The 287391-nt window shown below is 40.1% G+C and overlaps 9 protein-coding genes and 1 long non-coding RNA gene across 24 annotated transcripts in view; 6 read left to right on the top strand and 4 right to left on the bottom strand.

The window, feature by feature from the left end:
• DEK (DEK proto-oncogene) overlaps positions 1–6352 on the top strand; it is an 18636-nt gene extending 12284 nt beyond the window's left edge. Inside the window, exons 8-11 of the mRNA XM_061449565.1 lie at positions 805–937; positions 3232–3380; positions 4671–4739; positions 5636–6352. Of these exons, the coding sequence (XP_061305549.1) occupies positions 805–937; positions 3232–3380; positions 4671–4739; positions 5636–5647 (363 nt within the window). The 3' untranslated portion in view covers positions 5648–6352. The remainder of the gene's footprint in view (positions 1–804; positions 938–3231; positions 3381–4670; positions 4740–5635) is intronic.
• A 5809-nt stretch (positions 6353–12161) lies between these two features.
• On the bottom strand, positions 12162–42070 carry KDM1B (lysine demethylase 1B). 2 transcript variants are annotated; one of them, XM_061449564.1, is made up of 22 exons: positions 41984–42070; positions 41716–41782; positions 39013–39115; positions 38105–38229; positions 36041–36130; positions 35139–35250; positions 34335–34451; positions 33548–33586; positions 32235–32439; positions 30957–31141; positions 30028–30204; positions 29036–29110; positions 27036–27173; positions 25465–25636; positions 24362–24489; positions 22842–22973; positions 22373–22447; positions 21371–21487; positions 20416–20541; positions 19001–19123; positions 13876–14028; positions 12162–12967 (listed from the first exon to the last, which is right to left on the bottom strand). In XM_061449564.1, the coding sequence occupies exons 3-22, from the start codon at positions 39100–39102 to the stop codon at positions 12884–12886; spliced, it is 2463 nt and encodes an 820-aa protein (XP_061305548.1). In that variant the 5' UTR covers positions 39103–39115; positions 41716–41782; positions 41984–42070; the 3' UTR covers positions 12162–12883. The 2 variants fall into 2 exon arrangements, with proteins under 2 accessions (XP_061305548.1, XP_061305547.1); XM_061449563.1 differs by lacking the exons at positions 41716–41782; positions 41984–42070 and adding an exon at positions 40083–40163.
• On the top strand, positions 42001–52935 carry TPMT (thiopurine S-methyltransferase). 3 transcript variants are annotated; one of them, XM_061449569.1, is made up of 9 exons: positions 42002–42159; positions 42668–42829; positions 43616–43708; positions 45047–45179; positions 45655–45707; positions 50135–50209; positions 50948–51033; positions 52000–52044; positions 52797–52935. In XM_061449569.1, the coding sequence occupies exons 2-9, from the start codon at positions 42690–42692 to the stop codon at positions 52910–52912; spliced, it is 741 nt and encodes a 246-aa protein (XP_061305553.1). In that variant the 5' UTR covers positions 42002–42159; positions 42668–42689; the 3' UTR covers positions 52913–52935. The 3 variants fall into 3 exon arrangements, with proteins under 3 accessions (XP_061305555.1, XP_061305553.1, XP_061305554.1); XM_061449570.1 differs by lacking the exon at positions 42002–42159 and adding an exon at positions 42255–42293; XM_061449571.1 differs by lacking the exon at positions 50135–50209 and having other exon boundaries at positions 42001–42159.
• A 2060-nt stretch (positions 52936–54995) lies between these two features.
• On the top strand, positions 54996–59540 carry NHLRC1 (NHL repeat containing E3 ubiquitin protein ligase 1). The gene has a single exon (XM_061449557.1). The coding sequence runs from the start codon at positions 55007–55009 to the stop codon at positions 56168–56170; it is 1164 nt and encodes a 387-aa protein (XP_061305541.1). The 5' UTR covers positions 54996–55006; the 3' UTR covers positions 56171–59540.
• Positions 59541–72631: 13091 nt separating this feature from the next.
• Positions 72632–181193, top strand: KIF13A (kinesin family member 13A). 5 transcript variants are annotated; one of them, XM_061449552.1, is made up of 41 exons: positions 72632–73010; positions 73255–73345; positions 112148–112160; positions 119092–119152; positions 128050–128142; positions 128652–128832; positions 129862–129949; positions 131276–131410; positions 131953–132065; positions 137181–137292; positions 137682–137894; positions 139589–139699; positions 140931–141065; positions 142192–142322; positions 144109–144195; positions 144311–144477; positions 145583–145705; positions 150136–150346; positions 154520–154682; positions 155346–155486; positions 156760–156909; positions 157351–157515; positions 157744–157917; positions 158457–158608; positions 158729–158861; positions 158976–159122; positions 160063–160101; positions 161397–161496; positions 161590–161716; positions 162744–162799; positions 164050–164174; positions 165224–165400; positions 166666–166758; positions 167596–167748; positions 168149–168226; positions 168753–168800; positions 169239–169350; positions 170289–170440; positions 170963–171067; positions 176439–177537; positions 179677–181193. In XM_061449552.1, exons 1-41 carry the CDS (start codon positions 72956–72958, stop codon positions 179961–179963), a joined length of 6096 nt encoding a protein of 2031 aa, XP_061305536.1. In that variant the 5' UTR covers positions 72632–72955; the 3' UTR covers positions 179964–181193. The 5 variants fall into 5 exon arrangements, with proteins under 5 accessions (XP_061305536.1, XP_061305537.1, XP_061305538.1 ...); XM_061449553.1 differs by lacking the exon at positions 145583–145705; XM_061449554.1 differs by lacking the exons at positions 145583–145705; positions 160063–160101.
• A 2335-nt stretch (positions 181194–183528) lies between these two features.
• On the top strand, positions 183529–192620 carry SIRT5 (sirtuin 5). 3 transcript variants are annotated; one of them, XM_061449550.1, is made up of 9 exons: positions 183529–183655; positions 184260–184398; positions 186640–186773; positions 188222–188447; positions 188976–189063; positions 189995–190048; positions 190921–191044; positions 191831–191946; positions 192487–192620. In XM_061449550.1, exons 2-9 carry the CDS (start codon positions 184278–184280, stop codon positions 192560–192562), a joined length of 939 nt encoding a protein of 312 aa, XP_061305534.1. In that variant the 5' UTR covers positions 183529–183655; positions 184260–184277; the 3' UTR covers positions 192563–192620. The 3 variants fall into 3 exon arrangements, with proteins under 3 accessions (XP_061305534.1, XP_061305535.1, XP_061305533.1); XM_061449551.1 differs by lacking the exons at positions 183529–183655; positions 192487–192620 and adding an exon at positions 190133–190170 and having other exon boundaries at positions 184083–184398; positions 191831–191952; XM_061449549.1 differs by lacking the exon at positions 183529–183655 and having other exon boundaries at positions 184099–184398.
• A 175-nt stretch (positions 192621–192795) lies between these two features.
• On the top strand, positions 192796–196736 carry NOL7 (nucleolar protein 7). Its single transcript, XM_061449547.1, has 8 exons — positions 192796–193024; positions 193135–193195; positions 193278–193336; positions 193495–193526; positions 194578–194683; positions 195311–195432; positions 195513–195590; positions 196318–196736. Exons 1-8 carry the CDS (start codon positions 192855–192857, stop codon positions 196383–196385), a joined length of 696 nt encoding a protein of 231 aa, XP_061305531.1. The 5' UTR covers positions 192796–192854; the 3' UTR covers positions 196386–196736.
• Positions 196737–197169: 433 nt separating this feature from the next.
• On the bottom strand, positions 197170–237238 carry RANBP9 (RAN binding protein 9). 4 transcript variants are annotated; one of them, XM_061449544.1, is made up of 14 exons: positions 236298–237234; positions 228156–228267; positions 216958–217010; positions 214981–215148; positions 212146–212168; positions 209899–210083; positions 208993–209105; positions 207575–207683; positions 205880–206070; positions 204056–204203; positions 202237–202310; positions 199756–199907; positions 198958–199069; positions 197170–198151 (listed from the first exon to the last, which is right to left on the bottom strand). In XM_061449544.1, the coding sequence occupies exons 1-14, from the start codon at positions 236767–236769 to the stop codon at positions 198021–198023; spliced, it is 2043 nt and encodes a 680-aa protein (XP_061305528.1). In that variant the 5' UTR covers positions 236770–237234; the 3' UTR covers positions 197170–198020. The 4 variants fall into 4 exon arrangements, with proteins under 4 accessions (XP_061305528.1, XP_061305527.1, XP_061305530.1 ...); XM_061449543.1 differs by having other exon boundaries at positions 202189–202310; positions 236298–237233; XM_061449546.1 differs by lacking the exon at positions 236298–237234 and adding an exon at positions 235853–236153 and having other exon boundaries at positions 202189–202310.
• Positions 237239–247604: 10366 nt separating this feature from the next.
• Positions 247605–271795, bottom strand: LOC133267311 (uncharacterized). Of its 3 annotated transcripts, none has more exons than XR_009742733.1 (6): positions 271381–271795; positions 264464–264584; positions 257193–257359; positions 252875–253053; positions 250981–251195; positions 247605–249065 (listed from the first exon to the last, which is right to left on the bottom strand). It is a non-coding gene; the product is annotated as an uncharacterized LOC133267311 (long non-coding RNA). The 3 variants fall into 3 exon arrangements; XR_009742735.1 differs by having other exon boundaries at positions 250981–251189; XR_009742734.1 differs by lacking the exon at positions 257193–257359 and having other exon boundaries at positions 264472–264584.
• A 142-nt stretch (positions 271796–271937) lies between these two features.
• On the bottom strand, positions 271938–284998 carry MCUR1 (mitochondrial calcium uniporter regulator 1). The gene is made up of 9 exons (XM_061449542.1): positions 284776–284998; positions 283823–283936; positions 282241–282344; positions 280694–280795; positions 279553–279594; positions 277184–277255; positions 275223–275276; positions 274715–274829; positions 271938–273454 (listed from the first exon to the last, which is right to left on the bottom strand). The coding sequence occupies exons 1-9, from the start codon at positions 284996–284998 to the stop codon at positions 273399–273401; spliced, it is 882 nt and encodes a 293-aa protein (XP_061305526.1). The 3' UTR covers positions 271938–273398.
• Positions 284999–287391: the final 2393 nt, after the last annotated feature.

Raw genomic sequence — 287391 nt, 5'->3', positions numbered from 1 at the left:
GTGACTCCCCCCGGTTTGTAGACTGGGTATGAAATACCCCTTTGGCTAGTTTGGGTCAGGTGTCCTGTTTCTGCTTCCTTCTGGCTTCTTTTGCATCTCCTTGCTGTCAGAGCATGAGAGACTGGAAAGTCCTTGGTCAGAGTTAGCATTACTTAACACACCAATGTTTTTTAGGTTTTGCTGTCAGAGCTGTTCTCAGACTAAAGTCAAAAACACAGCAGGGCACCAGCTTCTAGGAAGGAGAAAAAATAACTGCTACAGCTGAACTTGGCCAACAATACAAAAAGTCTTAGTTGTCTGGAAGCAAAAGATACCTGAAATATTTTTGTGTACTTGGAGAGCGTAATTTTATAAGAAACTGAAATCTGAGTCCCAGGTTTGTCTTCTGACTTTGTACCTGGTGATTGAGCTTTTAGCAAAAATTTGAAAGCTGAAAAGTTGAAAAATCTTTCGTTTTCACTCTTGAAATTTAAATAAATCTTTACAATTATTTGAGCTAATTATAAGTAATTACAAATAGAAAGCTGTAGCACAACCAAACTGCTAGTACCATCAGAAAGTTCTCACTGCGTAAGCTTAAGAGTCCACATAGAAGGACAATGTGAAATCTAAAAGAATGCAGGAATACTGTTTATGGACATATTCCCCCTGTAGTATACAGGTAGAAATTGCCAGCAAAACTCAGTAATCAAGTTTGCTGATTTAGTTTGTATTGACAGAAATGGTAATTTCTATTGTGGAAAAGATGTATGTATTGTTTGGGTAGAAGCCATCATTTTGATCTTCTGGTTTTCTTCTTTATAGCCTCCTAGAAAAACATCTAAAAGAGAAAGATCTAAAAAGAATACTTCCAAAACCAAGAAAGCTGTGAAGAGTGCGAACGTCAAGAAGGCAGATAGCAGCACTACTAAAAAAAGTCAGAACAGTTCTAGAAAAGGTAAATGCTTTAAATCTTTCATTATACGTTGACTTGTGGCTTAACTGGCATGCTTATTAGAAAGCAAGATTTTGCACCTAATTGTGAGAGAAAATAGAACTTGGTGGATCCTTGGCTTGCTACTTGATGTTTTTTTCCTTGTAACAGCAATTAAAAAGGGTCTTTGTTTGGAATACTTTGTAACTTCTGTTAAGTACATATATATATATATAATATATATATATATATGTACTTTGTGTTTGCATATAAACTGAAAATATCAGCTTGGTTTTCCTTTCAGCTGGAAGAATGCTAGCAAAATTCTGTTGGTGCATGTTTAATGACTTCACACAAATCTTACCAATCCAGAAGTATATATTCCCACTGTGCATGTCCTTTGTTCAGCAGCTTGTTTTGGGTTTTGTTAACATAAATATGGGTTTTACATGTGTCCTATTGATATGCATAAAAGCTATCCATATGTTGAGTTTATTAATACCTGTGTAAAGATTGCAGCAGTGCAGGTGGGTACAGTGGTTTCTTTCTAAGCAGCTTTGTAGAAAAAGATCAGGGTAGGGGGGCAGGTGGTTCTCGCAGATGGCAAGTTGAACCCAACTCAGCAACATGCCCTTGTGATAAGGAACACTGGCAGCAGCTGTTTCAGCACATGTGTAGCCAGCAGCTTGAGGGAAGTGATTCTTACCCCCTATTTGGTCCTTGTGAGTCTGCCTCCAAGAGCAGAGTCCAGCTTTGCGCTCCTGGGTGCATGACGGACACGGACATAATGGAGCGAGTCCTGTGGAGAGTCAGCAAGACAGCCAGGGGACTGGAGTACATGATGCAGGGAGAGAAACTGTGGGAGCTGGCCTTGGTCAGCCTTAAGAAGAGATGGATAAAGGGGGATCACAGTGCAGTCTGCAACTATTCAATGGGAGAGCATGGGAAAGGAAGGACCAGGCTCTGCTTGGAGATGCACAGAGGATGGGAGGCACTAGGTGCAAGTTGCCACCAGGGAAATTGCAATTACAGGTATGGGGCAGAAAAGCTTCACCATGAGGTTAGTCACATGGAAACAGGGCCTGGAGCAGTTGTAGAATCCCTGTTGTTGGAGATGTTCAGAATTCAGCCTGGCAGGGCCCTGAGCAACCAATTACACTTGGCCCTGTTTTGAGTAGTGGCTTAAACCAGATGATCTTCATAGGTCCTTTCTCACTTTAAGTTCTCTTGCTTTCTGAGGTAACAGCCATGCCTCTGTCACAATTGTAGTATGAGTTATTAATGTAGCATATATTCATGCTGCAAACACACTTCATTTAATGCCAGCAATAGACATATGCATTCTATAGCAGACATCAGTTCAGATTAATTACCCTGCTTTTCAGCATGTTAAGAAAAGGAATGGTTACACTCTCATGCATAGAATTATGCTGAACTTCCTTCATAGCTTTATTACTCAGGAGAGTTAAGTGGCCTGTACTGAACTCTGTATTTTCAGATTGACTGCCAGCAGTACTAATGTGACTGACTCTGTGTGTACATTTTAGTTTGTCATCAACACACACACATATAAATGTCAGTATGTGTTTTGCGTATAAGTTGTGTAATATATTCATCATTTCTTTTGTACTCTTCCTGTATTTCTGTTTTGAGTATATGTTCTTGATACAAAATTCAAAATGTTAAGTAGGTCTTTCTGTGAGCTCATTATCTACATTTTTTGGCATCTGCTCTAATGTTTTTGTTGTTGTTGGCAGTGCAGGAACTGAGTGGAGTTGTTCAGTCTAATTATTTTTGCTGCTGGAAGAGATTGTAGTAGAGTCCTGTGCCTCTTGACTGAACTTCCTTTATGATTCTCTTAATTTGTTGTCGTGATTTTTCTGATAGCATGTTTAGTAATGCAGCATTCCAAAATTACAAGATCTTTGTACACAGTGCTGTTGGGGAAAAAAAAAATTCAAACTCCTTTTTAAAGCAAATAAGTACTGTTTTTTTTTTTTAATAAGGGCCATGAGATCTCAATTTAAAATTATGATAAACCACTTTTTAGCTTGATAGATTAATCTGTCCCATACCTTTCAGAGTTCATATTGATTTGTAAACTGATAGTTCATCGAGAGCAGTGCGGATTCATAAATAAATGTAGTGCTGACAGCGTTACCTTTATCTTCAAATGGATGGTCTGGCAAGGTGTCTGTTTTAAGGGAGAGCATCTGCATCACATGTCTGGGGAAAGTTCTGATAGTTTCTGTTTTGGAGGAAGAAAGCAGGCAAATGGAAAACCTTTTGTTACAACTCAAATTATTCTTCCTATTTAGAAAGCGAGTCTGATGATAGTTCAGATGATGAACCGTTAATTAAAAAGCTGAAGAAGCCACCCACAGATGAAGAAATTAAAGAAACCGTCAAGAACTTGTTGGCCAATGCAAACTTGGAGGAGGTCACAATGAAACAAATTTGCAAGGAGGTAAGCAAGTATGATATTGCAGTTTCATTTTAGGCAACAGGTTGTCTATGAACTGACTTTTGTCATTGTATCAGAAGTGGAGGCTTGCACTTTGCACAATGGTTCAGAAACAAACTAGTTTTGCATTGATTTATTTACTTTCTAACAGCTTTAACAAGGAGAGCTTTAATTTTAAGGAATGCAACACTGATACCCAACATTAGAATTGAAATCCCCAAAGAAAAAATAGCTACATGGAAAGTAGCAGTATTACCTCCAAAACAAATGCCATGTACTAAAGTATTTGAGATGTTGAGAGGGTGCAGGAGCTTGCTACTGACAAAAAGGGAGGGCTGTGTCCTGCTCTCTAGATTTCTCCTACTCACTTTGTCCTCATTCTTCATATGTGCTCTTTCTGAGTCCATTCAACTCTCATCTGTCAGCAAAAAAGTTAATAGTTCTTATCTGCGTTAGTTGAGTTGAATGAATTCAGCAAGGAGTTCATTGATTGTCAGGACAGGTGCCAGCAAGGGTCCATGTGGCTGGGAAAGGAAAGGAGAAGTTACTACACGCAGACAACACTGTTACCTTGATGTTTTCTATAGTCAAACTGTGTGTTTGTTTCTCTGGTACTTCCAGGAGACTGTCTTGAGAAAATGAAACCAGAAGTTATGAGAAAACAATTTATTTATGTTCTGTGTAAACTTTTTGTCACGGTCATTTTCTAGCCTTTCTAGAAGTCTGAAATTTGGTATACTGAATTAAAATATTTTGCATTGGTTGTCAGTGTTGGCATCTCTTTCTTGTTTCTTTGGTCCTCTCCCACCCAGTTAACTAAAAAATAGTTGTAGAGTAGCACTCAGATTCATTGGCTTTTCTGTTAGTCACCTGAAAGGATTGCCATTTTACTTACTACCAAAAAAAATAAGTAAACATTAGGATTTGATATTTGTTTGGCTTCCTATGCTAGTGCGGGGGTATCTGACAGCATGTCAGACAAAGGCTGGAGAGTTCTTACTTGCCTGATAAGGCAAGCTATGCATTCCAGTTTACTAATGTGAAAAATTATAGCATGAGTTTTGTCAGTGACTAAGCATAAAAAAGAGTATTTAAATATTTATGTGGTCAAAATAAAGACAGAAAATAAGCTTTTCACTTCCCATAATTAGCAGAGGGCATTTTGGTATATTAGAAATACCAGGTTTTGCCCTAATTTTATTTAAGCAACTTCTGTTAATACAGTACATTGAATGAAAGTAATCTGAGGTTTGTTTTGTTGTGTGTGTTTTGTTTTGTTACTTTTTTTTTTAGGTGTATGAAAACTATCCTAGTTATGATTTATCTGACAGGAAAGACTTCATTAAAAAAACAGTCAAAGAGGTAAAAACGTTATCATTTAGAAAATGTGCTCGGTTGGGGTGTTTTTTCTTCAGCCTTGTAGAAAGGAGCATGGCATCCTGTGACAGTTTTAATAGCCTCCTGTATAGTATTGGAAGTTTAGTGGTCCAGTAAACCTGAGCTCTGTTCCTAATTTGATTTTTTTTTTTTTTTTTTTTTCCTTTTGTATTTCTACTACTGTCATGAGTTTCTTTGGTAAGCAGAACTTAAAGCTATCATGCTGTCATCATTTTTGATGACTTTTACTCTCTGAAAGGTATGCATTTACTTTAAATGACAGCCTTGACTGCAAGGTGCACTGTAATTCATGCACTGACCACACAAACATATTTTATGTAACAATGCATGAGGTTGTGTAAGTTCTGCAGACCTGCAAGCTTTGGCAAGGAGAGAAGGCAAAAAGAGGGTAGGTAGCTTTTCTCTACATTTGCTTCTGGTAGCTTAGTTATTATGTTGCCTTCAGGTTTGCTGCTCTGAAGATTAGTGATCTAATGTATTCATGACAAACGATTTGTAGTCTGGTCTGTGGTTGGTGATTAATAAAAAAAATTTCAAGTTCAATTACTTTTGCTTGCCCCCGAACTAAAAATGGAACCTGAGAAGTGAGGTTTTCGTAGCAGAGTTAATAAAGTAACTTTCTCTTCTGGCTTCATTTGCATATGTTGATACATGGCTATCTAGAAAGTTTCTGTGTGCTGTGCGTACATGTGTCGCTATCAGTGAAGGTGTAAGAAAGCAGTTTGTTTGCTGTAGGGGTATTCTTGGGGGTTTGTGATAGCTAAAGTAGAGTGCATTTTCTTGATAGTCTGATGGAAAAGGAGTAGCTGTATGTAACTGGATTGAGACAAAGGAGAAAACTAATACACTTCTCTTTTCAGTTGATCTCATGATCTGATTTGACTGTGGGGAATGAAGATTCCTGGTTTTATGTTCCCATGGATTTGAAGATCTGATAGGCACCAGCAAAAGGAATGTGTGTTACCCTTGGTGGTATTTAGTCAGAGCTGATTCTGCTGATCTAATGTTGAGTGTTGATGTAAATTGCTTTGTGTGTCTTTTTGTTTTAGTTTGGGTTTTTTTGCTTGTTTTGTTTTGGGTTTTTTTGGGGGGAGGGGGGAAAATAAAGCTGCATTTGATGCAGTTTTTAGTTGAACATACTTAAGCTTCATGCATGGCAATAAATGTTCCCTTTTTATAGTTTTTGTACATTTTGAATTGCTTTGTATAACTAGATTCATTAGAAACATCATAGCTTTTCAGTGTGGATTACTAGCTTGCAGGATATTTTAAAATTAAGTGAAATGAAAGCTGCTTATCTACACATGTACATGCAGAGACTGGAATATTGCAGTATTGGTTATAAAGATATTTTGAATACATATCCATTCTGAAAATAACAAGAGTTAGTCACATGTTAATCTCTTTTATATTCTGATACATTCTACAGATGCAGAATTATTCTGAATCTAGATTATTGTCTTGCATGTGTAGGCACTGAGAGAACTGTCAAAGCATGGTAACTAATTGGCATAAAGATGTTATTTTTGTACTTTAGAAAGGCTTTCTGTTGTGTATATAAAGTTATTTCAGATTTCTTTTGTGCAAATCAGTTTTTTAATCTTGTTATCTTAGAATTTATGACATGAAATGTCAGTGTTCAGCAGTGGGGCTATGATGAAAAGTATGCAGAAGTTTCATGAAGCTACAAAAAAGCTGAGGTTTTATGATGTTTGCCCTCTCTTGCCTTGTGCAAAAACGAAGCTGTAGTTTTATACTTAAGCTTTTCAGCTTATAACTTTGTATAAAAGACTACTACAGATACATTTGTTTCAATGGCTTGAGAAAGTAAATGAATCCCTCCACAGGCTGTAGGAAAATTTGTAAAGGTCACTTCGCAAAAAAATCTTTCGTGTCTTGACTTGATGGCCTAGCATCTTGGAAGTGGGTTTCCAAGATATACAGCTGGGAGGATCAATAGTTTTGGAAATCCACAGTGGGGCTTTTGTATTGGATAGCGCTGATGTGTGTGGTTAAGTTCTCTTCTGTATGCGAAAGCTCTTCTGAACCTGAGCCTTGGTGCTTCGACATAGACAATGGTACTTTTAAGCCTGCAGTCTTGAACTTTGGCCCACAGCTTTTCAGATCAAAGTGAACTCTTTGCATAAGGTTTTGTTATTTAGGTTTCTGTTCTCCATATACCTTGGGAAATCCTACACTTACAATTATGAAACTAATAATTGCCAAAGTGTGGGCTGCCATTAATGCCATGAGCACAGAATCTCTCTGACTGTAGTATTGCTGAAAGACAAAGCATATTTTTTGAATTTTATTGTACAGTTGGGAAATATGGGTTCATAAAGGATTTAAATTCTGAAAATGTTCAGCCAGTTAGACTATTATTCTTAACATACTTTTTGGATTTCTTTGCGTGTAATGGTTTATAATAAGGCTGAATGTAATGGGGGGGTTTTGTATTCAATAAATGGCTTTCACAAAAATGTAAATCAATTTCAATGATCTAATGTTTGCTTAAATGTATAGTAAAAGAAAAAAATCTGTACAGAAACAAGGTTGTCTTTATCTCATCTTGTAGAAACTAGTCAAGCCTTTTTCATCAAGCTTTTCTGTTTTGAAGAGACTATTGCTGAAATGTATGTCCTTGCATCAGTGTACAATTTTATATGTTCTGTAAGGTTGGTTTGTTTTTATTTGTTTGGCTTTTTCTTTTCCTTTCCTAGAACTGCCTTAACGTAAAAACCACTTTTTCATTTACAAATAAAAGCAACAAAAGTTTCCAAGTCCTACTTAAAAGCAAAAAGTTATTTCAAATTTTCTTGGGTTTTGGGATGGACTTTCTACAAACACTTAAACTGCTTTGTGTTTTTTAGGTAAACATACCAGTTCGTTTCAGTTGTGTGAGTCAGGAGGTGTTTTTAAGATGAGTGACTCGCAAGTATAAAAATTCTAACAAAAAATTGCAAGAAGTTAGTGTACTTCTATTCATTGTATGTACGCATTTCTTGCCACTTTGGAATTGTGCAGATGGAATGGAAATGAACTTGGCATCCTTCAAATACTTTGTTTCAATCTCTTAACTATAACTCAGTGTAGCCCTCAACAGAGAAGAAATGTCTGAGCTGTTTCGCCGCTTACCCGTACCAGTCTGGCTGCAGCTGAGACAATATTCCAGTTCTTTCTGCAACTGGGAGAAAGACTGCAGCACAATACTAAAAGGTAAACAAAATGTCTTGCTTATCCTCCTGCTGTTGGATTAAAAACAGCTGATAAGAGCTCTAAATCCTGTACAGAGGTGCTCATAAAAAAATAGGAACTGGGTAACTAAAGAAAAGGTAACTAATTCAAGTGTTCAGGCATATACCTTCCCGGTGCTTAAGATTATGTCCTGACTGTTGTTAGGACTTTTTCTAGAATACATTTCGATTTGTTTGCTTGCAGTGTAATTCCTGCAGTCCAGTATATTTGTTCCTCTGTTTAGTTCAGGTTTTGCTATTCAGTATTTTGGTTAGTGACCTGGAACACCACCCAAGTTAACCTGAGTGACTTATTTGTATCAACAACTGTTCTTAAGACTGAGCCTGGCACCTGAGATAGCAGTGTATGGGCCCTGTAGAAGAAGGGTGGAGAGGGCTAGGAAGGTAAAGGGAAGAATAGAAATTTTGAGTGAAGAGGTCACATGTCCGTAGGAAAAGAGTTGAGTTGGAGTTACGTGGTAACCCACAGTACACTGCTCAGTCATATCGAGCAGGGATGAAATTAGGAAGATGCAGCTTTACGAACCATCCTACTTTTTTTTCTGGAAGCTCTATACTAATAGCCTCCTTGGGCCTAGCAGGCTGCTTACAGCATCTGTGTTCCTACTGCATTATCGTGTTACAAGGCGTGTGACAGCAAGATACATGAATGTCTGGGTTTAGATTACCCACTACTAAGATAGACTTTAAAATAACCTTTTTGGAGGCCAGTGCTTTATCTGGCTAAATGATGCCCCTGGCAGTCAGCATGGTGATTTCCGATAAGGTGTATTAGCTCTGCTGTTGTTTCAGAGAGACAGTGACTCATAACCACTTGGGTAGATCTAATTATTCCTGTTTCTGAATAACAAAGTTGACTGTAGTCTGCAACTACCAAATAGGAGAGCATGGGGAAGGCAGGGCCAGGCTCTGCTTGGAGATGCACAGTGAGAGGATGGGAGGCACCAGATGGGGCAGAAAAGCTTCACTGTGAGGTTCCTCACACGAAGATGGGACCTGGAGCAGTTGTAGAATCCCTGTTGTTGGAGATGTTCAGGACTCAACCTGGCAGGGCTCTGAGCAACCAGTTCCACTGGGACTTGTTCCAAGTAGTGGCGTAAACTAAATGATCTTCATAAGTCCTGGGGTAAGAGGGTAGCAATATTATGTAACTTGCCCTGCCTTTTCACCTGACCTTGTTCACCGGATTGCACCTCTTTGTAGACTCACCACTTTTATTTCCAATTTAAGTTTTAGACCAGTGGGCTAAAAGGAAATAAATTCCTTCACATGAACTGTTTTCTGGGAGGACTGTCACTCCTAGGAGGAGCGTGATGAAATCTACCGATTTGTACTTAATTTTAAAAGCAGCATTAGTATCTTGTTTCCATTTCAAAAATTGTTATTGAATTGCTATTGAATGAAGTTAACGTTTTCAAGACCAGTGTCAAGTGTAATGATAATAATTTTCCTGCCAGGAGATACTAGGAGAACAAAGTGCATTTTGGGGCTACAAACTTTGAACTGCTAATAAGTATGACAGGGTTAGGGGAAAGCAGTGAATCTTCCACACCATAATGCATTCAGTGCTTCAGACCTACGTGTGTAACTGGTTGAAACAAACTTTCAAAGGAAGTACCAGTTTGGGGTGGGTTATTTTTGTTGTCTGCTGTCGGACTTAAACTAAACAAATACATAACCTCCCCTTCAAGAAAAACAATGTAGGTAAGTGTTATCAGAATTTGTTGCTGTAGTGAAGCTTGCAAATGCTTACAGTGATCTGTGACTATTAGGAATCTTTCAGTACCACAGTCCTACAAAGTGTTCATTCTACAGTGAAAAGCATTAAGTGGTTCGCAGGTGATTTTCCTGGCTATTTGAAAATTATGGGCAGTGCTTCTAAACAACTGTTTTAGCTAAAATTCCCTCTGGCTAAGGAAAATAATCTGATAGAAGCTTATAAATTTGGTAAAACTTTGAGGCAAAATACACTGACTTACAATATTGTCCAAATAATATCAAACCTAAAGCTCAGTGAAGGCTGTAGAGCAGCACTTTTGAGGAATTGGCTAGCTGTAGGAATATCTGAAATGAAATTGTAATATCAAATGTAATAAAGTAGATTTACCTACTAGTTAAATTTAAAGAAAAGGAAAAAAGTAAACAAAAACACCCACGAAAACATGCGCATCCTTTGGATACTTTCCAGTTTTATTCTGCTGCCATAACACAGTCACACAGAAGAGTTGAAGTGTAACAGATCATGCTCTGCATTCAAACATGTAACATCTTCTCAAAGAAAACATTCGCCAGTCCTTTATTTGCAGGGAATAAATTAAACACAAAACATACACATGCTTGAAATAAATTTTAACATAGGTATCAAAAAAAATTTGGGGGGAACATTAATTAAGGAATGAAGTCTCAGAACCAGCCTGATGTTCTTATACATTTCAAACGAATGTAAATTATAATGGAACATACTTATTTACTCCTCAAACTGAAGTGCAGCACAATATAGTTTAAGTGCCTTGGCACCGAAATAATATACAAATAATTAATATACTAGGCCATTTGTAAATTCATCATTAGTTATCCTTTTTTTAATGCTAAAAGAAGTGTGCAGCAGCTGAAGCCAAATGTGACCATATTTTGTTCACGTCCATCTTTATTCTCCAGAATATAGCATTTATCTACCTGAAAAGTTATAGATTTGAAACTCCAAGTACAAATTAACAGTATGGAAGCATATGCCTAAAATCAAGCATGTTCACACAAACTGGACTGCAGAAAGGGATGCTGAGCTCAACTTTCCAGGCATTTCCTGTCTAAAATGCAATGTGTTTATATACTGTTACTAAGGTGACTGAAATTTTGATCAGCTGAAGCAGCTATTTGGGCTTGTAGAAATTGGGGGGGGGGGGGTCCTACTTCAGAAGCTCCTCTCCCAGTAATTTTGTCATATATGATAAACTAGAAATGAAACGTGGAAGTCAAACTAGGCAGCTCTCAATCTTTCCTACTTAGGGTGTGAATTGGCTTGTAATTTATTAAATTAACAAAGTGCAAATGATTACCCAAAGCAAAATCTGATGCCTGATTACCTTTTCTCATCATTTTGTCTTGCTTCTTATAACCTTTAAATTACAATTCAACACTTGGAAATACTTTTAAACTGTACATGCTAGCATTTATATAGAGAAAAATTATGAACAGTTACGCTTTTCCTATTAATTCATATAATTCAGCTTTAAGAAGCAGAACAAAATATATATCTGAAAAACATCTAGTTATATAAACATCTTCATCTTGTAAATTAGAGATTAATTAAAGGTGTTTAACAATATCATAGCTATTCTAACAACAAGATATTAGGTAAATAAAAAGAAGAATTGCATTTATTCAGTAGGATTTTTCTTAAGGTTGATTGTTGGGTTTGGTTTGGTTTTTTTTCCCCAAGGACACAGCTTTATAAAAATAAGCACTGTAACTCAAAAGCTTGCTGTTACTCTTAAACGAAGAGATTAAAGAAAAAGAACCTGTGCATGGAAGAAACAGATGAGGGGGAAGAGAACAAATGCTCACTTTCCTTTCAGAAGTCAGGAGATTTGTGCAGTAGTTAGAGGGAAGGTGTGGGGGAAGAGATCTAAAAGTTGGGTTACATTTTTCTTTTCATTAATACTGTTTTAGTGGAACAGTATTACAACAGAGATCCTCATTATGTCTGTCTTCTTTGTATTGAAAAATACTTCGTTTCCTTCCCTGTCCCATTGAAAAGCTATTAGATGCTTAGGCCTTCCTGAATTACACCCTCAAGACACTTTTAATAATACTTTAATTATAAAAGTAAAAAGAAGAAGAAGAAAAAAAACAACTTCAAGTTAAAGTGCAAGCCACCTTGTTTCAGCCCTTCATAAAAGTCTTAATGTTTTTCCTCATTCATCTTCACTTATTTTTTAAATATAAAAGCTGAATGAGCCTTTAGGAACTTAGAGTCCTTCATACCCAACTGTGCACTCATATCAGTAGTTTCTCTACTCAGCCCAAATTTCATTTGGAAGTTTGTTTTCAAAATACTCTTAAGAGCTAAGAGTGTTTTTAAGCTGTCCTATTCCTACATGATCAGAAGCACTTAGCCTATTACTGTAATAAGAATTTATCTGAATAAGTAGCAGAAAGAATACTTTAAATTTCTGTAAAGTAAATGTTAATTTTTCGAGTTCTATTAGCTACAATAACCTTTGTATGATTGCACTGTAAACTGTTCCAGCCATCTGATTTAAAGGAACAAACTTGATACTCCAAAGCCCACTTTTTGGAGGCTAAGAATATGAAAAATATTATAGAAAAGGTTATTGATTCCAAGTGGAAAAAGTTGAGTTCCTTCCTACAATAATTCTAGAATTTGTCTAGGTTCTTCAGGCTTTGGGGAGGAAACTGGAACCCCTATGAGCATAATCAACCTGAGAAGCACAGTTAGCAGAAAAGTCTTATGACTACTAACTGCTAGCATTTTTAATGTTGTATATTAACTTGGTTTTAATCTGACCTTCTGAAATGAAGGTTCATAATAGCATGACTCAAGCTGTACAGAAGAGGACGCTTAATAAAAGTTCCATTAGTTAAGTTGTGGCTAGGGATTCCAGTGTCACTCTTGCCAGTAATACCTTAGAATCCCTATTAATATCAGGGCTTAGAAGGAGGGGAAGTGAGAGGGCTAGGGAGAAAGAGGAAAAGGAAGATGAAGATTTTATCTTCAGGTACCATACACTATTTAAGTACCACTTAGGGAAAAGGCAGCAATAGGAAACTTGAAGATAGTTCTACCCACAGAAAACAAGTAAAAATATATCTATAAACACAAAATTTCAGTACTTAAAATGCTGCTATTTTGCTCGCTTCTCGAACTCCACTCAGGTAAGCTCCTGTGACGGTCTGAGGAAAGTGCCTATTTGTGGCCTGTATTTAAACAAACAAAGTTAGTTTTCTCTAAAACTATTAGAAGATAGAATTTCAGTTTATAATATCAATTTTGTTTTCCTTAATCATACACAAACATTTTTAAAAGCCATGGAAAACTTCTTAGGATTTTGGAGTAAATATTTAAGATTTTAGCTACTTCAAAATTTGCAAGCAAGTCAACTAGCAAAAGCAGTAGTCTTGTTTTGGCATTTGCACATTAGTGGGGCAGGTAAGTTCTGATCCAGTGTAGAACTCACCTACACCATCAGCAGTATGCATTTGTTATGTTACCCACAAATGGAGTAATAGACAATTTGACTGAAGAAACAGGTGGATCGTATAGTCTTGTCATGTTCTGCGCTTACAGTTTACATGGTTCACTCCTGGCCTGAAATAGTTGACAGACTTTCCATGCCAAATAATGTTAATAAAAAGGATTGAGTCCAAAATCAAAAAACGTTAGAATTGTAGAACCACAGAATGGCTTGGTTTGGAAAGGACCTTAAGATCATTTAGTTCCAAGCCCCCTGCCACAGGCAGGAATGCCTCACACTAGACCATGGCACCCAACGTTCTGTCCAAGCTAGCCGTGAATACTGCCAGGGATGGAACATTTACCACTTCTTTGGGCAACTTGTTCCAATGCCTCACCACCCTCACAGTAAAGAACTTCTTCCTTTTATCTCTTCTGATCATCCCCTGTTTAAGTTTAAATCCATCACCCCTTGTCCTATCACTACTCTGATGAGTAGTAGTATCACTACTTTCTGATGAAGAGTTAGCATATTTGTGTAACAGGATATTTATGTGCTACCTCTAGATTAATGGTGTTGGTTAGCAAAAGATGATCTTTCACAAGAAATAGTTCGCCGATGACTTTAATCAACACTAACAGAGATACTTACCTCGCCAGCAAAAAATATTTTTCCTTGTATGTCTTCAGCTATAATGTCGTAAGCTTCACCGCTGCCCCCTGTTTTCACAAAGCTATATGCCATCTGGAGCCAAGGGTCTTTGCTCCACTGAGTAACAAAAAACTTCACTGGGTCAGGAACCTCCTGCAAAACCAAAATGGAATTTATTCACTGCAAAGAAAAGCCCAGAATTACTTTGCTTCTTCTTATAAACAGTTCCTTATCATCTTTAGAGTATGTAGCATGATTACTATACAGATTAGATTATATTTCAGAATTAAATTCCAATTTTCTTTATTACAGTACTAACCACAAAGATAATTCTATTTGCTAGATGTGCCTGATGCCCAAAACATTACAGCTGCACTGTTTTGAATGCAACAAATCTGGATACTACGGGGGGGGAACTCAAAATAGATAAATACTCTTGCAAACAGGTAAAATACCAATATCATCATCAGCCTTCCAATATCTGAAGGTGGCCTACAATGATGCTGGAGAGGGACTCTTCATCAGGGACTGTAGCGATAGGACAAGGGGTAATAGGTTTAAACTAAAACAGGGGAAGTTCAGGATAGATAAGAGAAAGAAGCTCTTTACTGTGAGGGTAATGAGGCACTGGAACACTTTGCCCAAAGAAGTGGTAACTGCCCAAAGAATGTTCCTGGCAACATTCAAGACCAGGTTCAAAAGAGTCTTGGGTAACATGGTCTAGTATGAGGTGTCCCTAGCTGTGGCAGGGGAGTTGGAACTAGATTACCTTAAGGTCCTTTCCAACCCTACCTATTCTAGGATTCAACACGTTTGTGTATGTAATGTAAGCACTTTCTATCTTGGTAAGGCGTGGTGCTTTGCTACTTCTAGCTGTTAAATGTCAAATGGTAATCTTCATTTTGGAGATGAGATAACTTTATTCCAGTGGAGAAATAACATTACTTATCTAAGACCAGAAAATGAGTTAGCTTGAAAACCAGGTTCAGGAAGAAATTAGAAAAAAAAGGAAAAAGCCAACCCAGAAAGTCAAGAATGCCTATAGTGAAACTATGACAGTAATACTGGGTATTCTTTGTCACATTGCAGCATAAAAATTGCATGTAATACTACCAAAAAGAGCCCGGATAACAGTTGTCTGAAGGCTTAGTCAGCTACAACTGTATCTTACACTTGAGGAGCTTGTGACAAGTAAACAGAAGCACCTCTGGTTGCCTCCTACACAACATCTGGTATCAACAAATAGACTGCTCCATTTAGGTAGCAAATGAGAGACTAAAGCTCAAGCAATTAAGGCAACAGCTAACCAAGCGTGGCAAGTTTCATGGACAACCCAGAAGAAGTTCTTGTACAGCCCTGGAAGCTATCTTGTCTTTGAAAATCACACTGTGTTGTGGACAGATGACTGAAATTCACAACTGCTATAAAGCATGGAGATGGACATGAAAATCATTCTTCCAGTCCAGAGCATCACTAAAACCAAAGACCTATTTGCTGCCTCTACGTTCTCACGAGATCACAATAGCAGGTATGTGGACTTAGCTTGCATGGGATTCTGGTAACTGTAAAGCTATCACCAAACGTATGTTTTCTAGGAAAACTCAAGCTTTCAGATACCAAAGTTTTTCCAAGATCATTAATCCTAACATCTCAAATAAAACTTGAGAGATCACCCATGAACATTAGCACAAGCATTCCTTGGGATCCAACTGCTCTAAGTAATTTAAACTAAGGCATTACTGTCTATAGAGTGGAATTCAAGTAACATTGCTAAGTGATCATCTTCTGCTTGCCCCAGATTTCCGCAAGTTTCCCGTTAGTTTTTATCCTAATGATGAGTGGGAGGGGGGGAAGTAGAAATTTCTCTCTGATGGTTTTTTTACACTCAGGATGCAAGGCCCTTAATAAATCATTCTGCCTGTACCTCCATCCCAAGACAGCTCAGCAAGGGTTGTTTCTTATTACAAAAGTAAGGGATTTGTTTTGGGGAGCGTTGTATTTTTAGTTGCTTTTTACATAGGGGGTGGGGAAATAATAATCAAATTAATCTAGCTTAAAGCTTTTATGATGTATTGGAAGCAGTGATGAAAAAAATACCCCCACATAACTATCTCTTAGAAAAAAGTGACAGCTAAGAAAGAAGCATATTTATGTTACCTGCCTAAAGTACTGATTTTAATTCATTTGCCTTTCTAAAAATGCTTTGAAGGGTGATAGTTCATTTCTGGTTTTCAATTCATTACCGTTAGACAGATCTAAGATATTTCAATTCACATTTTTCACAGAAGACCAAATACTGTGGTTTTAAGTGTGTCTCAAAGGAAGCATATTCCCTCAAACTGTTAAGAAAGGAAAAATAGAATAGAATAGTAGAATATTTAGGGTTGGAAAGGACCTTAAGACCATCTAGTTCCAACCCCCCTGCCATGGGCAAGGACACCTCACACTAAACCATGCCACCCACGGCTTAGTCCAACCTGGCCTTGAACACTGCCAGGGATGGAGCATTCACAACCTTCCTGGACAACCCATTCCAGTGCCTCACCACCCTAACAGGAAAGAACTTCTTCCCTTATATCCAATTTAAAGTTCCTCTGTTTAAGTTTGAGCCCATTACCCCTTGTCCTGTCACTACAGTCCCTAATGAAGAGTCCCTCCCCAGCATCCCTATAGCCCCCCTTCAGATACTGGAAGGCTGCTATGAGGTCTCCACGCAGCCTTCTCTTCTCCAGGCTGAACAGCCCCAGCTTTCTCAGCCTGTCTTCATACAGGAGGTGCTCTAGCCCCCTGATCCTCCTCGTGGCCCTTCTCTGGACTTGTTCCAACAGTTCCATGTCCTTTTTATGTTGAGGACACCAGAACTGCACACAATACTCCAAGTGAGGTCTCACGAGAGCAGAGTAGAGGGGCAGGATCATCTCCTTCAACCTGCTGGTCACGCTCCTTTTGATGTAGCCCAGGATATGGTTGGCTTTCTGGGTTGCCAGTGCACACTGTTGGCTCATGTTCATTTTCTCACTGACCAACACCCCCAAGTCCTTCTCTGCAGGGCTGCTCTGAATCTCTTCTTTGCCCAACCTGTAGCTGTGCCTGGGATTGCTACGACCCAGGTGTAGGACCTTGCACTTGGCATGGTTAAACCTCATGAAGTTGGCATCAGCCCACCTCACAAGCATGTCGAGGTCCCTCTGGATGGCATTCCTTCCCTCCAGCGTATCAATCGAACCACACAGCTTGGTGTCATCGGCAAACTTGCTGAGGGCGCACTCAATCCCACTGTCCATGTCAGCGACGAAGATGTTGAACGACACCAGTCCCAACACTGATCCCTGAGGGACACCACTCGTTACTGGTCTCCAGCTGGACATTGAGCCATTGACCACAACTCTTTGTGTGCAGCCATCCAGCCAGTTCTTTATCCACCAAGTGGTCCATCCATCAAATTGATGTCTGTCCAATTTAGAGACAAGGATGTCGTGTGGGACAGTGTCAAATGCTTTGCACAAGTCCAGGTAGATGACATCAACTGCTCTACCCCTGTCCATCAGTTCCATAGCCCCATCATAGAAGGCCACCAAATTGGTCAGGCAGGATTTCCCCTTAGTGAAGCCATGCTGGCTGTCACCAAGCACCTTGTTGATTTTCATGTGCCTTAGCATGCCTTCCAGGAGAATCTGCTCCAAGATTTTGCTAGGCACAGAGGTGAGACTGACTGGTCTGTAATTCCCTGGGTCATCCATTTTCCCCTTCTTGAAAATGGGGGTTATATTTCCCTTTTTCCAGTCATCAGGAACCTCACCTGACTGCCATGATTTCTCAAATATGATGGCCAGCGGCTTAGCAACTTCATTTGCCAGCTCCTTCAGGACCCACAGATGGATTTCATCAGGTCCCATGGACTTGTGCATGTTCAGGTTTTTAAGATGGTCTCGAACCAGATCCTCTCCTACAGTGGGCCCAAGGTCTTCATTCTCACAGTCCCTGCATCTGCCTTCCAAGACTTGGGTGGTGCGGTCAGAGCCTTTGCAAGTGAAGACTGAGGCAAAGAAGTCATTCAGAACCTCAGCCTTCTCCAAATCCTGTGTAGCCAGTTCTCCTGATACCTTCTGGAGGGGGCCTATGTTGTCCCTAGTCTGTTTTTTATTCGCTACATACCTATAGAATCCCTTCCTGTTAACATCCCTAGCCAAGTTTAATTCTAACTAGGCATTAGCTTTCCTAACCTGGTCCCTAGCTTCCCAGACAACATCCCTGTATTCTTCCCAGGCTGCCTTTCCTTGCTTCCACCTTTTATAAGCCTCTTTTTTCATTTGAATTTTCCTCAGCAGCTCCTTATCCATCCAAGGAGGTCTCCTGGCCCTCCTGCTGCACTTCCTTCTAGTTGGGATGCAACACTCCTGAGCTTGTAGCAGGTGATCCTTGAGTATCAACCAACAGTCTTCAGCCCCTCTGCCCTCTAGGGCTATATCCCATGGAACCTTACTAAGCAGGTTCCTGAAGAGGCCAAAGTCTGCTCTCTTGAAGTCCAGGGCAGTGAGCTTGCTGCACGCTTTTCTCAGTGTCCTGAGGATCTCGAATTCGAGCATCTCGTGATCGCTGCATCCAAGGCTGCCCTGGAGCATCACATTTCCAACGAGCCCTTCCCTGCTGGTGAGCACGAGGTCAAGCATGGCACCTCTCCTTGTCGGCTCCTCTATTACTTGCAGAAGGAAGTTGTCTTCCACACAACTGAAGAACCTCCTGGACTGCTTGTGCTGGGCCATACCGTCTCTCCAACAGATGTCAGGGTGGTTGAAGTGCCCCATGAGAACAAGGGCCTGTGAGCGTGAGGCTTTTCCTGTCTGTAGAGTGCTTCATCTGCAGGTTCTCCTTGATCAGGCGGTCTGTAACAGATCCCCACAGTAATGTCCCCCATAACTGTTCTCCCTTTAACCCTGACCCACAAACTCTCTGTTGACTGCTCACCTGCCCCCAGACAGAGTTCCATACTCTCCGGCCTATCCCTAACATAAATAGCAATAGTTTTAAATGTCAAAGGTTCTTTTATACATCATGAAGTAATAAGATCAAAATCTTTATGTCTGTTGGCAAATTAATTCATCTCTTAATAAAAATCTTCTTTTACCTGCTCCTTAAACAGCTCTCGAAGTACAGTCATACACTGTTGTAGTACTTGTTTATCATCTAAATTCTTAATGTTTGCCACAGCATCTCCAGTGACCACTGACATTAAAATGCTTTCTTTCCCCTAAAAACAAGAGATTAACATATGAGATCATTTTGAAATTAATAGGCTAGTATTTCTCAAAGAGTCCCTTTTAATTGGTATTGACAGAGAGATTCTCAGCTACCAAGCAACTTTTGTTCTAGAGGAAAGTGGGTTTAATTCCTTAGAATAAAGGCTGCATATTCTACAGTATTTATGCTCAATTTACTAACATCCTTTGATGTCTTGTTCACAGATCTGTGTTACAGTCAGCCCCATTTACAACCTGCTGAATTAACTGAAGACTTCCTATTTACCTATTTAAAAGCTACACCAAAACATTTGACCTTTATGGTGTTATTCTTTACGAGAAACCTCTTGAGCTCCAGTTCTGTGCCAAAATTCTACCTCAACTGGATTCCAGTTTCAAAAGGTGGTAATAAAAAGAATCTATTTAAATACTAGTTAGATACGTTTTGGATTAGGCAAATACTAAGTTCTTACCAGGTGATTTTGGCCCAATTCTTCTAGCAGAGAATAGCTATCAGGCAAATTAAAAATTGTATCTAGTGTCCCTGGACAGCACCAGCACATTAAACCTCATGTAATACTTCAATACTTAAGTATTGAAGAGAAAACTTCTGTTTAAGGGAAGTCATGTACAGGTACAGAGAGTATAGTAATGTCTTCAGGATGGCTTCCTTTTGGCGTAAGCCATAAGTTTACCAAATGGCCTTTTAACTGCAGCCAAGTAGTAAACAGCAGTTGTAAAAACATAAAAGGGTAAGATAAAAATGGAACTGGCAGGGAAAAGAAATACTATGTCAATGCACTGGTTTGAATTTGCTTTGAAATTCATGAGTTTGGGACTAATCTTACAGACCTCAGTTTCATACAAAGCCTAGTGTTGGTCTTTTCTTCTGCGATTCCACATAGCTATTCAGGCTAGTGCAAGTCATTAAGCGTTAATAAACCAGCATGATCTTTTTAACATATTTTTAACTAATTTAAATAAGGGAACAGAAGTCCTAAACTGGAAGTGACTGGTAGACTTTGTCCCATATTAGTACATCTATAGTCAGGTATTAACAGAATTTTTTGAGAATAAAAGTATTAACTTGCTATATTATTTTGTATCCAAAAGTAAGAAAACATTCCCATTTATTACAAAGAAGTATCAATCAGATTTTGCTTGATAAATAACACCGCTTCCACTTCTTTTGACAGTTGCAGGAATGGGGGGAGAAAAACCTTTGTTGTTCAGTAATTATCGCACCTAGATTCCAGACTGAATTTCTGAAAGGCCAACAGAAAATACATTTAGCGCGTGATACCTCTGGATCCATGTCATAGAAAACGCTGAAGAGCCCACGCTGGCTGGAATTGGGTGGAACATGACCAAAAAAATCAGCTCCTTGAATTTTACTGTCCCAGAATCTGTAGGGAAACTGCAAGGCAATCTAGAGAGAGATGAAATTAAAGCGTTTCATATCACAAAATTCAAAACTGGATATGGTCTATGTTCTTCTTCTAATTCTTTGGCCCTTTTTCACTCAATTAGAGACACCCAGTTCTATGAGAGGGTCTCAACAGAGAATATTTGGGTCTGTTCTCCAAGAAGGACAGGGAAGAGAAAAAGATGCTAGTCTCACAAATTGCAAATGCACAGACTGGCAGTTCACTAGGGAAAATGCTCAAGAAATTCAGCAGAATTTTTACAAACCTAATGTAGAACTTGGAGATCCCAAGTTCTGTGGTTTCTGAACCTTGACTTGAAATTTCAACATTGTTACAGTGCTGTTCCCAGCATTACTTCTGTTACTGTTTTGTTCTAAGCACACATTTGTGATCTTTCTAGGGATCATTTCAGGAGAAGCTGTATTTGCACTAGGAAAGGGTAGAAGATTTTACACTGGTCAAATACACAACTTTCAGTATTCTTCTGAAATAGTTTATGTATTTATTAGGTCAGAAGGACCTAGAATAAGCATATTATTTGAATTTTGGAAGATTTAAGACCATCATGAAGGCTTGCTGAAAATTAAACCTAAAATGTTTAAGTTGTGAAATGATTCTGCAAACAACCTCTTTAAAAAAAACCATTAAGTTTGGGAATCTAAGAAAGAGAAATACGTGGGATCCCCAATAGCATTTTGCTCTTCTAGGCTAGTGTATGCAAGTAGAACCAAATACATAATAATTCCTGAGGAATAAGCAGCAAAGGCAACAGGGACAAAGCAGCTAGTGTTTCTATGAAAAGAAAATTAAATATAATCTGAAATTACTTACCTTCTCAATGACTCCTGCTCCTAAACTATTAATGGCTTTAATTTTTTTTTCTGACAGTGGAGGATTAAACTGAATGGCGTTTTTCTGAAGAAGGGCCAGTGGTACAGTCACCAATACCTGAAAGAAATAATTACAACAGTAGCAAAAACTACTGCACTTAAGCCTTGCAGCATCGTCTTGACTATCTTGGATTATCCTTGTAGGATGCAGCATAATACTCACTAGACATCTTTTGACCAGTGTCTAGTTTTACTCCCCATTAATGAGAAACTCATGACTTACATTCAGAAGAGAACAGGTCCTACAGTTCACTCTATTTAAGTTGTAGTCTGCTGAATTGTTTGTAGCAGAGTGGGTAACCATGCTACTAATTTTAATACCTCCCACAAATTATAATCAGTGGCTCTCATATTAACAAAACTGCCTTTTTTGAAAAGAGAGAGAAGATGGTCTTTGCTTTCTTTTTTCTTCCTTCACAGATCCCTTCTGTTTAAAATATGCTCAGTAACACTGATGTGAATCCAGTCTTGATCAAATTTATGTATAATTTTAAAAATCACTAAAGGCTAAATTACACAGCGTGAAGCCAGTGGGGATACAAAGAAATACAAGTTGTCAAGTCCTGCAAGCCAAAGGGAAAAATTTTAATAGGGCAGGTTCACTGGCTAAATGGGGTAAAGCTGTGAGCAGGGAATAGAACCAGAAAACATAATCGTCACTTCAAAGACCAGATAAAAATCTATTTGCTTCACATTTTTATTACTAACTTTATAGTGTTTAGTTCTTAAAATTAACTAGTACTCAAAACTCATGCATGCTCAATGAAAAATAAGCTCTAGGACATCCAAATACGGGTCACTAAAGTTTATAGTGTTTTCATCTTTGGGGGAAGAAACTGGACTAAATAAGTCTTCGGGGGGGGGGAAGAAAGAAAAAAGGACTGTACTATGGTCAATATTGAATATTCATTATTTAATATCAATCCTGAAGCATATTAGGTACCTTTTGTGTTGTCCACACTGTTCCATCTGCAGTAGTCACCTGTACTTCCTCACCAGAATAGTCAATAGTCTGTACCTGTCGAGAGACAAATTGAAGAAGGTTATGCTACAAAAATATACATATGCGATGCAAATTCAGACAATAGCAACTACAGCACCAGTCTGAAAACTAGGAATTGAAGAACAAAGGTTTTCCAAGAAATATTGAAAGAAAAAAATAGCCTCCATGGAAGCTGAAAATAAAACTCATAGTGATTCTAACATATAAGGTCACCATATCATAACATTTGAGTACTGATAGTCCTCAAAGAGGATTTCCAGAAATGGTGAAATTGTCCTCTCTTTATTATTAAAGACAAGTCAAAATAATCACAGGCACATATTTGTCGGGTTCAAAAGAATACAAAGATATGACTGTGTGCTTCAAAGCAATCCCAGACAGGCACCACATCAACATTTTCCAGACTCACTGGGAGATTCAGCCGGATGTCCAGCCCTTCTGCCAATTTATCAATCACAGTAGAATATCCCACAGTTAGAAGAGTGTGATCTCCAGCAAACTGTGCAAAAAATTCATTGTGGTCCCATGAGCGTGCAGATACCTGTGGACAGAACATAACTAGCTGTGTTTACTAGTGAAGTGACATGGCTGCTATCAAAAGTCCCACAGTTTAGAAGAAGCCACCCTAATTCCCTTCACAACTGGAAAAAAACAAAAAGTGTATCACCAGAACGTATGGCAACACTGACAAAACCAAACAGCTTGTTTAGCTAATGGCACTGTACAACATATGAATTGCTAGATTAAGAAATGTTGTAATGTGAGTTGGTCAATAGCAGGTACTGTATAGATCTGCTTAGTAGAGAAAACAAGGAAAGCAGTACAAAATTTCAGTTGTATTTCAGTGTATTTATTTTGGTTTTCTGTCTCTAGCAAAGAAATCAGATTTTACAGTCTTAAAACTTCAAATAAAACTGGAAATATTTTATTTCCCAACATGAAGGGAAAAAATGAGAACCGAAAGATCTCAGTGGAAATTTTCTGTCACTTCAGAGGTTCCTCCATGATATCTTTCATTGATCTCTCCCCCCCCCCCGCAAACTCATAGTACAAAAGTGGTGATTGCTTAGTGCAAATATCACTAAGCAATAAAAAAGATTGGAAACGATTCTCAAACTGCTATTCAGATGCCAGTTCCTATCACTGCAGTTGCATTTAGTTCATATTTTGAGTTTAAAATTGAAGATAGATTTTAACATTTTTCTTATTTCCTTGGGTGTTTATGTGTGAAAGCTTGACACATCAAACTGTTTTCCACTGACTGCCCACAGTCTTGCAGATTTGTATTATGTTATGTGCTTCTCAGATCAGTCAGCTGTCCCACTACAATTGACTCAAAACATCTTTAACCCAAGCAACAGGACTGAGTAAATAATGCAGTGCAAACAACATCATACTTTGATATCAATTTCCTGAACCTGCTTGGTTAAAACTGAAGTTGCAAGGAAAGCTAAGTATCATGTAGTCAACAGAATACCTAGGAGTGCTGAACCATCAGGGTGTTGGAGCACTTCAGAAGTTAAATGCATTTATTCTCAAGATACCTAGCAAGGTAGAGAAATACTTCAGTTTTTAAACACAGAACTGAGAAGCAGAAGTCACAGACAGCGTCTGAGGAGGAGTAACTCTCCTGTGAATCCTACCACCCAGTATCTCAGCAAGATGTCCTACTCCACTGCACCATCTACTTCCAACTTCCACGTTAAGGAGGATCTCGCTGGAAGTATGTCATGAACTCCTGCCAGATTACCTAAGGCAGCACTGTAGTCTGTCTCTCAATGCTTTTAAAGAACATGTTTGGGACACAGGAAGTTTAGGGGTAGCTGATCCTTTGGGACCATGGGATAGATCAGATGATTTCTCAATGTTGCCTCCAACCCTATTTCCTATGAAGCTCAACAACATCAGAACACAGCTATCAAAACTCACCTGAGAGAGGTTGCTGCCACAGGCATACTCCAAATTACTGAGATGGAACTGCAATACTTTTTCTTCAAGCTCACTGAACTGGATACCAGACTCCTGAATAAAGGCTTTATAGATCTCTTGTATCTTTTCTGCGAAAGAACATGTTTAAAACAAGGATATATCATGATTCGTCAGAAGTCCTGCTACATTTCAATATGCTGCTCTCTGGATCACAAGATTTTCATGCTTATTGCTATTTGCACCAAGATGTTTTTCTTCTCATAGGGAAAAAAAAAAAAAAAAAAGACAAGAACTTTCTGGTGACAAACAACTTTGTTATTTGATCGCAGGTTTCCCTAGTAAATGGGAAGCTTTAGGGTAAAATAGAGGTTAAAATTATTTCAAAGAAAATAAGAAACATTGCGACAGCACAGCTGGGCTAGCCAATTGAGACAGGATTTAAATTAATCGTTTAGCTATCATCAATATACAGTAGAAGATCTTTCAAGGAAAATACACCATAAAATAATGGAGAATCCTTGCAAATAAATCCTTGCCGAATTTTTACAAAACCAAAAAAGCTGAGGAATTTAATCCAGAGTTCACTGAAGAACATAGGAGCTGCTAATTCTGTCTTACGGACTCCAGCTGGAAAGATCTGGAAGGCAGACATTTCTGAGCAAGTTTTCGTTGTTGTTGTTGAATGTGCTTGCATGCTGTAAGTGTGGTGGGAGACGTTACCAATGGGGATGGGAAAATTCTTGCCAGCAGAAGGCTTTAATCAGGCTATTTTTTAGAAAGATTAATCAAAAAGTGTAAGAGTTGTCGATAACTACGGCCTACTTCAGCAAGGAACACATCCTTTTAACTGCTAGTGCCACTAGTTACACTGAAAAAGCTACCTCATGAAAACGAGATACCACATCAGAAGTCACACAGTACTATAAAAGCCTACCAATTAGACTTCCTTAAAAGTTACAAGTGACATTTTGGTCTGTGTGTATACAATAGTCCTCCTGTTGGATTTAAGGTCAGATGTGTATCCACACACTTCTAAAAATGTTTAACATAAAAGTCTATGAACACAGCCAACATCTTCAGTTTGCAATACCTCTCACACTTACCACCAAGAGGAACATCTTGATGTTGAGTTTTATCTTTTCTCCACTCAGAGACGACATCTAGGATGGCATTGAAATGAAAGTCCATACGTTTATCAATGGTGGGATCTGTTATTCTTCCACCTTCTTGGATCAAGTCACATTTCTCCCCTAGTTTGTGCATTTTAATGCCAAGCTTAAGAAAAAGACATTTTATTGCGCTTTAAGTATTGAAAAACTACAGTGCATAGCCTGCTCAAAATTATTTAAAATAAGGTAAATCCCTCAAATTTAAGTGATACCACTTAAAAAATGCCCATAACTTTAGATAATTAGTCAGATTAACTCAAACTTTCATTGTCTTAAAACTGGAATACCAACAATTTTTCATTCCATTGATTTTTCAGTTTCCACCCCCCTCATCAATCCTTTCTTTATCAGGGATTTCCAGAAACCTTATCTCCAACTTTCCTCTCAGGCCAGGGGCTGGTATAGAAATGTTGGATCTAGTCATCAAACGTGATGAACCAGTCTCCTTTATTTCTACCTTATCTTATTCTCTAACTAGCCATTAAAATAATTTGCCAGAATTTTCTTCTGCCTGATGCCCAAATAGTTCCCTGTATTCAGGAACTGACAGGATGTTGCTTGCTGATTACCTCCAATTTTATTAACAAGCAAGCAAGCAAAGAAAGAAATTTGGAATTAAACCTTCTAGAGTACCTTGCTCTACTTGTCCAACTTGTACCAAACACACAACAGAACTGAATCAGAATAAAGATGTTTTTATGTTCTACAGTCTGAAGGAAATAGCAAATACATAAGGGTGCACTCCACTTTTTCATGTATCCTCACAGTTCTCTAGGGTGCTGGTCACCACTGCAGATCCATTCTCAAGATAAGAGTTGTGCTTTGAATGAAAGGCAGTATGAAATGACCACAAAGGGATGGGCAGCCAGGATATTCAGAAGCCATTGCTCTTCACCTCATAACTAAAACATGATAAAAAAAACCCAAACATCCTCATGAAAAAAAATCCCCTTATGACACTATAGAGCACTATACAGTTAAAACAGCATGGGCTCGATTTGCAAGCCTCTCTGAACAAAATCCATACTCTGGTTCCACTTGGAGATACTCAGCTTCCTGCCCCAAAACACCCACATGGAACAAAACAACCAAAAATCTAACTGTAGTGTGTTTACATTAGTAGCCGTTGGACATAATCATCTTAACTTGTGTGGAATTGAACTAGAAATACAGAGGCTGAGCAAAGGCAAGCCCGTCACAGAAGTATATATTATGACAACATAGCAATAGCCTCTGATAGCAAATACTTTCCAGAAAAAGGGAAAAAGCGGTTTCTTCTGGTTCAGAAGCTGAAGCTTTCCTTTACATAATGTACCATTCTACAGCCCTTCTTTGTTCCCAGCTGTTATCAAAGATACAATAGCAACACAGAGTTTACTTACAACACAGAACAGTGTTTTAATCATACCATGAAAATGGACTCCCACCCTTATCCAGCCACTCAAACCTGGCTTTAATGACAGTTTTTCACTAGTGATAATGCATGACCACTGCAGGGAACCCACTTGCTCACACATTAGTGCCATTGGGTTGTTGACACATCCATTGACGATTTGTGCACCTCTTCCAACAGTGACTCCTTTGAATGTCTTGTCATCCCACACTCGGCCACCAATTCGGTCTTTAGCTTCCAGGATAATGACCTATGACACAATGCAGCTTAGTAAATTGTAAGATTTGATTACATTAAACGTCTGCTCAACTCCAGAGCAAAGGAGAAAATGAAACATAAAAAAACCCAAGCAATCCAGCAGTGCTAATAATCTTTATTTTCATTTGTGGATATTGTCCATTTATGCATTTAAATTGTCTTTAAAAGGTTACCCTTCAGGATATACACATAGAAAATAATTGTTAATTTAAGAAATTACCCTAACAAAAATAGGCTTAAGATGTATTCAGGACATCTCAAAATTGGATTTAAGGCTATTTATATATATATGTTTTAGTGCTGGAGGCTGTTAAGCACAATGATCTGGGTGCAGTGTCCATCTGAGAAAATTCATTCACCTTTTGGAGAAATTTAATCCTGGAATATTCCAAGAAAACCCAATTCTCATGTATTTCCACCATTCATACTCATTCAGCATCCGCTATCTATCACAGACACAGGATACTGGACTAGATAGATATTTGGCCAATTATGTTTACACCTACTTATGTTCTCTTTTTATTTTTAGAGAAAGATCATCTCTTCAGAGCAGTAGAAAGCAACAGTGTGTGTGTATATATATATATATAATGTATCATATGTTTTAAATATCAACTGGCAAGACCTTTTTTATGTATTTTACTGCAGGATAGCTTTCCAAAAGACTTGGCGTACAGAAAGACTGTACTTAATTTGCTATTTAGCAACCAAAGAATGAGATAATGGGCCTGTAGGATTCAGGGAGTCATAAATATATACATATATGGACATATAAATATGTCAATCTGAAAAGTCAGATGCTTATTCATTTCCTTAAACATCAGCTTTGCAAACACTTCATATGTAAAGAGTTCCATAGAATGTACAATTACGTCAACATGTAAATATTGTGAGATCACACTGTCAAATATGAGAAAGGCAAAATACATAAAATTTGCTTGTTTTTAGTAAGCAACAAGGAAGTACAGCAAAGTGCACAAATGAAAGAATATTTCACCTCATTTAAACAACATTATCATCTACAGTCCCATTTTTTGGACATGATTATCTCCCCTATTCTCCCAAACCAAGCCTTTGTAAAATATTCACTGTGTGCTTTGCTGAATTTTAGATACCAATAAATGCTGTTTTAAACCAGCAGATTTACTCAATAAGCTTCTAGATTTTACAAATTGTCCTGGGTTCAGCAATAGCAGTCATTTTTCTCCTTCTTAGTAGCTGGTGCACCGCTGTGTTTTTGACTCTCAGCCCGAGAACAGTGCTGATAGCACTGATGTTTTCAGTTGTTCTTAAGTAATGTTTACTCTGACCAAGGACTTTCTGAGTCTCATGTTCTGCCAGGGAGGAGGGAAAGCTGGGAGGAAGCAGAGACAGGACACCTGACCCAAACTAACCAAAGAGGTATTCCATACCACAGCACATCATGCCCAGTATATAAACTGGGGGCAGTTACCCAGAGGGCTAGATCACTGCTCGGGTCTGGCTGGGTGTCTGTCACCGGGTGGTGAGCGGTTGTATTCTCTCCCCTTGTTATTTCCTTTATCATTATTGGTGGCAGCAGTAGTGTTTGTGTTATACCTTAGTTACTAAACTGTTCTTATCTCAACCCGTGGGAGTTACATTCTTTCGATTCTCCTCCCCATCCCTCCGGGAGCAGGGGGTGGGAGAGCGAGCGAGCAGCTGCATGGTTCTCAGTTACTGGCTGAGCTTAAACCATGACACAAATTAAGATTCCCTATACATAAATGTCTGTAACAAGAATGTAATTGTTATTTTCTCTTTCATTTTAATGAAGAACACCTCCAAAGCAGAGGAAGTCTAATTTTTTAAGTAGTGCGCTCCAAAGTTTCATACCTTAATTCCAAAGTTGTGCAGCTGCCGGGCTGCTGCTAATCCTGCTGCACCAGCCCCAACAATAATGACAGATTTCTAAAAAAATTTAAAAAAAATTATATAACTAAAAATAGAGCTAGAATAGAAATTATCACTGCACGCTTATTTTTCTTCTTGCTAAAGTTAAAAATACATGTAGGTTTCAGAAGTCTAGGCTCTCTTGTCCTCTAAAGTAATCAGTGATAACTTTTAAAGATGACAGTGCATTTAATATAGAGGAAAGATAAATTGTAGCTTTGAAAATAGTTACAGCTTTTAAGGACTTTAAAAGCAGATGTCTCAATTTCTTTTAACGGAAACAGCTGAAGTTATCAGCCAAGTAACAAAATCTAACTGAAGTTATCAGCCAAGAAACATGCTTACCTTGTCATGATGTCAATCACAGATTGGGTTGAACAGTAAAGACTATTTCATAAATTAAAAACATACAAATGCACTTTCCAAACATGAAGCAACTTACAATTTCTAGGAGATATTCCCAAATGCATTAATTAATTTGATAATTAATATGTGCTGTCGAGCAAATTGTAGTCATAAACATGTACCCTTTAATCATAGTTCTTGCAAAACAACATGAAATAGGAATTTCCTCACATAGGGAAGCAGAGGTGTATTGTAAGGTTAAGCCATGAGAAGAACATAAGCGTATTGTGTCTTCTTCACACAGTTCCCATCCACCCGAAAAGCTCATAGGAAGTACAAATCCGTGAATTCCATAGATTTTAGTGGAAACAAAAACCTTGCTGTGAACAGTCCGATGCCTATAGTTTCCAGAACTATTGAAGACAGATGAGAACCATATGAAAAACATGCAATGTGTTTGCTTTTAGATGTAATTTTACCTATTCCAGTTGTTTATGCAAATGAGAAAAAAAATCCAGAACCAAAAACTTGTGACATGTCCCATGTAGTTTTATAGCACTAATAATGTAGGGATTACTACAGCAACTTACGTTGTGGTATTCTTTAGGAAGAAGATACTGGTCGGGACTGACTGACAAAATCCCTGTATTAATTAGCCCTTTCCTTGTCATAAAATAAAGTATCCTCTCCATTTCATGTACACAGCGAATACGCACAAGCCCCCGAACAATGATGTGATGGATACATTTTTGAGGGGTAAGAGCCTCCTGCAAAGGAGAAACAAGGAAAGTTGATTTTCTAATACTCTTTTTTTTCCATGCATTCACATCATATTTAACCTGTAAACCAGGTGGTAAAAATTAATCATGAACCAGGCTTCTGAGAGCATTTTAAAAGCAAGTTCTGTGGAAGTTTCTTTCTAGCCAGCTGTACTCAGTAAAGTAACAATTTCTTAAGTTAGATTAACTTGGAATAAAAGCAAATGAGTCTAACAGACATTCTCACAAGCTCCATGGTGTGCTACATTACTATAGGAATTGAAATGCATCCCTGATTGCAAAATTAATCTACCTAGTGGCAATGCTCACAATGACTTTCCAGTAAAATCTATTCCAAAATGGCCTTCCAGCTAAAAATAGATCTATATCCAAAACCTTCATATAAATACAGACACCAGTATCTGAAAGCTTCCATATGTGAAGTTCTAGTAATTCCATTGAAGGCAGTGTCACAGAGTTAGCATAAGTAAAAAGACTATCCCTGACCAACAGTCATATGAAAAAAAGAAAATCATAAAGTACCCACAAATACTGCTTAAAAGTTAATAGCTGGGTCCACTCTGTAGAGTTTCAATACTTTCAAAACTTTTGTATTTTACTGCAAAAGAAGCTCTGAGGCATTAAAATTAAAAATCAGTAAAAAAAAAACAACAAAGCCACCAAGCATCCAAGAAGAGAGTCCACACCCCCCAAAAAAGTAGCTATTTTTTGTAAACAAATTAACTATTAGCATCTCTTACCTTACAGTTTGTATACCACAGAGCCAAAATCAGGTTTCTCAAAGCCAAGTACATGGTGGGGTCTCGTGAATATTCTGGGAACTCATAGAGCTCATCCAATTCCATAACATCTGGCCTCACACAAAGTGCTTTCCCACATTCATTGGGCTGGTAAAAAGGCTGGAAATACTTGTTCATGCCTGCAACTGAATAAAGACACAGCATGAACCAGTCATATTCTGATACATCTTCACCACATCCTTTTCCCTCTTAAGATGATCCATTGACCTCAGACAGAAAAATAAGTAACAAAGATTTCAGCCTCTAGCCACCTTTAGAATGATTTCATTTAAATTGCTGTTCCCTCTCCTACCCTCTAGGCTGTGCAGTATTAATTATTGTCCTGCTACCTGATGGGTATGTCTTGGACCTATCAGAGCTTAAGTTTTGTCAGAGAAACAGTATGTGCCCTCAGATATCACGATGAGTCCAACAAGGAACAGAATCTAAACTCGAGTCTAAGGTTCATCACTGTACAGGCTCATGCAGTACTCTGAAACCCTTCAGCTTCAACTCCCAGTACTGCCCAGAGTGGACAGTAACTAAAAGTAATCATTTTCCACACGCAGTATTGGTAGCAATGAAGTTTTCCATTTGTTAAGCAGATAAATATCTGTTGAATAGATGAACAGATTTTTCTTCAGCACATAAGGAGACCAGATCCTGCTAAGACAACACAGAAGCTGAACTTCCCTCAAAGCACTCTCTCTGAGATGAGTATTGGAATCCTGAATTACCTTTCCTCTGTACCTGACCTATTCTGCAGATCTGAACTCCCAGGCTGTCAGCCTCAGACCTGTCGCTAGCAAAAAAATAAACAGAATCTAAGTGCCTTAAGAAATCAAATCCTTTCCTCCAAAGCCCCAAAGATCCACAATACCAAAACTAGCAGAATTGTGTTTTGTTTTGATAAATCTTCATTTCCTTAAGAACACAATCTTTAAGTACCCACATGTTAATTTCCTATTCCCATAAACAAATGAGAAGTGGTAAACAAAAAGCCTAAGCAGTCTCAGCTTACTCCCTAAAGAAAAGCCATACAAAATGTATTACCTTTACCTTACAAAAGGACTAAATTGCATCAAAGAACTACAGAGGCAGTTACACAGAGAGTGTGTATCAGTGCTGAGAACAGAACCAGTACTTCCAATCAGGAGCATTATGCGTCTTATAAGCTCAGTTATAAGACAAAATTTATCACACCTACTTAAGCAACAGAGCCCTGCAGATGGCCCTTACCAGTCAAATTAGGCACGCTCTTTAAGTGCTCTAACTTCACAATGTTGGATTCACCAGGTAACCGATTGGTGCTGGTACAGGATGGACTCATGCCCACGCAGTCGGGATAATATGCAGCTAGAAAGGGAGCTGCCACACTGTCTTTCAGCAAGGGAGGGAGTATGAGCATGGAGTACCACCAATGGTCTGAAACTTCAGCCACTCTCTGGCCAAGCGGAGAAGTGAAGGAAAGAGGGGAGAAGAGAACATGTCAGTACTTTGAAAACGCTGGGAAAATTAACCAATTTCCCCCCCACACTCCAAAACTGAGTCCAATAAGCACTAAAGTACCAGTCTCCGAATTGCAAGTCAGAAAGACATTTTCTCTCCCTCTTTCCCCTTCCTCAGCCTGACACAGAAAACCTGCAGCATTAATCACTTACTCAGAAATGGAGGTGAAACTTCACAAACTCCACATCCACGTGGAAAGCAAACAGATGAGACATGCCATGACAACACATCTATGCCTTATCAAGCCCTTTATAAAATATCCACAGGCTTTTATTCATCCAAAAATCTGAATTTAGGAAAGTCTACGCCAACTGATCAATTTAATTTAGGTTCTGCTATCCCCTTCAAAGACCTTCTAAAACCCTAAAAACCGCTAATGGTTCAGTCTTAGTTTACAAGTCAAACATACATTAAGGAAGCAATCCACGAAGCTTCTACAAGAGACCACAAAAAGCTTAAACATGTTTCCTGGGATAGAGGTACCTCAGGTACACTTGTCAACATTGTCTTATTGAACATCAGATGATACTGTATCTGAAATGCAGGGTTACGTGATCATAAACCCATTGAAATACCAACATACATCAAGTCTAGTCTTGTGTTACGAGGGAGAAGAGAAAGAAAACATGTTTTGATGTTCTCTTGGAGTCTTTAGAAAGGGGAGACTAGCTTGACTAAAGATAGAAACCACCTGGAAGACAGGGAAATTTTAGGATGGGGAATTCTATTTGAAAGCTGGCAACTGAAGACTGTTTTGCCTTGATCAAAAATGAGAATTAGGAGTAAACCTTGAATCACAGGCCACAGCTCAAAGACACCACAAATCACCTAAAAGCTAACAGTTATGGTAGGGCTGAAGAGAAAAAAGATGAGAAAGTAGAAGGCCCTAGGCTCTGTTGCAAATAGTGTCTGACAATTTCCTGAGCAAAATGCATAAATACTGCTACGATTGGCCAAAGGACCAAGAAAAAGAAAGAAATATGCCATGCTTTAAGAATGCTTTCATATTCTAGAACAAATGAGAAAGAACAGTCACTACTCACCAAGTCCTCAGGCATGGAACACTGGTCTGAGCCCTCACCCTGAAATTAAAACAAACAGTATCACAGCTATTCTTAAGCTGTACAACAAAAATTAAATGTAAAACAAAGTAATTTGTCTATGGCATAGTTTTTTTAAACTTAAAGTGTTGCTATTAGTCTTCTGTAACAAAGATGATTATGTTAGTCAAAAATAGTGTAACATACACATAATTAAAAAACTCAACAGACCGTAAATTAAAAACAGGCCAGAAAATGTTTCTCATTTGTTAAGTTAGTTTCTATTGATCCGACATTAAAATATACATTCTATTCCATGAAGTGAAGGGGAACACTGAAACAAAAAAATGAAGGGGAAAAAAAAAAGGAACTTCATAGAAAAATTATTTCACATTTTCCAAAGACTCTTCCAGTCTTGACTATAAAGGACAGTTTCTCATTTATTTTAAGAGTATCAAGATTGAATGCTGACCCTTCAAAATTTCATATGGTCAGTCTTTTCATGTTACATTTTTAACTATATAGATTCTATGGCACTATAAGGGCTCCTCCAAATTTCAGGACTTAAATCTCATGCCACAGCTGAGAGTTTTCACGTAAAGCCTCACGACAGACTTGCTAGAAATGAATTAGAGCTTATTGAGCATTTAGGCCTGTTACCATGCAGCTCTCCAGGCCATCAATCATTTTGACATTAGAAACATTAAGCAGCAAAAGAGAAATTAATGTCTGCAAACAAGAAATACCAGCTTGTTGTTAGTTTCAGTATGGGCAAATTCTTCTGTGTTACCTTGGTGGAATTGTTCAGTTTCATACCACATCTGTAGGTTTTTGCTATTTGTGGTGTCAGCTGGATTTCCTTTGTCAGCTGACGCCATTTACCACAGTCTGACTTTGTGCACTGCACCTACAAGTCAGAAAACAAACATGTTTTTACTTGTTGCTGCCTGATTACAGATAAGATTAATGAAGCATAACTAACCAATTAGAAAGAAGAGAGATGCGAGACAGTCGTCAAATACAATTGTTAAATTTGTTCTCATGTAATTCTCAGGTCGTATATAGAAACCTTGTGCCCATCTCCAGTAAGACGGAATTTCTCCACAGAACCTAACTTCGAAATTAATTCAACACCCAGTTACTACATCCTTCAGTGGGTTTTGCAAGCATTATTGCAAAAACATATTGTTCACCACTTCAAAAACAAAATCCCCAACAACAACATTATTTGCATTCCAATCTCTCTTCTTCTGCTCTCTCTACCAGGGAATTAAAAAAATCTGGTTTGGAAGTCTTTAACACTTGTACTTTCTTATAGCTCCCTTTTCTCTGTCAAGTCTTACTCTACCTGAACATCACACATCTAAGCTGCCACTCACTGAAAAGTGACCAAAGGTTGTCCTTTGTGGGGTATGGAGATCAATGATGTAAGAGCTGATCAGAATTATATTGAGCTTTTCCGCAGCACTATAATACTAGAAAACCCCTACAAAAAAACTCAGCTGACCTGCTGCTTGAATAGACAATATCAGAAACTCACATCAGAACATTGCATTAAAATATATTCTATTAAATAAATCACCCTCCATCTTACCCAGTATGGAAGCTGTTGATCAGCCATGAAGGCTTTTGGACTGGGCTCACTTTTACCATTACTTGTCCAAATCCTTTTCCAGGCAGTGTATTTCTCATAACCATCTTTATGGCTAAAAACAAAGAGAAAAGAGCAAGCAGTCAGAAAACCAATTATCTAGTTAACTTTAAGCAACAGCAGTTACTCCAAAATTAAACTTTTTCTGTAAGGACAGAGAAATAAGGCTGTATAGAGTCCTGTATTTTTCCTATTAAAAAAGGAGAGTCATGCTTCTTAGGACAGCAGTAAATTACATCCTGACCAGTATGTCTTTTTGATCATGAGCACACTTCCTGGTATCTAAGGCCTGGACTGAGTCACAGGTACTGCTGAGCACATTAACATGTGAAAGTCTTGGCAGAGCTGGACTGGACTTGACTCCCTCTCAAATGGGAAGGAGCTTGGAGCTGCATGCACTCTGTGAGCCTGGCCAGTCTTCATGGCTACTGAACTGCAAGAGTCAAATCTGCTCACTGATTTGATGTTACAGAGAGGCAAGGTCTCCTGAACTCACACTGTAAAGTGCATTTGCTTTATAAAGGAAAATAGATTTACTTAAAACTGCTCTCCTATTTCAAATTTTCTGACATTGTTCTAAAAAATGACAAAAGCTTCAGGAGAACTGTATACACAAACCAGCCTGCCTACAGTAACCACTTTATTCATGCTGCTGTGTTTAAGTTGATGATTAGTCCATAAAACATCTGCAGTTTTAGCACCAATATTTAAGTTTTACCTTGAATAAAGCAAGCGCAGAGGAGAAGTCTTTGTGTTATGTTTATGTATGTGATGTTTCAGCAGTTGAAACAACTGCCAAATTTTAGTAAGTACTGAAAAAGTACAACCTTAATTGGCAAATCTACCTTCGGTAATAGTGGTCAAAACATTCATTGCAGAAGTGTTCCCCACAGGAAAGATGATACCATCTAGATGTATATCCATTTTTAGCACATCTGTAACACAGGAGACATAGAAATAGATTTATGATACATTTAGGGGAAAAAAAATAAATCAAATCTTCTTTTGACAGTAGCACATTCTAGAATGTGAACAAAACATTCAGGACAAGACAGGGCTTTATGTTACATTCATGAAAGCTGACTCGCACAAGGCACTGAAGTCATACAAACAACAATAAGATCATTTCAATTGTCTCAAACATTTCCATTTTCCAAACTAAGCAACACCAGATGCAACGGAGGCAAAATGTACACAATGTGCAGTTTTATAGCTGGACTGCCTTCCAGCAACCTCCCGCTAACAATGGTCAGCTGAGCCTGCCTTAATACCCTTTAAGCAGACGTTTCCTGAACATGAAATACATTTGCTCTTATGGTATGTGCTGTGACACACTAAGCATTTTACAAATTTATAAGACAACAAAGTCCCTCTCCACAGGAACTTACAGTCCCTTTGTTCCATTTTGTTCTGGTATTAGGGCAGGGGTGGGAGGTATCATTTAAATTAGTATTTTCCTTGTACGTGTGATCAATTCATTCATAAATCATTACAACATCCCATCCCCAGAACAACTGACAAAACTATAACGGCAAATCTGAACACAAAACAGATGTTGCTTATTTTTTTCACATGACTGACTTGGCTGCGATTTTAACCCAATGAGAAAACCCTCAGGAAGCAGTTACATATTCTGGGCATTTATTCGTTATTAATCTCAGATAGAAATATCCATTAACAAAATTATCCATTAAATTATCCATTTATTTTATTATCATTAAAATATCCATTAAATTATCCATTTTAGTGTGAGGTGTCCCTGCCTATGGCAGGGGGGTTGGAACTAGATGATCTTAAGTTCCTTTCCAACCCTAACTACCTTATGGTTCTATAACAAATACTATATTTGTCAGACAAAGCCATCAGTCTTCACTTAGAAAATTCTCATTAAACTCTATGAAATGTTTCAAGATAAATGCACGAGGTAAAAAGCACGAGGTAAAAAGCAGTGACCTAAGCTACGAACTGAAATAGCTAGCCACAAAATGATCTCATCTCAAATAAATAATGTTGAAAGTATGTACTTGGGGGAGCAGGATGGGTGGAAATCAAAATATAAAGATAACAATTCAAAAAGATGACTAAGCACTATCGTTTCCTTAATAAAAACAAAATCGCCAATGCCGATATCTCAGGTGCTCTTTTTCTTCCTCTTACGTAACTGCCAAAACACTTGGTTTTCCTATGCCAGCATCCAGAATACATCGACCTCCTGCCACCAAAGAACAATCCACACAGAAATGAATTATATAATTGGGAAATAAACAAAACAGGGAAAGTTTGTCTCAGTTAAGGAGGAAGGGAGGAAGGCTATATAATTACCGTCCAACTACTGCATAATGAGGTCTAACATGTTGCTTATTACAGATACATGTTGCCAGCATCTCAGTCCTGCCAGGGTCAGCATGCAAACGGACTTGTACACAGAAGCCATGAACAACTCAAAACCAAATTGTTCAAGTAAGTGTGACTGTCTCCAAAGACCTAAAATTTCAAGGTCAGAATCTCACCTCAGACTGCAAAGCATGCCAACAAGAGCAATAAAGACTTTTCTGCAGTAAATGATGGTTTCATTTTCCATCTTGAAAGCAAGTTCAGCTTTCTCAGATTACACTAATACGCTCTCAGTTTCACAGAAACAAGGCATGTTCCAGAAGACACCACTAATAACATAAATAAGTATATTCTAAAGATATTCTATATCTGAATTGGCAACTTCCATAGCAGAAAGTTATCCATAACACGAATAACTTGTGACACTCCTGTGAGACTTAAGACTCCTATGAGAACCTTTTGATTCTCCCTCTACATTTAGAAATAAAGGGATTTTTCAGAATATAGTTGGGATCCTATACTTCAGCTGCAAGTTCAGAAAAGTCTATGGAATATGCAGATAAAAAGAAACAAACCTTTCAGCTGCACTTGCAAAGCAAACAGGACATGTTGCAGTGCATCCAGCTTTTTCACACTTTCTGTATTTCTTCTCCGATGCTTCATCATCATCATCTGCTGCTTCAGCCGCTTTCTTCTTCACCTAATAAAGAACAGTTGAAATCTGACCAGAATTGACACAAATGCATCTTCTAGAAGACGGCATTCGGAGAGTTTTGCAGCTTGTGGGTAGCATCAAATGGTTAAAGTGGTATTAATGAAAATGTTTGTATCCATTGTGAAATAGCTGCCGCATGAAACAGCTGTCAAACTAGGTCAGTTTTTCTACCCCCCCAAAAAAAATAACCAGTAAGGCTGGAAATATCATTTAAAGCTAAAAATGTCCTCCCTTAGTCTAGCTGATCCAGTGGAGAAACTACAAGCAAAGCTTCCAGTTTAAATCATATTTTAAGATCCATCACATGCTAATGAGTCAAGCCTCATCATCCATTCTGTTTCTCCTTCAGAAAATCTCTCCTTCACATACTTACTGATATTAATTAGTAGCAATCTTATCTGTGCCTCAAATAAAATACTAGCGTAGGCTTGTGGCTTTTTTTTGACTCCAGATATAAAGCTATATACCAAATGTCTCTTCTGGGCCTCAAAGGTACTGTGTATTGTGTTGATTTAGGCCTCATCTGGATGAGCAGACAGTTTTGTCTGGTTGTATTTTTAACACATTAACCAGTATTTACAGGTTACACTGAGCATTTTTCTTTTCTGAATATTATTCACAAATGGTGCACTTCGCCTGCTTATTCACAGAATTAGCAATGCTCCCTTTCTCTGGTTAACTACTCTAAGTCCCAGCCTACCCACGGTGAAGCCCACTTGCTTTATAAATGCCAAAAGAAAATAAAAAATACCAGAGCATGAACAATACCTGTCTTCCAGAACTCCTCAGAGGAAGGTTGTCTGGAGACTGGTCGGCAGAACATGCCTTTTTTTTTGTTCGTACCCTTCCAGTTGACATTGTATTATTAGATCTGCAAAAAATGGTAGGCAGTCATTTAAAATAAATAAATAAATATATGCATAAATACATAAATAAATATAATTACTTGATTTTGCAGAGCTGTCTAATCACCTGGGCACCACGGCCACTCGTAATACTACTTTTAGTCATAATACTACTTTCTTACCTAGGTAAGAACCTGTTTAGATTGCCTGTTAATTCAGGAAGAAAATGAGAATGAAGCTTTATGGAAAGGAACAATACTAGTATTTTAAACTAAATTTGGAGTTAAGATTAGATCCTTGAGTACATCCTGACAGGCTGTTCCAGATCAGCATATCCTGGATTTCAATAATCCGATTGGCATTACGTGCAGACCTGGACTGGAATTTGGGTTGGCACAGTGAACAGACGTCAGCTCATAATGCACACATTGAAATACCACTCTGAGTAATGCTAACTAGTGATTTATTGGTAGTAAGAGACTTGCACTGCAAAGCACTTTTCCAATCAGAGTACCAAAGAGATCTTTAATACCAAGTGAACAAAGTTCCAAGACTTGCACACCCTCCTAGGAAAGTACATGAGAATTTAAAGGCTAAACTTCAGTTGCATTGCAATTATAGGAGATTAGAATATTAAAAATAAATGAAAATCAATAAAATAAAAGGTTTAAGCCACAAAAGAGCTCTATAGTGGTCTGCTGTCTTCCACTACATCATCGGGAACATGAAAAAGATCACAGTTTATCATGTAAGCTGCAAAGCATGAAGTATGAGAAAGTACGGCCCAGAAATACGAAAGCATATTTAAAATGGTATTATCAAAGGCATTCTTTTCACAGCGAGTAAAACACAGAGAGCCTAGAAGAATTAAATGTAAATATGCTCCAGCACATACAGAAAGGAAGTGGAAATAAAACCCTTATACTACAGTGCTGCATCATGAATGTTAACTTGTGGTAATAGAGATTTTTATTTTAAAAAAAAATTAATTACATTTGAGACTTCTCAATTCTCTGTTTCAGGCTGCAGCTTCCTTGTTCAAGCTGACAGCGACGGACATGGTAGCAATAGCTTCATTCAGGAATTCTGCTAAAAGTAAAGGTAACAGAAGGGGAGAACGGGCATTTTTACAAAGTTTCAAATCAAGCTGATGCAAATCAAGTAAATTGGTGCTTCATTCTCCTCTCAAGCAGTGAGAAATTGATTTGGGAGGGAAAGGGAAATCACATGATGATCTGCATGTAAGTGAAAAATTAGTTCGGACAGCCCAATGCAGAAAATAACTTTCTTTTTTGTAGCCCTCCTCCCCCTGCTCCCCTCCTCAGTTATAACCAATTAGAGGGAGGAGCAAAAAAAACATTAAGGCAATCTTTAGTGCCTAAAAAACCCTCCAAAAATGTCACTGCACCATTACTGACCACTGTGTGGGTGGGGATGAGGTTGGAGAGTAGAGAAAGGAAAACCAACCAGTTTCATTTACATAAGATTTGCCTACACTACTGCGTAACACCCAAGGAAATGGTGGCTGTTTCCCACCCCCACCCTGGGAGCTTTCCTTCTGGATCAGTGGCACAACAGTCAGTATCTCTCTGTATTACCTTGGCTTCTGACACTAGGTCATTGTTCCTACATGCTGTTGCCTTTACAGTCAGAGGCTACAAACTACCTTAATGATGAGCAAGGCACCAGGCGACTCATTTTGGCAACTACCAGGTGACCACAGTATGCTGCCACTGTGAGGCCCTTTATCTGAGAAGGTAAAAGGACCTCTCATCAGTTTCACTGTGTATACAGGGGTAGAAAAAGGTGGCAGTTATCATTCACTAAGAAGTCTGGTAAACATATTTAATATTGAGAGAGGCCTCCCATTTTGAAAGGCAGAACAGAATCACAAACATATTTTTGCTGCAAGTACTATGGGAGTTGGGGTGAAAGAGAGAAAAAGAGATCAGCTTATGCATGTAAATGTAAGAAAGGCCACTACTTCCAGCTGTATCCCCATTTCCTCTCCACTTCCCCTCCCAAAACAACACCCCTTAAAAAAACACAAATTTTCAAAGAACAAGCAAACATTACTTACATGAGTCTGCATCCTATAAACATGAAATTACCGGCTGAGAAAATAGGCCCTTTAGAGGGGGACAGAGAAATGCATAATACGCTGTCGTGTTCTGTAACATTTCATCTGCCTGTAATGCGTAGCCTGTACGGCAAAGCTCTGTGGGGCTTACCTGCGCAGCGACAGCAAGTTTGTCTTGGGGGGGAAAGGGGCAGGGCAGAGGGGGCGTAAAAAGAAATCACACACTGACACAGGGAGGAAACGAGAGCAACCTGACACAGAAGGGGAGGCGGGACCGCGAACGCGCACCTCTGAGACTCGCCCCCGAGGGGCCGGCACTGCCTGGGGCTGACAGCCGGCAGCCCCCTTCCCCTCCCCTCGCCTCCCGGCCGCCCCCGGTCCAGCGCTGTGAGAGCCGCGAATGGGATCCCCATGGGGAGTCCCCGGTGGAGGGCTGTCCCCGGCGGGGATGTCACCAGAGGCGGCCGGGGGCTCCCCGCGGAAGGCGCACACCCGGCGGCAGAGGAAAGCGCTCGCGGTGGCGCGGCGACGCCGCCTGGCACTCACCTCGGGGCCGGGTCATTCAGGGACCGGAGACCACATTCAAGCGTGTCCGCGCCGCCTCCTGCTAGCGCTGCAGCGGGGGAGAAACGGGAGAAGAAGGGGGAAAGGAAAGGAGGGAGAGAGGAAGGGAGACAGAGAAAGGGAAGGAAGGTAAAAGCGGGGAGGTGAGGACGGAGGCGGCGCTCACACCTGCCCCGACGCCCGAGGTTAGCAGGAGCGGGGCAGGCGGGCCCCCGTCAGGCGCCACAGCTGAGGAAAGGGAGCCACTCACCGCCGCTACCATCCCCGCCGCCATCCTCCTCCTCCTCCCGGTGCCGAGCACCCTCAGCCCGCCTCCTCCTGCCGCCGCTTCCGCTCTCCGCGGTGCGTAGCGAGGGGGAGGGCGAGCGGGGAAGCACCGCCCCAGCCCTGCAGCCCCCAACGGGCCCTGGACCCGCGGCCGCGCAGGTAGTGACCGCCGCCCGGGTGGGGAGCGGAGGGGAAAGAGGGTGTGCTGAGCGCCGCAGGGGCCTTCCAGGGCCCCATCGTCCCGCGCCGGTTTTCGGCCCCGCGGTCTGCTCACGGGTTTCACACGAGGCAGAGTGAGAAGTGTCGGTGTCTGCGCACTTACTTAGGGATCCCTTGCTTGGGCCGGTTCCACGCACCCACCTTAACCCCATAACCCTGTCCCCCGGGGCAATAGGGCCCTGCAGCCTCTGGGCGGCCTCCAGATGTGTGCAGAACGGGAGGTCACCGGCTCTTCCGTAACGCTTAACTGCGGGTTTCACTCCGGGGAAAAAGTCTTGCAGAAGCCACGGGCTGCAGGAGTACGCGGCATCATTTTCAGTACAGCTGCATTTAAACAGTCGCCAAATTGTAATCTCTGAAAGTGTCCTAATTCTGTGTTTGATTCAAGGAAGTAAGAGCCGGTTCCAGACCATCCATTGGATGGGGGTGATTTTTCTCTTTTTCACAGCTCCTAGCACTCCGTGGGGACCATGGACCGCTCAGCAAATGCAGCCGGGGTCCTGGAGCACTCTGATACGGGGGCACAGAAGAACAGAGTGGTGACTGAGGAGGAATGGCGGCAGAAATGGGAAATGCGTAACATTGGGTTTCACAAGGAACAAGGGCATCCGTATGTGACTTCATTTTCTTGCCTAAACTGTTCAGAGAAAGTCTGTGGGATGAGTGGCTTGAGTCATCCAAGATACTCTTAATAGAAAATGGAGCACTTACAAAAGGAAAATTATTTTTACACTGGCACAGCTTGAAACTAAAATAAATGTACATATTTTCATTACCTACATTTGTCAGAAAAGGGCAGAGAAAAGAAAGGATTGAAATTGAGATTTTTTTTTTTACTCTTAGATCAGGCTTGGCTAAAAATCATGGCCTGGCTAAAAATCTTCAATTTTCTGATGCAGCAGCTTTGCACTCCTGTTCATAAGTTATGACACTGGGGCCTAAAACAGTATGCAGGGGGCATTGGAGGATTATTGTGCACTGGAAGACAGGGACCTAAGAGAGGAAACCTGATTGTATAGTCTCAAGTTTCAACCGAGAATAAGTTTCAATATAAGTTTCAGCCAATGAAACTTACGAAAACCAACGAAAACTATGAAGCTATCTATTGTAGCCCACTTAGAGGTAGGTGGGTTGGTTTACTTGAGAAGACCAACAGAAAACAACAAACAGAAATGTGTTTGTTTCTAACAGAAATCAAATTTACTTTCTTTCTAAGTAAATGGAAGTTAAATATTTTTATTTTATGTTTTTATTTCTGATGTTATGAAGCAAGTTGAACTAAGAATCTGTGTTCCCTCATGGAGTTTGTGTACTCCCTTGCATGGCGTGTAGCCCTTGGCTTTTAATGTGCCAGCACAAATACAGTGTTAAGTAAAATGTGTCTGTTCTTCTGCAGGCTCCTCCAGAAGTATCTGGATGTTCTTTTAAGTGGCAGGAGCAAACTGAGGATATTTTTCCCACTTTGTGGTAAAGCAGTAGACATGAAATGGTAAATCTCTTGCAAACAGATTGTAAGAGCAAAAATCTGATTTGATGTGGGGCTGGAGGGAGAGGGGGAATTCCCAACCTTATACTGGTCAATGGAAATGTGCTGCATCTCTGCTGGTAGGAAAGCAGTGTCACTGAAGGCTGAAGGGAGGAGGAAGGTTGGTTTAATTTGCTAGTGTTTTGTATAGTAGCATGAATGCAGTTGATAAGGACTAACATGAAAGTCCTCCTGATTGTCCCAACTTCAGCTTGGGGAGCACTGAATGTGTGATGGACAGCTATGCCCTTGCCACTGTTGCTTTTGGTGACAGTGCCAGCTTAAACTACTTACAATGAGGTCGATTGTGCTAGACCACGTTTTCAGTGGACCATGTGGTCTGCCACACTGGGAACTTAAAATGATTTGGGCTAAATGTAACTTCCTCTTTTTTACATTTATTACTTTCCTTTTACTTTTCTGGAAGGGTTATATTTATAATTAGGGGCTGTCAGTGGGGTTTTTGGAAGGGGGGGACACAAACCCCAAAATAGGAGACTGAACTGCATCCTCAAGGAATCAAATCAAGTTAGTCCCAATTAGGTTTTATCGTGATAACTGCCTGTGAGGCTGACTGCAGGATCTGACACGTTGCTGCCATGCTGAGCTGCGGCAGCAAAGAGGTTGCCGCACCCTGCTGCCTCTTACTGCCAAGCCGCAGAGGCAGCTGGGTGGACAGCGTGCCTCAGCCACTGCAGGTCACAGCAGAACATGTTTCTGTGAACTGAAATGGACTGTATTGAATTTTGAATCGAATCCAAATAAAGCCTGTAAGTCCTTGTCAACTGTATGCCAAGAGGTGCTAATTTGAGCTCAAATCATGGAGGGCAGGTATTCAGTAAAATATGAAAAATAGGAAAGTCAGGATAAGACATACCAGTGCTTCCTAAAACGAGGGTTTGTCTACAAGAAATCTGGAGAGGGACTTTTTACAAGGGCATGTAGTGATAGGACAAGGTGGAATGGTTTAAAACTAAAAGAGGGTAGGTTTTGATTAGATATTAGGAAGAAGTTCTTTACTGTGAGGGTGGTGAGACACTGGCACAGGTTGCCCAGAGAAGCTGTGGCTGCCCGTCCCCAGAAATGTTCAAAGCCAGGTTGGGTGGGCCTTTGAACAACCTGGTCTAGTGGAAGGTGTCGTGTCTACAGCAGGGAATTGGAACTAGATGATCTTTAATGTCCCTTCAAACCCAAACCATTATGTGATTCTAACAAATAAGTGCTGCATAGGAGATACACATTTGGTGATGGTCCAACACGTGGGCCTTACATAGCCTCAGGACCTCTCTCTGCTATGTGCAGGCTGGCAGACATGGGGCACTGCGTTGTTGGTGTGGAAGTCAGCGAGCAAGCACTGAAGGAGTTTTTTGCAGAACACAGTCTGCCTTATAGCGAGGAGCCAGTCGTAGAGATTCCAGGAGCAAAGAAGTTGCAGGTATGTTTCATGCATTGTCAAATGATGTGGTGTGGTTAATCATGCAATGCAATAACTGAGCAAACAAGTCATTCTACTTTTATGCCTCTGCCTCTCTGATAATCATTCACTTGCCCTGAAGAGATCTGAAAGGAAGCCCTGAGTTGTAATTCTGGACTGAGAAGTCCTTCTTTTAAGTGTATTACTTCAGCCTTCTTTTCTTATAACATTGAAGCACCTGAATGTAAAGGAAATGTATTTTAAAATTGGACAGTTGCATGCCTTGATAGATCAGAATCTCTCTGGAGGGCATCTTCAGGAGTGGTGCTTCAGTAAATTAAAACTAAAAGTGTTTCTCACAGTTTTTCCCTATTACACGTAAGAGTATAGTCTAAAATAGTATATGTGCATATTTTAAGGTATAAACATACACTTTCAAGTGCATATTTAAAGACAGTTTGCTAATAAGTATTGTTTCCTTTGCTTTATATTGTAGAGTATCTCTGGGAACATTTCTCTGTACTGCTGCAGTATTTATGATTTGTCCAGGTAGGAACACACAGTTTTATTTTACAATTCTCTGCAATCAAACATGTATTAATACTGTCATAATACTGTCAGATTTTTTTATTTGAATCAGCCATAAAGATTTGGAACAGGTCCTCTCATTAACTTGTATGAAAAACATGAATAGCCAGTCTGCAATAAAAATCAACCGTTGTTGATCATTAGATAAAGATGCCAACTAAGTCTCTTTAAATGGGCTGCTTGTTCTATGTTGTCCTGTGAAAGTTATGGAAAAATGTGTTTGCTTTTACAGTAAATACAAATAATCTTTAACATTATTGGAGGATTCTATGAAGGAAAACCCTATCATGATCCCTTACTCAGAATAGCTTAGCAGAAGTAGAGAATATATGCAGAAGTATCTTCTTACTCAGCTTTTCCTTTAACTAAACACATTTTTTCCCCAAAACTGTTGATTAATATATGCATAGGTAAGCTGTACCCATTGTTTACATGCATCCCATGCTCTACTTAACATACTTTTCTTATTGGACCTAAAGTACATTACATCACTCCAGTGTATGTAACTACATAATATATTGTCAAACAGTAACTCTGCGAGTGTCTTGGTGAACATGGCTTGACTTAGTAATGTCTTCTGAAGGACTTTTACTGCTAAAATGTCCTTATTTCTTACTGAAAAGACACAGCAGGAAATGCAGAATACTTCTGCACAGTCTGCACTACTGACTTCTGAAAAATGTTTCAATCCATTTTGCTCTGTGGCCTCAAGCATCGCTTCTCAGATTTTGTGGTGGCTTTGCACCTGACCTTCTTCTGCTCAGATGTCAGCTGATGGGGGAATTTTGAACATAAGCAACTTGTTCAGAGACTACAGGAGGTCTTAAGACTGTCTCCAGCCTCTAGCATAGAATACTGTGCCACAAACAATAATGCATCTGGCATGTTTATTTGTCCTCAGTAGTTTCCTAGTGGGCTTGGCAGTGGGTGCATTTAAATTTGTCCTAAAATTCCTACATGGGTGCTGGCGTAGCTTGGAGACCAGGCAGGAAAGCAGTGCTGTTTCTATTTTCATAACATATCTTGTAGGAAGCTGAAGGTGCCCGAAGTCCTGCATTATAGTTCCCTCTTCATGCAGATTATAAGGTTTTGGTGAAGTTTTGTGTGTTTGTTTGCTTTTCTTACAAAAAACTGTCGGGAACAAAGATTTGTTCCATAGCTGTTCAGTAGGAAAAGGAGGTCAAGTCTTAATTCTTGTCTGGATGGGCTTTTCAAAACTAGCACAAATACAGGCATAATAGTAATGGTTTAGGGCACCAGAACATCCTGTTTACTAGTACTCCATTTGGTTTTATTTTTTTCCTTCATCTTCATAAACTGGAAGAAACCCAATATTTGTTACTAGAGTCCAGAGTCTGTTAGACAATAGACCATTGCTAAGACTTCTGGTACAGCTGACTCCAGCTGGTTTGAATAGTATTATATATAACTAGTCCTGCAAGTGAGTGCTTTGGAACAGATGGGCTGTATATGAATGTGACTTTGTAGATACCGCCTGGTTTCTTCCCTGCCTTGCCCCTGCAGTGCAGCTACTTGCTGTGCAGATCCCTATAAATCCCTCTTGCTGTGAGCTGACAAGTTGCCCAGGGATTGCTCACGCTTCTTGACTGCAAGTATTGAAAAATTCAGTTCTAAGTTTTGTAGCAAGTAGCATTGTGAAACCTGTAACTTCCGTCAGAATGTGATGGAATACTACTATGAAATAAACCAAAAGTAGGTAATTAATGACGCTTTCAGTGCATTTTACTGGGCCCAGTGCATAGTCTGTCATCCGCAAAATAAATTGTCAGATATTCTGGATCCGTGGTTCTGTACTGGTTGAAGTAATGGTGAAAGTATGAACTGCATTCCCTGCAGCAGTCAGCAGATACCTCTAACTAGCAAAATGCACTTTTTGAGTTTCTACATACAGACAATTTGATTAATTACCCAGTTATTATGGAAATGAAACTTATTTCTCTCTTGCTGAGGCTAGCCTGCTAACAAATCCTTTTGATCTCCATTAGCCTAGCATTCATTAGAGGAGAACTCAGATGTGCTTGTGACCTTTGTCAGAATGAGACATTTCAAAGACTCGTTAGTCTACTAGTTAAAGAGTAACAGGATTTACTGCTTTTTGTGAGAACTCTGGACACATGTAAAACAGTTCTATTTATTACACAACCACTGTACCTCCTAATACAACTATGGCTGCAAGACTTTGCAATTTAAAAAAAAATTAAAATTGCATTAACTGAATCTACTAAACATATGCAGGGAGAGGAATTCACAACTTCACTGCTTAAATACAGTGGGGTTTCAGCATATATGTGAATTTCTGCTTTACATGTTAATTTTTATTAGTTGTTGTAGTACCTAGACTGTGATCTCTCATGTGGGGTACCGTATAAACACATAGCAGGAGCTAATGTGGGGCTAAAGGATTGGGTAGTGGTACACTGAAAGGTACACCCAAGAGGAGCACTTTCACCGTTCCAGTTAGACCAGATTAAAGTTAGAAAGGAAAACAGAGTGCAGAAAACTCCAGGCACTTGCCTAAAGTCGTGCAGCAGTCTCAGCTTTGCAGAGCGGGGAGCCTCCAAGCCTCAGAAGATCAAGTTTGTTACTTGCCCCACTAGACTTTGCTTTGTCCCTCTTGTGCGCATTGCATGTTTAACTGTGTCTTTAAATACCTCCTTCCACTTAAGAGGCTGGTAATTTTAATTAGATGCTTAGTCTTGGCAAACTTTAAAAGAAGTCAGGACTTAAAAGTGTTATCATCTCTCATCAGAGTAGAGTGGGAAATATAGGATCAGCTTCTAGGTTAGATGCCAGAGACTTAGCAATGAAATGAACAGGGGCAGGGAGAAGCTGTGGTTTAACCCCAGCTGGCCACTGAGCACCACACAGCTGCTTACCCACTCCCCCTCAGTGGCATGACAGGGACAATCAGAAGAGTAAAAGTAAGAAAGAAACAGGTGGGTTGAAATTAAAAACAGTTTAATGACTAAAAAGAAGCTTTAAAAAAATAAGGGGAAAAAAAAAAGACACCCCCCCCCAAAAAAAAAAAAAACAACAAAACCCTTAGCAAAGAGTAAAATAAAACCCAAGAAAGACAAGTGATGCAGATTAAGACAATTGCCCACGACCAACTGACTGATGCCCAGCCAGTCCCTAAGCAGAGGTCTCCCTGCCAACCTCTCACCCAGTTTTATTGCTGAGCATGATGCCATATGATATGGAATACTCCTTGGGATACAGTTGGGTTCAGCTGTCCCAGCTGTGTCATCTCTTAGCTTCTCACTGTGCACCCCCAGCTTGCTCATTGGTTGGGGTGGTATGAGGAGCAGAAAAGGCGTTGATGCTGTGTAAGCACTGCTCAGCAATAACTAAAATGTCTATGTATTATAAACATTAACATCAGCACAAATCCAAAATGTAGCCCCATACAAGCTGCTATTAAGAAATGTAATTCTACCGCAGCCAAAACCAGTACAGAAGTGAAGAAACAGGTGATGCAATTGGACTCTGACACCCTGCCAGGAGGCAGAAAGTTATTACACAATTCCATACCATATTTTTCTCACCAAGTAAATTTGTTTCAGACTTTCTTTGAAATCACACAGCTTACATTATTACTACCTCACTTCTAAACTCATATGTCAATAATTAGCAGAAACAATGCTTTTCCTTCCCCACACCCCCAAATACTCTTATTTCTAGTGTCACCCTGACTGCTTTTGCCACCCATCTATAAGGGCACTTCTCAATAGTCTTGACCATTTGCAGGTTTGGGGTGGTCACCGAAGTTATCTGCCAGCATATCGAGGAGCAAAAATTGTATCTGCAGCAGTGTTAGACTGAGGCAAGTAGCAGTATAACTTAGCTTTTATAACATTAAACAAATTCCAACCTGAAGCTGACTGTCCTGGGCATGTAGCTGGGAATTGATGTGTCTAAAATTACTGGGTGTGCTGAGTTCAGTGATAGTAAAGCAAAGAGGCACCTTCCTTAACCTGCATTTGAAGTCATGCATGGGTTTTAGAAGGTGGCCAAGAACTATTGATGTGCTGAGTGCATGTTAGTGCAGTATGATTGCCAAAACCCCGGACTTGTAACCCAAGTGTGCTTAATCTGCTTTCCTGCCTCGTCTCAGCACCCCCTAATGATGGGGAAATGCTGAGCAGTTCCAGCACCTCTGCTATCACAGCTGGGCCATATACCAGTAGGGTTTTTTGGGTTCCAGATGATACTGTTTTGGATCATGAAAATGCTGGACCGTAACAAAAAGGTAGTGGGGGAATCTGCAGTACAGCTAGCTGGAAAATCCCTTTGACTTCACAGAGTAGCTGAATAAAGATAAATGTGTCTTTTTAGTATTTTTAAACCTTTTCCTCATCTCCCTATAGCTCAGTAATTGGCAAGTTTGATGGGGTTTGGGATAGAGGAGCTCTAGTAGCTGTGAATCCATGCGACAGACAACGGTTAGTAAACTTGCTTTGTTATTGTCTTTTCTCTAATGTATGCAGTGACAATTTTCCTCCTGCCACTTGTCGATGAGTCCTCTTTCATTCAAAGGACTAACCTAAATGAGTTCTCTACCGCACACTTCAGCTGCAGTCACACAGTGCTGTACTCTAGATTTGTGAGGCTCCTGCAGGAAGCGGCCCTGCCTCTTGGTTGTAAAATATGTGGTTTGTTCCAACCCAGCAGAAGCAGAGCTGCCAGTCTCATCTGAATTTTATTATTTCCTTTTCACCTCATCTGCTTCTCGTCCCTTTGTTGTTTCTGCCCTCACTTCCCTTTATTCCAATTTTCCATTCTTGCCTATAGCCAACCCAAAAGTAGTTTGACCAAGGTTTTTTTAATTAGATACAGTCTTGAATTCACAATAATTTTAAAAGATCAGTGCTGTATTGTGTGCTGTATTCTAGACTGTGGCAGATGAATACTATGTTTTGTCTTGTTAGTTTTGAGATGAACATACAAAAAAGGTTAATGCTTGTTTATGAGAAGTAAACAGTAACCTTTATATGGTGCTTCACGCGTAGCATGAGTTTCGTGCTCATGAAATTCAAACTAAGCTTTGCTTAGTTTCTGTGCAGTTGAGTTCAAGTTGTGTCTGCATAGAAATACGTTACCTCCTTTGTTGAGTATTTTAAGAGCTATGCTTGAATGTTTGCACAGTTAAAAAATAGTAAAGTTTAACTTTCTCCTTTTAGCTATGCCAGTTTGATGGTCACCCTAATGGAGCCAAATTCTTCTTATCTCCTTGTTACAGTTTCATATGATCCAAACAAACACAAAGGTGAGAACTTCACACTGTTCATGTTTTGATTTTGCATGCTTTAATACAGATTGTATATAGATGTGGTAGATACATTAGTATCTTCCCTGGGTCTTTTGACAGCATAGCTTTGTCAGCTGATCACACCATTACATCTGTGCTTTCTTTCTAGTCTTCAGGCATGCTAAGGGTAAGTGGAGGACAGATACAGTATGTTAACAATGAAAGGAACCTGGAAGTGTGGCTGTGACAATGAAGCTGGAAGAGTGAATGGTTAGAGTAACATCCTGTCCAGCCTGGGGAGCTTGAAGCAGTCCCACTCAATGGCTTCCCTCTGTTTATCCAATATTGCAACCCAACATGTTGTCTCTCTCCCAGCCACTGCCCTTGTCTGAATATGCTTGGAAGAGGTGAAATTCTGTAAAATCACAAGGTTTTGGTGGTTTATTTTTCTTTTTATAGCTTTTATTACATACCAAAGTCTGAGACATCTTAAAATATTTGTGTTGTTGTTAATTATTACCTCTCAAAAGAAAGAGATTTCTTGCTGCTTTTGGGTTCTTGAGCATAATTATGCCTGAAAAAAAAAAATAAGGTTTGTTATCATAAGCCACAATAGTTTACTTCATTGCTCTCCCTCTCACATTATTTAGCTTTTAGCTTTAATTAAGCCATTGTAGTATAAAGAGATTGTAGGCCAGATTCACACATCACATTGACAGTGGTATCCGCTGCATGTTTGTGACTTCTGACAATGTGGCTACTGTAGATACAGCAGCAACACCTAAAGCTGTCTGGTAGCCCACCAAGGTGCCACGAGTTCTTGGACATGATTGTTTTCTGGTTCCTGCAGATGGTGGTACACACTGGGGCCCAATTACAGGCCAGGTGCTGCGAGTGATGGGGCTGTGGCTCTCCTGTTGCGGTGTAAATGTCTGTCTCTTTCCTGTGTATTCTCTGATTGGCTTTACTCATTTTTTTTTCCAGGCCCTCCTTTTTATGTTCCTGAATCTGAAATTAAAAGCCTGTTTGGTAAGTGGTATTTCAGCTGATCCTTGGGATTTTTTTCCAAAACATATCAGCATGTTTATATGCTTCTATGTTACCCTGTGACAAGTAATAGAGAGTCATTCACTTCTTATCTAAAGGGTGGAGTCATGGAAAATCAAATACCATATAGCCACAGGGATTTTGCTGTCAAGGAAAATTCTCAGCTTTTCAAAAGATAGGAAGAAAACCCAAGAGACAGATACTGTCTCTTTCCTCCCTCTTGTATCTTTCCATTCTCCCAGGATTCATACTGCACTCAGTGATCTTGTAGCTGTAGTCTTAGTCCCATTTGACCATTTTGTCTTTCTCTGCACCTCATCACCACCTACCTGATTTTAGTGCAAGGCCTTTGCATATGCGTTCTACAGTTTCTGCTGTACTTTCGTAGCCATAGAAGAGAAACAACATGCCATGTGAAGAAAACGGTAACTGTACAACTGAAATCCATCAAAATAATGAAATTCAGAATTATGTTGAGAATCTAATTTTAAAAGCTCTTCCTGATATGCTTTGTTATTGCACTTTTTTCAAGTCTACAGCTTTCTGAGACCCTTGCGGTGTCTGTGTCAGTCATTGGCATGGGCAGTTGCATCCCTGTACAAAAGCATTCCCCAGTGCATATATGTCACTGCATTAGGGCTATGAGGAAATCTGTGATAAGACTATTTTTTCCCCTGACAGCTTGCATTTTTCGGTGATCAGTCAGTAATTTGTTACTCCTTCCTCCTTTTCAGGCAGCCACTGTGAAATTAAGTATCTTGAAAACGTCAACGACTTCTCAGAGAGACACAGGCAATGGGGACTAGATTATTTTCTGGAGGTGCTGTATTTGCTGAAGCTTGTATCTTGATTAAAATTACTTAAAATAATTCACCTCCCATCTTGCTTTTATTTTTCTCTCACCTTTTAGAACAAGAAATGTTTTGGATCACTCTTAAAGCAGGCTTCAGCTTACAGGAAAATGCCGGTCCATTTTGCTTATCAGGTCAGCTCTCCTACATAATTGCTTTCACTGTCTTGAGATGTTCCTCCCTTTGCTTAAACTCCATGCACAAACAAGATGTTCTAAATTACATCTTTTCTTCCATAGCAATTCATGTCGTCGGGACTGGGAAAAAATAAATGTCCCTGTTCCTTTCTGGCTGTTGCCAGTCAGTGGCACTTCCTGGCACTCTGCGGGTCAGCCTCATTGGTTGGCAGCCCTGGGAGCAATGGCAGCTGCTGTTCAGATACTCTTTACTGCAACACTGGCCTCACGCCAGGCCAGGCAACTGAGCAAGAGAGGTGGGAAGCTGGCGCAAGTTGCTCCTCTCCGTCCATGTTAGTCCTGAGTACAAGTCAAGTGACAAGCTGGCAATGAGCGGGCAAGAACGCTTGGCAGCAGCTGCCAAAGGAGAGCTACCATTGAGCAGGAAGGAGAAGGAAGGAGGGAAGCAAACCAGATGACGATAAAGGAGAGAGTAGGGGGAGAAAATGCCCTGGCCTTCTCCCGTTAGCAGCTTATTTTAAAAAATGCTGGAAAGGTACAATTGCAATGTAGTATATTATAATTCACCAAGGCCAGAAGGTGAGTAAAAGCCATGGGGCATTTTAGATTGTTGCAGTCCTGGAGCCAGAGTGTGTGTGATGATTTTAGCTCAGCAGTCCCCAGGCTACAGCCTACTGCAACTCTCAGTATTGCTTGTGGCTACTGGTGCTTCAAAGTTGGGTTAACAGGGAGAGGAAAGGGTGTAGCCAGTGGGCCAGTGCGAGCTGAAGGCTGCTATTTTCATGTATTTTCACTGCTGGCCAGTACTGCAGCTACCAGGTTAAGGCATCTCCTTCCTCTTGATCCAGAAATTTCTTCCAGATGCTTTGGGAGAGTCACTGATGTTTATCTTACGCTTGTGGGTACGTGGTGGCTGCGAAAGACCAGGTGCTTGGGGCAAATGCTTCATGATGTCCTGCACATGGTATGCGACAACCTGGTGAGAGCAATGCCACCTGCCAGATGAGCCGTTTCAGGATGTGCAAGATGGCTCTGCTGTGCATGTACCCCGGCAGTTATTCTGAGAATACATTGCAAATACAGGATGCAGAACAAGCACATGCTGCCCATGCAGCTTACAGGATGTGTGTACGCACCTGATTGAGGAAAGTGGCTACTGGCCATTGGTGTAAATATTTTTGTTGCATTTTCTGAAAGAGGACACCTCTCCTGTGAAGACACACTGAGAGAATTGGGCTTGTTCAGCCTGGAGAGGAGACATGAGAGCAGCCTTCCAGTACCTAAGGGGGCCTACAAGAAATCTGGAGAGGGACTATTTACAAGGGCATGTAGTGACAGGACAAGGGGGAATGGCTTTAAACTGAATGAGGGAAGATTCAGATTACATATTGGGCAGTTCTTCCCTGTGAGGGTGGTGAGGCCCTGGCGCACAGGTTGCCCAGAGAAGCTGTGGCTGCCCCATCACTGGATATGTTCAATGCCAGGTTGGATGGGGCTTGGAGCAACCTGGTCTAGTGGAAGGTGTCCCTGCCCATGGCAGGGGGTTGAAACTGGATGATCTTTAAGGTCCCTTCCAACCCAAACCATTCTGTGATTCTGATTTTCAAAAGCTTCCCAGAATAGCGAGAGAAATCCTCTGAAATTGCAACCTGTGCATTTGGTCTTTTCCAGCGTTCTCTACTGCCAGGTCACGCAGTAAGCGCTTCTGGTGGTACAGAAATGCCCCTAGGCTATGCTGCAGTGGGATAAATAGCCCGGCAGCGGTACGATGATCCGCTGCCGGGGTGTCTCTGCGGGTCCGGCGGGTGTTCCAGCGGCGAGGGCGGCAGCGGACCGAGCTATCCCCGCCGGCAGTGCCGCAGCCCGCCAGCAGGGGACGCCCGCCCGCAGGGGATGCCCGCCTGACGCAGCAGCGCAGCGCCCCGCCCGCACCCTCCCGGCCTCACTGCGGCGGGCATGGCGGCGGAGGACGAGGAGGAGCTAGGGCTGCTGGAGTGCCGGGTCTGCTTCGAGCGGTACGGCCACGGGGGGCAGCGGCGGCCGCGCAACCTGCCCTGCGGGCACGTTCTCTGCCGGGGCTGTGTGGAGGCCCTGGGCGGCCCCGAGCGCCGGCGGCTGGAGTGCCCCTTCTGCCGGCGGGCCTGCAGCTCCGCTGAGACCACCGACTGCCTGCCGCTGCTGCAGCTGCTGGAGGTCCTGGGCCCCGCCGGCACCAGCATCCCCTCGGCCCTGGGCAGGAGCGGCGGCCGAGGGGCGGCCAGGCCGGGCGCCGCGGGCCTCGGACTCCGGCTGTCGCTGGGAGGCTGGGGGTCGCTGGTGAACCCCACCGGGGTGGCAGCCTGCCGGAGGTCGGGGCGCCTGGCGGTGGCACATGACGGCAAGAAGAGGATCCACGTCTTTGGGCCGGGTGGCTCCTGCCTGCAGCAGTTCGGGGAGCGGGGGGACGCGGGCAATGACATCAAGTACCCGCTTGATGTGACGGTCACATCAGACGGGCACGTGGTGGTCACAGATGGTGGGGACTGCTCCGTGAAGGCCTTTGATTTTGAGGGAAGGGGGGTCCTGGCTGTCCGGGAAGGTTTCTGTTTGCCCTGGGGCTTGGATGCCACCCCGGACAGTGAAGTCATCCTGACTGACGCGGAGGCAGGTGCACTGTACCGCTTGACGGCCAACTTCAAGACGGGGAAATTAAGGAAGTGTCAGATGATCCAGTCTCAGCTCATCAGCCCGAGAGGGGTTGCGGTCTCCCAGACCTCGGGCGCTATTGTGGTAATAGAGCACCTGAAAGCGCAAGGATCGAACAGCAGCAGCACCCGAGTGAAGATATTCAGTGCAGAGATGGATCTTGTCGGCCAGATGGATAGCTTTGGTCTGAACCTTGTTTTCCCCTCCAAAATATATGCTACGGCTGTGGCCTTTGACAAAGAGGGTCATGTGGTAGTAACTGATATCTGTAGCCAGGCTGTAATATGCTTAGGGAAACCTGAGGAGTTTCCCATCTTTAACCCTCTAATTAGCCATGGGCTTTATTACCCTGTAGGACTGACTTACGCAGCAAACAACTCCCTCGTTGTTTTAGACAGCGGTGATCATTCAGTAAAAATATTTAGCTCCACCTGAATGGGTTTAGGTTCTTACTGCTATAGGTTCAAGCTGCTTTTGGCCATAAAGCACACAAAGTTCTGGTGCTACTAGCGTGCAGGAAGGAAGCATTTTCTGGGCTGTAAGTGATGTTGTCCTCTTTGACCAACATGCTGTGCTTCCTGCAGAACTTATATTGAATCTCTTGCCTGTCTATGGGAGACCTGTTGGTTGCAGGCTGTAGTCAACAATGAATCAAGCAGAAGAATAATTTGGCATTTTAAAGCAGTTCTGTACCTTGACAACCAAATGTTTTGGACAAGAACAACAACATTTGGAAAGTGATGCAGTTTACTAGCATGTAGTTTTCATTATTCTTTGCTGAGCACAGATGCACTCATAAAAGTGACAGTTTCTGTTTCCACAGTTTCTGCCTGAGAAAGGAGACTGGCTTGATAAAATGGTAGGAGAAATGGAAGCTTCAGTTCAAGGTTGCCTGAATTCAGCTAGGATCATTGTGATGGAGGAGCTGCCACTGATGAGTGAGTTATGTGAGGTAAATTAGTGCTTGAAGCCTGTTATTTTCCATACTGGGGAAACGCTCTTCTGGAAGTACTCTTCCTGTACTTGTTTATTCCTGCCTTTATTAGGGTTCTACTGGAGCACTTGATCTTCATGTATAATGTGTCTATAGCCTGTGTCTATACCTGGAGATAACTTGGTGTGTGGCTACCAGCATGAGCAGCTTTCCCTAAAACCTCCTTGAAGTATTTGTGTTTAGTCCACAAATACTTCTGCATATATAAAATTGAGTTGGCTATGCTATTAAGACTCCTGTGCTTGGGAACTTTCCAATACTGCCCTCCTCTGTCTAGTCAATAGTATGGTACTTTTGCACCCAAAACGTCAAGATTCCACTGACGATTGAAAGGTTGGTGAGAAGTAATAGAGAAAGGGGGATGTAAGCCTCATTTTTTTCTGAGTATCCAGTGAGGTTTTGTTGATTGTGAATACACAGCAGGTTTAGGTCAGTTCATATTTTCACAAAAACAGTTTCACTGTGGACACAACTTAACTTGCCTTATTTCACAGTGGAAATTAAGGTTTTGTTAATGTTTTTACCACTGACTGATTCTGAGAAGGATGTAACACCCTCCTAGAAGTCACTGCTGTGTTTTTAGGCATATACATGCTGCTGAAATGACTGTTTAGGTGGTTCAGCATTAAAAGGAGGTTAGATACAAATGTAAATGCTCTCTGAGTTAGAGACAGGTTAAAATGGTATAAAACTTCTGGCGTTATTTATTTAGTCGTTGAAACCATTAATATTAACTAACAGAATTTGAAATTCACAGGCCATCTTTCTATCAGTACATTTTTAATCTGACTTTTGGTCTGACTTCTGGGCATTTAATAACTGCATGTATTGCTGCACCAGCGATTTACCAAATACTTCAAATTGGAGTGGTTTAGCCCTCTTAATTTAGACAATGTATTAATCTGTTTTATGTTAACATTTATATAAACAAGACAAATCTATTAAATGCAGCTGTGTGTAAACGTTAATTGAACAGTGACATGCCAATAAAGTGTGATTTGCTTACTCCTATATTGAATAATTTAGTGAAAACTCATACCTTTTTATCATGGGTTTCTCTGTTACAAGCCAATCCCTGTATTGCAGTTGCCCTGTAGACGGCTTCTGTTTTTTGTTTGGGGATGTCCTGCTAAAGTTGTGGTAGGCTCATTTGTTGCTATTGGAAAATATAAGATCCTGCACATTTGGTCTTTTCCAGCCTGGCCAGAGCCTCTGGTGCGACTAGAAATGCTCCTTGGCTGTTCAGCAGCAGGAGGTGTACGGCCCTTAGCAGGATCCCTCTTGAGGGGTCAGGAAGAAATTTTACTCAGAGAAGCAGCCCCCTGGATTATATATTCCTTTTTAGGTGCCAAGGAGATGTCTGAGGGCTATAAAAACAATTTAATAACATTTCCTTTGGGGAACTGCTTTGTTTCAAAATGCATGCACTACCATCAATGCTGTATTCATACATAATTAATAGTTTATCACAGTAGCATTTCCTCTGAACTGAGGGCTGGGAGCTTTCATCTCCTCAGACCTTTCTGTGCACCAGGAGCTTGGTTTTGCTGCTGAGCTCATGGATGAGCAAATTTCCTAGGACCTATTGCAACTTTCCGGCAGCTAAAATGCCAATTTTCAAGTATTTGACTCATGCTGGTTTAAAATCTGCAAAACCTCCCATTGTTGCCCATTCTGCTTCTATCTCTTTTGGTATATGCCTAGAAATCACTGGGTGTTTGGGTTTGTAAGCAAAATAAACTTTGTGCCTTTACCTAGTTTCCTGTGTGCTGTCTCCTGCAGTCTCTGTTTTAGATGCCTACTGAAAGCAACTGTAAACTTTCCCCGCAAATGGTGCAACTGTTTTCATTTTACTGTAATGCTTGGTGCTTACTGTTGTACAATTCTGCATCAAAGAAACTATTACATTCTGTCTTAATTCACTTTATGTAGGTGCCTAAACTGAAAACCATAAAGAACTGTATAAACCCGTGTATTAAAAATTTTGAGTAAGGGAAAATGCAGCAGTAAGCCTGAAATGTTTTGTCACACAAGAGAATTAAAGCAATAATGGGAGACAGAGATACACCAGTTTGCTGAATACAAATTAAAAAGCCTTTGACATTTTTACTTTCTCTTGCCTCTTTCTTTATGCATATATGCACATTTCTCCTGTAGCTATTGTAATTATCAGTTGCCTTCAGGGCGATATCCTAATGCCCTCAGCTTTCCAAAGGCCCAGGGGATGCCTAGTGCTGCTATCCATTGGCACATCTGTGGGAATTTAGCCACAGATTTCGACAAAACACAAACTTGTGTTGTGAGAGAAGGATGGTAAAGGGTGGGGGGCCCATACATTAACAGATACCATTAGGTAGGTGATGCTTTTGGGGTCTGACAGGGTGTGCTCAAAATCGGGATAGTTAGATGTCTGTTTACCTCTAGAAAAGAGTGGTGGCCATTTCATTTAGAAACTAAGGTGGGACTGCATCTGGTCACTTCAGTGATAATTACTATTGTGTTTATTTTAAAACAAGAACCTAAGGTAAGCTTTGCATAACCCTCTGCACCTTGTGCTTTAACAATATGGGTTAAACCCAAACAAATATAATGGATAGTACCCCCCAGTGTCATCTCTTCAGCCCCTACTATAGAGTGGTATGTCTGTTGTGCACACACACACTCTGCAATTCCTATTTGGTTTACTTTCAAGTACTGGTGTCAGGTTGCTATCAGTGCATATAAATATACCAGGATATGTTTACAGTGTTTAGGAATAAAGGAGGCAGAGGAGTTTCAGAAGTGGGTATTAAAATTGTGTTCTGTAACATACATGGGTTTTGGTTTGCTTGTGAAGAAGGTTATTTTAGATAAAGAATAGTTTGTTCTCAGGTTGATGAATATAGAGAGTAAAGAAATGGGGGGGGGGGAAGGCTAAATTTACTTAATTTTGGTCGCTGTCTGTTTGACCATCTGTCCATCCCCTCCAGCCACATTTCTGTGCACATCAGTTTGATGTTTGTATTTTCAGAAAGCGTGGATTTAACACCACTGTAGCATTTCTTTCTGACGTGGACTGATTCCAGTGAAGAGGGGGTCTCTTGTAATATCCAGCTCCCAAACCACGAAGAATTTTATAGAGCAGGGTCCATCAAAATGATGGCCTTGAATCCAGGAGACCTTTCCTCTCTGAAAGGGTTGACAATGGTGAAAAAACAGCTTTCTCCCTTGGGACCTAGGCTTTTTCTAGGGTGCTCCTCAGAAGAAACCTGTCTGATTCTTCTGGACAGTTTCAAAGCTATCTGGTGCTGGAGAGGTTCTCAGTGAGCAGATGATGCACTGCACTTAGACCTTCTTCTCACCACTGCTTTCTAAGAGATCTACAGATATTTTTTAACTTGGTGCTCCAATCTCTGTTTGAGGCAAACATGATATAAATGTCCTGGCCCTGCAGCTGCAGACAGGAGAGCTGAGAATCAAGGGAAGCCTTTGGCAGCCTTGAGACTAGATCTCAGACTTCCCATTACAAGACTGGTGCCATAATAAAGCAGGAAGAGTCTGTGTTTAATTATCCTCTTGCTGGGAGTTGCCTTCCTGATTTTAGGAGAAGTTTTGACATTTTACTGATGATTTTCTTGTTGCTAATTCCTTTGGTGAGTCCTACAAATCATGAAAATTAATACTTTTCTAAACCATGGTGTATTCCTAGACAATTGCTTCCAGCGTGCTCCACAAAGGTGCATGGTTTCCGAGGCGTACTGCCATGAAGCCCCACTGCAGTGATCAAGTTACTTACTCCATGTTGAGGGTAGAAAGGAGGAGAAGAGATCCACTCTGGAATGGAAAAAAAGTAATGAAAGGTGTCTGTGCCTAAAGCAGAGGGCGAGCTCCCAGGTCAGAGCACAGAGCACACCCATCGTTCCAGTAAAGGGAATGCATTCTTAAGATGTGAAGCATTTCAGCCTGGAAAACAGACAAGATGATAAGGGCTGGTGCCTCTTGGTTAGCATTGACCTCTGGCAGGGGAATAACCTACGTTTGACAGATCTCCCAGCCACAATTAGGCACTTTTCAGATTATAATCCATAGGAGAGCTATCTGTTACTTTCCGCTCTGTATATGTGGCAACAATCTGTGGGAAAGATCTGGACTCAGCTAAGCCTTTTAGGGAAGTATGTTCCCGATAACTGAATAAATACATACATAGCATTTTTCTAAAATCTCTCTTAATGTAGGCAATTTTTGTTCTTTTTTCGTGGGAGAGATTATATGGGCAGTGAGTTGAGGTGAGAATAAACCCTGCTTTCATGGAGTATATTGGGTTTTTAATCAGGAAAATGTTGCTAGTTAGAAGATTCTATAAATCATTTAAACTAAATATAGTTATATGCTTTGTAATGAATAAAGGGTAGGCAATTTTAAGCAGGATATAGGATTAAAGAGGAAAAAAAGTAGATGGGAAAATGAAAGAATTTATTCTGAGAAAACTGAACATGTAAAAAAAAAAACAAACAAAAAACCAAACAAAAATGTCCCATATCAAAGCTTGATTTTAAAACTTCTGATACAAAGAGCTTGATTTTGAAAGAACCATCACACCTACATAATCACAGGAGGTAACTAGTTTATTTGGGGGTTTTGTTCCAAATATAAAGAGGTAAAAAATAAAACCTGTATGAATGCTTGCCTAGCATGATTTCCTGGATAACATGGACTATGGAATTTAACGAGTATTAACCAGTATTTAGTAACTACTGACATGTATTGAAAGTAAGAAACAGAGAACAATCATCCTTTACTCTCACAGGCTAAAGAGCTAATGTGAAAAGAAAGATGTCATTAAAGATACGACTTTAAAGATACGGCTTTGTAAGAAATCCATCAAAGAGTCAGACAGATTAAGCATTAAAAATGTATAATCATAAGAAAAGGATGTGCCTGGGTCCCATATTTGTCACTGTCCTTAAATAAGTAGAAAATAGGGCTCTTCACTGAGTTCTGCACCAACTTCCACTCAACTTACAGCATGATTTTATGGAGCCAGAAGTATTTCAAATATGTGTATTAGTATTTTTCTATCCTTATTATTCCTTGAAGGGACTTGTTTGAGTTGAGGCGTGCTCTGTCATGAATATTTTATCTGTGCAGTCATGACTACTGGAAATGGAATTGTCCACATAAATAAATGCCACAGGACTGGACTTGAAGTCAGGGAGATTCAGGCTAGTGCAAAGGTTTGCCCTGGAGAAGTCTTTGCAGCACACTTTATTATGACAATTTCTGGGAATGCTGCTTTGTTTTTTTTACATGCTGAAAGCCTGTGCATGTTTAGACTATTATAACTAGTTACGACTTTCAACATCAGAAATCTGCTGTGAAACAAATTCAACATAATGGTTTAGCTTTTCTTATTTATTCCTTCAAAACATACTGAACCCTTGCCTGGTTCCTAACAGTCCATCAGGATTAAGTGGATCGGTACCACACCTCCCTTTTCGGATGTGTGGCTGCTCAGTAACCAGCAGTCTGGGGCAAGACTCACTCTGAACTGGCATCAGTGAAGACCTTACACCTGAACTGCTCTTGCATGTCCTGAAGAGGATGTTATTGGTCTTAGCCAATAGGTTAGGAAACCTTCCAATGGGTTAGGAAACTTAGAATGTTTTCACTATGCTAGAGACAACACTATAGATTCTAGGTCCCAAGAAGACTGTGTGAAGGGATTTTTACGGTTGCAGGGTAGTTAGTCACTTTTTGTTTCATTTCAGATGGAGGAATGCTGGCTTTTAAAGACCAGGTGAAAAGTTTCTTCCCTAGGATAGCAAAGTGAAATTGAACTTGCCCCAGGCCCAGGATTAGAGCTACAGGTCTCTTTATCATTTATTTTGTGATGTTCATAAAGCTGTTCAGTATTTGGAGGGTGTTATCGTTAAAGTGCAGCTGATGTTATTGTTCTTACATTTCCAGTGTGTCAGTGTTCCTGAGATAAACAAAACCTGCCACTTTTTATCAGTGTATCTTAAAGGCAGAAGTAAATCTGTCTTCCTTGTATCTTTCAGTGCAGTAATGAAAAACATGCAACTGAGTTATTTTCAAATATCTGTATCAGGTGATGGACTTCACCCTTTTGCTTGTGTTGAACTTAAATCTCAAGTCAGTTTTCCCAATGATAAGCCTAAATTTTTGATTACTGAAATTCAACCACATTGCTCCTATTTGTGCCTATTTGCACAACCCTCACCCATTCTCCCCAATTGATTGTTTAGTCCATTCCAGAACTGCATTTCCCATGAGCTGTTGTTCAGTCAAATGGTGTGGTGTATATGCGTGTGTTCACACCACTTTGATTTCAGAAGGAAGATTAATTCCCCCAGACGTTCTGTCCAAGTTTTAGTTTTGCCGCTTCTTTCTGAAACAGCCTTTTATCTTTACTGTCAGGTTAAAGGGAGGAAACCTCAGATCATAATATGAATGATGAGAAAGGACTTCAGTCATTCAGGGAATGCATTTGGGAGACAGGCCTGCAAGCTTTATTACAGGAGAGAAAAGGGTGAAGGACAGTACCATTTAAACTGTGTGTGGACTAACAGTTTTAGGAACCCTTCTATCCCAGCTCCCCCTGTGCAGCTCTGTTTGTAATAGTGACTGTGGAAAAAACTAAAGCAGAAGTTACTAACTTGCAAGACACTGGCTTCTTTTTGTGGTTCTCTGCAATAGCAGCAGACTGATCCTAGTGATCCAGAGGTCCTCCTGTATCACATTTAGTGGATACCTCCTGTAACTGGTCAGTTCCCCTGTCAAATGCTGGTGTAGATAAACTACAAGACGCTTGGAAGCCTGCATAGGCTACTTGTTCCTCATGTTTTCACCTGTGAAGAGAAAGCTTTTTTACCATGAATCAGAGGATGACATTTGAAGTAACATGACAACAAAGGATACCCAGTGGTTGAGCTATTTGACATCTTCTTCAGTCTAAAAATGAGGGCATGATGTGTTGCTGATAATCTTTTTGTTGATGATTATGAGATGATTATATTTGGTATGTGTTCTGCAGGCTGGGGAGAAGTGGGAGGAGGAGTGATTAGGTGTTTTGTTTTCTAAATAAAAGAGTCTTGTGATGCACCTTAATTATCACCTTCAGCACTTGTTTCCACCTTCTACAGGGACTAATGAAACCTGTTGAACTTAAAGTGAATCTTCCTGTTGACTTCAATAGCTGTCAGGATCTGTGCTGAGCTGACTTCCCTATGTTTTAACAAAGGCAGTTCTACCTTGTCTCTCAAGATTTTGCCTCACTCAGCTTCCTTACATGCTGACCTCCTGGTGCATACTGTTCTCCTTTCTAACTATTTCAAACAAGAACTTCTTTTCTTCTCCACACTTTCGAAAGATAACTCGCATTGGCTAGAGCACACATCTGCATGCATCACTAAAAAGTAATTGCGTAAGGAGAAATTTTGGCTTGGCCAGCGTGGTTACTATCTCAGCTTACTTAGTAAGCAAGCTTGGTGGATGCACTTCTCCCTCCCCACCCTCCTTCTCCTCCCAGGGGCAGTCTCAGGCAGGGTAGCCAGCAAAGTTCAGCTTCTCTCTGAAAGCAGAAAGTAAACCAGCAAGGGGACTGTGACTGAGTGCAGAAGGGTGAATAGGAATGCTGCACTTCTGTTCCAAGAGGCTGCTGCCACTTATCAGCCTGTTTGTATTTACAGCTTTCCCATTCATCCCCACCGAGCAAAAAGCCTGCCTCTGAAAGCAGAGCCTGAGCATTGCTGTCTGTTAGACGGACTGTGTGTAGTATCTGATTGCTAACTGAAGAGACTTGGAGAGTGCAGACTCATTTTTTACCTGTGGTAAGGCACACACTGCACTTAGCAAATGCACAGTAATTAGTGATGCTTTGGACAGCGTTTGTGAGCCAGCACCCTGCTCACAAGTGCCTTTCGTCTCCATTTGGGACTCTCAGTCACAAGAGAACTGCAGGGATGTGCTGGAGTGACGCTTGCATACCAGACATTCCTTATCATAAAGATGAAGAGGGGTGAGACCTCGCCGGGTAGAGGGAATAATGGGAGGGTTATTTTCTTCAGTTCGATAGGGCCTGCCTACTGATTTAAATTGTAAATAATGTTAGAAACCAGCTGTGGCAGTTTGTTGTTTCTTAGGAGAAGCTTCAGATTTCTGCTAATACATAGAAGAAAAGGAAAAAAAAAAAGAAACAATATAAATCTACTAATTTAACATCAATCCTTTATCATAACTCAATAGTTATATTAACTACAGATAGGTGATATCAATTCTTTTGGGACACTGTGATCTTTTTTAACAGTACAAAACTGTCTTATTTTCCTTCCCTTTCCACTACCGTAAACTATTATCATCACCATGATGTTGAAAGACTGTATAGTGGCATGTGTCTGGTAGCGTCAGCAGGTCAGGTTCCCTGCTACCATGGCATCTAATACAATCAAGCTCACTCTTAAAATTAGCTATGTTTTGTCCTCTGGCCTTCTGTGTGAGAGGCAACTCATTCCTCTGAGCATAGAAGTCAACTCATTTCCAGCCTGAGTGTGTTATGAGACAGAATCACAGAAGGGCTGAGGTTGGCAGGGACCTCTGGAGATAATTGGGTCAAACCTCCCTGCTCAAGCAGAATCACCTATAACCAGTTGTACAGGATCATGTCCAGATGTTTTCTGAGTATGTCCAAGGGTGGAGACTCCACCACCTCCCTGCACAACCTGTGACAGTGCTCGGTCGCCCTCACAGTGAAAAAGTGTTTCCTGATGTTCTAAGAGAACCTCCTGTGTTTCAGTTTGTGCCTGTTGCCTCTGATCCTGTCTCTGGGCACCACTGAAAAGAACCTGGCTTCATCCTTTTTGCATCCTCCCTTCAGATATTTATGTACATCAATAAGATCCCCCACTTGAGCCTTCTCCAGGCTGAACAGCTCCAGTTCTCTTAGCCTTTCTTCATAGGAGAGACGTTCCAGACCCTTAATCATCTTTGTAGCCCTGCACTGGTCTCGCTCCAGTAAGCCCATGTCTTTATTCTGCTGGGGAGCCCAGAACTAGGCACAGCATTCCAGATGGGGCCTCACCAGTGCGGAGTAGAGGGCAGGGATAACCTCCCGTGACCTACTGGCAGCTCTCCTCCTAACAGCCCAGAATAAAAGGGCTGCATAAAGACAGTTCACACCCAGTTGTTCTTGTGCTAGTGTTTTCCTTGAACTTGAGTAGCACCCTGCATTTAACTGGCCTGAAAGGAAGCACAAACAGCCATATCCCCTCTCAGTCTCCATTTTGGTAGACTAAACAAACTAAACTTTTATAGTCTGCTCGTTTGATAATATTCAGCACTCCCCAGTTCTTGCAGTAACCCTTCTGTGGGTCTTTTGCAGTTTGAACTCCTCTCCCCTAAATACTGTACTGAGTTTTCCAGGTAGAGTCTCAGCAGTGCTTTTTACAATGTCATCCATATCTCCTCTTTCCCTGTAGGAAACAATGTAAGTGATAACAGCCCCAACTACATATGTTTTCGTTATGGTATCACGTGGTTGTGAATCCAGGATGAATATCCACAGTCCTGCTCCCCCCAGTATAAACAAGTTTAGGAAAGTATTTGAGTCAGGGGTGGAGTGTTTTCCTGAGGTGAAAAAGGGGTGGCATACAGATAATTAACATCAATAGCAACAAAAATGTAAATAAACCCATCAGCACAGCATTTTTTCCCTGACAACTAAGGAATGTGAGCTACACAGCGCAGTGACTAGCTGTCAGAAGAGGGCGGACTATTGTTCATATCTAAGGTGAGGATTGCGGGGATGTTAAAATCCCTGCCAAAACCTGAATCCCTCCTGAGATGACAGAAAGGTTCCCTTTGGGTTCAGTAAAAACTTCAATCAGATTTTCAGGGTGTAGGAAAATGTATCTGAGAAAGATAAGAATTATTCTTGCTACATTTTTCCCCCTTTTTTTCTTCCCTTCAGTTTCTTGGCTATTGCTGCATTAGTCTGCTTCTAAGCTCATTTATTTCTATTAATATAACTTCTCCTGTAGGTAGGAATGACCATTAAACTTCCCACAGAAATCTGACACTATTTCTTCCTGCTAAGTGACAGGAGATGGGGAACAGAGCTCCCTGCCCCCTGTTCTTCAGTGAGTGGAGTGAAGGGATTACCCTCTACAGAATGGTCATGGAGTTAAATGCAACTGAAATTGAGTGGCTCCTCTCACAGAGGTCAGACTCATTCACTGCGCTGAATATTGTGATGATGTTTCTAAAACACTACTGCAGTACTGTACCAGAGGCAGGGAGAAAACATCCTATTTGATCAGTGAAATTGCATTTGGTGTTTTCTTCCCCCACAGCAGGGAATGTTTCAGCTTGATTGAGATGTGGATGCGGCTGCCTCAGGGACACTCGCTATGATTGTTCACCTCTGATTCCAGGGTGGCATCCACACTCAGGCACTCCAGAGTGGGTGTGGAGGCAGAGATAGGGTCCTGCCAGAGCTTAGGACCCCATCTAGGTAAAGCCAGAGGGGTCATCCAAAACATATGTAAATTAGCCTGTAAGAACAGATTTAGTCTGTTCACCACAGGCTCTTCTTGCCTGTAAGCCGACTCTGTTCAGAGTAGGTTTAAGCTGCAGTGCCTGTTAAAAGCAATATCCTACACAGGAATCGAAAGACATGTGGCTGTCAGCCACCTCATCTGGCTTTCAGCAGCATCTCTCAAGCAGGGGTATGTTTGGGTGCCTATATTCTTTATTTATTCCTAACACTGGCTGTTAAAACTACTTCTTTCTGAGTGTCAGAAGAGCACTTGTCACCACAGTCCCTTTCTGAGCCCAGTGTTGCCATAAATATGTTGGACTTAAGAGAAGATTTTCATGCCTCCAGCACAGCTTTAGAGACAGTCAAAACAGATCTCCGGTAAGACAAGGGTGGCAAACATCCAGCCTGACTAACATCCAGCTTGAACTGGGACCAAAATGGAAGTGGAAAAGCAGTGAAAAGTGCCCTCAGCGAGGTCACTGGGTAAAATCCTGCTGTCGAGTACTCTGTCGTAAATTCAACATATGTGTCCAGTGGGGTTACTTGAAAAGTAACCTGAAGATGTGTGAGAGACACTAATTTGGTTCCCTGTGTACAATTATGGGCAGGCACTTGCATCCCTAGGTGCTCTCTAAATGTATTCTATTTAATTAAATATACAAGTTTGTGTGCATAACAGGACACTTATTTGTGTTCTGTCACAAATGCAGAGTCATATTTTATCCCATCCCTCCAATATGAAGTATTTCTCCATTCAAGAATGGCCAGGACTCTTTTCTGAATGCTAAGTGCTATTTAAAAAAAAACTAATTATCCATTCTTCTTTTCAAACATCAGTGGAAGATTTAGCAAGTATTTTATTAGAGCTATGATGTCTTCCTAGGCTTCTTCCAAATGAAAGTGTAATATATGAGATTATTAACCTTAAAATATGTGTTGGTTCCATTATACAGTATTTGTTCATTTACCTCTTTCTCTCAAACTGGATGATGCTGTAATTCATTTGGGCTGAAAGTAAAGTTTTGTTTTCTCTGTTAATTACAATTGAAAAAAAATGCTCAGTAAAAATTTGGAAACTGACAGAAAACTTAGATTTTGGTCAATCTGATAAAATTAGTGCCTTGGGTTAAATTTAGTAGTAAAAACCCCTCATCATAAGCACCTTTTGGATTTCAGGTACTGTAAAATGAAATCCTTTGTCTTTCTTTTGACACCAAAAGAAAATCACTGCTTTGCTTCCTGTGCTCTCATTGCTGCCAGCTCCTCCTCTGCTCCGGCCCCTGACGCGAGATGAAGTTAGACATGCCACTGACAGCACGCACAAGTCAGGCACAGCAGGGTATGTGCCGGGGATGCTGCCGACAAGATGGATATTCCTGGCAGGCACTGTGACATTTCTCCCTGCCCTTTGCTGAAGAAAGGAGGTCAGTGGAACATTCTGCCCTACCGGTGGGGCTTCAGGCATCAACTCCAGGTGTACAGCATTGCTCCCGTTTCCATGTCAGGGAGTAGAGCAGTCAATCCTTCTGCTTAGAATATATGGGAAGACATGGGTATGCCTTCATGTCAAATCACATTATCTGTGTTATGCCTTGGGAAGATGAGGAGCAGTTGGAACTTCTCACCAAACTACAGTAAGGAGTGGTTTTCTTTACGCTCTTTGCTGAACTATGGTTTGATGGAAAAATATATGGAAATGCTGAAAGGGAAGAAACAAAAATGAAACAGATGGAAAGCAAGAGACAGGCAAAGACTCAATCCTGGCTCTAGTAAAGCTGCAAAAATCCTATTGACTGCAGTGTTGCAGAACCAGAACAAAATAGGGGGTGGAGGAAAGCAGGGAAAGGAAAAGGAAATCAGGGAAGGATGGCTTCAGATTATATGGTCCCCACAGTCCCATCCCTTTTCCTCTCAGCCACCATTAGTCTCCACTTTCTACAGCTATCCTCTTTTCTCACTGCTGAAGCAGTGAGCTGTCATTTCTTATCTGGTTTCTCCCATCCATCCATCAGCATGTCTGGGATAGCTGGCAGCTAATTCTGATGGGTGAATGATCCATCAGTATCTCTTGCTGGTTCCCACGGAGCATGTGAACTGATCAAGCTAACAAATGCTGACAGGTGAGAGACATTCATCCACAGTTGCTACCTGTAGCAAAGACAGAGATGTACAGGGTTCCATATGGTAGCTGTGTTCAATGGGGAGATACAATTCCAGAAGAGAAACATCAGCCTGAATTGCACTTAGCTCCTGCAGTCCTTCACAGATTGCTCTTTGGGCTACCCAACAATCTCATGGGGCCTCTATAATGTAACCCTCCTCCTATTCTGCTGTAATGCCAAAAGTTAGGGGAGGCCAGAAATACGTTCTGCTGCATGCATGCTGCCTAATAGATGCTGTTAGGTCATCGTACAGAGGTTGCTAAAAGCCATTCCTCAAGAGGACAGAAAAACTTGGTGGAACCAGGAGCTCATTCTTGGCAGGTGTTTTTCAGGGCATGTTGGTGTGAGTGAAAGGGCAAAAATCCTTTTCCCCGCTACCTAACACTAAAAAAAGAAAATCAGGATTTCACAAGAAGAGAAAAGTTGAAGCCTGTATTAGAAAAAACTAGGTTGCATCTCCCTTTTCAAACATTTTTGCATGGCTGCCTTTCTGCACCTCCAAATGGTGAAATATAATTCCAGACATTAGCGAAAATCTTCCCAGGGCTCTTTCCATTGCCAAAATCATAGTCAGTCTCATAAAGACTCCCTTAAGTTTCTCCTCAGCTAATATTGTTTTTATTTAATCTTGCAGTGATGTAGTTTTTCCACTAAGAGGTGGAAAATTGAGACGGAAGGGAGTATTTTCCCTTACATCTGCTGGCGGTCTTCTCTTACCCAATTGTGTCCAAGTTTCACTGAACAACACCCTTTCTGCACAGCCATTTCAGACTTCATGCCTTATCTTGAGCCAGCACTTACTTTGATCTGGGTTCTTAGAGTCTGCAGACATAAGTAGGATGTCTCATTTCAACACTGTTCCTTTTCTTGTTGAGCCGCATGCTTACGATGCATTTCATAATGAACTTCATTCCTTATGCCTACTTCCATAGGCAAGAAATCCACGTGCCCCGGCTCCTACTGCTGACGCTCTCCAGATGCCCGGCTCTATTTGGTAACGCTTCTCTTTCACCGCACTAAGTGCATCTCTCATTTCCTTCCAGCATTCTTGCAAGCCATGGCCTTCTGGGGCAGATGGGCCTTCCCCAGAGACATTCCTCTCAGTCACTTTGCGGTTCTGGTTGGTGTGCTGGCAGCCAGGGTGTGTGTGTTGTTTATCTTCTAAGCTCTATCTGCTGTTTTCACCTCTGTTTAAAAGGTCTGCTCTTTCTCAGTGCAGCAATCTATTCATCATGTTAACCCATGCTACCTGCAATGGTTTAGCCCCAGAGCAGATAGAATAATCTATCTCATCTGGGTTTCAGCCTGTCTTTTCTGTAAAGAAAATGTTACAAACATTGCTATTTTGCACTGGGACTCCTGCCAGTTAGCTGCATTGATGGTAAGGATTGATTCATTGGAAGATATTTTATTGAAGCTAAGACAACACTTTTAGGGAGAAAATGGAGTTTTGACAGGACACTTCAAACAGAAGCCTATCCTGGGATCATAAACCTAATGCAGTTTTAACTAAAAATCTTTCTCATCTTATTGACTGGAAACTCAGCCATCCTTGGAGCTTGTGCTTGCTGGGGTAACGCATTACTGTTTGTAATGCTTCACCCCCTGACGTTCAACCCCCACTGATAGTAGATGGACACAACCTTGTCTTGTGGTGTTTGGACAGGCACTTATCCATGATGGCCCACCACTGCCTGGAAAAGCATTATAGCATGAGCAGCCTCAGACCTGTCATAAGGAGGCAAAGTCCAGGCTGGGGCCAGGGCAGGGCTTGTGGCTCCCTCACCTCAAGGTGCAGCACTGCTCCCAGGCCTGTGTAATGCACAACACACATGTTTCATCCAGGTCATCCATGCTAGCTCCAGGCCTGAGCTGTGATGTGCTGGTTCTGCACCTGGGTCAGGGCAATCCCAGGTACAGCTACAGATTGGACAGAGAAGAGATTCAGAGCAGCACTGCAGAGAAGGACTTGGGGGTGTTGGTGGATGAGAAAATGAACATGAGCTGGCTTCAGTGTGCATTTGCAGCCAAGAGAGCCAACTGTATCCTGGGCTGCATCAAAAGGAGCGTGACCAGCAGGTTAAGGGAGGTGATTCCCTCCTCTACCCTGCTCTTGTGAGATGCCACCCGCAGTAAGTACTACATCCAGCTCTGGGGCCTCCAGCACATGAAGGACGTGGACCTTTTGCAGTGAGTTCAGAGGAGGCCAGGAAGATGCTCTGTGGTTGGGAGCACCTCTCCTGTGGAGGCAGGCTGAGAGCTGGGCTTGTTCAGCCTGGAGAAGAGAAGGTTCCAGGGAGATCTCAGAGCAGCCTTGCAGCACCTGCAAGAAATCTGGAGAGGGACTTTTTATAAGGGCATGTAGTGACAGGATAAGGGGAGAAATGGCTTTAGCTGACAGAGGGGAGATTTAAATTAGATATAAGAAAGAAGTTCTTTCTTGTGAGGGTGGTGAGGCCATGGATCAGGCTGTCCAGAGAAGCTGTGGCTGCCCCATCCCTGGCAGTGTTCAAGGCCAGGTTGGATAGGGCTTTGAGCAACCTGGTCTAGTGGAAGGTGTCCCAGCAGGGGGGTGGAACTGGATGAGCTTTAAGTTCCCTTCCAACACAAACCATTCTGTGATCCTATGATTATTTTCTCATCGTGCATCACACATCTTTTGTCACTAAAAGTCCCCTAGTGCCATGGCATCCCATTCGGGGTGGTCTGTGGGCTTTTCTCTGTGGCCTTTCCTTGCTGCAAGGAAACCTCCTGCCCCGAGAGGCGAGCTGCAGGATGTGCTCTGACAGCGCGCCCCTGCGCAGACCGCGACGATGGCTCTCGGGAAGAGCCCGGGGTCACAGCCCCTCGCCAGCCCCGATCCCCACGCCTCCCCCAGTCCTCGCTCCCGCCGTCTTTACGCATGCGGGGCCGAGCGCGCCAGCGCCACCTTCCCTCCGTTTTCGCCACTGCACAAGCTGCCCTTGCGCATGCTCACTGGGAGGAAGCGGCCGCCCGAGGCGGGGGGGGGGGGGTGGTGTGTGTGTAACTCCCTCTCCTTGTGTACCGAAGGCGCTCGGGTGTTTCCGTTTCTTTCCTGCTCCGAGGTTCTTCCCCGCCCCTCGCCGCTCGGGTGGGCGCCGCAACCCAGGCGGCACGGCAGGAGGAGGCGGAAGATGGCGGTCGGGATTGGCAGGGAGGTGGCGGCGGCGGCGGCAGCAGCGGCAGCAGCAGCAGCAGCAGCAGCACCAGTTGTGCAAACGAAGCCGTGGGCAACCAGCGCCAGAGCCCGTGTGGACCGCGGCTGAGCAAGGAGGCGGCTGGGGCTGCGCCACCACAACCCTCCCCGGCGCCGGACTCTCCTCCTCCTCCTCCTCCTCCTCTCCCTCCCTACCTCCCTCCCTCCCACACCGCCTCTCGCCTTCCCCGCCTGTCCCGGCTCCCCGCCCTCGCTCCGGCATGGACGTTGGTGCTCCGCCGTGTCGCTGTGCGCGGCGCTGTGAGGCCGCGAGCTGCCGCTGAGCGGGGCCGCTCCCGGGGGTAGGGGGAAGATGTCGGACACCAAGGTGAAAGTTGCTGTCAGGGTCCGGCCGATGAACAGGAGAGGTAACCGGCCGGCGGCGCTGGGGAAGGGGCGGCGGGGTGTGGGGAGGGGGCGGCACCGGGGCGCGCCTCAGGCGGCTTCTTCCCCTGGCCGGAGGGGGATAAACCCCCTCACAGCCCCCTCACCACCACCCCCCTCCGCCGCCGGCCCGCGGTCCCTCGCACAGGCACGGCTGTTCCGGCGGCGGGGAGAGCAGGGGTGCTCTCCCTGGCCCCGGGTACAGTCCCCCGCCGTGTCGCCTTGCAGAGCTGGACCTGAATACCAAGTGCATCGTGGAGATGGAAGGGAACCAGACTGTGCTTCACCCTCCGCCTTCCAACACCAAGCAGGGAGAAAGGTAAAAGCCCAACTCGCCGTGCCCCGTATGAAAAACCCAGCCGCGGCTCCTCAGCCTCGCAAGCGCTTGGCTTTGTTAGGGGAGCGGCGGGGTCCTGATGGTCTTACCCGGTGCCTTTCGGGGCAGAGGACGAGGACCGGCGCTGGCCGGAGGTCACTGTGTTGTGGTCCCGGAAAGCAAGGACCAGACCCCAGAGTGGGGTGTGCAGACAGAAGATCACTACTGGCCTGCCAGGTTTAAAAGTTGATTTTTGATTAACTGCTAAAAAAAAAAAAAAAACAAAAAAACTGTTGATTGGGCAAAGACTTTGACTGTGTGTGCTGTTTTCACAAATTTCTCTGCGGTGCAGGCTAATAACTTGATGTAACCTGTGAGGGAACAAGAAGCAGAATCTGAATTTTATGCTAGTGATGTGTTGTTTTTTTTTTTTCCTTAAGTTTGTTTGCTAGGTTTTAATGTATTTGAATTTGAAAAGGCTGTAATTGCTAGATCCTCTATTAATTCAGTGTTCTGTGAAGCAGCCTATGAGAATATGCTAAAATAATTTTGAAATGTGGGATTTAGTTGTGATGCCTCAGTAAAGAATACCCTTGGAAATAATCTAAAATACCAATGCACTAGACTGTAAAAATAGATCAGAACAGGAAAAGATTTCTTTCCTTTGAGGGAGTGTAGGGAAAGACGGGGAGGTGCAAGGGGAATAGTTACCTTGTATGCTTTATCTGTTCGGTTACCTGTTGATTGCTCAACTTAAGTTGATCTGTTTAATGCCAAAAAGTGTGAAATCATTTGCATAGTTATCTGGACTTTAATCTGAACACATTTCTACTACTCAAGGTTTAATTGTGAATGTTTCTGATTTAGTTTATAATAGTTATGAGGAAGCTAATGTGAGCTTTTTTTTTTTTTCCAAAGGCAATATCATGCTTTTGTAGTTTTACAGCGGAAAAGGTTGAGACATTTTCTGTTTTTACATGTCCAAGATGTGAAGCTGCTTCTTGCATAAATCCCCATATGGGAGTATAGCTGTAATCACAACAGTTTAACTTAAATCCAATTTGCATTGTCTGCAGAACCATTGTTGTGGTTAATATGCTTGAAAGATCTGTGCTTGTTTCCTGCCTCTTTCATAGATCTTTGTGTGATCTTCTACAAGTCATACTGCCTCTGTGGCTCTTAGCATCCCATTTGTATAATGAAAATCTTGTTTTTCTTGAGACTATTCTATTTTAGAAAGTATGGTTTGAGTTTTTTTCCTCCTGTATATATTGGCATCCATCATAACACTGCTATAATAAGAATGACATTAACTCTTTAAAGAGAGTGGATTTGACATATAAAACATGAAATACAAATTGAATTTACAAAGCAAGAACAGAATTAAGACTTAAAAATCATTGCTTCAGTAAACTAAAGAGCCTAAGGGCCAGATGGCTTAATAAAGGGCTTGTCATGTGTGAATTTTGCTTGTTGTGCATATTGGCCTGCAGGTATTCAGTGGGACACTGCCATGACTCTCATCTTTTGAGAGCTTTTGTGGCTTGTGTTTATCTGGCTTTAATACCTGTAATATATATAAGTTCTCTTACTTGCTTGGAATTTGCTTCTGATTCTGTGGCAGGGGCCTTCCGGGTGAGCTGCGACACTTGTGTGCGACCTCACTGTTGACAGCTGTGTTGGCAAGTGATAGCTGTCCTGCTTGCAGCCCAAAGTGAGGCTGGGATTTGGCTAGCTGTTACATGTGTAGCTTGTGTGTTTGAAACAACTGCCTCCTGTTCTTGGAAGTAACAGTCAGAAATACTGATTCGAAGTAACTCACACACATGCAAACATGTAGTTGGGGTATTTTCTTAGTGGCAAATGTTGTATGTGACCAGTTGAGGTGTCTAATGGACTTGTCACTTGCCTAGTGCCTTGTAAAGATCCTTACATTTTCTTCAATGCTAAACTGCTGATTTCTGTTTTTTGTATTCAAGATAAATAGTTTGATTTCTCATGATGAAAAATGAATTCTGTTCTTCTATGTGTACCCACCATTAAATGTCTGTGTAAACTGGTTCTGAAGTGCTGAGTAGTTGCTGCTTGTACTTGGATTGATGCCTTGGCAGGGCTAGAGATGTCAAATTGATTTTTGGTTTTCTTTGTGTAGGTTTTGGTGTTTTTTTTTTTTTTATAGCTTAACTGGATTTTTCTTTCACAGCAACTGTGTCACTGCAAAAATTATTTCACGTGTTAGGGTGATTAATTGGTCTGTCTCTACTATATGCATCACTTTAATATTCTGTGTAGTCTTACCTCTTCCATTTTGCATTTTATCTTTTTATATGGCAATTTCCCTTTTCTAGCTGAATGGAAGGACAAGTTTGTACTGCCCTTTGGAATAAGAATAAGTAGCCTTATAAAGCAAATTTGGTTTCCAGGGCTGCTTTTCTTAATTCATCTGAAGCCAAGAGGCTATAGGGTGTGGGTAGTAGAATTCAGGACCATGCTCTTTATTTGTTTTATTTTCTCAGTTATAATCTTAAAAGATACTGATAGGATTTTCAAAAGTAAAGTTAGGAAGCTCTTTAATAATTATATCATCTGCTCTTGGAAGAATGTCCAAGGTTGGGGAAATCAGATTGTACTAGTTTTGACTATTCTGTAAGGAGTTACTGAATTAAGTCTAAGTTCAGATGCATGCTGATGCAGTTGCTGAGTTTTGTTTAAGGATAGTTCTGAAGAATTTTTGATCGGTAATGCTTGTTTTACAAGTGGTGAAAAAGACCTAAACTGAGAGACAGTGCTGTCATTTGTCCAACTTTCACTATCAGAGCTAAGCAATAAGTTATAACCATAAATTAGAACTGGGTTCTGACTGCATTTTCTAACTGCTAGACCACACAGCATCTGTACCTTAACACTGCTACAAAATAGCAATTGTTATTAAATACAAGTGTTGTGTTCTTTTATACTCAGCAGGCCTGCTGTTCCCCACAGACACACGACTTGGAGTGTTCTAAACTAATGAAGGGGGAAAACCGAAACATAGTAAAGCTGAACAGTGAGTCTGAAAGTTCAGCACAGGAAAATTATTATCAGCTGAAATAATAGGAGGCAGAGTTCAGAAAAGAAGGGTTTTCATTAGCTTGTATCAGGTATAATCTCTGATGCTGGCAAGGCTTTTGTAAGTTGGTGGCTGGACTTCATACCTTGTTTTATTAGTAGGAGTAGTTTCTTTTGCATTTGCTTAAATGTGCTTGTGTGTTATTTAGTTTCTTCTGTCTCTTACCCATTTCCTCCCTCAACCCAATACAGATTTCCCTTTCTTCCCCAGAAGAACATTTTGTCTTTCTGGGAACCCTCTGTTTTTCTTTTTTTCCTGTCTTCACCTGGAAATCTGTATTTCCTTTCTCAAAGTACACTCTCCCTGAAAAAGATGTTCTAACTTGAAGTCTTTTAGAAGTGGGTATTATGTTTCAAACCCAATTGTGTACCTCCTGCTGTCTTCCTTTAAATGTTGGTTGTTGGCAATAAGGTACAGTATTGAAATGTAATTTGGAGGTAATTACAGCATGGAGTTACAATGCTTCAAAATATTTTGGTTTTTACAGTGGAAATTTCACACCTTTCTATGTCTATGAAAAATCTGGCTTTACCTTGGGGATTTTATTTCTTAATAGAACAAATCAGGTTTTGCTGGGTTCTTCCTCTGCGTTTGATTGTTAAAATATGCTTTCCTCCCTTTCCTCTAAGCAACAATTTTAACGCATAGGATCTGAAAAGTTTTAGTTCCCTGACAACAGTTCTTCATGACATGATTTTTTCTTTAGTAAGCAAAACGTTTGTCTTGACAGAAGTAAACAAGGAACTATGGAGACAGTAGAACTGAAATAATATTTCAGTTGCAGTTTTGACTGAAACACATACTCATCTGTTGGGCAACTTATTCCATTAAAGCACAGCACCCTTGTGCGAACTTTTGCCTTATTAAAAATCTCAGGGCAGAAAATGAGAAAGAAATCAGTGTGGAGCTGAACTTAAAATTACCACTTTATTTTTTTTTTAATTGTTATTATTAATTTCGTTTCTGAAAGTATCTTTCTTGCCTTTATTTAAAAAACATTTTATGGCTTGCTTGCTTTGTTGTCTTCCATCTTCATTTTGATCACAAACAAATAGCAACAAGGCCCAATTCTACTTAGGTAAAACTCTCACAGCTTTAAACTACTAAAGATTCCAGAATATGTGATATGTGGGGGCTTTTTTATTTTTTTTTTTTTTGTAGGTGTAAGCTATTTAATAAAATAAATATCTAAGAAGAGATGTGAGTGTATCTAGTTTTTGTAGCTCATGATACTTTCAAAGGTGAATATCTGAAGCACAGATTTCATCCCAAGACAGTTTGTCCTAAAGCTCTTGTTTCCAGAAAACAGCTGTTGCTCCCCCTGCCTTGGAGAAAACATGGTTCTGGATGGTCTTTAGTGCGTAGTCCTTCATGTGATGGTTGTGGCACTTAATCTTTTTGGATGTGTTACTTTGAATAGCATCAGAGATGAGAGAAGAATGCTGTTGTAGGGAGAGAAGATACATTTCTGGTAATGGTCACTTTCTCAGACTGAAACCTGTGGAAGCTGAAGTAGGGTAGCTGCTAATGATATTGTTATCGGAAGGAATGATCAATGAGATCGTGTCTTTGATGAAATATACTTTGAATTATCACCTGTCTGAGGTAGATCATAAAATAATAGCAGACAGCAACTTTTATGTTTGTGTGCAGGAAATTGTAAAAGTAATCTGACTTGGACCTTTTCTGTTATCTTTCCTGTTAGACCGCCATGTTCAGGATGTGAACTGTTAGCTCTGAACCTTTGCAGAAGAGATGTATTCGAGTTACGAAATATGTGTGGTTGGAAAATGGCATTTTGGGAGCTGTTTTTGCATTGCTTTAATTCATTCATGCCTCAGATGGGACACTAGATTCAGTTCCTTGAAATAAGTTTTCTTAAATTCTATGTAATTTGAAACAAAATGAGAAAACAACAAACTTGTAATCCATAATACTGTCTGGCATGGTTCTTGGTTCTTCCTGAGGTGGCCTGAACTGTGAACAAATGCAACATCCATTATATTACCATGTTTATAAGATCCAGACAGCTGTTAGGACCTTGTGCTCTGGCCTTAAAATGGCATTGCTAGAACTACCGTTGGAGACTGTTGGGGTTGTGGGTAAGTAACACTTAGCTGGCAGTATTTCAGAACAAAAATAGATAAAGTGTTTGAAGAGAAAGAAAACTGTGCTTGATATGACCATGTTTGGCAATCATTGCTTTGTAGCCATTTTCTGCTTTTGGACTACTGAGTGTTATGTTCAAACAGTCCGAGTAAAGTGAGGTTCAGCTTTGAATCTGTCCAATTTTTCTGGTTTGTGATGTTAGAAATGCTCACATTGTAGAACATTAGAAGATTGTTTAAAAAGATTAGCTGGCCTTTGGGGCACACTTAGTTTCTGTGTTTAGAAGGGGCAGGTACACATGTACCTGTACCTGTAAAAGCTTATTACTGCAGCCAGAGGTGTTTTACTAGTGGATTACTAGTCAATGCTCCTTGAATATGTTGTTTATTTAAATGAATTATGAATTTAAAAACTGTGCAGCTCTTTTTTTGCCCTTTTGTTTGGGGATATCAGGACTAAAATGTTTTAATTTCACCTCTTTTGCTCACTTGGTATAAATATTAGACAGCTTTCTTGTTTTGGAAACAAGATTATCTTTGTTCTGCTCTGCATCTAGTAGGTTTGTTAACTGTGCTTCTAGTAAGATTTCAGACTTATGACTAGATTCATTGTAATGAAATAATTTTTTCAAAATTAAATTATACTTGTGAACGTATTGTAGTGACCCAGGTGTGGACTAGATTCAGAATACCTTAGGAAGTGCTTAAGAAGTCCCTCTTCTGCAGACTCTGAGCTCAGAGGGAAGCAGTTCACACCAGCTGCCTTTCCACAGTGCTGGGGTTGCAAATCTTGTTATGAATTTTTGGGGACAAAGCAAATCCCTTCTTGGTCTCAGGTCTACAGTGTAGCATGCACAGGCTGTTGTTGTTCATGGAGTCAGTCTGGTGGTATGTCTGGTAATAATATTAGAGCTAAATTTTCAAATTTGTTAATGTACTTGTTGCAGTTGTGTTTGAGAAGTTAACAGATTCGAACGCCTTCATTCCTCTGCAGTTGAATGCAGATACAGTTGGCAGCAGAAGCTGCCTCTGGCTATGTTGCTAGTGTCTCTTGCATGGACAGACTGCCCTTAACAGTGGGAAAGCGTGCAGTGTCTTTGCCTACTTGGCCTCCCCTGGGTATGGTTTGAATCTATTAATGGAAACAATTACTGCCTACTATAGCAAAATGCCAGCTGCTGCAGCAGTGCTTTACAGATGCTGTTGCTTAACTGAATAATTTCTCCAATTGCTTGGTTCCTTGTATTTTGTGAGGCTCTTCAAGGAGGTGTGGAAGTGTTGGCTCAAGACAGTGAATCTTAGTGTAGCCTACAGAGAAAAGACCTCCACTGTGAAATGATGTGCACCACAGGACTCAACTATCAAGTTAACTTGTGATCCAAAGCACCAAGTTAACTAAAATAATCATGTTGTTGGCTAAAAGTAGTGTTGCTGTGTCTCTTTTTACAGGAGACAGTAAAAGGGGTACAAGCTTGTCTAGTCAGTACCTGACTTTGATATAAAAATGGTCATCAGAGTTTGAGGTGGAGCTTGAGTTGACTGTGTGTCTTCACGAGATCGTTGAGTGGCATGTGATGGGTGTTCACTGGCGGCTGAGGGAGGAGCTTGGTGATTAAACAGCAAACACATTGAAAAGTTGCTGTATGAAGGTCAATCAGAAAACTGCATTGCTGATAGGACTTGAAAATCAATGGCATGAGCTCAAGATATCCATGTTGATGAAGAGCAGGAGTTACACAAGCTGTTTTCAATGCCAAGGGAGGGTGTCCCTTTATGTCATTTCTTGTTTTGGGAGGAAAAGGAAATCAATGGCTTTCTGATGCTGTGTTAATTAACCTCTGCAGTTCTGGCCTTTATTTTTGATAGTTGCCTTTTAATCTAAAAAAAGTAATTAAAAAAGCCCCAACAACCTTCAGTCATCGAAACATCTGTTGAAATTTGTAAACATATCCTGAACTAATACATTCCTTGGTCATCAGCTGCGACCTTTATGTGGCATTTTGCTACATCCTAAGTCGAGACATCCTCAAGCATGTACATGCTTACCAAATACATCTACTTCTTCCTCAGATAATATGAAGTTAGTGGCTTATAAGATGTAACTTTTTCACTAGGAGGTAGTCTGAATGTTCCTTCTCATTTCACATAGATCACCACAGGGCAATCTATATGGTAATGGCCCCTAATGAAGTTCCTAATGGTTTATCTTCCTATAGTAACTTACTTGCTATATAAGTGTTAGAACGAAGATTTACACCGCAATTGCTCTTTTGACAGATAAAGCCATGAATGTATCTTGGTGCCTATTGATGGTATAATTCTTATTTTGAGGTGTATCAATCAGCACATCGGTAGAAAGGTGTGTCTGAAATGTTGCTGTGTACTTGTGTTAATCTCTGGTAATAAGCATGGTTAATGATGATGCTGAAGACAGGGGCAGAGCCTCACTGTGTACGAGCACCTGGGTATGTAACTTGTGGTCTGTTTTCTTGGTGCTAGCCCCACCAAACCTGTGCTGTTGCCTCTTCGTGTTCAGTAACAGCATAGATAGTAGGCTAGTATTGGCTTATGTTGTGATTTGTGGTGTCACTGTGTCTTCTTTTTGCAGTGTATGTATATTCAAAGAATTTTAAGTATTTAATAAACATGAATCAAAGCAGCTGCTGTTCCTGGAATGGCATGCTTATCTCTGCATGTGTTCATGAAGATACTGTTCAATATGTTTAAAAAACTACCAGGATGCATTGTGAACTGTAACCTTTCTATAAAGTTTGATGCTTTGTTTTAAAACCACATTGCTGAAAGTGTCAACACTTATTTTTTTGCCTGACTTTTTTTATTGGAGAGTATTTTAGACTTGCAAATAAAATGAAAAAATACACATGATACCCTATTTATTGAGTTTACATTTTCTCAGTCTACTCCACAGTCTCTTTTGAAATGTAAATGTCAATCCCAGGTATCTTACAAAAGCCTCCAGGCGAGTTTAATTTTTTTTTCCAGTATAAGGCTTCAAAATTCTGAATCTGTCTTGAGCTACTGAAATAATTTTTCTAGCATTAAATCCAAGTATGTGGAGCTGTCTGTTTTGCTTAATATTTTTTTTATATGATGACAAGGAACAGCAGATCTTAGATAAGAAAGCACAGTACTCGATACTTCTTCCCATGTGGTTTCCACTTTTTGTCTGAATTTATGATTAAAATCATATGCAGTGTGGCTCAGAAGGTCTTTCACAAGTTTGATTCTTTCAGAATTGAAGGAAAAGGATTGCGCAGTACTTCATAGTTCTTACTTTTGTTGCCTATTTATTTCAAATTCAATTCTGCTTTCTGATTCAAAAGCCAAGGCTTGTTTTACGGTAGATGAGCTTTTGCTAAAGACAAGTCAATGGAGCATTCCAGTGAAGGCACACAGCTGGCAGAAGTTTTCTACTGGCAAAGCTGCTTTATGGCCCTAAATGAGCAGTGTCCTGGTCTGCTTTGGGAAATTTCTTTGTCAGCATCTGTCAATGTGAGGGTTTTTTTATGTATGCAATGTGATGTAAGTCTGCCGTGCTCCAGACTTGTTTTGGCTCAGTAGTGCCATCTCCCTGAATGATGCAAGTCCTGAGCATTTTGATGATTTTTGGTATTTTTTCCTTGCTATTATGTCATGTTGTCATTCCCTATTTTGAGATGTTTATGAATTTCCATTAGATTTCAAATATGTTTTCAGAGAATTTTATCTAATGAAATCAGGCTGAAATATAAATTAGTCATTTGATAAAATAATGTTCTTTTATTCACTGTATGTAGGCGAAGATATTAAGACAATCTATCCTCTGAATGCTCAGCAAGAAGTTGTAAAGTTTGATTATGTATTTTAAAGAGGACTTTGACCTTATGTAAGGGAGTAAGAGTAGAAGCCATCTGCAGTCTTCCTCTAATTTGCTGTTGTACTGTACTGGGGTAAAAGATGGTTCTTGAAGGTTTTGTTGGGAGTGCATTACGGAGCATCATCCCACCACTGAGGCTTTGCTGCTTTGGAGCTTTTACTGTGACCACAGTGGATATGCTATTCTGAAACCGTCTTAAAAACAATCTGTCATTTTCTATAGTGCCTGTTACATCTAAAAGAAGAAAATTTGAGTAGTTCTCATTCTTCTTCTGTTGTAAATCTAATCCTTGTACCTGCATTCTTGACTGGAGTGCCCTTGTGAAGTGCTGCTTCAGTGGCTGCAGAGAAACTGACACATAAGAGAGTGCAAAGAATGGCTTGTTAATGGATTTGCTGCTGATGTGGTAGAATATAGAGAAGGGATATGTGGGGACCAGGACTAGAAGGATAACAAAAGGCAGAAGAGAGATACAGAAATGGATGTCCAGCAATGTGATGAAACTCCTCAAAGTACATGTTGGAGGAAAACAAACCAGCCAAAACCCAGCAGCATCCACTAAGCTTTTTTCCATTCTGCGGAAAATGTGTATGAGAAACTAGCACTCTCCAGGGTGGTACTACAGTCTTCATGTGTGTTCTAGTTGAGATCCAAGTTGAAAGAAAAAGGAAAACCAGTTCTTGTAAACAGACCATTGATTACTGTACAGCTTGCCATGTAGTTTCCTTGTCAAGAGCTTCTAAGTTGTTAGTATGTTTATTGTTTGAGGTGTTTATAACATTGTGGCGAAGTTCATGTAGTATTCCTAATTTTCATTGCATAGTCATAACTTGTATTTTAACACTAAATTTTTACTATATATTGCATTAAACATCATGATTGAGAATCTGTATAAATTGGCTGTGAAATAGTCTAATTGGAAACACTTGTGTCCATCAGAAGAATGATGAAAGTCTTTTTGAAGATGCAGCATTTAAGTGTTCTTAATTCAGTAGATGATCTGTTCCTCTCAGCATCCCAGTTCCATGGTTGGATTCCCTCTTCCTGTCAGAAGTGCTGAGTACTGAAGGAGGGGGATGTCTGGCTCGCCCATGGTGAAAGTTAGAAAGTAGCTTTTGCCAATTTTGTTTTCTGCTCAGCAAGTTTTAGTGGATGAGTGCTGAACTTAGACATCTATGTAAAAAGTCTAATCTCCTCTGTTGTTAATTACTCTTTGGGCAGGCTGGATTCTCTCAAGTAGCTTTTGAAGTATCAGTTTTTCAGCTCTGAATGTGGCAATAAGAAACTTTTTCTATAGAAATACTAATGGTTTGCAAGCTTTGTGCCCTTAATTTAATCTGTCCTTACTGCCATCTGTGCACACAGATTGCTTTGCACATGATTCAAGGAATGTAGTGTACCTTTATTCGACATTTCAGAATGGCATCTAGCAACGTTGTGCTAGTTTAAACACAGAAACGCAGACTGCAGTGTTGGGCAGGCTGAATGCCCTTAGTGCTTCATAATGCTCGTGTGTGTTCTGAGTTACAGTTCTTCTGGTGTGTGATCTGACCCATATTGTTGGCTGCTGTTTGAGAATTTCTTACCTGAAAGAGGAAGAAATTTATGGCTGATGCACAAGATTGATCAAATAGACTTTGAAAAAATTTTTGCATTCATATGACCAAGGTGTAAAATGGGTTTTATAAAAAATCTCTCTAAGCCAAGTTGATCTGTCATCCTTTGTCAAGAAGGGTGTTGTAGGGTGACTCCTGGAGGATCTCGCATTTTAAATACTTATTTTTTTCTCAAGGTGTCTGCATCTTCATCATAGTTGAGAAAAGACTGAGGCAAGTGAGTTGCTCACAAAAGTGACTTCTTGCCTGCTTGCCTTTCCTGTGATTAAAAGGGGAGAGCAGATGCTGGGGCTTTGTCTGTGGACTTTGAAGTGTGATATTATAAAATGGAATTGCAGAACTGAAGTTTGAGGGAGGAATTTTTCATCAAGGTATATAAATGAAAGAGAAATATTAACAATGAAATGCAGTTAGGAAAATAGAAAACTAAATTAGCCAATTTTCTTATTTTCAAGAAACTTTTAAGAGCAATAAGAGTCTGACAATCTGACTGGTAGCTGTAATGAGCAGTGATGCACTTTAGTGAGCTCAAGGTGAGTGTTGGCTTAGGCTAGGCACTTTTCCTTTAAATGGAAGGAGTAAAGGGTGCGATGTGGTGGTGTAGCGTTTCCCTTAAAGATCTCTAGATTGGGTAATTCATGATTCTTTTAAAAATCACATGACTTTTTTATTTTTGTTCTCTCCCTATAGCTCTTTCTCCATATGAGCAGATCACTTCTTTGGCTCAGCACTGCTTATTAAGAGTATTTGAAATGGGATGCTTGTCTTAGCTTCTCTTGAAGCATATCTTTCTATTCATACTCTTTAAGTCTCAGTTTGCAGATCTAGTAGATGGAAAGAAATTGAAGCAGTCTGGAGTTACAGTCAAAACCCATGACTTTTAGCTGGTTTTGAAGTAGAATGGCTAAGCAAAAAGGAAACAATTGACTCCTTATTGCATTGAAAATTGTTAAAAACTGAGTGCTGATGCTGCTTGTTTTTTAAAATGTTAGTGATGATGGTCAAAGTGGGAAAGCTGCACTGAAAAATTAACGTGATCACCTTTTTGAGTAATTTTAAACATCTGTATTTGTCAAACCTGAGTTTTGTTTGCAGTATTGCTGCTCACCTGCTTTGCAAACTGCTGACCTCAGTAGTATTTGCCTTATTAGGTCAGTAATTAATGTAATACTTATCAGAGTTCAGACCCTGTGTACCCTTTCATATGACTTTTCATGGTGTTTCATACTGATCTACTTGTTCTGAGTCTTTCTTCTTCCTTAATAGATGACTTCTTATTCTCTTCAAAGTATTTTTGTCAACTTTTTGAGAGACCGCATCTAATTATTCTGCTTTATTTCTTCTAGCTTGTTTTTTGTAACTCTCATTTGCTATGCAGGCAGATCTGTGGGTAGATCATTTTGGCTGTGGGTTATTTATGGCAGAGCTAATTAGCTGAGTTGCAGCTCCTGAAACAGAAGAATTGCAGCTCAGTTTCATGGAAGTTCAGCTGATAAGAGTTGCGGGGCCTCACCCTCCTTTGCAGAGTCAGATCAGAAGACTCAGTGCTGGACTCCCACACACTTGGAAAGTGGAAATACTGTGTGTCTAGCAGGGCTTTGTTAGCCTGTGTTCTTCATGCTATACCTGGTGTTTGTGGCTGTCCTTGTGAACTTGGTGATGGGAGGGGGTGGCAGCAATGGAGTTAAGAGCAATGCCAGGGATAGAAAAGGGCAAAAAGTAGGTGGGTGTGGGCCTCCGTTGCTGTTTCACTAATTCAGATGCAGTGCAGGATGAGCATATGCTTAGGTAGTGAGGCAAAGCTGATGGGGGTCTCCTAAAACTCAAGAGTGTGGGGACTGGCTTTGCAGGGATAACTAATTGATTACAGTGTTGATTTGCTGTTTGTGAATATCTGTAACATGCTCCAAGCACTCTGTGTTACCCGGAATTTTCTGTTCTCAAGAGTGTTTCAGCCTACACTTGTTGTGAGCAGTAGAGCTGACTGCAGATCACAACACAGATCGTGCTAAATGGAACCATAAAACCGAGTATAAACATTTTGGATAAATTTAAAGTACTTCGTTAAATATTAGAAACAATGTAGTTGAAATACTTTGCTGAAAAGTGGGGTAAAACACCTATTGACCTTGCTGATTGAGCTGAGTGTTCAGTGGGTAATTTGCAGTACCGCATGGGTATTTGCAGTACCAGGAAAAAATTATTAAACAGTAAAGACTAAATTTTTCACTCTTCTCTCTGTGGAAGAGACTTTCCATTGTGTAACTGCAGTATAGGATCAGTTGCTCGCACTTCATATCCCAGTGCAGAAACCTAGATCTACCATCTTAACTGCCTCTGAATAGGTGTCAGCACAGGCCATAGACTATACTGAAGTTCCTGGATTAGCATGCACATGTCTGAGACCAGTAGGGCTGATTTATCAGCACGCAGGCTCTTTAAACATACATAGGTAATCTTAATATTAAGCCTCTGTGCAGTTTCTATGTGCAACCATATCCATCGATAAAGTTTATGCCTTTTTCTGTTCTTCTCAAATTTAATTTTCATCTTCCTCTGCCTTTCGTCTTCCTGACCTTCTACCTGCATTCTCTTATGCTCTTTAAAGATAACGTTTAAAATGTTATCTCTGGAAATGATGATGTTTCAGAATAAGAGATTGAGTGCTGTTAGCAACTCCCAGCAGCACTCTGCTCTTTATTCTGAATTGAAAGCTTTGATTCCATTTAATCATCTACAGTTGGTATGGTAGCATGTGTGTGTGTTGCTTGTGTCCCAGCATCTTCATCGGCTTTTTGTGTCTGACTCCGTTGAGTAACTTAGCTTGTAGTACTCTCTGACAGTGGTTATTGGTGTTTCTTCTCTCCCGTTATCAACTACTTCACATTTATGTACCTATGTACTCAGTTATCTCTCCCCTGTTCTGAAAGTCCTAAGGTCTGACAGCTCGATTTCATTGTACAATGACCATGTTTTCTAATTTAGAGCTTAATTTTTTTAAATTTTTTCCCCCCCTGTAATAAGACAAATCCTAAAAGGGAGTAACTTTGTTTTCACAATGCAGTTGTGCTTAGCCTGCTGCTACTTCATGGGAGCTAAAAACAGTCAGCTACACCCTAGTGAATTTCTGCAGGGTGATACAGCCTCTCATGTTCTCAAACTCTCCCTCCTTGAACTTGGCATGCTCCTTTGCTCACAGTCTGCAGGCGGGTCTGTGCACTCATTTGGTACCTAATCAGGTGCTCTCCGCCACTTGAAAATGTCTATGCACCTTCTCTGTTTTTAGACACGGGCTTGTGTCTTTGCCACTTTTTTGCTTTGTGCCTGTGGTAATGAAAGCCTGGCTGAACTCGGTGTCTGCTTTTTGTCTGCCCAGTAAACCCGCAAGAAGAGCAAAATTCTCACAGGTCATGGCAGTGGGAAGATGTTTCAAACACCTTCTACCTTTAAGTATAACAATACAGTAGTGTTTCACTCTCTGTAAACAGATGTTCATAAAATGAATTGTGGGTGTAAACCTGGCTCTGCAGTCTGAGATAACAGCTCAAAAAAAAAAAAACATTTTGAGGGGATAATACTGTTGGCTGCAAGCCAAGGAAAGGGAAAAGATTCAGGGAGGACTTAATAATGAACAGTTTTTTCAAGGAAGAAGGATCATGCTACCTTTAAAATATTTAGGCTGTAGATAGACTTCAGGCTATTTGAGTAAAATTCCATGAGGAATACTGCATGTTTTTTGGACACATGTTTTAAATGTAAATATGTATCTGGAGAGAAACAAATTATATAAGGAAACAACTGTTTTCTGACAGTGGTATGCTTTGCAGTCAGAGTTCAGGATTTCTCTGCTTGTGTATTTTGTAGATTCCTGTATGATGTCTACCATCAATAAATACCATAGTTACATAAAGTAGAAACTTAGCTTGGGAATGTGATTATGACGAGTGGTAATCTTTGATTAAACTGTCTCAAGAATCTGGTAAAAAAGTTGCTTAGTTTTGTCAGTATGGCCTTTATCTGGGAGACCTGAAAAGACCCAAAATCCAGTTTTTGTTAATAATTATAGCCCTCTGGAATTTTCAGAAGCTAGATTCTTAATTTCCTTATTTCCTATTGTCAGTTAATTGTGTCTGTATTGTCTGTCACGAGCTTAAGAACTGTTGGGAAATAGACCTGTCAGCCTTTCCTGTAGTGGCTTTCGAGAATGAGAATAGTATTTTTGCTACCAAAGTCATCATGTTGCTTCAAATTCATGGGTAAATTCTGTTGAGAGAAAAGTTGTTGATCTCCAGTAGACACTCTTTTAGAATAAAGTTATCTTTAAGCTAATCTGCTGGGTGCCTATTTCAAGCATGTTACTGTGCTTTTATGCAGAGCACTGCATGGAATAAATTGATGAGCAGAAGTTTGATGAAGCATGTGAAAGGAGTTGCATAAGTAGTTTGGCTGGGCTTGTGTGAAATGCTGTGGTTTTGGCAAATGGGACAGGATTGAGCTGAAGATGAAAAGAGATGTTTAATGCTTCTGTTAAAGTTACATTTTAAATAGGGTTTTGATATTAGAGGCTTCAAAATACTTTCCAGAGTTGCTAAACTTATAGGTCAAAACCCAAAAAGAAGAATCCAGTAAGCAAATCTAATAGTTAGAGATCTCTGTGGATTGTATACAAATTTTGACTTCAAAAGATTGTAGAAATAGAAGTAAGGCTTCCCCCCCCCTTTTTTTTTAATATTTGACCTAGTGTTCTTAAAGTAGACATCAAATAGTGCCTATTTTCTGTCCCTTCTCTAGAATTGCCTTTTCTGAACACTTAGTTCTCTGGTGAGCTCAAAGGCAGGTGAAGAATAATCGGTTCTGAGCATGTTCTTGCTGTGAGAAGGGTATTTTTCATCATGTTCCCCACTTCCTTGAACAGAGGGTTCCAGCTGTCTTTAATCAGCAAAGATATCATCAGTTACATTATTGGGGCAAATTTGGTTATGAGCTGTGGGTTTTCTTTTTGAGAGGTAAAATGACAAAAATGTCTATTGCAATTTAGTAATTCTGCATATGGCAGACCTGAAGTTTTGTTTCCAAGGAAGAAAAATGTACTGTGGATGCTTTCTCATGTAGAACTTTATAGAGTTCAAAATATAAGATATGAATGAGTGCTGGAATTCAACAACAAATATATTCAGAATTGTCTTAATCATTTATGCCTTACACACTGGAGTATCTTTCATATATTTTGAAATACAAACCATGACATTTCAAAGGGCTGAAAATAGTTGGTCAAAGCGGCAATGATGATCCTTTTGTCATGCAGCTTCTCCAAATGTATTGCAGGAGCATAAGGGAGACCATATCCCATTTACTTAATTCTTCAGGAACCTGAAGAGGTAAAACACTGTATTCTCTCAAGAATAAATTCAGTTTGCAAACTGCTTCAGGAGGCTCGTCTGGTAGGCACACATCAGGTCTCCGGTAAGGTTTCTTCCTGACTGTCTTCTTACCGCAATATGCTCATAGTAATGAGTACAAAATAACACCTTTTTTGGGGGGAATAGATAACAGCTAATTTTAATTATACCATCGTAGCTTTTTAATTTACACATGACTGGCAGTAAGGCCAAGCCTCCAAGCTATTTTGTGTATCAGTACTAAACCTAAAATCTAAAGCTGTCAAAAAGAGCAAGTAGCAAAAAAGTAAAAGAAATAAAGAATCAAAAGCAACAATTTATGTAAGTGATGTGAACTGGCTAAAATATCTGGGCCAGGCAAACTTTGCTACTGTGCAACTGCTGCTTGTGGTTCAGCTGATTCTTGGTAACTTCATTATGTCTGAGCTTATTCAGAGTATTGAGATACAGAGAATTAATGGCTGTTTATAACCATTAGTATAATAACTTATGCAGAGACAGCATCTATGAAGAAATATTCTTTGAAGGCAGTTTATGTACTGAACACTAGGTTTGCATTGTGTTAGATCTTTAAATTTCCCTAAAAGGGAGCCTTCCTGCTCTTCACGCATTTCTGTTAACTGGTTTTGGATGTCTGCAGGTGATGCAGCTTCCTGTTTTAATAAGATGATCACGAGATTTCCCCAAATCATGATACAGTGATTTAATCTTAGTCTCTATTGAATTGGAGGTGTCTGTTAAAATTACAGCTTTGTTCTTTCATGGACTGATCACCTTTTGTGTTGATGTTTTATAAAAATCTGTTGTAGCTGACATAATGACTTCAGATCAAGGCTTCTCTCTTTCTTGGAGCTGCTCAGAATACTGTGTATCACTGCTGTAGTGTGACCATTTAAGTTGAGCATTGAGAAATCTGTGAATGAAAGCTTGTAAGCTTCTTTAGTCTTCTGGAAGCAGTGTTACTTTCCTTAGGTTACTATACCTACAGAATAAGGTATACTACTGGCTTTCAGACTGCACTGCACCTCTGTTGGTAAGGCATGTAGAAAGCCATCAATCACCTGAGATTCAACTGACATTTGTGGTGTTAGTAGCAATGTTTTAGGGAGAGTAGGGAAGATGCATTTTAGGAAGGCATTGGAAGGAATCACCATGTGGAGGGGTTAGTCCTTAATTTCAGTTCAGATTTATTGGACAGTTTGTAGTAGCTTAGAAGCAAATATTTGAGATATTTTGAAGTTGTAAAATCAACATAGATTCTTAAACCCAGCCATAAAAATTCCCTGTATTTGGAATTTCCCTGTGTTAGAATTGTCACTGTATTAATAAATAGTAAAACCATTCTAATTTTAAATAGGAAAAGTAAAACCTTTGGGAAAAAAAAAAAAAGGAAGAATCAACATTAGTTTAATTTTCATGTAGTAAAACCCACAATCTGACCCTTGCTTTTGGTTCATGGCATGTTTTCCAAAGGTGGAGGGTCATTACTTCCGGCAAACACGATTAGTATCTTTACCACTTTCAGGAAAAATTTCACTTTCCAGTTGCTCCTGTGCAGTAGCTACCTTACATATTGGTTGTGAAAGGGAGCAAAATGCTGACAGTCTTACTGTGATGCATGAGACACGAATTACTAAATGGAAATACATGAAGAAAACTAAAAGTCAATATTCATTTATTATCAACAGCTTTTCCTGTTCCTTCTAAATTGCACCTTCTCCCATATGAGATCTGTGTGAGGTGCAGTGGTAGTTAATTCCTCTGAGTTGATGAGGTCAGGTTGCTTGGCATAGTAGCTACACCTCTGCCATGTACCTACCTTCTTACTTTAGCGTCCTAAAATGAAATGTTGCTAATTTAGGATTGAAAGTTTCAGGTTTTTTTTCTGCAGAAAAGTGGGCAAAACTTCAGACAGCTGACTTAGCCTGGGTGAACAGCTCACCTTGAACTCCAGAGTGTGATCAGGTAGTGCTTGGTACATCAGATGAGGTGACTTCAGAAGTTACTACCCTTCAGCTTTTTAATACTGTGCCCTGAGAGTTAATTTTAGTGTTAAGTAGTTCTCCTCTTGAAGATTATCTTCTTGAAGGTGTTTTGTAGCATTTAAATTTCTTCCCCTCTCCCTCTTGTGATACTTATAAAATGTTTTCATGAATATTGTTTTAAAAAAAGTATCTTAGTGTTGCTAATGGTAAATGAATAACTGCTAAAGGGAAGAAAAGATGTACTTGCTAACTTAAGGAAACAAGATAGGTCTTTCCTTTTGCCTTTGACCGTTTTGTGCTTCTCTTCTTTCTGGACAAGTCGCTCTCCTTTCTGAAATGTAGAAGGCTTTGACCTCAGATGGCCTTGGATGAAGCTGGGATAGTGGTTGCCATCCTCTAGGTTTCTGATGTCACAGGAAATGTTGTTTTTTTTCTTCAAAGCCTGCACTAAGAGCTACATCTCTGACCTTTTCTTTGCTTAATATTGTGTCTCGGTGCTGGTGTGGTGGGTATTTGCAAATCAAGAAAAGTATAGTAAAAATTTAAAAATGAACAGTTTAATCTGAGTTGCAATACGGGATTTCATAGGTTTGAGAGGAAGTATCCAATAACACATTTTTTAACCGTCAAAGAAAGATGGTTAATTAATGTTGTGGGGTTTTTTTTGTTATTTATGTCCACCAGTTAGGACCACTTTCTCTAACAGCAGCTTTTTCTTTGATATTTGTCTGTATATTTAGGCTCAACAGTTTACTGAAAGATAAGAATCATAGTTTGGAAATGTGGAAAATTGAAGCCTAGTGCAAGCAGAAGAAGGCTGACCACTCTGAGACAAGTAATGCTTTGAACAGAAGCTATAGAAGGACAAAAGATAGAAGAGCGTTATGGATTATGAGCTGTGTCAAGAGGGTTTCTAATGAAGTGTGTAGATGAGGAAGAAGAGTTGTTTGGTTTTGAGGGAGCATGATAGTCAAGAGCTGGTGACAGTTCACAATTTCTGCTCTAAGTATGCATTTAATAAATAAAAAGTTGCACATAATTAAGCAAGTGGTGTTTCCCTGCTTTTAGTGCTTATTGCCGCTTACAGTAATATTGCTGTGACTTAAGGAGAAGGGAGGATGGAAAGCCCACTAAAATTGTGGTTAAATTTCATTTTTAGTATCTCACAGATCATAGTCCCAGAATTTTGCAATTTGCAAGCTGGGGAGTGTAACATTCCCCAGTGTGTATTTAAGATGGCGAATTGCTTGAGTGTTCTCCAGTAGTTTGTCAGGTGTCTGTTTAAAATATGAAAGGACATGTAAGATCTTAATGAACATTCAATTAAGTATTGTTTGAGAGAGAGAAAAAACTGTTTCCTGAACGCTTGCTTCAGAGGTGCTCATTCCCTGACTTCCTCTTGAAGTGTTATGGATGTCTTTGATTTTAGAAATTAGCTTCAGTTTGTGTACAGGAAACAGTTTATTGCCTTGATGTAGCAGCTTTTCAGTTGTTAATAAATAATTTTAGCCCAGTCAATAGGCATGCTTGGAATAAAAAGCAGTTGTAATGCTCTTTGAGATTGTTATTAAAAACAAGTGCCAAGTAAATAGAGTTGCTTGGTGTTGGAGTTTTTTTTTTTTGATGGTGGAAAGGTTCAAGGAGATGCTTAGTTGCTTCCTTGAGATAAGCAGAAAGTTTGCTATGCAAGTCTGCTGTTAATGAGCTTGACTTTTATTATTGCCAGCTGAATAAGCAGCCCAGAGCAGCTAACAGAATTTTGTATTAGTCTTATACCAGCTGGAATCAGCACAGATGGCAGTAATAGTTTCCATCACTGGGCAAAGATAAATGGCTGCTCTGTTGTAAACATGGAGGAGTTAACGTGCTGTTAGAGACCCCAAGTAATGTATTTGCTAGTATTTGTTAAGATGCATTGAGTATCTGTAACACCAAGTTCTGAAGCAAACAATGTTAAATTTCTGTGAACTTCATTATTATAGACAACAGTGATGTTAAGGAAAGCACCTTTTTAATAAATAAACTTAATTCAAGAGGGCAGAGAAGTGAAATATTTGTAAAGAGACATGGTGTAATGGATCAGATGGTGTGTTTGTGGAGTTACAGTAAATTAGGATCATGCAAGTCTTGGATTTGGAGGAAAAAATGGAGACTGAATTGTTGGGAAATGTTTTCTTTTTTCCTCAGCTTGTGGCAGAGATGGAGAATAGTGGCAATGTCACACAGGGACTGCAGGAGGTTGCGAATGGAATGGTCAGTGTTCAGCATTGGAAGAAAAACATCCTCTGATACAGATTGCAGCTTAGATGAGGTGATTTAGCTGGAATTGGGTCAGAAGGCACTGGTTTCTGTTGGGAAGGGAAAATTGCTGTAAATCCCTTATCACAGTTTTCTGAGATTATGGAAGTAATTTGCAGTAATGAAGACTAGATGGCTTTCAAAAGCTCTTCAGGAATTGGTCTGCAAAAAGGAAAAGAGTTCATAAAAGTAACTTGTCTGGTTTGGCTTTCTGTGAATGCAGAAACATTTGAAATGTATTTTCTGAAGGAATGCATCTGCTTGTGTGTTGGTTATTTTTTTTAAATTTATTCCACTTCTTTCCCCGCCCTCCCCAAGACAAGAGAATATAGGTATTTTTAGTTAGGCTTTACGTTCTTACTAAGTTTTGAGGTTTTGTACTCTGTATTTTGAGTTTTTGTTCTGTTCAGCACCTTAATATTTTTGTTCAGTATTTAGATCCACAGATGACACCATCAATTCAGATAAATTTCTGAACTTGGTGGTGGTGGGACAGCTGTGCAGAAAAGATTCTCTTCTGTTACCTTTTGAAAAGTGAGCAATGAAGTGAATGATGAAGATACACTAAAGCGACCTGCATAGGAACAGTAGTAACTCATAAAAAACCACCCTAAAACTCCAGACTTAACTGTTGTTTTCAGTTATGACATGGGAGAAGGAAGCATTAAATAATTGCTTTGACTTTGAAGCTCGCTGCAGGATGTGGTCAAGGAAAGAACTGAGCAAGACTGGGAGAGCAAAGGTGGACTTTTTCATAGTTCCCTGCCAGAGTAACTGAACCTTCCCTTGTTGTATAGGGAACAGATTGCCCAGAGAAGTTGTGAATGCTCTATCCCTGGCAGTGTTTAAGGCCAGGTTGGACAGAGCCCTGGGTGGCGTGGTCTAGTGAGGCATCCCTGCCCATGGCAGTGGGGGTTGGAACTAGAGTGCTTTCCAACCCAAGCCATTTTATGATTCTGTGCAGAAGCTCTAGCACCTCATGCGACCTTAAAGGTAAAAGGGAATGAGCATATATATCTGATAATGGCTTTGAATTACAATTGTACGTGTAAGTTAGTAATGGTTCAGCTGACATCTTAGAAGAATATTTCTAAGGTTGATCTGTTTAAGAGTTCTTAGCAATTCTCACACTGGTTAATCTAGTGTTGCTGTTGGCAGTGAAAGAAGAGTGAAGGCAGGCTGGGTGTAGGTATGCCTGCTGCTGTTGGGTAACAGAAGCACTCAAGGTTTTGTCTAATGTTGCCATGTTATGTCTCCCCTCTGGAGAAGAGTTAGTGTGAAGGGGTTAAATTCTAACTTTGGTTTTATGTTCTAGGCTGTGCCACGTTTTGGTACCAGGCTGAGATGTGTGAAAACAATAATCTTTCATTCAGGGAAATCTGGGGTGTATTTCACTGTGTCTTCCTCGATAACAACTCGGATCTGACCATGAAAGTACAGTGGGGACTTGCAGATTGCTAAAACATACTCAGTGTATAGAGTACACTTTTATTTTCTTTTGTGATTTTTCTCTCTCACATTCACACACACCCCTTTCCCTACCCTCTCCCTCCCCCCTTTCTTTGTGTGAGCTGTGTCTCTGGAAGAGAGTGGCTATTGTGTAATGAGGAGACCTCCAAGAAAAACCTTTTGAGGCACCTCTTCAAATGGGCCATATAATTAATTTTTTTGAAACAAGCTTAAAGAGAACTTAGGTTTATACAAATTACTTTTAAACTGCTCAGTTAGTTGGAAATGACTACTTCACCCAAATCTTGCTGTATTCTTTTCCCTTCTACTGCCTCCCCAAATTAAAACATACATTTCCAAAATCTCTCTTGCAGTTGTTTGCTTATGCTCTGAAAGCTTAACTAGGAGCTACTAGCTTATATTGCAGTAACGATAGGTTTACTTTAGATATACTAAATTATTCTCTAGGACTGGCATTGGATAGATTGTGCTTGTTGTGTTATTCAGAATTTAGATATTTTCCAAAAATTCATTTTGTTTGTTTCTCTACCTTTTAAACAGAAACTATCAATCTCTTTTTCTCTCCTTTGATTAGCATACATCTTGAGTTGTATCACTTGTTTATACAGATCAGAACTTTTTTTTCACAGCTGTGCGCCATTTCTACAGAGCATCCCTTTTGCTGTTGTTCAGTGTTGTGTTTGACCTGAAGTGTGAAGTGCTTATGGGAATGAAAATTCTGCAGATTGTTCAAGGGCTGATTTGCTTTTGAAGCAGAGTCCCTGGTTTGCTTTCATGCCAATAGTTAGGCAATGCCAATAGGGAAACAATTGTTTTTGCTGATAATTCTTTCTTCAAAGACTTGTTTGGGGCTGCTTCTTCAGGAGGAGGGTGCATGTTTTGATGGAGATTATTACAGTGTATTTCCATCACTGTTTTTCTGAGGAGAATCTTGGAAAAATATTAATAATCCTTGAGGTATTACTACAGTATAAGAAAGAAAAGCTCCTCTCTTTCCCTCACATATTTAGATGATGCTGACTGTGCAGTTTGTGTTGTTTGCGCTGTGGGTTAAGCATTAATATGTAGTATGTATATGAAACATGCCCCAAGACATAGACACATAAGTCGGTTAACCCATGGCATTTCAAGCATTCTCTTTTGAAAGATTGCAGACACCTCATGAAACCCCTAAAGGTGATTTGTCTATAGATACAGGACTAAGTATATCTCTGGATGAATTCAGGCTGCAGTTCTCACGCTGAAGTTCCTGTCTTTCAAAGCACAATCCTCTGTTTCTGATGGGGCCTGGTTTATATATACACCTGGCTTGATCTAGGGTTATTACTTAAAACTTTCTGCTCTGGATTCAAGTTCTGCGGAAATCTGGTAGCCAAATACTGAAGGATGGTGCGTCTAGCCAGCCATTGGATTATCATTCATGTTATTGCAACTGGATGTGCTGTGTTACAGTAGCTTTTTCTGCTTTGTTTGTATACATTTTCCCTGTGGAACAGACCAGGTGATTTGCACATCCTTTTCAGATATTTTAGGAAGAAACATTTTTTCACCTTGTATATCTTTTATTGTTGATTTAGAGTCTGAGCCCATTATGAAACTATCTTTGCATATAGGAGAGGACAGATTCAGTTGCCTCTTCAGCCTAAACAGATATATACTGAATTTCCCATCAAAATCAGTGGTAGCTTACAGAGCTCTCCCATGCACACCCTTATCTTATGTTCATCACATATGACTGGACTGTTGCTCTGGAAACCGCTGCAGTGTCGCAAGTGACTTCATTATGATTAAATGAGGGGAAAAGAAATAGAACAAAAGAAGCACATTCCTGTTTCAACATGGAACTTAGAAACTGTCTCACATACATTCTCTGTATTTAACAGCTCTTCTTGGTGACAGGACACAGATCTGTCCTGTTAGTCAGGAATAAAATCAATAATTTGCTATTATTTGTTTCAACAAAGATAGCTGGTTTCGATGCTATTAAAAGATGTGTATGAATCTGTCAGAAAAGAGCCCATTAGTGTTTAGATTTATATTTTTGTCCCTCACAGAGACTTAATTAGTTCTCTTAAACACTGAGAATGCTTTAATTTACAATTATATCTGGGATTATTTTCTATGTATTTCTAGTATCTGTACAATAGCTGAGTTTCTGAAGCAGGTCTGTAACTGCCACTAAACAGAAGATTATAAAAATGTGCCAAGATGCTGCAAAATTATCTGGCATTGGCTTACTGTTGTTACTGATTTGTGGTTACTTATATGTGCTTTTCTTATTTCACGCTAAAGAGCTTGTCTGGTAAGTTTAAATCTTCAATGCTGTATAGTAAATAAATAGAACTTAATAATGATGAAAAAAGCGGAATACAGAGTTAAGGTTTCCTAGACCTGACCCCTGTCTTTTTCTTTTCACTTAACTCTCTAGAAGCTGTTTGCTGAAGGTTACCCAGTCTCTGGTTTTCTAAACAGAAAACTCAGTTCTATTGGTGCAACTTCCATTCAGAAGCACAGTTGTAGTCAGACTAGCGGCTCTTCCTTGGAGGTGAGAGGAAGATCAATAGCTCTGCAGGGGTGCCACCATTCCCTGGCAAAGGGGTGCCTGTGCAGTGCTGGTTGGATGTCTGGCTAATTCACTCTGACCATCCTGCTGGGCCTAAGCTGTGGGTCTGGGTTACTCGCTGGTTTCTGTAGTAGTGTGATGTACTGCTGGTCACGTGTTGGTGCTTCACTGGGAATCTGTCCAGAACTGAGCTGTGGCAGCCTGTCCTTATTCTGGGCCTTACAATAAAAGGGGCTGCTCGATAAAGGATGTACATTCGTTTATGTCATTGTTTGGAGCACTCCTTGCTGCTGCAGCTTCTGTGTGAATGTGAAATCAGTAATAAGTCTGCAAAAGTTTAGAAAAGCTTGGCATACATATTCCCATTAAAACCTTCAAGAGAAGGGCAAAGCTGAGGGACATGCATACAAGGAGAACTGATTTCAGTCATGTTGAGCTTGATAGGTGCTTCCACAAATTAAGATAATGAGTCTGGGACAGGTGTTTAAATTGTTGCTTTTTTTTTTTCTCTCTCTCCTTCTTTCAGTTGACTTTTTTTATTGTCACTGCTTTGTTAAAGTGAATTAAGTAGTTGACCTGTGAGATAGTTTCTCAGTAGTGGCTGAAGTATAGAAAGTAAAGGGCGTGAGGCATGCTGTAGACACACAGGAGTAGCTTTTTCTTTGGCTCTATCCATACGAATGGCTAAAATAGTCATTTGCAGCCATTGATAAAACTTTAGTGTCATTAATGCTTTCAAGTAAATTGTCATTTTCTTTCCTAACAGTGTCTAATGCCTTCCTTTTTTGTCAAAGCAAAATGAGTAAGCTTATCCTGAGTAATACATGAATTATCTTTTCCATTATCTCTCAGGAAGTTCTGATTGTTTCTGAAACCTTGCGTATTACTGATCTGCTACCTGAGGAATGTGTCCACTCCCTCTATTGTATAAATACGTGCTGTAACCGTCAATATGAATCTGTTGTTCAGTTGTGGGTTTTTTTCTGGAAAAATAATTAACAGTATCAAAACAGTGTATTTTCTTGTACAAAGCACTCATTTTCTCTGAGTGTCTTTTTATAATCTATGTAGGTAGATGTACATGACCATTTTATCTCTTAAGAATCTTTGCATAGTATCGTGTTCCCTTTTGCTTTTGTTGCTGGAATCCTAAGTTAATTTCTGAATCATAAATTCTGATTAGAATGTGAAGACAGCTGCTTAGTCATGCTGTTTCTGAAGCTCTGAAGTAGGACTTAATAATTAAGGGAAGTATTGTGAATGGACATGTTCCTTGATAAATTAAATACTGGTAGCACTCATGTGCAATGTGTACATTTATTCAGTCAAAACTTCATCACAGTAGTCCTTTGAATTGTCATCATTTATAGGGTAGGGTGTGTAAACAGCTATTTAATTCACAAAATTCAGACCTATTTTCATTGCATGCTGTTACTGCACATATTTGATATTTTTAGCAGATACACATTGTACTGACGCACCATAGTTGTGAGAGGCCAGTTCTTTCTGAATTGCTATTTATAGGCTGGCCTGGAATGCTCACATGATGATATTGTTTGTAATCGTAGGTATTTACATTGCTAGCAATGCTATGGCAAAGAGCTGGTCAGTATTTCCATTATACAGTTCTATTTCCAAGCCGTATACCTAGTGCCTAACCTAAAGCTTGGCTTGGAGATTGAGGATGTACATCCTCTGCAAGTGGCATAAATGCTGTCTTTGTATTTTTGAAAGAAGTGTGTGGTTGTAATGGCTTGTACATTTTGTTATCATGTTGCTACAACAAATACTAAAACATGTGGCAGTTAAAACAGGATTTGAAAAGTATCCATGGAAAAATGGTCAAAGAATAGGCAGAAAACTGAAACCTAAGCATTGCAGTTTGTATGTGAAGTCACTCTGGTATAGTTCAATCAGAAACGTCCAGGGCGTGAATGATTTCGAGCTGGGTTAGTAAGACCCTGTTGAAAATACAGGGCAAAATTAATGTTGGCAGTACGTCAACACTTTGTTTCAAAGTGTTCTTTATTAACTTAGGTTCACTCCAGTGCTTTAACCCAGTGGCTAAAAAAATAACTTCATTTGAAAAGAGCAGAAAAGGAGGATCAAAAAATAATCAAGCTGGCGGGAAAAAACTACACATGTGTATTTGTAATTAGAGTATGTCAAGGCAAAAAAGGTGAAAACTCTTATTTTTTTTTTTTCAGCTGCTTAATGGATTTTTTTTTTCTGTCCTTCTAGGCTGATATTCTTTCTCCCTCCTTTCTAAACTGGTTTGAGTTGCTTCCTTTTCACTTCAGGACATTGAGCTTTGGTTGGTTAAGTACAGTAAGGCTTTCCTGTGTTTGTCTCGTAAAGTATTGAGGGTTGAACTTTATCTTCTGTGTTTATTAACCTTCAGTTTTATTCTCTGATAAAATTTCACTACCTTAATTTATAACCCACCAAAGGGTACTTTTGGACATTTAAGCATTGGCTTTAGAAGCAAAACTAAACTTCTTAAGTTTAGTTTAAATTTTGAGAAATCTTACTGGTCAGCTTTTGGATCTTGAGCACTTACTTTCTGTTTTAAAGAATTTGTCCTTATTGCCAAGTTAATCTCGGTAACAAACAATGGGAAGGAGGAGGAGGAGCTGGATGTCTTTGTGGAATCTCCTGCCATCTCTCCTAGTTGTTTTTATAAAGCTTCAAAAGTTCATATTAATTAAAAACAAAATAAATGCACATTTACTAGTAATATTCTTTCTAAATTCTCTGATGCTCAAAAGATATGTTTTCCACTAGTTATTAGTAGAATCTCACCCAGGGGTATTCTCAGAGCGGAGGATTGTTACAGCACTAAAGAGATTGTCATAGGACAGCAGCAAATGTAATACTTCAAAAAAGGATTTTCTTTGTAATTAGTTCCAGGCTTTTACACTTGCTTTTCTATTGACTAGTTAGCCACAGGTGTTGCACAGAGGAGTAGGTTCAGTAAGAACCTATGGAGAGCTTCCATTTCTGTGGGAGGTATGTTAAGTAGAAACAGAATTGCAGTTCCAAAATGTAGCTGCTCAGTTTATAGCATAGTAAGGGAGATTAAAAGATGTGTATTTGAAGGAAGCTTTTGTGTGTTACATTTATCTTGATCCTCAGTATTTGGAAAGTGAGGGATAGAATACCCAAGAAGTCTGTAAAGTTTTCCATTGTGGCCTGTTGAGAAAACAACTGCGAATAAAGCAAATATTTTTAGTCCTTTAGATTATGAAGTAAAAATACTGTCTCTAGCCTTCTTTCCTTTAGTATTACTTCTTGGATGAAGCTTTGGGATTGGATAATGCCATAAATGTCTGACACTTTGTTTTAATAAGAAAAAAAACCCAAACCCTGAATATTATTTCATGTCCCAAACTTTAGATTTGATTGTGCAGATAGTTCCTAAAGTAGAAGAATATTTTTGCTATATTCCACAACTCAGTACTGTCATTTTGGGTTTGGGCTTATATATCATCTTTTCAAATTGCTGCATTTTCTTTTAATCTGCAACTTCTTCTGAAACAATGGCAAATGGTGTGTTGTTAATGGCATCATCATTTCAGATAATTGCAGAAAGCTGATCAAGGAAGTCTGCAGTTAATTTATCAATGCTGTTAATTTAGTTTAAAAAATGAATGTCTAGCATGAGCTTTGGTAGCATTTTCTTTAGTGTCAGACTTAATTATTTTCTACCATGATTTTCAGCAATTCCTACATGAATGGTATTGAGTGCATAGTTTAGCTGAGGTCTTGCACATGATTTTGTTCCCTTTGGAAAGAATGTATTCCTTCTGCAAGTTTCCTTAGCCTCTTTGTAAAAAAAACTTCTGAAAGAGTCATGACTCAGAATAATTTTATGGGTCCCAGTGAGTTATTTTAAGGTAATAAGGCAATGATATTTATTCTTCAAGTGTTTTGGAGGAAAAGAAGCCAGTCACAACCCGTGGACCGTGACTTTTGATTTCTCTTTGTTAATAAGAATCACAGACTTGGTAAGGATGAGCCACTAAAATCTTCTCCCCCATCCCTGCACATCTTGTGTGGAGTCCTGGAGACGTCTTTGCTTGATTTGGTATTTTTTTTTATAAATGAACCAGAGAAGGGATTAAAACTGGTATGACAGAGTATGTTGGCAGCACTACGCTGCTGCTGCTGTTGTTAGAGCATGGCAACCACACAAAGTTGTGGGAGCACCTTCAGGTGGGTTGTGGTTGGCTCATAAAAGGGTGCATGAAACTCTCTGTGAAACACAGATCTCTTCTAACGTTATGTACCCAGCGTGGTTTCTGTAGTCCCTGTTCTCAGAAGAACCATCTTGATGTTATGCTCATTAAAGGGGAACAGCAGCTTGGCATTTAGCAAATGAGTGAAAAATGTCCAGGGACTGCTGTGACATACTGGGGAAGCATGTCGCGAAAGAACAAGGAGTGAGGGAGGAAGCTTCATGTCTCTGTGCAGCTGCAAAGTGATCTTGACTGCTGTGTTCATTGTGGCCCTACTGCCTCAAAAAGGCATGCTGGACCCAGGAAGAGGTAGAGAATGGCAGTAAGGGTGGTGACCTTACAGACCACTTTTACATGAGAAACTAATACAAAACTGAGAAGTCTTTGGTCTAGAAGACAACAGCAGGGAAAGGGAAATGGATATGGTTAGAGACCTGCACATCCATAAACAGCAGGAGGAATTTTTTTACTGTCTCTTACAGGAACTGTGAGATTTTACCTTAAATTATCAAGAGGTGGGTTCAAAACAAATTAAAAAATATGCCCCTAATTACCATCCTGTGACACAGTCCACAGTTTATCACTTTTAAAAGTTCATGCAATTAAAAAAATGGTTAGGTAAAGAAATAGAGAAGAAAAATTATCAAAGGCCATTAAGCTCAAACATATCAGTTAATTCTGTCTGAAGTTTCTTACTGCCTGTGGCTGGTGAGAGTGCCTCTGTTACGCACCTGTACTAGCCTGCTGCTGAGCTTTCCACTGTGTTCATCAGGTGGCTTGATTAAAGGGTCTAATGACTGTTAAAGGTAGGATCTGTCCCTTATCTGATATGCCAGTGGCCTAGTACTCAGTGCTACTTCACCTCTCTCTCCCCTGGTTCATGTTCCCATTTGCACATTGATGTTTACTGTGCACATTCCCTGCAATTGGTACAGCTGGTTTCTGGTTCTGTAAACTAAATCAACAAAATGATAATTTTAAAAATAAAGAACAGCAAAGCAAATCAGTGCTCCCCCGGACACTCCAGCGCTTCTTGCTGTACATGTATCTAGCAGAGGCTCGGCTGAATATGACAGACAGTGGTACAGAGCTGGGAACAAGAAGCTGGAGGAGAGCAGAAACTTAAACTGGCTTTGTCTCTTGAACAATTACAGTGAGGTTTTCTTAGAGCAACTGTTGCCAATGTCTGTTAGTCTGAAGCTTACTCATTCTGCCAAGGATCTGAAACGGAGCATACACACTTGAAACCCTACCAGTTTTTCCTCCTCCCCACCCCTACAGAGATAAAACTATTTCACCTGCAGCCTAATTAAAGATACAATATCTGCTTTCAAAGTTTTCCTTTCTCTGTTTCTGATGTATTCTCAGAGAGAGTTCACTCACTAAAGTAGTTCTTCAGCTTTTAGAAAAATGAAGTGATTTCTATGGCTCTGGTCTCCTTTTTTCTTTCTGATCTCTAATGCAAACTGAATTTTTTTGTAATTCAGCCCTTTGCAATCCACAGAAGACCTAGGCAATAGTTCTTCAAGAGTATTCTAGGAATATATAGCAAAGACTAGATAGTTATGTTTCCTATGCAAAAATATTCTTGCTTCTACAAATGTACATATTTTTCAAATTTTAAATTTGATTGTTACTTCATGAACTTTGAAATCCAAATACACTGTAGAAACTATGCCATTCTAAAATATATTTGGTAGAACTTCTTTTAGAATATTCTCTATACTTCAGTTCACTATGCTTAAGAAATATAAATTCAAACTGATTTTAAGTTAAGATAGCTAGAAGATTTCAGAACCTACATGGAAGAGCTAGGAGGGGAGCATAACATATGGGAGCATATGTAGAAAGCTGAGTTGGATTCAAGTGTTAAATGACACAATATTGATACAAGAACAAGTAAGTAAGATTTGATTTTTTTCAACATCGTAAATCAAGAAAGCCTTCTAGACAGCAGGATAATGTGTATCCTTCCATGAGGCAGAACATGACTGACTTTGAATTGTTCAGACTTCATCTTAAATGACTTTATAGCATTGTTGACTGTGACACTTGCAAACTACATGTCCTAGAGATCTTCTTTGATCTCTTGTTGGGTTCTTCATAACAGGCTGCCTGTATCTTTTTGGAGACATGAAGAAATTTTGGGCATAAAACCAGGTGTGAAAGTCCACTGAAGGGTACTGGGCTGCTACAAGTTTTATATTTCATGTTGAATATTTCTTTCTGTGAAACTGATGCATATGAGTTGGTGTGGGGACCACATAATCTGAGGATTTTTAGAGGGTTTTTTTGTTTGTTTTATTGATTCTTAATAGACACAGGTTTGGAATTATAGTAATGATTAAAAATTCTTGGATCACAGACCTTGCAGATCATCTTGCAGGGCCTCATTAGAGCCCGTGGCCCAGGGCCACATCCAGATGGCTTTCGAGTATCACCAACATGGAACCTCCACCGCCTCCTTGGGCAGCCTGTGCAAGTGCTCAGTCACCCTCAGAGTGAAAAAGTGTTTTCTGATGTTCAGAGGGAACCTCCTGTGTTTTAGTTTCTGCCTCTGGTTGCACCACTGGGCACCACTAAAAAGGAGTCTGGTTTTGTCTCTTTGCACCTTCCCTTCAGGTGCTTATACACATCGATGAGGTTATTCCTTGAGCCTTCTCCAGACTGAACAGTACCAGCTCTCTCAGTCTCTTCTCACAGGAAAAATGCTCTAGTCCCTAATTTTTAATTTTTTAACTTTTAGATTTTTTTTTTCCTGATTCTATTATTCTCCTGCATGTAAAGCCAGGCTTCCTTAAGAACACGAATTCAACCATTTAGGATTCAATTCGATCTAGAAGAAGAATGTGCTTAATACTGGATTCAAATACCATTTGGGTCTTTTAATCTGTGATCTGTTAAGGCCATATGTTCCAGTCATAAGATGATCCTGCAGAGATATTACTGTTATTGTTGCTACAGCTCTAAATATTTCCTATATTGTTGTATATAAAGTGGTGTGTACTTCATTTTTCAGTCCAGGAAAATTTTGGGATCTTTTTCCACAGTCCTAGATGTAGAAGTTGTATTAGAAGTCTGGAGTGCTTGTTGCTTCTCTCCTTTATTTCTTACTGTGTAGTATGTGGTGAGGAGGTGGTTGTCATTACTACCAAGTGCATGTCACTACATATGTAACATAATTCCTGCTAGACAGGTCTTGCCTGCAAGCTTTGCTATAAAAAAAGGAAATGTTCGTGGCTGAAAGTAAAGTAACGTTTATACAAATTGTCATAAATTCACAGCTCTCTGGGAAAGGGGGAGCCTGTTAAATTTTGTTGCTCTCACCTTCCTTGTTGTATACAATGTGTTCTCTGACAAGGTATTCAGCCCAGTAACTCATTTACCTCTCTGATGAGGCGTGTATTGTAAAATACTTCTCCACCAGAAAGGCATCTAACCTCTGTCTGAAGCCCCCAGATGGAAAATCTGTGAGTGCTATTGCACTTGCCACTCTTCCCTGCCAGAAATTATCAGTTCACAGATTCTAAAATGAGTTTGGGTTGTGCCTTTCCTGTTAGGTTCAGTAGCTCAGTGCTTGATGTCTTCTCTTTGTGAACGTCAACTGCCTTGGCAGTTGTTCTCTTTTTGTTAACTGATAAACTCGGAGCACGCACTGTGAAGAATTTTTTTCTAGCCTTTGGGTGACTTTTGTGGTTCATTTCATGGCACGCTAGGTTACTAGAGGTAACCGAGTTGCTGCTTAAGTGTTCTAGAGATAAGTGATCTCGCTTGTATGAGTGCTATACAAGAATAATAAGTGATCTCACTTGTATGAGTGCTATACAAGAATAAAGTCTCCTCAGTACTTTTAGGTGTTGATCCTGCAACAAATCAGTACACCTTACTCGCTTTGTCTGTTTATGTAGAGTTGATCTGAGTTTACATTCTTGGTTTGTTGTTCACACAATGAACCTTTTTTATCCCATGAATCATCATCACCACCTTTCTCTGCATAGTGTCTACCTTCTGGCGAATGGTAGCAGTTGTTAACGCTGTCTTTTAAAACAGATAATGTCATCTTCTCAAAGTCATCCAATCATTCTCAAAGTTGCAGCCAGCTGAGTTAGACTTTCTTCTGCAAAATCTTTTTAGTGAAGTGGTGGAAATTGCTATGTTAATGTATATTGTTGTCACACCTGGGGAAAGTTTTAATTTTGAATACAAATTAATGAACAGCATTTTCTTTCTGATAAGTTCACTTCATTCATGTCGCTAAAAAAGCATGCTAGGATGAAAGTAAACCAGTACTTTGTGCATTTTGCTGAGTCTTAGGCAACTTTTCCATACAAAAGTTACATTTGAAGAATGCTAACATGCATTTGCAGGGCTGTGTGAAAGGATGAAGTATCAAGCCTAATTAGCATCTCTCTTGAAATCTCATTAGTAATATAAAGCAGAATGGTGGTTTTCACTGTTGTATTAAAGAAATATGACAGTGAGTCTTGGGGGTTCTTGTCTGTTATCCAGCCTGAGCACATGGTCAGGCCTCTTACACATGTATCTTCACTAACTTCTCAGCTGTATCCTTGTTCTGATTGAATGATAAAGATTATGCTTGCATCCCAGCAAACAGAGTGATATCCCACCACCTCCCTAATGGAAGTGAGGTATTAGAACCCAGGTTCAGATCCAGTTTCTCAGTTAACACTTACAGTTCAGTTCTTTCTAGTGCTTTTCAGTTCTTTCCACTGACTAGAGATCTTCTGTGTTGATCCTCTTCAGTGAAGCTGCTAATCGCTATGTAGCAAATTGTAATGTAATTTTGAACAGGCAAAGTAACAAAGTTGAATTTAACTCATGAAAAGATGAGAGATACATTGCTTATCAAATTTCCTTCACATGCCTTTGAAAGTGATCTGTCTTGCAATAAATACTGTATATAAGTAATAAAATAGCAATATTATTTTTCAAATAGCTCTGAGTGCTGCCTCCACAATGGGTCTGTCTTCACTGCAGTCTAGTTTTTTAATGGTTCTTGGAGGCAGTATTTCTGAAGGAATTTGTAAGGAGCAGTAGTGTTGAAAGGGAACATTTTCCATTCAAGTTGGAGAGCTAGGAGGCAGTTAATAACTGGGAACAGCTAATCCAAGTAACTGGTTGGTTGGGTGTGAGAGCCTCAACGGTGTATGTGCACAGAGTTTAAATGCCAGTTAATGCTTGGGGTGTTTTTCTGCTCTAGAGCATTAGTAATAAATGCAATAGAACAAGAATAATGGGCACCTAATAAATGCCACAGTAATTTTTATTAACACTTCTAGAATATGTTTCCACATTCAGGCTAAGAATTGTTCATTTGAGACTAGTTTTAAGAGCTAATAGATCTTTGGTTCCAAGACCGGATTCTTTTTTCCTTCCCTCTTTTCCTCATACTGGCTAGTTACTACTCATTTATATTCTTTCATATTCAGTTTTATTGAAAAGGAGTGAAAAAGAATAGGTTTTTAAAGGGTCGGGGCTACTTTGTAGCATAACTACCATTAGTAGGAATCATGAGGTAGACTTGCCTTTTTGTTGTGAGTCTAACTGGATGTTACAAGAACAAGTGTAATATGCTTGTGATTGTGGTTATGTTGTACTTCTAATAGGTGTAGCAGGTTTTCATTACAATAACTAGAGTCTAATTAAAGACTGGGGGAAAATAGATTATTTAATATAGTAGGGGACAGGGTCCCAACAGTCAAGTTTGAGTTAGAGTTAGCTGCTTGTAATAACTCTTTTGATCAGTGATCCTGAGGAGCACATCGGTGACGATGTAGCCACCATATATAAACACTTAGTTATGTATTAGGGAAAACTGGGAGTACCATAAATTTGCTGCGGTTGCACTTGTGACGAGAGCAAAAAGGTATTTCAAAGTCAGTGTCTTAGATGATAATTTCTGGTGTAGTCAGCTTAGAAGAGCAAGATGCAAAGCCATGTGTTTCGTTTGTCATCTGCTATAGATACTATGTGTGGTTACTTAACATAGCTACTTATGATTGCTTCATCTTCATTAACTAATTGTGAGAAAGGAAAAGAATCCACTGAATACTTCCCAGAATATGGAATAATTATAGTACAATTGTGACCTACTTGGCTGCTTAGCACAGCCAAATTGGAGATGAATTGGGCTGTAAGGATGTTGTTCCAAAAAATCTTAAGACCTGTTTTTCAAAGATGCCTTGTTCCTCTGTCTCCTTCAATGTGGAGTACCTGATTTTATGCCTATGGTCTTGTTTTTAAACATACCTTGTCCCTACTGAAGGCGACTTTCTTGACTGGTAATGAGTGGGGTGATGAAACCCCAGTATATGGAATGGGGAGCAAAAACAGTTCTTTCAGGTTCTTGGTATATAAAAATGTTTTTCGTACTGGTAGAAGTGACATTTTGTCAAAACTTATTAAGGGACAAAAAATCAAGTGTGGATTCAAAAATGATTGAATCTTTAAGATGACAGTATTGTGTGCTTCCGGATGCTCATAGTGCAAGAGTGTCTTCTGTTGCTTCGTATTGCATGTGACTAGTTTTCTAGTCAGAATATGTAATGCCAACTTACATCAACTTTTTGTATGACAAAGGGAGACTGCTGTGAAATAGTATGGGTAGTTAAAAAAAGAAGACCCAACCTTTGTTGCTGTTAATTTGCTAGCGAAACGCACTCTTCTCATTGTATACTGTCAGATGCAATGGGTAAATGGTAGAGAGAAAATGTAAATGTAGGCAGGAAGAGTTCTCACATGCTAACATAGAACATGAGAACTGACGCTGTGAATCACTTCTCTTAGCAAAGGTGAGAAGCATTAAGAGTTTAGTTTTAGCAAGAGACAACAGGGAAAAAAAAATGTTTGCATTAGCACAAAACTTTCTGGAATTTGGGTTTTCTGCTTCTAGATAAAAATTTAAGGTAGCTATCCTCTGTCATCTTGATGCATGTTAGCCAAGCAGGACAGGAGAGGCTTAGTACTGTTGTAAAAGATAAAGCCTGAGTAGATATCTGCAGAGGACATACTGCTCAGTGAAGTTAGAAAATCGTTCTAGTGATATTTTACTAAAATCATAATGACTTAAGGGCAAAGGCAGGAGGAAGTTCACAGGCTCAGTGGGCTTTGTGGTCATTGAAATTCATACTTTTCCTTTGACCTATGAGAATATTTTACAGGCTCTTGGTGGTGTTTACCTTGGGTTTAAGCTATAGCCATGTGAATAAAGTCAGTCTTCCATCTGAGTGTGCAGGTGGAAGATGCCCTTCATTAGGTTAAGCCAAAATCTACTGTTGTGTAGCTTTAGTTGTGTGTAGAACTACAAGGTTAGGTAACTCTGATAATTTCCTTAAGTGTGCACTAGCTGTCCACTCTAGAGAGGATTTTGTTGTCATTCAATAGGTATACCTGCATGTTGTCATTGATGCCACGGATGATTAGACATGGAATTAACAATTCCAACTGTTATATCTCTGATCTCTTGTCTGTTCCTCTACCCTCAGCCCCTCTCCCCCCCCCCCCCTCCCCCCCCCAGCTTCTTCTCCCTCCCAGTCCCAGGTATGACATGGAATCACCACAGTTTTATAGTCAGTGTTTTGTAAAGATTAAGACAAATCCACTTATATATGAAGCTTAAAGTTTCTGGTTTATGGGTAAGGAAAGAAACCATGAAGCACGTACTAAAACAAAACAAAATTCTGTGAAAAACTGATGGATGCTAATGCGGGTTTTATAGCACATCTTTAAACTGCTGCAGATGTGATTTCTGGTAAACTGTAAACAGTTCTTTATTTATCAGTCTGAGTCCATTGAAGAAAGTATTTTTGGAGTATCTCCATCTGAATCACTGCCAGGATAATGGTTACAGTGAGTTAGTTAGCTGGAATTTCCAAATAGCTTAAATTCTATCCTGTGAGCCAGTATAGCTGACCTAGTCCAGAGGCCCTTGAGCATTTTGTTGCTGGTGATGCTAGCAGGTGACTTCTGGAGTTGCTAGTTTGGTCTTAATAGCCAAAGAGCTCAGAGCAGTAGAATGTCACATATGTTAGGAAGCTGCAGCTCCTGTTGCTTTGAAATTCAGAGGATCAGGGGTGAACATCTTGCTTTCAACTGAGAAGCTCTGATACGCACCAGAGGTTTAAAAATTACTATTATGCTTTTCTTAAAATGGGCATCAGAGGAAAATAAAACTTCCTAAAAGTGGCTTATATTGCTTAAGTAAATATCTTAAGAAATGTGTCAAACCATTTGTTTACTTCAGTGATGTTCTGTACCCTTTCCAATTGGGGCTTGTAAGAATGACCTCAGAAAAAAATACAGTTGATACATTTTCTGTTGGTTTTTACTTCAATTAAACTGTTTAGGGCATCTGCTGAACTTGTACAGCAGTCTATCAGGAATTCCCAAGGAAAGCTAATGCATTCTGGAATTTTTTTTCAAGATGTGAGTGTATTTAAAAGCTTTATAAAAAACTTTTGAATGGCTTTCTTTGAAGGAATTGGAAGTTTAGAGCTTGTGCTGGGCCTCTGGCTGGACAAGCTGATAATGTTCAGCTTTCATCACATCAGAAAATTTATTCAAGTGAAAAATATTCAAGGTACAGCTAAATGTATTTTTCAGTTAGAGAGCAGTGCATTCTGCACAAGTTCTGAGGCATCCGGATAAGAGCTAGTGATGAACTGAGCCTGTGTAGCCACTGTTAATGAAAGGCTACAGGTGAAATGAGTGGTTTGGCGCAGAGGCGAAGTGTGTTTGCATTATACCAATACCATGTACCAGCTATATAACTTCTGGTTTAGGCAGACATGTCATCTAAGGTAGCTGCTGAGACTGGGCAGAAAAAATTGCATAAGATACGTTTGTGGATTTCTGTCTCCTCAGCATTTTTTGCTGAGCTGTTGTATTGTGGGTTGCTAAGAAAACTGCTCAGTGTGTTCTTCTCCCCCAGACTTGGTGGAGTCAGTATGTGCAGTCTGGTGGAAGAAAGCATGCCCTTGTCCCATGTGTTTCTGCATTGAGACTGTAGCCCCTCTATAGCTTTGAATTTTGTGTAGCATGTCATTTACTGGGTAGATAGAGACCTTTCATCCATATCTGTATCTTAGAAACCTTACCATGTTCTCTGCTTGTAGGTCTGTAGACCTTACTGGTTGTTTTTTCCTATCCATCCATGTTTGTATGTTTTGTTGTTTTGTTTTTTGGTTGGTTTTCTTTTTTTTTCCTAGATGTGAAGATCAAGTGGAAATTTCTTCTGTGTATTACTTCAGGCCTATTTCAGTACATAATTTGGACATATGCCTAAGGTTGTAGTTTTCATAAATGGCCAAAGTCAGTCTAATTCTGCACCATACTTTCACCTTCTCTCTTGCATTGGTATTAGCGAGCACAGGGCTATATAGCAAGACAGGGCAGCAATCTCACTTAAAACCAATCCTGCCAAAAAAAACCAGGTGATTTAATTTACTTTGTGGTCTTATGGCTGACAGCAGAAGCATAAAAGCATTTAAAGACAAGTTGAAGTACTCTGAGCTGCTGTCTTTAGTCTGAGGGTCTGTCATTTCTGTTTTATTTCTGCTCGTGCTCATTGGAGTTGTGTATAAAGGGTAATGGTGTTTATTTGTTGGCTTCCTGTGCTCTGTGTAGGCTTTCTGTGGCTAGGGAAAATAAAACACAGGTTTATTTTTCTTCACAATTCTATGATCTCTACAAGAAACATTTATTTGACTCTTACCTTGGTTTTACATGTGTAGCATTGCTGAAGTCAGTGGGCCTTCATCCTGGGTGAAGAAACAAACATGAGCTGTGGTTTGACTTTGACAAAATGGATGGTTGTCTTCCTTCTAGAGCCAAGTGCTGTTAGATTTTTATACTTACAAGGAATCTGACGTTTTCCTTTCTTTTTCATGTGGGTCTGTATTAGTAAAGTAGTTACTTAAATGGTTTAAAAATCTGTGATGCATCATACAAATACCTTATGGTTTGATTATTCTTAAATACACTGTGGATTACAAAAATGTTCAGATGACAGTAATGATGTACACTGATTATGTTTTTTTTCTTTTTCTTTTCTCCCTTCCCTTTATGTGAATGGTGTATTCGTAATTCTCATCGTCACTGATTTTTTTTTGACAATCATCTAGAAAACCACCTAAGGTAAGTGTTTTGTCTCTTTTTGCATTTGTACCTGCTTGCAGATGTTGAGCAATGAAGAAGTGTTGAGCATATTGCTGTAGTATGTGATCAAATACAGATTTGATAAATGACAATACATGAAAAAATCTATTCCTTGTACTTTTAAGTTAAAGACTTTATAATGCCAGAAAAATAGTTTAATCCAGCTGACATGCAGGGAAAGCGTGACTTATTAAAGCTGTGACCAGGAGAAACCATGATCCTAATGCATTCCTAAAAACATTAGGAAGAGTAAATACATATAATGTGTCAAACATTTAACTGCATACAGTCGTGCTTAAAATTTAAAATAAAGACTGTGAGAACTACGTCATGTCAGCATGTGCAAAACACTGCATTGGTGTTTTGCTTCAGAAACCTAATGAGAATTTTATCCTTTCTGTTAGATGGTACTTTTTACAGCAGAAAGCTGTAGTTAGCTCTGAATGAGCCATTGCATTACATCATATTATTTTCTTTCATTTGTGATCTTCAAAAAACAGTATATGCAAATCTGAGTTCTGCAGGTGCAGCAGAGCATTCTGTAGGCCTTTTGGGAATAGAAATTGGGAGGCATAATGATCTATATATCTGTGTTGCATGGCTATTTATGTACGTTATGGTTCAGGCAGCTATTCTATACGTGTGTGTATATATATATAAAAATAAAATCTTAATATCTATTGTTTTGATTAATTTTTTAAGTGTCAGAAGACAACAGCTTCTCAGTAGTGTGGTATCTTGCTCCCAATAGGCAGGGAAAATGGAGCAGACTATTTTAACATGAAATGAAATAATCATATTTGAAAAGTCAAACAAAAGTATATAATTTAAGGTCACAGCAGGTGACAATTAATAACACTGATACTACATTTTAAAAGGGAAAGCTGTATTGATTTCCACCTCATCCCCTGACTCTTGATTCAATTTCTTAAAATTATGGACCTGTTTTTTTTCTTATTAGTTTCTCAAAATTTTTGAAAGCATTTTATGAAGTTCTACTAATCAAATGTATTATTTAATATGAAAGAGTTTCATCTTTTTTTTTTAAATGCAAAAAGACCCCTCTTTTCTGTCATTGTAATTTCACAAAAACTTTTTTACAAGGGCATTCATTTTCTGTACTTCATCATTCGTGTTCCATTACAGGCAGATAAAGTTATTCTTGACATTCTGTAAAAGCTTAATTATAACCTTGCATTTCTTGGACAAAAACATTACAGGTGCAGCTTGTGTATGTATGCCATGATGGTAGTAGTAGTGTTAGGTATATAGTTAGATGCTCATTAATACCTAAATTTACGGTGTTGTATGAAATGTTTATCTCTTTGAGATGGAAGGTGGCTCTTACTACCACTGGAAGTAGACATTGTTTTTAAAGATATGAGATTGAATGTTTCTTGAGCTATACAGTTTTTAAGGTGCTGCATGTAGTTGATCTTCAAATCAGGATTTTTTGAAATTTTCATAACTTTTGGAAGTTTCTTTGCTTTAATGAGCCAGTTCATCATCTGTCATGGATGAACTGTAATCCCAGTTCAACTTGGTAGCTCTGAAGCACTGGTAGGAAAAGTTATATAAGGATATTAGGGTGTTTTGCTATATCTGTGAACATTGTGTTTATTACCTGGGCTTTTCCTGTAAGTTTCCCACAAAGGTAAAATGGCTGTTCTGAACTGAGGTTTGTGAGCTGTTCTGTAGGCTAACTTCAGGTTTTCTATTCCTGCTTTTTTAGGCCTGTGGTAGGTCTTGCGTTTGTCATTTCTGTAAAAACACAAAACATGATTAATTTGCCACCTGTTGGTCAGATGGAAATGGCAATTAAACCTTAGTTGTGCATTTACAATATTTTGTAGCTACATAGACAGTATGTTAGGGATTGTGTTCAGTCTGGGCAATGTATTGCTAAATACTGGAAGCCCAAGACTCTGTCTGGTCTATACTGAGGATTAGGCTTCCAAACAATGAATAATGAATGTGAAATTAGACTCCTTTTAACACTAATTATGTAATTTGGCTTAATCTGGTAAGCACTTAATATTGGATATGGTACCCATTACCTGTAAATAGTTCACATAGCTATACTTCAGTTTGTAAACTCATAAAATTATTAATTCAAGCCATGGATTAGGGGCTTTAATAAAAGCAAGTTCCGCAGATTATTGGTTTGGCTATTTAAAATGTGATTACCCCATGGCTGTCTTTTCTGATTCTGTGAGAAGTTAATGCTGTGTAGTGGTCAGGTACAATGGCTCTTCTAGTTTAAAACCTGAAATGTTGTTTAAAGCCACAGGTACAGGTGAATTTGAAACAAAACTCCAGATTTTTCCCTGATACAGTGGGTGCATGGACCTGCATCACAGTTTTGCTATGGAAGCCATAAGCTCTAGCTGCCTCCTTAGCAAAATAGCCAACAGCTGTCTTAAGCTGTTGTAGGTGTTTGCTGAAGAAATTTGAATCAAAGCCCTTTATCTTTCCTTTACTTAAACTTTGGGGTTACCAGAACAATTCTTTTATTTAATTTCTAATAGTTAATAACACTTCGAGTATTGCTCTCTATAATGTAAAATTGGCCTATGTAACTATTACAGGGGACTTAAGCAGGGGAAGTTTAGACTGGATATGAGGAAGAAGTTCTTTAATGTAAGGGTGGTGAGGCACTGGAATGGGTTGCCCAAGGAAGTTGTGAATGTTCCATCCCTGGAGGTGTTCAAGGCCAGGTTGGACAGAGCCTTGGGTGACATGGTTTAGTGTGAGGTGTCCCTGCCCATGGCAGGGAGGTTGCAACTAGATGATCTTAAGGTCCTTTCCAGCCCTAACTATTCTATGATTCCATGTGCCCACGTACACTGACACTGGATACAGTAGTACCAGGATCTAATATTTATTGGCTAATTCTTTCTCATTACATTCCATTTTTATGTTGGTGATGTAATGTTTGTGAGTTAAAATGCTTACAATGAATATACAATGAGTACATACTCAACTTTGTATACATATTTTTACTATGGACTTCCAGTTGTGCAGGGTCTGTCCTGGTGAGTCATGTTCCATTACTTGTAGCTGTGTTACTTGACTAGTTCTAGATGTCTGAAATGCAATGTCCAAGCTTTTTTACAGCTGCTATACTACTCAGACTGGAAGTATTGTGCAGTTTCAAATGCTGAAATAATAGAGCTAGGGAAAAAAATGACCCTGTTTTGTCCCTTTGCTCCACTTAAAACCTTTGGCTTAGAAGCTACTACCCTAGTGGGGCAGGTTCCTGGCAGTTTCCTTTTATCTAGCTTTCTCTTTAGATGCTAGGATGAGGCATGAGGAATAGAATCTTGGAAAAATAAGACAGTTGTAAGGCTTGTTTCCTAGTTACCTCTGTAATTTAAAAGCCCAGGATAATTCTGGGTCTGGTTGTGAGAACTGGCCAACACCTGTGTGAACTTACGTCTGCTTGAGGTTGAACGCCTACCTGTGCAGACACTTGAAGTAGGTCTGTACCTGTCTTTCGTGGTTTTCCCTTTTTGCTTACCTTCTGAAAATACGTTAAGCTTCCTGGTTCAGTGGCTATGGAATTGACATCAGAGTAGTAGGAAAGTAGAAATACTTGCCCATATAGTCAGAGGCTTACTCAAAATGCTTAGAAAAGTAACTCTAAGTTCAGGAAATCTCAGTGGAGATAGAGGTAGCAACTTAAAACTTTGAATTTTAAACAAAAATATTTGCCTTTTTTTCTTTTGATGTTAAAACACCTAAATGGAATAGATTCTCCAAAATGTAGTTAAAACCTAATTCAGGGAGAGAGCTCGAAGTTTAAAAAGTTCTGTTTGTGTGTCACAGATCTCGCTCTCCAAATGTTTCAATAGTAGTTTTGATATAGATTATATATAGAAGTTGGTAAAGCTTTTTGCTTTATTCAAAAAGCTAAAAAGGCATTTTCCAGTGCCCAGTAATTCCCAGTGTGAGTATTGGCCACACTGAGTTTGAGACTTCAGCATTATCAGAACTCCTGATAGCTTCAATAATTATATTGACAGGAGGCTTAATACCGTCTTCGAGGAAATAGATCTTGGGGAGAATACTCCTATCGAAAGAAAAAGTGATACCCAACATTTTTGTTTTCAAAGAATAAGTGAAAATGGAATAAGGAAGGGAGCACCAAGGATAAGACTGAGGGTTTTTTCTTTTCCATCATAGCTTAGGTTCTGTGTCTTGATCCTGAGTGTGCTTGTGTGCTGCTCTTGTGACTGCATGTCCTACAGTTCTTGCACTGGAGGTCAGGAAAATAGAAACTAGTGAGCCATTTTTGAACAGAAAAGGTGATCAAAAGGGTCACTCTTCAGGTAGGACACGGTCCTACAGGCATTTCCTGTGAAATGCCTTCATTAGGTACCTGGGGAAGAGCCTCACTGACTGGGGCCAAGTTTCTTGTTCTTTTATGCCTTCTTACTCTGTTAATTCTTGCATTTGAAATCTGTTTTCCCAAAGGTCTGAGTTGTCCTGAAAATTGCTTTGATTAGGCACTTCCTTAAATTATCATTGCTGGGAATGTTCAAGGTTGCTGTTTTGTCACCACTGATCAAAACAATTTTGAAATGTTTGCCCATCTGTTTTAATGGAGAAGGGATTTTTACTGCAGCTGCTGTACACGTTTCACAAATAGTGGTGCCCCAGCAGTTTCCACTTTTTTGCCTGATGCTTTTTTATTTTAAAGTAATCTTGTTACTTCTGCTAGAAGGATTTGGCAAATTTCCAGAACAAGTTTTATATATAGACCAAGGCCATGTCCTGGCTTTTTATGTATGAAAAGATACTAAAATGCTATATTTACTTTGGTTTTATCTTGAGACAGAATTTTTTTCTTCCTCTTGCATAGTCATTTTTGAACCCTCAAAAAACAGTCTGACCAATTTTTACTGTTCAAAAAAAAAAAAGCTGCTTCTCTATGAGAAATGCTTGGCTGAAAGCACATATTTGAGTTTTTTAAAGTCTCAATGTTTAAATTAGGAGTCACTGAATAATCCTGTCATGATTTTCCATGTTAAACAAGGGGAAAATGCATAGGACAACAGATTAAATAGGCCTACAGTACTGCTGCATTGACGTTTAAGTCATTACACAAGAGCATGTGTAGCTGGGTAACTCTTTTAACTGGGCAGCATGATCCACTGTAGATAGATATTGTTACCAAGTCCTGTGATGAAAAGTTCATACAAGTGGAATGTGAGAAGAGAAACAGTAGGTTTTGGATTATAAAAGTTTGGAGAAGGGTTAGAGCATTCTTACTGATGACAGGGAGTTCTTAATGCTTAGATCTGAAGCACAACAAAAAATGCAAGAAGTAATTTAAGCCCCTACTTATGTGGAGATGAGGTGACTGTTGCATTTTGCTTATAGTTCGATAGCAAAGCTACATCTTTAACTCTGCCACATCAGGGAACATCCTGACTCATGAAGTTGTCTCATTCTATTTGTCCTGCAGTAAGTGACTTAGACCTCCCTGTTAGATTGGTATTATGTGTTTGTTTGTTTTCAAAAGGGAATTCCAGAACTCTTTTTCCTTTTGTGGACTAAATGTTGTCTCAGTATGGAGTCTTCTCTTGGGCCATTTGATGTGTTTTGCATTACGCTGGGGGAAAGGGAAGGAGGTGAGGTTACTGTGCTACCTGGTTTAAGCCTTCTGAAATACTCCCAGCAACAGACATTTTGGGAAGAATTAGCTTACAGTATATCTGTAGATCAGATGGTGTAGTAACTGTACAGTAGCAGGGAATCCAAGATGTTCTACATCCCCAAAAGCCGAAAGGAAATAATCCATCTTCTTCTGCACTTCAGGGTTTGTCTCACAAGGAATTTGGTGTTTCTGCCAATAGAGCCTGTGGTTCTTTCTCTATGTTAACCTTCATGGCTTGTCTCACTAAGGAGATCAGCTGTTGGAAGACCAGGCAGAGAAAATCTTGGCTCATGGGAAGTTTTAACAAAGAAGGTTTGGGTTGTTTCCCGTCCCCTTGGGATCCCAAAGGGAAAAGAAAAAGAGTTTGTATAATTTACTCATCCACAGTCAGTTCACCATGGTAAAATGTGGAAAATGCATTTCAGCTTAAGGTGTGTTTGTGGCAATATAAAGCTGTCAAACAACAGTGTTGAATGTCTATACTATGATAGGCTCAGATGTGCAGAAAAAGTAACTTGGATCAAATCCCAGCGTGTTAAGTGTTTTTACAGGATGCTCTTCCAGGTACACAAGTCCACTGAGCACAATATTGAATCTCATTTGATTTCTACCCACAGCTGGAACTCTTGACTGAAGTAGTATTAAGTCTTTTCATTAAAGAAGGCTCTGATAGCTTGTTTGGCTGATAGAGCTACATTTTCTATTTGTAAGTTTCGAGCTTTCATCTAGTGAGATGCAGTACTGTACTCTTAGTTTAAGCAGATAATCTGATAGTACTTATTTGCTCCTTGAGGCTTGTAAGTAATATTCTTCTTTGAGCCTTAGAAGTCCAACCCATGCTAGAACTTTTGTGTGTCTTGTATTGGTGTCTGCTAAATAGTTATCATTTTCTGTATATTGAATCCTTTTGGTGCTGTTTCATTACTGCTGGCAGAAACTTTTGTCAGCGTTAGTGCCTAGAGAAGAGTGGAGATAATTATTAGGTTTTGGCTGAGTTTTCAAGTCTATATTAAGAGATTCAGTGAGCAGTGTTGTGAATAATGCAGATAGAAAATAAGTACTGCAGTTCTGTGACTCTCAAGATTTCCCAAAAGTATTCTTGCAGATGAAGCCTTTTTATATTTCTGATTTAGGATCCACAGAAAACAGTGCAGTCTAACTGCAATTCAAGAGTCACAGATTGTACTGCTTTAAGAGACATGCTGTGTAACCAGAGTTCCTAATTTGTCTTTTTATATGCTTCTACAGGTGTTTGCCTTTGATCACTGCTTCTGGTCCATGGATGAATCAAACACCACAAAATATGCAGGTAAACTATTTTCCATACATCTGGTAGTGTGAATAATTTGAGAACACAGAGTTTCGGTTTGTGTTTCATGGAAGTTTTTTTTTCATTTTGAACTGTGATGTTCAAGAGATTTCTTCACAGAAGTGGATTCCTCATTTTTACAGGGATTGAGTCATCTGAGTTCTGGTGCCTCAGTTCAGAAGGAATGGAAGCTTTAAGGTGCCCAGGAGGGGTTTAGGAGGGTGCTTTTTACATCCAAGCTGTAATGGTCTTTTTTATCTCCTGGCAGTGCCTTTTGTGAGGATTTCTTCTGTCACTTAGAATGAAATTCCAGTTCTGCATCAGTGATTTCTTATGACTAATGCTAGTGATGAATGTGTGTGTTTTCAGTGCTGTGTTCCTGTGCATGAGAAGAATAAAGCATGTTCTCCTCAGGTAGCGTGCTTATTTCAAGTCTTTCAAGTCATTCATATTCTAAAAGTTCAGATCTCCAATGGTTTTGAGTGCTCAGCTTTATGACTCCTTCCTCTCAAAAGCTGGATAATCCAGGCAAGACTGTAATCCCAATAGTTAGTTTTCTCATAACTGGATTTGTGTATTAGCATTTTCATACTTCATAAGAGGACTTGTTTTGATAGAGCTGACTCTGAACACTGGGATTTTAAAGCTGTGGTCCATGGAAAGGATGAAAAAAACAAAGACACTCAATTTAGGTATTCATATCACAAAGTTCTGTGGCCCATAAGAAATCTTGAAGGTTGATAGGGTTAATTAGCTCAAAGATTGAGATCAGTGGTCTAATATATGAACTGTCATATACTTATGTTAAAATATATGTCTGACTGCTGTAGTCCCTGGTATCAAATCCCAAATCTTGAGAGTTGCACTTGATCATAGATTCCACTGTATTTCTTGCTTGCCTGAGCAAATATACGTTTCATCAGGCAAAAAACTTCTGTGTCTCCTTGTCTTTCAGTAACTGTCTTTGTATTGATCATGTGCACTGCACCGTATTCTTAGTTCAGGTTGTTAAGAGTCTGGAGCATGCAGTACCTCTATTTGTGTCTGCATGCTTCCATTCCTTCTAAAGGAAGAAGGTGATGGTACATACTCAGATCTTGGCTCCACTTGCCTCCAGCGTGCAGCTGGGAGCTGCGTTTTATAAACCACAGATAGAGAAGAGGGAGACCACAGAAACATCCCTAACCAGTTAAACTTGTTTCTGTCTACAGGCAAATTCAGTGGAGTTCTAGGTCTAGGTAGACAGATGTATTAAATACTCCCTGCCCAAAGTAATCTCTGTGAATGCAGGCACAATTAAAAAGAAACACGTATAAAGCTTGAAATCTAAGTCCAGAGTGCTTGTAAATATAACTAATATATGAGCTTCAGGCTTAAGTAAAATACCTGAAAAATAAAAGTCATGTGAGACTAATTTAGTTACTTGAGAAACCCTTTAATCTGTATCAAAGAAATACACTGGAAGATGTGAAAGGTTTAACCAGACATTCTCAAGTTCTAGGCTACCCTGTCAGTCATTGCTCTCTGTACGAAACCAAAACATGCTCATCTTGCATTATGATAAGCAGATGTAGTGTGGTGTATATCACAACATATTAAAGATTTTGTCAATTGACATGTAGGACGTCAGAAACTTCACAATATGGCATGAACTGCAGACAGCATATGTATGAATTCTTTGTTGGCTTAGTTAGGTAACTCTTCTGTGTTGGTTTTGGGGTGGTTTTGTATGTCAACAAAACCAAAGTTTGTGCTTTCCTGGAATGCATGTTTGTTACAGGATCCTTAAAGCTGTCACATGTGATTATGGGCTAGGTTTAGTTTTCGCTTTGATTGATCTACAGTACTACTAGCACTTGCTAATATTTTTTGCACAAGAGAGGTTCTTGTTTGGATAAAGTTCATTGCTTAATTGGGTGATTGGTTACAACGTTCAGGCTGTGGGGGAGCAGAGTTGACCATGAAATGGGATTAGCCATCTTCTCTTATAGTCAGTTTATTCTGTGAGATGTCTTCAACTTTGTTGGCTAAACATAAGGTTTACTTTGTATTTACTAACTTTCTTTCTGAACTTGTGTTCAGGAAGCACAAGGGATCTTATTCCATTTTGGAAGTTACCTTCTCTTTCCAGCATTTGAAAACACAGAGATTGTTGGTATTGGTAACAGAATTGATTTTTTAGCGATTTTTTTTTTTTTTTTCCCACTGGAAAATTGGGTTCTAAAATTCTAAAACGATCCATCAGTCTCACTAACAGAATAGTGAAGGTAACCTTCATGTGATGAAACATACCTAGAGGGGATCTTTGCAGCTGTTCTTGCAGTATTCTGTCTCTTAAAGCCAAGAGAGAGTCTGGAGCATAGAAAAGGAGTAAGCTCTTTACAAGACCTTTGTGTAAGTGTGCTTTGCTTTCAGATGCTGTAGGAGATGGAGGCTTTTTAACAACTTGGCATCACATCTTAGAGATTGCAAGGTCCAGAACCCCCTCTGAATTGCTTTTATGACTGAAAAGGAAGTGTTTATAATCAATGCTAAAGTGGATGGGTGGTTTCTTTTGTGGGGGTGTTGTTTTTTTGTTCATTTTGGTTTGGGTTTTGTTTCTTTTTTGGTTTTGATTTTTTTAATTCAATGAGTTAGCAGGTAGATGGAGGATTACTCTGAATACTGATGCTCTGTGCTTCTGAATAATTTGTGGCTGGGTTGTTCCACGCAAGAAACAGTTACAATCTTTGGGTTTGTGCTCTTCATCAGATGTTAGCTCCTGCACCTTTTTTGTCTGTTTAATTCTGAAAGGCGTAGTTGGGTACTCAGTGAGAATATGAATCTCTTATCAGAAAAACAAAACAAAAATAGGTCAATGAAATAAATTTTTGAGGAGAGAAGGGTATTTGCTTCTAGGATAGAATGAGTTTGCCTTGATCTGGAAAAGGGCTGGAGCTTTGCCTTACAGGCTGCAGGAGAGATATTTTGAGACTAAGCAGAGTAACTTCTTACTCCTGTCTGTTTCTTGACTTGAATAGTTCAAGAATCAGTTCATGGGTAGCACCTGCTTGTCTTGAACAGCTCACAGAGACAAATAACAGCTCAGCATTTTGGTGGAGAGGAGGACATTGAGAAATTCTCAGAGTTGAGAACAAAGAATTCTTTGTTCTAAGCCTAGACAACAGTAAGAGCCTATTGAAGTCTGCAGTGAAGTGGATTTTGAAAAGGAAGGAAAGAAACCCTTCAGTTTGGGAAGGATTCAGGAGATGGTATAAATAACTACCATGGCACTTGGGCAGGTCCATTCCAAGGAACCCGTGCTGTATCAACTTGTTGGTGGATTTTTCTGAAATTCCTTAAGCTGCATCACATTTGGCCTGAAATCTCAGTTCTGTGTTTCTGCAGGCTGCATTGCCCTGAAAGGCTAAACACCTGACTTTGGGCTAAGATTTAATTTTATTGGAAATATGTGTGCTGACTACTGCTCTTTCAGCAGCTGTTTTAAAAGGAAACAAATTGCCTTAAAGAACTGTACGCTTCTGCCCTCACGAGAGATTGTAAATTTTGATCAGGCGTGAGTGTCGGTCTGCAATTCTGACTAATATTTAAGCTGTTACGTGGGAGAAACCTATCCCTTTCTTGTCTTTCTTACTGTTCCCTTGGCTTTGTTCTTCCCCTTCCCATTCCCTTTTTTATAAGAGGAGCCTCTACATGTTATGTGGGGCTTAGTTTCATGTCACATACCTGACATCAGACATACACATTTGAGGGAAACTTAGTGCGGCTTTAGTGCTGTATGGGTCAGGCACCTGAGACAGACATTACAGTACCTAATTTGAAGCACTGGAGAACTTTTAGTGGATTAAGGCTTATGCCAGTAAAGACTCCAGTGGTTTGTCAGTACTGTTATATTAGGCTGTAATAGTTAGATGATGCTGGCTGTTGTGCTTTTAGATTCTTGTTAAGGTGAGCCATAAGCATCTTTCTTCCCATTTTAAAGAGATTCTTTAAATACTGTTATCTAGCAGAGCTTTTAATAATTCTGATCTCCACAGATCAGGTTTTATTGTAATTATTAAGTCATGGAAGCAGCTATAATTTATTGCTATCAAGATTTGCTTATTAAAATGTTCTGGCTTAAAGATTAAGTCCTTAAGAGACTTGATTTTTTTCAGTGTTGTACGTAACATGTTAACTTCGTTCTAGGTATTTTTGCTGTGTAAGGGAGGGGGTTTCAGGAATGCCAGTGTTGTGTCATAATGTTGCAGTCACAACCTGGCTGGATGACTTTGTGCTAAGATGAGCCATCCCTGTTTCAAGTTGACAGGTTGTTGTGAACTAGAAATACTAGTCATCTAAAAATCTCACACTGAAACAAATTTTAGTTACAGTACAACTTGAATGTGTTTGTTGCTAATTGGGAAGCTCTTGGGAAAGGCAGCAACTGCCTTTTTAAAAGGGAGTTTTGTTGGAAATGGAGTGGCCCGCCTGCCTCCCCTCCCTTTTCTTTTTTCTCTTCTGCTGTTTGTCACCGGTCAGGCAAACTTGAGAATGTTTAAGCTTTATTTGTAAATAGCTTAATTTTGCAGATTGTGAAAGGGGTCCTAGGGTTTCTCTGCAATGTGGAGGTTCCACCAGCTGCACTGTCAAATTGGATTTCCTGACTGGGGCTTCAGGAACTGTAAGGGGATGATTTGGAAGAAGAGAAGGGGAAAGAGCATAGAGATGTTAGAGAGATTAATTTAATACCTTATTCTGAAAATTCTGCTTTGTGCTTTTGCATGTTAGGCTATATATTTATGTTTCTGTTTTCGGGGACTTTTAATTATCTTGCATGTTCTCCAAATTTAAATGTTCCAATAATTCATACTGGCTTAGAGATTCCAACTCTGATTTCTAAGATTTTTGCATGCAGCTCTATGGGTAGATAATATGAAGTCTTTATTTTAGGTTTCTTAATAATTTAAGAGCCGCTGTTTACATGTGCATTGCCATACTTTGCTACCTTTGTTTTAAATTTTTTTCTGTTGGATACCCAGCCATTTCAGTAGGTAGAGAACATGTGAAAAAAACTTTTTAGCTTCCAAGTGCCATGCTAAATACCCTTGATACATAGTAATAGCACAAGCATGGCATTTGAAAGTTCCAGGAATGTAGGTTAAAAATGTAAATCTGAGAGGAGGATGGGTTTCCTTTAGCTTTCAGGTAAGTCACAGATACCATTTTGAATGCTGAAGTCTTCCGTATCTTTAGTGTGGTTACTGCAACATTTGTTATCTTGATTTATATATTTATGGAAGAATGTCAAAAGCATGTCGGAGTGATGAACATGTGAAAATCATAGAATCATCAAATGGTTTGGGTTGGAAGAGACCATAAAGATTATCTAGTTCCAAGCCCCCCCACCCATAGGGGCATAGGAACTAGACGGAAGGAACTAACCTTCCACTAGACCAGGTTGCTCCAAGCCCCATCTGACCTGGCCTTGAACACTTCCAGGGATGGGGCAGCCACATCTTCTCTGGGCAACCTGTGCCCTCATAGTGAAGAGTTTCTTAGGACTGAAAATCATCTTCAGTCCTAAGAGCTAATGGAGAGATTCTTGGGTCCGTCTCCTCCTGGAAGTGGCAGCCTGAGAGATTAAGAGTTGTTAATTTAATCTACTGAAGAGTTACTGTTTTCCGCCTACTGTTAGCGTCAGGCTTGTTGTTACACTTGTCAAAATGTGCAGATAATGTCTTGAGGCTATGAAGACAGTTACAGCTGTACAACTTCATTGTCTGGTAAATGCAGAAAAGGTTTTCTTGTTGTCTTGATGTACACCTTCAGAACTGAGTGGGCATCCCTCAGTGTTTCTCAGGTTTTGATTAGCAGAGCATCTCTAACAGTGTCTTAGTAGGCTTTTCCACCTTGCAGCATTAGGGGCACTGCCACATGTGCCATAACTAGAGGTACAGGGTATACAGCAACACTGTTAATCTTTCTCACTGAGTGATTCCAGGTTGACAGTCTTGCTCTTTAAACTAAAGGAAATAAGATTTTTTTTAGGCTGTCATCTGTAAGGAGAATTCACTAGACTTAGCTCCCTAGTCCTCAAAGGGATGAGCAGACAGGAGATCCTGGCTGGTGAGAACTGGCAGCTTGTCTGCTTATCCTGTGTACTCCCCAGCTTGGCTGACTGCATGTCTATCAGTCACACAAGGCTTGCCCATGTTCTGAGCAGAAGATGGGAGAGGGGATGGGTGTTTTGGTCTCAAGCCTTTAGTTGCCTCTGTAAGAGCCTATATGGTCTTAGCCAGCTGGAAGATTGGGAAACCTTGTCTAAAAGACAATAAAGGTTGGTGTAGGGGAAATCTTTCTGTTAACTAAATATGGTTGGGGTTTTTTCCTGTATTTCTCCCTTTTACTGTAAATTAAGTTGGAATCAGTTTAAAACTTCTGCTTACCTCTAAACACTAGGTGTCTATGGAAGAAAAGTTCTGTAAGCAAAAGTATTAATTGCAGGTGATACAGGTTTACTTAGCAAACAAAAATGCATTAGTGTAGACAATGGAACTGCATTATTTCTTTTGACTGTAACTGCCCATAAACATAATTACATATAATACAGATCTTGAAATCAGTTTGCAAACCCACTAATTAAATTTGTGGGAGAAACAGTGAGGTTTCTTAATGAAAACTAACCAAATATTTTGGATGATATGCTGTTACCCTCAACAGTGCATTGCATTAGCAAATGCGTAAAATATCCATGATTGAAGTTTAACATCTTGCGCTCTTTTCTATTAGTGCATTTAAAAACAAATCTTATTTTATGCCATGGCAATTTGTCTGGTTACTGTAAACATCACTCTGTAATGACCTGTTTGTCTATGCTGGTTTTGCTGAGCTCTTAAAACCTGTTATAAAAGTACCATTTTAGAATTATGTACCTGTGTCTGACTGGCTCTGTGTTGACTGTTTGAAAATTATTTTTTTTCCTGAAAAACTAAAAATAAAAAATAATAATCCAGCTTTGCGTGTGAGGTTCAGACCTGTTTTCTTCCCTGATATTTAGCAGTAAGGGGTTCTGTAAGTTATTTTACGGTTATCATGACTGTGCACAGTTTTATAATGCTTTGGTATCTGCTGGTTTTTTTTTTGCTTAGGGAACATGAAGGTTACTGATTTATTGCTGGTCAGAAGGTTTTTTCCTCTTCTGAAAAACGGTTTTATTCTCCACTCATAATTATTATGGAATATATATACTTTTAATAATTATACTCTCCTTCAGTGTTTGCTTGATGTTTGCATTCTTGCTCAGCAAGATAATAAGTGGCTCCCTGCTTCTTTGATATTTGGTAGCTTCAAAATGGGCCCTCAGGAGGTGGGTGGAAAGCAAATTTTTCTGTGTTTTATGTTCTTATCTCCCACTGATATATTTTCTTTATTGATTCTTCTGTAGTTTAACATTCTCTATAGCTGTTTCCAGTTTGTTTGAACAGTGCTGTCTCAACATAGATTTGGAATGAGAAGTGAATGAACGTGTATGGGGAAGGAGATGGAGTTATTTCAGAGTACAGCAGATTCTCTTCTATGTTTAACTCCTGTATTCCTGTATTTAATTCGGAGCAGTGACACTTTTTAGAATTTCAGAAGATCAGCTGGAAGGATACACAAAGACCATTTGATAGGGCATCACTGTTTTGTTGTTTTTTTTTTATTTACAGCAGAAGAGAAATTAGATTACAGTTAAAGGAAAATAAAAGTAATGTAGTACTTGTAGTTCTAGTTACGTGCCTGTAAATCATTGCGCAGGTGGTTCTGCAGGAATTTTCTGGGCTACCAATTATTCAAGGATAATGTAATGTATAAATTTATAGCTAGTTTTTTTTACATCAGTATGTTCCATTTTGGGAACTATGGAAGTCTTTCTTGCATCCACTGTACAAAATCACTTCTTGTGACTGACAAGTGCTGAAAATAACTTAGCAAAATGAGAGATGCAGTGATCATAGCTGTTCAGAAAGTCAGCAGGCAGTGAATGTAAGATTAAAACCAAACATCAGAAGCTGTATAAATACTGTCCTTAGCTCAGCTGTGCTTGTTTTGAGTGTACACACAGCTGATATAATTCTCTGATCAGAACTCAAAGTAGACAAGCCATTGACCCTCTTCATGGTGTACAAATTGTGGGGTTTCCTATTAAAAAAAAATAAAAGATCATCCACCGCGCCTATTTTCATCTTCTGCATGTAAAAGATTGAAGTGCATCTAAAATCTGCCTGGCACAGGGAGGCAATTTTCAGACTATGAAGTTCTGCAGCTGATGTTTCAAACTGGGGATTTTGCAGACTACATCCTCAGACAGCCCTGTTGAAAGTCTTGCAGCCTCTTAATATACATTTCCTTCCTGAATGTCATTAAGAGTGAATGTCATCTTGGTTCCAGCATCACTTTGTCACAGAGTGAATCATAATAGCTTATGGTGAGACTTGAGGCCAGTTCCCAAGAGAACAACCACTACTGTTTCTAGCATGGTATTTGTTGTTTAATATCCTAGTTCACTAATGTGTTACATTGCAGTTCAATTACAGGACTCTTTTGGTTTTAGTTTTTGAATAAGGAATGTATATTAATTGCAAAATTTGCACTTAAATAATACAAAATTTAGACATCTATTTTATTTCCTAAGCATTCAACTTATGACACTTTTCAAAGAACTGCTCCCTTCACAGGAAAATCGGCAACGTATTTAAACACACTAGTTTAGGCAGTGGTTTTGAACTTGTCATGCAGTTGTATGTGGAATCATTTGTTTGTTCATCAGTGCACTCAATAGTATAAATAATTTGCAAACTTTTTTTTTCCTTGTTTCCAGAAAATTTCAGTCTTTTAGTCCATTTAAAATAAACTTTGAAATATTTATTTTCTAGGTCAGGAAGTGGTGTTCAAGTGCCTTGGAGAAGGAATTCTTGAAAAGGCCTTTCAGGGATATAATGCTTGTATTTTTGCCTATGGACAGACAGGTGAGTCTTGTGTGCTGAAGGGGAAGAACACTTTTCATACACGTGGGAAGTGGGATGAACAAAACATAAATATTAATCTAGATAATATTTAAAAATTGTACTTGAAATATCACAGTGTTAAATGCCAAACATTTAGCACGGTCAGTGACAATATAAAGTTCTTAAAGCGGCTCTGCAAATATGTTCTAGTTAGTACCTGTTGGGGCTGCTTTCAAAGCCTGAAAGGAGTAGTTCATACCAAAGGCTCATTCAGTCTTTAATGTTTGAGGGTGTTCAAAGGGGGCCCAAGCAATGGCGCTGCTTAAAGAAAAACCATTTAAGATAATTTTTCTTTTTGTTTTCCTGTACCTTGGAGTCCAAAGAGCAACCTCTCTGTCTGGAATAGCCTGTCGTGTCGTTCTGATACGTGCTTCTGGAGGAATAAAAAGAGAATTAAAACGTGCTTCGTGAACAAATGAGTAGCTCAGAAACTACATTCTAAAGCATTTTCTTCTCCTTTTTTCCTCTAGGTTCAGGAAAATCCTTTTCAATGATGGGCAATGCAGAGCAGCTGGGTCTGATCCCACGGCTCTGTTGTGCTTTATTTCAGAGAATCTCTGTGGAAGAAAATGAATCTCATACATTTAAAGTTGAAGTGTCCTATATGGAAATCTACAATGAGAAAGTCAGAGATCTGCTTGACCCAAAAGGGTGAGTAGCTTCACTCTGTCCCACAGCCATCCTTATTTTTTTCTAAAACTATAAAAGTAGAAATCCTCTTGAAAGTTCTTGAGAAGTTGGTTTGGGTTTTTTTTCCTGACTGTATGCTCACAAGCCTTCTTTACAAAAGATTAGATATCAAGCACTTGAAAAGAATATCCATGTAAAGCTTATATGTAAAGTAGTAACTGGTGTGGATCAATCTAAATATTGGGGTACCATTGAATGATTCAAGCAAATAATACATGAACAATGTACAGGTGAATTCTGGGGTGTTTTTGTCATATGATCCAGACCATATTCAGGCATGAATTTTCATCAGCTAGAAGGAATTCAAAACTTATTTACCGCTTGGTTCTCATGGGTTAAATGTCAAACTTTTTCAATGTGGAAAATTAATACCTCAGAATTTACCCATGGCATTCTTTCTTCCATTTTGTCTATGCAGAAATACTGGTTAGGCTCTTTGGCCAGGAGATGTCTGGGCAGGAAGTAGTTGTGATTTTTTTTTTTGATTTTTTTTTTTTTTTTTATATGAGCATTGATTATATGTGGTGTGTATTTTGATTCTTGAACATAATTGCAGTAGGTGCAGAAGTATACAAGTTAGTTAAAAAGATAGATTTGAGACTTATATATGTCAATAAGGTGTAGAAAATGCAAGAATTGAAGAAAATTGCTGGGGGGCAGAGCGGAAGATTTTTTTTTGTTTCCTTTTTTGTCAGCATTCTTTCTGCCTAATGAGGAATCTCAGGTTTTGTTCTATCCACAAATACTAGGGTGAAAGGATGCATTAAAAATAATCTGTATATGTAGATTAAAACTGGTTAAATTAATTTGAGTCTTTATTGTTAATTTGAGTTTAAAAAAATCTGGAAGACTTTTTTTCTTCCTGTTACAATTAAAGGCATAAATTGACTTCTACTATATAGAAGATTTTTATCATTTCATACTACAGTTTTTGTATTTCAAAAAAGTTCATTTTAGTGGATTATGCGTAAAGCCTACTTTATTTCATAGGAGTCGGCAGTCCCTTAAGGTTCGAGAGCACAAAGTGTTGGGACCATACGTAGATGGCCTGTCTCAGCTGGCTGTTACAAACTTTGAGGTAAATCTAAACCAATGACAAGTTTATAAATAACATCTTTTACATAAGCAGTAAGAACATTACAAGAGATAAGTGTCTATCCAGACATTTTGTTTGGTTCTTGAGTGCATTTATGGTGTCTGGCAATTGCAAAGATCTTCTCTAATGCTTCAGGAGTATTTATTTCATGTAAAAGCATTGGAATTGCCTTTGTATTGGTTAAAAATATTAATAGCGGTATTTTGCTGTTTTCAATGCATGCAGCCTACATCAAGAACACAGTGTCTCCTTTGCACATGAAATACAAGGCTTCCGAAATAAGAATATTAGTCTTCCAGCATGAATTCATTTTGATTTTGTTGTTGAATACTGCCTCTTCTTTTATATGGATGTATTGCATGAGAGGCTACAACATAGCTTTTATAATTCGTAAATTAAATCATGGCAGCATCTGAGCACACTTGAGTTGCCAAAACATATTCAAGTAAGTCAGTAATAAGTCTACTAATAAGTAGAAGCCAATGAACTACTGTAGCTACAATGGAAATAATTAAAGTGGTGCAGTTTTTGAATTGTGTAGGCTTCTTTTTATGAGGAAGTTAATTTGTAAATGTTGGTTTTTAAAAAACATTCATGCTCTGTGTAGCATTATGTGGGAACCATTTAGCTTTTTAATGGGGATTTTTGTTTTTCTGAAGCATCTGTGCATATTATAGAGTAATAAAAACTGCTTTTGCAGTTCTTGATGGTGAAATGCATGCTTTGAAAACCCACCTTTTTTTCAAATTCTAGAAAATTCTATTTATAATTAGTTTCTGGCTGATGACTTTTATGAAACTATGTTGGCAAGCTCAGTAAGCACATATATCAGACTTGGCATAGTCATCTTTGGTTTTATATATTTGGGAAGGTCCAGGCTCCAAGTGAGGTAACCCTTTGGGCCAATTAAATGAAGATAGTATTAGTGCAGTTCAGTGAAAAGGTGCATTGTGTTCACTTGTGTAAGTTGATCTGTGCTGGCTTGTTTATGGGCATTCAACGATTTGATTTATAATGTGGATGTGGCCATCATGTTTTAGAAGCAGATAAGAAGTATGTGCATCGCCTGTAGTTGCAAGGGGTTTTAAGTGTAAGACTTAAAGCAGACACGATCTAACATCAGTCTGCAGAATTGCATATCCCCTGCCCTTGTACATCTCAGAACGGCAAAGAATTTTCTCATTACTTCTGCCTTCCTTTCTTCTTCTGTCCCCCACGAACACACCCTTCCATCTAGATGGGGATTTTGTTCAGCAAGTACAGTATGTGTGTTTATCCTAGCATCACTTTTTACTCTTTTCGCTCTAGGATATTGAGTCACTGATGTCAGAGGGAAACAAATCACGAACAGTTGCTGCAACCAACATGAATGAAGAAAGCAGCCGCTCTCATGCCGTATTCAATATTATAGTGACTCAAACACTTTATGACCTGCATTCTGGCGTATGTATTTCTGATGATTAATTATGAAGTCATGGTGAATTCTTCCTTCCTTTCTTCCTCTTACACATATGTTATATGTTTAGCCATGCTTCTACCTTTAATGCCATGGGATTCTAGTAATCAAAGCAATACTAGCAAGACCGTAGGATTGAGAGAACCCTGGAAGAGTGAGGAAGCACACCAGATAAAGCAAACAGTTGGATTGCTTCTTAATATCCTGTTGTTACCATGAAACCTGTCTTAGGTCTTAGCTGTTGCTTAGGTCTTAACTGTTGCCATGTTTTCATGGCCTGCTCTGACAGTAAGGTTGTTGGTATTGCCATACAGCTGATTCTGGTTCATTGGTGCTTCATTCCTTATTACAAAATAAATGAGTGACTCTTAAAGACCTATAAAACAATTCCTTCTTCTCTTGTATCTTGAATTTGGTGCTTTAACCTGCATTATTATGGAGAAAAGTATTTCATGGTGCCGGTGCCAGATGTGTTAGCACTTTGTGCCAGTGTTTCTTAGATGTTGTTTTTCCATGTCCATCTGCACAGAATTCTGGAGAGAAGGTCAGCAAAGTCAGCCTGGTGGATTTGGCTGGGAGTGAGAGAGTGTCCAAAACAGGAGCTGCAGGAGAACGCCTGAAGGAAGGCAGCAACATAAACAAGTAAGACATTGGCATATGCAGGTTGCAGGTCTTAATCTTTGTAAGAATCACTGTTGTTTTCTGGCCACCTCTGTGCTTGTCACAAGTCAGTTCAAATGATAGACCTCATCAGAAGCAGTTTGTTACAGATTTTTCAGCTGCTTCATGCTGAGCTCTGTGTTTCTTTACATTGGTATAGGGACCCTGAATCATACTTGACTCAGATGAGGTCTATATGAATTTTATCTGGAAAAAGTGACAGCAGCACTCTTTAATTAAGTATATACCTTTTGTGATTCATTTATACACCCTGTCCCCAGGCTCATGTGTTTTGTCTCATCATCTGCTCAAGGAAGAATGCAGAGTTGCAGAGTCGAATGGCTTTGTTCCAACATGTATTAAAATATGTAAGGGTATAATTCATAGTTTAAGAAAACCAGCTCAGAATGAAGCTGTGTTAGTTTAGCATTGCCTTGAGCATTTGTACTCAAGCAATGACAAGTTTCAAGGCACTTTTTTGCCGTAATTACTGTGTTACTGCCCAAAAGCAAGAATTTAGCACAATATTACTGCTGTCTTAAATATACTAATTTTCCTGGGAAAGGGAGAGTTCAACTGTTACATTAAAAGCCACTACTTTTTCAATGTAATTTTAAAATATTACAAAATATTTTGGTATTTTAAGTCAACAATGACAGCACAAAGAGTGTTTGAACAGCATTCATACTTTAAATGATTTAAAATTACCTCTTTTTAGAGTTTGAACATGCTTGCTCTTTCTAGCTTAATTTCTAATTTACTTTGTGATTAATATATCATATTATTAGCCACACTGAGCGGTCCTTGTGAAACAAAATTGTGCCTCTGCCCAATGGCAGGTATTGCACCTTTACCCCACAGGTTATTAGTTAAATTCAGATTGCTTTTACTACAAACTGTATTTTGCATAAACAAAGATGAAATTAAATGTTTCTTCCAAATTCCTGAGGAAGAATTCAAATGCCAACTCTCCCCACAGCTGTTAACAAGTTGGAAGTGTAGTTATACATACAGAAAGACTTTTTCTTTCCTAGTAGGATGTTTACTCAGTGTTAAAGTTTTACGGTATTGGTGCAGTAGGGGAAGGTTGTTTTGCCCATGCTGAACCTCTTTGACAATACAGGACTTCAGATGCAAGCACCAAACTTTTCTGTAAAAGCTATTTTAAAAAGAAAATGGACACCTCTACGTTTTCTCACCAGTTAAATTCTAGTGCAATATAAATTTGAGTTTCATAGTCCATTTATTAAGCGTCCTTTATTTGAAAACCCTTTTGGAACTCGTAGGCAAAAGAGAATTCTTAATGCTGTGCTTGGTGTCGTCTGTTAGATTTTTGCTGTTACTAGGCACTTTATTAAAGTCTGACTTTCACTGGAAGCCTCAAAATTGGTATGCATGTTTTATCAGACCAATTCTTCTGAGAGCATTGTATATGGTGTTCTCTTGGGTGTGATGCATCTTATTAGAGAAAGGCAATATTTTCTGGAGTGATACAGTATACTTAAAACTTATACCTTACAGTACTAGCTATTTTTTTTTTATTATTACTTTTTATTCTTTCATGAAACAGCAGTAACATGTGTTAGTAATGTGTTATGTTTAGTCAACTCAGAAATGGAGCTGCTGAAATTACCTGGCAAATAAATCTGCTTGTGCTGTGTTTTATTGCCTTGCAGAAAAAGATGGAAATTATGTACCTGTTTCTGTATTTACAAGGTAGGGAACAAGTACACTCAGCTGTGCATACCAAAACTGCACAGTGTGACATTCTGCCAGTCTCTGCAGATGTCTGCCGTTTGTTTCTGATGAAACCTGGCTGGGGCCCTGGTAGCTGCCACCGCAGTCCCAGAAATCATCCTTTCCTATCTTGGGGCAGCATGTTGCAGAGGGGATGTGATGGATTGCACTCCCACTTCCTGAAACAATGGAGAGTTGTGTCATTTTGTTAAAATCTTCATAAAGTTGTCATAAAGGTTACTTCTGTTTTTTCTTAGAGCTGATGAGGGGTTTCCTTGGTGAAGATACTGGGCATCTGCTCTTTATTATTGAGAGTTCTGGGGGACTTGCCATACTTCATAGGAAAGCTGTATGTGCTTGTTCCTCCCCAGGATGTGCTAGTTCCCATACAGAGTGTAGAAACACAGGTGCTTAACAACTTTGTGGTGTAGTCGAAAATCTGGAATACAATAGTAGGAGGAAGTAGAATAAACAAACTTTCAATTAGTGGCTAAGAAAAATACTTTCTGTGAGCAGTCTGCAATTTTAACTCTGATTAGTAAAATCATAGCGGTTGTCTTTTTAACTTGAGAATGCAAAAAGATGTCTTTAAAATGTAGGCGGAGGAAGGAATGGGTTGAGACAGGTCTGGCTCCAATCTGATTTTAGGGAGGGTTTTTTCTTTTTTTTGTATTCAGAGTTAACTAATAGTCAGGTGGATTCTGCTCATTGAAAACTTGGGTGGTAAATTGTACAGAAGTGGTGTCATTTATGGACAGAGTTGTTCCCTGTAGTGAGGAAGCACCACTTCACTTTGAACACGGCTGACCCAGGCTGGTGGTGGAAGTGTGCAAACGTCCCCACCGCCTGCTAGCAAGGGCAGCCTGGTCATGCCTAAGGAATAGGGACAAGGAGGACTGAAAGTGAGCAGAAATGGCACCTTCCCATGCTCTTGCATGACATAAATTCACTGTGCTGCTTCTGAACTGCCTCAGTCTGCACTATGGGCTTAAGCCTTCCAGTTGATTCATTGTGTAAATAGTGAGAGATAGGATCAGGGTAATGGTGGATCTCTGATGCATCATTTAGCATGAAGCAAAGCAGCTGATGAGTCCTGTAATTATTTTGTTGAGCAGCCATTTCTTTTACTGCTTTCCTTAAAGTCTTTAAATGGCTTTGTATTGTGAAATCTCAAGCAGAATACATAAATGACTCCAGTTTGTTTTTTATTGCAGATGTTAATAGTCTTAAAATAAAATCAGTATTTATAAGGAGCAGAAACATTATCACATCTTTTAAGTGCGTGTTAATAAACTGTAGCTTATAATTTCCTGTTTATTAAAATGTAGTGCCCATAACTCAAATTAGTATTGCAGCCCTGTTGTGAAATATTTTTCAGGGACAGGCATTTTTGAATCCCTGTTCTTCCTGTCTTCCTTCTGACTGTCTCTTTTGTCCCTCTCCTTCTGTTTTTTGGCTTTGGTCTTCACATTTCCACTCATTTAAAGACAAGTAAAAAGAATCTCAGGAAAATAGGCTGGGTTGTTTTTTTAACATTATGTTCCTTGAAGATGGACTCCATTGAAGTGTGCTGGTGGTACTTTTGTGCTGTAGGAGGTTGCTATGGAGCAGCATAGCGCATCCTACTGTTTGCTCTCTCATGTTTAGCACGCTGTCATCTCTGTCTGTGGAGGCTGGAGGCAAGAACCAATTCTCCCTCCCCCAACCACCACCCACAAGGTTTCAGAGATTGTTAGACTTCTGTTTAGGTCACAAGCTAAAGCTGTCCTTTTTCCTATGAGTTTTTCAAAGGTGGATTGGAAAGTTGTCCTATAAATAAATTTACAAAGTAGAGTGCTTTCTGGGAGACCAGATTGCATAGCCTCTCCTTAAATTTCTTTTTCTTTCAATTTTGCTTTCAGGTCAATGCTTTGTGCCATATGCAATATGGGACATCTTTTGTGACATATGTAATGGTTCTTATTACCTTACCTTCAGATACCTTCCTTGAAATAATCTTCTGCAACATTTTTGTAATTTTTGAAATATCATTTCTGAACCAGTGGTAGTTACAAGCAGCAGTAAGGCCCATTTACAGATACTGTGCAAACACTGCCTATTAGTTAAAATAGTGCTGCTACTTTGGAAAGAAAACTCAAAAGGATGGAGTGGAACAGTAAAGTTAAAGATTTATTTGACCATCTAATTGTGATGCTGCTGAAGTTTTCCTTGGTAGCTACAGAGAGTAGCTGGATATATGGGCATGAACATGACAGCAGTATGCTCTTGGGCTTCAGCATTGTCTGTTTTAAAACCCTTGAGGCATCTGTTTAAAGTTCTCAGGCTCCTGAGCAAGCTTATTATCTTAAACATACTTACCCCAAGAGCCCTGATGTCATTTAGAATTTACATAGGGTTGTTTAACAATTGGATTATATAATGCGCATATGCTTTGCACAGATTCCTGAGACAGTTACCCCTCTTGGTAGAAGTGGTACATGCACAAAAGTAACAAGTTATCTCCATTTTCTTCACGACTCAAGTGATGTTTGGGATGTGGCTGGCTGCTAAACTGTTCTGGGGCTTTTGTCGTTCATGCATGTGCAACTCTTTTGTATCTGGGAGATTGTTTGGTCTGTTTCCCCCACAAGAAACTAGTGAGGCTGTACCTCAGTTATAAGAACCCATTTATCAAGGGACCTCCTAATCGGTCTCTTCTGATGAGCAGTCTTCCATTGTTGTCTGATGCCTGATTAGTTGCTGGCTCGTAAGGCAGACTAGTTCTCCTGGGCCATAACTGGCTCTGTCTTGAGAATGCTTCCTTATAGCTAGAGAATTGTTCAGTTTTAGTCTGGTTTTGAACCAGTGCTCTTAAAACATGGTTCCTAGAGATGGGGGACTTGTGCTGTGCTGCCAGCGCTGACTTGTAAGAGGGTCACGAGGCAGTGTCTAGGATAGAAAGATTTTTAGTCTCCGAGAAAAAGTAATTCTTCCAAATGTATATCTTTAATAAATACATTGCCCTGTATTCAGCAGTGGGTTAGCTGATCATTCACAGGGAAGCTGTGAGTGCTCCATCCCTGGTGGTGTTCAAGACCAGGTTGGACGAAGCCTTGGATGTCATGGTTTAGTGGGAGGTGTCCCTGCCCGTGGCAGGGGGTTGGAACTAGATGATCTTAATGTCCTTTCCAACCCTAATTATTCTATGGTTCTATCTCCTGTGGTCATTTGCAACTTAAGTTATGCTATGATATTTTAAAAATTGGGATGTGTGGTTCTGCAGAGCACAAATTAAAATCTTTAGGAAATCCTTTTTCTGTGTTTTATTGAATCTACATTTGGAATATGTGTTAAAGCTGTGCTACTGTGTTACATTTATAGATCACTTTCAACACTGGGCTTGGTTATATCATCACTTGCTGACCAAGCAGCAGGGAAGGGGAAGAACAAGTTTGTGCCTTACAGAGACTCTGTACTCACTTGGCTTCTCAAGGTAATTAATATTTTCCATTCACCCTGTTCACAAGATGTCAGCTTAATAGTTTGTAGGATCATTGTAGCATACCTTAGCGTATGTGGACTTTTCATCGTTTCTTACAGAAATGAGCTACAAAGCTCTCTTAGCTATAAGTTATTCCGAGTAATACAGACATGTAAGTGGATCTTGTGTGAATTCCATGTGAAGTCTTATTTGGCTGCTTTCAGTTGTGGTGGAATCAAAGCTGGTGGAGGTGGCTGGAAATGTTTATGGATCATACTAGTTAGTTTATATCCTTTCAGTGTCTAAATAGGAACCTTTGTATTTTAAGTATCTTTGTAAAGCCATTGTGTAGTCCCAGAACAATTTTTAACCCTCAGACTTTCTGTGGATATACTCTACAGGACAATTTGGGAGGAAACAGCCAAACTGCCATGATAGCTACTATTAGTCCAGCAGCAGACAACTACGAAGAAACACTCTCTACTCTGAGATATGCAGATAGAGCCAAAAGGATAGTTAATCATGCTGTGGTGAATGAAGATCCAAATGCTAGGGTCATCAGAGAACTACGTGAAGAAGTTGAAAAACTGAAAGAACAGCTCTCGCAAGCTGAGGTAACATTAGTCACAGTACAATGTAAACTGAGTTTCCCAAGGAAATATCAAACTCTGGCTGGAAGACTAGCTTTCTGTTTAAGTCTTCCAAAATGAGGAAAGGAAGAGTCATGCACTTTGGATTTTTTGGATGACTTTTTTGGGGTTGGTTGTTTGGGGATTTTTTTTTTTTTTTCTTCATGTTTTTTTTTGTTTCTTTTGGTGGTTTTTTTTGGTGTTTTTTTTTGTCTTTTTCTTTTTTTTTAACAATTAACTTTGTTTCCTGAAATAAACCAAACAAAATGTTTGCTTGTCTTTAATCACTTCTAAATGAGGACAACATTGTACTGATGGTGACCCTTGTCAGAATAGTCTGTTCTTGGAGACCTTCATGTCAAGCAACAGTTGATGCAGCACAGATAAGCTTCCTACAGCTTCATTATGTAGACTTATTAGTAGACTTATTTTTTTTGTTTGCATTGGTGGACTATGTAATTTTATGATGTCAAATGGAAAAATGAAAAGCTGTAAATCTGGTATTGGACCACAAAATGTTTAGGAGATTTACTGACATTTGTAAAAAATTGATTACAAAATAGTGAAAATCGCAGCACTGGAACTGTCATCCATTTGCTTTTCTGCCTTAACAAATAACACTGTGTGACTGCTGCTTATCTTGGATTTATACTTCAAATTCGACAGTAAAGTATCAGAGGAGGATAGCTTACTTGGTGATACCTGGAGAAATCAGGCACTGCACTAGGAAAATATTTTTAATCTTTTCAGGCAGGACACAAAGTACTGGTGGAAAAAGAACAGAAGTGTATCTGGGGGTAAATGTGTGGTGTTTAAATTTCACATTCATTTAAGGAATAGTGTTCCTCACATGGACAATTCCTTACAGGCTGAAATGGGGAAATAGGCTTTACGAAAAAGGAGCCATTCACTTTCTGCTTAAATAAAAAGCTGTTCTAGCCCCATATTTAAATTGGAAAATGTTACTGTAGCGTATTATTATGTTGGCAGACTGTGGCTGAACACAATCAGTAGGAAGGTATCCAAATTCTTACTATTATTTTTTTTTGAAGTATTTTCTCTTACACCTTCTGTTAAAAACAGTTATATAGAACCAGCCAGCCTGTTGAATTGTTACTTGGCACTGGATGTGTTCAAGCCCTTTGCTTTTGTTTCCTGTTGTGAAATCAGAAGCCTGTGTTACCTCCAGAGCATGCCTTCCTTCAAAGGTCATCAGTGGGGTCAGCCTGAAAGCTTTAATGCAACTCTAGGAGCACTTACGAAACAAAGATAGAATGGAAGACTAAATATCGAGAGGAATTTGTGTTGGAGGCTACTGCTGGAAGAAAGACTTCATGGATGAACTTCAGACAGCTGAGACTTAATGCTTTTAAATATTCAGTTATATACAGACACTGAAGCTTGAGTGGCCAGGCCCAGAAATTTTGTCAGTTACGTTATCCTCTGGAGCTATGTCAATTTTCAGCTGTTTCAGATTTGTACCCATTATAGGTTCATTCTGTCCTCTCCCTTTGCAAGTAACCTGTTTCTTCATCATCATCTACCAGGAAAAGTCTGGGGATAGAGTCAAAACCTATACTTGCTGCATTTCACATTGTTTTTGTGCTCTGTTTCCTTGTGTAAGCAGATGTTGCAGTGGTAAAGTAGCTGAGGGGTTTTTGCTGATTTCTGTCTTTTAGGCCATGAAGGCACCAGAACTGAAGGAGAAATTGGAAGAATCTGAAAAACTAATAAAAGAGCTAACAGTCACGTGGGAAGAAAAGCTAAGGAAGACAGAAGAAATTGCACAGGTATTTCAGAAATTACGAAATTATGATTATGAGGAGGAAAGACCAGATACTCACACAGTGCGAGTCGGCTGAATTTCATGAGCTTTAGTAGACTGTGCTGTTTCCCCACGAGCTATTTAAAATTGCTGTGGATTTTTGTCTTTTTCCTTGCTTGTTTGGGTTTTGTGGGGTTTTTTTTCATTGTTTGTTTGGTTTTTTTTGTGGGGTTTTTTGTTTGTTTTTTGTTGTGAGGTTTTGTTTTTTTTTGTTGAATTTATTTTTTTTAAGACAAAATTTTATTAAAATAAGTGTAGCTGTGTCATGATATCATGGATAAAAAGCAATACTTGCTTTTAAAATGAAACATCAAAATATGTTTGGGCAGCTCATTTATTTAAAGACCACAGTGGGATCTTGGATGTGTTTCCCTTGAAGTGACTAGGAAAATGAAGAATTACAAAAGGGTCAGAATTTTGGGTGGTATTTGTCGCTCTTCCTTTTAGTGACTTCTTAACCAGAAAAGGAAAATGTTTATATGTATTCACTACAGATTGTTTATTATTATTGTACTTAAAATGAGACTTCCAGATTCCAGCATACGTTTACATAATTTCCACCATCTATAGCTTGAAGAAAATTATTGTTAGTTTCCCTTTCTAGTCCCAATATTCCAGAAGCAGCCTCTGGTGCAACCACTGCTTAAATAAAAGTAAAAGAAAGGAGAAAACAGGAGGGAACCAAACACAAACCAAACAACAACTCCAATGCCCAAACTGTAGCAAAGCAAAAGATGTGTGAGCAATTAGATGCTTTAGCTGGATTAATAATAATACTGCAAATGAATAAACAAGAATTAGGGCATGCTATATTCTAAATGATCTATGACTGTGATTATCTTTGAAGTAATTGCAACTGCGACTAGCTTTTAATTAACATAGAGTTTCAAAGTCGCATTGTGTTACTTATGAGTAGCCCTAATAAAATCAATAGGGCTGCTCAGGTAAGTAAGTTTCAATTTGAGGAGGCAGATGTTTGAGGATTAGATCTAACTTTTTGTTGTTGGTGCTTAAAAATAAGTTCTATTCAACTTACGGGACTTGACCAGTGACTTAAGTTCTGTTTCTGCTGCTGACATACGGAATGTGTGCTCAGCATGTGCACCTTTAGCTTTAGCTGGTCTGCTTTCATTTACTTGCTGTACTTGTCTCTATGTGTTGTAGCAGGCAAGATTAACCTATTTTTGTGCTTGCAGGAGAGGCAAAGACAGTTAGAGAGCATGGGAATTTCCCTTGAGTCTTCTGGTATCAAGGTTGGGGATGACAAGTGTTACCTGGTGAATCTGAATGCAGACCCTGCACTCAATGAGCTTTTGGTTTACTACTTAAAGGTAAGAATGTGAACAGGATGTTTGCACAGAATGAAATGACTCGTTTTGAATTTCTGGCTCAATTTTTTGCTTGGGGTGAATTCAGATTTTTTTAAGACTAGTTACAGCAAAATAGGATGTGTTTCCCAGCTTCACTGTTTTCCTGATTGATCTCTTGATTGCCAACAATGGGAGAAGTGCTCCATGTGTGCTTGTGTTGAGATAAATTCTAGCTTTTCCAGGAAATATGTGAGTAGAAATGCCTTTTGGGCTGAACTTTGAGAGCCTCATGTTAGATGCTTCCTTTTGTTAGTCAACTGAGGATTGCTTTAAATACTAATGAGTTAATCATAAAGAGATGATGTTTAGTAATAATCAGTAAGAGTAAACATAGTCTTCCATGACAGAAAAGCTTAAGAGAAAGAGGAGAAAAAAAGCGCTGGTAAAAATTTACATAAATGTATTTTCCTAGTACCACTGGATTTCATACCATTCTGTTTCACATAGTTTCACGTCAAGAGTGAAATAGTGTCAAATATAAACTTAGTAAGTTTGTAAGAAGGTGTGAGCTCCTTGTGAGTAAGATATGAAAGGCTATCCTATTTTTATTACTTTCCTGCAAAGATAGGGTTTTGTCTTTGAACAGTAGCAAATCACTTCTCCAACAGTAGCAAAGTCCAGTATTTCAGTAGAATTTACAGTATGACTTGAAATTACGTAGAGATTAGTGTGTTTAGTTGAGTTCCTGTTAGCTATTTTCTGAAAAGCAGCCAACTCTGTGCACCTTATTTTACTATCCATGTTGTCCTCATATATGCCTGTATGACATGTCTGGTTTTCTTCACTGTTTGCATTTATTGCTTGTATGCAAGCATAGTTTGATAACATTTTTAAATAGCAATTTGTGTGTAAACTGCTTTAGTCTGCTTTATTTAAAACCATATGAAAATAAAGTACAGAACAGAAGAGCAGTTTTCTGTGTGACCTTTACAGTCTTCAAATCTGCTGTGGTACCCTTTCTGCTCTACAGAAGTGCTCAGCAAAAGAGAGCATGTAGATTGTGTAGTCTCAGTGCTTTAGCTAATATTTTCTTAGTTATATAAACAGTGATAGTTTACTTGTCTCTTAGTAACAGCTTATATTCTAGGATCACACAAGAGTTGGTGCAGATACCTCTCAGGATATACAGCTCTTTGGTATAGGAATCCAACCAGAGCACTGTGAGATTGATGTTGCTTTAGATGGAGAAGTTACGCTCACACCAAAAGAAAATGCAAGGTAAGGAAGATCAGCAGCACTTTCCAGTGAAGCGTTTGCTTGTCTTTACCAGAAGATAACTTACATGCATTTTTGTTTTACATAGTCAGAAGCATCTTGTGTTCTGATCAACGAGTAGCTTCAGTATAGGTGACTTAGATACTCAGAAGTGAAATTGAGTAATAAAACTGAAGATTTCCCCCCTTGTGTACACACCCACCCACCACCTACTCTGTAGCATGACAGGCTATCAATCAGTGGTGTGGGTCAGAATAAAGCATCACAAGAAAGTATCCAGTAGGAATGAGGGACCATTGCTTGTCTCTCTTGGGTGGCAATGAAATCACTGAGATGCTTCTGGCTATCCTGACCTGTGTGATGAGATAGTGAGCTGTGTCTTGATGGGAGAGGCTAAACTGTGCCTCATGAGTAGTTTCTGTTATGAAGCTCAGCATTTTGTGAGAAAGAGATGTTTTAAAGATCTTGAGATCATTACATTATTTTCCTAAATCTTTAATTACTGTTGTGCCTCATAAATATGCAGTGTGAAGTCACGTTTCTCCTTTTGTTTCTGCTTCTGTATTTTAGTGTTTTTTCACTTTGGGGGTACTGTGGCTTCTTGGGTGGAACTGTAAATGTATGTCACTTCATTTCCAATGGCATGTGATAAGCAGTACCTTTGTTCTAGTTAATAGTCATGCTTCTTGTCTGAAATCTGAATATCTAAATAACGTATAGATTATTATTTGAATGAGAAACACAAGTTTGAGAGACGTCTTTTAAAAAATCTGATCTCTTTCACTCTACCTTCAGTAAAATACCTCTTGGCATTTGCATTTTATTTCTGCAGCCTACAGCACAAAATTCCAAACAGATGGGATTCAGACTTGTGATAGAGTTACTGTACTGGAAATCAGTCATTTTGACTGGCAAGAGCAAAGGCACATGTCAGTGGGAAAAAATGTATTTTGTTTTACTCATGCCTGATTTGCAATGCTTAAGTAGCTGTTCTTAAGATTGTAGTGTCAAGAAAAATTTAGTTATCAAGATTTCATTATAAAAAAAAAATTAATAAAAATCTGGCTGTAAGGCAAATGGTCACATTTGTGCTGACTTACTTGAGAGACAGCTGAATTCAGAATGCTCCATCTGAAAAGGCTTTTCCCATTTTACTTTTTTTTTTTTCCTTTCAAATAAAATGTTCTGCTTTGTGACTTGCATATGCAAAAGTTCGACAGCTCCATTTTTCCCGTTTGTGATTGAAACTTAAATACAAAGAGACCTAAATGCAAACATAGCAGTATACCAGATGTTCACAAAAATACTATTGTTAATAATAGAGACTCCATTTGTTGAAAGAATGTAACTTGGATCTAAGGGTCTTTTTCTTACACTTGGATGCTGAATATGTTAACAGTATGTTTTACAACTCTGTGTTGACTAACTTGAATCTTGGGAAGCTTTATCAGCAGGATTTGCATACATCCAAGTTTACAGACTGTTTACAAGAAACAGGCAGTGACCCAGTTTGAGACATGGGCATTTAAAGAAAACCATGTAACCAAAAGCAACCATCTGTGTGTTTACTGAAGAGTTGTACCTGCCAAAGCTAAAGGGGAAAGGTGCTTTGTGCTCAGGTCTGACAGGAGAAATCAGACCAGCATCTTTCGTGTTGATTCTTTAATGAGAATCTGGCAGATTTGTGCATCAAATCACTGTCTGTAGATTGGAGAAATGGTAGATCTTGTGATTAATTTTCAACCTTCTATTTTTAGGATTTCACTGAAATTTTATTTTCTTCTTTCAGGTCCTGTGTAAATGGTGCACTGGTATGTTCTGTCACTCAGTTATGGCATGGAGATAGAATACTGTGGGGAAACAACCACTTTTTTAGGTAATAGTTGATATTTATATTCCAGCGTTTTTACAGTCAGCCTCTTTTGTGTTGGGTTTCTTCTTCCACTGTTCTGCATAAATGTTTTTAGAAACTGAATTTCAATTTTACACAGAATCAATTTACCAAAGAGGAAACGACGAGATTGGCTCAAAGACCCTGAGAAAGAAACATCATTAGGAGAGCATGATCTGGATGCAGCTAGTGAAGCTTCTTCAGAACCAGACTACAACTATGAGTTTGCACAAATGGAAGTTATTATGAAGACACTGAATAGTAATGGTAAGGCAGTTGCCAGATAAAAATGTTCTTGTGCATTGTCTAACAAATTCAGCATGGAACTTTATTTCTGGGTAAAAATAAGTGGTATGTTTTCTCCACTGGAGCTTTCTCAGAAAAAGATATTTTACAGAAACAGTGTTATACGTATACATACATAGGTACGTACATACATATATATAACAATGTATGCACAAATTAGTAGTTGGTTTGTGCCCTGACACACAATTTTATCTCTTGTCCTTTGTAGTGCATCAGAGCTGTGATCATATGCCTGTCAAATCATCATCCAATTCCTGCTAACCTCTTGGGTTTACAAGTTACTGCAAACAAAAGGGTGCTCAGATACGGCTCAGTTAGTTTTATCCTTTTGTATCAAATATTACTGACACCATTTTAACCTTCATAAAAAAAAAAACAACACAAAAACAATAGCAAACCAATAGTCAAAACATCAGCTAGCATGGTTTTTAATGCTTGATCATTCTCAATATTTTATTTCATCTTTGTTAAAACCTGTTGTGATGCCTTTTTTGGACAGGATAATAAATTACTTTATATATAAAATAACTGTATGGTCTATATAAAACTATGGTGTTGTCATGATATCCAGGAGGCAAGTTACAGTTCACATGATACGGTATTCAGAAATGCTGAAAAGCTAGGTAAACTACTAAATGCTTTGTATGGGGTTTTTAATAGATAAAATTTGAGAGGCAAATGCCTTGAGTTTTGGCCATTGACCAAGATGACTCAGTAGATGGTGTTCCACTGTTCTCTGTTCTCCTTTCTTCATATCTTTGCAGTATTTCCATTGTTTGCTGTGGCTTACTTTTTTCTTGGTCTCCTCTTATTCTTTCTTTAACTTTCTCTGTTTTGCTGTTAAGTACAGCATGATGGTTTCATGTGCTTGATGCTCTAATCAATATTCTTAGAATATTGATATTCCTCAATATTTTAAGCAATATTCTCAGAATGTTGTAAATATTCTAAATGTTTACAGTTTAATGGGATTGCTTATGTGAGTTACAGGGTTAGGCCATTTAAATTAATATGAAATTAACTGATTGATAACAGAAATATTCTTGTTATGGTTCACTCATACCAGGAGACGAATTTCAGATGAATCTGCCGTCCTGGTGGTCTTCAGTGTTGTCATCCCTCCTGAAGATTCTGTTGCCTGTTTTAAGGCCTCAAACCATCCCATATCTGTGTCAAAACTGGGACAAAGGTTTTGAACTTGATTGGCTCATGCATGAGACTGCTGGAGAAATTTGAAAGCATTAATTGATGCTTTATCTGCTTGTCACTAACCGGGGATTTGACTAAACTGTAGCAGTTTACAAGTCAGTGTTCTTTGACCAGGGAGTCACATTTTTTTTTTTGGGGGGGGGGGTCATGTGTTGGTATTTAGCTGATTGAAATGATTCTTCACAATATTTCAGGTGTCTTTACGTTCTAGTTCAGTAGACTTTTGTGATGTGAAAGCAGTTTTTTGCCTTGATTGTTTTCTGTGTCTTTGCCCAAGAACCGTACAGACCTTGCTGTTTCATTAGAGTTCTTTCCTCCCTAATGCACAGCAAATGTTAGCAGTCATCCATGTCACACAGTTTCAGAGGCATCATAACCCAGTTATTATTCTTGTTGTCTCTTCTGTTCCCTCCCACATACAGGGAGCAGGAGACACAACAATAAGCTTGTTGCTTAACTAAGTTGGAGTAGTAAGTGATAATAAAACCCTGACAAAACAAGTAGCTGTGACGGTTGTAGGCTGGTCTTTTGAATCGAAGCTAGATATCGCTTCCAGGTTCTGTTCTTCTCAATGACATAGCTAAAATAATTTTTTTTTCTGACAGGCTTCCAGTTTGTTAGGTAAGAAGTAAAGCAGCTTTGTCACAATACTATTAGTTAATCTTCCTTGAAATGAAAAATAAGTATGGGTAAGGAAGAAGAAATAACTAAAGACAGGTAATTCTACTGGGGAAACTATGGGGGGAGAATAAAGGCATATTTTAAAAATGTGATTAGATAATTATTTTACAGGCATCTATTGGTACAGCTCAAAACAAGAGGGTTTTGGGGTGGATTTTATTATTCTTCCCTCACCCCCCTTGATCTGTTTGACAACAGTAACCCTCTTCAAGTAAATAGCCTAGCTTCTCCAGGGTGCAAACACAGTTTTTTTTTATGGCATGTAACCAGTACAACAGTGTCACATACTGCATCCGGCTCCAAAGAAGCTCTGAGGAAAATGTAACTTTGAAAACAACTGTAAAGAAAACATCCAGATTCTTTCTTCCCTTCAGCATGTTCACTTTCTTTGTGGGATTCTGTCTGATCAGCTTTGTACTGCTAATTTGTGATGCTGGTCAAACACGGAATGCAGCAAAGAAGTTTACTTTATTCTTGTATACTGTGCAGTGGTTAAGTAAACAATGTGATTAGATCATGCAGCTTTTCTTTTAAGCAAACAAAACTGGTACAGCTCAGGGTGGGAATTTTGATGAAACTTAGTAAAGCAGCCTGTGTCATAACCTTCTTCTAGCTTGCTTAGGAAAATGAACTTAAATGAAATCCTAAGGAATTAACTTGGCATTGTTTTTACTGGATTAACAGATTCCAGATGTGAAATAAGTGACATTGCAGGACGGTAATAAATGCTGTTCATCCTATGAAGAAAGTGTGTTCTTCTGGTTCAAAGTGAATACTCTAATATTTTGAAGAGGATTAAGTGTGTATGAATGGTCTTTTCATGGCCATTGAACTTTTGCCACATAAATATGTAAAGGATTGAGAGTTAGGGCTTTTAACACTGTATGGAATTTGCTGTGAGTTTGGCAGGCTTTGGGTAGAATCTTCCCTAATTTATTTGATTTGGCATGAAAATCCAAAATTGTGGAATGTAGTTTTTAAATCTAACTTAAACACTATTGTAGTTCTTTCAAATTGTGAAAAGCTTGGCTTTATTTTTTTCATCTTCCAACTAGGTAGTTTATAATTCACACCGTATTTTGCTTCCTCACTGTGAAAGGTGTGGGGTTTTCTGTGGAAGCTCTTTCAAAATTTAAATTGAAGACTTTTCTAGAAGTGTAGATTTACCTTTTACATTTCGATACAAGCATAACCCACCTTCTCCCCTTCCCACCCACCAAGCAGTAGAGGATTTCATTGAAATTGGGAAGTTTTAGACTAGGTTCTTGCACGTTGTTCCAAACATTTTCCATGGTATAATTTGATGCTGTGGGGGTTGCGTTCCTGTAAATCTAAGTGGCTGAAAAGATCCCTTTTATTAAGGAAATCTGCACCCTGAACTTGGAGCTGGTGTTTGAGCAGTTTAGGAGAGTCTCATCTTAATGAGTCAGCCTTAGTTTCATTTCCTGTGTTTGCAAACACAATAGAAGGCTTTTAATTTCTTCCATGCCTCTTCTCTGTCTTCTGCGTAATACCTGATTTCTCAGCCATTCTTGCACATAACTAAAACTGTTTTGGTGATTATGCAGTAAAACCTATGCATGTAAAGGTAATTCCGGTATTACCTGGAGAAGTTAGAAAGATAATGATGATGCAGGTCAACAGTAATAACTTGGTTTGTAGTCTAGAGTATTAGAACTTGGTTCAGTTAGTTGTTTTTGTTGCACTGTCTGTTTAAAAGCTAAAAATAGCTAACTGCCTTTCTGAGAATGTCATGTACTAAAATGTAATATTTCTGACTATTTTAAGACACTTTTATGCATCACTGTTTTGCTGTTTTGTTGCTATTTATACCGGTTGATTTTAAACTTGTGCTTTATAATTACCATTGCAGTGATATTTTATGATGCCTTTGTGTGAAGCCAGTGATTTCTCCTATGGATAAGTCTAGGGCCACAGTAGCAGCTTTTGCAGAAGTGTTTATTTTCTCCTAAAAATAAAGATGTGCTTTACATCAATCTTAATATTTAAAAAAAGGATGCTGAGAGGCAAAACTAAACCCACTGCAGTAACAGAACCCTGGAGATCCTGTTTGCTTCTCTGGCATTTATAATAAGAAGGATTTGTTTCATGAAGTGACTTGCCTTAATGGCCATGTATGTTAAAATTGCAGACAGCAAGTTAGTTTGTCTTCAGCAAAATTAGTCTTAGTAGTTTTAGTACTCAGTTGTTACAGATTACTAAATATGCTAACGCTACGCTGGTTTGCAAAGATACAGGAGATGTGGGCTTTGGGAAGGTGTATGTATGTGGTAGTGACCAGCATACGCTGTTAGTGATGAAAACTATACAGAACCTTTAGTGTGAACCCTCTATTGCATGCTATTGTAAGCCAATTTTTTTTTTCCATGTAGCACTGTAGTATCAGGAGAACTTGTACAAAACCTTACAAGGACTGGGTTCTGGTACTGAAGGCAAGATAGTTCATTATTAAATCACACTGATGTAGGTTTCTGCTGTTGCTGTTGTTGGTTGTGTTGGCTTTTTTTTATGGGGGTGGTGGAGGTGGGGAGCTTTTTTGAGCCCACATCTTTAGTTCCAAAGTAGGACAACCTAATTTAATCTAGTTGTATTTTTCTGCCTCCTTTGTGTCAGAATGGCATCGTTAAAAGTCACAGGAGCGCTTTTTTAGCGCTTCCATTGCAAAATGGAAGAGTTATCGCAAACAAATTATTTTAAAGCTGAAGGTTTTTTGCATTTGAAAATCCTGGTGTCCTAGAGCTGCAGCGTTTCTTTGCCTAATAATCCATTGCTCCAACTCTTCTCCCTTCCCCTTCCAATGTGCAGAATCAGCAATGTGTTAGGGGATGTGGTGTTACTCAGACACGCATCTAGATTGGTTCTCTTGCAAACCACCTTTTTTTTGGCTGTATTTAAGCTTTCAGATATATATACATGAAGCAGATATGTACTGGTAGTATATAGAAGCAGCTCATTCTATAAGACTGCTTTTTCAGATGCACAGTCTGGCACTGGACCTAAAACCAGAGTAATGTTTCTTTGGTTTGAATGCAATTTAGATTTAACCCTAGCTGATGGACACAAGCAGTTGTTTCAGGATAGGGTGTCCAACTGGATGGATACTGGGTTGTTACTGTGATGAAATGTGGTTTGTAAAGCTAAATGCAGGAATTCCCCCCAGAACGCACTTTGTCTGTTTCAGTGCCGTGAAGTGCATTGGCACAATGTGATGTGTGACTAGTCAGACAGTTCATCTAAATTTTCATCCACAGCTCTCCAACATCTTTAATTCTCTGCCAAAATTGAGAAAGTTAAATTGCTTTTTACTCCCTTAAGTCGTTTCGTTCTCTGGTTAACATCATCTTCCCTTGTATTTTGCTTTGTTTTCTTCTTATTAATTTGTTCCCTTTTCTGTCTATTTTTTTTTTTTCCTACTGGTATTCTGGAACATATAACTTCACAGTACTGAATATGCAAGATGAGGGTCTTAACCATTGTTCTAGCCTCTTTGCATGCTGCTTTTTTTTCCCCTTGCTTGGATTTGTCTATTTAATGCATTATTTATTAGTTTGGCTTTTGTTTTGGGAGCAATGACCATCTTGTTTGCAAAGACTCTGAGATATGTTGATTGCTGTTAGCAAGTAAATTATGAGTATTCTGTGATGCTAAAATGACATTTTCTCACTTTTCTGTTTTCTTTCTCTTTTTTGTGTGTGTGTGTCTTTTTAGACCCAGTACAAAATGTGGTCCAGATCTTGGAAAAGCAGTACTTGGAAGAGAAGCGGAGTGCTCTTGAAGAGCAGCGGCTGATGTATGAACGTGAGTTAGAGCTGCTGCGGCAGCAGCTATCTCCGGAAAGGCAGCATCAGCATGGCAACGACAGGCTCTCCTACACTGCGCAGACTGCACAGCAGAAAGTAAATCTCTGGACAGAAGAGAGGTGAGAATACTGTAGTTAAACCAAAGGAATTAATAAGAACTACAGTGGGTGAAAGGTGGGGCTTGAACTGTATGTCAGAAATTGGTAATATTTTTTTGTGGAGTTGGCATGCAGCACAAGATCTGCCTCCGCCAAACTGTTAGCATTTAATTTAGGATTTAGGTTCTGATGTTTAACATGTGTACAAGATCTTCCCATTTGATTTAACACACAAGTGAAATGACAAGTAAGCATTTATTGATCAAGGAAGATGTGAGCAGAGTTGAAGCAGCATGTGTGTGTTTGCATCTTGGCAATGAGAGAAGCTTGCTGTTGGTATCATTGGAGAAAGAGGGACAGCATCTCCATGGAGGGAAGTTCTAGGGGAAGCGACTGACATGATTTATGTTTTCAGCATGCAAATAAGTATTCTGTCATTGGATTAATTCAGCAGGAAGAATGACCTGATGTATTAACAGGTTTCTTAGAATTTTATTTTAAAATCTATTTTCTTTTAAAATGGAAGCTTCATTATTCACTCAGCATTTTTTTCTACATGTAGTGAGTTTGAGTGCTATTACCAGTTTTTATTATTTTTGCTTTATTCTTCACCATAAAAAACAAAACCCATGTAGAAGAGGAGTCTAAACACAGATGGCCAAGATTATGTTGCAGCTTTCAAATTCAGAGTGTTAGAAATAGAACAGAACAGATCTTGGTTTACTTTTTGTTTGAGGTCTTGTTTTGTAATTTCTGTCCAATTTGGCCTGGGGAAAAAACCTAAACAAGTAACAAACTGTTGACCAGCAATTAAAAGAATGTTTGATATAGCAAGTATGGGGAGAATCAGTGCTGTTTCAACTTTAATTGAAATAATTGTTTGCCCCTCTAAGAGCTAAAAACAGTATCACTGGGAATTGAATGTAAAGCATTGCAGAGTTGTGGTTGGGATTTGCAGGCTTTTTTAGGGCTGCAGGAGGAGTGCAAAATGAGAAGCATGCTAGTTGGAATCACTGCATTTCAGAACTGCTTTGAGCAGCACAGCAAGGCTATCATGAAGTCATTGCAGCAGCAGAGATGAGAAGTAGGCTTACTGCCATGGGAAGTGATACCTCTAAAAAGATTTAGCAAAAGGGAAAAGGAAGTAGCAAAAAACTTGCCTTTCCTTGAGAGTTAAGAAGGGAAAATTGTAACAGATCAACTTAAAGTTAACCAATATAATCAGGTAATGACATAAATACTGAGAATCTGGAAAGGTGTCAAGGCTCAGTGTTCTGCCAGCCTTCCCAGTAGCTGTCAGACGTTTCTTAGGAGGGAACTTCGGTTTAATAAGCATTTTTGCTTCTCTATTTCATGGGTTAATGCTTTAGTCTACGTAATTGTTGAACTACAAGAAGAGTACTGCATTGAAAAAAAGAGGTGAATGAATGCTCTTTGTAGCCATCAGTAAGGACTGATAATGTTTTGGTGGCACTGACATTGAATAAAAAGCTTTCTGGAAGAACAAATTATCTGTTTCCTGTCCTCCAGAAGATCCTCTTAGGTATATATATATTTATTTATGGTTCTAGAAGGGGTTTAGGCTTCAAGAAAGAGCCTTTTTAAATAAGAAACAAACAAAATCTTTGAGGGATTTCTGCTGTAAAAGCATGGCAACATGGTGCTGTGAGAGGTTGTTTAACAACCAACTGACTAGAGGGCAAAAAGTGGAGGAAAAAAGGGGAAGGCTGGATGTGAAGAACATGTGAAAGAGCCAAGTGACTGGATTGCATGGGATTTGATTAGTGCAGTTTTAGCTCTTGTTCTGTTGCCATTGCAAATGAAGCTGAGCTATATTGGATCAGCCAGCAAAGTTAATTTGAAAGCTATCAGATGTATGAGGCACGTGGTTGTATCTGTCAGATCAGCTAGAACACATTGCTCAGAGTTTATTTTGGCTTTATGCTGACTATGGAAGGACAGATGATGCCTGACTTGGTCTTAAAACCTGTTGGCATAAAGTTAACCCATTGTAACTTTGAACAAATTGAGTTTATCGAGACAAGGGGGGTAGAGGGAGTATACTGCACCAGAGGTTTATTTCAGCATATTCTGTATTTGGCATCAGGAATCCCAGAGACTTGCAATGATACCTCTTGAGTGTCAGATTTAAGTTTCCCATGGTTTTGTGGCTTAAACAACTGTTTCAGGATTTCATGTTTAGTAGGTATTTGCTTTGGTTAATATCCTAATGGAGCTTGTCATATGTTTTGTGTGGTAAGAATTAGGAAATACTATCTGAAACAGTTTTTTTACTTCAGTTTCTGGAAGGGTGCTGGCACAGCTGTATATAAAAAGCCATAACTGTAGTGAGAACTGCCCATAGTAATTGGTTGAATTACTCATAAGTCTTCCTTATAGTCTTGAACTATTCCTTTCTAGAAAATCTAGCTAAGATTGGTGTGGGAGTCTCCCCACAACACTCATCAAATGATAGTGTCCTGTATCATGGAAGGGGAACTGATGTAGCTGAGTCCCATGGATCTTACAGCACTGGAAGTTCAAAGCTGCCTCCTGTTTCTCAGGCTAGGCAGTTGTCTTGCAGTGGTTGCAGGTGTAATGCACTCAAGTACTATTTAGTGACTAATTCTTGACTCTACCTTTGTTTTCTGATGAATTACAAATTATAGCTGTCTGTAGAATGTGTCAGTCCCATGGTCTGGAATTGCTTATTTAATCTTGATGGTCTGGATAACAGAAGCAAGAGGCAGCGGGAAAGGAATTTCCCTTATAATGCCAGGAGTAAATATGGAAGTGGACTAAAAATCTGCTGATAGTAGCAGTTATTTCAGATCCAGCAAAACCTACACTGTTGCAAACTTAGGCCGGATAGGGGAGCAAAACAAAGCTGCATGTTTTAGCATGTTGAAGGCACTAGAATTCAGGGCTGCTTGCTAACACTGCTGGTCATTTACCACTTTGGCATGGTACCAGCAAACCAGCAGAGCGCAATTTGAATTACCCAGAGATACTTGGAAAAAAGATAAACACTCAAGGAGAATTCTGTTTGGAGAACAGTTGTTTGTGGTTGGTACTATAAAGACACAAAAGGTCTAAGCTTACATGAATTAAGACAAATAAGAAAATTTTTCCTGTATTCACAGCAAGACCTGTGAGTTTATTGGGTCATCCTAGGCTTTCCATAGTGTGTTTTGTAGATATGAGAAGTGTATTTGCACAAAATGCACTGTATTTCAGTAGGGCTTTACTCAGAAAAGCTAATAAGCCATACAGGGGAGTTCAGGTCACCAAAATATCTGAAGTTTGATCATGAGTTTTATGAAGATGATGAGACACAGTAAGTGCTGTTGGGATTACAAAGAAAGGCAGAAAGGGGGACTTTGCATTTGCTCAGAGAATAATCATGATACTTTTAAAAGGCAAATTAATGATGAGAATCGCAGGTGAGAGTGTATCTTGGTATCGCAGGTGGAGGTATAGTATGTGTCATAGCAGGCTTGCCAGCTGCTATGTTAGAACAGATTTGCTCAGACAGGCCTTAGAAACCTCTTTGGAATTTCTCCAGAGACTAGTAACTGTTCAGAGTGCAAAAGCTTTAACCTGTGCTCCTTCATCTATTACTTGAAAAGTACTTTGGATGTATAGGACTTAAATAATCTTAATGGGTACACTTGAGATGGCTTAGTATATGCAGGGAGCTCTGGGGGTCTGTTGCGCTGCAGACCTCGCTGACATGTAAAGCTGTGGCCTTCAGTGATTGCAGGTTCCAACATCACAATCTGAGGGAAAGCAGATTTTATCAAGATGAAGTCTCACATGTTGGGACTGGTAGTTTCTGTGGAACAGGACTCCAGATTAAAGACAGACAGCTGCAATTATGTTGTTTCTGGAAAATTGGAAATGTCCTTGGGGCTTTTAACAGATCATCACTGTAGCAGCTTCCATAGAGCTGTATGCTTTTATTTGGGCATTACTGTGCTAGACTCACCTCAACAGTCATACGTTTGTTTAATGTAATCACTGCTTTTCTTCAATAACGTTGTCTGACACTGTTTCGTGTTGGCTGACATAGTTCTATACAGCATTTCTTCTTAAGCTTTTTTCAAAAAAGTCTTTGTTAGCACCTCTATTTGCAGCTTTCCAATAATAGAAATAGGTTTCTGTGTATTTTTCATGTTACCTACTGCACCACAGGGATGAATTGTTTCGACAGAGCCTGGCTAAACTTCGAGAGCAGATTGTAAAAGCAAATACACTGGTGAGAGAAGCAAACTTCTTAGCAGAAGAAATGAGTAAGCTAACAGATTATCAAGTAACACTTCAGATCCCTGCTGAAAACCTCAGTGCCAACAAGAAGGTAATGACAACAAAGAATCCTGGAAAATGTAATTTTATGGCTGCTCTAAAATATGCAGATGTATATAACAGTCATCTAACTTGAGGCCATCACATGCTGCTTTTGTTAGATTATGCGTATGCAAAATATGAGAGCTGCCTGACTTTAATATATTAAAGTGAATAATTGTAAGTGAAAATGGGAACAGAGCACTAAATACGGCTCTTCCTGTTCTTTCAAGTGTATGATCACCATATGCACATGCGGTCACAATTGTCAACAGACATTTGTGCTCTGTTGCTGTAAAACCTGTGTTTTAGTTAAGCTTGCAAAAATTACTGTGTTTTGTTAGATACCTGCAGTTTTTTTGTCTTAAGGCTTTTCTAGTTGTAGTCCTGCTGTAAACATAATGATAGCAATTAGGTTAAAATACTTGTCATAAGTGATTTTATTGAGAGTTCCTGTGTGAATAGTAATTGTCTGACAAAGACAAAGAGGTCTGGATCCTCAGGGGTGTATAGGGTATGCTGTGTTTGAGGACAGAGATAGTATGGCTAGCATGCAGAGAGAAGCCAGATTTTCGGCATTTTATTCCTTTTTAGGAATGCGGTTTGAGAGAAGAGTTAAACTACTTAAATCCACCTTCCCTGCAGTGATTGGTTTGTTTTTTTTCGTCTGATTTAGAGGGGTGCGATAGTAAGTGAGCCGGCTATTCAAGTGAGAAGAAAAGGCAAAGGTACTCAAGTGTGGACCATTGAGAAACTAGAGAACAAATTGATTGACATGAGAGACATCTATCAAGAGTGGAAGGAAAAAATTCCTGAGGTATTGTATATATTTTCTGAAAGGGATCAGAGATTTAGTTTTCTTTTAACCCTTCTTAATATGTTGTACGTTTTAGTGGGGTAGAACTTGATCTTAAAATGTGAAATATTCTGTAATTTTGTTTGTATGTCCCCCAGTATTAAAGCAGGGAAGAGATCAATTGAAGATGCATAGTCTACATCAGTATCTCCATCCAAACTAAGTGGCATTTCCAGAGAATTTTAAGTAGCGTGTTAGCCTCAGCAAATTAGTGTAAGACTTATCAAATGCTTGCTTGTTTAGTGGCAAGAGATAGAATGAGATTTGGTGTTCCAGAAGGTGTCCTCTAGGTATCCAGGTAGAAGTGCACAGGAATTACATCTTGCTGTCTTGTGGCTGATGGGGAGCACCTAAATTACTTGTATCAGGAGTCATTCTCAAGTGTGTTTGAACAGCTGTTGTGCCTTTGTTACATGCCTTGGACGGGACAGTGGGAGTCTCTAAAATCATAACACAGGGGAGGTCAAGCACTTCATCTGTGCCCGTTGAAGACAACGATGATTTTGCTGCTGACTTTAGTAAGAACTGATAGCACATCCTTTGAATTGTCTGCCTGAGCCAGGATCACCCTTGCCATGACCTATGTCATCCATAATGCATGTGTTCTATGTGCTACATAGAAACATGTAGGTCAAATGCATGTGTTGAAGGTGGAGAAGGGAAGGGGCTAATAAGCCCACTGAGGAATGCATATGGTGCTAGGAATCTGCATGATTTCTTTGTGGCTGTGTATGGCGTACTTGCATAAAAAGTGCTGCAGATGTGAGCTCTATGGGAGCCTTAAGAACACTCACAGGCCTAAGTGGGAGTCATCCTGCACTTTCCCTTTTGCCCTTGTAGTGGTATTCAGCAGCCAGACCAGCTGTTCAACTTGGGGATGATTTGTCCTCTCATTTAAAAAGCGTAAGCAGAGCAGGAAAGTAAGGTGAAAGTTACTGAAATCAGTGGCTACTCTGCTTGCTCATGATAAAATCTGCTTTGTCTTGACATCACTAAAAAATGTAGGTCATCATACTACTATCATTATAAAGAAAGGATTGTATAATGGCTCATCTCAAAGATTTCATTTCAGACTTGATATGCTTCTAGTCTCCTTCTACTCCTGTAATAGGAAGGGACAGAAAAGATTGGTAGTGACTTAATTTTTGTGCCATGATCTTATACCGTGCGGTTATTTGGGTTTGTGTTCTCATGCTTACAGTTTCTGACATAATTTTTACGATCCTTCAAACAGATCAGGAAGCTGATTGGCAAAAGAGGTGATCCTTTTTACGAAGCGCAGGAGAACCACAATTTAATTGGCGTGGCCAACGTGTTTCTGGAGTGCCTTTTCTACGATGTTAAGCTGCAGTATGCTGTGCCCATCATCAGCCAGCAGGGAGAGGTGAGTGGATGGTGGGCTGGACCTTTGTGGGCACCCTCTGTGCTGGGAGACTTTACACTTGTAAGCAAGTGATGCTTACTGCCTTCTTTCCAAGTGAGTAAGTGTTTTAAGTGTTTTACAAATTGCTATGTGTGTTCTCTGTTTACTTGCTTACAATTTGCCCAGCTGGTAGAATGAAATTCCTAGTATCAATGTAGGTAACTGAGCAAAACCTGGCATATTAAGGTTCTGAAGTACAGTATACCTTTTCTGTTGTGCGTGAATTAAGATATTCTGTAGTTATAAACGTATTCTATTCCTTTCTTCTCTTTTGCCATGGTTACTTTTCATTTGGTGATTGAGGCAGTTCTGTTTCTGCACACCTCCTACAGTTAGATATCTACCATGTTAACGTCTTATAAGTCCCTTATGCACAGGTTCTCAGTATTTGTCTTGCCTTAGGTTGCAGGACGGTTGCATGTTGAAGTAATGCGAGTCACTGGGTCCGTCCCAGAACGGGTAGTAGAAGGAGATGACTCATCGGAGAACTCCAGTGAGAGTGGGAGTCTAGAAGTCATGGATAACAATGGAGAAATTATTCACAGAGCAAAAAAGCTCTCCTGCAGGGTAAGTGAGAACGCATGATGAACTTAACAGTTTCAGGCCTTTGGAACTATGTAGTCAGTCCAATGTAAAGTACTAAGCAATGTAAGCTGTCACTTGCTTAAAATTCTCTAAAGAGAAAAGAGACTTCTTGGCTGTTGATACTTTTGGATTACATATTTAGTTCGTGAGCAATTTGCCGTTGAAGAAGAAACAGTCATATACATGACAGCATCTGTTTTGTCTCCTCAGGTAAAAATAAAAGAGGCAACTGGACTGCCACCTAATCTCTCCAACTTTGTTTTTTGTCAATATACATTTTGGGATCAATGTGAGTCAACAGTAGCGGCACCAGTGGTAGGTCCAGATGTGCCTTCACCTCAGAGCAAAGATGCTCATTTTACAGTGACCTTCTCTCACTGCAAGGTAACTATTATTATGAAGTAGTGTTACCAAGAGGATGATATATTTGAGACAAGCTATTTAGAATCTGGGCCTTGCTTTGCTGTGGGAAGAAGGAGGGAATCAAATCGTGTGACTAATGACATTTGACTATACTTTGGAATGCCATCATATTTTGCTTCATCACTTCTTCAAAATCTAGCAAAATGAAAAAATCTTTTAAATAGTGGTCTTTTAAATTCAGATGTCATCTCTAATGTGTGGCAGAAATTATAGTTTTTATAATGACATCTTATTATATACTTGTTCGGTAAGCTCAGTAACTTAAAGATCATTAGAGCTGTGTTGTTTTATGGAAATTTTCAAAGGATAAAACAGAATATGCAGAAGCATAAATTGCTGAGGTGTATTTCACAGTTTACTTGACTAAAGTCAAGCTTTATGATCCAAACTGTATGGTCTTACCATGGAGGAGTTAGTTGTTTGGTGTGTCCTTGCAAGGTAGGTGAGAAGATAAAATTATTTCATTTGATTGGATGTGATTTGTTTTTTCTTATTGTCAGGACTATGTGGTGAATGTCACAGAGGAGTTCTTGGAGTTCATTTCAGAAGGAGCTCTTGCTATTGAGGTGTGGGGTCACAGATGTACTGGCAATGGCAGCTCTGTTTGGGAAGTTGATTCTCTTCATGCTAAAACTAGGACATTGAGAGACAGGTACAAAAAAAGTTACCCATGAATGCTTCCATCAGCTTTCTAAAGGCTTTCTAATACTTGTGGTGCCCACAGTATAATTTGGTGAGGCAACCATTAGTTTTTGTGGGGTTATTGTTTTAGGTGGAATGAAGTAACTCGAAGAATAGAAATGTGGATTTCCATACAAGAATTGAATGAGATGGGAGAATATACTGCAGTTGAGCTCCATCAGGCAAAAGATGTTAACACAGGCGGGATTTTCCAGCTTAGGCAGGTACGTGTATTTCCCCTGTCTTCTTATTCATGCTTAAAATTGATTCTTCATTTTATTCTTAGTGTATCTCTGCTTCTCTATCTCTTTCTTTCTGTCTCTCAATTACCTGTTCAGGGTCATTCTCGCAGAGTTCAGGTGACCGTGAAACCTGTACAACATTCGGGAACACTGCCTCTCATGGTAGAAGCAATTCTTTCAGTCTCTATAGGTGGTGTGACTGCCAGGTCAACCAAACTGCAAAGGGGCTTGGACAGCTACCAGGTAAGACATTTTTTCAATTCCAAAAGGGACTTCAGCACACTGGTACATGATATTTTGCAGTTTTATACATGTTTGAGGTTCATACTTAAAATGTGAGCATAAGGCATTAAATCTCCTTCTTTTTCCAGCTTATAGCTGGGTGTATAACTGGTGAAGTACTGAGTGTGCTATCTGAATATATATAAGCAGGAGGAATATGTATTTTTTACCTTTACGAGTAGAAGTGATTAATTTTAGATTCCTAATGCCATTAGTTTCCCTCCCTTACAAGGATGGTGAAAAATGAGGAGGAGAAAAGCAGGGGAAAAAATGTAAATTAGTAGAAAAAAGGTCCTATAGTCAAATATTATTTACATTTTCAAGAAGACTGGGTTGTTATTTGATCAGAATCAAAAAGAGTCATCATTCAATGTGAAAGGGCCATTTCATATAGCAGAAAAAGTCCTTAAGGGAGTATAAATGACTTCAAGCTGATACTGGACAAATTCATATTGGAATTAAAGCATGATGTTAATAGTGATGACAAAGAACAAGTGGAATAGGCTACCATAGGAAGCAAGATGCCTTCTGTCATAAATGTTACATTCAGAACCACAAGTAATTATAACCTTAAAGACAGATGAAACTGTAAAACTTGAAGATGGGTGGTATGTTTGCTCAGTCCTGTTTCTGGCACTGTATTCTGGTGGGGAGAGATTACTTTTTTTTTTCTAATTAAATATATTCCCTAACACTCAAATCATGGCTGAGCTGCTATATCCTGTAATGAAAAAAAGTATCTGTTTCTACCTGTTAGTAAAACTGTGAGTGTTGTAATCTTAACATTTTCCAAGTTTGTGGCAGAAGTGTTTGTATTCGTGTTTTGGGTTATTTGTGTGAGTTTCTGTTGAGAGAAATGAATGTTGTTTTGTGTTTTACAACGTTTATTTTCTCCTACCAGAAGGAGGAGGATGATGGTGGTGATATGGATAGTTACCAGGTATTGCTGCTGTTGCTGTCAATCCTGTGGCATGGGGCACAGCTAATGCTAATAGCCAGCAACTTTCAAATGAACAAGCATACGGAGCAAGCAAAAGCGGCTTTGAAATACATATGTGCTGTGCATTTAAGAGGCTACCTGGGCTATAAACACTGTTACTTCATTTTACCTTGTGACTTTATACTCTTGCAGCGTGCTCTCTTCTCTAGTACTTAGAAGTCAGCTCTCCTAACTGGCTACATGAATTCCTATGTGAATAAAAGCTTAGAAACTGTAATTTAGAATGAAAACAGTTTCCAGTGGCTATCATAGGGAAAACAACAGCCACCTGCAGCTGCAGGCATCTTTCCCAACCAAATTATACAGCAAAGGCTTTTTGTTTGTTTTCTAAAGAAAACGTCGTAACCTTTTAAGTTGTGCAGTTTTCTGAAATGCTTGTGGGAGAGAAAGGGGAAGATGCCAGCAAGGAGGATACAGACACTTCAGTGAAGCAATTCTTTTTTTATCTAAACAAAACCAGACATTGAGCCTGTGGTTTTTCTGTGTGACAAGTAAATACTAGACAGTCACAGTTTATGCAATATAACAGAATACTCACCTAAGAGGTGACAAAGGGCAGAAGAGGAAATGCCTAAAAAAAACCCCACATTTCAGACTTATTTCTAGTGCAGCGTTATGCAAATAAAACCAGTTAGGTGAGAATGCTGACATCCCTTCAGATAATGTTTTAGGTTTTACATCAATCTCAAAAAACATCAAGGTACTAACTTCTTGCGGGCTGTTTATGCGCTTCCTGACATATCACAGAGAAGAATGAACCAGATTTTCTGTGATACCACAAAGCATGATTGCATGATGGGTTTTGTCTGCATGAGAAATCTTTTAATTGCACTGATGGCAGCTGCTAGCTATGGAATTTTGTGCAGGTTTGAGGGCGTACTGACCTGTCTAATCTTCAGGAGAACCTATGATCAGCTGATGATACTTGTTTTTTCCTATTCCATATACTATGAAAAAGGTTGATTGCCATTTCTGTGAGTAATTAGCCTGTGGTGTATAATTCTGTTCAGCAACTGAGGCAGTCACATTTTCCTTTCCTTCTGTTGGAATTGAGATTTGAAAGCAAATACGCTTCCATTCATGGGTGATGAGGTACTTAATCAGTGTGCATGTCATTCGGGGTGAAGACGGTTTTCTGCATCATGCAAGCTTTCAAATATAAATTCTGATGAAATTCACTGCCCTTTAATCTTAACAGTGTAGCCTAGTAACTTTCTTTTTTCCTTCCATTTTAGGAAGAAGATTTAAACTGTGTTCGAGAAAGGTGGTCTGATGCACTGATAAAACGGAGAGAATACTTAGATGAGCAGATTCAAAAGATCAGCAATAAACAAGGTTTGAAGCTTTAAAAGTTCCTGTCATAAGTCCTTTATTCCCTATACCACGAAACACGTATCTCATATTTAACAGTAATCTCTTTCTCTATAGAAAAATCTGAGGATGATCTAGAACGGGAAGCCCGGCTGGTCGAACAGTGGGTAGGGCTGACAGAAGAGAGGAATGCGGTGTTTGTTCCAGCACCAGGCAGTGGAATCCCCGGTGCCCCTGCAAACTGGTATGTTCAGAGAAACCATGGGAGTGGTTAGTTTTCTGCACATGAGCAATACATGTGAGAAGGTAAAAATCTCAGCATGTTTTAGAGCTCCCCATGTTTTTCTCTAATACTACAAATTCTGCTCAGCTGGCAGAAGGCTGGAAGAAGGTCAGGTGCTGGTTCAAATGTAAAAAAGGTTTGCTTAGTTAACAGAGTACATAAAGTAGCTTTGAGATAGTTTGAGGTAAAATACTGTTATAATAGCACTTTAAAATTTTACAAAAAACCTGAGGACGTTATCCTGTAGTTTGACTCCTTTCAGAAAAGGAGGGGTTCAAAAATGGATGATAGAACCCGTGATAATTTCATTGATAAGGAGGGGGAGGGGAAGAAATTCTGATTTCAAAGGATGCGTTCTCTTCTGTTTCATTTGAATTTCTAATATTTGAATTTCTAATATTTCTCTTAATTTCGTTTAAATTTGTGTTTTAACTAAGATCATTGGAAATGACCTGCAAAAATGAGGAATGCAATACATTAGATTTGGGAAATTGTGGACAAGAAATACAGCTCTAACCAAGTGTATATTGATGATTCTGATAATGTCTAATATCTCTTCTTCATTGAATGAATGATGTAGTGATACTCTTTCCTTGCCATTTTTTCCTGTTATCCACTTGAACTGTGGTGATATATCTAAAAGTGTATTTATTGATTTAAAGTTGTTTGAAAGTCTGTTAACATTTATGAATGAGATGACTACAACCAGTTAGCTTTATAAGAAGCAGAACAGGATGTTTAAAACTGTCATACAGCAACTGAAATGTGCTGTGCAGTTTGAATCAAGTTTTGGCAAAGCACTATGTTCAGCTTCAAGTGTAGATAAACAAAATATTGTCTGCAACATAGGCATTCAGATTAGTCATCAAAATGTTGACAGCTGTAGTCATTGATTACAGTTAATGAGTCTTGCATGGAGATCTGTTTGCCCAAATTAGCTTAGGCATGAATTTGCCTTCCTTCTTCCCAGCAGTTTGTTTTGTTTCAGGATTCCACCTGCAGGAATGGAAACACATATACCTGTCCTCTTCCTTGATTTGAACGGTATGTTGTAACAGCAGATTAAGAAAGTGGGGGGGTAGGGAATTAATAAATGGAAGAATGAATCTGAAATGTATGAAACCAAACAAGTCCTGGCAATGGCACTGTCTAATATGGCTTGTAAAATGCTTTTTAATTCTGATTCTGTATATTGGATTAATCATGTACAACTATTTTAAGCTAAAGTTAAAAAATGAGGAACATGTGAGTAAAGTATAGCCTATACAGCAGAAAATTGTGTAAGAGAGCAAGTTTAGTTTAAATCAAGCAGCAGATAAGAAAATCCTGTGAACATTTTGATGCGCAAATCCAAGTGTCATTAAAGCACTGATGGAGAATCTCCCAATGCTTTCAGACCTCCTTCTACTGAGGTGTCTGTAGAGTCTTAAACAACTGTTTTAATAAAGAGTGTGTTAGCATTTTATTAGAGAATCTAAATGCTCTCCCTTTGAAGGTATTTAGTTTTACATGTGAGAAAACTATTGATATGTGTTCTTAAGATACAGATACACACTGTAAGCAGCAAGAGACGAGTTTGCATGACATCTAAGGACTATTTAGGAAGCAAGGCTGTAAATATAAACCTGAGGCATAAATCAAAGGAGGATCCACAAGCCTTGTCACATCCAGCATTGCAGTGAGGGCTACCAGATGTGTTTATGTAGGCAACACATGAATACCTGCTTTAGAAGCTGCTTTTGGAAAATTATGTACACTCTTTCCTTCATCTGTGCTTACAAGGAATATTTTTATTTGGTTTTTTTTTTCATTATCAACAGAGATTAACAGACAGAAGATCAAATAGGATATTTAATTAGATTGATGGATCATTCCACAACTTGTTTGGTTGGTTGGTTTTGTTTAGCTTTTAGACTCATGTAGCCAGAACTGCTATTCTCGTTTTAAAGTTTTCCTGAGACATCAGAAGTGATTTAACTAAGAGATGAGCTGGTTAGGCTGACAGGTGGATAAATCGAAGTTTTCTGGCTGGGCACATTAACATTATGAATACCTAGAAATAGTTTTGAATTCAGTTTAGGTTACTTGAGAATGTGTCCTGCTGGGTCTTAGCCTGGTTTTACTTCCCTTCTTTTGTATGCTGAAATAGTATTCAAAGTACTGCATAATAAGAAGATTAATCAGGATTAGATGTATTATGAAATATGGGTAGCACTTTATTACAGCTTTGCCTCTTATATATTAATATCCTTTGGTATAAAACTATGTCATTCTTTGCACATTTGTTTCATTAGCTGATGACCTCAGTGCCAATGAACAACTTATAGGTCCCCATGCATCAGGAGTTAACTCAATACTACCAAAGGAGCATGGGAGTCCATTCTTTTATCTGCCGATCATAAAACACAGTGATGATGAGGTAAATTGTTAGCAAGCCTCCTTCTTGACAACTGAAGCTTATGTTAACAACTTCTATGTTTTATTTTCTACTTGTATGTATTTAGTCATTATTATTGTCTTCTTGTCTTAGATGTACCTAATATACACCGTCTGTATCTAGTGCTGCCTTCATTTTCTAGCCTATTTATTTAGAATTGAAGAGTGTATGACTTGTTAGCTCTTCTGCCTTAATTTGGAGGTAACAAGTCTTAGTTGCCCTTGGCAAAAGAATAATTCAGCTGCCTAACTCAAAATCCCTTTTTCTTCTTTCCTCACCCCTTCATCATTCCTCTTGAAGGCTCTTGATTCTTCAGAGAAAGCCACTTCATTTATTGTGCACACTAGGCAAAGCTTAGTATTAAAATAAAGCCTTTTCCTTTGTAATACACAATTACTTTTTTTTAAATGTAAAGTTTGGGAACTGGTGGAAATGAATCGAGCTTAAACCCATTTTGGAGTTTCTTTACTCATTTCTTTCACATCGGATGCCAACTTAGGCCATTGCTTAAGAGACCCTTTCCAGAATAAATGGGATGCTGAACCTGGGGAGGAGGGAGAGGGGGGGGAAAATGGTGTTCTGCAGGATGGGAGCATGTTTGTTCTGTGTGGGCTTCTATAACCTAATCCAGCACAGAAGGAAGATGTAATGCTGAATTTTATTAAATTTTAGTACAGTTGCAGTAAGATTTGTGTTTCTTCTTCCAGTCTTGCTTCTGCTTTCCTCTCTGTCTCCAGCTGTGTGAAGACTTCCTTTTGTGGCAGGGTTTGCACAGTGCAGAGATCGGGTTCATGGTGGTTTTCCACAATATCTTAGTACCTTTATTATGCTGTTTCTGATAAATTCCTTACTATGAAAAGGAGGTTTGACTCCACTTTGTTCAATGATGCTTATCTTTATCAATGATGCTTCTATCTCTCATGAAATAATTGTTCTGCTTCATATTAAATCATTGCAAATTAAATCTGTTGTTAACAGTAGTCAAATCTTTGATTTCCCTTTCTTTTCTTTCACTTTGTTTTTCTGCGTAGGTTTCAGCCACTGCTGCCTGGGACTCTTCTGTCCATGATTCAGTGCATCTGAATAGGGTGACGCCTCAGAATGAGAGAATTTACTTAATAGTGAAGACTACTGTGCAGCTCAGCCATCCTGCTGCAATGGAGCTGGTGTTACGCAAAAGGATTGCAGCCAATATTTATAACAAGCAGGTAGTAAGTTTATACATAGTTTTAATTATTATTTTTGTTTCATATCCTTAATTTTCTTAGCTACTTGCTTAATATTGTGTAAGTTTGGTCCCACCTATTCTTACAAAAGATAGATTTTCATAGGCTGCAGTGAAGCTGTGCACTCCTTTGAACTGTCCTCTTATCAAGCTGATGTGCTTCAGAGTGTAACAGGTGCTCCTTTTGTAACAAAGATTAAGTTTACCTTTTTGTCTCTACAGGTTGAAATGTTCTTTGATTCAGAGAAGTTTGCAATAGCTTATCTAATATAGGGTCACTGTAGCCACTCTATTCCTGAAAGCATCTCTGGGGCCCTTAGATGTGCCATGTAAACACAACAGATCTTTTTTCTTTCTGTGCTACTTCCTCTGTTAATTACAAACTAGGCTTGTTTCCCACCACTACCCAAATGTATAGACTCTCTACCCTCTTTAACATGGTGCTTTTGGATAGGGTATTTTCTTTGGCCATAAGAGTGGTTGCTGTTCCCCTTGCTTTGCTGCTGCTTTGTGGGCTTAGACAGTGAGGTGCTCACTGAAATTGTGTTCCTTTCTGTTTCCTAGATGATTGAGACCAAGACTGTATTTCGGAATTGCTCCAGATTTTACAGTGCAGTGTGGGGGTAGAGCACAAATCAGCTGTAGTACTACTAAGCGGTTGCTAAGCAGCTTTTTACATTTGGTATATTATCCTTGGCCAATTTCATTTCTCTAAAACATGTTATTAGATGGAAGTTTAAAGTTTACAGTTGGTAGTGTAAGGCTAACTAACCTGATAGCGAAGCTTATGATTACAACAATGAAAACTCTGGTTACTATTTCAGTTACGTGTGGCTATTGCAAAAGAAATTTTCTACCTGTTTAACAGGTGGCTGACAAAATGAGAAATGATGGCGGAACAGTTGGACTTGATGATCTTAAAGGTCATTTCCAACCTAGCTGATTCTCTGATTCTGTGATCTGTACAGTAGAGACTTCTTACAACTCCAGTTTTGGTGTTAAAAGTTACTACACCAGGATAGAGCATCAATGCAAAATAGGAGGAAACTGTTACTGATTGAACTTACCATCATTGTGTACTGGGCACAGGGCTGTAAAGAGTACTTAAAGGATCATTAATGCTAAAAAGGAACTTAATAAATTACAGTCTTTTTGTAGCAAAATAAGTCTTTGCATTGTGACCTTTTATTTCTTAGGATGTCATAAATAATCATTATCAATAATAATTGAAAATTACTTTGTTTTTAGAGTTTTACCCAGAGCCTGAAAAGGAGGATATCCTTGAAAAACATATATTATGCCTGTGGAGTGACATATGAAATAGTATCCAATATACCAAAGGTAAATTATACCATATTTCTCTGGCAAATTCACTGAAAGGAACAGAATGACCTACTGCAGTGGGTGATACTGATTGGAAAGTAAATGTCCTGCTTTGCTAATATGAGGCAGCTTGCCAAAGTGTATATACTGGAGTGCAGTGTTGAGATCATGTTTATCTTTAAACAGTTGAAAACTCCACAGTTTTATTTTCTTTTCTACTGTGTTTAACTGTGTTCTTGTAGTAAAGCTGGTTTTGAAATCACATTAGTGTCTACAGGGAAAATATAGAGGGTATTCAGAGGAATGTCCAGGTCAGTGGAAACAGAATAGCTGGGAAAATGAGTTTGCAGGAATATAAACTGCTTTATATAAGAAAATCTCAGAAATTTTAAATGTACTATACAATTTATTTTAAAGGCAAACAACCTGAACAAATGGAAACACAAATAGTCTTGTCACCATGTGATGGTTACTTCTGTGCAGTAGAACTCTAGGGAAACCACACAGCATATCTGCGATTTGGGAAGAAGTTGTGCTTACTTGCGTAGGAAGTTTCCATTAGTTAATCCTTAACATAGGTGATTTCAGGTTATATATGAATTATTCCTAGAAGTACATTGACTACAGCAAATATGCAGAACTTCTCCTAAACATGACCTCTTCTTACTTCAGCATCATTTATATGTGTATTGAAAAGACTTGGATCATTGATCATAACTAGGATTACTGATTAAGTTAACAATTATAGATTTAAATTAATTTCCAGATTGAGGTGGTCTAAAGATGTGAATCAATACCTTAAAAACAATAGGCTTTAATTATTAAAAAAACTCAGTACTGTAACTTGTAATTTAGGCTACAGAAGAAATTGAGGATCGTGAGACTTTGGCGCTGATGGCAGCAAGGAGTGAGAATGAGGGCACATCTGATGGGGAAACGTACATCGAAAAATACACACGTGGTGTGCTGCAAGTGGAGAACATTCTGAGCCTCGAACGACTAAGACAGGCAAGGAAAAGGCACTTCATGCACCTTTTGAACAGGATTATGAGAATTCAAGTAGAGATGGTTGGTCTGTTAGAAATATGAAGTGTTTCTTGGGTTTTAGTTTGGGTTTTTTAGTGAATATTGGGTGGATAAATGTAAGACTGTTACTTCTGTGAAATGTCAAATTCCAGTAGTGGTGGGTCTAATACTTGGCAGGGATGTAGTTCTCAGAACCTGAACAGGCAAAGGCCAAACAGTGAATTTCTGGTAGATTGTGGTGGTTGTGTGTGCAAATTAAGATTTGTAGATGCAAGCCCTGTTTGCTGTTGACAGCCACACTGGAAAAACTTTCTATCCTACTTGATCATTTCTTATGAGGGAGCTGTGGCATTCATTTTAGTATGTTCTCTTCTTTACACAGGCAGTCACAGTCAAAGAGGCACTCTCCACCAAAGCGAGAAACATCCGTAGAAGCATCAGCACTCCAAATGTCCACAATGTAAGAACCCTTTATCCTCTGGTAAATTAGTACTAATGGGGCAGGGGGTGCTGTTTGTGTGCTGATGTGATGCTTGCACAGTGTGATAAGGTAACGGTTATTCTGACTTGGGACTAACCAACCTGTAGGAAAGTTGTCATGAATGGAAATTTGGAGTTGCTCGAAGCCCCTCCCCACAGTGATGCATCCTAGGAGATAACAAAGTTGACAGGGAAGTGGGAGGGTTGGTTGGAACTCTTCTTTTAGGAGGATATTTGGTTTGGAAGTAGTTTAGGATGACAGCTGCCCTGATGGCCCTCACTTTTACTTCCAAGTCCCTTTAACTTTTATCATAGGGTAAGGGATAGTTTCCATTTTGTGTGCATTTCCTGTGTTCTCCTATCACCCACTCATACAGCACAAACATAGCTGTGCTTACAAATAATCTTATCTGAAAAGAGATAACAGAGAAGTTGTTTCTGCAAGGCATTATATTTTATAAAGAAAAGGTACGCATTTTGTCATTCTGCCTGTTGGTGTTCTGTAGGTATCCTGTAGCCGACTAGATCTTTCTGCCTGTGATGAAGATGAAAAGGTATGTGCATGTGACAACAAAAGGCGTGCATTCTCAGATTATTTTTTGTCCTCTTTGAAATGTATTTGAAAATTGAAAAAATAGGAAAACAGTGTTTTTAATGGTGTGTTTACATGTCTTCAAAATGCTGCACTAGTTACGTGTTGTTTTGAGTTAATCCTCCTTGTCCTTCTTTGCTCTTCATCTTAGAATTGTATAAACTCATATGTAAAGGGGAAGGTTTAGTAAAACTTACTTTTCACTGAAAATCTAATTAGCTTCCAAACAGTGCATTTGTGTGAGACAGGGAAATTGTGTTAAGTCAATAACTTGACATTTCTTGGGGGGTGATGGGGGCGAGTGTTAGTTTTTTGGTTTTAACCTGCCTTTGAGTTTACCTGGTAATTTTTCCATGTTTGCCTCTACCAGCATGCATATTTATGTTTTTTTGTTTCTCAGGGTTGGTCTGAAAGTCACCTAGATATATCTGACTGTTGTTCCAGTTATCAAGATGTATCATGCTATGGTACTTTACCCAGGGAGTCGCCTCGCAAGAGTAAAGATGGCAGCGGTGAGACTTCAAAGCATATATATAATGACAGTGTTTGTGGGGGTTTTAACTGCTGCATTAAACTGAAAATTAAATTCCCAGTGATCTTTTCCTACTAAATGCATTATCCAGCTTCTTACTTTAGTATCTAAACATAATCAGGAAGTAGGGTGAAAGGGAGAACTCTATAAAGACATCCAGGAAAGGATGGGAAGTTGGGGGTATCCAAAAATACAAGAGGAGATCAGAAGAATGAGCTAAATGTGAATGAAAACAGTAGAAGGAGATTAGGGGGGGAGGGGCTCTGTGTGTGAAGGGGGAAGAAAAAGGAGCTGCTGTTGTTTTGTGAATTTGAAAATTAAGATGCTCTTGTCAAAGTGTGGAGGATCCTTTTGCAGGTTCTTCATGTGATTTGGATATTTGCTCTGCTGTGTCAGTGTGTCACAGGTGCCTTGTCTTCTTCAGGTCAATTGATCAGGCAATACAGATAGAGATACTGCTGCAATAAAGTGGGGCTGTGAGTTTATTCATTGCTTCCTTGCCTGTAATTTCCTTTTGATCATCCTGGTCATGCAGAATTGCTGTCTTGGTTCCAGGGCAGAACTGCAGTGGGCCGGGGTCAGGAAGCAAAGAGCTGTCAGTTCCAGTTTCAAAGACATTTCCTACTGTTTTTATGACCAAGATGAAAATGAGAAGTAGTGGAGCCTCAGAAAGGAGGGTGCAGACACTGCTGCTCTTTGCTCTCCTTCTGTTTCCAGATTTCTCAGCAGGTCGTAATCTCCCCTCACTTGAGCTCTGGGTTCTCTCATGCTTGGGCCAGTGATTGGATACTAAAATACTGACATTTTTCTGTAGCAGCAACTTGCAAAAGCATGGCTTAACCTTCAGTTGTTTTGAACTATGCTCCTGCATTTAAGATATGAAGAACTGAAATACAATATTATTGCTTTTTTACCTAGGTGTTGTAGCGGAGAATTCCCATGCTTTAATGGCCAGCCCTTTTAAAGCATTTTCTCCTCAGCCACCAAAATTTTTCAAGCCCTTAATGCCAGTGAAAGAGGAACATAAAAGGAAGACCCCCCTTGAAAGCCGACCTCTGCTTAGTCAAGAGGTAATCTTTGAAAACCACCTGCTTTTTTAAAGGAGATTGAGTGGTTTTGTGTGCTTGGCAAATCATTTGCAGCATGCATCTGTTATAATAGAATTTTGTCATTCTCTGGTAAAATTAATTACACTGTTCTTTGTATGTGTGGGGTTTTGGTGTTTGTTTTCTTTTACCTAAAACACTGGGGTGGTTTTTCAGGTCTCGGTAAGTATTCTCCTTTACAGGGTACTTGTATTTTAAATTAATAGTAACCTGCATTTTTCCAGCAAGATGTTGTTGGTGTGTTTCTTCATAGATAAAACATAATCCTGTGAAAGTGTTCTAGGGTGGTTATAATTCTGACCTTTATTCCTCGACCTAAAACACTGTTGGGAGGGGTGCATGAGTTTCTCTACCTATTAACTTGAATTTTGCTGTATGTATGGCCAGCATGGGTGTTTCACTTTCATCATGTCTTAATGCCTCTCTAACTTGCATGCATTTAGTGTTGTGGTTTGTGTGATGTGTTGTGTGTCTTAACCTTTGCAGAGCATGCCTTCACCTCAGGTGCATTGCGCTGGCTGTGTTGTGCCTTCAGGAAGCAATGCCAGCAGCATGCCCGTAGAAAGCAATAGCATACATGAGGAAAAGATTGTAAGTTTTGAACCAGTTTCTGTTATGAGAGCTGGTGGTGGGCTTAATGCTACTGCAGCAGAAAAATTGCGTAATGTGGATGTAATCGCTTGTGATCGATTGAAACTAAGGGTTATAATGAACGGTTGCTTGCCTGGCTTGCAAATGCAATCTGTCATTGAAACTAACTTGACTGGGTGTTTGCATTTTGTGTTTGGTTGGTTGTTTTCTAACAGTTGTTTTCATTTAAAACTGGTAGATGATTTGTCTTGTGGGATGGGTGGGAGAGGGGCTGCTTTAGTTCTTACAGGGCACAAACAATCAAGTAAAGGGTGGTTTAGTGAACCATGTTACCACTCTAATATACTTTGTATGTTACCCAGATTTTGTGACTATACCCCAGAGTAAATGGAATGATCCCATTTGGTGTAAGTAACCATGCATTTAGGTGTGGGTACACTATAAAAAGCTTCTCATAAGATTGCCGCTCTAAATTAACCCGCAGCCTGTCTTCATCATAATTCAGGCAGTGAATTGAGGTGGAGGGGTTTTATTTTAATCTTCACCTGCCAAATCCTTTTCTCATTGCTGCTTCAACAAAAGGTTTCCATCATTTCTGCTGTATCACGGACTTTGTTTTGGGGCTCTGGAACATGGCTGTAAATACTTGCTTTAATCAGCGCTTTAGATCTGAACTCCAGAAACTTCTAATTATTTCCCATAAGTATTCTAGGCCTCTTTTACCATAAAGTGCTAGAGATGGATTCTTCATATTTTACAGTTATTTTTATTCCTCCCATATAGGCAAGCCATTAAAAAAATCTGTTTGCATTTCTAATGCTGTTTTGTAGGCTGTTGCACAAAAGTATCCTTTATATATTTGAAGCTTGGCTGCTGGTTCTGGGTAACAGCTGTTTTCTTCTCAATCATGTTAGTTTCCCATAAGGTAGTTGACATACTGACTCACACTGAATCACTGCTACAAATAGCATTGAAGGTATTTGGAAGACAAAATCTTCTGGTGGGTTGAAAAACATCCCTTGGAAACTAAATTGTTAGGAAAATTTCCTTGGCAACTTTGGGGTGGTTTTAATCCCTTGAGTGAAAACAGGGTCCCACCCCATGCACGCCTGGAATTAACCCAGGCATTTGTCTGTACTGCTTTCCAGAGATAAGCAGATGCTTTCAGAACTGGAAAAGGGCAATGTCCTGTACCAGGCTTTTCCAATTAGAATGAAACTAATTCAGCGTAAGCCTACTGCAGCCAGCAGGGCCCTGGAAAGAGCTGTTCTTTCAGTTCTCAGCTGCTTGCCTCTACCCTTGCATTGACTTCTCCCTTGTATCGACTGAACTTTTTGTTCTGTTGCATAGGAGGTCAGATCAAGGGAGCTGATCTATCCATCTGATGGCTATGCTACCATGGAGTTATATGTCATTTGGATCTACTCCCCTGTCTGGTCATAGGTCCCCTGTACCTGTGGGTACCAGGGAGGCAGGCAAGAACTAACAGCTGCTCTTGGAAAGAAGTCTGGCTGCTTTGCATAGGCCTGCCAGCTTTTGGTATTAGGTCCACCAGATGGTGGCTTCTGGGGTCTTTTATCACTTTAAGGAAGCCTTTGTAAAATGTAGGCTTCCAAGGCTACCCTGTGTTTTTGTGAACTGGTGCAAATCTATATTCTAACTAGGCAGGAGGATACATTTCACACATTTGGATGAATAGTGCTCTCAGAACGAATTCAGAGATTACACCAGGGCAGCGTCACAGCTCCACATGAAACTTCAGCCATCAGCTCCTCACTGTCTGATCCAAAGTGTAGTTTTCACATTATTAATCAATACTGTAAATTCTCATGCCAGGGTACACAGCCTCATGCTCCTAGTTAATCACTTGCTGGTTGGTGTCACTTCAGGTGTAATACTTGCATCTTTGAAGCATGTAAAAACTGCAGTAGAAGTAAAGTAACTAAATGATACAGGAAGCTAATATTAACTATTAATGTTAGTGTTCTGCATCTAAGTAGGCATAAGAATGATATTTGGACTTTTTCTTGTGATTCTCTGAGATCTGTTCTTTTCATGAATATTCAAAACACATCTGTCAAAGGAAGGAAAAAAAATAAAAGGCAGTTAGCAAAACATTTTTATTCAGTTGGCCTGAAATAGAGCGTTCAGCCTAAAATTTCAGACAGTACTTCCACATGCATGTTATATTGCAGCTGTTTAAAAACAGCACCGTGACATGAGGACATGTTCCATATAATATATGAGTACAGTGGAATATGTCTAGTGGGAGGGGGGTTGGAACTAGGTGATCTTAAGGTCCTTTCTAACCCAAACCATTCTATGATTCTATGTTTAGTGGTGGGCTTGGCAGTGTTAGGTTAACAGTTGGACTGTATGATTTTAGAGGTCTTTTCTAACCTAAAGAATGCTGTGCTATGTTAAGGTCAGATTAAATGTTTTCATATTAAGCATGTTTGAATACTGCCTGTAATTAACACATCTGAGGGGGCTTTGGCTAATGTCAAATCTTCCTAGCAGGAGATGAAAGTTAAAGCACAAGTGGTGCAGCCACTAAATAAGTCTCACTGATTTTTAAATTGGTAGAATGGGAGCTAGCATCTTTGAGGTCACTTGGGAGGTATAATTTGGGGATTTGAAAACCCAGATACTTTAGTTTTTAACTATGCAGTATCTTTGTTACAAAGTAGGTGTAAGGAAGCTGCTCTGTGTTCTTGCTTGCTTTGCTTCTGTTATTGCTAAATCTTGATGTGAAGTCTTGTCTCCTTGTTCTTGCTGGCACATTCTTATCGTTGTCAGTTCTGAAGTCTGTTTTTGATTATACCCTTTCTGTTATGTCCCAGGAAATAGCTGCAGTTTCTTTACCATCTTTTCAAGGATTTTATCATTATTTCTACCAATAGCCTAAGTAGTACAAGGCAGCTTCCTTTTTTTCCCCATGTGTTAGGAATTCTAGGAACCCGAATTTGCTGTTTCTGGAATTTCAATCGGGAAGCTCAGGAGGAGCTTTGAAAGGAAATATTGCTTGTCCCTGGCAAGGTGATGGAGAAAATCCTCCTAAAAGGCATTTCCAAACCCATGAGGGACAAGGTGACTGGGAGTAGTCAGCATGGATTTACAAAGGGGAAAGCATGCTTGACCAACCTCAGTTGCCTTCTACAGTAAGGTGACTAGCTTGGTGGGTGAGGAGAGAGCAGAGCAACTTTATCTTGACTGCGGTAGTTTTTGACACTGTCTCCTGTAACGTCATCATGATGGGCTGACAAGTACAAGTTAGATGGGTGGACAGTGAAGTGAATTAAAAACTGGCTGAATGACTGGGCCCAGAGGATTGTGATCAGGGGGGCAATGTCCTCTTGGAGATAACAAGCATTGTACTCCAGGGCTCAGTACTGAGGCCAGTACTGCTCAACACTTTCATTAGTGACCTGGATAGCTGGACAGAGTGCACCCTGCGCACGTTGCGGATGACACAAAACTGGGAGAAGTGGCTGATACACCAGAGGGTTGTGCTGCTATTCAGAGGGACATCAGCAAGTTGGAGAACTGGGCAGAGAGGAATCTTATGAAGTTCAAGGGGAAGTGCAAAGTCTTGTATCTGGAGGGAAGCAGGGAGGGGAATAATGCCAGGCACCAGTACCTGTTGGGAGCTTATAGGCTGGAGAGCAGCTTTGCCCAGATGTACCTTGGGGTCCTTCTGGACAACAAGCTGGCCGTGAGCCAGCAATGCACCCTTACAGCAAAGGCGGCCAACAGTATACTGGATGTCACCAACAGGTGATACTTGCTCTTTACTACCATTAGTGAGGCTGTATTTGGATTATTGTGTCTGGTTCTGGGCTCCCCAGTACAAGAAATATACTGTATAGTATAGAAATATACTGTATGTATAGAAAAATATATGAAGGGAGACCCTGTAAGGGCTCTTCCCTTCATGCTTATCTTGTTAGGTGGTCATTTAGCTCCATAGGATACATTCAGTATGCTGAATTAGTCTAAGTCATGGGGGGGGGGGAATTTATAACATGTGGCTTTAAAAATAGGGAATTACTGAAGTGAGTCCAGCAAAGGACCACAAAGATAATTAATGGCTCGGAACATCTGATGTGAGGATAGGCTGGGGGGGAGATGGGACTGCTCAGCCTTTAGGACACCAGGCTCAGGGCCGTCTTATCAGTGCATAAAAACACATGATAGGAGGAAATGAAGACAAGGCGGACTCTTCTCAGTAGTGCCCAGTGGCAGGACATGAGACAAGGGACACAAAGCACACAAGTTCCCATCTGAACTTTAAATACTTTAGCAAATTTCTTCTTTTTTTTTTTGAAAATACTATTCTTTCTAGTAGGAATTTGCCATAAACTGACCAGTTTTAATATATATATGTGTGTGTGCGCGTATACACATGTTTATGTATGCATATATATGTATAAGTAAATACATAATACTTATATGAGAGATGAAGTACTTAAAAACCCATCCATGTGGAGTCCTAGCTGCAGTGTTTTATATGGGGGGGTGCAGCCCAACCATGTTGCTGGGTTTTTTCACAGCTGCATCTTGACAGGCTGAAGTCCTTGCCTTCAGATGGACCCTGTGAAAACCACTCCTGTGGGCTGGTCACAGTGCATTGCTGCTTGTTATCAAAGGGAAATTCAGGGAGGTACCTCTGAACCCTGCCAGGTTGATTAGTGTCACTTATTTCCCTCCAAACATGTACGCATAAGCACACAAATGCTTCCTTGAAGGTTTTCTGTAGTATTTGATCCTTTTGCCTTCATTTTCAGCCATGGTGAATGTCTATATGAATGGCTGTTACACCATTGTTCAGCTATAATAGCTGGGGGGTAAGCAAAATTATTTAGTCTCTCTGTCTCAGATAATAGAAAATCCCGTTGTGCAGGATAGTTTTTAATAATCAGGATTGCAGGGGAGACCCTGTAAGGGCTCTTCCCTTCATATTCATGCTTGTTAGGTGGTCAGTTAGCTCCATAGAATATCTCCAGTAGGCTGAATTAGTCTGAATCTTGAGGGAGGGGAATTTATAATGTGTGGCTTTAAAAAACTTTGCATGATGAAAATACATAACATGCACTTTTTCATGCTGTGAGCTTTCCTTATGCCAAAACTTACTGCTCTGTATTTTCTGAACTGTTTAGAATTTATCTTTATTTTCTAACAAACTATAGTGTAGACAGGGTGTGTTCCCAGCAGCTCTTCAAGAGCTGCCTTCCATTCTTCAACTAAAGAATATTAAAGGAATATAATGCTGCCTGTTCAGAAAGGAAAAGAAATCAAGGAAGGTTAGTTTATTTTGGAAACTTTACTGTCCTACGTTCCTAATCCCGTGAAACTCTCTCTTCTCTTGCAGGACTCTGAGGAGGAGGACAGTGAGTTGGAGGCCATAAATAAGAAGCTGATAAGTCCACAAAGTTTTCAAAATTTCCGGCCTTATGTCCCGGAGGAATTTGCTGACTTCAGTGTTTACAATGCTAGCCTGGAGAACAGGGAATGGTTTTCTTCTAAATCAGACTTCATGAGTTCACGAGTTCTTGAGAAAGAGGTATCCCGCAGCCCCACCACTAGCAGTATTACTAGTGGCTACTTTTCCCACAGTGCCTCTAATGCTACTCTGTCTGACATGCTTGTTCCCTGTAGTGATAGTACAGACCAGCTAGCCAGTCACATGAAGGAGCTGGACTCTAATGATCCCTCAGGATCATTTCTTGCACATGAGTTAAGATCTTCCTCGAACAAGGAATGTCGAGAGTCAGAAAAGGAGCTAGTGAGAGAAAAGTTACCTGTGTCACCACTGAAAGAAAACAGTGCCTTAATGGAACAAGTACCACTGTCCCTCAATGCCACTGACAGAGACTCTCAGCAGTTCCCCAGAGCTGGCTCATTCTCAGCGTTAAGTTCCTCAGATAGCAAAAATACTTGTACAATTGAGTTTTCAGCGCGTGAAGCAACAGTTGAGCACGTGATGGACGTTCTGGAAGATCACTCCTTTACGGAGTTCATGGGCGTCGAAGATGGGAAGGACTTTGACCATTTGACAGCCCTACAGTCGGGTTCCCTTGTGTCTTCTAATGGTGTGAGCTGTTCAGACCTACCCCGAGGCACTGGCGAGGAGCAGAGCATGGGCCAGCTGAGCTCCATGGCAGGAGCAGCCAGCAGCCGGCACGCAGCTGTGGTGGAGAGCCCTCTTTGTTCTGTACTGGTGAAAGAGACTTCAGAGCATGAGACTGACCCTGGTGCTTCTGTAGACGATTTTATTGGGAAGGACCACATGGATGGTTCTGATGGTGAAGAAGGTGCTTCTGCAGATCAAGCCCATGCCTTGCCTAGCTGGGTGGCTGTGGGTGAACAAGTCTGTGTTGGAAGTAATAAGATGGGCACAGTGAGATATGTTGGAACGGTGGATTTTTCAGCTGGAATCTGGGTTGGAGTTGAACTAAATGTTCAGCTGGGTAAGACTAAATATGTTCTGGATTATCAATGCAATCTGTTTTTAATGTACTGCCATCATATGCTGTTCAGCCCTGGAAAGTACCTCCATTTCCATATAAGCTTGGTATCTGATACACCCCATTCTAGACTTTCTTTTTAGAGGGGTGCTTGGCTTAATTTTTAACTATCTTAAAGCCCTCTTGCTCTCATGTTATGCAGAATAATGCTTTTGCATGTTGTGGGAGTTCCCATTGGTACCCAGCTATTTTTATAGATCAGAAAAACATGCAAAGCCTAAAACTGGCAGATCTGTTTTTCAAATCAACATGCATGTCCACGGGCAGTACTAACAATGGCCATTGCTTGTCAAACAGGTTTGTTCTTTGTGGCTTTCAGAGATTTATGTTCCCCCCCCCCCCCCCGGGGAAAGTTTTCAGTTACAGAGCACAGGTTTACTTTAACTCCAGGTCAGTGGGGTCAGAAAAAGTGAGTGCTCTGCAAGTGTTTAGAAACTCCCACAGAAATGCTTCAGATATTTGAAAAAGATGTTATGTTTTTAGTAGTTTAATAGATACTAACACTGATACTAGAAGTTTCTCTGGCAGTGAAGTTTTAGGCCTTCCAAGGAATTGGCTTTGATGATAGTTTATTTTGTAAAATGAACAAACATTTGATTTTTTTTTTTTAAACTTTGTTAGTTAGCAAAGCAGTATTTGGGGAAATCATCTTTTTGGTCACATTCAAGGCCTCCTTTCCAGGTTTTGTTCTCCCTAGTGTATGGTATGCATCTGGCTTCATTGCTCAGCATTAATAGACTTGACTGTGTGACAGATGCCAGCATGGCTTCACTAAGGGGAAATCCTGCCTGACCAATTTGGTGGCCTTCTGTGATGGGGCTATGGAACTGATGGACAGGGGTAGAGCAGTTGATGTCATCTGCCTGGACTTGTGTAAAGCGTTCGACACTGTCCCACACAACATCCTTGTCTCTAAATTGGAGAGACATCAATTTGATGGATGGACCATGCGGTGGATAAAGAACTGGCTGGATGGCCACACACAGAGAGTTGTGGTCAATGGCTCAGTGTCCGGCTGGAGACCAGTAATGAGTGGTGTCCCTCAGGGATCGGTGTTGGGACCGGTCTTGTTCAACATCTTTGTCGCTGACATGGACAGTGGGATTGAGTGCGCCCTCAGCAAGTTTGCCGATGACACCAAGCTGTGTGGTTCTGTTGATACCCTGGAGGGAAGGAATGCCATCCAGAGGGACGACACGCTTGTGAGGTGGGCTGATGCCCATGCCAAGTGCAAGGTCCTACACCTGGGTTGGAGCAATCCCAGGCACAGCTACAGGTTGGGCAAAGATGAGATTCAGAGCAGCCCTGCAGAGAAGGACTTGGGGGTGTGGGTTGATGAGAAACTTAACATAAGCCGGCTTCAGTGTGCGCTCACAGCCCAGAAAGCCAACCATATCCTGGGCTGCATCAAAAGGAGCGTGACCAGCAGGTCAAAGGAGGTGATCCTGCCCCTCTACTCTGCTCTTGTGAGACCTCACCTGGAGTATTGTGTGCAGTTCTGGTGTCCTCAACATAAAAAGGACATGGAACTGTTGGAACGAGTCCAGAGGAGGCCACGAGGATGATCAGGGGACTGGAGCACCTCCCCTATGAAGACAGGGTGAGAAAGTTGGGGCTGTTCAGCCTGGAGAAGAGAAGGCTGCGTGGAGATCTCGTAGCAGCCTTCCAGTATCTGAAAGGGGCCTATAGGGATGCCGGGGAGGAACTCTTCATTAGAGACTGTAGCGATAGGACAAGGGGTAATGGGTTAAAACTTAAACAGGGAAAGTTTAGTTTGGATATAAGGAGGAAGTTATTTACTGTAAGGGTGGTGAGGCACTGGAATGGGTTGCCCAAGGAAGTTGTGAATGCTCCATCCCTGGCAGTGTTCAAGGCCAGGTTGCACAGCGCCTTGGGTGAGATGGTTTAGTGTGAGGTGTCCTTGCCCATGTCAGGGGGGTTGGGACTAGATGATCTTAAGGTCGTTTCCAACCCTAACTATTCTGTGATTCTATAACCAAGGGTCTTTGCACTTCGAGGCTGCAATTGTACATGCTAAACCAAGCGCCAACAACTAATTCCATGCATTTGTTTTCATTGAAGGGAAGCATGATGGAATTGTAAAAGGCAGAGAGTACTTTCACTGCAAACCACGACACGGTGTCTTTGTTCGTCCTGGGCGCCTCAGCAAAGCACCAGCTTCCGTAAGGAAATGGAGTAGCACTTCACGGTCTCAGGCACCTTCCACTTCAGATAAACAGAGAAGTTCTGCTCTTCAAGGCTCATCACCCACTCCTAAAACAGGAGGAGAGGTCCTCTGCCATTCGGGAGATGCAGCAGCTTCTGCTTTTTCTAGGAAACAGGAGAACAGGAAATCTTGGATTAACTAAACTGCAGTATTTTTGCACTTACTACACGCATCACTGTGTAGAAAACTTTATGGATTTTTGAAGCTATTGTACATTTTAATCTGTCCATATGGAATGTGTATTCTCTAGAGTCCTTGACTTAATTCTCTAATTTTTTATAAATAATATATATATTATATATATATATGATTGTGTATCTATAGTTTGTCTGCCAGTGGGCAGATATGGCTGCACACTAAAATACAGTTAAAGCTGACCTGTAGATAACTGAGGTACTGGACTGTTTGATACACAACAACTTGGAAGATATATTTTAAACAACAAAAAATATTTTATTGTGGAAAAAGCAGGATGTAAATCCATATTTGGGTGGGGGGGAAGCTATGGTTTGCTGTTCTTAATTACCAAAGAACTTGTTTTAGACTGACACATTTACTGTTTCTATCTTTCTATTGTAAATGTTTTAACTGGTAACATGGTGCCATGCTTCTTTTAGTCACCGGGCACCGTGCAGCCTTACGTTCCGTGTTTAAGCACACTGAAATGTCCAACTGCTTCGTATTTTTTGTCTTCCTAGAGGCCTGCCACTGTGCTGACTTGGCGTTGGATTGAAATGACTAACAATGCCTGAGGCTACATGTCTGGCATTTCATATGTTCACATAAGCCAGCTGGGCAGTTTGACTGCAGGAACAGTATTACTGCAAGGGTGTGAGAGGACAACATTTGGGCTTTTTGGGGGAGGAGGGGGTTGGTTTATTGGGGGGGGGGGAATGGGGAAACAAAGAAGCAGTAAATGGATCATGACTGCAAACTTTGCACTTGTTACTTGCTGGTTATTATCAAGCTGAAATAGAACCTGCTAAAGTAATTTTAATCTGTAAAGTTTATTTTAATATTGGGAATGATGGAGGGATTTATGTCTGGTGCTCATGAATTCCTAAAAAGGTTGTTCCACATGTAGATACTGTAGATGCCTGTACAAGCGTTGTGGCTATTTGTAAAGTAACACGGTAAAAAAGGAGTGAAGTGAATGGCCTGCTGTATCTGTTCTTTGTTTCTTAGCAAGTGAATGATTGAGATACCTGGGACCTTACTGAAAAGCTGCTGTTCTTTCTTTGATTGTTGTGTACAGTAAGCGGACTCTTGTATTTTACTATTTACTGTAAAGAACTGTAATTTATATACTGCCATACTGTATTTAATTGGTACAGACCTACTGTGTGTTAGAATACAGACTGTTTACTTGGGATTTAAAAAAAAAATGCCTTGCCTGTGTTTGGTACAGTGAGGTCTCGTGGTCAAATAGCACACTGGTTCTAGCTGGAGGTGCTAAGATGTAAAGTCATTTGTAAAAGTGCTGGAGAATGATATGACTGGAGTAGAAGACTGGGTGCTGGTTATTCATCTGTTTCCACACTGACCAGTTTGTGCAGCCTAAGAGGAGAATAGCAGCCCCTGTAGATAACAGGTCACCTGCTGTTTTCCCTGTCCTTCATAGGAGGAGGAGCAGAGTTGGGGAGCTTCTGCCAGAGAATGACATTATGTGGGTCAAGGGGACACGGGACAAGCTCCTGGGAGGTGGATTGGACAGCCTTGTGGCTAAATATGTCAATGCCTCTGCTGAGTAGAAAGCAGTTGGCAGCTAGGAGGGTAATGTGCTGGGGGAGGAGTGAAAGGAGAGGGGGAGATAGTGTGCTTGCCCTTGACATAGCTTTTGGCTCTTCTGAGCCTTACATGATTCTTACATGTTAATTGATTTTGGTGATATGACTGTCTCTGCAGAACATTTAATACTTCTGGTGTCCACCTAGAGTTGCATTAACGATACCTCTGCTGGAGGAAATTGCTGTAATAGAAAAGACTTGTGCAGAAGTATTTTATCAAGCACAGATGATCATAGAACACTACCAGGTGTCTACACTCAACACCGCTGCTTGAAATCAATTTTAGATGTCACTCTAATCTTTTTATAAAGCTTTTCAGAAAACGCGCATTTTTCACACATTTGCATAAACATATTTGTCCAAGACCACTACAAACATCTTTGAGAGTTGATGTGGCCATTTTCCGATGGCAAAGATTCAGTGTTCACACCAGGTTAGCATCAGCTGAGCTGACGGTTTCAGACCTTTCTGAATACAGAATGAGTGATGGATTGCTTTGGAAACACTGGGATGATTATACTGCTTGGGGTATACAATCTACACATGCCAAGGAAACCAAAGCAAGCCTCCTTTCATGCTGTACCCATTTTGCGTAACTTGTGCTATCATGACTTATTATTAAAAGACTGTACTTTTGCAAACATTGCATATTAACATGCTCTGCCCTTAGTTAATTTAAAGTTAGAAGGGGGATATCTAACAAATGCAATGGGGTAATGTGAAAATGCAAGCATTTTAGTTGATATGCTCCTCAAAGCTGTGTGAACAGAAGCACTAATGTTAGTAATGTTAGACTAGTAGTTTGCTGTCTTGAACTTTGTAATTAGTGGAAGAAAACTGTGGTGATAATCCAACTGCAAATTGATTTTCATTGTTGGTTTGTTGGGTTTGGGGTTGGTTTATTTTACTATTAATCAGCATCTGAAGTACACTGTCTAAGATGCAGGGTGTACAATCCATACTAAGACTTCAGTCTCAGAAAACAAGCCAACCCCAGTTACAACACTGCATAACATAGAGCAGAGCCCATCCCTCCTCCATCTGACCTGCCAGAACAAACCTGCCACCTCAGTGTTGCCTGATTGCTATCATGATAGTTATAATGGTAAGATCATGCTGGCCTTCCTCTTGGTTTTCTGAATTTAAGTGTTTTTTCAAGCATACATGCATTGTGTGGGTTCAGCCAGAGCTCTGGGAGAGCAGCTGGTACAGCCCAGTGAGCATGAGCACAGGGTTTAATTGGTACTGCTCCATCTTGAATGTTCCCTGGCAACTGTCTTCCTTCATGTTTGCAACTGGAGGTGGAATATTGCATCCTGCTATGACATAAGCAGTAAGAAGCAGCAGTGTAATGAAAGAAGCGCAGGATGCAGGCCCTGGGAGCAGCCTCTGGGTATCCTTCTCTGTCTGTGGGTAACCGTACAGAGAGGCCAGGTCAGCGGCAGGGGCTAGGTGGGACTGTAGTACATGCTTTTCAGCCCTCCCCATGTCAGGATATGCATTTTAGGGACCTCTTCATCTGTTTAGCCGGTAGTTTAAGGCATTCAAAGGGACAAAAATGTGTAAAATCTCAGATTGACTGAAAAGGACGAGAGCCATTTAAAGTTGTTGGGGAAGGGTGAAGAGAAGGCTGGATAAAAGTGGTTGGTGTCTTGTTTCTGCAGAAAAACAAGCTAAAACCATACTTCCTCATAAACACTGTGGAGACTCTAAGCTATCCAAGCTCTGGTAGCATAGCAGCATAGGGAAGTTTGGTCAGTGAATGTGTGAACTGCACATCCAGGTTATTAAGCATAACTTAATCTACGTGAGACGTCGGAGTAGGGAAACGTTGTGAGAAGGCCGCGCTGCCTCGGGAGTTGATGCCGGCCTCCATCCTTCCCCATTGGCCCCACACGCTTGTGGCCGGGCGGGAGCTCTGTCAGCTGTTCCACAGCGAAAGGGCGAGGGCGGAGCTGAGCGAGGGCCGGCCCCGCCGCAAACCTGGGGCGGGACGCGCGGCGCCGCACGGCTCGGCCGCACAGCCGCGGCGGGTCACCGCGCTGAGGTAAGGGCTTCCGGCGCGGCGAGAATCTGCGGCCCAGGGCCTCCGCCCCGAGGGGGAAGCGGCGGCGGCGGCGGCGGTGGTGGTGGCGGTGGTGGCCGCCGCCGCCTCCTTCCCGACGCGACTCCGTCCCCCGGGGCGGTTCGCCTTCGCCCTGTTGCAGGCGGGCGTCAGCATGTACGCATGCTGCCCGCTGGGGCTGCTGCCGCTGCTCCGTCCCCGGGTGAAGCCTGCGTAGCAAAGCGCCTGTCGGGGTTGGTTTTGTATTCTTAAAACGCGGTTGACGGTCGGATCGTGGGAGCTGCTTTGGCGTGAGACGGCAAAATCGGCAAGTTAAATGTTGTAGAAAACCCGCGGCGGTGTGTTTTGGGGCTTTAGCGAATTTGTTCTTTGAGCAGAATGAACATCTTGGGTTCTTAACTGGAAGCAAAAGATCATCCCATTGTCAGGATCGCTTATGTGAGATGTCTGGGTTTTGCAGGGCAAGGAAGGGAAGGTGCAGGAGAAAACTGTGATGAATAATCTTTGTACCTGTTTTTTACGGAGAAACCCTTGCAGAAATACCCTCCCTCAGTGGGCCGCTTGTGTTCCCCTTATTTCTCCTCAGGTGAAGTACTTAAGAGGGATGCTGATGAGTCTCTTTCAATTTACCGCTAGAAGGCTGGCTTCCCAAGTGTATTGTGGACTTAAGGCTTCTTCTTCAAAGAAACCTAAGTTTTGCCTGGAAATGGCTCGTCCTAGTTCAAGTAAGACATTAATGTGTTTCCTTGCTTACCCTGGACAGGTTTTAAGCTAAATTTTAAATTCTATAAGGTTTTGTGTAATACGTGTAATCTATAGCTTAGTTCAGAATGCTTAGAACAGCTTGAACTTCGTTTCCTCTCCTATCTCCCCCCTCCCTGGCTGCTAAAATTCATCTTTTATGTCTGTATTCTGTATAGTTCCCCAAATCCTTGCATAGTTGAGTCAGTGTGATTTCCTGGCAACATGGTTTTAGTGTTTAATTTATGCACACAAACATATGCTGGTTAATTGCAGTTCCTTTTCATAATCCTAGCGGGTAATAAAAATCATTCCTTGTTTCTTTGCACAAGAATTATGGAGGCCCTCAATCATTTGTAGCTACTCAGGAGCAGGGTATTGGGCAACCCTAATAGCCTTGTTCAGTCTGGTAGTAGTAAATATCCTCTTTTTATTTTCTTTCCGGGGGAGGGTTGTGTTTGTTTTTTAAAGTGAGGATGTGCCTTAACTTGAAACTGTGCACAGAATTTCACAGTTATCATGGTAACTCCCCTAACAAAATAAAAACCTCCAAAGAACACAGAGTAAATCATGAAGATTAGGGTTCTGATCAGCAGTTCAAAGTTCAGCTGAAGGCCTGTCATTAGTGGTGTACTGTAGGAGTCTTGCAAATATTATTTAACACCTTCATTAGCGATCTGGATGATGGGGCAGTGTACCCTCAGCAAGTTTGGGGATGGTACCAAACTAGAAGGAGTGGCTGATACACCAGAGAGTCATGCTGTTATCCAGGGGGACATCAACAGCCTGGCAACATGGGCTAAGATAAGCCTCATGAAGGTCGGCAAGTGGAAATGCCAAGTCCTGCATTGAAACAATCTTAAGCACCAGGACAGTTTGGTGTTGATCAGTGGGAAAGCAGCTTGGTGGAAGAGGCTCTGAAGGGTCCTGATGGGCACCAAATTGACTGTGAGCCAGCGATAAGCCCTTGGGGCAGCAAAGGCCAGTGGGTGTCTTGGGATGTACTCAGCAGAGCATCTCCATCTGGCTGTGGGAGGTGATCCTTGCCTTCTGCTCAGCATGGTCAGACACACCTGGAAGGCTAGATCCAATGCTGGGCGCCCCAGTGTGACAAAGACGTGGGCAAACTGGAGAGAGTCCATCGAAGGGCTTTGAAGATGATTAATGGCTTCGAGCATCTGAAATGTGAGGAGAGGCTGTGGGGAGCCAGGGCTGCTCAGGCTTTAGGACACCAGGCTCAGGAGCATCTTACCAGTGCATAAAAACACGTGATGGGAGGGAGTGAAGACAAAGCTGGACTCTTCTCAAGTACTGCCCAGTGGCAGGACATGAGATGAGGGACACAAAGCACACAAGATTCCATCTGAACACAGGGAAACACTGCTTTTTGCTATGAGGGTGGTCAAACATGGGAATGGGTTGTGCAGAGAAGTTATAGTCTCCATCCTGGGGGGCACTCAAACCCCACCGGACTGGACATGGTCCTGCTATGCCTGACCCTGTTTGAGCAGGGTGTTGGACAGTCTCCAGAGGTCCCTTCTCACCTCAGCTTTTCTTTGATTCTAAAATATGTTGCTTTAAAATTAATATCTGAGGTAAGCTGGAAGAGATTTTTTTTTGTCTCTCTGTAACTAACCTGTTCTTTTTTAATGTTGTTTTGACCCATAGAAAAATGCAAAGGAAATTTCCCATCTTCTTTCCCAAGGGACTTTACCTTGCAGAGGCAAAGGGGGGAGAATGTGCATTCGAAAATAGAAAATGACCAAGATGCCTCAGCAGGAAAAGCTTTTTTCCAAATGCCTTTAATTTTGAAGGTGATACTTTGTAACTAAGTGTAGATTTTTTTCCATCTTGGGATCTTGCCTTACAATGAGGAAGCAAACAGTTCCTGGGTGACTGTGGCAACAGTTGTTATTAAGGTAGCACTAACTGCCTGGTTTTAGTTTAAGGCTCTGTCTTTCAAATATTGAGTGTATTCATAGTTTAATACCTGTTGCCCTCCCAGGCTTGCTCATACATGTTTTTGAGAATCTCCAGGAATTTCCCTTTGAATTCTTATATGGAAAAACTCAGAAACAAATTAGTATTCTATCCTTAAAGTACTGGGAGGTGTACTGGGTGGAACCCATCTCTAGATGTGTAAGTTTGCCAGTACTGTCTCTACGGCTTCTTAAATAAAAGTACAAGCATTTGAGCAGCTGTTTGTTTTTCCTCCCTGCACATAGATATGGCTGATTTTCGAGAGGTGTTTGCCAAAGCAAAGCACATAGTCATCATCACAGGAGCTGGCGTTAGTGCAGAGAGTGGGGTCCCGACCTTCAGAGGGGCTGGAGGTTTCTGGAGGAAGTGGCAAGCCCAGGTACGTACTGGTGGCACTGTCTGCGCAGCTCCGGTGGAATGCCTGTTGGGTGGGTGATAGTGAAGGGTCCGGAGAAGCTGGGCACCTTGGAGGGTGGAAGTACTCCCCAGAGCTGTCCCTTTACACCCCTGTCTGCAGCTGCAGCTGCTTCTCTGTCCTTATCAGTTATTTGGGAAAATCAGTGTTCTCTCTGGGTCTTTCTACCATCCTTGTTTCCTTGTTGCCTTGCAGCTTAGCTGTGTGATCATCTTTCAACACTCTCACTGTTTTCCTACCTTATTTCCTACTTCCTGTTTTAAACTTAAGAACGTTTTGCCGAAATAACAAAGGACAGAACCAATGATAGTGACTAGTTGTTTTTCATTGAATCTTGGTTTATTATACTCTTTAAAAATGTTTTAGGATGTTTTTTATTGTTTGGGGGCATTGTTCTTCGCAGTCTTTAACTCCCACAAGCTTTGTCTCTTGCTGGTGTGACCTTGCGGCGCCGGGAGGCACTGGGGTGGGAGAGGAGGCCAAAGCAGATGCTGTGGGGTGGAGGGGTGCAGTGGCGAGCACCTGCATGAGTTGCATAGGTGCCTCAGGAGTCTGATCCTGCATGCTGGTGCAGGTGTTTCATGTAACTGCCACACTGTCAATAAATGCTGCCTCAAATGTTGCTATCTTGTTGGCTTTCTTTACGTTTCTTAATGCAGCACTCATGAAAGATTTGATGAGGTTAAAAAGGGGTCAGAGATATGAGTTTTTCAAGATGGTTTGAATCTAAAGATGCATTTTTTTCTTTCAGTGACTATCAATTCAAATGAAGCATGCATGTGTATAAATGCCTGGTTCTTCTGCAGCAGAAATCTTGCATTCAGCATTTTTATATCAGCAGAATTGCATGTTGCAGCATTAGACTGAGATACTCCTTATTTTAAAAAGAAGATAAGGCAAAGTTAAAATTACTGTGAAAAGTACAGCTTGTCTTTTACATGTTGGTAAAATCTAAGACATTAGACTTTGGTTTTGACAATGGCTATAATTTGGCTTGTGTTACACTTAAGGCAGAAAAGAAGTTGCTAGCAAAGGAAATATATCCACGTAATGTTGAGTTTTATGGCTGCTGTGAAAAAGAGTTTTGAACCCTAAAAGTTGTGTGCATTGAAATATCTTTCTTTGTGCTGCACTACAGTCTAATTTGGTGGAGCAGCACAGGTGTACTGTGTAAAACCATGTACCACACTGTTGATACTGGTTATTTCCTCATTTGATAAGATAATTGGACTTGTCATCCCTATAAGGGCTATTGAAGTATATTTTCATCAACTGCATCTGATTATAAATAATTTGCTTCTGATAATCTTGTGCTGGGAGCAGTGTAAGCGGCAGGAATCTAGCTGGTTTCCTCTGGGGAGGGCATTTTCTTGCCCTTTCGCTGGTAGCATGACTTGTCGTGTCTTTTCCAGGAGCTGGCTACTCCAGAGGCTTTTGCACGAAACCCTTCTCGTGTGTGGGAGTTTTACCACTACCGCCGGGAGGTGATGTTGAGTAAACACCCGAACCCTGCACATATTGCCATTGCAGAGTGCGAAAAGCGACTGAGCAAGCAAGGACGGAGCGTTGTGGTCATTACTCAGAATATTGATGAACTACACAGAAAGGCAGGCACAAAGCACCTCTTAGAAATCCACGGTAAGAATCAGCTTACCTGTCTGCTTATGGGCCAGCAAACCCGGGGGAAGAAGAGAGAGCCGGATAAGTACTGGGAGAAAAGAAACTTGCCATTAAAATGGTAATAACTTGCACAAAGTTATTTACTGTAACACCATGTTCTCTTTTGGAAGTTGTTTTGGGTACTTCATATGCATTGGGCATAGTTTAATTTTGATTGAGTCATAGTTTTAAAGGGACTGTTGTTGCTCTTCTCTGTTTCCTTTCAGCTGAAGGGACTGTGTTGTGTCTCTTTGCTGGGTCTGGCCTGTGCTTAACAGTGGCACTGGTCACCTTGGGTTGCTGAACAAAAGCGTGTGTTTGCACTGTGTAAATCATCTCCTTCATAATGCTGACAGGTTTCAACACTTGGCTGTTGTTACCCAAGTTACGAGGTGTAGTCTTCAAAGTCAAATAAAGGCCATACAGGATAAACACAACCACTTGCTCACACAGCCATGACCCAGACGAGTTGTTCGATCCCTGATGTTTTCTCTTGGTGTGTTTCAGGTAGTTTATTTAAAACTCGATGCACCAACTGTGGAAACGTAGCTGCAGATTACAAGAGTCCAATATGCCCCGCGTTGGCTGGGAAAGGGTAATTAATACATCTGCTTGTAAAATGCATTTTCTACTTTGTCTGCTGTTCAGTAGGAAAGGAGCCAGTTTAGGAGCATACAGGAGTTTGGCTGCCCATCCTGTTTTACATCAGTAGTATTAAGACTTAAATTTTACACAGCTGTTTGGAACCATGAGTGTGCTGTTCAGTAACTTCAGTGAGAGCCCATGATGTTGTAAGTCCCGTGAAAGAATAACTGTTAGCACAATGCTAAGTATGTTTTAATTAGAAGAATTTCAGATGGTCTGAAACTCTTATTTTGGACATCAGCTAATTGTACTCTTTGAGAATGTGTATTTTCTGCCATCCTCTTCACCTCCCCAGGTTTTTTATTAAATCAGGTGCTTATTCCTGAAATTGAACTGCCATCACTCGATACACGTATTGTCCTCTTCTTTGTCTAGCACCTAGCAGCTTTTGTCCTTCGGCTCCTCAGTAAGATTCTCATTATCACAGGCCTCAAAATAGAGATGTAATAAACAACTGGGAGGGAGGTGTCAGTTCCCAGGATTTCTGTAACTTGAAAAGTTGCAGAAAAATCTTTCAGTCACCTTTTTCTAGCCATCCCCTTGCTTTCACCTCTAAAAAAAAAGAGGAGAGGCATATGGTCATAGATTTTTAGGTATTTTCCCTTCGTATTTCACCAGACCTTTAGGTAGTTACTTAAATGTTTGTTGTGCCTCTGTCAGAGTTTGACCAGCTTAGGACAGTTGCTTACTTCTGGGATAATCCTGGATAAACACCTGCTTCCCCTGTGTGTGGTATGGAAGGGTTGTGGTAGGTGTTGAAGTTGGCTGAAGTTGCAAAGATTTCTTGATTGGAGAGTGTGCTTTAGAGAATACTGAGTTTTTATTAATGTACAAAATGCACTTTGTATGGCTGAATATGTATTGCGATTTTGTAACTTCAGGGCCCCAGATCCTGACACAGAGGATGCTGCGATTCCAGTTGAAGAGCTTCCTCAGTACGTGAGGACTAATTTGTGTTTTGCTGTTACCTCTTTATGCTTTGTTGTGCATCTCAGAGGCTTACATTACTGCTCATGTAGTTTTGGAAGGACATGGAGACTTTCTCCAGGAGAAAAAGGTGTTACTTTTCCTCAGAGAATTGATCTAAAGTTAGGGGAGACAGCAGAGAACAGGAGTGTGCACTGGAAGTTTACTGTCATGTGAAAGGCATGGCATGTTTGTGTACTTGAGCATCAAGCTGAAACATGCCTGAATTCATGGGGCTTGTAGTAAGTGGAGTCATAGTAGAATTGAAGTAAGACACTAAGTGCTACACAGTAAACATTTTGCTACTTTGTGGGTGCTGCCTGCCATTAGTCAATCTGGAGCACTGTGCTGTGGCACAGCCACAGCATAGTCCTTTGCAGGCTTCAAATGTGCCATGGTGCTCTTTTATAACGGCTACAGATGCAAGAGACCACCATGTTTTTCATCTGGTTCCTAAGGAAAGGAAGCTAACACAATATGTCTGTCAGTTCACTTTCTCCTTAAAAACCCATTGGCCAGTTTGTTAAAGTCGATGGAGGCTGAGGTCAGTAGCACATACTATGTTTCAAGTTTCATGCATTCCAGGCACTGGGCAGGGGGCTGACACCACTAAGTATTTGAGTTGCACAACTGTTCAGCAACATGTTCCACCTGGCCAGGCAGCACGTGTGTATTTCCAGCCATACGTGTGGCACAGCATCAGCCGTCCTCTGCCCAGCTCACAGTAGAGGAGGGTGTGGGGAGGGCTGTGAAAGAGAGAAGTGGAGGATGGAAGGCAGGTGAGATATGCCCAAATGAGAATGAAAACAACCATGTGCAACCTTCTTCCTTTTTCAAACAGGTGCGAGGAGGACGGCTGCAATGGGCTCCTCCGTCCCCATGTTGTATGGTTTGGTGAAACCCTGGATCCCGACATTCTCACTGAGGTGGAAAAGGAGCTTGATATTTGTGACCTCTGCTTGGTAGTGAGTGACGCACTTGTTACCTGGCCTCTCAACCAACGGGGAAGCCACACTAAAGGGGTTGCACGACCTGGGTAAAGGGGTTGCATGCACATTTCCCTGAGGAAACTGAAAGCCCCTGAGGATTCTCTGGTGTCATGAAACTTTAAAAGGCCATGAAGTCTGAAAACGTACATACACTACTCGGAAATCAGCAGATTCAGCATGTGTGCATTGTGCTCAGCTGGCACCTGCCATCTGCATTCAGTACGCACACAGGGGTTAGAGGTTCAAGTGTTAGAGGTTCAGTAATACTGTTTGGCTGCTGAATTTCTTGAACAGTGAAAATTATGATTATTTTGAGGCTCGGCTAAGAAAAAAGTGACAAAATGTGGTAAGAAGGTAGCCAGCTGTTATCATAGGCTGCCTTCTTTTGTGAGGTGGTTTACATGCTCACTGGTTCCAGCTCACTGACCCAAACGCTTACTTAGAATATTGTGTACCCTTCACAGACTAACCCCAACTAACAAGGAACATCCTGTTTTGTTTTCCTGAATACAAGGTCTTTCCAGTTATAATCTGCAAACAGGTTTCTTTGGGTTACATCAGAGAAACCACTCCCAATTCTGCTACATGTGCAGTGACACTAAGTAGATACTGATTTGGCTTCATTTTGGTAGGGATCTTCATGCTTTAGTGGTTTTGCACATCCAGTGTTCTGAGAAGGGTCCTTGCCTCGTGGGTTGGTTTGGTTTTGCCTGTTTAACTGCTGGCCTGCTACACTCGTTGTTTTTCACCCTGTGCCTGCAGGTCGGAACCTCCTCTGTGGTGTATCCTGCTGCAATGTTTGCCCCACAGGTATCTGCTAGAGGAGTGCCAGTTGCAGAGTTTAACATGGAAGCTACTCCTGCTACAGACAGATTCAGGTAAAGCTGTCCAGTTTTAAACTAGCAAACGTTAGTCGCCTGCATCTTCACTCTTTTGCTCTGAACTGCTAAAATGCTCGGCAAAATTTTAAACAAACATGATCTAGGTTTTTTCCCCTATGTTTAAGAAATACTGTTTTCTTCTAATAAGTAAGAAGAGGCAGTTGCTCTTTCTTGGTAGAATTAACACTGAAGGAAGTTCTTGCACTTCTTAACGGAGCAGTTGTGACTGCCCCATCCCAGGCAGTACTCAAGGCTAGCTTGGACCTGGCTTTGAGCAACCTGCTCTAGTGGAAGGTGGCGGGGCAGGGGTTTGGAACTGGATGAGCTTTAAGGTCCCTTCCCACCCAAACCAATCTATGAAGAGACAACTGTATGTTTCTGAGTGTGAAGCAGAAGTTTGTCCCTGTGTCCTAGAAGTCCCCCTCCCTCAGCAGCGGGGCTAACTCGCTACCTGCCCGTCACACGCACCCGGGCTGCCAGAAGCAAGCACCGTGACGCCGGTCGTGCCTGCCCCTTCAACCGGCCGCTTCCTTACAGGTTCCACTTTTCGGGCCCCTGCGGGACCACTCTGCCGCCGGCGCTGGCTCGCCACGAGACGGAGATCATCTCTTGAGTGCCTCGGAGCGCCCGCCGGGGAAGCGCCAAGCCTGGCAGTCGCGGCGCGGGCCTGGCGCCCGGCGGGGGCTGGTACGGGTGGGAGGCGGCGGCGGCGGCGGCGGCGGGTGGCGCCGTCCTGCCCCTCCCCTGCTCCCCACCGCAATAAACGCAAGGCCGGGCCCGCCGCTGCCGGTCGTACCTCAGCGGGTCGTCTGTGTGTGCGCGTGCGCGGCTGGAGGGGGAGGGGCGGAGCCGCGTGCAGCAGGGAGCGCTTCCGGGGTGGGGGTCACGCGGGCGGTGTAGGGGCCATGGCGCGGCGGCCTAAGGGTGCCGCGGGCGGGAGCGGGGTTCTCCCCGCGGCCCTGGGGCCGTCCTCCTCGGAGGATGAGGCGGACGAGGCCCCGGAGGAGGTGTCCTTTGGCGTGGCGAAGGAGGCGGCCGAGGCCGAACGGAAGCTCGTGGGGGAGGCGGCCCGGAGGTACCGACGTTCCCGCGCGAGGCCTCATCTCTTCCCATTCCCAGGTATCGCCATCCCCCTCCGTTCCCCACCCTGAGCCCGTACTGACGGCGCCTCCCGCCTCCCCGCAGGCACCGGGAGCTGCTGAAGGAGAAGCGGCGGCGGCGCCAGGAGTTGTTTGCGGAGCAGAAGGTACCGCGCACCCCTCGCCCGCAGCCCTCGGGCGGCAGCCCCTCCCCTTCCCGCCCCGCTAACAACTCCCTTCTCCCCGCAGAAGCGAAAGCTGCTCCCCGAAGCCGTGCTGCAGGAGCTGGCCGCTGCGCCGCCCGCACGGTGAGCGGCGACGTGAGGCGGTGGGTGGGTGCTGGGGTGCCGGTCCATGGTGTGGCCCCGCCGGCTCCTGGCGTTCGGGGTAGGACAGGGTGGAAATGGGGCTTGAGGGGGCTCTGAGGGTGGGCTGGAAGTAACACGTTGCCTTGTCTCCTCCACAGACCCCAGAAGAAGGCTGCGGCAGCTAACCCAGGTATACTAGAGCCTGTCCTACCTTCCTGCACTGCCAGGCACCTTGGAACTTTGTTTTAGTGTTAGAGCTGCAGCAGGAGAAGCGCCTCTTAAGTCTGAAATGTGAAGAGGCTGGACAGGCAGAACGGTGTTGGCAAGCGAAAACGTGGAAAAAAAGTCGTATTTAATCTGATTCCTGCGCTGTTTACAGAAGTTGTTTGCTGTTTCAGTTAAAATAGCCCGTGGTGTTTAGGAGGTAGCAGGCAGGTGTTACAGAAGAAGCAAGTATTACCAGAGGGAGATGAGTATTTAGCATTTAAGTTATAAAGGCTGTTCCTGTATGGAGTTGTTCACATGATAGTTCTTTACATATCATACTATGATTTAACAGCATCTGTAAAAAAAATCGGGTAACTTTTTTTCAACTTCTGATCTAGGAAATCAAACATCTGGAGTATTCCTGTTTTGTTGCCCATGTCCGCTGTTTTGTTGCCCTCTTCACCTGTACTTCAAAATACTTTTAAGTGTTGGGTTGTTTTTAAACAACTCTTTAATGCGTACTCACATAGTTACATAGCTGGGAGCTGCAGCTGCTACTTCTTCTTCCTTTTACTATTGTTTTAAAAAAATCTGTTGGCATAAACAAAAGATGAGCTCAGGATAATGCTCTGAACATTCAGTAGCCACAGTACTTCACTTAATGGTGAGAATGAAGCTGAGGCTGGACTCCCCTTTGTTACTCATAGCTGTTGTGCTGCATTCAGTATTTGTCCTGATGAATCCTGTTTTGTGGTGTTAAGGAAGTTAAGGTATGCCAAGGAAGGGGAAAGCTGGCTGGCAGTACTTTGGGTGGCTCCCCTGAGGTGCGCTGCTTCTCTTCCCTCTCACGGCCCTTCTGTGATGGCTGTGCTTCCTAGCTCTCTGCTCAGAGCTGCTGAAAAATGCCTACTGGATTTATCTAGAGACCTCTTATTTTCTGCAGCCTAATAACAGTTGTTTCATTCCTGTCCCTCTTTCACTTGCTGCTCTTGATTCATAATTAATTGGGAAATTTTCTATTCAATTTACCTTAGGTAAACGCCGTGGAGGTGGGGCTGTGAAGCAGAAACAAGGGCAAGTCCAAAGGCAAGGCCAAGTCAAAAAGCTGGTGAAGAAAGACAAGCAAAGAAAGGGCACCAGGTACACCGGGAGAAGATCCAGGGTGTCTGTCTGTCCCCATCCCCATGTGGCACCTCTGCCTGTGCAGGGGGGTCTCACAGCTCTTGCTCTGTCACTGTATGGCTGTGCTCTCTTCTTCATTTGATGTTTCCCCTGCTCTTCCTCTGAAAGCATGTGCTAAAGCACTTTTAATATACTTCTAATACAGCATGTGTGTAAAAGATGTGTATATATATATATATAATCTAGAATATAAATTTTTACCTATTACATAAGTGGGCAGTCATAAGCACAGCAGCACTAGGCATTGTATTCTGTGCTGCTATAGGTCTGGCTGTTGAGCGCTATATTCCTCTATTTTCCCTTTTTATCTTTGTCACTTTGTCCCTGTAGAGGAATTGCACTGGCTCCCGGGGAGACTGGTTCAAGACTCCCAAGGAACAGTGTGAGGCACATAAAGGCGTATGGTGACAGGTTGAGGGTCTTGGTCTGTTATTTTCTTAATTACAGCTACAAAGCTTGGCTAAGCATCAAGAAACCACTACAGGCAGTGTTGTGCCCAAGTAGCAAAGCCCTGGCTAGTAGTGTGTCTGTTGTCTGGGTTCTGTAGCTACACTGCAGGGATTTACAGCTCTTTTGTTTAACTAGGTCAACAGGAAACTATACAGCTGTGTGCTTAAAAGACCAGAGTTTAACAGGCCTCCAGCAACAGCTGGCCAAAGACTTTATAAATGCTCAGCTCTACGGACCACATGCCAACCGGGCACAGCGTAAGCAGTTTTCCTTCAGTGGGTCTGCATCTGGATTTCTCTAGGCTAAACTTGGTAATTAACAGTCATTTCTGTTTCAGCAAATGATTTTTTTTCCCTTGAAAACAAGAAAAACCCAGTTAAAAAAGCTGCAGTTCAGTTTGTGGACAAAGCATGGGGTGAGTATAAAAAGCCACAGTAGGTACCACTTCTTACATAGGTGGTTTTAAAGTACTCTAAAAAAGCAGAACACTTTTCCCATGTTGGAAGGGTGCTACCTTCTAATAACTCCAAAGAAGCAGATAGCAAGGGAAGGGTAAGAGGTTATTGCAGCCTGACTGGCTAGATGGGCCCTCCTCAAGGAAGGGCATGTTAAGACACGACTTGAAAAAATGACCTGAGTTTTGGTACATTAAGAAACAGTGTATGGGCCTGGAATCATGTTTGCTTGATAAACACTAATTGTTAAAAATCTCTTGAGCTGTTGGAAGTCATTTCAGGTACGTGTAAAACTTAGAAATGCTTCCATGTGAGGATAGGGAATTAGCACCTACTTCGCATAAAAAAAAGTGATGGAGACATGAGTGGGGACAGGCAGGGGACCTCAGTTCCAGCCACACACCACAGCCCATAAGGTTTGTGAGCACTGCAGGCAAAAATTACTGGTCTGTAATAGGCAGCATCTGCATTTACTTGTGTTTCAGAAGTGAAAGCAGTGCTAGACCCTGAAGGAGACTGGTGCCCCTGGCCAGTTGAAAGCAGCTGCTGAATGTAAAATATGATAAAGTTTTATCAGCTTTCCAGTCAGTTCTGTTCTGAACTACTGCAGTAATCACTGGACAGCTGCTTCTCTAGTAAGTGGGCTAAGAAAATGGTTGCCAGCTAACAGCTTTTTATTCTTTTAAGGGCAAGAAAAAAAGCAAAAAGCAGCGAGGTTTAGAAGACGTTGGCTCTCAAGACAGCTTAAACTGTGAGTATGAAGACAGCTTTTTCAGAAGATGCTACCAAGGACTTTTATTGGAAGTTAGCCTCTCAAGCCAACAAAGGTGTTTCTCTTCCTCACTGCTCCATCGTGATTTCACTCTGGAGCTCCAGCCAGGAGCTCCCAGGAGGCACCAACCTTCACAATACAGTGCCTGAACTCACCTTCCTGTTCTCTTCCCTCCCCCTGTCTGAAGGGGAAGCTAAGGAACAGCTGGGCATGTGCAGTGACTCTGCTTCAGACTGATTTACAACAGCAGGAGCTACTACCAGCCTTGGAGAGCTGCCTCCGTGATGCAGTTCCTTTGTAGAGAATAAAAAGGTGAACAAAAAGGTGAACGGTGTTGTACTTACTGCTGTGGATCCTGCATTTCTTACAGCAGTCAATGATTTTTGCTTTTCATCTCTAAGAGAAAGGCTGTTCCCTAGCACCAGAGTCATTAAGCCAGCTCATGTAGCAGGCCACTGCTGTCCAGCCTGATGGTCACACTGAAGGCAGGTTTTTTTGCCCATCTTCAGGGAGCACCAAGTAAGCTCCACTGGTGCCCTGACTCTGTGCTGCTCTCTAAACTTGCTTTATGGCAAGTTATAGCAAGAACACCACAAACCTTTAACTGCCACCAGCCCAGGCAGTGCAGTGCTCCCATGCAGGGAAGGAAGGGGCATCTCCCATTCAAGCAGTGAGACACTTCTCTGAGTAGGCTGACACAGGAAGTGCTGTCCTAGGACAGAACTCTGGAATCAAGAAAACGTAGCATACACCTCCATGCTACCATGTATGTAGAAGTAAGTTTTTAATGGCTGGTTAATTATGGTATCACTACATTTTATTGCAATATAGTACTATTTAAGCACTTTTAAAAATGCAAGGTGTACAAAGATTAAATTAAGACTGTAAATTGACTAAATATTTGGTTTTTATATAAATAGGTCATAACCACACTGTGTTGACATGTAATACTGTTATAATACAACAGTTAAACTGGTGAGTCTACACAACAGAAGCTGTCTGTAATTAAACAAGGAAACAAAGTTGAAAAGACCATGTTAAAACAAAAACAAAAAACCCTACTAAGATCAACAGGCTGGGATTGTAAGTAGCAACAAACATATTCACTCAGCTCCTGAGTAATTCAAGTTTTACAGTACACATTAAAAAATATCATTTCTTCCCATCAACACTATATATCCAAACCATTTGCGTTTTGCAAATTACACTGATTGAACTATGTAACAATGGGGGTGGAGGTTGGCAAGTCATCCTGCTTGACATTTGCATCACCCACATGCTAATACATCTGTCTTTTCCGCCCTTCTGTCCCACCACAAGGTAGCAGGATTTTTGGTTTGTTTTGGACAATCGTGTAAAGGACTGGTACTTGTCAATCTGGATGTCTGACCTTATCAGTGACGTTTTCAACTCTTAGTTGTCTAAGAGGTTTCAAGATGGAAATTTTCTCCTAACACTAAGTTAGAAATCATTTGCATCATGCTGTAAACTAGGAAGCAACATAAAGCAACAGACTTGTCCTTAGTACATAATTAAAATCCCAAACTCCAGTCAGCAGAGCTGGCCTACTTTCCATGTTTAATATGCCATGACACCTTTCAGGTCTTCAAATGCATAGCTAGTGTAGGTAGTCTTCCACTGTGGCGAAGGCGCAGGAGCCAATTCCTGATCGAGCCATCAATCCCAGACACTGTGACGCTTGTCCCATTGCCAGGGCAAGCGGCGGTTGCTTTGGCAGGTTGTGAGTCTCTGGAAAAGAATAACAGCAGCAGTTAAAAAACTGCTATTAATTTCATGGTAATACATTGAAAACTTTGGTTTTAAGCTTGAACTGTTCATACAGAATTCCTCTATTTGCTTTTGCATCAAGACAGAGCAGGAGCAAAAAAGTGACACTTTCAAATTCCCTGCAGAACACCATTATTGAACAGGACAATTTTGCTTTGCACAACAAAGACGACTGCATTTGTTACATTAAGGTCCCCCCAAAAGTACCACAAAATGGTTTGGGTTGGAATGGATCTTAAAGCTCATCCAGTTCCAACCCCTGCCACAGGCAGGGACACCTTCCACTAGACCAGGCTGCTCAAAGCACCATCAAACCTGGCCTTGAATACTGTCAGGGATGGGGCAGCCACAACTTCACTGGGCAACCTGTGCCAGTGCCTCACCACCCTCACAGAGTCTTAATCTGAATCTACCCTCTCTCAGTATAAAAACATTACCCCTTGTCCTATCACTACATGTACTTGTCAAAAGCTCCTCTTCAGATTTGTAGGCCCCCCTCGGGTACTGGAAGGCTGCACCTAAGGTCTCCCTGGAGCTGTCTCCAGGCTGAACAAACCCAACTCCCTCAGCCTGTTTTTACAGGAGAGAAGACAGAGAAAAACTCTTTTACTGAAGGAGCGTACACGACATCACTATGCTTTGTTAATGATTCAGCCAGCCCTCTACCAAGACCAGCAGATGGTGCATGGTGGGCAGCAGTGCTCCCTGTCTCAAATGACAGGCGCTCCATACCATACATACAAGCCACCCGGCTTGTATGTACTCACCTAGTATTGCACTATTAAGTACAGAGCACACAGGTTCTCTTTGTATTGGGTCAAGTTGATTTCCAACAGGGCTGCTCCAAGGATCCGAATACGCAAGTAAACTGAATGCATCCTGTGGAAAGATGATTTTTATTACATCTTGCAGCTATATGTTACTACTGAGCACAAGAACTATTTTCTTCACCCATTCTGATTCAGAATCACAAAGGTGATTGTCAGTGACCTTCATCAGTACAAAAGGATAAAAAGAAATGTAACAGGACTTGTGCCATTTTGAGTAAGCAGTGTTTTTCCCCAACAGAAAGACAACGGGAGTGGTATTTTAGTAAGTGATGGGGGAAAAGAAAACAAACTGAAAACTGCATGCAGTCAGTCTTTGGCAGGGGAATTCTCTTCCAGAGCCATCTTAGATCAAGGTAAACAGATCAGTATCAAAGACAGCACATTCTGGGCATCTGTATCAATCCTCTTTCTCATGGATCATCATTAGAGCTGAAAACAGCACTTTGTTTCACGAGGCCAAGTTAAATGGCCAGAAATGAGACAAAAGTGCTAAATTTATCTCTGGGTTTAACTGTAGCACAGGCATGAAAGTATCTTCCCTGTGAATGCCCTACACAGCCAAGCCAGGAGACAGTGCTGTATCACAGCTGACTAGGACACTGCTCTCAGACCACAACACCAACAAAATGGCAGCAGTTAAAGTAGCACAGTACTGCCATGCCCCATGCTGTGGGAAGTTTCTGCAGGGCAGCACAGTTATTCCACTTAATGCCACAATTTCCAGATTAAATATACCTTGAGCATCTTCTTATTTGCCGTGTTTTTCCCACATTCTCTTCTTAGTTGCTCACTCATGGCTTGCAATTCTCTTCCAAAATGGATCATCCTTTCGATGGCTGCCTGGCTGCCACCACACAGCTGACGTCTCAACTGACTTGAATCTACTTCTGCAAAAATGACAGCGTCATCATCACCCCAATAGAGCTAACAATAACTATCTATGGATCTACAGAACCTGCACTGATTTCACTTGAAAGGCATGTGTCTTCTCGGAGAGAACACCAGGCCAGAGACCTTGGCATAATGTACCCCTGCTCCAAGTACTGCCCAACTGTTCCTCCTATGATCATTAAGAGGCTTACAGTTAACTAAGGGCAAAGGCTGTCTACCTACGCTATTTATTTTGCAATGCTGAATTTTAAACTAACTTGGCCATAAACCAGATTTTACCCTAAAACCTTATGGGAGTTTAAAATTAATGAAGACAACAATAAGCTCTGCTTTTTTAATTCTTTGGCATTGCACTTCTAAAGATACACCAAAGCCAGAACTGATAATAATGCAGAGTAAGATCACCTGAACTCCCAAACAAGATGCTGCTCATACTCCTTGTAGAATGTATCAGTTTAGTAATTTTGACATTTCAGGCTTCTTCTGTAATTAAGCAGAACACTGCAATTGATTTCTTTACTCTTTGCTACAATGTTCCCCAGCACTAGTCATTTTAAAAGATACTAATGCAGTTCATGACCAATAAATCAACCCTTGGCTCCTCCTGAAGTTCTGCCTTTTTTAGATTTACAGCTAAAGCAGTCTGTTAAAAACAGACAAACAAACAAAAGGGGCATTTATCCATTCCTTGCTTTCTGTCATCAGTGGAATCAAGTTCTGAATCAGTTTGATGTACATTGTAATTACCAAACCATTCTTGTTCCCAATTTTAACACTGCTCTCTAGTGATATATTCTAACCACTATTTCAAGAAAGGATTTGTAAGGCCTCTTTTACTTTTTTCTTGGATGTGAGCTTATCACCTCTGGAAAAAACCTGCCTACGTAACACTACATACACAGCACTAAGGAGAATATACAGACATTTCAAACAGAAAAAAAAGCACTGAAACAACCACCAAACTCAAACTGTGGGGAGTAAACAATGTAGGCTGAGGAGCCACATTGCTTTTTTTTTTACAAAGGTGAAGCACCCAGAAATCTTCAAGAAGTGGTGTTTGTTGCTGCTCTCCAAACTAGGACATTACTTTCCACAGGTAGAAGCAACTACATTCAAAAGCCAAGCCAAACCAAACCAAACCAAACCACAAACAACTCTGTGCCCTGTGCAGCCGCTTCACGTCTGTCACAGCAAGCCTCTGTGGAAAAGGCTGCAAGAGAGTGAGAAAGTGGTTTGTTTGTCACAGAAATGAGGCCTTGTTATTAGCCAGTTGCAGAGCATACTGCAGGGAACACAGGCTGGCAATTTGCATCTCCCTCCTCCAGGGCTGTAGCAGAGTTACATTTGCTTCTCAACAGCTTGCTGGTATTTACCAGCAAAGCTGCGTGAGCAGCTGCTTGTCAGAACTGTTCTCGGGGTTCACAGGTGCCTGTGAGCACTGCTGCTTTCTGAAAGTTTACCAGTGATGCCCCAAGTCACACATTTAATTTAAACTACCCATTAATTGATGCCTGTTTAAATCAATTGTTTGAGAAGGCAGTTCTACAACTGCAGAACCAGCTGCACTTCTTCAGATACAGCCAGCAATAACGACCACTCTCTGAGCTCCAGCCTGCTTGCACTGAAGTGATCTGACTGCATGGTAGCCGACAGAGTCACAGTACCTTTTCGTGGTGCGCTGACAATCAGAGGGTATTTAAACTCACTTGTCACTGACTAAACAGGTATGGCTGAGTATAAAGCAGGTTAAGTGAAACAAAGTTATTTTTTAGACCACAACTATGTAAATCAGGATACTTGTTTTCAGCAGAAAAGAGTTTTTTTTAAATTTATCTCAGTTCCCAAACATGGCTCTTTTCTTGAGCGTCTCATATTTGCACTTTGAATTCTTTAATATAAGTGATATGAAATTTCTACCCTTACTGTCGAGTGCAAAAGGTGCCATGAGAACCAGGAGTGCTAAAAGGTCTAAGGAAGAGGGAGCAATAACCTGCTGACCCTAATCCAGGCATCCTACACAACAGGATGTTTCTTCTCTTTCCTTCGACAGAGACACTAGTTTCAATATCCATGAGCTAACCAGTTTCCCCCTGTTGTCACACTGGCACTGAACCACCTGAATTAGTGGTTGTAAGATTTATATCTAACAGTGACAAAAAAACCAAAAAATTAAGATTTGAGCTGATGTTCCTAATTTTCAAGGTGGGAAGCATTGCAAGTAAAAACATAACCTTGTTGCCATCACTTAATAAAAATGTAAGAAATATCACTGCAGACCCATTTCTGTGTCACATTCTTCCATTTCGTGATCATGTTTAGAACTACCATTTAGGAAGCCATTGGATGAAGTCTCAGCAACCCCATTGGAGTAGTGATCTGTTTCCATGTCTACGTCATTGCTGCAAAGAGAGTAATAAATAAAAGTTTTACTCATATTTAAGCACTTAGGGTTATCTTCTTCACGACTTCAGCATAGTACTTCCTCATCTTGGCTACCGAAAAGCTGCTCTTAAATATTACAAAGTTTGAGCACAGTTTTTTTTCCGCAGCAAGTGGCACTACCAGAGCACCAGGGACATTTGAAAGTGCTCTCTACTAACATTAGCACTCAGTAAAAGAACATTTTCAGATATCGAAAAAATTAAACATGTTCATTATTCAGGAATAACTTAACACTTCCTGAATACATACCAAAAAGTTCATACCTTGTTCATACATCTCTATATACAGCTGTACATAAGGCTGGAGAAAATGCATTGAGAAAATACAGTATTCTCACCTCAGAAAGCAAACAAAACCAACCCAAAAAACAATCCACAGTTAACTTTAGATACAGCCTACTTTGAGAATATCATATTTAGATAAATAATTCTTTTACAAAAGCCTTGACCTCTTATTTACCTCTCATTTACTCTCACTGGAATGACAGGGGAAAATGAAATAAAACCCAAAGCAAACACTAAGTAAGCCATGACACTGAAGAGATACTCGGAGGTAAATTCAGAGTATACAACTGCTCACCACACTTTGCTCATAGCAGGTCACAAAAGCAATGTTAGAAAATGCCAGCATGGTTTTGGGGACTGAGTTTTCTTTGCCCGTTCTATTTTGACATAGAGAATGACAACTGAAAACCTCTTTCGAGACCAAAAAGATTCTATTTGAAAGCTTAATATCTTGCTTCTAAGCAACCAGTTATATCCAGCTTCCTTTGAGGAAGGAAACCACAAGGCCTTTCTGACTGGACAACACTGTGGCCAAGGAATTGTCTTACTCCTGTGAAAAACCTTAAAGTTGCCTGGACACTGCCAGACTTCGTGGCAGAGGCAACTGCTGTTGCAAACACAAATCACGAAGTAGTAAATTGTTACTCTTACTTTCTCCCCCATTATCATCACTATCCAACTGAAATACCTTTTGTTAACACTACTGCATCATTGCATCTTAGGTGGTAGTTTTGGGAATCCATCTTGGCCAAGTACTGTTGTATTTCACACCAAATGAGGCTCTGCTGTATCTCTGCAACCCAAAGCTTAATATTTACTGGCTATGAATAACTGTATTAACCCTGGTTAATACATCTATTTTCGTTCTCTGAATCAAATGTATTTGCACAAGTGACAATGACTGGAGCAGACAAACAATTCTTGTGTGTGCAATGGAAGGGAGTCCAGATTTCACATGCATCTCAGTTGTGTGTACTTTGCAGATACTGCCACAAACGCAGAGTATCTGGAAAACATTTCATCACCTGCCTGCAATGTTCTTAAGTCAATGTCAGTGGCTTAAATTAAAATCCCAAGAGCCAGAGAGCTAATCGTCATTAGAGAGTGCCAGAGAGTTAATCTTCACTACACAACTTCAAAACTGACCATAAATAGATATAAACAAGGTAATTTATTTTTGTCCATTGCATTTCTTTAACCAAACAGGAGAAAACAGGTGTATTGAGCTTGAAAAGTTAAAACAAAACCAAAGCACACTAGAGCGATCGTAAGGCTTTGGCCCCTTATACTAAATGTTTTAACTGTCCTTAAGGAACTGAAATCACATCAGAACTCACTGACACAACTCTTCTCTGTGATACAAGCACATGGACAACACAAGCCTTAATGCAAGTTAGAAGCATCTGAAGTTTATTCACCTGGAATAGCTGTTAACCTGCTGTGATCTTGATACATTTATGTTGTTGAGCTCTGGTACATTCAAGTTGGCAGTCGTGTGTTTACTGTGACAGTAAGATTGATGCGCTTTATTTGATATTACTCCATTACTGCAACTACTTTCAAACCCTGAAAGAAAGTTTCAATAATTGTAATCATCTACAAACTTACATGTAAGTACCCATCTACAGACGTGAAGTAAGAACACTGGCAAATCTAGAGTTTACTGACCAGGAACAAATAAATGCAAAGACTTAGCCCCCATGATTCAGGTATTTGATCCTCTAAGGCTTCTACAGTGCAGATGTTAAGCATTATTTAACAAGTACTAACACATACATGAGAAGGTTTTCCACTTGTACTTACAACCAGGAAAACTGAAAACTACATCAACATACAATGATTTTTTTTAGAATGAATGGAAGCAGACATGCATCTTCCTAATTCCCAATCACATAATTCTCTTGATAAATACACAGTAAAATTCAGTGCTGAAAATACATGTTGCTACACTTAAACACTACCTCCCTCCTTCCCCATATAATTATTTTAATTGTTATTATTGTGCTTTGCTAAATGAAATTACACCATGCTGTGAAATTATGACGTCTGGCTAAAATCTCTTCTGACCCTTCTAAAATGTAATCACGAAACTACTATTTGAAGCAAACATGTAATTACCAGTTCCATCAAGCCCAAAAGCAAGGGCTCCCTAGTATCTTATAATATAGAAACAGGTCCCAGGAAGGGCTTCTTACAAACAAAAGACTTGCTGCCACTCAGGAAATCCCAAGCCCCAATCCTAATAATACATTCATCAACTTGCTTATTAAGTGGTGCCTCTATTTTCAGAGTTAGAAAGTTACTTTCTACCATACATCCCAACAACCACCTGAAGAACAAATACAAAGTGTGAGTGGACCTCTACTCACACACCATAGCGGTCTTGACACAGACAGCAGAGAAGCAAAGCTGCTGCCTTGCTAAGGGCAGCAAGTATTCTGGTGACCAGGCTACACTGGCTTCCTACCCAATCCGACTGAGAGAAAAATGAAAGAGAGCCCCAAATACAGTTTGGATTTAAGAACGAAACAGAAGTGAAAGTTGATGTTCTCTACTACCTTAAGAGTCCTGGGTTCAAAGACTACACATTCACGTACCGTTTCAGTATGTCCAAATTCCTCTCTGCAGAGGTGCTCTGGAAGGGATTTCCCCCCAGAGGAACGGGGCAGCTCTGAACATTCATGGCTTCCCACTGAAGCTTTACCACCACTGAGGCGCTCTCAGAACTCTTTCAGCGGTGCAGAATAAATATGGCTGCCAGCACAAACTCTTTTACCAGAAGCCAGGTGGTGGCATTTGGTATTTCCTACACAAGAGCAGGTGTTCCTACTATTCCCTAAACACCACAGGAAATGGATCATATACAACACTTAACTGGACTGAAATCACCTTGCCCAAGCCTTAAATTGTCATCGAAAGGACACAGAAATTTGTGTCAGAACCTTCCGTCTCCTAGAAGCGAGCTCTTCTTAGAGCCAGTGGCAACTTACTTTGCAAACCATTAGTAAAACCAAGAGCACATGCAAAAAAGATTCGTTTCTATTTATACAATTTCCATTTCCCCAGTGACTAAGAAATGCCTATTTTAATAACAAAACTATAATTTTATGCAAAGCATTCAGTATCAACTCTTAGGTAAAACAAATTGTCAGTCTTGTGAGTATCTGTTGACTTCTCCTAACACTTCATTGTAAAAAAACCCAAAACCTCCATGGTGTGGTATATTCCCCACATTAACTTACCAGGAAAGTGCGTGCTGCTCCCTTTTCCTGTTGCCAAATTGTGAATATTCATTCCATGGCTGGGACTCATGCTAGGACTACTGAATGATCGTGGGCTAACAGGGTAACTATCTTGAGATTTTGGACTGTGGCCTCCCAAACACCGCACTTCACTGTCTGTACCATTCACCATCTCTATGAACTGGCGCACCCTAAACAAAAGGCAAAAAAAGTTAAGCTAATAAAGCAACTTACACATTTCAATTTACCAGTGACAGCAATGATTTAATTTTAGTGTTAAATACACAAAAAGTCTGACTCAGCAAAATGCTGGATGTCAGTTACCCCAGTCATCAATAAGCTTTGGAGGATTCAGCCAAAAATACACAACTACAAAGTCTGTGAGGGAGGAGAGCAGGAATATTATCCGTCAAGAACAGACTTTGTCAGTAAGTCCTCAAAGTTCAGAGAGCTGAACTGTATTTTCTTAACTATTTCATTTTATTGGCGGGGCAAGGTTATTTCTTGAGAAGGCTATGTCATTACCTTGTCATGTCTGTCATTTCTCTCAAAGTAAATGAGAATATAGTTTTGACTGTCTGGAACAGTAAGCTTTGAATAACTCTTAACATTAAGCACTTGCACTAGAAAACAGTCTGAAAAGCAAGCTCACAATACAAACCTTCCCTTTAGAGGCTGTTGCTCTTTGTCAATTTTATTTTAGATAAGGAGGTTTTGCTATGGACTTTAAGGAAGCTCACGACTGCTGCTTTATGTTTTAGGCTTGGATAGCCTCAATAGAACAGGCAAATTTAGATAGACAGATTGAGAGAAATCTAACACAGAATTGATGGTTTTGAGTGAAGTCTTTCATCAGAATGTTCGCATTTTGTGAATTCTTTGGTAAGTCTGCAGTACTACCACATGAATTCTGTTCAGCTCTTAAGCGTGACAGACTTCAAACACATTCCAAGTTACTTAACACTGAAATTGAAGTGCTTTGTTCTTATAAGAGATAAGAGATTTTTTTTCTGGAATCTTTAACACTACCAATGTGATTCAAAATTCTGGAGGATCAGCGCAGCTGGCAAGTGAAAATGCCAGAATGAAGGTGACTATTGCATGCCTGGGAAGCCAAGAGAACTCTGGGATTATGGAATTTCTGCAGTATTAGCCAGTGGTTTCTAGTAAAGTGACACGGAGTGAAACAGCTCATTTAAACTGGTCTTTAAAGTCAGTTACGCATTTGGAGGAACAGATGAACTTATGCCAACAGGACTCTTAACCTTCTTCAAAATGACACTGTATCAGTTTGCAGTTTAAGTTTTACATGACGGCCAAACTGATTGATTTTAAAAATTACAAAGCTTAGTTCTAGAAAGTAAGTCTACAGCGAGATGTGAATTATGCTGCAGAACAGGACCTTGATGACAAAACCTAAACATGTAGCAGATTGATTTTAAAAATTACAAAGCTTAGTTCTAGAAAGTAAGTCTACAGCGAGATGTGAATTATGCTGCAGAACAGGACCTTGATGACAAAACCTAAACATGTAGCAAATAATATAGCATAAAAAAAAGTGAACTATACACATTTTCTAAAAAATGCTGCTTAACTTTGTTTAAATTTCTGTGAAACCTTTAAACGAGTAACTGTCTTGTCTCAGAAGGTACTGTGCCATCTATAAACACACATCTGTATAATTTGAAGACTCACTTTAATGCAAATAAGAGATTAGGATTTCTTTCTAGTAAACTTGGATACAACTGTTGTGTTGTTTCAATGGCTTCTCCCATTCTTCCTGCTAAAACCAATTTCTGAATTCCTGTTCACCAAAAAACAAATAAGAGATTAGGATTTTTTTCTAGTAAACTTGGATACAGCTGTTATGTTGTTTCAATGGGTTCTCCATTCATCCTGCCAAAACCAACTTCTGAACCTCTGCTCACCAAAACCAACATCAGTTAAATGGACAGCTATGGATTAATACATGTAAAATAACAATTAAAAGACACTGCAACCATCAATCAACAAGGTTTTTTTCCTTAAAAAAAAAAAAGCATAAAGAAAGATCATGCTTCCTCAAAATATTTGATAGGAGAACTTAAGAACTGCACTCAGCCTACATATATCTAGGTGAGCACTCAGTATTTTTTTTTTTGCCAGCATACATCTGCTTTGTAGTCAGACTGCACACTTAAATTAAGATTGCAGACACTCTTCTGCTATTTCTCATTTTCATGCTTTTACGAATAAACACAGTCTGAACTATCATCACCCAAGAATATCCAAACTTTGTCCCACTCCCACAGGTTCAATTTTGACTAAGAAAAACAAAATTTAGTCTCTCACCTACAACACACACTTCCAGTCAGGTTGCAGTTGACTAAACCTTTCCATACCAGTCCCTGCATTAGTTGATGCTTATATTGCTGTAACTTAGCACAACCTGCGAACAGCCTCACAGCTCTATCCACCAACAGAGAAACTGATCCAGAATGAAAAACAGCCCAAGCAATGGGTTATTTTTCAACCAGAGCAGTTTCCCCATGTGGTATGTCATGCAGTCACACAAATGCTTGTGTTGTACAGCAGGGATTTCAACAAACAGGGGAGGCAGTGTTTCATCAGGCTGCCAAACAACACTGCCACAGCAAGTTAGAACCGAATTGCTGTTAGTACACTTTGTCCTCTTCCCCCTCACATCTGTAAGCAGGAAAACTCAAATCTGGTTTAACTTACAAAGCATTCTCTAAACTCTACCCCTTTTCAGTTAAGATAAAAATCTAAACGTTTGTCAAGGCTGTTTTATATTCCTGCTTGTGACTGACCATTAGCTCTCACAAACACTCCTTTAGAGACATTACACACATTTGTTTAAGACAGATCACAATTTTCCATTCAAGAGAAAGACAACAGGTAATTTATCACATTCTGTTACATCAAACAAGTTCCAAAGCGTTAGTGTGGAAGTTGTTCTTAACCAGATGTTCATATGTGTGTAACTTTACAGCAAAAAACTGTACTACGTAGTAGTGCTGAAAGGAAATTCTACAGTGATGCTTAGGAGAAAGCTTTAGGTAATTTTTGTTTAAGGGAGGTGAAAAAGGATGCAACATGCTTTCCATCCTTACTTTGTCTATTTTTAATGGAAGCTAATTCTTCTAGCACAGTCTGGTCTGTGGATCTGGCGAATGCCTCTGCTGTTGCACAGTATCCATGGTGAACTAAGTAAGATGATACCATTCTAAAAATAAACAAAAACAAAACCCAGAAACACACATTACATACAAGTACAGAGATCAAGAGCTGCTTGAATGTAAAAACCTTTTTTTCTTAAAAAAAGTGACTGAATAAATAATTCTACTTGAAATTCGGAAACTTCCGTACAAGTCACACAAAAGTAATTCAGTGAAGGGCCTGTACCTTCTTCAAATCACTGCACAGAAAAACCATTTTAAAAAAATCAATGTATCATTTGATTATGGTGAATTCTGAATTAAAATGATTCATCACCCAAAAGCAGGCTCAATTAAAACAGTACCTGCTAATTGTCTTTTTTTGCTCATGACATACACTGAAGTTAAATATCTGCGCACTAATTACTTGCTTTCACTGAAGAAATAAGAAATGCAAAGGCACACCACCGTATTTCCAAGTGAGACACTAACGAGCCACAACTTAACCTGGCATGCCAAAGGCTGAGAACACAAAGGGAAATTTCCAGAGCCCAATGTATTAAAACCGTCCATTAAAATCACATCAATTTTTTTAAACTCCCCAATGCACACGAGATAGGGCAAATCAGAATGGAAGGCTTACGCTCATCATTAGGAACTCTTAATTATTAATGATGCAGAGAACTCTTCCCCATGCTCAAATTTATAAATGTTTATCAACCTGTTAAGAAAACCATTTGTACTAGGTTTTAATACTATCTGTGCTTTTTTTGCACAATAATTACAATGCTTTAAAGATTTCTGGAATCATGCAATTAATAACTTCTTTTTTTTTTAAATTAACAATATTCAAAGTCTTACTTCTGAATCATTGTTTGCCATTCTCCTTCTCGATCTCCTATTGGAAATCTGTCAATCTGCGCTTGAATTTTGGTTCTCCATTCTCGCATGTAGTCTTCAATATCAAATACAAATGGGTGCTGTCCAAAATTAGCATCCACAACCTCTCCTGGTGTCTGAAGCCCTACTGTAGGGTACAAGTTTGGCTGCAAGAAATTTTTTAATTAGTTTTTTCCTCTTATTCTAAATGCCCCACTTTCATTTTTTTTTCATCCCTATAATAATATCCCCACTGCTACCAGTAGTGGGATGCAGCAAGTACCTCTGGATCATCCATCCAGCAGTTAAAGAAACTTCGACCAATCCGTCAATACAATGATTAATTTTATTCCCAGCAGTCATAATTACTTTTTTGTTTTTACTGTGAAATACAAGAGCCTGACTGACCATTCTTTTTCTAGTCAGGAAATTAACTTTTTAAACTGTGCTAAAGTTTGCAACTTCTGGTTTCAATTTTACAAGACACTCAACACCAATTTTTAAATTACTTTTAAAGACCAGGCTTTTTCTTTTAAAAAGAGAACAAAAATTAAACTTACAAAGTGGGCCATTTTCCTTTTGGGGTGAAATACTTAAAACATCGCTGAATTTTAGTGGTAAGAACTGACAGGATAGAGAACTCATTAGCCTCAAAGTCCAAGTGTAGCGCCTAAAAAGAACTGTGACAGTGCATTGAAGTTCTCAGGAATTCCTGGACTTGTATCTACAAAAAGACTTTAAAGCATTTATTGCTGCCTCAGTTTAATTTTTGCCCAGAGATCAGGTCTCCATGCAAATCTGAAATATGCCAAATACGAGAAAACTCTAAAATCTGCCTGCTGGGATTCACATAACTTTCTTAAATGCACCTAAGCACCTCAGCAATGGCAATGCAATCAGTTGGGGTTTTGGGTGGGTGGGGTTTGTTGCTGTTTTTTATTTATAAATACACTTACATCATATTTACACTGCAATCAACAACAGCATGGTATAATGGTACGCTGATCTACAGAACTATATGCTACATAAATTAAAGCTATCAATAAACAAGTTACCAACAATGCAGATCAGTAGGAACACTGAAGCTCCTTGAAATTAGTCTGGTTGTTAAAAACCACGCCCAAACCAAATCCTGCCACTTCCCTGCCACCCCTTTTTTAAGAAACCTTGCGCACAGTGTTACCTAGTCCAGACTAATCAACAAAGCACAGGTCTCAGATCTTTTAATCAGATGAAAACAACTGATTCTAATGAGGAAGGGTCTAGGTTCAAACTTCAGATTACAGTGTCAGTTTTCCTGTGCTGGTACCACGTGCTATCAAGGAGCCCTGCTGGTTATCACACAGGTCCAGGACAGCAGCAGTGACTTCCTACACAAAGCACCCAACCCTGTGGTGGAGCTGGGAGGTGTCCTGAGTTACTGACTTAATTTTTCTTTAATATTTGTCCTTGACTCCTAAGGCCATAGCAAATGGGAGTCACTGGCCAGATGAAAATGGATCACACACTTCACCCTAACCAGATTAAATGAGAAATTAAGTGGATGAAAAAAAAAAGATAAAAATCCAACAACAAACAATCAGAAGGGCAGCAGCTGCTGGTACCAGTGGCATGCAGAACACATTTCTAACAACTTCAAGGAAATTACAATTTAATTGACTGAAAAGCCAGACAACTTCAGGTATCCCCAAGCTTGCTTTAAAAAGCAACAAAACAAAACTTTGACACGTTTGACCCGACAGAGTAAACAGTCTAGAGAAAGATTTTGAAAATTAGATTATCAAGGATGAGTTACAGTCATCATGTGTTACTTATCATGTGTTACTCATCATGAGCTACTTAAGCCAGCCTTTCTGTGCATGATACACAGCTGAACACACACGTGCACCGTGCTGGTGTTTAATACAGCTTCCACTTTGTATGTAAGGCCTGTATATATCAAACAAAGTACGTAACAACTACTTGCATGCATTATTTCCTGCTACACTTCCATTAGAAGTGCCTGTCAAAACCTGAAAAGAAAAACCCCTGTGAAAATCAGTTTAAAAACAAAAAAAATTGGCTTTGGTTAACAAATCACCACTTAAATGGTGAGGAAAAATTTATGATATTAAAATGGTTAAGATGATTATCACTGTTCTTCCAAGAAACACAAGGTAAACACAAGTTACAACTGAAACATTTGTTTCTAATACAAAGGAAAGCTGTTTGAAAATGCACTTCTCTTACCGGTAGATCTGTGAAAGCGATGCCTGTAATGAAGAGAAAATTAAGATGAATTTTCATACGTCTGGATTCTTGCCTCATTTTCTTAAGTGTATCATTACATGTTCAGAAAACTCACCCAAACTATCTCGGAAATAAGTAGTTAAGGATAGTGACATCAGTGATGCATAGGCACAACTGATGTGCTTGAGTAATCAGAGCAATATTGGCAAAAAGTAGCTGTCATCCAGAAGTATTCAATTTGCCCTCAATTTTTCAACACAGGACATAAGATTTACCAAACATCATGAAGATACACAGATTAGAAAGTATGAAAATTCTGGCTACAGAATAGAGGCACAATAAGAATATCTGAAGATATTTCTTCACTTGCATGTCTTGATGCTGCAACAGCAAGATTTAATGGTGTCTTTTCTTGTTTGCTATTACTTTTCTTCACAAGTACATATGATCTTTACATGAGTAGCAAGTAATACTCCGAACCAGTAGGGTAAATGTTTCATTCTAATCCACACCATGGCATTTTGGTTTTCAAATAGAGTAGCTTATTATCTTGTTGTGTTATTACAAGCATCCATCTACCACTAAAACCAAGGCAATGATTTTACTGTCTCAGGATTAGAGAAAAATCTGACCTCTATACACTTCATGAACTTCATGCAATTTTAGAGGAGGAAGTGGGAGAGCTTTCAGTTAAAAAGTAAGTACCGGGAAATCTCCTTCTGGCAGAAAAATGATAATAGTATTTCAGCATTTCCTTTACTGTTGCAAGTATTTCTTTGAATTTATTTTTTCATAAGTGCATAATGACCGAAATCCACTTATCCCTTCAAACTCTTATTTATTTTGTATTATTGAATTTTCAAATTTAAGATTAAAAAAAAACCCAAAGTTTTTAACCTTTGGTCCTAAATTCCACCTCTTCTTTCCATCTCCATTCTTAACCAAGATTGCAAACATCAAGAGCATCTGGATTCCTTACTCATGCCTTTGGTACAAAAAATATAAACCGAATCCATTTCCTCCCATCACATCTCAAAGCTAACATGTCACTCATCACCTGTCCACACCCTAACTTCTTATAAAGTTCCTGTTTGGCACATTTTGACATCCAACTTGCCCTTTTCCAAAGTAACCATGGCAGTAGGCAAGACATATAAACGATAACTGATGACTAAGTGACATCTAGGTATTGGGGGAGGGGCTTAGTTTCCAGGTTTGTAGGGTTTTTTTGTTGGTGGTGGTGGATTTTTTTTTAACCCAGAACTTCACACTTGCGTAAATAATTGCTTAGCCCGTTTTGTAGCGTCAAATCCCAAGCTAAGCCAAAGATTTCCAATACTCTAAGACTGCATCTGCGGCCCGAAGAAGAAACATAAATGTCCTCCAAGTCACGATCATACAAGAATTCTGGACAAATAGCAGAAACAACTCTGCAAGACAGCCACAAATTCTAATTTATTTTCTCCCCTAAACAATTTCTTTCTCCCCTTAAGAATCAATTTTCCTCTGCCAGAAATTCAAACTAGCAAAGCCCACCACAGCAGAACAGCTGCCAGGTTTCCTTCTGAAATCCATAAAGTGTTTGTCAAACTCTTGTCTATGACAGATGACATCTTACTAGCCTCTCCTCATCTATGCCATTCTGTTCTCCTCTAAAGAGATTTTTAAGCACTTGGAGTGACCTTTTTCATATTTGGCCTAATTCAGTCTGCTTTAAGACTTCCACTAGAAGAGAAGGTTTCTGCTCCTCCCTTCTTCACTCTTCCATGCATATGACCAGAACTGTAGTCAGAAAACCACTGTCTTTTTAGTTGACCAATGATCTGATGCAACCTACCTGCGGGTACACCGCTACTAGTTCCAAAACGGAAGTTCAGCTTTAATCCAGTTAAAGTTGGGGTAAACAACAACATGAACCTATTGTCTTCCATTTCAACATATACCCTGAATCAGGGCCAAAAGACACTACTACACAGTGCATGGTTAAAGTGTACCACTGCCACAGTGTATTAAGCGCAGGTATATACACTCATTCAATTTAGAAGAAACATTAAATTATGATAGAATCACAGAAGTAATTACTTGGAATTGCCCTCTGGAGACACCTAAGCCCTGATCTGAGCAGAGGCAGGAAAACTCTGAAGTTAAATCTTTTTGCTCAGGGCCTGGTAGATCTTTTTCCCCTTCTTTCTTTACACTCTGTATCTTTGTTCACTAAACTGCACTAAGTCATGGAATTATTACATATACACTGCATCGAAAGAACTGTACCCCCTCCTTCTGTCTTCAAACTCAAAAATTCTCTTTCAGTCTTGCATAATACTAAAATTTGCCACAAGAATTTAACAGACTTAATTTTAGCACAACTTGCATAATTCATGGCTTTAGCCCAACTATGCCTGACTCCAGACTGAGAATCCAAAAGACACTGTTCTCCAACATATGCTCAAAATAATACCCATACAAGGTAAGGTTTTAGTGAAGGCTAAGTGTCCTTCAAACAGCAGCAATGAGTTTTAGCTATATCCATTCTCCATTTCTGCAATTCTCTTATTATGTATTACCTTGTATGCATCAAGTATTATTTGAGGATTTAGTAATGGAGTGCACAAATGCAGGCCCGGTGGAATGAGGTATTATGACAAATCCTTCCAAATTCACAAGGAATGTTACTGCAAGTGGCACATAAGAAATTATTCTTCCCAATTCTTTACTTAAATCATGTAAGACTATCAAAAGAACTATTCAAGCACTTTGTTCCTGACATGAACAGAGTCTCAGATTTACAAGACTTACAGACACAGTGTTATCATTAACGGTAATGTTTCTCCATACCCAAGCTGTGTCCATTCTTTGTGTAGAAGCAGGTATTATTGATAAGGTTGACACAACAACCAATGACATCACCCGTAGTGAACGTTGGGCCATAGGGCTGTCCAGTTCCAGAGGAACAGAATGAATGTCCATCATCTCCATGGTAACCATATGAATGTTTATCCCAACCTAGAGAACAAAGCATTTGCAATTTTATTAATTTCCTTTATTGTGAAATAATGGAAAAGCTATGTTAATACAGTTAATTACTATGCTCAGCTTTCTGCTTTCTAAGATTTCTTATCTTAAAAATCTATTTAATTTTTTTAAAAATTACAACTTCTATCAAAATGGCTGAAAAGGTAATTCCATTTGTAGTAGGTAACAGGTAATGCAAATTCAGATTAAACATTTTTCTCTTTCACAAAATTGGCAACATCAAAAATATAATCAGCTACAACGTGGAAATTTGAAAAGCTATATGCAGATCTGACATGTCCCAGTAAAACAGTGAAGATTATTCTGTTCTCCCTTTCATCTTGCAGAACTATTGCTACCATATGTCATAATCAAATTCTTCCTGGCTAAAATCCAAACATGCATCTCTGGGGAATCACATTTCTACTCCTTATCATTCTCAATGACTATTCAGCAGCAAGCAGTCTCTGCATAATAGCAGAATCTCCAGACTGTAGTGTCAACTAAGCTTTGCTGCCCTGAAAATTAAAAGGAAAAAAAAAAATTATCAATACAGGTTAAAGTCACAACCAGCAAGCAAATCATTATGTATGCAAATATGGTGGTAATATTGCAGGTGAAGAAGCTGCAGAACCAGTTAAGAAGCTTCATATTGTCACACTACTCAGTGAAATTCACAACAAGCAATTTTAGTCTGAGCTCATTTGAAAATACCTGTCCACATTCTCTGCAATTCTAAACAAGAACAATACTAAACAAGAACACATAGAAAAGCAATAAACTTTCAGGCACCATATAATCTTCCTAACAGGTCTATTAAATGCCTATTCAAAATAATATGAAGCATGATCTTTAACACAAATCGCCAAATTTCATAAACATACACGCACACCTTCTGGCTATAAGAAGTTACCCTGACAACTCATTTTTAATGATTAAAAGGTTGCAGGTTAACTCTTCTATCAAGCTTCTGCCTAACAGGTTAATTTGGAAGTCATTTCCATATTAGGCCCTTAATCTGTATGTAGCTTCAGCAGGCACCACAGTAAGCATCTCTCAGTAAATTAAGTACCCCAAATTACTGCAGTTACATTGATTAGCAGTATCTCTGGTAATTACTTGCAATACATCCTAAATCATACTCAAAATAAGTTAATGTCACAAACTAGCAATTCATCCCCCCTTAACTGGGCTCACAGTGTAACTACTGTCATCATAAGGATCTTTACCAGAAAATCTGGGTGAGAAAGTAACAATGCATAAGGAAGAGAATACAGATACTCTGAGGTTAATTTAACATGATTTTATACTTGGCTAATAGGAACAAAACAAAAAAAAAATCTGTTGGTGCTTTGTTTGTTTTTTTGTTTATTTAGGTTGGGGGTTGGCTGGTTGTCTTACACATTTGAAGATGGACTGAAAAAAAAGCATATACACACAGCTTCTGTAAATGCTATACAGAGGTACTGCAGACAGCTGTTAACAAGACAGCATCACTGACCGTGCAAGTCAGTGTTTAAAATTTGTCTGCTAAAAAGTATCTGCATAATGTTATAAATACATATTATATAATGTTATAAACTAACACAGAATTGTGGGAAATAGTACAGGAGCAAACATACCGTAAAAGCTAAACTTTATTTTAGCTGCAAGCTGTATGTAATTCAGATGACAGATACAACAGAGATGTTATGCTACACTACTGCTTACCAGAACCTTCCTATCAAAGTCAAGCATATTTAAAAGAAGAACTGCAATTAACCAACATAAGTAACTTATGTAATGAAAACTGGAACATACCTGGTAGTCTGTTCATGTTCACACCCTGTGCTGACAGCCCAATTCCCATGTAACTGGAAAAATGAAAGAACAAAAGAAATGCATCTCTTTCTTACAAAACTACGTATATATATTGGGATATTGCTAAGAAACACTGTGCTGATTAGTTATATACCAATAAAGCTGCTGAGGGGTCATTTCATATGCTGAGTGGCATAACAGCAAAGAAAGTGAAAAGTAATTCCTAGTATATATGGTTTGACACAGAGAGACTCTGTCCTTGCAGGAAGCAATGAAAACTTCCTTCTCTTTTACGCATCTTGGGTTATCAATGGAGAACACTGATATTAGCCATAAACTACGAACAAAAACATCAAAGCCCATGCCTTATTTTGAAAGTAGGGATAAAGCCATACACATATAATTTACAAAATACATGCAGAGCTGCATTATTTCTGCACCAAAATGCACCCTTAGCATAGCACTTACAAAAAGATCACACTAAACCATTAAAGCCCTGGATCATAGAGCAGAATGCCGTCTAGAGACATTTTCCAGCAATGTTACTTAACATTTACTTAACTGTTGGGAACATGTTGAAGAGCTAACAAGGGACAATATTTTACTGTACTTACCCATAATCTTAAATCTAAACAAGTTACAGCTAGGTCAATGAAGTCCAAAAGTCAGCCTTACAAAAGGTAGTTTTAATAAAGTCATATCCAGCATAATTGTTGTCAATTTGATAGCAAGTACTGGAAAGGTTAAAAAAAAAAAAAAAAATCATCTCCCCACCTCAAAATCACACTATTTGAAGTTAGTAGAAACAATTTTGCTTCTGTTTCATAAACAAAAGTAATTTCATGATCAGGAAGACAAGAACTCAAAAAGAGAAACAGTATAATGCTTTAAGGCTTTCACCACCCCCCCCCTGCACAACTTAAACCAACCCCCATGAGACTAAAGCAAGCATGTAAAAATCACCTAATATTTCCTAGTTTATCAAAACATTAAAATTACTGACACTAGTTCAAAATAGTTACCATAAATCTGTCATTAAATAATAAACTGTATATATATTAAAAAAATAATCACCCATGCCAGCTGGAAAATAGTTGAAGAAATAGACCTTTGTATTCCCATCTCTTATAATGCAATTTTTAAGCAACTATTCTTCAAAGAAGTACTGGTTAATCTGCTATTTTAAACACATTTCGCATAGAACGAAACTGAGCAGCAAATCTCAGAAGCCATATGCTTAACTGTGTACTGGACTTTCTGCTCTTTCTATTGATCACTCCTAACAATTACCTTATCTGCTTCTGTGTTTGATATTTACAAAGCCCTCCTCTGATAATTCCTAATGTACGATACAATCTTGCTTTCCCTTCACCATACCAGCACGAAATGGAACCTTGGAACCATATAGCAGATACTATACGTATCTGGCAATATAAAGTATCTCATTTAGAGATACTGAAAAGCTGAAGCAAAGGGGCAACAAAAGGATTAGTCTTTGCTGCTTTGCTAATTACATTACTGCTGCTGCCACCACTGCAGCAGCAGATTCAACAAAACAATTATAAATGAAAGCAACAAGTGAATAACCCTTGATTTTGTCTTTAATAATGGCAGAATTGTTCTTAGCATTGTCTGAAGTTTGATGCATGAAGGATTCTCATGTAAAGACAGAAAGTCTCCTGTTAAGGATAATTTATTAAAGAAAGTAATTTTCTAAAATAATTCAGGGAAGTTGAACTCCAAAACCTGCAAAAAGCCTTCTAATGGCAGTCATATAAAGAAACCACCTTTATCCAAAAGAGTTAATTATTTCATTTCAGTATTCTTACAGAAACAAGATTAAGGTTATACAAAAAATGTAAAATGCTAGATAGAAAATCATCATTTAGGTAACATTTTGGTAGCACTTGTTTTTTCTCTCCCAGATATATCTTCTGAGCCTCCTCTTCAACTCAGTAACAACTGTAAACACAGACCCACTGTATTTAATACAGCTGGGAACAAGGAGACTTGGACTTCATAGAAACTCAAGTAAAATTAGATTAAAACATTTCAAATAATTAACACATTTACTATAGACATCTTTCAAAAGGAAAAAGGAATGCCTACAATTCATGGTTTGGAAGCGAGTGAAATTAAAGGCTCACCAGTTAAGCTAATTTATTGTTTGTTATAGCTGAGGGATAGCAACTCTCATGTTCAACTAGATACAGTATGCTAGAAATTGAGGGGGGGGAACAGTATTATGACAGATAGACTTTAGATGCTCTAAAATTCGTAACAGCAGTTGTATTTATGCCAGACCACTACATTTAAGGGTTTGGGTTTTTTTTTTCCCTTTTCCTGGCACCTGTAAGCTCAACAGGCTTTAAAATACTTTTTTATTTGGTTTTTAAAGAAGGTTAACCCACATTTAGGTCCAGAGTCATTGCCTGCAAAAAGACTTGCTTCAGTGGGAGGAATCACATAAACTGTCCTTCTGTTTGCTACCTTAAAGTTCATGCATCATGTGTCTAGGAATCAGAGCAGTGTCAGAGCCATACATTTAACTTTTCCCCCCTTAGTTCATGATAAAAAAAAATTCATGCTAGTAACCAGGTGAAATGCAGGCCCACACTGTTCTGTCAGTTCACAAGGTACTTCCTGCTGTCCTGTCACATGAATGGGTTTGGTCTAGGAGGTAGCAACAGGCAGGAAGAACAGGTCCACACAGACTATGTCATGCTGGAACAGCAGCCCTGGGGAAAGAGAGGTGTCAACACTAGGAAGCAGCACGCTCCTGGTGCTGCACCGTCCTAAACTGGAATGACACAGTGTGGTTTCAAAGATCAGAGAGGGTGAATAATGGTGTGGTTCTGATGTTGCCTCCCCCATCACTTCCTTCTGTACCTGTAGACGGTGCCTACAACTCAGCTCCCCACCCATAAACAGCCCTGGATGCTGTGGTAGGACAATCACCTATTTAAGCAAATGGAAGGAAGTGGCTTGGGACCCTTTATATTAAGAAGCCCATCTCCCTGAGCATTTTGGTCCCACCAGTTGCTACTCATCAATTTATTGATGTGCCCAAGTCTTATAGGAGCTCAGAAAATTAAAAACAACATGTAAAACCACCAATGGAATTCATAAAATCAACCTAAGAGAAACTGAAGAGACTGTGGCTCAAAACCATTAGAGAGTGCAGCGACATTGGTCTTAGGACCAAGAAAGCAAAAGCATCTGATATACTCTTGATTATTCATTTCAAATTGTATTTATTCTTATTCCAGTTCATTAAAGATACAGATCACCATTTTAGTGTGTTAGCACATCTTCTAGTTTACATTTCACAACCTCAAGTCATATAGACATTTTTAGGTATGCTGTGAAACTAGAGTTTAAAAATTGCTGAAGATTAACACTTACTGCCACAAAGCAAAAGAAATGTCAATGTCAAAAATACGGGCACTGTGATACTTATTTTTTCCCCACTAGCACAGACACAAAAGCCTAGGTAGTGAAATGTGTAAGAAGCAGCTGAAGCTAAAGTGTCTATTTGGATGTCTGAATAGACCAAGTGTGAGGAAAACAAACCCAAACAGAACCAAATAAAAGGAAAAAGTAGCAGTAAGAGATGATACAAAACGAAACCACTAAAACACAAGGAAAAATACCCCAGCAGTTCATAAAAGATACACAATTCTGATTTTGATTTGAAACTGTTCCATTAGATCTTTCAGCTACTCCACTGAAAGTCTACAGAAGATCCTTCAATATGGAGGTTGATAATAATCAGAATTCAGGTTAATTATATCCGATCCCACCCATTCCATCGAGAGTAATACAGAATCTCAAAAACTATACCAAACCACAGGTGCCTCAGAAAGCTTACCAGTGGTTAAAGATAAAATTAAGTATTAAATAACCATTTATCAAGTTAAAAGACAAAAAAACCCAACAAATTAAAAAAAAAACACAAAACACAAAACCGAAACAAAACAAACAAAAAAAACCCCTCTAACAAATATTCTATACTGTATTTGTAAAGACAAGTAAAATGAGTTAACAAATCTTTCAAGCAATGAAGAAAAAAAGATAATAGCCTCCCTACTATAAAGATTTCATAAGCAACCTACCTGCAAAGGGTCAAATTCCTTCTGACTCACTGAGCCTACATGTTCTACAAACGACAGTATAACCTGAAGAACTGCTATATCAAAATCCAACTTCTTCTGATGACGATAAAGAAAGTAAATAATCAACCTGGTATCTTATCACCCACATGCTACCCATTTAAAGAAAGCAACTTCAACCATATGGTGTTAAAACCTAAGTTACTGTAATATCTGTAAGGAGCCTAAGTCCAAGCACCAACACATGTTTACACCCATAAATAAGGCCACTGAAAACATCCTAATGTTTCAAATGCACTGACTACTAAGAAAAGCAGAATTAACGCTGAAATTAAAAAAAATGGAGGCTATATAACAGGTGCAGTTTTACTTTCACGTTTGTATCTTAGAAAAGTGTACAAGTAGAAAAGACTGCAACATCTGTAGGAATTTTGACACTAAATGATTTTCTAAATGGCTTGCACAACTGACTTGCAAGGGCGTAGGAAGTCTGAAGAATTCTCTTACACTGTCTTCACTGACTCTACAAGGTCAGAAACACAGTACTCTAAAAAGCTATCTGAATTTCATTTTTAATATAGTTACTCCACATTAAAATTTTGTAGCAATATGCTAATCCAAGATCCTTATTGTCTGCACAATCATAATAAGAAATGAGCTGGTAAATTTATCTCTATTTAAATGTTTCAAAATATGCCACAGACAGTTTGAGTCTTTCATTTCAAACTGAAAACAAGTTTAATTTTATGGAATGTTTCCAAGGAAACAGTATTTTGAACACGATAAACCCAGGTTTCAGATTATTCCAGTTCTACACAGAGAGGAGAAAAAAAAAAGAAGTCAGGCAGTCATCTTGCACAGTGCTCAAAACCATTACCCCTGTAATGTTTTGCTTGTGATTCCTGTAATGTTCCTAGAATGATTCTCATTTCCTGACACCCCTCACTTTCTGAGATTGCATAATTTCACCTTATGAGACTTCTCCCTAAAGCACTTTTTGGGGACCACACTGTCAGAGAAGAATTAACTGCACAGACAATAATGTAAGTCTGGGCTGCAGTAAGACTATCATCTATACACTATTTCTATGTGAATGAACCTCATAAGAAAGAAATAACTTCACATTCTGCAAGAAGCAGGGACTGAGAAATGAAATACATTCTCTTGACTTTCTTTTTACATTAAAAATCTTCAGTTCTAGAAAACATTAATGAAGAAATAAAACTTTCTTGTTCCAGTTCCATGTATTTCTAACCAGTTAAACACAAACCTCAATCCTCTAACACATGCAGCTGCTGTTCATTTCTGTCAAGTGTCTGGTCTTGTACACTCAGGTAAAAAATGAATTACTGCTACAGTTTAAGAAAAGACACACTTGCTGATTCATGATCCAATCTCTTCTTGCAGCTGCTGCAATTCAAATGAAGACACTAATGCAAGAAAGCTACTTCAGACTTCATCAGATTCTACTCTATACACAAGTACTCTGCTTATAATGCTGCAAGACATACTTATATGTTAACACAGACTGAGCAAAGTTTGCATGTTGTAACAAATGCCTGTGATTATAAGGACGTATCAATGATACGAAGTGAAGACATAACTATAAAAAAAGCTCTTAAGACTGCACAAAATTTTTACATTAGTAGTGTACAAAAATACAATCAAAACAGCAGCTGTATTTTATTTTATTGTTTTATGCTTGCGTTGTGAACAAGAAAATGGGTATACTGGATGCTAAAGGAAAGGCCAACTTACTGCGTAATCAAAGTATGGTTTCTGTTTAAACAGTTACACATACATGCTCTAAAAGACAACAAAGCATTTGTATTTCACAAACATCACTCAAACACACTGAAACACCTCAGGCTAAACCATAGGTACGGGTATAATGAAAACTCAAACTTAATTCTCACCGTATTTTTGTTTTGGGTAATTCTTCCTTCTTTCTTTCTTCACTCACTTAACATACAACATGTACTAAAAGATACTGCCAAAACAACAGATGACTGAATGGCTAGTGTTAAAAACCAGTTATAATCTAGCCATAATCTAAAGCCTTATTAACACTGCTTTACCAAAAAGCATACCGATTACTTTATGTGAATTTCTATAGTAACATTTTATTTTAATGCAGAACATTTAGCAGAATTTGTACATGCAATATGAAGTATACCCACGAAGATCTGAATTGGTACAACCACACCACAGACTAACCAACCATGCTTACAGAAGTGTAAGCTGAGTGCTATCTGCTAAAAGACTAAAGCTTTTCTAAACCTAGTTTTCATTTTTTCTTTTAGACTGCTTACAATTTCCAATTCTTGTTTTCATTCTTCATTGGGAAAAAAAAGAAGCACATCTGCTTAGAAGATTTTGCATTTTAACAATACAACTTCCTCGACTCTTGTGAAAGCACTGAAGACTGTCCAGATATACATGGCATTACTGTCATTTGCCCATTGCTAGTAGACAATGAGGTTAAAGGCATTTCCCCAAAAAGCTGTTTTTCCTGGGGAAAAAAAAAAACACAGATAAAAGGTCTCTCCTGGTGAAAGATTTAAAAAAAAAAAAAAAAAAAAAAAGGCTGTATTTAAACTAAAATAAAGTTGGCATAATCTGGTACTCTGACCAGAAGTAGCATTCCCACTCTCCAGATGCTCATTTCTGCTCCCTTCTCTTTTGCTGCCATAGCTATTCAGGAAGTGATACAAACAGCAATACTGAGGAATGAACCCAGCTGAAAACAAACTCTTCAAATAAACTTTTGAAGAATGAGCTACCCATCTGTTTACCATAAAGCTGACACAGTCACAAAATGGGACAAGAGTTGTGAACCCAGTGAGCGTTCAAAGGCTGTTTCTTCTCATGGCCAAATCACCAAGTCTTCAAACTACGGTTTAGAGTAAGAACTGCAAACATTCAAAAAACACTGACCTGACTGGAAACGAAGAGATTCACTACAAAACCAACAAGCCTAAGACTGAAATTCATGTAGAAATGAATGATCATTCAGTAAATCATACACACATAAGCTATTGATAATATAAAATAATGAAAAGTAGTTTGCTTCTGAAAGCCAGGCAGACAGTGGTTACCCTCAGGACAGCCCCTTGGAGAGCGGAACCACAGTACGTTTATACCTAGTGTGAAATGCTAGAGTACAACCTAAGGTTACAGCAAAGCTCATTCTCAACTGAGAGAGACTATAGACAACTCTTCACCATTAATGAAGGATGCCCATAGGAGCAACATAAAGCCACAGGACTTATAGTACATACAAACTATGACAGTACCATGCAAGCATCTTTAGCTGTGTGAGAGAAATGTTAACTGGTATCTGAAATAAGATATTAGCTGTGGGGCTGTAGGCAGATGCATTACCACTTTATAGAGAGCCAGAGGACCCAAACGTGTAAAAGAGTAGCAAAACTGAACTCGGTAAAAAGCAGCATGAGAAAACTGAAATCCAGATTTCAGAAAGACTGGAAAAGAGAATGGCCACCATGGTGGTAATTTTTGGAAAGTGAAGGGGCAGTACAGTATTATGGCAGATTTAGAGACTAAGGCTTGTATCTTCAAATCACAAGAACCATATGACTTGGCAGACCCTTGTTCATTCCCATTCTGAGACTGACGATGTAGTTTAATTTAGCTGCTATTCTAGAAATTCAGATGAAACTAAACATAAGAGTGGTGTGCAAAAGGCAATGCCATATCTATCTTACTCCCTTGAGTACCGTATCAAGAAATTACAGAACAAAAACTACTTTATGTTAATTCTAGTTCTCTGACAGATCAATCACAACTGAGGGCTAAGAGCTTCCAAAAGTTTAATTTAAAGCTAAGACTATGTTTAGCTACCCCAACTACATCAAAATTCTTTACAGTACTTGCTGCAATACTTTGCATTAACTGACACACATGTATATGTTTACGTTTACATTAACTGGAGATTTCAATAGGGATGCAGATTATAATTTCTTGCAGTTAATACTCTTTTTCCTACCATGCATTATAATCATCAACTTAGTACTGTTCCCCATACTTACACCCATTACTCATCTACTGTCACCACCTCCAATCATTCACATCACTGTCCACAATGTTCTACATGAAGCCAAACAAAACAAAGCAAAAGAGAGGGCAAAAGAAGAATGTAAACAGAGGTCCTCAGACTGAAAAAGGAGACATAAAATTCAGGAAGAAAACTGAAGAACAACAGAAAATATTTACAGAGCAACATGACAGCCGGTTAGCACTTTTAACAAGAGATTAAAAATATTTAAGATAATTATTACACTTCTCTGTACTGCAGAAGCACATTAAAATTAAAAAAAAAAAAAATCACAGGACTCTTCATGCCAAACACTGTATAAATATCAAGACAGTTTTTGTTTGAATGATATTTCCACCTTATTACTTTTCCTAACCTTACTTCTCACTTCCCTTTTAGTAATCATCAGTTGCTGCATGGCCCTAACACTCCCCACTGCAGTACCAAAAAAGCAACTTCATTCTTTATCTGCTCTGCAATGCCAACCTCCACACCCATTTCTTACTTCCTAGTAAGCCTGCTTTCATACTTTATTGTGTCCATAATGCCTAGAAGCTGACCATCATGAATATCTGTGAAATTAATGTTATTATTCACTTTCAAATTCCTACTCAACTTGTAACTCTCAAATATGTAAAGAATTAAATGACCTAGGTCATCAGTGTGACAAAACCAATACTGTTGTTGCCTACAGAGAGCTACAAGAAGCCATACAGAAAGCCACGTCATATCCATGCCCTATACTAAAAAGAGCTGTGCTACTTCAGGAGGAGAATAATCTTTGTGATTGCCCAGCAACTCTGACGCACACAAGACTATATTCCAGGAGCAGTGCCATCAAGTACTACAGTAGCACAAAAACCTAGATTTCCTAGACTAGCTTTTTTTGTAAAGGTTTTTAGAAAACGATTTTGATGATTTGAGGCAACCCATGATAAGCAGAGCACACAAGCAAGAATGCTGTTAGACTTGCCCATATAACATAGTACATGAACTAAATACTTTAAGCTGCATTTATTAAAAAAAATAAGCTGTAAAGGCTATTACCAAAGGTAACTCAAATTAAACACCATTAAATTATTCACTGACGTTTACGGAAGTTGAAAGTCATACTTCAGCTTGCAGAGATACTTTAGTTGCCTTGGGTAGTCTAGGGTTTATTTTATGCAGTACAATAAAATACAGCTGTAGTGCTTCAACAGCTATGCTCAGGCCTTGATGCTTTTGCAACATTAAGGTATTTGAACTAACTGACCCTATTAGTTACATGCTGGTCTTCTACAGATCTGGTCTTCCTGACCTCTGTTCCCATTACCAGATACAAAGTAAAGAAGAAAAAAAAAAAAAAAAGGTAAAAATGGTAAAAATTTCACCTGCAGGTGAAACACAACAGGCAGTGAGAAAGAACTAATAAACCCTGTTAGGCACAAACTGGTTTCTGTAGACCTGCCTCTATTTCTCTGCATTTAATTCCCCAGTTTACTTTAATTACAGGCTAATTTAGTAGTTCGAATGCAATGTAACATTGAACCCTAAGAGATTCACAAAGACCTCCTGGACATGAAAAAAGGGCCTAAAGATAGACATACTACATCCAGTGAGGCTCCTCTCTTGTATCAGTCTCCTGCTCTGTATCAGTCAAGCTAGAGCTGGCTTTGGCTCTGTGCACAGTATTCCCCATATCCACAGTATTCCCCATAGTATCCATATCCATACTATATTGTATGATGAAAAAAATTAACATCTCAGCTCATCATGCAGCTAGCATTTCATTAAATGCCCCTGAAAAAAGGTCACAAGACTGAAGCAAGGAAACACAGTATGTGTTGTCATGAACCCAAAAAAGCACCTCTCAGTTTCTCTTAAGCAATCTCAGCAGGCAACTTCACAAGGCTCAGCCATGTACATCTCACAAATAACCACTTAAAAAACAAATTCTACTTCTGTAGGATTATCCCGAGTGGCCTAGTGAGTCAGAAATTACCAAAATGCAACAGAAAGAGGTCAAAAGTGAAGTGTTAGAGGAGTTAAATAAAATGACATTCCCACACATGGACACTTTGAAATCTATCACTTCAAAAAACCATCTTCCAAACTAAGCAGGCAGAAATACATTTCAAGATGAGATACGTGCATCACTAGTAAATCACAGTAAGAACCTCTCCTTAACTGAGAGCAGCAGGGCAATTTAAGAAATACAAAAATAAAAAGTTTAATGAATAATAAAAAAAAAACAACACAAAAGGTGTTCCTAAAACTCACAGACATTAGTGTTTCAAGTCATGTTTTGCTATTATCTCAATTGAATAATAATCAGGTCTTCATAGTGTGACAAATGCAACTACAGACATAAGTTTTTCCATAGCAAAGAAATTTCCCAGAGATAACTTATGGGAACACAAGTAGTAACAAACTCATAAATGCCCCTACAAATCAGCAGCAGTACTACAAGGCTATTTTTTTCAAAAGATTCATAATTCAGATAGATTCTGGGAAGCAGCAGCTGCACTCACTCATTAACTCTTTCCGTAAGGTGACAAATTCCCAAGCACCTATTCAGAACACTCCCATTTGTTCTTATGACTGTTCATCAAGCAGCCTTAAGAATAACTTTCCATTTTCAAACTGATATGACATCCACAGAAAGACTGCACTGCTGCGATCAGACGGTCTGCTGCACACTTCCTAAAATTACATTAAAGTCTGTGAAGTCGCATAGCCAAAACCCAACCTTTAAAAGGTAAAAAGAGGGTCAAACTATGGCCTTTCAAACCCTAAATTCTCTATCAAGAGAAAACAAGAAGATGCCGTTACTTATTGTGTACACTGATTTGTGGACACAAAATACTACAATCAACTCCTTTAAAACAACCAAGTATCAGAGAACAACTTCTCATGAGTGAGGAAATAAGCTATATAAAAAGCAGTTAAATATGAAAATAAGTTTTGATACAAAAGATATCTGTCAACTGAAAAAAAGATGCGAGACAGTATTTCAAGTAGTAATTAATAATACACTCAGTGCTTACCCATCTCTTCCCTTACTGACAATTTTAACTTCAAAATAGTATATGCCACACGCTGCAGGTATAGGATGCGTAGCTCGAACAGAGGCAGCATCTTTTGGAGTTTTTCCATGACCTGAAAAACAATTGTATTCAAAACACAACAAAAAAAATATTTTAGATAATTGCAGAAGATGACCCAAAGGTACACATACCAACTATTCAAAATAGAAGGCTTATGTAATTGAGCAAACAATACACAATATTCTAATCAACCTCATTTTTATGCTAGAGTATTTTCTTCCAACATTAGGTTTTCATTGTAGGCACCTGCACTGTAACTTAAGCATGCTATGAGAAGTTCTGGATATACTCATCTAAAAGGTTTTACAATTATTTGAAGGGAAACAAGAAGAAAAGTTTAACCATAGTAAGCAATGTAACTGGTAAAAGCCCACTTAGGTTTGAAAGAAATGTATACTTTCTCAAATGCACACAGCTTGCTCATTTTATAGACTGAAACATGATGTAACAGCTTAATCTAATGCCCAGTGCTTCTGAATATTCAAGTTAAAATACTTTAATTCTGAATGCCCTTCAGAATAAACATCACTATATAGAATGTACAACTCATAATTTAAAACATTTCCATGTTTTTAATGCTATTTGAGGACAGCATGAGGTGTTACAGACTGCAACTGAGCTAATGCAGCTCCTACTCCTGTTTCTTATAAGGCTTACTATGTATCAGCTCTGCCACAAGAAGAATGCCCAACACCAGCTCTCGTCTACTTCAGGGGTTTTCAACCTAAACCCAAGAACCACTTCCATTCTACTAACACTAACTCTTCAGAACATGTCACCCTCTTCACAGCCCCATTGTTCCGAAGGCAACTTGGCCAGATGACTTGTTCTAGCAGCAACCTGTTCAAGCAAGCTCAGCGTCTCCCAGGCGCACCAAAATCCCACAATTATTGCATAAACGTTACTCATGGGGTCACAGGACACAGTTAAAAAATAAAATAAAATGGAGCAAGGTGAAAAATACACTAAATCCTGGCAAGAGGTATTTCAGTAGGATGGCAACCACGAACAGATGTCATTGCCATAATTAATGGCGATACCATGCCCACACTCCATGTGGATCTGAGGCATGATGAAGAGATGACTGCCTGGAGTGTGCTGTGCAAATCATTCTGGCTGCAAGCACTCCAGCTGTCATCTCCAGTCCAGACAGGGAGGCCTACTGCACCTGCATTGCAATTGTTTGTGTATGCCAAAAAATTATAACTACACTCCTTCCAGTGGCATTAACACTGGAATTACTGCTCAGGCACAGATTAATCATGTCTCATGTACAGCAAGCCAGGTGACACAGGAAAATGTTGCAGGAAAATGACAGAAAGATAGGCACAGCTGACCTACACTCCTTCACCTCTAAGAACAGAGCCATCTAGTAAAAACGTTGATAAAACAGTAAACAGTTTATCTGCCTGCAGAGCTAGCACTATCTCTCACCAAAAGGCATACAGTCAGCCAAGGAGAACTCTCCACTGTGAATGCATCTGCATCTGAAACTCTGTTAGCACAAATTCTTCACTCACTGAGATCAAGTTTAACCCACAAAGTTTTTCTGATGTAACCAGTTTACCTTAGTGTATCTGTCTTTAGCTATCTTACTTTTCTGGGTACAAATGCACGGCTCACTTCAACATGCTATTACTAAACCATCTTATATAAAGATCCCTCTATCACCTCACAGGTTTTACAATATTAAGCTTCTGCATGTTGTTTTCAGACATCTCATATGAGGAAAAAACAGTAATTTACTCCTCCATACACAAGACAGCATGCATGTTTTATTGTTCACCACTTAAGTTATTTCCTCAGGCTGTGTCAACCAAGGTAATAACAAAGTACATAAGCTTAAAGCTTCCATAGGTTTGCTTGGTTTTCAAGTGCTGGTACCTTACTATTAGCTACTATAAATTAAGATTATCATTCCTAAGCACGCAGCAATCCTTCAGCTAAAAGGCACCCAAAACTTTGTGGGCAGAACGTTAAACATCTGAGAGATCCCTTAAATTCAGACAGCACTGATTAAATGATGCACTGGTTAGAGGAAGGGGTGTGGCAAAGGAAGGATACTTTCTTTTTAAATGTTCTTAGGTTTTTACATTAAAATAGACTGCAAATAAGTTCCCTTGGTTACTCCATGCACTTGACAATCTGTGTAGTTTGAGTCAGTCTCCTTATTTGGGCAAGTCTTCCACAGAGAAGACTAAAGTAGTAGGAACTAGCCAAATATTATTGAAAATGTATATCCATCACCCAGCAGACTTTGTTTTGTGAAATCACAGTCTAAAGTGTTTGGAAACAATGCTGATTTAAGGTATTCTTAGGACCTCTTCCTAAAACAAGCGCCCTTCTCCCACTCCTTCCCTAGTCCAGACAGCTATCTGCAAAGATAAACCATGAACCAGATTGATTAGCTGATCGGGCTTTAAGAAACCTACCAGATTATTTTTTTTTTAAGCAGCAGATCAGTTCCCCGATCCAGTTCACAACACAGCCACACACAGCTGTCACACCACAAATAAGAGGTCGACCCAGGGGCAGAAGTAACAGGATATCTTACCAGTATTGCCAAACACCTCATGTGGTGAAGCAACATGCTTTGGGAAGTCAGTGCCCAAAACTACTTTCATTCCATTAAACCAGGAGACACCCTAAATTTAGAACTGCTGCTCTTTTAATATAATCTTCTATGAATCCCATTTTACTACTTGAGTATGTTGCTTTTATTTGTAGTTACATACAGTTATTATTTCTAACAGCAAATTCAACGGCATCAAGCACTTAACTACAAATACCTCTAATGTCTCAACATGCTACTTAAGACTTTCAATACTACTGAGCTACGCTGGACTACATGAAGAGTCACAAGGTGTTAGTTATGAGCCAGCTTTAAAATAAGAAAGAGGTTCTTTACAGAGCTGAACTGCAAAATTTCTTACTGAAGTACGTTACAGATGCTACTGTTTAAGTGGACGCTGGGCAAGCTTCTAGAACAGAAGTTACCTGAGAAACTGCCTTCAGCTCAGGATGCCATTTGGCTTAAAATGGCTGGAAACTCAGAGGGGAACACACAGATACACCTCCTTTCTAGATTTTTCTGTAGGGACTCATTTATGTCTGCTGTCACTGATGGGACACTGAGCTGAGTGGCCCATTAACTTGGCATTATATACTGCTGTCATGTTCCCTGCTAACAAGAATCCCCACTTCCCTGCTTGAAAGAAGCAACTTTGACACCCAACTCCAAATTTCTGAATTGGAGGGTCCAAATGCCTGAAGTAGATCATGCGAATGTTACCCTATGTTCCCTATACCAGGGAACATAGTTCTTTCATAGTTGCAAACTACAGTTAAAGTATTTTAAAGAATACTTTTAAAGTATGTACTATTTAACACCAAAATTTGATGATTTTCAGCATTAAAAAGAGAATTCTGCAAACAGATGCACTGGGGCAGAGAAGGGAAAATAGGTGTACAAAGCTCAGACTTTACACTGTAAACCAGATCTCAGGTAAGTTCAATTACCAGAGCTGTTTTCAATTGGGCTTTCATTAAAAGTGCTTATCAACCATGAGTTGACCATGATAAAGGAATAAAGCTTTAGATTTTAAGCAGTTATTTACAATGATGATTTTTACTGAAAGTGCCCTTTAGCAAAGCTTACATAAACTGAACTGCAGTTATTTCCAACAGGTGGTTCAATGACTTGTGCTGCCAAAAATAAAATAATCAAGGCCTAACCTGCTGAATTCATTAGGAAAGTCCCACTCAGACAACAGGGTGGAAGGAACCCAAAAACAAAACCATGCACAAATTACTGATTTTACTTCAACTTTTCCCCCAGTCAAGAAAAAAGCAATATATCCCAGAGCTACGAACATGTCCAAAACAAGCATACTGAACTGAATGTACTTCAAGTGTTTTCTGCCAGAAAAAACTGACACCATCCTTGTATCAGTGAATGACAACATTATTACTACTGAATCCTCCTCTGGTTTAGTTATTTCCTTTTCTGTTACAGAAATTGGGATGTACGGTTTGTACTGAAAATAAAACTTTTCTTTTCTTTTTTTTTTTTAGTTTGGCACTAGAGGCAGTTCAAAGGCAACTGCATTGTAAATAAATGTCTGGCTAAGATTTCCTGGCCTGTAATACATTAGAAAAAGTTCACACAATAGCAGCTTACTCAAATTGCATAACTTTCCTCAGCTTTTTTTGGACAACTGTCACAAGACTAACTTAAGTGAAGTTACTAGAGGACTTTCCATGGTTTTAGAACTAATGCTTTAGTCTGTTTACCTATTTCTGTATATAGTTTCTTTCATGGCTACATCTGCATTGAGTCTGTATTTTTATCCCCTTATACTACATAGCATAGATTATTATCTGCTGGAAACTGAACTTGTCTGTCTAGTGGAACATTCATATTACATGCAGCATTTACGAAATCCATTTTTCCAATGAGATACATGTGTTAATTCTAAATATTTTAGATATGTAGAAAAATGTTAAAAGATGTTTTGCCTTCAGAGCTACATATTTTATGCGGTTAACTCCTTTACATTTAACAAACATTTGTCTGAACCCGTATGCTTATGCTGAACCTCCCCACAGCTCAGAGCTGTTAACATTACAATTAAGTGAAGTGACTAACTTTTTTTTTCTGCTACCGTTTTTCATGTTTCCCTTACATAGATATACCATGTACAACAGCCACTAGGACAGCGTTAGCATTTTATCAGCTTACACAGCTAACTGGCACCAACACAAAAATGTACGTCTGCCCAACTAAAAACCAAAACCACCCTTGGGTATAGTCTTTAATGTATATTACAGCATCACTGATGCCAACATATATGTATTTCACATCCAGATATTTACAGAGCTTCCTAATCAAGAGTCAGAATTTATAAAAGTATAACAGAATAGCTCACTGTGGAAAGAAATTAGCCTGCTCTGGTAAACAACACAGCAGTCAATGCCACCTTCCCTGAAATCACCTCCCCATGTATGTTTTCCTTTTTTAAGGAATGCTATGATTTTGAGAGATAATACAACAGACCACTGACCCTTGGGTTTTGTTGACACCCAACAAAATTTAAAGAGCTGGTATCCCGATGCTAGATTGTACTCCTTTCTTTAAACCTCCACTGCTTGATTAGTGCCTGGTTTTGTGGAAATTTTGATTTTTAAACACTCTCTAGGATGCTTGTAAAAAGCTTCAGGTCCAGAAATGCAGCACACAAAGCATCACAAATGCAATAGAGAGAGACATCTACTGCAGCTCATGTTTCCATACAAGTTGTCCACTGGTATGCAAGCAAATGAAAAAAATCTTCAAAATTACACAGGGAGGACCACCATTCCTCTCACAAACCAGTAAAACAAAAATATCACTGCTCACAACACATCAGCACATTAAAATTATGAAAAAAAAAAATTACTTTGAAAGCTTTTGCTGTGATTGTTCCCCCCCACCCATTTTTTCAGAGGCAAGTATCCCCAACACATTCAGGGTGGAAGGAAAGCAATGTTACCTCTTTGTACCTTCCATCAGTCTCAGACAGAAGGAAGTTACTCAAGAAAAAACGTTCCATAGTGAAAAATCTACAGAGACACCAGAGAAAGCTTAAGTGCACAACTTCAGAAACACAGTCTAGTAAGAATTGCTTTTAATTACTGGCTTCTTTGAACAATCTGTCTTCTCTCCCTTCCCTGAGTATCTTGGTCAAGAATACAACAGCTCTTTATCCATGCTCAATGCCCTGTTCAATTTCCTTTTAATAAAAACATCTACCATTCTTCCACTACTACTCAGATAACTTCAGAAGCACTGAAAGTGCCAATATTCCATGATACTTTGAATGCTTTTGATTGTGACTTCTGCTTGCAAGTGAATTGTAGAAACAAAATTTTGCAGTGCTAAGCACATTCTTATTTCCCATCTTCCCTTATTCTCCTCATGAACCTCCTCATTTTCTTCACTGTTACTGTATTCTCAGGGCTGAAGGATCCAGAAGGGAGAAAAGGCAGCAGATGTTTTAGTGGGTTTTTCTCCCAGTTCTCAGGTAGGAATGCCCCAATACCATCGATTGTGTAGCCTGTTTAGCAACTCCAGGTGCCAGGCTACAAACACATACATGGGGCTGCCCTAATAGCCACCTTCCTTAAATTACCAGGAAGATGGGCCACTTAAGAAGCCATTCCCTCACACTTGCAGTTAGGAGAAAGAAAAGCTTATACATGTTATATTGGCACCTCTCCTTTTCAGAGTCCTCTGGGCTAATCTAGGAACTCTTCAACCTTCATTACTTTCTATTATTTAAGGACTAGGGTAAAGGTACTTTATTGTGTGCTTTATGACTTCTGGTAGGGTATCCACAGTATTTCCTATGTTACCTGTACTTCAGAAACATGCTGAGCCACTTGTAATTTCTTTGAGGTAATCATTTTTTTTTAAACACTAAGGCAAAGAAAAGACGTGAGGAAAAACAAAGATAGCGCCAAGAAACCTTGAAAATACACTTCTACAGTTGCACTGACAGACCAAGGAGATTCCATCTCTAAATTCTACTCCATGAGCAAAAGGAGTTGGTCAAAGCAAAACAAAACAGCAGGAAGACTTGAGGGCCACAAAGCTATGACCATCTTAGAAGGAAAACCAAAATGAAACAAAAATAACAAACAAGAAAAGCCCAACCCGCTGCCACCAAGCACCAGAAAATACAAAATGCTTCTAAAAATACAAGGTCATAAAGCACTGAACAAAAGCCAGGAAATTCAGAGTTGAGTACTAAATTACACGTCCTTAAATCACTCAGCGCCTCCCAGAAACCTGCTCTATAGTCATCAACCTCCTTTATTATCTTTGTATGGGGCATTAAACTTAGCATTTTTAACAGAATATTTTGTACGTAATAATAATGGCTCTCTGTAAAGTCTCTGAGAGTACATTAAATCCCTTCATGGCAGCCAAATCCTGCCATGTGTTTGTGTTCCCGTTTTCCTCCTCCGATTAAACAGTTACATGTTTATCGAGATTTCAGTTGAATTTCTCCACTGTAAACTCTGAAAAAGGGTAATTGCAAGGTTGCTTCTTTCCCCTCCCATTACGTTCATTTGACTACAGACTGACAAAAGATCCAGTTCTTCGCGGCCAACTCAGATGTGGTTTTGAATCCGCACCACTTCTACTTTAGGACTTGGGCCTAGAACACCAGATGTGTCTGTGTTTTTTCAGGTCAGAGTGTACGCTTATGTTTCCAGGTTTTATGACATTTCATAACAAGCAACACAAATTTTTCTTCCATCCCCTCTTGCGAATTTACACAAATGCATACTCCAATTTTTACCTCTGAAAGTCGGTAACTTTAACTATGAAACACCTAGGCAGAAAGTTATATAGTCACCTTTATTAACACAAGCCCTATTAGCATTCCTCCCCTCAAATCACTCTGCAGGCTGTACAACAGTTAGGCTAAACTATTATCAGTGGTTTTAATTCCATTTTTCACCGTCTAAAAAATAAACTGCGTTTTTATGTGTGCTTTCCCCTCCCGTCATTTCCGTGTTTAACAGCTTAACCCTTGCTCTTCTCTCTCGAAAAAAAAAAAAGAAAAGCCACTTCTTTCCTGGCTCATTACCATAAGCCGGACACGTCATGCCGATTCTCCTTTATTCTCCTGCCTCAAACCCAAACCTTCTGGTGATACCTGAATCCACGGAGGAAGTCTCAGAGTTTACATAATGCCCACTCCAGGAGCACAAGGAGGCGGAGAAGGGGGGTGGGCGGCCCCTTGCCCCCCCCCCCTCCCCCCGCACCGCGACAGAAGCGGGGGGAGGGGAAAGGAGAGAAAATAAAGCTGAAATAAGGAAAACCAAGACTGTTCTCACGCTGCGGGCAATTTAGGGGATCGGAAGGCAGAAAAGGAGAAGAAAGAGGGAGAGGAGCGTGTGTTATTTCCTGTTATTGTTACTCCCGTGCCCACCGCCCGACGGAGGGGTCGGCCCGCAGCCCCCGGCCCAACGAGGGCCCCCGCTCCCCGCCGGGGCCGGAGGAGGTTGGCGGCGGCCAGGGCCGGCCCTCACCTTTGTAGTGTACCCGCAGGTTGTTCTGAGAGAGGCCGATGTAACTGAATTTGTCCTTCGGGCTCCAGGAGCGGGGCAGCGGCGTCTCCTGCTCGTCCACGGCCGGGTAGAGCCTCTTCAGCCGCCGTTTTAGCTCCTTCTCCTGCTCGTTCAGAGCCGGGTCACCGTGCGGGAACGGCGCCGGGGCACTCGTGCCGGTGGTGGTGCCGCTGCTCCCCGCCGACAGGCCCAGCGCCGCGCCGGCACCGCCGCCCCCCGCCGCCGCGGGCCCGCTGCCGGCGGCGGCGGCGGGTGGCGGCGGCGCAGCGGTGGCCGGCGGCGGCGGCGGCGGGTGTAGCAGGAGCGCGGCGGCCGGTGCGGGGCCGGGGTTGGCGGCGACGGCGGCTGATGGGATCCCCGGCGCCGGCGGGGGAGCGGCGGCTGCCAAAGGGAGCTGCTGCGGCGGGGATTGTTGTTGCTGTTGTCCGGACATCCCGGCTCCGGCCTCCTCCTCCGCCGCCACCTCCCGCGGTCGCGACTGTCACCGGACAGGCCCGGCGCGGAGCGACAGGCAGGCCCGGGCGCTGCGGAGTGAGACTGCCGTCGGCGGGTCACCCCCAACCAGAGCGTCTCGGAAGGGGGCGGGGTGCTGGGGAGCGATGACGACGGCGGCGGCAGCGGCGGCCCGATGGGAGCTGCCCGGTGGAAGCGCCGGGTGCGGCGGGCCCAGGCCGGAGGGAGTGAGGGCGGGGAGAGGAAAGCAGAGAGCAGCGGCGCCCGGCGGAAGCGAGGCGGGCGGAGAGCGCGCGCCAGGCGCCACGGCAAGGCGGGCAGGCGGGTTGGCTCCCTCCTCCTTCTCCTCCCCCCCCCCCCCCGCCTTCTCCGGTGGCGCGCGCGCGCGTTCTCGCTCTGTCCGGCCCCGGCGCGACGCCGCCGCGGTGCGTCCCCGAGTCAGCTGAGCCCGGAGAGCGGCGGCGGCGCGAGGGCGGGGAGAAGGGGCGGGGCCTCTGCGCCGAGGCGCGAGGGCGGCGGTGAAGCGCTGAGGAACGTGGGGGCGAGCGTGAGCGGTGGTCTGTGCCGCCGTCGGTGGCAGCGGGTGGGAAAGATAGGTGGGGACAGACCGGTCCGGTGGCTGGGTGGGTGCCTCCTGTCAGGCCCGGCCCGGCCCGGCTCGACTCTGGCCTCCCCGTGCCCCGCGGGCTGTGCCGAGGCACAAGGCCAATGAGAAGCAGGAGAGAGCAGAGCTGGGCAGGGCAGGGCGGCTCACGGGTGCCGGAGAATTTTGGGGGTGCTTGTGGGTACTACACCAGGCTGATAGGGTCAAAGGGAGCAAGGGGGGTAGGAGGGAGTGGTGTTTGGGGTCTTTTTCATAGAATCCGCTAGGTTGGAAACGACCTTTAAGATCATCAAGTCCAGCCATTACCGCAGAACTGACACCACCACTAACCCATGTCACCGAGGGCCATGCGCATGTTTTTTGAACACTTCAGGGACTGTGATTCTGCCACTTCCCTGGGCAGCCTGTTCCATTGACTGAGCACCCTCTCTGTGAAGAAATTTTTCCTAACATCCAGTCTAAACCTCCCCTGGCACAGCTTGAGGTTGTTAGCTTTCGTCCTATCACTTGTTAGTTGGGAGACCAACCCCCACCTCACTGCAACCCTGCAACCTCCTTTCATGTAGTTCTAGAGAGCGATAAGGTTCCCCCTGAGCCTTCTCTTCTCCAGACTAAACAACCCCAGTTCCCTCAGCTGCTTCTCATAAGGCTTGTGCTCCAGACCCTTCACTGGCTTCACGGCCTTTCTTTTCTCTTCCTTCCCAGCCACCGCCCCGCCCCCGCGCCGCGGTTGTTTTTTTTGCATATAATTTTGTTGATTGATCAGTGATTGCCTGCTCTGATAATTTGTGTCAGCAGTGAAACGTTCACAGGCAGGCAAGCAGGGCTTTGAAAACATTGGAAGAGGAAGGGAATAAGGGAATTTCTCTGGCAGGTCTAGAACCTGAAACATTGGGCATGTCGCAAGCCATTTCCAGCTGCCAGTGTGTTGTACAGAAGCAGGAAATAGAGGAGGTTAATTATGCTTTACCTGTGTGAAACAGCTGGTGAGGTAATGGAGGTGTGACACTCATAAAGGCATATACAAAGCTAAACATTTCTTCCTTATAGTCACCTACATGTCCTGTGTCACGAGACTGCTCTGTAACGTCTAATAGCATCTATGGCTTAACAAAATGCAATTATCTGAAAACACCCTATCAAAAGGAGCTGCAGACTGCACAAGAGTAGAAATGCCTAGGGCAGACATCAGAACATGTGCTGGATCCTGCCCGTGGGTCAATTACCCTGGCACTGGTAGGCTACCTCCCACTAGATTTAAGTCTGCTTTCTAATACCTAGAGGTTGTTGTAAACCATCAAGCTTAGTAGTTTGGACTTATTTTTTTAAGAAATACAGTGTTTGGCTAGCATAGACTTGGAGAATACATTTGCTATGCTCAAAAGTGTAGGTGTGTCTTAACTATTTTTCTGAATGTCAATAAATTTTCTGCCATGGCTACTTTCTGAGTCATGGCTCACTTAGCATTTGTGCAGAAATATTTCATGTCATCCATTTTGAGATTGCCACCATCAAGTTCCTGTTTTTTGTACAATAAGAAAGGAGAGTAAGCACTTGAGTGGTTAATTCTTGATGTTACCTGCTACTGATTGCTTTTATCCTGTCATTTACCATTTTCCTAGGATAAGTGATCCAAATCTATCAAAACACTGTTTTCTATAAAAGCCTCTTCCCCCAAGCATGCCCCCAGACAGACTCATCCACATCACTTTTTCTGAGGTAGATATGCTTTAGACTATGCCAGAGGAGAAAAATTCTTTAATGTAGAGGTATTCTAATACTTGGTATTAAGCAGTTTGTTATTTATTCCTTCTGTGTTCCTCTAGCTTATTTGTTTCTCACTAGAGCTTCCCGAGGATTAGACATAGCACATAGATATTTATATAAGTGCCCAATTGCTTCTTTTCAGTTGTCGTAAATGAACTGGAACTTGTCAGCTTTAGAAGCAGTACTCGTTCCTCTCTTAACGTGTGTTATTCTGCATTTTCAATATTGAACCTAATTCACCATTACATGATCCATTCTGTTTCGTTAAGACTTCTTCATCATCACAGTCCCCTCTTGTCTTGCTTAACTGAAATAATTATGGCAGCTGCAGATTTTACTGTCTGATAATACAGCCCTCTTTTAGATCAGTGGTAAACACAGCAACAACATGAGACTTGGGACACAGCCCTGAAGCAGGCTGTTGTTAACCTTCCGCCATTGCAGAAACTCACTGTTGAATTCTCTTCTTTGTTTCCCAGCTCCATTTTTTGAGCCATGATAGTACTTTTCTTTCTGTCCAGTGATTACTGAGCTGCTTGAGTTGTCTGTACCTTAGGGATTTAATTGAAGGCTTTTTGAAACGCTGTAAAATATTAACTAGTCCACTAAAATCACTTTGGGTTTTGGGTGGGTTTTTTTGACACTTCTGGTTTTTTGGTTGGGGTTCTGGGTTTTTATTTTGACACTTTCAAAGAATTTCAGTAGATGGATGATCTAGAAATTATTTTGCTTTGCAGAAAAGCCTTGTTAGGCCTAATTTCACACACAGAGAGTCTCTTCTGTATGCTTGTTCTTTATTTATGTTTAATTTTAGTGACCATTTCAACCAAAGAAAACGCAATCCAAGCATTCTAGTAACTGAGGGTTTTTACTTGACCTCTTGTTGAATGTATCAACAGGGTCTCAACATAGTGGACAGCGGTTTTTAAAGCAAGTGCAGCTCCATCACACGAGGGCCCAGCTCCTCCAGGCAGGCACGATACACAGGCATCAGCTCACTGTTGGTACATTCCTCCAGGAGCGCAGAGCCAGAGGAGAGGGGAGAGCAGCCCCTGAATGACACCCTCCAGGCAGCATCAGTAAGAATGAAGTTCTCTTGATTGCACAAGCACACCTTCTTCTCACGCAGCTCTCAACAGCAGAGTGTTCTGCATGGCCTCTGCATGGCTGAGGTTCATGTAACTCCTGAATCCTGTGTTGGCTGCTCTCTCTATTTTCTTTAAGAACAAGTAAGTGGGCTATGGCCATCTGTGCCAATGGTACTGATAGCATTCTGGTTATCATCAAGAACCAGAGGCCAGATTCTCCCTGGGTGTCTATTGCTGTACATGTCCTTTGTCCAGCCTGTAGGACCAAGCTTCCTATTACACGAGTTTAGTACACATGCCTGATGAATTTCCAGCCACTTTCTCTCTGAAATCTAGTGTCTCCTGTTTGCAGTGATGGTAGCTGTTTGCTGTTCTTATTTAGTATTTCTCCTGGTTAAGTTTTTCCAGTGCATGATTTCTTTGTAACTGTTTTGGAATTAATTTCCCTGCTTCAAGAAGCTGCTTGGAAATCACCAGTGTGTTATTTCTTGTTGCAACTACTGTGCTGAGTTACTGGTCCTAATCAGAAAAGAAAACCACTAAGAAGTATACTATGGCATTTCAGCAGTGTTAAGGATAGATCTCTTCAAACTACCTGGGGGAATTTTTTGCTGAGCCCTTTGCTATTTGGAATATTTTTTCCTGCTGATTTAATTGTTTATATATAGGATAGGCTTGATGAACTGACAAATGAAAGACTTGCCAAAATGAATCATGTATGAATTATAGGCCATCATCAGCTATTAACTTGGTTGAATCAAATGGTAATCAAGTTGCAATTTACAGTATTACTATATTGCTGCTCACACATAACATGGTGCTTCTGCTTTTATGAAACTGAGCAATCCGCTAATAGAAATAATTTTGTCATATGAGTCAACTATACCTGTGCCTATCTTAGGCCAGGAGTGATTAGAAATCTCTCAATTGCCAGTGCTTCAGTCATGGTATATACATATATTTATATAGATGAAAAAATATATAGGGAGAGATCTATATCCATTTGTACAGCAGCGTGTATACACAGCAGGAGCAGGCTTGTTCTCTGTATTCTGTTTTTACCTTTCCAGTGTGTACATGGGTGTCTATGGGGACCCCAAGTTCTATAGAAGTACAATCCACTCTTTGTACAAAATCTCACCAAATTTAATTTCTGTAGTCAAATTTCAGTTTCTTTAATTGTTAATGAGTTTCAAGTTTATTCATAGTTAAATTCGTGCTTTTCTTTCGAAGCTCTTCACCATATTCTCTTTCCACACTGAAGAACAATTATTTTTGATCATTTTCTGGTGCATAGAGTTATTGTTTGTTTTCCCCAGCATTAAAAGACAGTTTAAGGAAAATTGAAAATCTGTTCATGGGGATAGATCATAAACAGAGGATTGCATAGTCTCTGCTGTCTGGGCTACTGTACAGGCATCATATTCTAACTAGAATGTCAAAATGAGCACAGAAATAAAATGAAAAGAATGTTTATTTGCAAGACAAAATTGTGTGGGAGCAGGCTAGAAAATATGATGAAACACATTGGTTTATTCCTTTTGTGAAAACAGACAGCAAATCATAACATTATTAGAAGTGATTCTCAGCTAGCAGGTCAAGATCCATTTCTGAGTCATGAATTTCAGCTTAGGGCAGAAGCAAGTTGGTATGATTTAAATGTTTAAAAATTCACAGTGGCCAGAATTTCTACAGTAAAAGAGTTTGTTTGGCCAGATCAGCTTGGACTGAAAAATCCCTTTGTGGTATGTAACCAAGTGAAGTGAGGTTGAGGAACAGGAAGAGATGGAAGGAAAGAAGGAAGGGACTAATCATCCAGCCTCCTTGGACTAATGACTGAAGCACTCTGCACTCCTTTTCCGCTTGCCCAGTCTGGGTGCATTGGCAGTCTGACTCTTGAAAGTTCCTGGAAGAGTTCCAGTACCCTTTTAACTGACGAGGGGGCAGGTGGACCACAAAACTGCCGAGTCTGGAAACCGCTCTGTGGCTGGGCACCATGGGACGTTCGATGCTTAGGGTGGAAATTTGCAAGTTAGGCACTTTCTTTACGTATTTTGAAGTTCCTGCAGCAAACCAGGCAGTGTTTTGTTTCCAGTCTGTGCATTGGTAGGGTGCCCATTACCATAGATGAGCAAGCTCAAAGACTGCAGGCTTTCAGAAACACATGGGATGTGTCAAGCTGACCCACTTCTTGAAAGCCAGGATAGGCATTTGTGAAATGTCCTGTACTTGTTAGATGTTAGGATGTCAAGAATGTTTAAGTCTCCACTGACGGGATAATTATTGTTATGGTGTTTATAGGGGTGGGAGGGCCCTAAGGGAAAGGAGGCCAAAAAGGAGAATCAGGAAGTAAGATGAGTAAGGCTCCTGGAATTGCAAGCAGATGGAGTTTCGTCATGCTTTTTTCTTTAGCTCACTTGGCTGTTCAGTAAAATAGATGTTGTAGAGAAATAGATGATGTAGAGAAACTTTTTTTTCCTGTCTGCATCTCTCACAGAAATTCACATGTTACACATGCTAATCTTAGTGGCAGAATTAGATTTTAAATGAATTTAGGAACTTGAAAATGTTGGGTGAAGGTAAAAACTCTGAATTTTATTTGTTTTATTTATTGTAGCTCCTCCTAGTCCTACTGCCAATCTGCAGTTTGCCTCCTTCAAGTCTGTTCCAGGGAAACAAGTTAGCATCAAATTCTGAATAGCTGCTGAAATCTGAAATCCTGAAAATCTGCTGCCGTTGTTAGACGGTAGTATTTGACTATGCAGGACTGATCATTATGTTATGATTTATGGAATATATTACATACACCAGAAGCCTGTAGGATGTACAAACAGTTGCCTCCTTTTATTTTAAGAGTACAAAAACATGCATCTACAAAGCACATCGTCTGACAAAATGCAATCATTTTCTAACTTTGTTCAGTTATAGTAACCTTGGAGAATACTTGCATGACAGAGCAATTAAAATATTCCAAACAAGGTCATGATTTTGCAGGCGATTGTTTTCAAGATTAACTTGCCATTATATATGCTGTCATGATTGCAGTGTATATACTAAGAAGCTTTGAGGAACAGTAGCTTCCTGTTCTAGTGAACATTATTATTATTATGATCAGCAATTATTGTTGTTTGCCAAACCACACCTATGCTAACCTCTGTCATCAACAATGGTGTTTAATAAGCTTAAAAATGACTAAATCTTATCTACTTGGCAACTTCTTTTAACTTACCTTACAAACTTACCTGTGTGAGGACGCTATAGATTATGGTATGAAAATCTTCACTATGTAACAGCTGTGGTATTGTCACTGATTTCGTATAGATGCATGGTACTGCCTTTCTTGGAAGTGTCTTATTAATAAAGTTGGTTTTCCTTTCTAGGAATCAAAATGCTGAGGCAGCCTGAGAGGTTGTCTTGACCTCCTCTCCCCTACATGGCTGGACCAGCTATCCATGAGCATTCCTGACAGGTACTTGCTTAGAATCTTCTTAAAAATTTCCTGTGACTGATAAGCTAACAGATTTGTCTTGTGTTTTGGCTAGTAACAATGTCAGGGAATGCTTGAGTGGTTTAAAAATACGTATTTAACTCAGATAGTCTGAAAACTAAATGGAATACAAGCATTTTTGTTGCTTTAAAAAAAATTTCAGCAGTGCTTTTTGAAGTACAAAATTCAAGTTTTGATCCAGATTTGCATTGCCACAGTAAGCTTTCAAAACTCATGAGTCAATGCCCACCCACAAATGAAACTGGCTTAAAAGCCCATTTTCTTAAAAATAAGACATTTAGAGAAGATGGGTAGGTGGTTGGTTATCTGCCATCTGTTTTCTGAGCTCTTAGGAGACCTTCCTTTCATATTTACAAGCTTTTGCCATATAGAAGAATTAAAAACTTGCTTTAAAAATGTAAAACCTAGGATTTTTACTGCATTCCCTTGACTGGCAGCTGAAAAAAGTATTGAAAGATTTGTGTTGAAATAATGAAAATCAGCAATACCTAGTTTAACTTGACCACATTCTTTTCCAAGTAAAAGCTCTGTAGAGAAACAAACAGTAATCTTTATATATAGAGTCCTTCATGTTGAACATATTTAGTATATTTTGAGAAAGGTTGAGGAAAATTGTAGAGTGCAGAGTTTTCCATCTCTGAAAGCTCTCCATTGTATATTGCTAACTTCAGTTTTCTGTTTCTTAAGGTACTTTATGTACAATAATGCTTGTTAATAGGCAAATGCTCTCTCTGCTTCTGGGCCCTAGTAAGGTCAGACTTACGGTAGAGAGGAAATTATTTTTAAATGTAAAGATTGTAGGAAACTATCAATTCAACGTTGTCATGGATTTGTCACACTTGGCTAGTTCTTGGTAATTAAAGGAAGGTTTTGATAAGCGGGTAGTTTGCTTAATTTTAATATTCTGTGATTAGGAGTTCTAGGATAAACTTGCTTGTTAGAGATTCCTTATTTCTTCTAGTGAATTTGTTATGTTCTTGTGACTCCTCGTTTCTTCTAGTGAGTGTTGTTGACGTGCCAAGCAACTGTGACTAAATTCTGCGAATGCAGAATGCAAGCGCACTCTTTTATATAGCTGTTGGGTGGTTCTAGCAACTTGCAAGTTTACAGAAGTGCCATATGAAATTCATGTGGCAGGTAGCATTTATCCCCAGCTCTGGATTAACCCTTACAAAAGTGGCATCTATAGGAGGCCATATGTTCTAGAGAAGGCCATTCTCTCTAACAATAACCAGTAGAATGCAGTTGTACTGGACAGCCAGCCCAGTAGCAAAAGCAATACAAATCATATCAGAAAATTGTATCCTTAGCTTATTTTAGACTTTTCTTGGTTTGCTGCACCAACCAGCCTGGATTTTTAGATGAGTGTCCATGCTAAAAAAAGTGCATTTGAGACTCTTAGGAATCTGAAAGTGCATTTCTAAAAGTTACTGCCAGGCTGCAGAAAGGTATGAACTGGTGCATGGAGAGATGTGTTTCAAGAGATGTGTTTCAGTTCTGATTGACATAAAGTTCCAGGGCCACTTAGCCAGCACTGTGGAAGTATACGAGAAGCTGTCAAGCACTATGTTTTCTCTCTGTGGAAGGTTTGCATTGGTTGTGGATGAGCTGGTGGTGAGCTTTACCTGGCACAAATTTAGCATGCCCAGTAACAGCATTCTGTGTCAGTACTAGAAGCTGGAATCACTTCACTATCCAGCACATTAGGTGTCTCACCAAAGTTCTCACCTTGGTTCTGTCAGCAGTTAGTGGAGAAAGGCACCTGGAGGACATCCCTCCCATTCTATCATGTTTGACTAAAACAGATGAACATATTCTTGCTCTGGCAAAAAGTTGTGATCGTACAGCTGAAGGCTACCAGGATGAAAATGCACTCAGAGGGAAAGAATTAAAGCTGCAAAAGTTAATCCAAATTAACATGTTTCTTATTATCATGAGTGCTTGACTTTGAAACCTTTATAATGTGTTACAATATTTTTACAGGCATGAAATATTTACTTTAAACTCATTGTATGGGCAATATAAATCTATGCTGTTTTAGATAGCATCATTTATGGGGCTCTTTTTGCTTTTAGTGATTTTTTTTTTAGTACACATTTGGCTCACAGAGACAGCATATTGTTCAAAGCATTCTTTTGCTCTCCAAATCCTCTGCCTGCAGCATGAATTTCTTTATTTGATGCAATTCAGCACAAGGGTCTTTACCTGACCTCTGTGGGTCCCAAATGAGCTGTTGGATGCCACCAAGCATCCTCCTGACATGCCTGGTCAGCACAAAGGCAAGCTGTGTGTGCAGTCCAACCCAGCACACAGGTGGCCCAGCAGGAAGAGCAGCAGTGGGTATGGGCTGGCTTGCTGTCCTGCTTTCCAGCCTGAGCTTTGTGTCTGAGCAAGGAGAACAAGAGGTGGCGGTGGCAAAATGCTGAAGAGATGAGACCAAATGCTGCTAAATATGTGGTACAGCTGAAGTGAGACATGACTCAGTGACATGTAATCCATGGCTCATAGGAAGAGGTGAGACAGTGCTTGGGTAAGAGGAAATACAGTTGCAGAATTAAACACTTCATAGGAAAAGTAGCCTCTGCACCTTAGTTACTGACATCTCAATTTTCACCAGGAATTGTGGTACGTAGTATGAGGTGTAAATGTTGGCCCTAAGACTGCCCCTCATCTCTAGGAAAAGCTTTGACCTTTTGCAGACTTGCTACATCTTTGCAGCATTTTCTGTCTACCCTCCAAACCTCAGTCTTTTTTCTGCATTGCACTTTCCTGCTCTGTATCATTTCATTTCTTTTTATGCAGAAGTTAAAGTTCCTTGTGGGCAGAGATGCTTATTTGTCTGTTATAGTTTATCCACTATATGGGAATCATGTAGTTATATAAAACTAATACTATTAATAGCAGAGAAGGCAGCAACTTCTCTTTCAAACTTTAAATACAAACTCTATCAATTTAAATGGAAGCATGATCCATAATTAACGTGGCACAGTGTTACGTACAGGAATATTGAACCACAGTGAAAAACACAGGAAAAGGAAGTATTATAACCATGCCTAACCATAGAGAATATAAATGCATCCACACAAATCTTCCAAATGTTCCTTCGTGGGGTGTGCATTTACAGCTTGGTATTAGCTCAGGAGGACTGATGTGAGCTGGAAGACAAAACCAGCAAGCATCACTGGGGCAACAGTGTAGAAAATTGTAGGACTTCCCCCCCACACACACTGTAACAAGGAGTTGATCATCCCTCGTTAATGAACGGCCAGTAACAAGCATGTGTGGAAGCAGTAGTTAAAAATTGGCCAACAAGAAGGGCCAAGTGATGGTTATCTGAGTTTTTGCTTTCTGGCTTTGGCAACCAAGGATTCTTGGTGTTTCTGAAGACATGAATGCTAAAGATGGCATTTCCAGCAACATCTTCGCAAGAGGTGTACTGAAGTTGGACATCAACACTGCCTGAAAAACAACTCTTCTTCCTTTTAATATGAGTCCTAAAAGCAAGGGAAGGTAGCAAGAGAAGGAGCTGTATGTAGCTGGAATTAGCTCTGTATTTTAGTAAAACCCTGTATAGTTTATGAGCCTGTTCAAGAATGACCTTTTACTTTAATTTTTAACTAAGAAGAAAAGACATACAGTACAGGTATAATATTTATCCTCTAATACTTAGTGCAGAACTTAAAAAGCATGGTAGGAAATGGCCAGTTATCTACTGAGCATCTACATATGATTCTACAATACTATTGTGTTTAATTTAAATACATTGTCAAATTAATAAGGCATGAATTGTTATTCTATTTATTTACTTATCATTAAGTGATAGAACATTCTCTTCCACATCCTAAAGGTCATTACCACAGTATATTTATTTTGGCTTCTCAGTGGTGTTGAACATCCATTACTGTGCCTTTTACAAATGCATACATAAAAAAAAAAAATCACTAATTCATGCTCCTTCAGTACTGCCAAGAACACAGCAAAGTGTAATCAAGCTGCATATGGTTTGACTGCAGTAAAGTGTCTGCATCCTGCCTACACTATAGGTGTAGCTCTACTGGAAGAAATATCCCAACTAGGTTTCAAGGGTTGTATAAAATCCTCCTAGAGGAACTTGAGAGCCTAGAAGAAGAGCTGTCCTCAGCTGGCTCCAGTTTGATTCCTCTGCGTCACATTCTGAGCCTAAACAAAAGTTACACTCATGGCTGTGGTGCACAATTCCAATCTACTTACATGTTTTCCTCCCACAATTATGAACCAGTAAGGGAAAAAAATTGACCAACAGTGCTTTAGTTACAAAATCAACAGATGCATGACACAAATTCTTGAATATGCCATTGCAAGATGATACTCTTAAAATAAACATCAAAATATTACGTACCACACAGTTGTGCCTTTGTTTGCTAGGGCTGAGATGATGGACAAAGCATCTACTCTAATACTGCAAGAGCTTCTGACTAGAAGTTCCAGAACAAAAGTCCTAGTCCTCCAGTCTTGCTTGTGCTAGCAGGATATTGGACTCTCTTGGATTCTCACTGGTAAATCAAGCTTCACATTGGCACATAGCGTATCGGGTATCAAAAGCCAGGGTCCTGTGTTGGAACAGGAATGGAGATGTTTGCTACTAAGGGGCACGCAATGTTTGAAATATTCAGTGTGTAACTGAGAAAATAAACATGAGGTAATAAAGGCAAGCCAATAGTAATCTGACTAATCCCCCATTTTATTTTTTTTTTATGTATATATATAGTTGAACTCCATATGCGAACTTCAAAGAGATACTATAGTAATCTTGTACAGTAATCAGTGTATCGTGATTGTGTATGTTAAGGAGTTGAAAGAACCTTTTCCATAGTTGATTCTATTTAAGAAAATGTATTTAATACTAATTTGAATTTACTTTTTTTTTTTAGTAAAGGTCATTCTTAAGGGTGAAACAGGAAACATTTAAAAATTAACTCATGCGTCTCTAGCACAATCACTTGGCTGTTGTGCTTGCACCTTTTTAGAGACGGCTCTAGCTGATGACATGAAAGTCACTGCAAAACAGATTTAATCGGGCTGTTGGGTGTTTCTCAAAGGGGCAGAGATTACAGGAAGCTTTCCTAACTTAACATACCTTCTGTGTGGAACTCAGCTGTCAGGCAGGACTGAAAAGCAAGTGTCTCAGTGAGGCTTTGTTCTCAAATTCAGGCAGTTCTCTACCTTGTCCTGGGGCTCCTGCAGTTCAAGCAGCACGTCTGCCTGGCTGGGCCAAGGGTGCACATAGTCACAGGTATGAGAGATGTTGCATGTGGTCCTTCAGAGGCCATCTTAAGAAAACAAACATAATAACCAATGAGCAAAATCTGCATTGGTTGTACATGTTCCAACTAGGTCACAAACATCTAGTTTAAAAGCTTGTCTCTATTACCGTTGTGCCTGTTTAAACAGACTGAGGAAAAGTTTGGTGATCATCTGTTTTTGCCAATTCTATTATAGGTTAATAAGCACTTTGACAGGTGCTGGTCTTCAGGTTTTCATCTGTTAAAACTATATAGGACTTCATCTGCAGATCTCCGTGTGCTTTCAAAAAGGGTTATTACCCCACTTTGACTGCTGGAAAATGGTGGTGAAGAGGTGCAGTGACTTGGCTGGAAGTCACCCGCCTGGCCAGTGTCAAAACTGTGGATAAATCCCAGGACTAATTCTTTATCCCAGAAGCTGCCTCAAAATAAATACTACAGAGAATTGTGCAATGGAGTGTACTTTTGGGAATGGTGGCAGACCATGATATGAAAATGCATGTAACAAACTGAAATACTGAGAAGTAATTAGATTTAAGACAAGAAAATAACCATAGAAGTATGTGTGAGATTAAATATCATGTCGTAAAGGAACTTTGCCTTGGCAAGGTGAAATATTTATTTTTAAAACATGCTGCATTTTCTAGATTATGTCTCTAAGTCATAGTTTCGTGTTTGGTTTTACTTGCTTGGGGGTTTTTTGATTAATGATTAAGGGTAGCAACAAGGACTACAGCCCTGAAATGATAATTTCCTGAAATGCAGCTTCTGGAAATAGTATAGATATACATTTGCAGACTCTCAATCTAACTGATGATTTTGACTTGCGCTTGCTAGATAATCAGTTCTGAATCTCGTTTCATCGAGTTATTCCATGCTTTCACCAACAGATCATTCAGGTGGAAGTTAACCAAAGGGGGGCAACCGTTATGGCATACCGCCCTCTTGAACTGCAGGTGTCTTGGGGAATCTGCAGCCCAGCTAGGACGTTATGTTTGGGCACTATTGAGTATACATGCTTTTCAGCTGTTCACTTTGTCTATGTCGTGTGGCTGACCACACAGTCCCAGGACTAATGGTAGAGTTCCCACAGCTTATTTTGTGGGTCTGGTATTTTGGGTAGTCTGAGATTCATTCATCCTTTCAGAAAATCAGTGGAAGCAGTCAGTCCTGAAGGAGTCAACTCCTTTAACCCTGGGCAGTAGAAGACATGCACGGATGGAGATAAAGTAATTAACATCTACTTTCATTTGTCTATATAATTTTTTTCCTCACTACACATCTCCATTCTTTTGCATAAGATTCTCTTGCAAACTCACCTGAGTTTAGGCTACTGCACACAATACAAATCACAGATAGTCTCTGATATTCATCCTGTTTCTTCTATTTTTCTTTCAAACAGCCTGCAAGACTTTCTACGTGTCTCTTCAGGCCAGTCACACCTTTAAAATAACCCTAACGGGTGACTGAAATCCTTCAACATGGAATATGTTGCTTAGCTACCTCCAAGCTGAAGGTCAGGCTTAAAAACTGCTTTACCCTGGGTTGCAGCCACCTACCTTTTGGGTTCTGTGTGAACAGATCATTAAGGTTTAATAACATCTGTCGAGCTCTTTGCCAGGAGCCCTTGGAAACACAGCCCAACAAGAGGTTGTACACCAAGAGCAGAGTCACTCAAAGCAAAGTTTACGTCACATGCACACACATATGAAGATGGAAATATTGAGCAGACTGGGATGGATTCCTCAAGTCATTGCATGCGCTATCCCAGGGGATGGGGCCAGCTCTTGCACTGACCCTTCGCCACAGCAGCATCATCATAAAGATCAAGTCAGTGAATCTTCCAGGGCTGTGGTCTCCTCCCCTGTGCTGAGCAGGGAGAACAGTCCCTCACAGAGGCAGTGAGGCGGCCCAGCAGCAAGCCTGAGGACTGCGAGGTTACCTGGGTAAAAGAGGGCTGGTTGTCGCCCACATCTTGCTGTGGCAGCAGGCCTCTTCCTTGCAGGAGTGCCAGGGATCCCTCTCCAGTGCGCACATTCCCTGGGACGCCAGATGAATTATGGATGAGTCAGCCAGAATTTTTCCACACGCTTCCGCTGCTGCACAGTGCTCATCGCCAACTGAGCTGTGGTTTTCAACCGCTGTCTAGGCCTAATGCTTCCAACATTAAAAAAAGGAAAAAAATACTGCTCTCATTTTTCTGGAGTGCTCCATGGCAGGGCATGGGGAATCCCGGCACTTGTGCAGTGTCAGGCCCCCACAGCCATAATGTTTTGCTGAATAGCCTAAGCATGTGTTAGAAATCATTTGCTCCATTCTGCCTGCTTTGCTCCCCTGTCCCTCCCACTAGCTGAGTGTATCAACAGAGTCAATTAGAAGAGACAGCAGCAATGCTGAAACTGATTTGAATTTCAACCAGGATCTGCTAGCAACTAGAGCTATGTACTGAGAGCTGAGGGCAGGCAGTTACCCAAGGACATAGTGATGCCCATGTGTACTAAAAGTATTTTGGTTTTTGAGTCCTTAGGTAGATCTAGATTAATTTATGTTTAGCAAATGTTGATTTCTTTTGCTCTTCTTTGAGAACATGAAATGTGTGTGGTCTTAATTTGCAATGATCATAGAAAAGAAACAGTCCAGTTCTGGAAATGTTTGCTGTGAGACAAAGCACAAAATCCTTCCTACAACAGCATTTGATGAGTCCTTTCAGAAAGACTGTAGCTTTTGTAAATGGGATAAAGCAACACTGATGTCAAACTGTACAGCATGGGAGACTAAGCGTTAATTCAAGTCGTATTATAAATTTCTATTATCTGCATTCAAGTTGCATCTAGAACTCCCAATCAAGACAGGCTTCAGCTGTGCTAAACACTACATCCATAGAAATGACAGTTTGTGCTTTAAAGCACTTAGCATCTAAATAGACAACATGAAATAAACTGGTGTGAAGTCAAAGAAATGAAAGAAAGATCCCTACCGGCTCTTTACCTAGACACAATCAGTAGGCTGCTTGGCTGCATTCAGGGAAGTCTGAACTCTATGTTTATCTTCAGACAGCCTGAAAACTCATTGATTTTAATGGGAGAGAAGCATAGGAGTATTTTCCCTGAATATATGTATGACCTCTGAATCCAGCCCCAAGGAGGAATTTGAAGATGAATGATGCATTGTTTTACAGGCTAGCATGGCTGAGATGTCGCAGGAAGGAATAAAGGCCAGTCATGATTTTGGGAAGGCCATAACTAGGGTGTCCTGGAATTGCCCATAACAGCAAAAGTCCTTGATTTGCACAGTCCTCCCTTAAGAGCTATTAGAATGCAGATGTCCCAGTTGGCCCTTTTGAATTCTTGGAGGTTAGTTGTATAGGGCCCTATTTACATAGCATATCATCTCAATTATTCATGCATACATTTTATGACACCTTTGCCATAGTAATTAAAAGGGCTTCTGGCTGTGAAGCCAGAATATGATCCAAGCACAATACTGTGATGGAGATAATTGATCTTTACCGTGAACTACTCTATCCACCTTATTTCTAGCTTTCACCTCTGGCCATGGGATGTGGCTATGTCTGTGACTATGTCTGTGACTATAGGATGACAGAGCCCCTTGCAGTTAAGAACCTGCACAGCCTACTGTTCATCATCAGGTTCCCTCTTAATCTTTTCAATAAACTAAAGAGACTGATCGTAAGTCTCTTACCATAAATCATCTTTGCTTAGATATCATGTAACTCTTATTGCTCCTTTGTGAAGCTTAAATTGTCAACATCATTTTTCTCAAGCGTGGGCACCAGAACAAGACACACTATTCCCTTAATGTTACTGTAATATCACCTCTTTACTCCTACAGAAGGTATTCTACATCCAGGGATCACATCAGCCTCCTTAGTCACTGCATCATTCTGGCAGCTCCTGTGCTGTGGGTTGCCCATGTGACAAGGTTTGTCAGTGATTCTTGGAATACTGTGATTCATTCAAAGCTGTCTGCACTGCTGCAGCAAGTGGGGGCCCTCCTGCAGGTGAGAGATCAGAAGTCATTTTAAGTAATCTTTCATTTTTTACACATCACATCAGCACAACATGTGCTGGGGTGGCCACAGATAGTGAGGTGTGCTGCAGTTCCACTGCAGTCCGCTACTTAAACATTCCTGTCATCCTATGGAAAAACCCCACACATTTAGTCATGTACAGTTTATAACTGATCATATTTCTGTATTGGTCTGAAATACATCCACTTTGCCATGCTGAAAAGCCCCCCCCCAGCCCAAGGTTTTTTGTGAGACACAGTGATTGCATAACTTCTTCGACGAGGAGGAGACTCCTTTCTTTAGATATGTAAGTATGTTTCTAAGTAAGCAAACAGAGCTAAAAGGTGGTAATTAAAGAAGCGGCATCTATTTTCCTTCAAAATGAAAATACAGTGCTGTGTTTAGAAACCTGTGTAACAATGCAAGGTTTCCATAAGTGCATTTACTTACCCAGAAAATTTTATTGTACTATTTAAAGTTTAGGCAAAACCAAATCAAAAGATCACAGAAGTAGTTATGTTGTATGTTACAGGTATTACAACACTATGATGCAAGCCAACACAAGCCTCTAGTTTGACAAATTAGTTTTGAATTACCATATTTGAAGACAAAAGAGTTGTTCTCATTTCTCAAATATTCTATCAGGTTTTCTATCTTAGATACATGTTCAATCTTAAGTAAAATTATCATGTTCATGCACGATATAAATATACTCCAAAAGATTAGAGTGTGCAATGCTGCCCTGCTTTTAACTTTTCTTGTCTGAGATTACAAAGCAGAATCCACAAAATTAAAAAAATAACAGTTAAAAGGCAGCAGATCGTCTGTTTAGCCCTGGGAACAGGTTGCTGAAATTTGGATTTATCTCTGTGCCAACAGAGAAAGCATGAAGGAAAAGAAAAGAAGAAAGACCCAGAGTCATACACACAAAAATATACCAATGTTAGGTCACTGCAATCCGGAGCAGAAAGTGCCACAATTTTTCTGAGGTAACTTTGTTCAAAGGATTAAAAAATCTCACTTCATTTACACCAGTAAATTGGAACACAAAATACAGCATACCTTACGTATTTTCATTTCAATAATAGCGCCATAAACTGAAACATATGTCAGTCTCAATACAAAATAGGAATAAATTCACCTCAATTCAGTACCCACTTATCCCTGTCCTTTGGTTCTGGTACCAGAGCCAATATAATCAGGGAAAAAATAGCACATGCTCTGGGACAATTTGTAGGTGCTTCACCATTCCTAACTGTGACAATCTGGGAACTCTGCCTGTGTGTAATTTTTGTATTCTCATTTAAGGTAAGAAATTGCTGAGTTACCATATCTCTCAGTGGATGTGGAGCTGAACCATCAGGCCTGTGTCACACGCCTTCCAGAGATGAGAAGGCAGACAGTTACTAGAACTCAATTGCTCCCATTCAAAATGGATGCATGTTTGGAAAGTCATACAGCTGGAGGCTAAATCAGTCCTGCTGTGTTTGCCTGATAAGTGAGGAATAGAAGAACTTTCTCAGATGTATAGGCCAGGATTGAGCTGTGGGGTATGGTGTGATGATGCAGCTAAGCATCTGTACAGCTCTCTGACACCAAATGGGGCAGTCCTGACTCGCCCAGGCTGTGCTCATGTGATCCTAATGGTGGGATGGCTCCCCTGGCTAATCCATTAAAAATGCTGGTCACCTTGTTTGGCAAAACCAGTTTTCTACTACTTTAGGTCTCTTGAAATTTTTGCAGAGAGACAAGATGAGCTCCAGTGCCACAGGAAGGGAAGCTGCTGAGGTGCACAGCTAAGGAGGAAGTGGAGTGGAATAGCCCCTTTTTGGCAGCAAATAATTACTTGGTGCAGCGAGAGAAACTGTCTTAATGCCACCATGGACCTGACAAGCTGGAGTGCGCTCAAAGTCACAAAAACCTTGAGCAGAAAAGGCAACCTTCCTTTCATAGCACATTGATTTAGCTGTGAGATCCAACTCACAGCTAAGGAAGATGTTTTGTAAGGTTTGAAGGAGAGTAGAAAGCTTCAAAGTCTTCTGAGCCCAAAGAAAACAGAAAATTCAGGCAAGGAAAACCACACAAATACCAATTATTTTCCTAGATCTGTATGCTTTTGAGCTGCCTCAGTAGGGCATGATCAGTGCTAGCACTCCTTAAAACATGTGCCCAATTGCTTCCACAGCCGTATGTCCATGAAGAGATGCTCTGTACTCAGTAACCCCATGTTACTTTATAGGAAGGGAGGGACAAAACCTGTGCTTGAGTTATGGGAAATGTGGGGCAATAGGAGGAGTTTTCAGAGATTATAGAAGCCAAGCTGTAAGAGGTCTCATTTCCACAGAGGGGTAACAGAGACTTTCTGTGTAGGAAACCAGGGATAGAGCCGGGTCTGTGAGCTGCTCAGACTAAACACAGTGGAAGAATACATGCACCCAATGCAGCAGGAGCTAACCATCACCACCTAGGAGCAAGACTGTATGATAACTGCAGGGCCTAGCTCCTTTTTTTTTTTTTGTCATGATTCTTCCTTGGTGAAATATTCAGAGACCTTTTGGTCCAGCCTACATCTGTATTTCCTGACTGAAATGGAATATGACCCCCTCCCCAAAGTCCCCTCACCAGCACTTTAGGTGAAAAAAAGATGTGCAGTCACTGGCCCTATTTTTCCTCTTACGAAATCATTTATCTTTGCCTGCTGAGCTAACCCACATTAATAAAGCAAAATGCAAATGATATGCTCGTCTCTGCTGACCCTGACTTTGAAAACTGGTTTTTCTTTCCCTGCTTCTCATCTTTGACAAAAGATGCAGGCGTAAGCTTTGAAGTCAGCAGGTATATCTGCCTGTCTGTCAAGTGATCTGAATCCCACTTCTCATTACGCAGACTTTCAGTACAATGATGCTGTAGGAAACGATAGATTATGCCAATTAGGGTAATTAAATAGCTCCATATTCCTCTAGCAAAATCTTTCCCTCCTTTCCCTTGACTCTGTCTCCTTATGGCTAATTCTTGCCTTCCGTCTTGCTCATTTGCCTGAAAACCAGTTTTGATGCTAAAGTACATCCATCAGGTTTCAGACAGTGGAAAGAAAAGTCTGAAAACAGCTTCCTTACCCATGATGGTAAGAATTCTCCTATGACTTCTTTTTACCGTGCAAGACTGCATAGACCAATTCCTAAAGATATTAAGACTCATACCACTTTCTTTCACATGCTCTTAACACTTCTCTCTCTTTTGTTCCCTCTAGTCCTTCAGAGCCTCCACTAACTTTCCTCTAGTGTGCACACTGTTATTCTCAATATTCACAACAGTTAGTAATTTCCTTGGCTCATCTCTCACCAAGACTACCACAACTCACATACAGCAACTATTTCCAAGCCTCGTTTCTGCTGTCTTACATTTCTGACATTCTGCTATCTACTCTCATTGCTCCCATGACTTCTGCTTCCTTAGAAGAGGTTGTCTTTATTTATATCTTCGCTGATCCCCGTCTCTTACTTTTGTCATCTCTCTGCCAACTTTATCTTTCCTCTCAACACTTTCCCTCCTTGGCTTTCACGACTCCATCCTCACTTCTCCCTTTTGACAGCTGAGGCTTTCTTTTCCATTCCCATTCGGCATGGAAATCTCAGCAGGCTTCTGTCTCTCCATGCAGATCAGTACCCAGTCACGTTGGCAGCATTCTGCATCAGTGACGTGTGCATTTATCTTGGTCTCTTCATCCATCCAGTTCTACATTTTAGCCGCTATGTCTTCCTGGGGAAGTGTCTTTGCCAATTTGATGTTCACACATGGCTGCTGCTGAACTTCTGAGGAGCCCGCTGAAGTGCTACTCCAATCCCTCTACTGTATTTATAAGGCCTTCGTTTTTTCTGACCCCGTTGCTTGGACTAATCAAAACTAGTCCTAGCCCAGGCAGTGGGACCAAGACCAAAAGCTTGCAACCTTTTCTCTCAAAGTCACACTACTCTTGTATGTCCCCTCCCTTTTCATTTCCCCTGTATCTACATGGGAGATAGTTGTAATTGCCCCTTCCCTGCTATTACAAACCAAAAGTCAATACAATTATTCCTGTACATTTTCTCACCTGTTTAAATCCCTCCCCTGACTCCCTCTTTTACCATCATTCAACTTTTCATTTTCTTCCCCTTTCGCAGTCACACCGCCTTCTGATCACTTTTACTTCTTATCATGCCATGCGATTCTCCTTCTGCATTATCAGTGATGCAAACATTAATCCTTGTGAAATTTGTTGACACTCCTTGTTTCATACTTCTGCTCATTCTGCCTGAATAGATATAATACAAATCATAAAAGTTGGGCAAGTTATCTTTCCCCTCTACCCTGACCCTTTCAGGTAAACTTGAAGAAGCCAGAGAGGAAACTGGAGTTAACTCTTAATTTAGCCTAAAAGAAAGAAAGAAAAAAAAGAAAAAAAGCCCAACAATATTAAAGAACAATTTGATGAAACTGGGAAAAAAAAATAGTTTTAGTGTTGGTTTTGTTTGCCTGGTTGGTTGTGTTTTTTTTTCTCTCATCACTGAGGGATTAAAAAGTACAGTGAGCAAATAAACAGAAGCTGATGAAAGTCAAGCAATCACACATATAAGGAAGAATCTATTAGCTGCCTAGAGAGCACTGAAACGGATATTAAAATTTTTTTTAGGACAGTATGCAGGATGGAAATTGTGGCTGCACTGAGGAAGGAAGAAAATGACTAAGGCTGACTTAACAGGCTAACAGCTTTTTTGCCCAGTCCAGCAATTCCATGGTCTGTTTGAATCTCTGTCTAGAACTTTCCAATTTAGGGATTCATCCTCTGAACAGTGCTGTTGTATGTAGCTCTGTTAATGCCAATCTAAACAAAGTAATTTCACCAGTTTGGGGTCCTAGAGCCTGATAGTCTGTAGACGTAGCTCTGCCACCTCTACTATAAACCATGTGAATGCTCATATTTGAAGGGAATAACCAGTCCAGTAAAAACTCTAGTGGCACTTCTGCCTAATACTCAAAGCAATGAGTAGGGCAGAATACAAGTTTGTATACACTTGAAGATGAGTCTTCTCTTCTTCAGATTTTTAAATCAGTATCACCTCTGAATTCTGAGCAGAACAAGGGAGCTGTAAAATGTATCAATTCAAAAATTACCTGTGATAAAACATCACCTGGGGCACTGTGCTTTGTGCAGTATGAATAATGGACATAACAGACAGGAAAGAATAAAACAAACCTATGCAAGGACGGGTGCAGCAGAGAAGGCTTGAGTTACAGATATGTAATTATGTAGTCACTCAGTTTAGTCACGCATGGAGCTAGGTCATAGAACCATATTATGTTTCGGGTTGGAAGGGACCTTAAAGACCATCTAATTCCAGCTGTCCTGCCACAGGCAGGGACACCTTCCACTACACTAGGGCACAAAGCCCTATCCAGCCTTGACCACTTCCAGGGATGGGGCAGCCACAACTTTTCCGGACAACCTGTTCCAGTGCCTCACCCCATCATAGTGAAGAATTTCTTCTGTGTATCTAATCTAAATCTCCCCTCTTTTAGTTTAAAGCCATTCCCCCTTGTCCTGCCACTACATGCCCTTGTAAAAAGTCCCTCTCCAGATTTCTTTTAGGCCCCTTTAGGTACTCGAAGGCTGCACCTAAGATGTCTCCTGAGCTTTCTCTTCTCCAGGCTGAACAACCCCAGCTCTCTCAACCTGTCTCCACAGGAGAGGTGCTGCAACCTCTGATCATCATTGTGACCTCCTCTGGACTCGTTCTAACAGGTCCACATACCTCTTGTGTTGGGGGCCCTGGAGGTTTTGCTGACTTGAGATCTCTCCCTAGGCTCTGGGCATGTACTGCTGGCACTTGAACTGGTAGGAGTGGGAAGTTTTGAGGTTCACCTCCTCTAGCAACTTTAGTTTAAAGCCCTTTTCACCATCTTGGCAAGCCTATGACTGAAATGCTCTTTTCCTTCTCTAATATATAGGCCCCATCACTCTCTGGTAGAGCAAGTTTCTCAAAGTGAGTCCCACGGTAAGTATGTATGTTGCTTTATGAGTGAGCATGCTTACTTGTCAAAATGACTGATCAGCCATTGTAAAGAATAGCTTCTCTTGTGTACAAAACAATAACAGGACACCTGAAACAGAAGTGTTGCATATGAAGTTTTTTCTAAAACTGGCCAGCAAAATTTCTTACCTCAGGGATTTTTCTTGTCCTATTTTTACATGGTGTGCTATGTATTGATGCAACTACATCAATAAAAAACATTAATTCCCTATGAGGGAGGCTAATAAGCTGTATAAAAGGGACTTACACCAGCCTATTCCCATTGTATGTTATAGCACTGTAACAGGATATGTAATATTCACATTTTTCTATATATGAATTGCTGTACTTGGTGCTCAAAGATAAAACAGGGAAATCAGATACTGCCTCAGCGGGGGCTGATAGCATTTCAATGCCAATGGGAGAAGAAAGCCATGTTCCCTGGAGAGGGGGGCTCCTGACAATGCAGAGAGGTTCCTCTGTACCAGGGGTTCCAGGCCAGAGGAAGTGCGGTGGGAAGCAGTGGGGGCCCTGCTGTCCACCACTTCCCAGGCTTGAACCCAGAAGAAAAAGCAATCTCACCAAACACCAGTGGAGAAGCTATAAAGCTGCCTGGACATAAAGAATGTCTGGAGAGGCTTGGCTAGAGAAAACAGGCTGGTGGCATAAAGGAGGCTAGAAGGAAAAGTTCCCTGTAACTCTCCTGGATAGCTGTGGTGGGGGGGGGACTCAAGGCACTCCCTGGCAGCTGTACAGCTATTTTTGTCATTAAATGTAAATCCTAACCTTCCCCTCCCCATGACATAGACCAAGGCAAAGTGACTCAGTCTCTCTCTACAGTAGTAGACCTCAAAGCAAAACATCATCCCATTAACACAATAACCTAGGTTACTCATCCATGGTTTCTGCAGGCTCCTTCCACATCTCCTCTCCGATGTGCCATTTATGTAGTCCCAGAATCTTTACCCTGAATTAGGTCTGCTGTCACAGCTATTCAAGACACTTCATCTCCCCAGAGTTTGCATTCCTGGATTAAAAATTGCTGCAAGCTGGCCTGTCTCCCTTTGTGAGCAAGGGGAAAGGTTTCAGCTTGTGACATTCAAAAAACACTTGCTGATTTCTCCCTAGGCATGTGCCATCACAGAAAAATGTAGTTACTTGAACTGCATAGGGATAGGGAAGGGCTGGTAAGACTCTGAAGCACCGTACTACACACAGTCACATGTATTAATTGCTTAAATGAACATACACCAAAACCAAGTGATTTTAAGCACTTAAAGTCTGAATTCCAGACAAGGCCTCTAAAGCCCACCCTGGTTTTGACCCTCTTGATGCTTTCTAATAACAATCCTAGCACAACTGTGAGCACCAGCAAGTTTGAATAAAAAGAAGTGGGAAAAAAAAGAGAGAAAGGATTACTTACAAATGATGAGGCAGGAGACAATGTAAACCAGTTTGACTAGGTGCAACTGAGCAAACATTGACAGACTATAGCAAGTTACTGCAAAAACTGTGAGACAAATCCCATCCCCTTTGCCACTGCACTGGGTGCAGCGTTGCTTTTAGCAGGATCCCTTTGATTCAGCTTAACACTCAGGTGAACACATTATTGGGGTGCAGCCCTTGCCAGTGGGTGTATTTTAGCCTCCTAATGGCACATTTGAGATGTTAGTTTAGAAAGTAAATCTAAGCTGCTTGATTGTAAGTGTACCAATGCATTAGGTTTGACCCAGTGTAAAGTTTCTTAGCAGTTAAGCTGGTCACTGGAGTTAATTCATTAGCTCCTGTGCATGTGCCACAGAAGGTTTATTTTAGCCTTCAAACACATAAAGTCAAGGTGAACAAAATCAGAAAGTCTTAAAATTAGGCTCTTGTGTTCCTCCACTAGACACACTCAGCTAAATTAAAACAACAGTGTACCGGGTGCAAAAGACTGGTCTTCATCTCTTTTTTTGTCCAGGTACCTTGGAGTACTAATCCATATAATGTACAAAGAAGCTGTAAAAACTTCCTTCTAGAATTATAACAATGGAAGAAATTAGGTCAGCTATGAAAGAGTAGGTTGGATATAATCAAGTTATAGCACCCCTGGGACACAAAAGGTAGCGCTTTTCACATTTGCATTTCGTCAACTTACACAGCTTATTGCTGTGGGAGGAATTTAAGACAAATAACAGTAAGACAGGATTTGCCAAAATGTTGGAAAACCGTTTGATCATTAATCGCATTTGCTAAGACTGTGATTAGGGTAATTGCTCTGTATTTCTTTTCACAGACTCCTTGTCCATGGGGGGATCAGGAAGGACTACCCCTTAGTCAGCTTAGTTGGCTCTTTCTGCCTTTTTTTTTTTTTCCCCTGAAGCATCAAATATTTGCCCCTGCAAAGGCACAATACTAATGGCTGGACACTGAGTAGCCAAGTAGTGATCTAAAAAAGTAGTATCTGTTTAACTGTAATTGTATCTCATTTTCTTTCTAAGTAAGTAGTTATTCTTTGGATTGAATTTCTGGAGTTGGTAGCAGTGGGAATGTTCAGCTGGGGTTTAGATGGACTTCCATAAAAGCTGAGCTTCGGAAATGCCACCTAGTATTTGAAAACACTTCCTTTCCTTGGTGTGGCTAGTGGCAACAATAGCAAGGAAGGTCTGAAGCTATGTTAGTGGTTGTGTCGTGTATTAATGCTGTCCCCCTAGTCTGGCTCTAGCTTCCTTGTTTTGTTACACAGCTGCATAAAAAGGTTCTTGTCTAAATCTGAAGCAATATTTGAAAACTCTGTTCTAATTACTAGCACATGCATTTCTGTGACACACATCCCTGTGGAATCTGGGCATTGCTACTCTAATTTAGAAGCACTGATATCATTATAACAAGCATAATACAGACCCTAGACAGACTAAAAACTCTCTTGGATACTACAGCTTTCTTTTGAACGGTGGCTGTAAAAGTGTTCTTGTGGTTTGGGTTTTGTTTTGTTGGGTTTTTTTAATAATTATTATTTCAACAAGTACATATGAAGCATGCTAAGTTTACAAGAAAACAAAAAAATCCTGTTCTTCCTGTCAGTGCTACAGGCTCATCCTGTGCTTCAGAAATCCATTTGATTCTTTGCCTCTCAGATCATCGGCTGCAAGGGTTCTGTAGGATAAATTTATGCCTTGTTTACATTGAAGAAGGCTGTCTTCAGGTTCTGCTGCCAGTGTGTGTGTGCACAACATGGAATTGCACCCAGCTCATTTGCTCTCTCTCTGCTATGTTGTTTCTGAAGAGCCAAGAGGATTAAAAAAAGCAGAAAACATTTGTTGTTATTAAACCGAGTTCATCTCATCTGACTTTAAGTAAACAAAGTAATAAATCTATTAAGAAATAAGATGCAACTTTTATAGTTACTTGCCAGGAGAGAGCCATGCCTTAAGGAAGAAAGAGAATTGAGGAGTTTTATGCCAGAGGCATTCCTGAGAAAGGTAAGGAGGTATGCAAATAGAAATCTAATCTGGTTCTGACGTACGTGCTTCGGCAGAAAGCTATTGTTAGACAAACATGTTGCTCCTGAGCAGCAGAACTAACGAAGCCTGATTTCCTATGGATTTGTGTCCTTTGTCCCACATCTTTCTCCTTCACCACAATAATCCCAGCTCTCCTCATGCCTCTGATGACTCTGTCACTACCGAGAGACAGACTCTGGAGCTAGTCTGGAGCTATAAAAATACTCACTGTCAGCACGTGTGTGCTGACTGGCCAGCTGGCTGGCAAGCAACATAAAATGGCTGAGATCTTCCTCCCTTTTCTTCGGTCAAGGTAGCAACCTGACTGTCTGTCCTTCATCCCACTGCCAGATTTCATGAAATGTTTTTAAAAAGAGAATTATGTTCAACATTATCACTCTTTCAACTGTAGTCAAAATCTGATTTGCCAGAGGGTTACAGAGAATTATTAGGTACAGGACAAACACCGATTGCGTAAGCTTTGTTTCCACAGGAAACTAGATTCAGAAGTTCAGCTCTTTTCTCTTCTTAAAAAACCAAGAAAACCAACAGGGCTGAATAAGAAGTCTTCCCACCGTCATTTGTAGCTGCAATAGTTTGTGTAAGAAATGGTGGCTGACCTGCTATCTCACCCTAAAAGTTAAGTCTGATTTTTTTTTTTTTTTAATAAAGAAATGTGCCAAAGCTTCTGTTGCTGCTGCTAGCACTGAGACCTTTTATATGGCTAAATATTCCCAGTCTGCTGCACAATCATTATTGCCCCTTTCCAAAGGAATACGTGCTGCTCCTCTGTGGTCTGCTCCCTGTGCACCATTCCATCCCCAGCTTTGGGAGAGCTCCACTGGACTACATCTGCACACTGCCTGGATTTCAGACTACACTGAGCAATAAACATCGTCTGCTCCAAGTGCTCCCTCTGTCGTATTTGTTTGAATCATGACCTAATGTTTTGGTTTTGTTGTTTATTCCAGTTTCTTCAATACACACTCCCACTGCTGCTTTACCAAGCTGCCAATGAAGAACCTTCTTTAAAGGGCTTTAGCTATTTCTCCCCAGGAAACCTAAATAAAGAAGTAAATAACAGAGGAGACGCAAGCTGAAAGCTTTCACCTCCCAAATCACTTAATTTTGTCTCCCCATCACATCTTAACATCTTGGTTATGGCAACTCTTCTATTGGCTGAGGAGGGCAGGTTAACAGCGCTTTAGGAACAGCAGATGTGTGTGTCATTTCGCCAAAGGCGAAACACAGTGCTGCCAGCAGTGCAGTGCTACAGAACAAAGCAGAGGCTTGCAGGGCAGCGCTGCAACATCTGGGATCTGGATGATGACCAGCAGCTGGAGTTGGTGGAGGGAAAAGGAGCAGAGGTTACTTATACCATCAAGATACCAGGAGAGGCTTCCATTTTATATTTCCTCTCAAGATGGCTGCAACTTCCCATCAGTCTCAGTTGGGCTGAGGTCAGCTGTTGAAATACTGCTCCACCTCTCTCACAGAAGAGTCTTGCAGGACCAGGACAGTGAGGAGCAGCAGAGGTGCCCACACTGAAGGGGAGCAAGGTGCTAAGGCTGTCCTTAAGTGAGGTGGCTTTTGCATCTGGGGCTGAGTATGGAAGGGAAGGCCCAGATTGCAGAGGGGAGTCAAGAAGACTGTAAAAACCTGAATTGCTTATGGGCCTAGGATTTTGGCACTCTAAGAAATGGCTTTCATACAAAGGTGAGAAACTTCTTTGTTCGTATCAGGACTGTATGTACAGATAGATATAACTGTGTGCATAAACATCAGGGTTGGGCATAGTGAATGTGAAACAGGGCAGATGTGTCCTTCCTTGCCCCTCCCCACACATGTACACACATGTATATACACACACTTACCCGTTTTCACCTTTGGACTTCTGGGAGCAGAACAGAAGATCCATCAAGGTGTAATGAGGAGGGGAGCACGCAGCCTAAAGACTCTTTCTGGGGACTGTTCATCTGCTGAGGACCTAGCAGGAAGGGAGGATAATTGAAGTGCACATTATCTTTAGCTATAATTAGGTGTTCGCATATATTAAAAATAGCTTTAAAGAAATGTAAAAGATTATTTCAGGATGAACATGAGCCTTAGTGCACTTCAGAATCTAGATGTTTACCCTTTCAAATTCATGCTGCATTGAGGGGAGTAGCCTATTAGTGCTGTCTTGAGCTTTACAGTAAATTATCTCAGATGCATTGGCAGAAGATTAGAAGACTTTAAAAATCACATTTTTCATATTCATTGAACACTAGGGCATGACATGGTTTTGATCTACTGAAATTACTGTAAAAGAAATGCTGTCAGAGTCCTGACACTTGAACTGATGGATATAATATGGTAGTTACAACCCTGGTACAAGTCTCCACCTAGGCAAAAAAATAAGCTTTACACTCCGGTGTTTATAGAAACCTACAACAGAGGTAAGTTCCCTATGGAGTCCTGTCTTTGCTAACATAAGCACCACACAGTCTAACGTGGCCATGTTGGTTCATGCTAGTCTTCCAGCCAGATTTCTTGCTGCTTCTACTGGACCATTATTCCAAATCCTAAATTCTCCAGTGATCAGGAACGTCTTTATCATTTCCATCCTAGATGTATTTATGACAAGTCTGTGTCCTTCACTTTACATAATTACTTGATTTTTCTTCTGTTTGCTACTAACATAGTGCCCTTGAGAGCATGCCCAGAGTCAGCTTAGCTTCAGTTTTCATTTGTTAGGCTAAATAAATCATGTTTCTGAACATCCTAGGAGCTCTTCTCCACTTTTGAACTGTTTTTTCTCAAACCCCAGCGATGTCATGTCATCATGAGGTTACTTCTTAATAGCATTATCTTTGTAATTTCTTCAAGTCAGATGCTGTGGAATCTGAAGTCAAGATCTATTAGACCTGTTGTGTTTTTTTTTGCCTACAAAGTCTGTTATACAGTTATTACCAAAGAAAGGTGCCAAATTAGTCTGACACAATTTACCCTTGGTAAAACTACACTTCGTTTCATGCAGTCTTCCTTTACCTCTCCAAGGATTCTTTCCTTTACATTATTTGAAAAGCCCCCTGTACTACTGGAGGTAGCAATCCAAGGTAAATTAAATAGGATGTGCTGGGGAAAGAGCTCAGAGGACCATGATTGTCATACAGATCAAATGTGGCTTCTGGAGTCTGACTAGTTGACTAACACTGATTATATATGGGAGAAGAATGAAATCAAGATTCTGGCACTGATGCCAGTCAACTGCAAGAAACAAAGCCTGTAATATCTAGATGTACTCAGCCATATTTATCAGTCTCTGTCACAAATGCTTGTTATGTATTTGATGAGCAGCTCCATCCATCTGAGCTCTGTGGTAGCAGAGACCACAAATAAAACAAAAAGAACCCCAGACAACAACAACCCACATACAGGCCTCTGGGGACAAGGTTTAAATTGAGTGAATCTATTATCCTGGCTAGCTAGGGACTCATCACTGAATTCACCAGTCTTTGTCTTTGGAAAGGCTAGATTCCATTCTGGGAAAAAAGCCCTTCAACCCTTGGGATCCCAGCAAAAGATTAGAGTCTCTTTTTATCCCTCAACAGTCCTATTTCATCCCCACTACAGAAAAGATTATGGCAAGGGCCGTTGTTTGCTATCCTCAGGCAGGCTGGGATCTCTTCTGAGAGGATAATATTTTGAAGTGCTTGCAGCCCTGGTAAGAAGTGCTATGAAAAATAGGCAGGAGCTACCTCTCTGCTCTTAAAAGCTAGATTTCCCCGTATAATTATCCCAGTAGGAGCTGGAATTTGGAGGACTCATCAGAGTGTGGGACTGAGCGAGGCACAAAGGCTGGCGCTCCCCCCTCCCCCAGCCCTACATGGAGCAGAAAGCAATGCAGCTCCTTTCTCTGGCAGCACAGAGCTCTTCCCCAGCAACAGAATCACGGTACTCTGTGTGCCATGATTTGACGCTGACATAATGCCTCTATATAATCTCTGATCATGGGAACTTCGGCACAGACCCGTTAAACCATCCTTGCCTACATAGCTGCTGTCCAAAATTGCCTCGTAACTTAGCAACTAACTTGCTACCTGCTATCACTCGTAGGCCTTCTTTAATATTACAATTTCTTGAGCTTTTCCCTTTCATCGCATGTATGTATTTCAAGTTTCCCCCTCCCTTGAAGCAATGCTTCAAGAAGCAACTCAGTTTTCTTGTTTTCGGCTTTTTTTTTTTTTTGGCTGCCCCTCTAATCTCTCCATAGTAATTCTGTCATATGAGTATTACTACAGCTCATTCTTAGACTTATCACCAAATCACCCAGCCCACCTGTTACTTCAGTAAGGGTCATTAGCAAAGAACAATCATCCTTTGGTAGTTTGCAATTGGGACTCAAACACAGTACACTAGAGCAACATCAAGAAAAGATCTGAAAAAATCAATCAACCAAATCCCCCCCCCCCCCCATCCCATATTTAAGTTACAATTTTCACACCAAGCCTGATGCAGCCTATATAAAACTTCACATATTTGCAACAAAGCTTTTCATCCCAGGACCACAGAAAGCAAGCCTCCATTTTCTGGATTAGCACGCTGCAACCACCAGTTAAAGGAACAGGCAGCTCCACATGCTGCAAAGGCAGTTGTGGAACAGCCGTCTGTCGCTATTGCTGGGTTTTGTCCAAGAGCAACGAGGAGCTGCATGCCTTAACCTTCATTTATGGACTGAAGTAACTGGCTTTGCTTATGTTTTCTTTCACTGTTGCTACAGTCTTATCTATTTGGTATCTCAGATATTTATACAGTACACAGACTTCCAGTACCTTGCAATTCCCACCCCCTGCTCCCCCGCATTTGTATCTGTTTATACATGATCCTGTGGCTTGTTTTATTCTGAGATCTTTGAGTACCTCAGGGTCTTGTGGTTTTGCTGCATGTGGTGATGTTCTAAGAGTGTACAGAAATATTTAAATTGCTACTTGAAATACAATTTGTACAAAAACTTTAAAAAAGCATCAATCAACACTAATCATGAAACCTTCATATAAATAAGCCTTTAACTTCCGTGAACAAGTAAAGGCTTGCAAGAGAGCCTTTGGTCATATTTTAATGCATTAAGCACTACTTCATTAAGAAACACATTAAGTCCCTGATCAAGAACAAACTGAAAACCAGCCCTTCCCTCCTTTAAATCTCTCTACAAGCTTGGGCAATGCGGGGTACTTGAAAACGATGTTAAAACTCCAAATGCATATAAAAGAATCTAAAATGCATTTATTAGATTACATATTGAACATTTCAAGTTAGGAACCACAAAGGAGAACTAGTTAGGAGTGCCCAAATACAGAACCATACATTTTTCTTCCTGTTGGGTAACAGCAGGAGAATACCTCTCAAAACACTGGCATTTATGTAAATGGACACAAGATTTCTATTAAACATTCACCTTCCACAGGAAGCGTATTTTTGCTTTGTTATTGATGACTACACCACTGTTTATCAAACAGGATTAGCTTCCTAAAACGTTCCCAACCCCCCAGTTAGCCACACTTTATGAATCACCAAATTTATAACTTGTCAGGCGTGGTCTGACACCTTAGGGCAAACTTGGACCCTGTTTCAAACAAGTCAAGTTAACTGCTTAACAGCTTAGCAGACAATGTGCTGTTACATTTTTGTAAGTCTTGGCTGTGCTTTTACTTAACAGCAGAAAAAGAAAGAAATACTTTAGCATAGCTTTCTGAGAGCTGTGGTCATGGGTATCTCCAAATCAGAATATTCAAAATGAAACCATTCACATAGAGAAGGGTGCTGCAGTGCACAATGGAAGGTGGCTAGGAGGATTAAAAACAATACTCCAAAGAACAAACCACTTCTAAAAAGCCCCCTTAATTTTAAAACAAGTAACCTTTTTAGAGGAAACAAAACTAATAAGACCTCTGCAAGAATCTTCCTATGGACTTCTGGAAGCGTGAGCCCCCTCAACTTCCATAGAATTTCAGCTTCTTCTTAAAAGCTTCCCAGAAGCCAGTCCTTCAGAATGGTACTGCAAAGTAATACATGAGACAAAGTAACTAACTACATCAAATAAAAATACTGTACAAAAGCATAAAACTCACATGCAGCATCCACATTAGACATGCTCAGTCTCATCTGTGCACCACTGGTGGTTAATTTTTTTGTATAGGTTCATGCTTGTAGCTTTATTTGGTCTTAAAAGCTCAGTGTAGAGTTCAGTAGCTCAGGCAAGGTGGCAGTTGGTGCCTTAGCCTAGCTGGCATCTAAGGAACACAAGGGAACTCTGCATGTCAATCACAAGGTATTAGAATTGACATGAAAGCCGTGATATAAAAGATTATCAAAACCTCCAGCCACTATCTGGATCTGGCTGCAGTAAGTAAAGGGAGTTTCTGAAGTGGCCTTTGTATTTATTAATTTCTTGCAGCACTGAGAGAATTTCGTAAATATATAATGCTTAGTACACCTTTACCACAAGAAAACAGATCCTAGGTAAAGACAGGAGAATGACCTGGAGTGACATAACTTACTCTGGACAAAATCACAATCAGAAGTGACATATTTCACAGCTGTTTATTCATGGACTAACACGCATTGTGGACAGTCCTATGGAAGAGGACAAGTTTTCTAACACCTGAAAAAGACCAAAGCACGCTGGAGATTCAAGTATAAACAGTATAAACTCTGAGTTTTCCCTTCATGCTGAGAAACCTGCCCATCTTCCCTTCCCGCCCCTGCTAAGATAACTGTTACTCACCCTATCAGTTCTGAAACAAACCTTGGAGCCCTGTATACAAGCTTAATTTGACCAAATCCAGTCGCCTGCTTCAAGTGTGCCATTATTATATTCCTGTTCCATATAGTTCTGGTTAAAATTCTCACAGAACATGTGCCATTACATGCAGAGGGGTAAAAAAAAAACCCACCCCAAAACCCAATCCCAAAATACACAGCACCCTTCTTTTTCCCTTTACACTTTTCCTCATGCAACAAGAAGAAACTATTCATGAATAGTATCAGCCATGACTCAAGGCAATATAATCTCAGAACGCAATGGAGAACCTTATGAACTCCTCAGAGTTTATAGGGTGCGTATTGGAACAGTGAAAGGAGGCAGGGCATTTGAAACATTACAACACATTGATACACCTATGTTGGCCATAAACATTGGCCCAAGATTGATATTTGTCACAATACTATAGTGCTCATTTCCAGTATTTTCTTTTTGATAGCAGTTGGGCATCCTCCCCAGAAAAATGGCATCTTCTTCCTTGGAATGGATAGATTTCAAAGGAACACTAGGCAAATACTGATATCTTCCTTCTGTGATCTTTATCTAGTTACAAAACCACATGTTAAGAGTAATAGGCAATTTCTCTGGCATAGAATTTAAGTGTAAAATAAAGAACCAACACTACTGCTTTAAAATGCTTGGCAATAGGGTAAGAAGTACCTTTTAAGCCAATGGAAGCTTTCCTAACAAAAGCAGAGCAGGCCCTCTGTCTCCAACAGCATATGCATTTGTTGCCAATTAAAGTGAGCACCAATATTCCAGACACATATTCGATTGTAAATTAACTTTCTATTTAGAAGCTAAAGAAAATTAATTGCTTACACAGAAAGCTTTACTCAAAAAAAACCCCAAAACCCACAAGCAACTAAAAAAACCCTAACAAAATCAAACAAAAAAACCCCAACCCCCCAAAACAACTCCCCCCCAAAACCCCAAAGCCAAACACACATCCTAAAACTCCCCCCAAAACACAAAAACCCATCAAAACCCCCCACCCAACAAAAAGCACATAAATTCAAGATACATATAGCTAAAGGAAAAGCAATTAAAAAAGATCATTGTTAAATAAATAATTTCTGAATACAACTTTTCCATATTGTTGTGGTTTAAACATTAAATATTAATTTTAAAAAATGATTTTACAGTGTACTTATTCCTTTAAAAGAGACTTTACACAGCAGTTTTGTGAAATATTGACTTGTCTTGTATTGATCATTTCAGAAATCATAATAAAGGCAGTTTACTTGATTCCTGAAAACACAGTAGGAGATGCTCACACCTTGCAACCAGTAGCTCATATGGACTGGTCAGAGGAATTTACCAAACTTTGCTGATTAAAACTCAAACAAAACAAAAGAAAAACCAGTTTTCCTGGGCAAGGTCTACAGATGGTAGCAAGAATAAGAGAAGAGTCCATGAAGTGGTATGACTCAAAATATCTGGAATGTAAAAGCATGCCTTCTCCAAAGCCAATAGGAACTGTGAATAGCTGCACAGAGCCAGGATTTCATCATTCATGACAAGGTCAGTTATGTGAATAGTCACAACTAAAGTAAGGTTTATTCTAGTGAATCAAAATATTTGTGGTTAGAGAAACTGAAGCAGACTTCATACCTACATTAAAAATGTTTCCATTTGTCAACTCATGGTTTTAAGTACAACTCTACAACATTCTGGGAAATGAATGATGCCACCAACACTTCCAATAGACAAAGAGCTGGACAGCGTGTGACTGAACAGTAACAAAAAACTTGAAGCAAACAATTTAGCTAATAATACATCAGTGAAAAGGAGATGGCTACCTTATGGATTTTTACTGAAGAGGGAAAACAAGAGAGACTGTGCATTTGTGCACATAGGAGTAACAAGCCTGTACACCACACCTGAAAACTTTATGGGAAAGGAAATAATACTTATGTTCTATTTATAGTGTCCTTTTCCTGAAGGACCCATTAACTTTGTTCCTTGTTAGAACACTCACCAAGAAGTGCTGGTTTGCCTCACACTTTGCTAATTTCAGGACAGTGCTGCTCTATAATCTTTCACTTCCTCCTTCCATTTGCCCTGAAATTTATTTGCATAGTAACTATTTTTGGCAGGACAGACCCTATATATAAAATTAGTTCTCAGTAGTTATTTTACCAACTGCTTATCAGATGCTCAGGCATACAGGCAAAGATGTGCTGATTACACAGACAAATAGAGAATCACCTGTCATGGGAAGGCAAGAACCAACACTCAAGTAATTCCAAACATCAAATTATTGCTTGTCTAATTTGAGAAAGTGTCAAGTCCTAGAAGTCAGTACAAAAAATCTTTTTAAAACACAAAAAAGTGAAGATCTTGAATATTGATTCATTCAAGTCAGAGGAGCAGTTGTCTGCAGTAAGATTTCCTTCTTTCCGCTTCAGTACTGAAGGGGATTTGACTTTGCTAAATCTTACCTCAAAAGAATTCCTATTAGCAGTGACTTACCTTCAAAGAGATTGAATTCAAATTTAAAAGTTAGGTTTATAATGAAAACTTAGCATACCTTACGAATTATTAAAAAGTCTTTATTTCAGGCCAGTATAGTATTATTATAGGCATCCATTGCTTCCTCCGCACATGCACATGATTGAAGCTGGCACTCCCCATCACCAAGAGTTAAATGGTTATTACAGTACAGGCACAAAATAGCCAAACAGCTTTACTTTCATTAAGCAAAGTTGTGATTGTCCTCTAACAGCATTTATTACCAATGCATTCTCTCCTCCTAAGAGCAAGCAAGAAGGGCAAATTTCCCTTAACTGAAAGGACACACTTGGCAGCTCTGCTAGTAAACCAGTCACTTCATCAGTGGATGAATGGCAGATAACTGGATACACTGGGCACCTTCCTTCATTGCCTTCAGTTGCACTTACCGGTTCACATGGGCTTGCTCAGAACTGGATTTAACATCCTTGCAGGTCTCAGTTACTGCTTTCATTAATAAAATCGCTATCAAAGTTTGAAGAACTAACAGGAGTTTTTATTATTTTTTTAAGTAAAAGTAAAATCCCAGAAGACTTGTCAGCATTGCAGTTCCCTTGCCAAAGACCCTGTTCCATAACCACGATTTAACATCTCTTTCTTTTCTAGAACCATCAATTCCCTTCCATCAAGAAGGCAGCACCAGAGACACTTTCTATCACTGAACTGTAAATTAATACAACTAGTGTATTTTACTGCATTGCAAATTTCCAGTTACAGTGGTAAAGATAACAATTAGCATATGGAATGAGTATCAGATACTTACATGTATCAAAAGCAAGTTAGTCACAAAAACCTCTACAAATATATTACAAACAAAACTAGCAGCAAACACTGCTATCACTACACAGTACTCTTGTCATAAAACATGACTGATTGGATAGCCATCTGGAAAACAAGCTAATAACTATAATGTTATAAAAATAGCAAAACAAATATTTGATCATAGTAACTGTATGAACAAGTGTTAGAAGGAGGGAGGTAAGCATGATTCAGCTAACACAAATTCTACTTATACAAGAGTGCCTCCAAGCCACAAAACATGTAGTTTCAGCTTTACATTAACAGTCAGAACTTCAGTCTGATACATGCAACTGACTTCAGCGAGCAGGTCTGAACAGGTCGCAGAACATAATCCCACACAGTCTTCTCTAGAGCAGGCAGCCCCAGATGATCGGTGTGAATGCCAGTCTCTGCTTTGATGACACTCAGCAGCAGCAAGGTGCACACACTGCAGTTCCGAGTAGAGGCAAATGGCAGAAATGCATATACTATGCTTTCAGCAGAGGTAAGTTTCAAAATACACACAGTATGTGTACAGTTTGTTTCTAGGCACATCTTTGGTTACATTCTCTATGCAGTCTGCTTTACAAAATAAATAAAACAGTCAAGACTTGGTTGAAGTCCGGGTAAAGACAAAACTCCTTGTTTTCTTTTTTTCCTACCCAGAAATGAAGACAGTAGATGTCCCTTTACATTCATGTTTTATTATCTCCACAAACGATAAAATCCCAGTGCTACTGTAAGGCATGTAAATACTGAACCTGAAAGAAGATAAAAATGGGGGAGAAATGGAGACATTAAATCTTTAGCTTTCTAAAGAAATGTTCCGAGAGCTACGTACACATCTTGCTTCAATACTAGAAGTGTAACCACCACCCCTCCTCCATGTAAGAAAATAAGGTTTTTAATTTAAAACCAAACAATTCTCAGTAAAGTGGCACAAAAATGACAAAGAAAAAGGAAAGAAAAAAAAAAATGCAGGAAAACTGGGCTGGAAAAGTTACAAGAAGCTGAAAGAAATCCCTAGTTGCTTACCAAAAGCTCAATATGGCAAGTTACAGTTGTAAAGTGAGGAAATGGGTAACAGGATTATTAAATCACAGTCTAGTATTCAGCAACAAATAAATGAAAAAGCGCTCTTTAACAAGGCTTTGCAGTTTGCAGTTTTAAAAAATTTCTATTGAAATGATACCGACTTTTGATTTCTAGATACACACACAAAAGAGTTTTGCCATTATTTGCAGAAGGAGCACTTCAAACACAATGTAATTTTGTTTTGGAGTAGGGATGGTGGGGAAAACAATTTCCTCTCATTTTAATGAGGTGCCTTTTATTTTCCAGTAATGGTTCTCCCTAAAGGATATGCCTGAAGTACAGTAATGTGAATAGATGTGACTGTACTTGCGACAAAATCCACTGTGAAAGAATAATCAAAAAATCAGTATCAGAAGAATAATTTTCTACTGCAAACCTGCTCGTTAATAGCACTGCACACTCAGTAGCAAAATGTCAAAATACTCAAGTTATGTAGGGCAATAGTGTAGGCATGCATGCACATATATAGTATTTTTCTAATGCCCATGGCCTGAAACATAAGGGTTTAAAGAGTATGTGGCAGTGAACAGTCAGAAAAGCTGAAATGTTCCATCTTGCATATAGATCTCCATCAGACAGATAAAGAGATCTTAGAAATGCATCAGGCTGCTTTTTTCAATTAAGCCTGGCACAGAAGAACTTTTTGGCCCTTGTTTGCCAGGCAGTGTTTCAGATTCCTCATACGCACTGTTATAACAATATAAAGCAGGGGGAAGAACAAAAAAATCAGCCATAGCCCATGGAAATAAAGAAAAAAATCATGGGAAACCTTGGCTTAAGTACACAGCTAAGGCTGCTAATCTTGACTATTTCAAATCTTTTTTTTTTTAATCAGGGCCTTTATGAATATAGTCAATCAAGAGTTTACCAAACATTTAACAATGTTTAATAGTTTCACCATCAGAGCCAACTATCAGATTCCTTACCTGCTAAGTACTTAATATTATCAAGTTTGTGTGTTTCCAGCATTGTTTTCAGATCTGCAACTTCTGTGTCTATTTTTCTGTCTGTTTGGGTCAGAGCTCGATCTTGTTGTGCATGCTAAAATATAAATCAACAAACCAGTGCAATTCCAACAGTTTCTAGTTTAGTTAGAAGTTTAACCCAACTCTTCAAGTTGTATTTTTGTTTCCTCCTAAAATGTATGTTAATTTGCATTCAAAAAGTACAGGTTCATTCCTAGCCAATCTAATTACTAAACAGTTTGTATATATATATATGCAGAGGGTCTAAAAATATAGATGAAAGCCTTTTTGTTTCATAGACACTTCAGTTACCTGTACCAGTATGAAAATACACAGGGAAATAAAGCACAATGACATTTTGTATATTAAAGTGCCTAAAGACATGAACAACTCCAAAAAAAAGAATGCCAGGTCTATAACCCAAGTACAGAAAGAATTGCTGTGTAATAATCAGCTACCAAGTTCTTACCAATTCCACTATTTCTGTCCTCATTTCAAGTAGTTTTCTTTCATTACGTGAGTACTAGAGGGAAGAAAAACAAAAACAAAACACATACACACACACAAGAAAAAAAGATAAACATGATATTCATGACAATGTCATTAAACTTTTTCCCCCACGCTTAAAAGCATATTGCTTTGCTTCAAATTCTGTGGAACACTGAATATGGAAAAGATTATTGTCTTGGGAGACAGTATTGTAAGGTAATTGCTGTCCTTTGGAAAAGCACAATTTAGACAGATGTTCACGCACACCTCTGAATTGTGAAGCGCAGTAAGTCCATCAGATACTTTGCTTCTGCAAAAGCTGTATGTAGTAATAAGCAGCTGGAATAAAAGTTGGCAGATCTGTATTTCTGAAAAACAAAGACCTATGATTCTAAACAGTAACTCTGGAACAGTTAACTAATCCATTGAGCACAATTAAGACTGAGCCATCTGCTTTCTTCAGGAAGGCAAGTAAGGTTTTAAAACAACCCATTCCCCATTCATCTGCCTTTTTCCTTTTCTGTTCATGCATGGCAGAGGCAGAGTTGTCACAACTGAAGTGTGGGCAGAGGGGAAAAAAAAAAAAAAAAGCAGTTTTCAGAGAAAGTATGAAATTATAGTTGTACAACAGACTACAAAGTTGGTTAACTTTCTTAAGAGAAGGTCAACATGCATAGTTTGCTTTTCCTGGGAGGCAGTCAAAATCATAGGATCACAGACTGGTTTGAGTTGGAAGGGACCTCAAAAGATCATCTAGTTCCAACTCCCCTGCCATGGGCAGGGACACCTTCCACTAGGCCACACTGCTCAAAGACCCAGTGTTCTGCACAATAGACAGACTGTAGCTTCCAGAATCCTACAGAAATATACAAGAAAACACTAGTGTCTAATTAATCACTGTTGCAGTGGTTTTAAATCAGTTACTGCAAAGCTTATGATCTACACTGTTACACATTACATACGATGCTTTTTCAAAACGTCAGCATGAAGTATTAACCTTTGAACAAGAACTTTATCCACTCAAATTGTACTTTATTCAAACATCTACTATGGGATAACAGACTGTTAGTCATTCTATTAAATCACTGACACAGCTGCTACCTAAACTAATCATTATGAAAAGCTTCAAGTGGCACATACAGAAGGTAAATAATATCTACTTGAACAGCCCTTATTGCCTGGATTGGAGATAAATATTACTTCTTCATTACACATCTGGGAAAATGGACTGAATAAGAAATAATATTAATGGAAAAATGTAATTAAAACATCTTCCCATTTAGAAGATGCAATTTCTTTAAGATCCTAAAAGTTATTAAAAAAATATATCTGTAAGAAGAGCACTCTATTTAGAATGCTACATTTAATGCAAAAACTTGTTAATCTTCTAATTCTCCATCTATGTTACTCTAATTTAAGATCTCATCAATCCAGTTCTACCAGATATTTCAAACTTCAAACAATCTGAACCCCGAGCAGCTAGAATTTCAATGAAATAAAAATAAATGACAACTATTTTCACAATACGTATTTCCTTACACACCGGTTAAGCTATAAATTCTCTAGCTATAGGAAAATGAAACATCTTCACTGGTGATAAATTTAATGAAATGCATAAACTTCATTAAGTGTGAAAATAAAGAGATCTACTAATAACACAGAAAACCTCTAGGCAGCCAGTCAGCATATTTAGATTAAATATCTAATATATTAAATGTAGGGATTTAATCCTGACATGAAAACAATATCAAAATAGACAGGGATACAAAACCAAACATGGCACCTTGTGTTACAGCAGCATAAGGATGAGTAACTTGGATTAATACCATCTTGAAGCAGAAAGTTACTATGGATTAGTATGAAAGCACTGTTTGGGTAGGATGCTGTTAGCCAAATTTGGCTATTACTCAGTGTTGAGAGGTTTCTAAAAGCAAAACTTACCAATTCTTTTACTCTGGTCTTCTCTAGGTTTAGGTTTAACTTGTTATCAGCACGAACTTTAGTAATTTCATCCTAATGGACAAAAAATGATAAAACAGCAATCAAGCTTTTCTATTTAATCATAAGCAGAAAGAATTAGACAAATAAAGAATCACAGATTAGAATCATAGATTATATCATAGATATATTGTGCTTTTCTTCACAAATCAAGCTTCTTTCCAATTAATGTACATAATTTTCAAAAATAAGCATTCCTATTCTTTCCCAGGAAATGTGCATGCTCTATAGTATGAATTGAATCTTGGAATCAAAACCGAACAATTACTTCTAAAACCACAACACTGAGAACAGAACTTAATTGAGAGCACATCCTTCTATAAATACTGGGGATGTTTCATACATCGCATAACTCACTCTGATTTCTAGAAACCCATGCCTAGGTGCACCTGTAAATTGGGCTTCCTCCATGAAGCAACCTTGATGCTCAAAACAGCTTTAAAGCGATTTCCAACCTTCAATGAAAAAACCCCTCCTGTTTCTAAAGACTGCATCTAGGGCTTTCAGAAAAAGCTTCAGACATTTTAGAAGCCAGGAAATATTTATTATATTTTTAAAATTTAACTTTTTTAAACTACCGTAAGTTGTTCGCTTGCATTTTCCTTCATCTATAGCCATGATTCCTGCTTTTCTCAGTGACAGCTGCCATTTTAACACAACCTCCTGGCAGGAATTCCAGCCAGCTGACAGTTTGTCATGCGGCAAACTGCTGATCAGATGAATGTGTGGGAGAAGCAAAAGACTGCTGATGTTCTGGGAGATTCTACCATTAAAACCAGGTAAGCATCTCTCAAGCAGGCCAATGGCAACTAGTCAGAAGTTCATTAACTTAGTCTGACCAATAACTACATTCAGTTTCTATGTCTGAATTTTTGAACTTCAACTGGTTTATAATTGGACATCATTACAACGTGATATGTTACAGTTTAATGAAATAAAAACTAGAAATAGTTTTTTCTTAAACTTTTGCAACATCGTGTCTTTTTGTCTTTTACAGGAACAAGTATGAGCAAACAAACTCACTCGCCCTTGTGAGAATTATATTTACAGTTAAAAGTAAAATTTAAAGACACCTAAGCTTTTAAGGAAAGATGACTCAAATCCTTGATGCTCTACGGTGGATTACACTAACTCATTTATGTGCAACTAAAACCATAAAATAAGTTACAATTCAAAAAATCAGATGCTGAATGTATTTTAAAATGGTATTCTGAAAACTCAGATTCATTAAGCACTTCATAGCACAGTATGAAACATGCAGGATTAGCCCTGAGATATTTATGTACTACTTATGGAGATGACAGGGCAAAAGGAAATTAAAAAGAAAATAGGGAAGAAATGGCAAAGGGACATTAGGCTGAATTCAACTACATTGTCTGTTAGCTCAACGCATCCAAGTCTGATAGTTTAGTCAAATCCTAGGGAAGGAAAAGTGCTCCACCCTTCCAACTAATAAGGACATCTCAGTGGGAAAAAGCAGCTCTCAAGTCCATAAAAAGTTAATGTTTCCCAGTTGCCAATTTTCAACTTCCAAGAATGTTTCTGTGTAAAGGCTGCTTATGACTCCACACCCATTGAAATAACAGATGTTATGATGATCTTGTTCTGACAGTAAACCAGTTTGGAATGCTATTCAAGACAGGTAAACCACAAAGAACACAAACGTAGTACTGACACTTAAATTCTTATCCTTAATAGAGTTAAGTTTTCTACAGAGAGTCTGTTTTCTTGCATTGGTCATTTGTTCTCAAACAAATGGGACCAAACTTGGTGCCCTAAAGAAGCCATTTAAAATTGCTTTAAGTTCTGGACAGCTAACAGGTAAGTCTTCAGAGAATCAATCAAACAAACCAATAAACAAATATCAACAACCCCAAGCACATAAACAAGAAAAAAAAGGTAACCACCTAAAACTCCAACCCAAACCAAGTATTAAGTGCTGTAATTTTAAAAGCATGTCACATCTTTACATGTAACAGGCAGCCCTAAATGCAGAATTTCACTCAGCCTGAAGCACGATATGGCAGCCACTTTCTGAATCTGAATTAAGGACATGCGAGTAAAAAATATTCAGTTAAATTTTTCTTCACCATTCACAGCTCTCTGTCACCATAACTGAAATATGCATGAAACTGTCTTTACTACCGTCGACAGTGTACCACCAACCGCAATTTCAGTATCCTGTATATCACTACAATTAAGCACACCTTTTAAAATAAAAATCTTGAAAGCAACAATATTTCATTCATTTTTTTTTACCCAGACTAGATTAATTAGTGTTAATTCTTGATTCTATTAGTATGGTATCTTACCATGACTTCCTTCTTTATCTGCTGGAGTTCAAGTTTTATTTTCTGGGAAAGCAGAAAAAGAAAAAAGTACACTTTATTACTGTACATAAAGCCCCATAATCTAGAAGTACTAATGAAGTTGTACAATCAGCAACATTGACTATAAAGTGAAAAGTGTGGTTTAACTCAGCATGTCCTCAGTATGTGCACAGATACAGTCCTATTCCAGAGTTCTACCACCCTCAGAGTAAAAAGGTTTTTCTTACGCTTAAATAGAATTTTCCACATTTTGATTTGTGCCAGTTACCTACTGTCTGTCTTTGGACAACACTGGAAAGAGCCTGTCTCCATCTGCATTATACCCTCTCTTCAAATATTTTTATACATTAATGAGATTCCCCCCTGAGCCTTCTCTTCTAGGCTTTCACAGTCTATATGTCAGATGCTCCAGCCCCTTACTGATCTCTCTAGCTGTTTGTTTGATTCTGTCTAGAATCACATCCATGTCTCCTTGCATGAAAAGCCCAGAACTAGATCCAGCACTCCAGATGAAATCTCACCACAGCCAGGCATCACTGGCAGTACTCCTAACACAGCCCAGGAGGCTGTTGGCCACCTTTGCCCCAAAGGCTCATTGCTGGCTCATGGTCAACTTGGTGCTCACCATGACCTTCAGGGCTTCTTCTGACAAGCTGCTTTCCAGCTGGTCAGCACCAGCCTGTACTGGTGTTTAGGGATGTTCCAGTGCAGGCCTTGGCATTTCCACTTGCTGAACTTCACGAAATTCCTGTCATCCCACCTCCCCAGCTTGTTCATGCCCCTCTGAATAGCAGCACAACTGCCTGGTATATTAGCCACTAGCTCCCAGCTTTGTATCATCTGTAGACATGCTGACTGTGTACTCTGCCCCATCAATAAGGTCATTAATGAAGGTGCTAAGCCACAGTGACCCCAGAGCCAACCCTCTGAGTACAAGAAGCTTTTTTACATCATTGGAAAAAATAAGATGAGGGTGTGTTCTGTCCCGCTAACAAAGTCATTAATGAAAGTGTTAAGCCACTGTGGCCACAGAGCCAACCCCTTGGATACAAGATGCTTTTTTACATCATTAGAAAAAATAAGCAAGTGCTAGAATAGAACTTTTCAATATAAGAATTTTTACCTCATTTTCTGAACGAAGTGCTGAAAATTCACTTTTTTCCAAGATAATCATGTCCTTTTTCACGCCACCAATATGGGACATTACTTGCTGAAGAGCAATTTCCTTTAAAAGAAGGAAGAAAAACCTCAGAATATATAATACCTGTAATGCTTTTTCTCATCTGTACCTACAAATATGATAGACTATTTTGGTACCCTGAAACTTTTAATTCAGCAATTTCAGATTCATTGTCTGAGTTTCAGAAAGCAAGATAAATTGACAGGGACAAAATAAGCAAGTTAATCTCAAACACTGGTAACATTTGACAAAATTAGCAGTGCTAACACAGATCAGAATAATTCAATTAATAGCCTAGGAAATAGTTTCTTCCAAGTCTTCAAATTAGTAAGCTAGCAAAGGCCTTAGGGAGTAAAGAGTTGTCTCTCAGCTAAATGAGGAAAGCTGGCTTTCAGACCAAAACTCCCAGTACAACCATACTCTTGTAACTACCTCCTTCTTTACCCCTCTCTTGCAAGGGAGGTGCCACTCTTGCTTTGCTATGCAGTATCACTATTACTTATACTTTTAATTGCTCTGCTCAATTTGTTACACTGAGCTGACAGAAGACAAACAAGAATTCTCTGAAACTTTCAAGGATAGGCATTTTTCTACATCCTACACTAGCTACATATGCAAACAGGGCCTCCTTTATCTTCTCTGAAGATCTCGCTCTAGTAAGTAGTCTCTTGCTTTTGATTCTGGACTAAGAACCCTACAAATCTGACACAGCACTTTAACTTCACTTCTGTCAGGAAATGCTATTCTAATTTGCAGCACTGTATTTCTAAGTGGCATCTCAAGGTGCCTCACTAGGCTACCTGACCACAAGACTGAAAAAAATGGGACAGCGTACCAGACGTATTACAAAACCTACAGAAAGAGTGCTGCCATGGACATACCTCTTCTATTACTCCCTGCCTCCAGCTTGCTTTTGTTCTCTCCCCTCTTCAGTGAGCTGAGAAAACAGAGAACAAATCTTTCCTGTTCTTTCTCTACCTCATCTCTGTACACACACATTTATTTTTCCCTAAGGTTTTGTCTGACCAGTGTAATATTTTATCTTTTACATACCCAACTATAGCCTAATGGTAATAAGCTACAACCACAATGTTCCAAACCTTCTTCCAATTCTTCATTCTCTTTTTGCACAAGCCGTTGTGCATTCAAAGACTGTAAGGAAGTATGGCCTTACATTGCCCAGACAGAGTTCATGGTATACACACCTCTTGAGCTGCTTCTATCTTAGCATGCCTTGCAAATCTGCACATTTTAATCTTAATGGTAGAAAGTCACCCATGGATTGAACCTAACAGTCTCAGAAAACATCTACCACCAGTAGCAACATTTAATTTAGCACAAACCAAAAAGTTTCACTTTCATTCAAAAAACCTGGGCATAGAAGGAGGTTATTTACTGTAGTCCAGCAGTAATAAATAGCAACATGTATTTCATTAGCAGGCATACAAGGTTTTTATTTACTTTAACCTCATCATTATCTCTGATCTAACCTGCTGTACTTTGGTGACCATATCCTTGTAAATCATATCCAGGTTGGTGTTCATAATTTTCACTAATGCAGATACAATGACCTCCGACTGCTGAGTAGTGAACCCTAAGCAAAATGAAATGCAACAGCATTCAGAGAGAGATCTAAATCCAGACAGTTTACAGAAACACCACTTATTAATATTCAGCATCAAGTTTAAACAAATGTCAGTTATGAAGATAATAAAACATACTCCTTTTGATTCAACACTAACAAAAGAACATGAGTCTGTACATCCAAGTTCCTCCACCCAATAATTAAGTTGGTGACACAGCATAGCTGCTTCTGCAGTACAGCACTATTACAGTATCAGCAGCTTGAATGCTGGAAATTTCCTAGAAATATTATGGATTGTCATCTCTCACGTGTGGTTATTTCTATGAACAAGAATTCTGACCCTAAAAAGCAGATACTTATTTTCAGTAGACTATACTTATTTTCAGTATACTGTACTATATATCTTCAGTACTGCTGAAGATGTGCAAAATTCAACAACTGAAAACAGAGCTAACTGCTCTAATTTTAGGCCTACTAGCCTCTTAGTCCCCATCAGAAACCTTTTAAACTGAATATATTGGAAACTATTGTAAAACATCACCCTAGAAATACCCTCAACTTTTCCACTTACAAAATATAGGAGTAAAAATGCCGTGAATAAGATTTAATTATGAAAAGGGACACCTGCAAAAGCGTGACTGTTTCAAATTGAACCGCAGTTAAGCATCAAAAAGCACTGGGGTCTGAGAGTGAGTTGCTTTTAATAGGTGAGCTAATAAAACAGTCTGTCACCACCAAAAGGAAGATATCCTGACTCTCTCATTGTCCTTATCCCTCCTCCTGACACTTTATATGTGTCCCGGTGTTCACACAACTGCTCAGTGGGCTTATTAAAGTGGCATCTCAGAATTTCAACCAAGCAAAAGAGCTGCAGGGTTTTCCGAGAATTAGGTTGGCCCCAGGAAGAGATGAAACTACATAGCAGGGAAAAGGGATGGAGACTGCTCCTTTTCAGGGATGGAGAGCTGTTAAAATTCAATTCAGCAGTACATAACTTCTCCTTCAGGTACCTTCTCCACCTCAGCAACATTAGCACAAATCCAAAATAATCTATTCCCTTACCTATGTTTTAGCATAACAGCAGCCATATCTTATAGTATTCTATTTCTATCCTAAAGGCTGTATTTTATATAGTAGCCCATATTCAATCCTATTATAAGACACTGTTGCATATTCAAGGTGCTATATACTAAACACACAAGAATCCAATTAATACATGTTAAACTACTACCTTGAAAACTGTTTTTACTCTCAACCCTTAAAATTTGATTTCTCTTTCACATTTTTAATTACAAGTAGGATAACAAATTATTCCAGTCAAAGTTTCATAAGCTATTTCCTTTTGGAAGTAGAAAAAAAAAATCCGTAAAACTGAAGCTGTAACATCACATGTCAAAGAAAAGTAAGTAACAACCTTTGTAAAAGTGGCTTTTTAGAGCCACTCACGAAATGACATTGAAAACAGCTACCCATTTCTAGCAAATTACCATTTTGTTCCAAGAGGCATACCAGTGCATGAGTGTCAAAAAAAAGCCTCCTATTTCCCAAAAAGGAAACATTCTCTTTGCTTTGTATAGATGGTGATGCAGAGACGCTTACACCTGGGGGAAAAAACAAAACAAAGACAAAACCAAAATATAGGTTATTTTTAGGAAAGTATATTAATCAATATGTTTCTCAGGAGTTTTCTTACTACACCAAATATTCTCCATTTATGAAAAAATACTAGACTGTGCTTTGAGGTTACTACAGCTTGCCTGAAACAAAAAGGTATCTGACTAAGAAGCTCTATGTACAAGAGCTTGAAAACACACTACAACACTACTGCTGCACTTCTGAGATGCTCTCCAAGAATATCATGTCCTTGAAAATCCCACCAAGTGTCATGATCTTAGAATTGTTCCTTTATCATTAGCAGCATGATCAGTGGATGCTGTGAGCAGTGCAGGGCTCTGAGAACTAAATCCTCAGACTTTTGCTACTCTGTTAAAAGCCTCCATTATCTGCCTCCTTTAGAAAAAAGGCAATCCCTCACAATTTGACATTTACTATTTTTACAGACAATACTTTCAGCAGTGAATGCAAACCTCAGACAGCATAGTTTCCACTTGGGCATTAGCATAAACTAGCTGACAAAAAGAAAGCAAGCCGGAACACGACGTAAACTGTCAGGAGGCGGTACCCTGTCCTCAAAGTCATTCTATTTTAAAACACATGGAGACAACATATGGCAGTGCGCTACCCGTTTTAAAGATCGAGAAAGGAGAATCAAGTCTACCCTTAGGGGAAGATGACCCAGCCCAGAGAACGGCCCCTCCGAGGGACCCCAAAGCAGCCGCGGCCCGAAGCGCCCCCCTTCCTCTCCGTGCCACCGCACTACCGCGCTCGGGTGAGGTGACGGGGCACCCGCTTCCCCCCCGCCGCCCCCTCAAGCTCTCACCGCGCTCCCCGCAGCGGCTCTCCCCACGGGTCCCACCGACGTGCCTTCCCCGCCCTGCGCTGCCGCTAACCACCAGCCGCTGCCAGTCACCAAGGCAGCGGTGCACCGCGAACGGGGGCGCTCGGCAGTCACTTGAGGCGGCGCCCCGGGCGCCGCGCGAGCGCAACGGCAGCAGCAGCAGCGCCCGCCTCCCGCCGCTCACAGCCGCCTGGCCCTTGGCCATGGCCGCGCCACCCGGTCCCGACCGACGGACGGACGGAAGGGGGGAAGGAGCGAAACCGCTGCTGCTGCCGATGCTGCTACTAGAACGCCATCACTGAACACGCGCCCCTGCGCCGGATCCTCACTTCCGCCTCCGGCACGTGGCAGGGCACGCGGGTGACGCTGTGATCGGCGCCAGTTGATTTCATGGTTTACGCCACGGGGCGCGGTTAGAAGAGCGGCGCGGGCGGGCCCGCGGCAGGTGGAGTGTCCCCGGCGCTCTTCTGCGGGCAGAGACAGTACCGGCTCAGCCTGGCCCCAGTGGAACCGGGTTTTAGGTACTGGAATCCTACTCTAATGTCTCCCCGGAGTCTTCTCTTCTCCAGGCTGAACAAGCCTAACTCTCTCAGCCTATCTCCATAGGAAAGGTGCTCCAACCTCAGATCATCTTTGTGGCACTTCTCTGGACTCGCTCCAACACGTGCATGTTATTCTTACGTTGAGGGCCCCAGAGCTGGACGCAGTGCTGCAGATGGGGTCTCATGAGAGGGGCAGGATCACCTCCCTCCATCTGCTGGTCACGCTCCTTTTGATGCAGCCCAGGACACGGTTGGGTTTCTGGGCTGCGAGCACACACCAGAGCCAGCTCATGTCCAGCTTACATCAACCAGCACCTCCAAGGCCTTCTCTGCAGGGCTGCTCTCAATGCACCATTGCCCAGCCTGTACCTGTGCTTGGCATTACCCCTACCCAGGTGCAGAACCTTGTCCTTGTTGAACTTCATGAGGTTCACATGAGCCCACCTCTCTAGCCTGTCCAGGCCCCTCTGGATGGCATCCCTTCCCTCCAGCATGTCAACTACACCATACAACTTGGTGTCATCAGCAAACCTGCTGAGGGTGCGCTCCAGGTGGCACTTCTTTCAGAACAAGCCTATTTTTTCTGTTGCCTACATGCTCACAAAAAACATGCAGCATGTTTTCTTCTTCTTACCAAAATCAGTAACTATGGTAAATCAGTATGAAAATGGAATAATTCCAGTGTATCCATATAAATGCAAAGGTGAGTGAGCTACTGCAGCACATAGCAGTGCCACAGCAGCACAGCTTGTCACTGCAGTGAGGACATTGCATGTACACAAGGCTGGCACCTGTAGCAGCGATTACTTCCAGCTGCTGCGGTGATAAACCAGAAGGGTAGAAGCCAACAATGTTACTACAAAATAAACTATAAATGTTACTTCAGTGTATCAGAGAGACATTATTGTACACACAAACTAATGCTACATGAATAGCCATTTCTCAAACGGCTTGGCACTGTAAAAGTTCAGGGACGTTGGTGGTCTCACCCGCACGGCCGTGTTTATATTCATTGTAAGTAAAAGCAGAAACTTGTCTAATGTGCATTGTATCTGCTTGGCCATTGTATGTACATCGCCTGGTATTAGCATGGCAGTAATTGGTGACATTTCTGAATCTGCAGGTAGTTGTCTTTTCATCTATGGATGATTCAGAAATTGGTGCAGTGTATTTTCTTTGGTAGTTTTTCTTCAATGGTCCCTTTCAATGCCCATTTTCATCTTCTCTAAGAGAAGCAAAGCCACTACAGCTACTTACGGAGGTCTCCCAGTACAACTGACTTTCTATCTCTGCATCAGAGATCAATGCTTTCATTTTTTTCCCTTTCCAGTGTAATCTTCCAGATCCCCTGTTTTGCAGAATCCTAGAATCACAGAACGGTTTGGGCCAGAGGGGACCTGAAAGATGATCTTGTTCCAATCCCCTGCTATCGGCAGGGACTCCATCCACTGAACCAGGTTACCCAAAGCCCTGTTCAACCTGGCCTTGAACACTGCCAGGGACAGGGCAGGGGTTTGACCTTCTCTGTGTTGAAAATTGTTATATACTAACCAGCAGGTAGATTCAGTGAACTCTGGAGGCCCTTTCAGAAGACTGTAGCATCTTCAGAGCTATCTATTTCTCTAACTGAGCACTGGGGACTAATTCCTGCATGAAGAGGCATCAGCAATACAGTTGCAAGCCAGGAGAGGACAGGATGAACAACTTTATGCTATCTCATGATTCTAGATTGCTTAACACTTGACTTTAATCTGTTTCCCCATGGAAGTCGTTAGGTCCTACTTAGAGACCATAAATGAAACAAGTGCTGACGGTTACATGCTTAGTGTCCTGTAAACTTTGTCCCTGAAGGCACACAACATTCACTGATCTAGAGTTATAACCCCCTTGGTTGTAACAGGGAAATCTGCAGAGAAGGATTAAGAAGTGGTGCATGACTTTAAAAACTGGGGTAACAGAAATGGTGAACTAACACAAAATGCAAAATAACGACTAATGACAGTATCTGATAGTACTTTTAAGTGAAAACCAAAGGGGACGGTAAAATGAGATCTAA

The sequence above is a fragment of the Pezoporus flaviventris genome, unplaced genomic scaffold, assembly GCF_033815535.1.
Source record: "Pezoporus flaviventris isolate CSIRO_AGI_PZ_B2104156 unplaced genomic scaffold, CSIRO_AGI_Pfla_v1 ptg000007l, whole genome shotgun sequence".
NCBI lineage: Eukaryota > Metazoa > Chordata > Aves > Psittaciformes > Psittacidae > Pezoporus > Pezoporus flaviventris.
This window is presented reverse-complemented; position numbering and strand designations above follow the sequence as displayed.

Bases quoted from the DNA above. Each gene is read 5' to 3' on its own strand.
- TPMT (XM_061449569.1), top strand. From the start codon at position 42,690: ATGGACCGCTCAGCAAATGCAGCCGGGGTCCTGGAGCACTCTGATACG. The intron at 45,180-45,654 runs GTATGTTTCATG...TTTATATTGTAG, and splicing joins CAGGAGCAAAGAAGTTGCAG to AGTATCTCTGGGAACATTTC. The intron at 51,034-51,999 runs GTGAGAACTTCA...TTTTTTTTCCAG, and splicing joins TGATCCAAACAAACACAAAG to GCCCTCCTTTTTATGTTCCT.
- NOL7 (XM_061449547.1), top strand. From the start codon at position 192,855: ATGGCGCGGCGGCCTAAGGGTGCCGCGGGCGGGAGCGGGGTTCTCCCC. The intron at 193,196-193,277 runs GTACCGCGCACC...TTCTCCCCGCAG, and splicing joins AGTTGTTTGCGGAGCAGAAG to AAGCGAAAGCTGCTCCCCGA. The intron at 193,337-193,494 runs GTGAGCGGCGAC...TCTCCTCCACAG, and splicing joins GCCGCTGCGCCGCCCGCACG to ACCCCAGAAGAAGGCTGCGG.
- RANBP9 (XM_061449543.1), bottom strand. From the start codon at position 236,769: ATGTCCGGACAACAGCAACAACAATCCCCGCCGCAGCAGCTCCCTTTG. The intron at 215,149-216,957 runs GTATGTTCCAGT...TTTGTTCTCTAG, and splicing joins GAACATGAACAGACTACCAG to GTTGGGATAAACATTCATAT. The intron at 210,084-212,145 runs GTAAGAGAAGTG...AATTTCTTGCAG, and splicing joins TCGCTTTCACAGATCTACCG to CCAAACTTGTACCCTACAGT.
- KIF13A (XM_061449552.1), top strand. From the start codon at position 72,956: ATGTCGGACACCAAGGTGAAAGTTGCTGTCAGGGTCCGGCCGATGAAC. The intron at 119,153-128,049 runs GTAAACTATTTT...TTTATTTTCTAG, and splicing joins AAACACCACAAAATATGCAG to GTCAGGAAGTGGTGTTCAAG. The intron at 161,497-161,589 runs GTTTGAAGCTTT...CTTTCTCTATAG, and splicing joins AAAGATCAGCAATAAACAAG to AAAAATCTGAGGATGATCTA.
- MCUR1 (XM_061449542.1), bottom strand. From the start codon at position 284,998: ATGGCCAAGGGCCAGGCGGCTGTGAGCGGCGGGAGGCGGGCGCTGCTG. The intron at 283,937-284,775 runs GTGAGAGCTTGA...TTTTTCCCCCAG, and splicing joins GAGCCGCTGCGGGGAGCGCG to GTGTAAGCGTCTCTGCATCA. The intron at 273,455-274,714 runs GTAAGGAATCTG...ATCTTCTTTCAG, and splicing joins TAATATTAAGTACTTAGCAG to GTTCAGTATTTACATGCCTT.
- NHLRC1 (XM_061449557.1), top strand. From the start codon at position 55,007: ATGGCGGCGGAGGACGAGGAGGAGCTAGGGCTGCTGGAGTGCCGGGTC.
- SIRT5 (XM_061449549.1), top strand. From the start codon at position 184,167: ATGAATAATCTTTGTACCTGTTTTTTACGGAGAAACCCTTGCAGAAAT. The intron at 188,448-188,975 runs GTAAGAATCAGC...GGTGTGTTTCAG, and splicing joins GCACCTCTTAGAAATCCACG to GTAGTTTATTTAAAACTCGA. The intron at 191,045-191,830 runs GTGAGTGACGCA...CTGTGCCTGCAG, and splicing joins TTTGTGACCTCTGCTTGGTA to GTCGGAACCTCCTCTGTGGT.
- KDM1B (XM_061449564.1), bottom strand. From the start codon at position 39,102: ATGTCAACTGGAAGGGTACGAACAAAAAAAAAGGCATGTTCTGCCGAC. The intron at 33,587-34,334 runs GTAACACAGAAG...TTTTAATTTCAG, and splicing joins AACTGAACAATTCCACCAAG to GGTGAGGGCTCAGACCAGTG. The intron at 22,448-22,841 runs GTGAGTCTGGAA...GTCTCTCGACAG, and splicing joins ACATCCGGCTGAATCTCCCA to GTACAGACTATTGACTATTC.